The sequence below is a fragment of the Canis lupus genome, chromosome 17 (assembly GCF_048164855.1).
Source record: "Canis lupus baileyi chromosome 17, mCanLup2.hap1, whole genome shotgun sequence".
In the NCBI taxonomy this organism is placed as follows: Eukaryota; Metazoa; Chordata; class Mammalia; order Carnivora; family Canidae; genus Canis; species Canis lupus.
In genome coordinates this window covers 59,294,219-59,540,952 of record NC_132854.1, presented here as the reverse complement: position 1 = coordinate 59,540,952, position 246,734 = coordinate 59,294,219, and the positions used below count along the sequence as shown (strand labels likewise).

The following is a 246,734-nucleotide window of genomic DNA, read 5'->3' as shown; positions in this document are numbered from 1 at the left end:
TACAATAACCAAAATAGAGAAGGAACCCAAGAGTCCATCGACAGATGAATGGATAAAGAAGATGTGGTTTATATATACAATGGAATATTACCCAGCCGTAAAAAAGGAATGAAATCTTGCCAGGTGCAACAACATGGATGTCTCCAGAGAGTAGAAAGCTAAGTGAAATAATTCAGAGAAGACTAATACCATATGATTTTACTCATATGTAGAAGTTAGGAAACAAAACAAATGAAAAAAGAGACAAACCGAAAAACAGACTGAAATATAGAGAGCAATCTGATTGCCAGAGGGGAGGTAGGTGGAAGACGGGTGAGAGGCGAAGGGGAGTAAGGGTACCCTGATGGCGATGAGCACTGAGTAATGTAGAGAATTACTGAATCACTACATTGTATGCCTGAAACTAGAATAACACTGTGTATTAACTATACTGGGATTAAAATTTAAACAAATTACAGCGGGGTGCCTGGCTGGCTCAGTAGGTAGAGCACACAACTGTTGATCTCAGGGTTGTGAGTTCAAGCCCCATGTTGTACTACAGCCTACTTAAAAAGAAAATTACAGTTAAAAAAAGAGTTCTTTATCCTAAATACGAGTTCTATATATATATATATATTTTTTTTTTTTAAGATTTATTTTCTTTATTTGAGAGAGAGAGAGCAGTTGCATAGGTGGGCGGGGGGAGGGAGCAGAGGGAAAGAGAGAGGGAGAGAAACTCAAGCAGCCCACTGAGCGAGGAGCCCAGCCTAGGGCTCAGCCTTACCACCCTGAGATTATGACCCTAAGTGAAACCCAAAGTCAGATGCTCAACCAACTGAGCCACCCCTAAGTCCCTGAATACAGGTTCTTTTTCGGGTATGTGATCTGCAAATATCTTGTCCCCATTTTCAGCATATTTCATTTTCTTAAGAGATTATTTTGCAGAGAAGTGTTTAATTTTAATAAAATTCAGTTTCTCAACTTTTTGTTTTATGGGTTGTGCTTTTCGTGGCATATCTAAGAATGGATCACCAAATCCAAGATTTCCAATGGTTTTTCTTTCTTTCTAGAAGTCTTATAGTTTTACTTTTATATTTTAGGCCTATTAAGCTAATTTTTATATGAGGTACGAGTTCTGTGCCTAGGTTGCCTTTTTGCACATGGATGAATGATTATTCGAGCACCATTTGTTGAAAACTCTATCTTTTTTATTGAATTACCTTTGTAACTTCATCAAAAAAAATTGACTGCAATTTTGTAGGTCTGTTTTGGCCTCTCTATTCTGATCAGTTGATAAACTGATACATACATCTATCTTTTTTAGCACTACACACTGTCTTGATTATTATAGCTTTACGCAAGTCTTGACATTGGGTTGTGTAAACCCTTTTTCTTCTTTTTTGTTATTTTTTAAAAATTTGACTCTTCTAGTTTCATAACCTTTTTCATATAAATGTTGAATTCACTTGTCAATATCTAAAAATATGTCTGTTGAGATGTTTCTTGGAATTGTGCTCAGTATGTAAATCAAATGGGGAGAATTGGCATCTTAACAATATTGTCTTCCAACCCATACACACAACATATCTCTCCATTTGCTCAGATCATCTTTGCTTTATTTCATCAATGTTTTGTAGTTTTCAGGATACAGATCCTGCACATGTATCATAGATTATAAGCTTTTTTATTTCGGGAGGTACTATTTGAAATATCTTTTAAATTTCAACTTTCAAAAAATATGTAATAAATAAGTAAACAATTTTCAAATCTCAGTTTTTCCTAACTACTATAAATCTTTGTGGGAAGTTTCCTTGTGTGGAAATAAGTTTTCAGTTCATTTGGGTAAACACCAAGGAGTGCAATCGCTAGATCATATGCTAAGAATATGTTTAGTTTTGTAAAACTCTGCCGAACTGTGTTTCAAAGTGACTTTACCAAAAACAAAACCAAAACAAAGTGACTTTACCATTTGCATTTGCACCAGCAATGAATGACAGTTCCTGTTGCTCACTAGAATTTGTTGTCATCAGTTTTAGATTTTGGCCATTCTAATAGGTGTGTAGTGATATCTCACTATTGTGTTAATTAGCATTTCCCTGATGACATATAATGTGAAGCATCTTCCCATATGCTTACTTGCCATCTGTCTTTCTTCTTTGAAGAGATGTCTATTAGAGTCTTTGGCTCACTTTTATTTTCTTTAATCAGTTTATTTTTTATATTATGTGAAATTTTTAAAATTTAAATTCAATTTGCCAACATATAGTATAACACCCAGTGCTCATCCCATCATGTGCCTCCTCAATGCCCATCACCCAGTTACCCCAACCCCCCCGTCCACCTCCCCTTGCAACCCTTTGTTTGTTTCCCAGAGTTAGGAGTCTCTCATGGTTTGTCTCCCTCTCTAATTTTTCCCACTCAGTTCCCCTCCTTTCCCTTATGGTCCCTTTCACTATTTCTTATATTCCCCGTATGAGTGAAACTACATGATGATTGTCCTTCTCCGACTGACTTACTTCACTCAGCATAATCCCCTCCAGTTCCATCCACATCAAAGTAAATGGTGGCTATTCGTCCTTTTTGATGGCTGAGGAATATTCCATTGTATACGTAGACCACAACTTCTTTATCAACTCATCTGTCGATGGACATTGTGGCTCCTTCCATAGTTTGGCTCTTGTGGACATTGCTGCTATAAACATCGGGGTGCAGGTGCCCCGTCACTTCATCTCTATCTTTGGGGTAAATACCCAGTGGTGCAATTGCTGGGTCCTAGGGCAGCTCTATTTTTAGCTCTTTGAGGAGCCTCCACACTGTTGTCCAGAGTGGCTGCACCAGTTTGCCTTCCCACCAGCAGTGTGAGAGTGTTCCCCTTTCTCTGCATCCTCGCCAACATTTGTTGTTTCCTGTCTTGTTAATCTTTTTCGCTCATTTTTAAATCAGCTTGCTCATTTCCTAATGGCTGAGTTTTAGTTTTAAGTGTTCTCTGCATATTTTAGATAACAGCTCTTTTTTTTTTTAAGTTTATTTAAGTAATCTCCACACCCAACGTAGGGCTCAAACTCACAACCTCAAGATCAGATCAAGAGTCACGTACTCTTCTGACTAAGCCAGCCAGGTGCCTCTAGGTGATAGTTCTTTATCAGAAATGTGTTTTGCAAGTATTTTCTCCCAGTCTGCAGCTTGTGTTCTCATTCTCTTCACATTGACTTTCAAAGAGAAGTTTTTCATTTTAATGAAATCCAGCTCATCAATTCATTCTTTCATGCATCATGATTTTAGTGTTGTGTCTAAAAAGTCATTGCCATATTCAAGGTCATCTAGGTTTTCTCCTATGCTATCTTTTTTAGGAGTTTTACAGTTTTGCCTTTTACAATAATGACTATGATGCACTTTGAGTTAATTGTTGTGAAAGGTGCAAGGTCTGTGTCTAGGGCTATTATTTTGCATCTGGATGTCTAGTTGTTCCAGTATCATTTGTTGAAGAGATTTATGTTTGCTCCATTATGTTACTTGTACTCCTTCGTCAAAGTTTAGTGGATGATATTTATGAGGGTCTATTCCTGGGATTTTTATTCTGTTCCATTGACCTCTGTCTATTCATTCACTGGTGAGGTAATGTCTTCCTTACCGTACCCTTATAACAAGTCTTGAAGTTGGGTCGTGTCAGTCCTCTGACTTTGTCCTACTTCAGTGTTGAGTTGGCTGTTCTAGGCCTTGTGCCTCTCCATCACTTTATTGATATCCATAAAATGATTTGTCTGCTTAAGGGAGTTTTTTTTTTTTAAGATTTTATTTATTTATTCATGAGAGACACAGAGAGAGAGGCAGAGGGAGGAGCAGGCTCCATGCAGAGAGGCCGACACGGGACTCGATCCCAGGTCTCCAGGATCGTGCCCTGGGCTAACGGCGATGCTAAACCGCTGAGCCACCCGCGCTGCCCTTAAGGGAGTTTTTCTTTATGAATTCCAGAACTACATTAATTAGGCACCAGGAACCTCTGGTCTGAAATGCAATTGGAATACATTATTTTCTGCACGAAAACAAGGTGATGAATAAGATGGAGCAAGATGACTCCACTTTTTTGTTTTGGGGGGTTTTTCTCTTCAGGGAGTTTCTCCATTTTCTCATCATAAGGGATCGTTAAAATAACCAGAAGACAAATGACACCAAATTAATAACAGTGTAGATCAAATGATCCTCTATTAACTATTCTTACTCGATTGTAATTGAGGACTGTATTGCTTAAACTGATAACTAACGAACAACAACAAAAAAATTCACATGCTTCTCCGGATGCCTGAGTGGCCTTAGTTATGCCATATACGGTGACCTAAACTATAACTATTTGGTGACGCTGACCATGTGGCCTCACCAAAGTCACCGTGATCCAGACTGAGTTGAACAATAAATCCCAAAGTGGAGTGACCTGTGCTCTTCAGGTTTATTTTTGTATGTGGGAAAGTGTGGGCTACAGAATAACCCTCTGTTGGAAATGGAGTTGCTTTTTGGCCCAACTGGTATGCTCTGTAATCATTGGCAATGACACCGTAGACCCGCAGGTCAGTTTCAACTCCCTCGTGCGGATCGTGATGGATTATAGCTTTGCCTTGGACCTCACCCTGGCTGTCTGAAATAAGAGCCACTGATCCCCTTTGGCTGTGTCTGCACCCTTGGCAGAGAGGGGTATGATTGCGGTAAAGACTGCGAGGTGGCCTCACCCTGCTGCTTGAAGTCCTGGTGATGGAAGCTTTGATTAAATGCTGAATGAGACAAATTAAGTGCATTTGCTCCCAGCCTCTGTGGTCGGATTAATCAGAATGGCTGATGGGGTGGCAGGCTCATGTAAAAATTCAAGGTCGGCCAAGAGTGCGTTACTGTGGCAGAGGGGCGGAGTGTGGAGAGAGCCCATCTGCCTTGGGCCCCAGCGTCCCTGCCTGTTCTTACCAGGGATCCCAGGAATCCCCTGAATGCGAAGCCTTGAGCATTCCTTCCGAGCCGTTTCTGCAGGCTGTGCGTCTGGTGAGCAACCTTGGGCTGGGGTAGTGTCTCCCCCGAAGAAGGGCAGGCTGGCGTTCACTTCCTGTGCAAACAACGAATCCCCTAAACTCAGTGTTTCCTCTAATGCAACTCCCTGGGTGCCCAGGCATCCGTCGTGGGCCCTTTGGGTCCCTTCTGCGGGACTTTGGGGGATGAGGAGTCAACGCAAAGCTCTGAAGATACCACTTTTGCTGTGAGCAGTAAAGTCCTTTGCCTCTGACTCAGGACTTTTGCGTCTTCTGCCGGCATCCACAAAGCAGGAACAGGCTAACTTGTCAGCTTGTAAGCGGTGTAAAACCCCGCGCCTTACCCACCTCTTGACAATCCTACACTTGGATTTGGCTGACTGTGTCGCAACAGTCCTCTAACTTGTCCTCTGTGTCTGCAAGACACATTTCTTGCAAACTGGAAGCCAAATCTGGAAGTTTCATCCGATGCTGTTTCAGCTTGAAACACAGAAATACTTTGCATTCAAGCTGCGTTCTTCTATGGCCCACCCTTTGGCCCACCCTCCCACCCCACCCCTGTCAGGAGACATAGTGTCAGCTTGACCACTTTAAGCGAAATTAAGCTTACTTAGCAGATTGAGGTGGTTTCAGTATGTCACAAAATTCCGCATCAACATTTCAGCTCAGCGCTCATCGATGGTCATTGCCTGGATCCCTTATTTCCTGAGTGGATTTGTGGATTTTATTTCATTTTTTAGAAAGATTTATTTATTTATTTATTTATTTATTTATTTATTTATTTATTATGATAGACACACACACACAGAGAGAGAGAGAGAGAGGCAGAGACACAGGAGGAGGGAGAAGCAGGCTCCATGCCGGGAGCCCGATGTGGGTCTCGATCCCGGGACCCCAGGATCACACCCTGGGCCAAAGGCAGGCACCAAACCACTGAGCCACCCAGGGATCCCTAGGATTTGTGGATTTTAAAGGGTGACATTTAAATGGAATCATTCTCCCCATATTAGTCCACCGTAATTCTTTGGTAAAGGACAACCTTCTATCATCGACTAATGGGTTGCCCTGAAATCAGTTCTGTCCTTTGACCTAGGATGCAAGGGTCTCTTCTCTGGGCCCCTTGTTTCAGGGGACCCTACACTGAAGTACCTTCTTCAAAATGAAACCATGGGTAAAGGGGGACTGCTTTATCCGTATCAGCTTACATTTGTGCTCTCACCTTCATGGTAAATATATATATATATATGGTAAATATATGCATATATGAAGATTTTTATTTAGCTCTTATTTCATTTTTCTTTGTTCTGTTTTTATTGAAGTTCAATTTGCCAACATATAGTAGCACCCCTAGTCATCCCATCAAGTGCCCCCCTCGGTGCCCATCACCCAGTCACCCCAGCCCCCCACCCACCTCCCCTTGCAACCCTTTGTTCATTTCCCAGAGTTAGGAGTCTCTCATGGTTTCTCTCCCTCTCTGATTTTTCCCATTCAGTTCCCCTCCTTTCCCTTATAATTACCCTTTCGCTATTTCTTATATTCCCCGTATGAATGAAACCATATGATGATTGTCCTTCTCCGACTGACTGACTTACTTCATTCAGCATAAATATTTAGCTCTTGTTTCAAAATGTCCAACAGAAAAAGGGGTGGTAATATTCAAGTGTTTATTTGAAGTTGTGTTTGATAACTTTGCTTACAAATAAAATACACATTCTGCCAATTTGCTTTTCTAGTGAAGTGATGGAACCATCAAGACTAAGTGTTCATTTTATAGAGAAATACTGATAAATTTGGCCAAAAACATCATATTTCTGATATTCAAGGGAAATGTCAGACAATCATCATCATGTGATGGGAATGGGTTTTTTAATCTTCTAAAGGATAAAAGTTGGGGTTATTTGGGTGGCTCAGTTGATTGAGTGTGGGACTCTTGATTTTGGCTCAGCTCATGATCTCAGGGTTGTGAGATGGAGCCCCACATTGGGCTCCACACTCAGCATGAAGCCTGCTTGTCCCTCTCCCTTCCCCTCTGCCCCTCCCTCCATGTGTTTTCTCTCTCTCTCTCTGTCTAAAATAGATAAAATCTTTTTTTAATAAAAGGATAAAAGTCTATGGGAAATGGATAAATAAACTGATATACAATAAAACTAAAAAATATACAGCATTAAAAACACCAAATTTCAAAAAAAAAAAAAAAAAAACACCAGATTTCTGGGTGGCTCAGTAATAGAGCGTCTGCCTTCGGCCCAGGTCGTGACCCCAGGGTCCTGGGATCGAGTCTCACATTGGGCCCCCCGCAGGGAGCCTGCTTCTCCCTCTGCCTGTGTCTCTGCCTCTCTCTATGTGTCTCTCATGAATAAATAAATAAAATCTTTTTTTTTAATCCCCAAATTTATCATACAGCAATACGATGGACAAATCTCACAGGCATTAAGTTGAATAAAAAGTCCAAATGCAAAAGAATACATATGCTATGATACTGTTTCTCAAAAGTCCAACAACATGCAGTGAGTGGTAAAGATAAGTCAGATTAGTACATATCTTTGGTGTGTGAGGAGTTGCCTGGGAAGGGGGGGGAAAGGGAGATTGAGGTGCTGGAAATGTGCTAGGTGGTAATGTGGGGGGTGGTTATGAGGTCTGTGTGTGTATAAAAACCCATCAAGCTCTATACTTATTATCAGTGCACTTAGGTATTTTACTGCGTGTTTAGTTTCCTGTTGTTGCTGTACAAGAAACTACAAATTTAGTGGCTGAAAACAACACAAATTTACTATGATACAAGTCAAAAATGGGTCTGCAGGGCAGCATTCCTTCAAGGTGTTCTCAGGAAAATCCACTCCAGGGCTTTTATCCAGCTTCTCGAGGCCACCTGCATTCCTTGGCCCACATCACCCAACCTCTGCTTCCATGCCTTGCCTGTCAGACCCTCCTGCTTCCTTCTTACAGGAAGCCTTGTGACTAGTTGGCCTACCTGGATAATCCAGGATAATCTCCCCATCTCAAAATCTTTAACTTAATCACATTTGCAAAGTCCCTTTTGACATGTAAAATAATATTCACTGGTTCTGGGGATTTAGGACTTGGATTTCTTTGAGGGAGAGCCCAATATTCTGCTGAACAGGTATGAGTCATGCTTTTTTTTTTTTTACTTCAATTAAAAATAACACAAAAATTAAGTTGATGAATGATACACGATAGATTGTTTTACAAACTACCATGATAATGAAAAAGAGTTTGAAATGTTGAATGTCTTTTCTAAAAAGTTTTGCCACGGAAAATTATTTTAAAAGACTTTGTTCACTATTTGGTATACTGTAGAATTTTTTGATTTAATGAAAAATAAAACGTTAAGGTTAAAATATTCTAAAATTCTATCACGTATCTTTTCAATATATTTGAAAAGTTAAAAAAGCTCTTTTTTAAGCTGAAAGAAAATGAGAACAATTTCACTAACGTGAAGGATATTATCATGGAATTTATCAGCAAACTTACACTGCTTACAAATAACTCTTTGTTCAAGATTTTTCAATTTCCATCCTTGCAATTAATAGATAGAAATATGCTTAATGATACTGATTGGAGAATGTATTTGCTCACACTCGACTATTATCTTTAAAAGCATCATAGATAATTTAAAGATTTTTTTTTAATTTAAAACACTGAATTAGGGGATCCCTGGGTGGCTCAGCGGTTTAGCGCCTGCCTTCAGTCCAGAGTGTGATCCTGGGGACCTGGGATCGAGTCCTGCGTCGAGCTCCCTGCATGGAGCCTGCTTCTCCCTCTGCCTGTGTCTCTGCCTCTTTCTCTGTGTGTGTGTGCGTGTCTCTCATGAATAATAAATCTTTTAAAAATACATAAATAAATAAAAATAAAACACTGAATTGGAAAATTTATACATTTGAAATGAGTGTAGACCATGTTAGCCAACTTAGCAGAAATTAATGAATCATAATAAAAAACTAACAAGAGAAAACATAAAGATTTTGAGGCCAAAGAGCAATCTAATCAGTCTAATTACACAAGCTTCTAGATCCAACTAAAATGTTCCTACCTAATTTCTTGGAAAGATAGTATTACTAACTTTATAGTTAGTTGAAAAGGGGCCCCGTGCACTAAGCAGTTACTGCAAAATCAAGAAAACTAACTACAAACACATAACAGAGAAGATTACAGAGTCATATTATTAGGTTCAAAGCCAATATTACACAATTAATTGAGATACTAAGTGCAAGGATTTTATTGAATTTCATTAACCAGGTTGTTTAAAAAATATACTACTGCCATGATATGTATAATAAATATTTTATTTAATATATATTTAATTTTTAGTGTCATGATTAGAACATTGTTTACTGACATTATTTATTTACTTGGAGGTTATTATTGGACTTCCACCCCCCCTCCCCTTTTTATGGAGAGATTTTATTTAGTTATTTGAGAGAGAGCAAGAGAGAGAGGGAGCACAAGCAGGGGGTGGGGCAGAGGGAGAAGCAATACTCGGGCCCCATCCCAGGAGCCCGGGATCATGACCAAGCCGCAGGCAGACGCTCCCTGACCCAGCCACCCAAGCGCCCCTTGTTTTTCACTCTGAAGCTAATGCTGCCCTGAGAAGAGAACCATACAACGTCTCTTTAGCCTTTCCTACTAGTTTCTGTTCTCAATCCAGACACTGTTCTCTGATAGTATCAAAGCATCTGATCGCCGAGATACTGTCAATCACGAGTGAGTGTATAGGCCTCCCTATGTAATAGTAAGGGCATTATGTTGATCTTCCAAAATTAAATGTAGAAACGTTATATTATCTGTGAGTTACATTTCAAGAGAAAGTGGGCAACATATTCATTATGTAGAAAGGAAGCATGAGGCCTGTTGAGGATGAGAACCAAGGGCTAAAGGAAGCGATCCTGGGGAGGAGGCCCTGGGATGCTAGGCCCAGGGGACTGGGATGCAGAGCCTAGGCGAGGCAGGGAGGCGGGGTGGGAAAGATAAAGCCTGACAAACTGGACGTCGGCCGAGGGATCCGGGAGGGAATGTGGTCTGACTACTCCCTTTTACAAAAGTAACTATAAAATGAATAGTCTGTACAAAAACTCCCAGTAATCTTTATGAGCATGTTTAAAACATGTACACAGGGATTTAAAAGATTGTGGCACCTGCTTTCTGACTCCCTTATTAATTAAGATTAAACCGACCGTGACTATTCTTTCTAGTCAGATAAAATCTTTGTTATCTGAGTTATAAAAAGTCCTGCCAAGGGGATCCATGGGTGGCTCGGCGTTTAGCACTGCCTTCGTGCTAAAACACTAACTTAGAACATATCAAACCTAACTGTAGGAGCTGAAAGTATATAACTCTATATAACTCTAGGAAAAAAAAAAAAAACTATGAGTAAATTTCTCTGACCTTGGATTAGACAGTGGTTTCTTAGATATAACACCAAAAGTACAGTAACAAAAGAAAAAAATGGATAAGTGGGGCTTTGTCAAAATTAATTTTTGTGCTTCAAAGGACACCATCAAACATGTGCAAAGACTGGCTGGCTCAGTCCCTGAAGCATGCAACTCTTGATCTCAGGGTTGTGGGTTTGAGTGTAGAAATTACTTAAATAAATAAAATCTTTTCTTTAAAGATTACTTTAAAAAAAAAAAAGATTTTATTTATTTATTTATTTTAAAGATTACTTTAAAAAAAAGATTTTATTTATTTGAGAGAGGGAGAAAGAGAGAGAGAGAGAGAGAGAAAGCCTGAGTGGTGGGGAGGAGCAGAGGGAGAGGGAGACGCAGACTCCTCTCTGAGCAGGGAGCCTGTATGCCCAGACTCTGGGATCATGACCTGAGCCAAAGGCAGCCACTTGACTGACTGAGCCCCCAGGTGCCCTCTAAAAAATAAAATCTTGAAAAAAAAATGTGAAAAAACAACCAACAGAATTGGAGAAATTATTTTTAAATTATATATTCTGGCAAGGGACTTGTACCCAGAATATATAAGACCTTTTACCACTCAAGAACAAAAAGATAACCCAATTTAAAAATGTGCAAAAGATCTGAATAGATTTAGTCCCAAGAAGATAGATATACAAATCACCAAAAAACAAGAAGCGCAACATCATGAGTCATTAAGGGAAAGCAAATCAAACCTATAGGGAGATACTATTTTATCCCTAATAGGATAGCTAAACTAAAAAAGATGGACAATAACAAGTGTTGATGAGCCTGTGAAGAAATTGTACATCACTGGGACTGTAAACTGAGGCAGCCACTTCGCAAGATAGTTTGACATTTATTTAAACCTTTAAACATAGTTATCATGTGATCCAGTAACTCCACTCCTAGGTATGTAACAATTTAAACCCATGTGCACTAAAAAACCCGTACACAAATGTTCACAGCAATATTATTCATAATGGTCAAAAAATGGAAACCACCCAAATGTCCATCGACTGATGCACAGATAAACAAAATGTGGTGTATTTATTATAGTGGAATATCATTTGGCCACAAAAAGGAAGGAAGCGCAGATACATGCTACGTGGTTAAACCTTGAAAACATCATGCTAAGTGAAAGAAGCCAGACAAAAAGATCACATATCCCATGATTGTATTTATATGAAATGTCCAGAATAGGCAAATTCCTTGAGACAGAAAGTAGATTAAATGATTCCAGGGGCCGAGAGACAGCCGGAGGGGGAATGACTGCTAAGCGGTATGTGGTTTCTTTTTGAGGTGATGGCCATGGTCACACAACTCTGTGGATATGCTAAATATACCTATTGTCATATGTGAATTATATCTCAATAGAGCTTTAATTATTTTTAAAATTCTGTATATAGATTTCCTTTAGGCAACAACCTGCCTTAGTGCAGGTAATGTTTATAAGAATGCAGTTTACATACAACTTTCTGGGTTTTAGATGAAGTGTGATTTTAGTAAGTGTATTTATTTTAGGGGCTTTATTTATTTGCTATTCTTAAAAACATTTACAGAGTGTTGAGGGGTTAAGAACATATAAGGTGGGATTTTACTTTTTTTTCCTGAAATTTTGGGAAAATTCAAGTGTCTTCCTTTTTTATTTTCTTCCTTTCCAAAGCTTTCCATCTCTTTTTATAGGATTTTTTAAGTATTTGGCCTGAGCTGAGATCTGCATTAGATATTAGGCATGAGGGATTCCTGGGTGGTGAAGCGGTTTGGCGCCTGCCTTTGGCCCAGGGTGCGATCCTGGAGACCCGGGATCGAATCCCACGTCGGGCTCCCGGTGCATGGAGTCTGCTTCTCCCTCTGCCTGTGTCTCTGCCTCTCTCTCTCTCTCCCTGTGTGACTATCATAAATAAATAAAAATTAAAAAAAAAAGATATTAGGCATGAGACATACAAATAGGAAGTTTAAAAGAAAAGATATATAATAATTTTTAAAGCATTTGTTTAAAAGTTTGGAATAGCCAGGGCGCCTGGATGCCTCAATTGGTTGAGCATCCAGCTCTTGATCTCGGCTCAGGTCTTGATCTCGGCTCAGGTCTTGATCTCAGGGGTGAGTTTGGGCTCCGAGTTGGGCTCTGCACAGGGTGTGAAGCCTACTTAAAAATAAATAAATAAAAGTTTGGAATATCCAAGATAAGAGGGAAAAACAGTATTTTAATCACACTCAATTCTTAGCAGTTCCATTTTCCTACACTGATAGTCTCTTGGCTATAATATAACCTTGGAGCTGACCCTCACTGTTGGTATTTCAAAATTATTTATTTCACAGTGAGTCCTTTTTTTAAAAAAAAGCAGGTTTCAAATATTCCAGAGTTTTGTAAACTTTTACCGGCAATTTTAAGTAGTCTTACATTCCTTGTGACTCGGCTTCCAGGATCTGCAGAGTTTAGTGGCCTAGCAGTTATGCCCAAACTGAAACTAGGCCTACCCAGAGCTGCATCTATGTTCATAGATGCACATGTCTTAATGGATGGACGTAAAACAGTTCCTTCTCAACACAAAAATCAGGGTTCTGGGGGGATCCCTGGATGGCTCAGCAGTTTAGTGCTGCATGGAGCCTGCTCCTCCCTCTGCCTCTCTCTCTCTCTCTCTCTCTCCTGAATAAATAAATAAAATCTTTAAAAAAAAAAGAAATCAGGGTTCTGACAACTCTTGCATTTGGAATACCCATGTGTGGGACCACCACTGAGAAATCAGGTTTGGAGGGGTTGTAACCATAGCTAAAACCTTATGAAAAGCTTTCTAAGTATTTCTACACTTGCAGAAATAAAACCCTAGATGCTATGTGAAGTTGCATGTATCTTAAATTAGTTCTGTTATGTATATCTTAACTTACAATTCATTTCCCTTCCTGGTTTCCGAGAAACATTTTCAGATTTTTCTCACAATTCCAATGGGATGATTCTGGTTTTGTGCAGATATTACATACATCAAGAAGTATGATTTCCCCCTGTGGGATCCTCCTGCAAATGTCCGGTGCCTTTTAGTTTCATAATTTGGGCATGGTGACTTCTTGCTCCCAAACCCTACCGCAGTCCCAAGACACAGGATCACTTGAGTGTTTGAAATGCTTTGAGACACATTTATTGAGGTATTTGACCCAGCCGGCTACGTGTTTTTGCAACCTCCCTTCCATAACACCAGGTTATGTACGCAGCCTTATCTTTGGCCATTGAAACTTCACACAAAACACTTATCATAGCTCCTTGAAGACAAGTGACCGGTGTCAGTACCCTCTGTACTACTAGACAAGAAGTGTAGATCCCACAACTAACTTTATTTATCCTCATTTTCCTTAATTTCTTCTGGGAATGCAAAACTGACCTTGGCAGTGTCCTTTGCCTCCCTTCTTTTTTTTTTTTTCTTTATCCTCAATATCTCTTTATTCTAATTAGGGCAGCAGTTGTACCTAGAATCTAAATTGGGAAGGAAAGGTATACACAATTACATTAGGATACCTGCACTTTGGGTAAGAGGCGCTGCGGTTGAGGAGAGATCACAGAACTCCCCTTGGCTTATGACAGTCTGCTTTACCTTCTCCAGAAGGGAAACAGATTAAGGTACAATCCTTTCAAGTTGAAAGTTTTTGACAAATCACATTTTTTTTAATCCCCTGAGTTCTTATTTATAGGGCGCTTGCTAGTGGCTTCTTTTTCTTCCTTATCAATACTAAAAATTCTTCTGTTTTATCCTCCATTATTCTTATCTTTCTGCACCTCTATCAAATTCCTTCATTTTACCCCAGCTTCTCTTCCCTTCCTAATATAGATCTCCAGAGATCTATATTAGATCTCCAACCTGGCTTTACTGTTTTAGCAGTTGGAAGTACTGAAATCCTTTTCCTTTGGATTGTTTAGAGATGCCCTATCTGTGAAGGACACCCTTACAAAATGTTTGAATGCACTGCTCACAAAGGGGAGAGGTTGCAGGAGAAAGTCCTCAATGTTATCTTTTGGTTGTTGGATATAGGTAAGATACTTTAGAATTCAGTAAATCCAGATTAAAGGAGTGCAATTAATGCCAGCTGAATTTAAATGTCGGCTTCTGAGATAAGGGAAGGGATGCAGACAAAAATTAGGAATTTATTCTTCAATGTAGCACCTGAGGGAGGCAGTTTGCATAGGGGTTAAGAATAAAGGCCCTCACTTGATGGGATGAGCACTGGGTGTTATTCTATATATTGGCAAATTGAACACCAATAAAAAAAAAAAAGTAAAAAAAAAAAAAAAAAGAATAAAGGCCCTCGAGGGGCATCTGGATGGCGGAGTTAAGCTTCTGACTCTTGGTTTTGGCTCAGGTAGTGATCTCAGGGTCCTGGAATCAAGCCCTGCATCGGGGCTCCTCGCTCAGCATGGAATCTGCTTGAGACTCTTTCTCCCCTCTCCCTCTGCTCCTACTCCCCAAGTGTTTGCTCTCGGTCTCTCCCTCTCTTCCTAGAATAAATAAGCAGATCTTAAAACAAAGACCGTAGAGCCAGACTGGCCGGGTTTGAACACAGCTTCATCACTTGACTGTGTGATTTGGGGTACCTTTCTTTCTTTTGTTTTGTTTTTGTTTTTGTTTTTGTTTTTGTTTTAGAATGAGAAAGAGCACAGAACAGGAGGAGGAGCAGAGGGAGAGGGAGAGAATCTCAAGTAGACTTTGCACTGAGCACGGAGCCCAATGTAAGGCTCCATCCTATGACCCCGAGATCATGATCTGCGCAGAAATCAAGAGTTAGCCACTTGACCAACTGGGCCACTGAGGCCCCCCTTGGGCATCTTTCTTATCTTTTCTTTGCCTCAGCTTCCTCCAGTGTACAGTGGAGGACACTTCTACCTCATGGGGGCATTACAAGGATTAAATTAGTTTATTAAAAAAAGCACTTATTATTGCCTGGCAATAGTAAGCACCACATAAACATCAATTACTCTTACTCAAAATTATAATAAAGAATAGATCAAGGCCCCAGAAATATTTTTCAGTTTTTAGAAATATGAATTTTTTTAATGTTTTTGATTTTTGAAAGATCACAAATGTGGTCTGGATTACCCCTAGAAAAAAGTTTGGCTTAATAACTGATTAATGAGTTTTTTAAAAAGAAACCATTCTGTGTGACCCAGTACAGAGTGTAAAGTTCACTAACAGGAGATGTCTGGTTGGCATAAAAACGATTAAAGAAAATCCTGAGCATGATGTTAATCTTAACTCGGAAACACATGCTTTACATTATTGTCCTATCAGTTCTCAAGTTCCTGGCATATGTCGCTGAAGCAGACTTTTTTTTTTTCAAGTAGTCATTCTCTCTTATTGCTTTTGACTTAGATAAACGACCTTCTAACTAAAGATTGGGAAACTTTTTGTAGGCTTTATTTGTGATTGTTATTTAAAGTGATAGCTGTGAAAGACTGTCAGAATGTCTTTAGCATAGTGCTCTTCAAAAAGAAAGGGTAATTCCTTTGAAAATAATAATGAAAGGATAATAGAATCTCAGATATAAGAAGAATAAGGTCTGCGAGCTCACGGATGGTATTCATTTGCCAAGACCGGGAAGCCTGTTTCAGGAGCTAACTGGTTCTGCTTGCTTCATACTGCTGAGTACGCTGGGGTTGCTACATTGGGGGCAAAGTGCACTGGGCAGAGGCCCAACAGATTACTCTTCTAGCAGGAAGGACTATGGCAGCTCTGCGTCTACAGTTCTGGCCAACTCACGCCACCTCACAGTCTGGCTTTTCACTGAATATACAAATAATTCCAATGGCCTGGGTGTTTATTATATACTAAATACGAGCACTACTCTTAGTAACATTTCTGAATAAATACTTTACCTTTTTAACCACTGCTATTTTATGTTATTCTCTGCACATGCGTCCTGGAAGCTTGTGTCCAACATGGAGATTAATGAGACATACAAAAAATAAAGTGCAAATCTGCATTTTTAATTGAGAGCACTTTTAAAGGAATTTCAGTATTTATTACAAGACTTAGATCTGCAGAAGTAGAGAGGCAGCATCATCTGGTGGAGCAAATACAGGCTTAGGAGTCCCACCTGGTTTATTTCCTGGTCACCAGTTACATAATCCCTCTAACTCTATCTCTTCATCTATAAAATGAGGACAAGACAATATCCGCCCTAAAATTTTCAAGAATTCAGTTAGATACATAAGTCAAAGAGTGCGTACCGCACGGAATGACGGAAAAGTTTCTCTCTCCAACATTCAGTTTCCCCTTCCCTCTCAGTGGAAAGAGAACTGAAGACTAATTAAACCCTCAGAATAGGGCAGCCCGGGTAGCTCAGCGCTGTAGCGCGGCCTTCAGCCCAGGGTGTGATCCTGGAAACTGGGGATCCAGTCCCACGTCCGGCTCCCTGCATGGAGCCTGCTTCTCCCTCTGCCTGTGCCTCTGCCTCTCTCTCTGCCTCTCCCATGAATAAATAAATAAAATCTTTTAAATAAATAAACTCTCAGAATAAAGGTTGAGGTTTTCAGTAAAAGAAAAATGTCACGTCTAAAATGATCACCAAGAAAGTACTTTATAGCGAGAGAGCCTTCCCTCAGCCTTAGTCATTAATTCTATGCTAACTAACCTCAAAGTACAGAACTTGGAGGTTTTCCCTAATGTAATGCAAACACCCTGTGTCTAGACAGTCAAGAGACCCAGGATCTTAAAAAGGTTGTCATTCTCTAGAGGAAAAAAAAAAAAAATCCTCCACTGAGGATATTTGCACTCAGATCACTAAAAAGTTATGCAGAGAAACCCATTAGGTGTTAAATGGACATCCGTTTCCCAGGCCGTGAACCTGGGCTAAGCCTTCAGGATGGAAACCTTACTTGGGAATAAAGGTTTGAGCCCCGTTAATTCTAGAGGTCATCGAAGACCATCTCCGGGCGCCAAGCTGTATTTAAACAAAATGGACCAAGGACAGAGGCCTAAGTAGGCAGGGAGATGACAGGTGACAGGTGGCCATCCTGTGGGCCTCCTACCCCGCAGCGCAAAGGAGCAGGCGGTGGAACCCGGGGCTTCCCTTGCGGGGCCAGACATCCTCCTCGAGGCCTCCGGAGTTGTCTTAACGCCCCTCGAGAACCCCCCCCCCCCCCCCGGCCCCGGAGGTGGAGCATCGCCCTACCCCCGCCCGCCCCGGCGGTGCCCTCCTGGGTGGCCTCCTGCGCCCCGCCCGCGGGGCAGCCCCTACGATGCGCCGGGCCCCCCTGGAGCCCCGGAGACACGCCCGGGGAGGTCCCTGGCTGCCGTCCTCCTGGGGCCTGTGTGTCTACGGAGGATTTGCAGCGAGTCCTCGGAAACCAGCCGGGGAAGGGGCCGGAGGCTCCGGGCGGAGGCAGAGTTCTGGGAGGCCCCGCACCTGCGGCTGGGGGTGGAGAACCCGGGCTCCCTGTGTCAGCTCCCACTGCCCCGCCTCACCTGCTCCTGTCAATTCATCCCGAAAGGTAATGTCAAAGTTGGAGAGTACGCTTTTTTTTTTAAAAGATGTTATGTATTTATTCATGAGACTCACAGAGAGAGGGGCAGAGGCAGAGACACAGGCAGAGGGAGGGGAGCCCAGTGCGGGACTCGATCCTGGGACCCGGCGTCACGCCCCAGGCTGAAGGCAAATGCTCCACCGCGGAGCCCCCCCGGGCGCCCCTGGAGGGTACAGTCTTTAAAAGTCAGCATCCAAGACCGCGGATGTACCCGGAGGGCACCGACGCGCTGCGCTCTGCTCCGCGTCAAGACTGATGAGCGGGGATCCCCGGGGGGCTCAGCGGGTTAGCACCTGCCTTCGGCCCAGGGCGTGACCCCGGGGTCCCGGGATCGAGGCCGGCGTCGGGCTCCCTGCGTGGAGCCTGCTTCTCCCTCTGCCTGCGTCTCTGCCTCTCTCTCTCTGTCTCTCATGAATAAATAAATAAATAAATGTTTAAAAAAATAAAAAAAAGTGATGCGCATCCCGCAGAGGCCACCGCGACCCCGCGCTCGGAGGCCCGCCCGCTCGCCGCGCCCTCTGCCTCCGCCCCGCCCCCAGCCCCGCCCCCCGCCCCGCCCACATCCCTCAGCCCCGCCCACAGCCCCGCCCAGCCCCGCCCCCCGCGCACCTCCGCCCCTTCCGCCCCGGCCTGGCCTGCAGTGCGGCCTCCCGGCGGGGGGCGTCGCTGTGTCGGGGTGCGCGCCGCTCCCCGGGCCGCCGGCGCTCGGCGGGGGCGGGAGGCGGGGCGGGAGGCGGGGCGGGGTCGCGGCGGTCGGAGGCGGCGGGCCGGGGTCTCTGCGCCATGGCCGCGTCCGTGTTCTGCTGCCTGCGGTGCTGCCGGGACGGCGGCGCGGGGCACATCCCCCTCAAGGAGATGCCGGCCGTGCAGCTGGACACGCAGCACATGGGTGAGGCCCCCGCCCCGGCCCAACGGCCCACGCCCCGGCGCGCGGCGGGACCACGCGACACGGCCCCGCGGGGCGCCGCCCCCCCCCGGCCCCGGCCCCGGCCCCCGGCCCCCGCCCTCCGCCCTCCGGGTCCCCGGGCGCCCGGACACCCCTGCCTCCTCTCCCGACCCCGGCCCTTGGGGCCCCGGGTCTCCCGTCCCCCCCACGACCCACCCCGCCTCCTACCCGCCCCTTGGCTCCCCAGATCCCCCGGGCCCCCCCAGCTGCCCCCCTGCACCCGCGCGCGGCCTCGCGGGGTCCCCGGGTTCCCCGCCCCCCCTGCCTCCCAAGTCTCCCTGGCCCTCCGGGGACCCCCCCACCCAGCTGCTCCCCTCCACCGGGGCATGGCCTCGCGGGGCTCCCCGGGTCCCCGCCCCCCCAGCTGCCCCCCTGCACCCGCGCGCGGCCTGGCGGGGCTCCCGGTCTGCGCCCGCTCGGCCGGGCCGTGTTGTGCGTGGAGGCCGTGGAGGGTCCTGCCCCTCCCCCCCGCCGGGCCCTGCACCTGCCGCCCCGTCCCCCAGGCTCTGGCTCTCGGCGCCGCGCCTCCCCGGACCCGAGCCCCCGGCCCAGCGCTCCTCCCGCGGGGCTCCTCCCGGGTGGCCTACACAGGATCTCTGGCCGCAAATGAATATTAAATACAAACATTCGGGGGGGGGGCGGGGACAGTGAACTAAAAATTGTTTCGAATGTATCAGCATTTGTATCTTTTGGACTGAATATAGCGTGGCTCTATTTTTGGCTGAGCGTTAAAAGTGAAACAAATGAACCTTGATGGTTGGATGAGAAAATTGAAAAAAGAAAACTTGACACGGCCTCTGCATTTTTTTTTTTAATTCAGGAACGGATGTTGTCATTGTGAAAAATGGAAGAAGGATTTGTGGGACAGGAGGCTGTTTAGCCAGCGCCCCTTTACATCAAAACAAAAGCTACTTTGAATTCAAAATCCAGTCCACAGGTGGGTATAATGGTTCTTTTTTTTTTTTTTTTTTTTTAATTTTTATTTATTTATGATAGTCACACAGAGAGAGAGAGAGAGGCACAGACATAGGCAGAGGGAGAAGCAGGCTCCATGCACCGGGAGCCTGACGTGGGATTCGATCCCGGGTCTCCAGGATCGCGCCCCGGGCCAAAGGCAGGCGATAAACCGCTGCGCCACCCAGGGATCCCATGGGTATAATGGTTCTTTACCATTGGGAGCCCTAACTGTAAATAGTAAGAGCAGTTTTGGGGTACATGAGAAAGATCAGTGAGACAGTAAAAAAAAAATCACAAAGCTTGTTTGGAAAGCCCCTTTTTTCCCCCCCCACCTCTTGTGTGATCCTGGTTAAAGTAGTTAATTTAGTTATTTTAGGTTCAGTTTGCATATCTATAAAATGAGATTACAGGAACTACCATTCCTGCTTTGCATTAATCATACTTACAGATGTGTTTTGCACTGGGTCTGTGTAAGGCGCTGGCCTTATTGAATGGGTACTAGATGCTCCATTTCATTCGATCAAGCGTATAAGGTGTAGATTCCTGCTGTGTTATCTTAGGATAGAATCAGTCTTACGATCCTGAATTTTTTTTAACACTTGTTAAAATACCAAGATCTGTTGCCTTCTGAAGCAATCAGCAGATTTAGAATTCTAATATCTATACTTCTCATTAAAAAATTTACAGAGTGTCTTGAATCATATGACAGTCCTGTTTGAGTATTAGAGTAGCAATGAGTTAACTTGGAGCTGTACTGAATATGAGGAAATATATTGTTTAAAGCTTTGTTGTAAGAAAAAAAACTTCTAGTGAAATATAGCTTGAAAAATAGAAGTATAGGTATAAAATAGGAAAACTAGCCGGGAGTAAGTCAATCAACCATACTCTTCTTACTCGACAAGCTTGAATGATATAAAACATCCTTCTGGGGCTTATTTTCTTAATTAATGTAAAATACTGATATTCTTAAGTATATGAAATAAAAGGAAACTGTCCTCCATTCTTTTATAAGCTAAACTGCAAAATGTCTCTGGTTGCTAAAATCTTCTCAAGTACAATCTACCTTTCTCAAGAGAAGCCATTATATTCTTGAACCTTAAATTTGGTACAAGTTTTCATGTGGGTTTTCTGTAAAGGATGGCATCCTCAGTGACATCTCTAGGATAAATACATTGTTGGGGTTTGTAAATTGATCTCTCAATGCAAGCCTGAGACAGTTGTGCCCAAGGGCATCACAGCATGCACAGTTCTCTAGCGGTAAGGAGACTCTAACCCCGTCTAGAACTGTTGTCCACGAAGCTAGTATTATCATCTCTGTCACTCTTAAAATTGTCCCACTCTGGAAGGTAAATTACATAGTCGGATTATCTAGGAAGCCTAGACGGTAATATCCAGACATGCAGCTTTTTGATAGTGCTGCTCACTTCAGAAAAATTGGCAACCTGATCTTCAAACTTTCTACCATTTATAGATTTTCTCCTAACTGATTTTGATAAAAACTGAGAAGGAAACAGTTTGAGACAAAAATCCAGAGCTCTAGGTAATTCAGTTTCACTGGTTAGCTGCTTGCTTTAAAATCAGCTTAGACCAAAAGGCTTTAAACTCACTGACTTAAGGTACGGGTAAGAAAATCATTTTTCTATCATTAATTTTCTCCTCTTTGTGATCTTGACCAGGTCCTATATTCTCTGTCACACACCATGGACAGAAAAGTTAAAGACAGATTTCCCACCTCTCCAAGTAGTGCTTGGCTAGAACCCTGGGCCATTTAAATTTGTTGTGTAGCTTTTTCAAAATGTCTTTTAAAGAATAGTGATGACAATAATAGCTAACATCTTATAAAAAATACTCTGTGCTTTACTTAACCGATTTTGGGGGGGATACTTACACTGATCCAACTATTTACTAGGTTACCTTCCTGTATCTCTTAATAACTGAAGTACTGTTAGAAGCCCAAGTTCGCAGGTGAGGAAGCAGAGGGAGGTTAAAGACCTTGCCCCAGATGACGTAGCTAAGCCGAGGTTTCACCCAGGCAGTACGGGTTCAGGACGCATTCTTACCTCCTAGGTTGTGCTCCATCCGTAGAGAACATAGGGTACTTTGCAGCCTACTTTTATTTACTTATTTTTTCCTAAATATATATATTTTTAAAGATTTTATTTATTTATTCATGAGAGACAGAGAGCGATTCATGAAAGAGGCAGAGACACGGGCAGAGGGAGAAGCAGGCTCCATGCAGGGAGCCCGACACCATCTCGATCCTGGGTCTCCAGGGTCACACCCCAGGCCGAAGGCAGGCGCTAAACCGCGGGGAGCCACCCAGGGATCCCCTGCAGCCTATTTTTAAAATATTTGTTTTTTAGAACATAAAAAATAGTTCAGTGATAGTATGCCTCTTCTTTTAAAAACAACTTATATTCTTCTTAAAAACAATTCCTTCTTTCATATTTGTATTCCTTCGATTTTGGGGGCATTTAAACTGTTATTTTTTAGGAATATGGGGTGTTGGCGTTGCAACTCAGAAAGTTAACTTGAATCAGATTCCTCTTGGCCGAGATGTGCACAGCCTGGTGATGAGGAATGATGGAGCCCTGTACCACAACAATGAGGAGAAAAATAGGCTGCCAGCAAACAGTCTTCCGCAGGAGGGAGATGTGGTGGTAAGTTTTCTTGTGGGATTGTTTCCCACTGTAACTTATTAGACTTGAACTGCTTAAAAAACAAAAAACAACAAAAAAAAAAGACTTGAACTGCTTTTAGCCTGGCAGTTTGTGCTTTGAATTCCGAAGTGCTGGGACTGGGTCTCCTGAGATGGCACATACTCCAGAGACAGCCCCTCGGGTAGTTGCTGCTGCCTCACCTGACTGCCCTGCTTCCTGACGCCGCCGCCGGCTGGGAAGAAGAGCGTGAGCCCTTATTTCCATTCAGGAGAATTAAGGACAGGTTGGCTGTTGATCAGCGTTTCCTGCTTCTCTCACATCAGAGAAGTTCTTGGTCCACAATGTTAAAAGTTTGCTGATGTTCATATTAGAAAGTACTAGGTATTTTCCCCACTCGAGATCTCTTAGAGAAAATTGTGACGTTTATTGCAGGCATACCTCGGACATGCTGTGGGTTTGGTTCCAGACCGCTTGCAATAAAGCAAATACGGTAGTAAAGCAAGTCAAGTGAGGCTTTGGTTTCCCGATGAATATAAAAGTTATGTTTGCACTTTACTGCGGTCTCTTAAGTGTGCGATAGCGTTACATCTAAACAAGTATACGTACCTTAGTTAAGAAATACCTTATTGCTAAAGAAATGCTAATCATCATGTGAGTTTTCAGTGAGCCATAATCTTTTTGCTGGTGGAGGGTCTTGCCTCAGTGTTGATGGCTCCTGACTGATCAGGGGCAGTTGCTGAAGGTTAGGGTGATGGGACAGTGGCTTAAAAGCAGATGACAATGCATTTTGCTGCAAAGATTGACTCTTCATTAACAATTTCTCTGTAGCATGCAATGCTGTTTGAGAGCATTTTATCCAAAGTAGGTCTTCTTTCAAAATTAGAATCCATTCTCTCAGACCCTGCTGCTGCCTCATCAGCTAAGTTTGTATGATATTTTTTTTGAAAGATTTTATTTATTTATTCGTGAGAGACACAGAGAGAGGCAGAGACACAGGCAGAGGGAGAAGCAGGCTCCATCCAGGGAGCCCGACACAGGGCCCGATATGGCCTGAGCTGGAGGCAGGTGCTCCACCCCTGAGCCCTCCGGTTGGCCCTATATAATATTCTAAATCCTTTGTTGTCATTTCAACAGTCTTCACAGCATCTTCACCAGGAGATGTTATCTCAAGAAACCACTTTCTTTGCACATCAGTATAATAACTCTTCATCTGCTGAAATTTTATCATGAGGTTGCAGCAACTCAGTCACATCTTCAGGTTCTGCTTCTAATTCGAGGTCTGCTGCTATCCCTACCACCTCTGCAGTTATTCCTCTAAGTCTTGAAACCCTCGAGGTCATTCATAACAGTTGAAATCAACTTCTTCTAAACTTCTATTAATGTTGATACTTTGACTTCTTCCCATGAATCATGAATATTTTTCTTCTTTTTTTTTTTTTTTTTTTTTTTTTTAAGGTAAGCTCCATGCCCTTATGGAGCCCAACACAGGGCTTGAATTCATGACCCTGAGATCAAGACCTGAGTGGAGACCAAGGGTCACATGCTTAACCAGCTGAGCTACCCAGGTGTCCTGAATCACAAATGTTCTTTTTATTTTTTTAGAGATTTTGTTTATTTATTTATTTGAAAGAGAGTGAAAGAGAGAAAGCGAACACAAATAGGGTGAGGGTAGAGGGAGAAGCAAACTCCTGCAATCACGAATGATCTTAAGGGCATCTAAAATGATGGATCTTTTTCCGAAGGTTTTAGGTTACATTTCTGAGATCTTCCAGAAGAATCATCATCTATGGCAGTTGTAGCCTTACAAACTGTATTTCTTAACTAATAAGACCTGAAAGTTGAAATTACTCCTTGATCCATGGGCCACAGAATGGATGCTGTGTTAGCAGGCATGAAAACAGCATTAATCTCATATATTTCCATCAGAGTTTTTGGGTGAACAGATGCATTGTCAGAGAGTAAGGATTTCATTTTTTCAAACCAGTGGGTCTCAGCGGTGGGCTTAAAGTATTCAGTAAACCATGTGGTGTTCTCCAGGCTTTGTTGTTCCGTTTATAGAGCACACAGCGTAGAAACACGTCGGTCTTCAGGGCCCTGGGATTTTTGGAATGGACAGTGAGTGTTGGCTGCAACTTAAAGTCACCAGCTGCATAGCCCCCAGTAGGAGGATCAGCCTGCCCTTTGAAGCCAGGCCTGGACCTCTCCTGTCTAGCTCTGAAGATCCTAGATGGCATCTTCTTCCCGTGTAAGGCCGTTCCATCTGCCCTGGCGATCTGGTGTCCAGCGCAGCCACCTTCCCTTGGCGAGGTCCCCGGGATGACTTGCCGCAGCTTCTGCTCAGCACGGGCTGCTTTACCTTGCGCTTTTGTGTTATCGAAATGGCCTCTTGCCTTAAACTTCATGAACCGACTTCTTCTCGCTTCCACCTTTTCTTCTGCAGCTTCCTCTCTCAGCCTTCATGGAATTGAAGGGAGTTCACTGGTTCAGGCTTTGGGTTGAGGGAATATTATGGCTGAGGCGATCTAAGCAGACCACCAAAATTTCTCCACATCAGCAGTCAGGCTGTTCCGCCTTCTTACTATTTGTGTGTTCGCTGGAGTAGCACTTTTAATTTTCTTCAAGAACTTTTCCTTTGGGGATCCCTGGGTGGCGCAGCGGTTTGGCGCCTGCCTTTGGCCCAGGGCACGATCCTGGAGACCTGGGATCGAATCCCACGTCGGGCTCCCAGTGCATGGAGCCTGCTTCTCCCTCTGCCTATGTCTCTGCCTCTCTCTCTTTCTCTCTCTGTGACTATCATAAATAAATAAAAATTAAAAAAAAAAAAAAACTTTTCCTTTGTAGTCACAGCTTAGCTACTTTGTTTGGTACAAGAGGCCTAGCTTTTGGCCTGTCTTGGCTTCCTACAGGCTTTCCTCACTGAGCTTGGTATTTCTGAATTTTGATGTAAAGTGAGATGCACGTGACTTCTTTTCGCTAGAACACTTACAGGTCATTGTAGGGATATTAACTGGCCCAACTTCAATATTGTGTCTAAGGGAATAAGGAAGCCGGAGGAGAGGGGGGAGACGGGAACAGTCAGTCACTGAAGCAGTTAAAACCCACACATACATCCATCAAGTTTATGGTCTCATATGGGTGTGGTTTGTGGCACCCCAAAACAGTTGTAATAGTAGCATCAAAGATCGCTGAACACAGATCACCTTAACAAATACAATAGTGCAAAAGTTTGAAATATTGCAAGAACTACCAAAATGTGACCTAGAGACTTGAAGTGAGCAAACGCTGTTAGAAAAACGGCACCAATAGACTTGGTTAACACATGGTTACCACAAACCTTCAATTTGTAAAAAACACACTATCTGTGAAGCACAATAAAACAAAGTATAAAAAAAATGTATGCCTCTATTTAATTTATGAACTTCTCTTAAAGAATTTCAGCATTTTACTAGGAGTATTAATCCTCATTAAACTTAATCTTATTAAATTTCTTCACTTTGAGAACTTTTCAAAGAGGGACCCCGTGGGTGGCTCTGTGGTAGAACATCTGCCTTTGGCTTAAGTCGTGATCCCAGGGTTCTGGGATCAAATCCCACATTGGCCTCCCTGCATGGAGCCTGCTTCTCCCTCTGCCTGTGTCTCTGACTCTCTCTGTATCTCATGAATAAATAAATAAAATCTTAAAAAAAAAAAAAAACTCTTCAAACAATAGGACTTAATCCTAAGACCTCTCTATTTTTATTCCCAACTAGATATATTTAAGTCTTTACCAAAGCCACCCTGTTGAAAATGAAATCCGGAGATCCCTTTCTGCTTTCCCTGTTACTTCTTACATGGCATTATCCAAGAACCTTACACACTGGGTGTGGGCTATCAGCTCTTGATTGAGAAGAGAATCCTCGGCTCCCCTTCAGCAAAGGTGCCCTTATACATAGAGCCTTGCGTTCCTGGCTCTGGTACCAACTTGAAAGAAATCTATGTAATGAAGGAAAGTTTCTAATGATAAGACAACACAGGGTAAATCCAGGTTTTTGAATTGAGGAAATATACAGCATTTTGGTGAGAAGGAAGACACATGTGGAAATTAAGATTTTTAACTGTGGTCTGATCTTTCATTTTTCTTAAAGGTTTATTTTACAGAAAGAGTGGGGGAAAGGGGCAGAGGGAAGGGGAAAGAGAGACTCTCAAGCAGACTCCTGCTGAGCACAAAACCCAGTGTGGGGCTCAATCCCATGATCCTGAGATCATGACCTGAGCCAGAAATCAAGAGTTGGACAGCTAACCAGCTGAGCCACCCAGGTGCCCCTGATCTTTCATTTCTTTTCTGCAATTAAAAAAATACAAAGAACGTTTAGTTTGCATTTTTTTTTTTTTTTTTTAGAGAGGGAGAGAGAGAGAATCTTAAGCAGACTCCATGCCTAGCATAGAGCCTGACTCAGGCCCCATGTCACAGCCCTGAGATTATGACCTGAGCCAAAATCAAGACTTGGACACTTAACTGACTGAGCCACCCAGGTGCCCCTAGTTTTTTTAAATAGGTAAATTATTGAAAGATTTTTAGGAGAAAAAAAAGGAAATTGTTTTAGGAGACAAAAGACATAAACCATTTATAAAATCTGCTTTTCTCTGTTCTTCTTTTTAAATAGTTGGTTTTGTATTTGTAGATCATTGCCAGATGTCCGTAATACGGAACACCCTTACTCAAATGGATATTTCTTGAAAGAGAATCTTGAAGTCAGGTCGATGCTATCAACCTGTTTACACTAAGATGAAATTCAAACATAAGCAAGGATAATCAGTAACAAATGTTTGTCTTTGTTGGTGTGTTGAACTTCTACCGTGTGTTATTCTTGCCTTCCTATCTCATTTGTTGAGATTACTGATACCACAAATTGACAGATTTAAGAATGTCATTTTTAGTCTGTCAGCTTTATTAAATTAGACTTTGAGTTCTCATACCCATTCTGATAAAAGGAGGACTTTAAAAAAGGTGAAATATATGCAGAATCAAGAAAAGTAAAACATTACCTTACCATATTACCTTCATCTGCCTAGTTCGGACATTTGAGAACAAATTTCACCAAATTGCTGACAGTGGCATAGGAAAAATAGGATGGATTTAAGACAGTGAAAACACTCCCATATGTGTAACATTTCAGTCATATACCATTCTCTGAGGAGAAATCAAGAAAAATAAGCTTTCAACATCCGACCAAATGATTATATTCATGCGATAGTCCTACAGTGCCCACAGGGCCTGCTACAGCACGAGGAAGGTATACCTGGCTTGGGAGTGTAGGTGAAGAAATGTAATGAGATTAGGTTTAATGAGGATCAATACTTTTTTCCTTTTATATATAGTCTTGGAAAGTGGAAATCATTCTAAAATTGTACTTTTTGGTTCAATTTAGAGAAGTTTTATAAACATTCTTTGTAATGATAATGGCAAACACTTCTCTAGCATTTATTATGGGCAGGCACTGTTTTAAATGCCTAGCAAGGATTAAATTGTTTAATCCTCATAATGATTCTATACACTCTCTAGTATTATTACCATCATTTTACAGATTAGGAGAAGTAACCTCTTCTGCGGAGGGATCCTGGGTTAAAATACAGGCGTCGTAATTACAGAGCCTGTTCACTGAATATGCAATTATTGATAAATGCCTTGAACACATTAGATTATTTGGTATCATTATGGTGGAGTGAAACCTGGTTTCTAAATCATATAAAGGACTAAGTTAGAAATACTTGGGCTGAACTCTGCTCATAGTACTTAGTACTCCTATCCTTTCCCACTTGTTTCTTTGGTTTTAGGATTTTGCCCTCAGCTGCAGGTTTGGGCAACTAAAGCTTGCTTGCTTGCAGTAGGTTATGCTGCCACCAGGTGGTGGAGGCCGCCTGGATTATGCGGCTGATTACGCGGCTGCTCCAAACTGAGAGGTACCCCATGACATGTTCCTATAAAGAAGGAACACATTGTTTCTACGTAATTCTGTTTTCATTACAAAAAGAAATCCCAGCCACCAGTTAGCTTTATTATTATATTTAAATAATAAACTAAATGAAACAGAAACAATCTGTCTTGATATTTTTTGACTACTAACAAATTTTTATTTAACCCTGGCTAAGATTTGAGGTTTTTTTTTTTTTTTTTTAAGATTTATTTATTTTAGAGAGCATGCATGAGTGAGGGGGGCAGGGCAGAGGGAGAAAATCTTCAAGCAGACTCGCTGCTGAGCGCAGAGGTAGGCCCCAGGACCCGAGAGATCAGGCCCTGAGCAGAAGCCAAGAGGCCTGACTGAACACCCAGCTGCCCCAGGAGAACCTTTAATAGCGCTTAGTACGTGGACTCGCCTGGGACTTGGTTGTTTTAACTAGAAAGTGCGGGAGGCAGGCTAGATCATCTGTACGATCTTTTTCTAGCTCTATAAAGTTTTTTTTTTTTTTTTTTTAATTTTTATTTATTTATGATAGTCACAGAGAGAGAAAGAGAGAGAGGCAGAGACATAGGTAGAGGGAGAAGCAGGCTCCATGCACCGGAAGCCCGATGTGGGATTCAATCCCGAGTCTCCAGGATCGCGCCCTGGGCCAAAGGCAGGCGCCAAACCGCTGCGCCACCCAGGGATCCCTAGCTCTATAAAGTTTTTAAGTTGATATAGTATATCCACAGTCAGAAATCCCTGGAGTGGTCTTTTTGGTCTATGATGATTTTGCAGTTGAAAGATCTCTGCTGTTCTGCATTCTTCAAAGCTCTCCTCCTGCCAGCTCTTAGGAGCTATGGCATCAAGCATTAAAGAGAGGCAGGATGGTGCGCCACCAGAGTAAGTATGCTGCGTGGGTGTAAATCCCAGGCCTGCCACTTCCCAGCTCTGTGGTCTTACGTAAGTTACTAAACCTTTTTGTGCTTTAGCTACTTCATCTGTAAAATGGGGATAATATAATAATACCCATTTTGTGAGGACTAAATGATTAAATATGAAATACTTAGAATGGTGCTTGGTTCATAATACAGGCATTAAAAGTGTTTTTCAGCATTTTATTAGTAATAGCCGTTTATTATTAGTCTTTTTCACCATCAGTAACATACAGATGTAGAGAGTGATCTATTTTTATTCCACCTTTTTTTTCCCCTACTCTTTTGAGTTATTTTTCTGTTTTCAACTTGATGTATTCCATTATATAAACACTTTATTTATTTATTTTTTATATATAAACACTTTACCTTGGTAATGGATTTGAAGTGCTTGAAAGCAAGGTAAAGAGATACGGAAATGTATTTCATTTCAGAAATAAGTTGTATCGGGAAGCCTGGGTGGCTCAGCAGTGGAGCGTCTGCCTTGGGCTCAAGGCGTGATCCCGGGGTCCTGGGATCGAGTCTGCATCGGGCTCCCCACAGGGAGCCTGCTTCTCCTATGTCTTTGCCTCTTTCTGTGTGTCTCTCATGAATAAATAAATAAAATTTTAAAAAGAAAAAGTTATATGAAGATACTTTTTCACAGTTTGAGAACAGTGACAAGTAGTAAGCCCTAATGCAGAAAAATTCATTGTTTTTCCCCCTATCTACAGAATTAAGATAAAATTCTGTTTTTTGTGTATGAGTTTTAAGGGTCTCTCTCTGAAGGTGCCGGGGCGGGGGGTACAGTCAGGTAAGTGGCCAGCTCTGGTTTCGGCTCAGGTCATGGTCTCACGGTTGTGAAATCCAGCCCAGCCTTGGGCTTTGTGCTCAAGGGGGACTCTGCTCCTGTCTCTCTCTCTCAAATAAGTAAATAAATCTTTAAAAAAAAGATCTCTCTGTACGCGGTCGGCAGTACTTCTATCATCTTAATATTCAGATTATAAAATTAAGATTATCTAAATATAATACCAGACATCAAACTGTTCTCATTTGTTTTACCTCTTGGAACTTTACCTGACTTCCCACCACATAATCACCACTGATTTTTTTTTTTTTTTTTGGTCTCAGTTCAAGTAGAACTCTACCAATTTGTAAACCCTTAATGAAAACTGTTGTGACACTAATTACTTTTTCCATGATTTTCAGTGAGTGCTTTCTGACTATTTAGACTTTTTATGTGAAACATTTATATTTTTACTTTGTAATATTTTCTTTCCTTCCTAGGGTATTACATATGACCATGTAGAACTAAATGTATATTTGAATGGAAAAAATATGCATTGTCCAGCATCAGGTATACGAGGGACAGTGTATCCAGTTGTTTATGGTAAGCTAAAATATTTCTAAATATTACTGTATATTAACTTTTACTTGACATTTTCACTAACTTTATAACTATCATTCAAAAATCTGGACAAGTTAATAAGGACCTTTCTTTATATGAAATGTACTCAGTAGGGTATCAGAATCCCACTTTGCAGAACTAAGGAAGTTTTTCTTCTGATGTATAAAAATTTTTTTTCCCAAATACAATGATCATACTTTAAATATGCAATAGCCATACTCCCTTTTTTAAATCATATAGTCTTATATTCTAGAAAGTTCCAAAAAGCTTTGATTTTACAAAGCTCTTTCTGCCAGTATTAGGGAGATTTAGATGACCGAAAATATAGTTGTAAAAAATATTGTGGAACTAAGGATGGGAATTTTATGTAGATTGAGCATTAGTTACCTTTGTAAAATTACCTGTTAAAATTCTTCTGAGAGAAATTGTGACTTAGAATAGTTTCATATTAGTTGTTTCGCTTTTGATGGTTATCTGTATGTCTGTACTATAGTTTTGCTCAAGTGAGTCCTGCCCAAGAATTGGGTTACTAAAGAGAGGATTCTATACCATTTATTAACTTTAATTTTTATTATAGAAAAATTCAAATGTTTATAGAAGTAAAGAGAATAGTATGCTGAACCCTCATGTACCCATCACCCAACTTCAAATAGTTATCAGCCTGGAGCCAGTCAGGTTTCATCTACCCCCTAATGCTAATACTCCTTCTGTTCTTCATCTTTCCACCTTAGATTATTTTGAAGCAAATGCCAGACATTTTATCATTTTATTCATAAGAATATTTCATATGTATCTCTAAAAAATCAGGTATCTTTCTTTATTTAAAAAACCAAACATAAGCACAGTGCCTTTATTCCTCTATTCTGCTTTATTTTTTATGTTACCAACTTTAAATCAACAGGTGTATGATTTTTCTGCCTATGACCTTAATAGATATAAAAATATTTTCTCATTTAATCACTTTAAGTTCTTAGATTTGAGGGACGCCTGGGTGGCTCAGTGGTTGAGCATCTGCCTCCAGCTTAGGGCATAATCCCAGGTCCTGGGATCGAGTCCCACATCTGACTCCCCGCAGGGAGGCAGGGAGCCTGCTTCTCCCTTTGCCTGTGTCTCTGCCTCTTTCTGTGATTCTCATGAATAAAGAAATAAAATTTTCAAAATAAATAAATAAATAAATAAATAAATAAATAAATAAATAAATAAATAAATAAAAATTTTTTGAAGTTCTTAGATTTGAGCCATAAATAGAAACCGATTAATTTTATAGTAATTTACTAGAAAGGTAGCAGCATTAGAATGACAGGCTGGATGTCAAAAAGTATATAAATAACAAATATAAATATTTAATAACATAATAACAACCAAAGCTTATGCTTTACTTTTTAGTTTTCATTAGTCTTTTCTCCCCAAAATTACTTTTCAGTGATTTTACGGTCTTTGCATATAAAAGTGTATTTTTAAGTTTGATTTTAGTTAGTTTCTTTACCATATTGGATAAACCTAAAAGCAATTCCTTTATCTACTTACATGGAAATGTAGCTTAGTATTCTAAATAATATTGTCTGGAAAAAGTATTCTAAATAATATAGTCTGGAAAATGAAATTTAAAAGTACACAAATGAATGTAGCAAATACAATTTTATTCCATATTGTTTCTTTGATTGAGCATAATTTTAATGTAGTAAAGCTATGGATAGTAAATTACATAGAGTAAAGCATATTTTATAAATTGGCATTGATATATCAGTTAAATTAACCCAAATATTTTAATAATCTGATAATATCAGAGAGAAAAATAAAACTTAAGGAGCGCCTGGCCAGCTTACTCAGTAGAGCATCTGACTCTTGATCTCAGGGTGGTGAGTTCAAGCCCTATATTGGGTGTAAAGATTACTTTAAAAATAAATAAAAATAAAACTTAAATTTAATTATCCTTTGTCCTCTATCCCATGCCTAATCCTAGATCCATCCATTCATTTTGTCAGTTCTTATACTATGGAGAGAAAAGGCTTTATCACACTGAAAGAAAAGTGTCCTTACAAAGTTATGCCTTCCAGCCTAAGCTCTCAGCATTTGTGGCAGTTCTTTTACATTTGTGCACCTTCTAGACCTTCACCATACTTCTTGAATTCCCTCCTCAGTCTCCACAGATGACCTTACCTTCTACTTTATAAAGAAACAGGCTGTCAGTAGTGAACTCTCCCTTCCCACCCCTGCCCTCCTGAAGCTTTTCTGGATCAGATACAGCCTCGCCTTCTTTCTGTCCCATCTTAGATGAGGTGGTTTCCTTCATGTTAGAAACACTATAGTCTAGATCTCTAGGATTCATACCCCTTTGTCGGTTATTTCACTCATACCTCAAGTCAGGAACCTGTCTCTCCAGTGCCTGTAAACATTCTATGAGTCATCCTTATCCCTCAAACCCTTCCTAAATTCACTAGCCCTTGGTTCGACTTCTCTATGTGGCTATATTAGCAGTGGCTACAACACTTGGTGTGTCGTTCAGTTGTTCTTCAACCCACCACTTCACCCAAAGTACCCTTCATAAAATCTCTAGTGGCTTGATGAATGTCAAGTCCAGTACTTTTCTCTGCATTTCTTATGCAATGTAAAATTATATTTAGTCATGTGCATTAAACATTTGTGCAGTTTAACATGTAGCTCTGAAGTAAACACTCATGTCATTACCAGAGTCAACATATTCATCACCCCAAAAAGTTCCCTCCTGTTCTCGTGTAATCCTTCCTGCTCCCCTCTCTCCACCACCGCCCCAGGCTTACACTGATCTGCTTTCACTACAGACTATCTGAATCATAAAGTTTGTATTCTTTTTATACATGGCTTCTCTCGGCATAATTATTTTAAGATTGATCCATGTTGTAGCATGTATCCATAATTCATTCATTTTTATTGCCGAGTAGCACATATAGTTCATCGTGTGCTTATATTGTAATTTGTTTTTCCCTTTGCCTGTTTGTGGGTATCTCAGTTGTTTCCAGTCTGGGGCCATTACCAAGAAAGCTGCTGTGAATATTCATGTACAAGTTTTGTGTAAGACGCTACCACTAGGGGAAGCTGGATGAAGGCCACAGGGAACTCTATTATTTTTGCAACCTTTTTTGAATCTATAATTTTATCAAAATAAAATAATTTTTAAAAAGTAATACATCTTGATGTATAAAACAAAATACAGAGGCAAATAAGGAAAAATTAAAAGTACTCATATTCACACTAATTATCAGTAATATTTTAATGGATCTCCTTTTTAGTGTTTTAATTTTATTTTTCATTGTGGTTATTTCTACCTAATGGGATTATGTTTTGTAACCTGGGGAGCAGATGTATCTATTCTTTTTGCCTGTTAATATTATGGTATTATGAAAATAGTTTATTTTATAATTATGCATTCTTGCGATTTAAGCTGTTAGCTTCTAATTTCTTTCTTTCTTTTTCTGTCTTTAGTTGATGACAGTGCAATTTTGGATTGCCAGTTCAGTGAATTTTATCATACTCCTCCACCTGGTTTTGAAAAAATATTATTTGAACAGCAGATCTTCTGAATGTATTTGTTTTTGAAACTTGTGTTTCTGCACTTTTAAAAGTGTTTACCATTTAATAAAGCTTTACCTGACCTGTAGATGAAAATATATTCTTAAAAATATGCTTGTTAATGTTGTTTAAGAAACCAATGTATTCAAGATACCATCTGGAAGTTGTGATTTAAAATATTTTTGTTTTGTGAGATAAAATCAGCATTTGGGGCAGTTTATTTAATTCTTATTTAAATATAACTATGGGTTTGATTAACAGTATTAAGTGGAAATATGTATATACATATTTAAAAGGGATCTTTCTTACATAAAATAATTTGTTTTTATAATAGAGATGTAGAGTTGGGTGGGTTTTTCTCATTCTGAAATTTAGACCTCATCAACTATTTTAAGTCTGCCGTCTAAGATTTTGTGTCTGTGTTGTCTTTTATATAGAGTGTAACAAAGTGAGAAAATATACATTATTGGCAACTTCTTTTTTGGTGGTTTATTTACTGTAAATCGTACCACTTTTCTTAAACTTTAAATTGTTTACTTTGTATGTCATTGCTTTAAATTTGCTTTGTGAAAGGAGGTAAATGTTTCAGTAACTGTCAGAGCGTTTTGTTGAAGACCATCATGCTGTGTTATTTCAGTACCAGAGTAAGTCATGGTTGATGGGCGATGTATACACTGGCAGACATTTAGAATAGTATGATGCTTTAAACTTAAATGTAAATGAGATTATTCTTTTAAGAACTTTTATTTAAATGTGTGTTTTTCTGTAAGAAATAATAAAACGATAGTAATTAAGTAATACTTAGTACTATATTAAATACATGTTCTTCCTGTTTTGTAATTATATGTTAAGTTCGTTTCATCCTGATTATTTCAGAAGTTCAGAGATAAGTGAAATGCTCTCCGTGACCCTGAGCCTTTGTCGAGTCCTCAGTAGAGATTCCTTCAGTACCCTACTAACTTGAACTAATTCATTGTACACACGCTGGTACAGTCTCCACTTCTAGCAAGTATGCCAAGGATGTGGACGTTTCACTCCTTTGTCAACAGAGAGCAGTATGTTGTACTAGAAAACCACGGGACTTAGAATCAGTTATCTGAATTGTAATTTTGCCACCTAATCCCATTACCTTCTCAGCTGAGTTCCTTAGCTTCCCTGAGCTCAGCTTCCTCATTTATAAAAGATACTCATACCTGCTCGATAAGATTCTATAAGTAAATAAGGTAATATATGTAAAACACTTGAATCACCATAGGCACTTAATAAGTGTAGCTTCCTTGTTGACCCTTAAAACAGTGGGTTTCATAGTGTTGTCAGACTAGCAGCCTCAGCAACACTTGGGAACTTGTTAGAAACACATATTCTCAGGCCCCACCCCAGACCCACTGAATCAGAGACCGTGGGGATTAGCACCCTGGAGTCTGTGGTTGAACGAGTCTTTCAGGTGATTCTAATACATGCTAAAGTTTGAGAACCACTGTTGGGGAGAGAATGGTTGACTACTATAAGTTTTCTAAAATTCTAAGACTATTTTTGACCTATAGGCAAGAGAATCCTGCAGTGTTTGTTTATTTGGTAGATAAAAATGCAACAATATGCTTTGAAAACATAAGTATACTTGAGTAAGTTTATTGACGTAAAACCCAGATTTACCTCTGAAGATACATAATTGAAATAACTATATTATTTATGCGTTTTTGTCTGACTTTCTGTCCTAGTAATCTTAATTTGTAAAGAACATGCTTACTTTGGAAAGCAAATTAAAATGACTACTGTTTGCTGTCTTTATAATGTTATCTACCTCTTAGTTACCCTTTCTTTTTTTTAAGCTAGCTTTTTAAAATCATCATTTTCTTTACTCAATACTATTTTTCTGTCTCTAGTCATATGGAATAGGGACAATACTAAAAATGATATATGAATTACGTCCATGGCAATGGTTTGATGAAGTCTAGATGTGTTTTTAATCTGTAGGTATTTAAGTCCTGTTAGGAAAATTATCTTCCTAAAACTATGACCTCAGTCTAATCTTAAAGAAGACATCAAATTCCAGTACAGGAGCAACCTACAAAATACTTGAACAGTACTCCTCCAAACTATCAAGGTCATCAAAAAAGAAAGAGAAAAAGAAACTGTCATACCCAAGGAACTGAGCCCAACGGGACACAACAAGTAAACGTAATGTGGGATCCAGGAACAGAAAAAAGATACTAGGTAAAAACTAAGGATATATGAATAAACTATGGATTTTAATAATAAAGTATCAATATTCATTTATTAATTGTAACAAATGTATCCTGTGTACGATGTTAATGGAGAAACTGGGAGAGGGCATATATGGAAATTCTGTACTACTCAGTTTTCCTGTAATTCTAAACTATTCTAAGAAATAAAACCTTAAAAAATTACACTGATGGGGCACCTGGCTGGTCAGAAGAGTATGCGATCTTGATCTGAGGGTCTGGAGTTTGAGCCCCACGTTGGGTGTAGAGATTAAATAAAAGAAATTACATTGAGCTAGGAGAAATTTAAAAATAAAGCCTTTCATGAAGCCATCATGAAGAACATTAGTATAAACCCATAGCTTAAATATTTAATGATAGCCAAATACAGGCCTAGATGGGACATAAAACACAGCATTTGTTCCTGGCTGAAGAGACAATGTCCAATGTCTTGATTCTGTATATTGTAAAAATATGTTCATACTAGTGCAATTTATCATAGTTACACTGAAAATTATTACTCATATCAATGATTTAAATATCACAAATGATTTATAATGTTAGATATGTGAAACAATGAGAATCTTTTACATATTAAAAGCCAGAAAAAGTAGATTTGGCTTTTAGTTGCCTTAGGCTCATTCGTTAAGATAATTTTTTTTTTTTAAAGATTTTATTTATTTATTCATGAGAGAGAGAGAGGCAGAGACACAGGCAGAGGGAGAAGCAGGCTCCATGCCAGGAGCCCGATGCGGGACTCAATCCCGAGACCCCAGGGTCATGCCCTGAGCCAAAGGCAGTGCGAAACTGCTGAGCCACTCAGGGGTCCCTCATTAAGCTAATTTGAACATATTTTCAACTTGGATTACGGACTATTATACATTAACTTTGGAATGATATAAAACATAATTTGACCTAGGGCTTTTCTAAATCATTAACAAAAACAGACATGCATAACATTGTTGCTCAGATCTTTAATTGTATGTTTATTTTCTAATATAAGTCTAGTTATGGACAGCAAAAGTGTTAGCTAGAAATGCAAGTGAGATCTTGGACAAGTCTTGATAAAATACCTTAAATCAATGACTTCTAGATAATGCAAAAGATCTAGATATGACTGAGAAGAAATCTGTCATCAAAACTCTAGATAATTTCCCTGTACACAGATAAAACCAAACATAGTGCTCAGAAATGGAATATAATCAACTACCACTTATATTAATTTGCATTAATTGTGCAACCTGGCAGGCAGATACTGTTGGGAGCTAATTGGGCCGTTTGTGGGAATGAGTGGAAACATAATAGAATCAATTAACTATTGTTCTTGCATGTACTGAATAAGATAGGAGATTCCCTTTCAACTTGCTCTTTTAAAGTAACTGGGACGAAATTATTCAAACAGTGGGTACAAAGAGGATAATGTTAAATATGATGAGCTAACATAAATGAAACCACGTACCATCCAAGAGTTCTATAGAAACTTAAAGAGGAAACTCTCCCAGTATTGGCTAAATTGTGTAATACGTAGTCACATAGGAACCATTACAATGTAGTCATCCAACAACTATCATCCATGTGCTGTGTTTCATAAATACTTAAGTCTCTGCCCTCAAGGAGCTCTGCTAATCGCAGTTAATAAGTATGGCTCTAGAATACCCAAGATAGATTGATGAATGGTACAAAAAAAAAAAAACGTTATTAAACATTTCTGTGTTTAATATGAACCATTAAATGCTAGAGTCTAGGAAAAAGTAATATATATACATACATATATATGTGTGTATATATACCTATATATAATATCCTGGAAATAAGATTACTGGGCATTATGTCTTTTATTAATAAAGTTACCTGGTAAATTACTAGTTGATGTCGTGCCAGGCGCCAGCGTAACCCTGACCCCCGGACCCAGGAAAGTAATAGTGCCCGTGAAGCCACATGTGGATAGACCAGTTCTGGCAAACGCTGCATGTTTTTAAAGGACAGCGACAAACCAGTGGGGGCTACCAGGCTGCCAAGGGTCCGCTGACCCCACGGATGAGTGAATGACGATGGGAATGTTAGAAAATAATTCACTGGGCTGTTGAAACCACAGTGACTAGTGAAATGCTGATCATTGTAAGAAGGAAACTAGAGGGCGGCTCGGTTGGTTAAGTGGTTAAACATCTGCCTTCGGCGCAGGTCACCATCTCCGGATCCTGGGATCAAGCCCCGAGTCGGGCTCCCTCTGCCCCTTCCCCTGCTCACATGCGTGTGCTCTCTCTCTCAAATGAATGGATAAAATCTTTTTTTTTTTTTTTTAAGGGAGACTAGAAATAAAGCCAAAAAATTCTGTAGATTCATGTGTGTGATTCTCACAAATGTATTTCAGGAAGGCAGTCATAGGTGTGTTTCAGATCCTCGATCATTCACTTGAAAAATAAAAAGGGGAGTAGATTATTCTCTGTTGCCCTGGAGGCAGAAGTGTTTGGAAGGTTCGGGAAGCCGGCTGCAGTTCCAGCTGGGCGGGAGCTGTCCTATCAGGTCACCACTGAAGTCGCCGCCTTGCAAAGAAATGGGCTTCTGGTCCCTGGAATCGTTGTGACATTTGTTTTAAAGATGGAGGTTTTTTAAAACTGAGAGATGGTGGGCCAACAGATCGGGGACAAATGCCATTGGAAAAGATCCTTTGTCACAGTTCCCAAGAGGAAAGGGCACCCGGGCTGCCCGGGGACACACAGGGAGGCATCGGGTTAGGTCAGGACAGCATCATGTGAATTCTGCAGGTTCGTGGGTGAGTCATCTGTGTAGCTGCAAATGGCAAGATTTCATTCTTTTTTTTTTTTTTTTTTTTTATGGCTGGAGAATATTCCATTGTATATATAATGTCTGTGCCCCACATCTTTATCCATTCATCTACCGATGGACGCCTCGGCCGCTTCCGTAGTTTAGCTGTTGGTCACGCACCGATTATTTAAAAACGACCGCTGATTCAGGTCGGATCGATAAGCCTTGGAATAAAATATGGATCCAATATGTTAACATTCAAATGTATCTGAATCGATTTTACTGGCCGTTAAAAATTGGCCATTTGGTATTTCGAGGCGATGTAGAGTTTAAGCTTTTCTGCTGCCCTGTGTGTCGTCAACAGTGTCTCCCTACGTGCGTTTCAGAGAACAGCAGTTCTAGAGGGTGTTGGTGGAAGGGGTTCAAGGGCAACTGCTTTGGGAACCATGTCTACTTGCTGCAGAGCCCCGGGCCCCGGGCAAGCGCGGCCTCGGTCTTCACTGCAGTGAGCACGGGGGTGGGGGGTGGGGGGGCAGCGGGGTGGGGGGGTGGGGGGTGGCAGCGGGGTGGGGGGGAGGTGTTGAGCAGTGTCAGCAGGCCCCGCGGCTGAGAGGCCTTGGTCGGCGGGCTGCGCCCTAGGGTGACCGGGCCAGGGGAGCGCCGCATCGGGGAGCTGGGGTGGCCGGGGCCGCGCCCTAGGGTGACCGGGGCAGGGGAGCACCGCATCAGGGAGCTGGGGCTCCGGGCTGGTGGGGTGAAGGCAGCTCGCCGCAGGTGGGGCGCCAGTGCCAAGGCATCGGGGACACCGCAGACAGAGCTGGGTTACTGCACGGCCTGGGTTGCCGTCCCGGGGGCGCCGCGGCGAGGCCAGACTAGATGTTTTCTGGGGCTGTGATTGGGATCCATTCGGCCTGTTGCCCCGTGTCCTCACGAGTGACACTGACGACAAAGCAGTGGGAGACACGGCAGCTGCAGGGAGCGAGGCCGGTTTGTCCTGTGAAGCTCCTGTTCCTTCTGGAGCCGGGAGAGGCCGCCGAGGTTTACTGGGGGACGTAGCCCTAGCTCGGCCCTTGCACGGTTTCGGGAGTGAACAAGTGACTTAAAAGGGGTGAACAAAGGCCTGTGAGGTTTGGGGGCAAACAGACGAAAGGCCGCGGGTCGCGTGGCCTGTGGAGCGTTTCAGCTCAGCCAGAGCCCGAGGCTCCGGGGCACCGCACCTGCCAGCACGGGGCTTGCGGGGAGAGGGAAGCTGGCGAGCGGCCCAGGGGACGAAGCTCGCCCGGGGCCCTCGCGCCCGGCCAGGATTACCGCCTGCTTCCGGCGAGGCGGGTCGAAGGGAGCCCCGGTGACCCCGAGGGGTGACCCCGAGGGGCCGCCGCTCGCCACGAGGGCCTGCGGGCTGGGAGCCAAGGCCCGAACAAAACGCACCAAGCCTGGAGCCAGGGTGGGCGTGGGTGGGCCGGCCCCGCGGGCGCCCACTGGGCATCCGATTGCTGGGTGCCGGCAATTAAAGCAGAACCTTAAGTACCCAGAGGCGGGACAACTTCCCGCTGATGCCGTGGGAGCCGTGGGTCCATGTGGGTCCACCCACGCCGGGGTGGTGCAGGAGGGCGAGCTTAAGCCACAAGACATCCTGGAGGTCATTCGTGCAAACCCTCACCTCACGCTTGGACAGGGTAGCCAAGAGCCATTAGGTGTCCCAGCCACGGTGACACCGTTAGCAGAATCCGCGTAACCAACATCCGTGGAGTGACACAGCGCCCTGTCAGCCGCTGTACCAAGTTCATTCTACCGGGGGTCCCCGAGGGGCTCAGCAGTTGAGCACCGGCCTTCGGCCCAGGGCCTGATCCTGGAGACCCGGGATCGAGTCCCGAGTCGGGCTCCCTGCGTGGAGCCTGCTTCTCCCCCTGCCTGGGTCTCTCTCTCTCTCTCTCTCTCTCTCTCTGTCTTTCATGAATAAATAAATAAAATCTTTAAAAAAAGTTCATTCTTCCTTGGCGTGGGGCTAGATAAATCCATTAACAATTTCTAGAGGTTTCTAAAGGAATGTTTGCTTGTTTTTAATTTAAATTCAGCTTGCCAACACATAACACCCAGTGCTCATCCCCTCAAGCGCCCTCCTTAGCACCCCTCAAGGGTTCTTGGTGGAAACTGGACATTTCGGGAGGTGAGGCTTCTAGCACTGACCGCGTGGAAGAGGCCTTTGCAGTCCTCGAGACACACCCTCGTCACATGAGACAAAGGCCAGGATAATCGACCTAAGGTCGATTCACATTTGATTACGCTAGTTCCACGGTCAGTACCTGTAGAGCTGTCGGAAACGATGAGATGAACCCCTGCCTTTGGGGATGATCTGGGTGACAGCTCTCCACGAGCACAGGTAGTGGTTCGCCCACTCTCATCCCTGGGTCGCCTGTGGACACGGAGGCGTGGCCTCCAAGACAGGTAACCAGGCAGCATCTGATCTTTCTCCTCGTGTTATATTCTTGTAATTAGATGGGATATGTCCCCTGAAGCTTGGAAAACCCACAGTCCTGTAATGAAGTCTGCTAAGACTTAGCTTCCGTGCACCTCCTGGAAGGAATATGACACTATATGTTAACTAGAATTTAGGTAAAAAAATTGAAAAGGAAAACATGTAAATTGCTTCAGGTACTATAGACATTTTCACAATATTTGTTATTCCAATCCATGCACATGAAATATCTTTCCATTTGTGTCATCTTCAGTTCCTTTCATCAGTTTTTTTAGGTTTATTTATTTTTAGCAATCTCTGCACCCAACATGGGACTCTAACTCATGATCCCAAGATCAAGAATCTCGCGCTCTTCAAACTGAGCCAGTCAGGCACCCCTTGCATTAATGTCTTAGAGTACAGATCTTTCACCTGTTTGGTTGCATTTATCTCAGGCATTTTATTATTTTTGGTGCAACTTTAAATGAGATTGTTTTCCTAATTTCTCTTTCTGCTGCATTGTTATTAGTGTATAGAAATGCAGTGGGTTTCTGTTCATTAGTGTCCTATGACTTTACTGGAGTCATGTATCAGTTCTAGTAGTTTTTCCTTGGAATCTTCAGGGTTTTCTATATATAGAGTCATGTCACCTGCAAATAGTGAGAGTTTTACCTCTTCCTTACCAATTTAGATGCCTTTTATTTCTTTTTGTTGATTGCTGTGGCTAGGATTTCCAGTATTGTGTTAAATAGTTATGGTGAGAGCAACATCCTCCTCTTGTTCCTGACCTTAGGGGAAAAGCTCTCAGTTTTCTACCATTGAGTATGATGTTAATTGTGGGTTTTTATTTTTTTTATTTTTAAAAAGATTTTATATATTCATGAGAAACAGAGAGAAAGAGGCAGAGACATAGGCAGAGGGAGAAGCAGGGTCCATGCAGGGAGCCCAACGTGGGACTCGATCCCAGGTTCCCAGGATCATGCCCTAGGCCAGAGGCAGCGCTAAACCACTGAGCCACCCAGGCTGCCCAACTGTGGGTTGTTATTATGTTGAGGTGTATTTTCTCTAAATCCACTTTGTTGAGTTTTTTTTTTTTTTTATCATGGAATGGATTTTGTACTTTGCTAAATGTGTTTTCTGTGTCTAGGAGATAATCATACGGTTCTTACCTTTTCTCTTATTGATGTGGTGTATCACATTGATCCATTTGCAAGTATTGAGCCATCCTTGCATTCTAGGAACAAATCTCACGATTGTGGTGAATGATTTTTTTAGTATATTGTTGGGTTCAGTTTGCTGATATTTTGTTGAGGATTTTTGCATCTATATTCAGGGCTATTGGTCATAGTTCTCTTTTTTGGTGATATCTTTATCTGGTTTTGGAATCAAGATAATGCTGGCCTCATCAGATGAATTTGGAAGTTTTTCTTCCTCTTCTATTTTTTGGAAAAGTTTGAGAAGAAAAGGTATTAACCTCTCTTTAAACATTTGGTAGATTTCACCTGTGAAGCCATCTGGTCCTGGACTTTTATTTGTTGGGAGTTGTTTTTTTTTTTTTTTTTTTTTTGTGGGTATTTTTGTTTTTTGTCTTTTTTTTTTTTTTTTTTTTAATACTGATTCAATTTCATTGCTGGTAATTGGTCTGTTCAAATTTTCTATTTCTTCCTGCTTCAGTTTTGGTAGGTTCTGTTCCTAGGAATAGTATCCATTGTTCAATTTGTTGGCATATAATTCTTCATAATATTCTCTTATAATCCTTTGCATTTCTGTGGTGTCATTAACCAGCATATTTATTTGAAGAACTTTTTTGTTCCTTCTGCAAAATAAGATTTTTTTAGAAGCAGTGATTCAAAAATCTTTTTACCACAAAAAAATGGAAAATATAAAGACTTAAAGCCCACAAAAGGCAGCTCTATACAAGCACAATTTCTTGATTAATTATTGTAAAAACTCTACCATTGCTTTAATTATCTGAATGACTGCTTCAATCTTCATTACATATTATTTAAGAATGACTACTGATTCAGGTCTGATAGATATGCCTTGGAATAAAATATGGATCCAATATGTTAATACAAATGTATTTCAATCAATTTTACTGGCCATTAAAAATTGGCCATTTGGTATTTCGAGGTAAAGCATAGTTAAGCTTTTCTACTGACCTATATGTGGTTAACATAGTGTTTCCCAAAGTGCGTTTCAGAGAACAGCAGTTCTAGAGGATGTTAGTAGACAATTGTGCAAAAATGGTTCAAGGGCCAACTGCTTTAGGAAGTATGTCTGTTTACTACAGAGCTTTAGAGAACCAGCTTGTGACCAAGAGAGGGAGACAGAATACATATAATATTACCTAAACACTTAATCCAGGAACTCCTTTTCTTAGGAACAGGGTGTGGTACAATACTTTGGCCAATACTCATCTAGTGAGTTCAGGTTATTTAGGAAGAAAATTGAAAGTTGATTGTAAGTATAAATGTTATAACTCGCTTCTGCGTTTCAGAGGGACCACAAAAGAAGATAAAATGCATAGCGCTTCATGTCCAGGCACTGTTCTAAGAACCTGACTTGCATTTCCTTCTTTAACGTTCAGAACAACCTTCTGAGGTAGTTACAATCACCGTCATTTTATAGATGCAGAAACTGTCCAAGTTCCTGTGGCCACGATGTGGCACAAGGAGGATTCAGCCCCATTCTTCATAACTGTTCCACTATCTGGCATTTCTAGGAGCAGGTATAGGTCTAACCTTCCTGAACCTGTCTGATATTGCACCAGTGTTAACAGGTTTAATTATTGTTGCTTTTTAGAATGTTCTCTCGTCTTTGTAGGGCTTTTCCCCGCTCTGTACTCTTTTTTTCCTTGATTCCCATAGCTATTATCATTTGTTTCTTTTTCTAGATAACCTACAGAGTAATATGTTATGTTCCAAAAATAAAACAAAAATTTTATTGGGGCTTTCATTTTGTTAAAACTCTAAGTTAATATGAGAAAAATTGCCATTTTATGATACTCAGTCTTTCTGTTCATTAACATGATTGCCTTCCAGTCTTCTTTCAGTCTTGCATCTTCTCGGGGAAGTAGTTCTTTTCAAGTGCATTTTAAGTGACTCAGACTCTGTTTAGGGACATTTGGGGTAGGGATCTCTCTTCCAAAACTATCTCGGTCCCATAATGCGGCCCCCTCACCTTTGGCCCCTTTCTTCATCCCATGCTGTAGCTCCTAACTGTGCCTTCTCTTCTCTACTCCTTGACAGAATTTGAAGCCTTATTCTACTATTTAATGATGATATTTATGTTTATTTATTTATCCCCAGAAATCCTCCAGCAAGACTGGACCACTTAGCACCTTCCTTTTACCTCTACCAGTCACCTAGGGCAGATCTCATTTTCCCCTTGCCCCCTCCCTGTTTCACCCCCCATTTCAGGACATTACTGACTCCTCCCTACCCCAGGGCTCCACTGTTGTTGGAACGCTGCCCCCATTCACATCCTGGCCCTGCGCATCCCTTTGGAGGTTTCCTTTCCCTTTCCTTCCCTCACCAAACCAGACAAGGGCTGTGACCTAAATAACACTGCCTCCCCAGCTTCTACCCGGCCTGGGGAATTTCAACAGATGTTTGATCTCTTCCCCTCAAGTCCTGATGACAGAGATGGTGCGATTGGCTTTACAAAATAAAATAATACTTTGTGTTCATCTTTCTCCACTCTCAAAAAGATCATGACTACCACTTAATTTTTATCCCAACACACATAAAGCACAAGGTATACTTGTAGCAAAGCAGGAAGGAGGGTGGTGGTGGCCAAGCAACAGAAGCAAGGTAGCAGTTCATTTGTACTTATATTGAGAAGTTGATTGTTCATAATTCAGGAAATGGCTATGTCCCTAATGCGTTATCAGAACATTATCATTTTACTTAAATATGTGAGGTTTTAAACTTTATAGACTCCTAAGTATGGTTTTATTTTGTTTCAGGATGGTTCTGGAGATTTCTGTTAGAATTTCTTCTAACAGAATTTCTTCTGTTTTTCTCCAACAGAATACTTCTCTCATCTGACGGTTAAATCCAATGAACTAAATAAAGGATTTCTGGCTTCTTCCATGTCCATCTATCTGTAAGAATATAATCATTGTTGACATTTATTGACTGGGCTAAGCATTGCAAGGAGATATAAAAAGAGACACGTGGTTCTTTTCCTTTAAGAGCTGACATTTGTGGTGCGGAGGGGTGGGGAGGACTCCAACAGAGAGCTCCTAAATAATTTTTTCAGCCTCTGCTTAGAAACCCAGCTCCAGAAAGTGCATGGAAGGGAAGCTTTTTATTTATTTATTTATTTTTGATAGAGAGAGAGAGGCAGAGACATAGGCAGAGGGAGAAGCAGGCTCCATGCACCGGTAGCCCGACGTGGGAATCGATCCTGGGTCTCCAGGATCGCGCCCTGGGCCAAAGGCAGGCGCTAAACCACTGCGCCACCCAGGGATCCAGAAGGGAAGCTTTTCAAGCAGGCTTTTCATAAGGAAACAGAAAAACCTCAAGAAAAAGTTCCCTCAATTAATACAATTGTATTAATTAATTAATTAGCCTCACTGAGTCATAGGCTAAATGGAGGGAAACCAAATAATCAATTTACCATCAGTGTAGAGAGTAAAGAAACTTAGTATGGAAATGAGGGGGTGAGTCCTTTGTCTTATCTACAAAGAAGAGATTGGATGCTTCGGCATCTTTATCCACCTGTTATTTCAAGGTTTATAAAATAAATCACCATCGTCTCTCCCCTCATACCACTGCAGTTGTCTTCTGACCAGGTGTCATACCTGTTCCTGCCCAGTGAGCAAACAAATGAATATCTGCTGGGTCTCTTAAACCTTCAATTCAATCTATTGATTAAAATATGTACTTGGTTCAACCTGATTAAGAAAAGTGGACATGATTCTGGTTATTACCAGAAAGAAACATTTCCATGAATTTGTTTCGGCTGGCCTGACCACTAGCTTTTGCTGGGTCTCTCCCATGGCAGTATCAGGCGCTGGGCTGGCCCTGGGTTTATAAGTAGCTTGATAAGAAGTAACGTTCTCTGCCTCTGAGTTGCTTACAGAGACATTGGAACTAGAGACTTGAAAAGAGATCATTATGGTGTGATGGTACAAGGAAAGTATGATGGGGACACAGTGGGAAGCTGTTACCTTTTTCTTTCTTGAGGTGGGAGGAGGAATAGAACGGGGTTTTGAGAGATAAACATTCCAAGTGGAGGAAACAATGTACACAGTCACCAGGCCTGGTCGGGGAAAAAGGCATCAACAGAGGAATATCAAAGGGCAGCTGAATCCAGCTGTGAAGGGTCTTACATTCCAGGCTAAGAAAATTATCCTTTATTTTATGGGTGAGGAGCTAAAGGAGGATTTTTACACAAGGGTAATTTAGTAATTCTAGCAGCAGGTGTTTTGGAGTAGAGTAAGAGTAGAGGCAGAGAGACCAACGGGAGGCTATGGCCAAGGTCCTGGAGATGTTAATGGTCTAAGTCAGTGCCTTAACTCCTAGAAAGTGAAGGGAACAATAACAGGGTCTGCAGTCTACTTTATTAATTCACTAAAAGAAAGATTTGCTTTCCTTAGCTTCCAAGAACACTCTCAATTAATTAATGTAATCAGCCATCAGAGAAATGCAAATCAAAACAACAATGAGATATGACTTCATACCCAAAGACAGATAATAACAAGTGTTAGCAAAGGCATGGAGAAAGTGGAACCCTCATACACTGTTAGTGGGAATGTAAAATGGTGCACTACTTTGGAAAAGTATGGCTGTTCCTCAAAAGGTTAACATAGAATTAACATCTGACCCAGCAGATCCATTCCTAGGTATATATCCAAGAGAAATTGAAAACATGTGCATGCAAAAAAACTTACACATGAATATCCAAAGCCACGTTATTCATAAGAGTCAAAAAAGTGGAAACCACCCAAAGGTCAATGTCTTAGTCGGTTTGGGCTGCTTTAACAAATTACCATAGACTGAGTGTTTTTTTTTTTAAGGTTTTTTACTTATTTATTCATGATAGTCACACAGAGAGAGAGAGAGAGGCAGAGACACAGGCAGAGGGAGAAGCAGGCTCCATGCAGGGAGCCCGATGTGGGATTCGATCCAGGGTCTCCAGGATCGCGCCCTGGGCCAAAGGCAGGCGCCAAACCGCTGCACCACCCAGGGATCCCAGACTGAGTGTTTTAAACAACCGAAACTTATTTCTCACCGTTCTGGAGTCTGGGAAGTCCAAAGTCATGGTTGGACTCTGACGAGAATCCTCTACTTGGTTTACAGTTAGTCGGTCATCTTCTCATTACATCCTCCTAGAGGACTGAGAGAGGAAGGAAGCTCTTCTATGTCTCTTTTTATAAGGACAATAATCCTATCAAGAGAACTCCACCCTCATGACTTAATTACCCACCAAGGGCCCCACCTCCAAACACCATCACATTGTAGATTAGTCTTCCACATATGAATTTGGGGGGAACACAAGCATTTAGTCCATAGCAGTCCATAAGCTGATGAACGAATAAATAAATGAAGAATATTACTTGGCAACATGCTACAACATGGATGAACCTTGAAAACATTACACTAAGTGAAAGAAGCCAGTCAGTCACCAAAGACTGCACACTGTAGGATTTCATTTATATGAAATGTCCAGAGTAGGCAAGTCTACAGAGACAGGTAGATTAGCGGTTGCCTGGGGTTGGAGAGGAAATGAGGGGTGACTGCTAAAGGGAATGTTTCTTTCTGGCAGGATGCAAATATTCTAAAATAGATTGTGCTGATGATTGCACGACTCTGTAAATAAACTCAAAACCATTGAATTGTATACTTTAAATAAGAGATATGGTATATGAATTAGATCTCAATGAAGTTGTTATCAAAAAAGGATAAAAATGTCACACACTGATTATGGAAAGAGAGAAAATATAAGTAAAACTGATATAACCTTCTTCACCAATCTGCAATATGAAACAGCCTATCTCTTCTCTCTCCAGATGATCACGCCATCTCTTTTGAGACCATGCTTTCCAAACTGATGCATGTAGAGGGGCAGTCCTTCCCAATGCCAAGAGAGAGCATGAGAGACCCAAGCCACCACTCCTCCGTGCTCCTGCTCCTAAAGCTGGATCCACGGAGTTAGGGGTCCTGGGGAGGAAGACCACAGAGGTAAAATGCCATTTTCATCACATAATATCAAGGTTGGGTACTATCAACATCACTTGTCACCGTTGATGTTGATCGTGGTCACTTTGCTGCAGTAGTGTTTGTCAGGTTACTCGCTATAAAGTTACTCTTCCCTGCTGCACCCCGACCCTTTCCATACTGTACTCTTTGGAAGGAATTCACTATGCACAGCCCGCACTTAGAGAGTGGGGAGTTATGTTCCACCTCCTTGTGGGCAGAATAGATTTGGAATTCTTCTGCGTGGGAGATATGTTCATTCTCCCTCCGTTAGTGAAGGTTCTTCTGAAAAACAGAACCAATAGATGATAGATGATAGATAGATAGATAGATAGATGATAGGATATAAAGATATGCATCTTTATAGGGATATCTACATCTTTATAGGGATATCCCTTTATAGAGAAAGGGTATAAAGATATGCATATAGATAAACAGAGAGAAAGGGACAGATTATGAGGAATTGGCAATTATGGAGGTTGGTGAGTCCCAAGATCTGCAAGGTGAGATGGCAAACGAGACCCAGGAGACCTGATGGTACAGTTCTAGTCTGAATCTGAAGGCCTGAGAACAAGGAAAAGCTAATGTTTCAGTCTGAGACTAAAGACAAGAAAAAGCCTATATCCCAGTTCAAAGGCTGTCAGATAGAAAGAGCTCTCTCTTACGTGGAGGAAGGTCCACCTTCAACTGTTTCAATGAATATCTCCTACATTAGGGAACACAACCTGATTTACTCAGCCTACAATCTGAACGTTAACTTCATCTGAAAACACCTTCATAGAAACAACCAGAATAAATTCTAACCAAATATGTAAGCACCTCATGGCCCGGCAAGTCGACACATATAATTAACCATCACAAGTCCACACCTTGTATATGTGGCACCCGTGTGCACCTCCTTCAACCATACTTAATCTCCAAATAAAGACAATAGCAAAATCATGATCCCACCTAGCATGATGCAACGATCTTGCCTACGGCTGACAACACACTAACCCCTTACTCAGAAGAGGACACAAAGTCCTTGAGTAACGTTGACTCTTCTCCTGACATATCCTGTAACTTAACAACTCATAAAATTTATACTCCTTGTTTCTACAACTGGTCACATGGTTATAGCTGATATTTATGACTACCTTCCTCCACCACCCGTTCTGTATTCCTTTCACCCTCAACAAGCACCTCAGCTGGTCGTGGTTCTTTTATTTTTTTTTTTAATTTATTTTTTATTGGTGTTCAATTTACTAACATACAGAATAACACCCGGTGCCCGTCACCCATTCACTCCCAACCCCCACCCTCCTCCCCTTCTACCACCCCTAGTTCGTTTCCCAGAGTTAGCAGTCTTTACTGGTCGTGGTTCTTTACCTGATGGAGTGACCCAAACCTTCATTCCTGAAGAATCTGTGCCATTAATAGTCCAGCCTGGATTGGGTTGTAGATTTCCATTTACCTCAATCATAGGACACGGTAATACTAAGAGACACCCTAAGAGATCTCCTGCATGCCAGATACTCTCTTCCTTACATTCAGTATGGAGTCGCAATCCAATTTCCCCTCGGTAGCCAATGTCAGTCACCCCAGGCAGCACAATAGCTCCCTTCTTTGCTTGTTGACTCAGAGGCATGCGGAGCCCAAAGTGACTGGGCAGCAGTCTTAACTTTCAGTTCAGTGGACTCATTGTGTGTCTTCTGGTGGAAGCATTCTTCCCTTTAGAACTAAGGCCTCTATTCACCAAATGATGTTGGGAAAACTAGACAGCAACATGCAGAAGAATTAAAATGGACCACTTCCTTACACCACACACAAAAATAAATTCAAAATGGATGAAAGACCTAAATGTGAGACAGGAAACCATCAAAATCCCAGAAGAGAACACGGGCAGCAACCTCTTTGACCTCAGCCACAGCAATTTCTTACTGGACACGTTGCCAGAGACAAGAGAAACAAAAGCAAACACGAAGTATTGGGATTTCATCAAGATAAAAAAGCCTCTGTGCAGTGAGGGAAACAACAAAATTGAAAGGCAGCCTATGGAATGGGAGGAGATATTTGCAAATGACATATCTGATAAGGGGTCAGTATCCAAAATCGATAAAGAACTTGTCAAGCTCAACACCCAAAAAAGCAAACAATCCAATTAAGAAATGGGCAGAAGACATGAATAGACATGTTTCTAAAGAAGACTTCCAGATGGCCAACAGACACGTGAGAAGATGCTCAACATCACTCGGCATCAGGGACATACTAATGAAAACCACCATAAGGTTCCACTTCACACCTGTCAGAATGGCTAAAATTAACAAGGAACCAACCCTCTCACACTGCTGGTGGGAATGCAGACTCTCCAGCCCCTCTGGAGAACAGTGTAGAGATTCCCCAAAAAGTCAAAAATAGAGCTAACCTACAACCCAGCAATTGCACTACCAGGTATTTACCCACAGGATACAAAAATACAGATTCAAAGGGATACATATGCCCCAAACTTTATAGCAGCGTTATCAGCAACAGCCAAAGTGTGGGGAGAGCCTAGATGTCTATCAATTGATGAATGAATAAAGATGTGAGATATAGATATATACTGGGATATTCCTCAGCCATCAAAAAGAATGAAGTCTTGCCACTTGCAATGATGTGGACGGAGCTAGAGTGTATTATGCTGAGTGAAATAGGTCAGAGAAAAATATTTGATTTCACTCATATGTGGAATTTAAGAAACAAAACAGACGAACCTATGGAAAGGGCAAAAAAAAAAAAAAAAAAAGAAAGAGAAAGGCACACCAAAAATGCTTAATTATAGAGAACAAACTGAGGGGTGACGGAGGGAGTTGGGAGTGAGGTGGGCTAAGTGGGTGATGGATATTAAGGAGGGGCACTTGACACCAGGAGCACTGGGTGTTCTACGTAAGTGACAGATCACTAAATTCTACTTCTGGAACCAACATTACACTATATGTTAACTAACTAGAATTTAGTTTTTTGAAAAGGAAAAGAAAATACTACGAAAGAAAAAAAAAGTGCTCAAGACCAGCAAAGCACAGGCTGTGGGAAGCGGAAGCAAGAAATGTTGCCAGTGGGTGCCTGGGGCTTCTGGCAGCGCCGCCCCCTCCTGGCCCTCGCTGCGGCCCGTGGCTCCGGGAAGGGCGCCGAGCAGGTGCGCGGTGTGTGCGGCGCCCCGAGAGCCTTGCCCCGGCCCTGCAGGGCTCGGCCACCCGCTGGTGCTGCAGCTGCGCCTGCACAGGGCCTGCCGCCGCTCCCCCTGCTGTGTCCCCCGGCCCGCGGGACCGTGCGCAGCAGCCGACGGGGACCAGGCCTTCTGAGCGACCTCGGGTGGCTGCTGCGGGGACGCAGCGCGGGGAGGGCCCACGGATTCGGACCTGGCCTAAGTGTCCATTCCAGGGGAAACAGAAGGGGCTCCTTCCAGGTCAGCCGCCAGGTCACTGGCTGGTCACCCCGGGAGATGACGCCCTATCCGAGCTCAGCGTGGTCTCTGCCGTTGGCCCGGTGGGTGCCGAGCGGTGACCGGAGCAGGTCAGCCTTGGCCCTGGAAGCCCCCGTTGCCGAGCCCGTGCGCGACCCCCATCCCTACCACCAGCCCGCTTTGTCCGAGCTCTGGAAACAGGCTGAGTCATCCCCTGCACTCGATCATCAACCGCCTCCTGTGCGAAGCTCACCCCGGGTGATAGTCCTACGAGACACGAGCGGTCACATCTCGTCCCACCCACAGCGGTCTTCCACGCACCCAGCCCCAGGCTGCCTCGTCCCCACCATCTGGCCCGCCCGCGGCCACAGCCCCGCACCTGGCCCAGGTGCACAGCCAGGTGCGTTGCCTGCAGTCCTGGCCATGGGGAGGGTCTGCGTCCACCCCCACCCTCACGGGCGTCTCAGGAAGGGCCACGGCTCCGCAGCCGTCCCCCTCGGTGGGGGCCTCCTGTCGTGCGCGGCCATGTGCAAGGTGGCCCGAGGCCTGTGTCCCTGGCTCAGCGGGTTACAGGGAGCTCCCACGGGGTGGTGGGCGCCGGCGGGCGGGAGGAGCACCTGCACCTGTCCCCGTCGTCACGTCCCCACGGTCACACGTATGCCATCTCCACTGGAGGCTGGAGCGCCGCAGCCTGTGGCTTGGCTGGCCCCGCAGTCCCCGCTTCAGCCCCCCGCGGTCTCTAACCAGGCCCAGCTGCAGGCCCAGGCCGACAGCTGCTGCCCGAGGAGAGCAGGTGTTTGCGGAGGACCTGCTCCGGCCCGAGCGCACCCTGCGGTTCCCGGGCGGGCACCTGCCCCTCGGCCCGGGGTTCCCCAGACGCCACGGGGCAGCTCGTGGGGCCCTCAAGACTGTCGCGGAGCCTCCTATCACTCGGGGCCCCCCTCAACACCAGCAGCTCCCTCGGTTACGCGGTGAATGGGCCGGAGCGACACACTCAGATGGAAAATCTGTTGCCTCCAACATCCAAAGCGGCCCCCCAAGGTGCTGTGCCTGTTTGGGTTGCAGGAAGGGACGGGTGCGATTTAAGGACTTCCGCTCCCCCTCCCGGAGGACAGATGTCGTAGCTATATCATTTGTTCAGAATCCCCCTGCACAGAAGAGGAGTCTACTCTCATGTCTTTACTCAAGCATTTATGTAGGTCAGCACGGACTCGTGAATATTTCCTTCTATCTCGGGCTCTAAGCCACTCCTACTTAATCTTACTGCTCACGTTGTGCCAGCTTGGACCACGGGGATCAGTACTTTATAGATTTCCACAGGTGATTCTGATGTGCAGCCAAGGCTGAGAACCACTGCTCCACGTAAAACACTGTATAGAATTTCACCACCACAGAAGCATTGATCTCCCCAAAATTAGGACAGATCCAAACTAGGAAAAAAAAAAAAAAACACCTGCAGAAGGAGTCCTATGCACTTGCAAATACTACTCTATCCCTTCAAAGGCAGTTCATTAGGAGCTTCTCCTCCATTCCCTTTTTTACTGCAGATACATAAAATAACACTCATTTCTTGATCAGGACAAATTTTAAATAAGTGGGGACTGTAGGATTCAGCTGTTGGATCAACAAGCTGAGAGCTGCCCCGTTGCCCCGGGCGAAGAGAAGCTAAGTGACCCTGCGATGACCTCAGTGACTAGAACTCAGATTTTTTTATTTTTTAAGATTTTATTTATTTATTCATGAGAGACAGAGAGAGAGAGAGAGAAAGAGAGAGGCCGAGAACCAGGCCAAGGGAGAAGTAAGCTCCATGCAGGGAGCCCGACGTGGGACTCAATCCCGGGACCCCGGGGTCACGCCCTGGGCCCAAGGCAGGCGCCAAACCGCTGAGCCCCCCAGGGATCCCCAACTCGATGTTTCTGCAGAGACGAGTGCTTACCTCGCTGAGCCGCCGTTTCCTGCACGTGGCCTTGGCGACAGCAGCCTCCGTAGCTTGACCTCCAGGGCAAGCCCCAAAGCTGGTTTCGGGTAGGTCGAGCCGGCCGACGGCTTCCCCGGGGCTCCCCGGGGAGCAGAAGTGGCAGCCCAGGAAGTTGCCGGTTCATTACTCCGAGGTGCAACCCCTTCCCCCCGGCGTGGGCCCAGCCAGGGGACGGGTTACAAGGGGGCGGCCACCCCGACGGCCAGCTCCAGCAGTCTCCCCCTGCCGCTCCACGGAAAGGCGCTCGCGTGGATCTTCTTAGAACGACCCTGGCACGATCTTCGAGGAACGGTGCTTGTCAAGGTGCGCCCTGAACCAGCAGCACCCACGGCCGCGTCCCCTGGGGACTTGTTGGGAGCCTCCATCCTCCGGTCTCCCACGGAACCTACTGTGTTAGAGCCCCTAGGATGGTCCCCACAACCCAAGTCCCAACAAGGGAGCCCCTCCGGGTGACTGGGGCACATACTCGGGTCCAAGAACCACTATCCTGGGAGAAACCCAGGGGTTTCTGGCCACGGGCTCCCTCTTCCCCTGGCGGTCCCTATGCGGAGTCCTGGGGACACAACTCCTGCTGCCCCGTGGCGGGCCCTGTCCTCCCCTCTGTCTGTCCCGCTTCTCTCATCCGCGGACCACCCCGTCGGTCGTGTGGCTACAGGCCAGCCTTAACCTTCTAGACCCTCACAGAATCCAGCCACCGTGGGGTCCCCTGCGGTGTGGGGACGGGCTGGGGCTGCTCCCCCCGCCGTGACTGCAGGGTCCTCCTGTCGTCGTGAGCCACAGTCGTTCACCCCAGCCTATCACTAACTAGTTAGCATCCCATGGTGCGTGGGTTCCCCTGTTCCCCTGTGGGGCCGAGCCGCCTCGAGGGGGGGCTATACAGAGAGCCGCCGCACACCAGCGGCCGGTCCTCAGGAGGAGCCCTCCCACGTGGGGCGGCGCCGTCATCCTCGCAGAGCCCCCAGGAGGCAGGCCAGGCCCTGGTGTCACGGCCCCCACGGCCCGTCTCCCTGCTGGCCGCCAGTCGAGCCCTTCTCACCGCCTCGTTGGCGGTTTCTGGCTCATTTTCCATGGAGCGTTTGTTCAAACCTTTCAGTTGTGTTCCTATTGTGGAGTCTTGAGTGTTGCTTGTGTCCCAGATGCAGGCCTTGTCAGACGCTTGGCAGAGCACGTTTTATTTTTTTAAAAAGATTTATTTATTTATTTATGATAGACAGAGAGAGAGAGAGAGAGGCAGAGACACAGGCAGAGGGAGAAACAGGCTCCATGCAGGGAGCCCGATGCGGGACTCGATCCCGGGACCCCAGGATCATGCCCTGGGCCAAAGGCCGCTAAACCGCTGATCCACCCAAGGATCCCCCTAGAGCACGTTTTAATGTCAAAAAGAAAATACCTTGAGAACCGCGGTGACGATTGCGGCCTTAGGCCTTAGCGTCTTGGTAGCTGCGGAAATGAGGCAGACGGGCGGCCTCGGGGCTTGATAAGCCAAGTAGGTCCCTGTGGCGTCACCCGTGGCGGCACGTGCGTCCTCAGGAGCCGGTGAGGACAGGGTTTCTCAGAGAGAAGGGCAGCCTGGGGGGCTCCTCGGTTTAGCTCGGTCTTGGGCCCAGGGCATGATCCTGGGGTCCTGGGATGGAGTCCCACGTCGGGCTCCCCGCACGGAGCTGCTTCTCGCTCGGCCTGGCTCTCGGCCTCTCTCTGTGTCTATTGGGAATAAATACATAAAATCTTAAAAAAAAAAAAAAAAAAAGAAACTTAAAGAAAAAAGATCAGACTCGTATAGGCTGGCGACCCTGTGTGTTCGGGAGGCGCCCAGCCCAAAGCACCACCTGGTCGGCCTGTGCCCCGGGGAGAGGTTGCCAGGATACGCCTACTGGTTTGGTTGCCACTGTCACCCCGAGGGAGGGTCTTCAGTTCGAATCCTGTCTCCGTCCTGCTTTGCGGTCACTGCCAGCAGGAGAGACCTCCCCGGCACCGCCACTCCGTCCTTCCGCTGCATGTGACCCCCACCTGAAGGGGGGGGCTGTGTCCATCGGCTGTGTCCCCGGGAGCCCTTCTCCGTGGCCCGGGACTGTCCCAGGCCCTCCGCCTCGCCTCCGGCCTTAAGCCAGGCCCCGGGGCTCGCAGACACCGTGATGCTTGGGCGGTGGCCCAGGCCTGCGGCACAGCTGCCCGGCACTCGTCCTGCCTCCAGAACCGCAGCTCTTCTGAGGACCAGGCCGCACAGCTCCCTCCACTTCCCCCTCGACGCGGCTCATCACCTCTTGGCTGCACCTGCATCTGGAAGAAAGGCCACCATTTAGCCTCCTGCCTCCTCTTCGCAGCGCTCGCTCGTCATGTCACTCTCGCCCACTCTCGGGGAGCTCGGCGTTGAGTCGCCACAACCACCCAACACCACGGAGCCGAATCCTTCAGCACTCTGGGCGCTTAGGCCTCCGGCCAACATTTCCAATGACCTCTCCTCGTTCTGCCTCGGCCACTCACCCGCACAGCCACACGCTCAAGACTTCCAGAAGGGACCCCCCCACCAAAACCCGCCCCAAGCATCCTGCCCTCTGAGCACCACCTCCTTCCCTCCAGGTCCCTTGTTCTGGTGCCTCCGCTACCATATTTCTTCACACTTAGCAAAATCTCCAATCCCCTGGCCCCCTGCTTGATTCTCATCAGCTTCCTCATGACTCCGTGCTCCCTGTCTAGCCTAGGTGCCCTGGGCCACCATCGCCACTTCCCCAGGAAGGCACCGCACCCCTGAGCCCGGCTCCCTTCTTCCGTGGCAGGTCCTCCACCTTGGACTAGCTCTTTCATGCCCGAATCGAAGCAGCTAAACGTCACTGGACGAAGATCACACATAGACTTCCCTGGTTTAAAAAATGAAAAAAATGAAAAAAATGAAAAAAATGAAAATGTGTCTTAACAGAAGTAAAATATGCTTGTAGAAAAGTATTTAAAAAAATGAACACCTTGGGGGATGCGGACTGCTTAATGGGTGTAGAGTTTTCTTTTGGGGCGATGAAAGCATCTTGAAACGGGATGGGGGTGTTGGTTGCAGAACATTGTGGATATACTAAAACAGCACTAGATCGTTTACTTTAAAATAGATAATGGTCAGTTTTATGTTATGGGAATTTTACCTCCATTCTTTAAAAAAAAGGGAACAGCTCAGTTAATTGGCATAAAGTGAAGACACACCTGTAACCACCGCACAGGTCAGAAAATAGAACATTACCAGCACTCGAGAACCCCTGCGAGGCCCACTGCCAACTACAACCCCTCCGTCCTGCCCAAAGGCAACCAAATAATTAGCTTCTTTTGCCCAAATTATGTTTGCGAGAGTCACTCATGTTACGCCTATAACTATGATTCATTCATTGTCACTGTTGTATCAACCCTTTTTTTTTTTTTTTTTTTTTTACTATCTCACAATTTACTTAACCATTCTATTGTTGATGAACTTTGGGGCTGTTTCTAGTCAGTTGTCATCACAATAATACATGCAAACCTTTGGTCAGTTTTACACCTCGGAATACAACTGCTGAATCATAGGGTGTGCGTTTCTATCAGCAACAAAACAAAAACAAAAACCTCCAGCATCCTTTTTTATTTTATTTATTTATTTTTTAAAATACTCACATTCCTCTCTAGCTCCTTCCCCATTTCTCTGTTCCTCTTCATGGTGAAACTTCTCCAAAAAGCCATCTATGCATGCTACCTCCGTTCTTTATCTCACATCTCACATTCACTATTTTTGAGCTCACTTGTTCTTGTTTAATTTCTGCCTGCTTTTCTTTCACGATTTCTTGGGGTTTTTTTTTGTTGTTGTTGTTGTTGTTGTTGTTTTTGAACATATGGGATGATTTGAATACCCAGGATAAATTGACGGAAGTCAATTTCTTTTTTTTTTAAGATTTTATTTATTTATTCATGAGAGACAGAGACAAAGAGAGAGAGGCAGAGACCCAGGCAGAGGGAGAAACAGGCTCCATGCAGGAGCCCGATGCAGGACTCGATCCCAGGTCTCCAGGATCACACCCTGGGCCGAAGGCAGGCACTAAACCACTGAGCCACCCAGGGATCCCCTGGAAGTCAATTTCAAGCGAAATCTGAAATCAGTGGAATGTCATTAAAAATCCTTCCAAATTAATCGTCACAGAAGCAAAAAGCACACTTGAATTCTATTTGTATAAGATTTTGTAAAATAAAAAAGGCAACGTTTCCGTAAATGTAATGTGCAACATCATAGGTTCCTGCCACTACGTGCATCAGTATTACAGGCGATCCTAAATATAGCACAACTAGTCAGCAACAAGCCATCTATATCCAGGCTAACCAAGCTTTGCACGTGTTCCACGCTACGCAGTAAGACAGAGACCAGTCCACAAGATTTCCAAAGCATATCTTACAGTCGACGTGACCACAGCAAGTCATTAGACGGTAGTGCCCTAAAACACCCCCCATGGAAAATTAACACCGACCCGTTAGTGCCAAGGGCTTCAGGCCAAGTCACGGAAACTCCAAAGATCAACTCAAATCTCAAGTCCTTTAGGCAAAGTGACATCTCGCAGGATCCACCAAGAAGATCACAGCAAAACAAAGCACGGAAATAACCAAGCTACACTGGCCACCGTCTTAGATGAAAATCACAGGGACATGAAGGTGGAACCCGCGGCTACCTGTGTGTTTTGCGCACCGTGTGTGTGTCTTTTGCGCACCGTGTGTGTGTGTTTTGCGCACCGTCATTTAAGCGGGTACAGACGAGCTTCTCGTCAGTGCTCACACAATCTCAAATAGGCACACGTTCCTGTGCATAAAAAGACAATCGTGCATGATTTTTTAAAAAACCCTCCCACCATTAGTCGGTTGTAATCACCCGTTAGCATCTTGGTTACCAGGAGCCACGTACTTTGCTTCTTTACCACAAGGACGGGACACGTGAGAGAAGAGCGACATCAGAGACAGTGAAGCAAAGGTAAGTTGCAGCCCGTCTGGGTCCAGGGTTCAAGAACACCTTGTCACTGCCAAGAGTGGGTGTGCCGGAGGTCCACCCGAGAACCGACACACACGCAGGCAGCCGGGGAGGGGACACATCCGGACCCAGGCCGCTTTCCTGCCACCAGCTACTAGCAGACGCGGGAGGTCACCTAGGAAGACGAAGGGTTTGATAAAGAACTTCTCACCTTTCCGTTCCAGCGTTCCCGAGCTTCCGTTTTGCTCCTTGAACATCTAGACAAACATTTAAAAATCACTGTCACCGGGGGCAGCCCGGGTGGCTCAGCGGTTTAGCGCCGCCTTCAGCCTGGGGCCTGATCCTGGAGACCTGGGATCGAGTCCCACGTTGGGCTCCCTGCATGGAGCCTGCTTCTCCCTCGGCCTGGGTCTCTGCCTCTCTCTCTCATGAATAAACAAAATCTTTTAAAAAAAATAAAAATAAAAAAATAAAAATCACTGTCACCGGGCCCCTGGGGGGCTCAGCGGTCTGGCGCCTGCCTTCAGCCCAGGGCATGACCCTGGGTCCCAGGATCGAGTCCCGCGTCAGGCTCCCTGCATGGAGCCTGCTTCTCCCTCTGCCTGGGTCTTGGCCTCTCTCTCTCTCTTTCTGGGTCTCTCATGAATAAATAAGTAAAATCTTTAAAAAATAATAATAATAAAAATGAAAATCATTGTCACGGGGCCCCTGGGTGGCTCAGTCGTTAAGCATCGGACTCTAGATTTTGGCTCAGGTCACGAGAGCAGGGGGTGACACTGAGGCCCACGACGAGCTCTGGACCGTCTCTCCCCCTCGCCCCCCCCCCAACCTGCCCTGCTCCCCGCCCACAGGCACTAGACTAAATAAATAAATAATAAAATCTTCGAAAAACTATTCTTGTTCCGTTGTCACTTACTAGAGGTCGTTGCTCTCATGCCCCGTGTCACATTGTCCCTTAGTAGAGGTCGTTGCTCTCATGCCCCGTGTCACACTGTCCCTTAGTAGAGGTCATGCACTCTAATGCCCCGTGTCACACTGTCCCTTAGTAGAGGTCGTGGCTCTCATGCCCCGTGTCACACTGTCCCTTAGTAGAGGTCGTGGCTCTCATGCCCCATGTCACACTGTCCCTTACTAGAGGTCGTTGCTCTCATGCCCCGTGTCACACTGTCCCTTAGTAGAGGTTGTGGCTCTCATGCCCCGTGTCACACTGTCCCTTAGTAGAGGTCGTTGCTCTCATGCCCCGTGTCACACTGTCCCCGACTAGAGGTCATATGCTCTAATGCACTGCCACACTGTCCCTGTTAGTGTGATGAAGTGTAATACAGGGTCACACTCCCCTTGACTCTGGGTAATGCACTGCTTGGGGCAAAGAACACCTACCCAGGAAGAGCCCGGAATGGGGGAAGTCTCAGTTCTAAAGGCTGGAAGTCCAAGGTCAAGGTGTCAGCAGGGTTCTCTCTCCAAGTTCTTTTTTTTTTTTTAAATAAAATAATTTTTATTGGTGTTCAATTTACCAACATACAGAATAACACCCAGTGCTCATCCCGTCAAGTGTCCCCCTCAGTGCCCTTCACCCACTCACCCACACCCCCCACCCTCCTCCCCTTCCACCACCCCCAGTTCATTTCCCAGAGTTAGGAGTCTTTACGTTCTGTCTCCCTTTCTGATATTTCCCACACATTTCTTCTCCCTTCCCCTATATTCCCTTTCACTATTATCTATATTCCCCAAATGAATGAGAACATACATGTTTGTCCTTCTCCGACTGACTTACTTCACTCAGCATAATACCCTCCAGTTCCATCCACGTTGAAGCAAATGGTGGGTATTTGTCGTTTCTAATGGCTGAGGAATATTCCATTGTATACAGAGACCACATCTTCTTTATCCATTCATCTTTCGATGGACGGCTCCTTGCACAGTTTAGCTATTGTTCTCTCCAAGTTCTAACGGAAGAATCCCTTTCTGCCCCTTCCAGCTTCAGGCCGTTCCCGCCAATATTTGGTGTCCCCTGACTTACGGGTGCTCAGGTGCTACGCTAGCAGGACTTGCTGGATGCAGGCTATTGGGCTGCCAGCAAAAGCCGTGCACAGGAAGGTGTCGTGCCTCCCAACATGCCCAAATCTGCTCTCTGGGGTGCCAAGGATAGCTGTTCACAGACAGGTGCCATGCTGGCATCACTGTGCTCCCAGTTGCCCAAGGTGGGCCCGAGGAAGCTGCCGTGGCCACTGGCCCTGCCTCCCGCAGGCCCCGGCCTCATCAGCCACCCTCATGGCCGAGCCTAGCTGCATGTGAAGCAGATTAGAACCAGGAAGCAAAACCCTCCTGCCCAAGGGTTCCCACCGCACCTTTCACCAGCAGGACTTAGCATCATCCCGGCAGGCGAAGGAGAAATAGCTGTAGGGTCCGTCTCCATCCAGTAGCACAGAGCAGGCTATGAAGGGTGGGTCTGGAGCCCAGAGGCAGGAAGTTGATCACTGATACAGCCCACCTCTCTGGCTATGTGGCTTCCATATACGGCTCTCTACAAACATCGCAACTCCTATAAAATAGCAAAACAACTTTCTATTTCTTTTCTTTCAGATTTTATCTTATTTTTTAAATTTTATTTATTTATTTATTCATGAGAGAAAGAGAGAGAGAGGCAGAGACACAAGCAGAGGGAGAAGCAGGCTCCATGCAGGGAGCCCGACATGGGACTCGATCCAGGGACTCCAGGATCATGCCCTGGGCTGAAGGCAGGTGCTAAACCACTGAGCCACCGGGGCTGCCCTATTTTATTTTCTCATTTATTTTATTTATTTATTTTTAATTTTTTAAAAGATTTATTTATTTATGATAGACATGGGGGGGGGGGGCAGAGACACAGGAGGAGGGAGAAGCAGGCTCCATGCTGGGAGCCCGACGTGGGACCCGATCCCAGGACTCCAGGATCACGCCCTGGGCCAAAGGCAGGCGCTAAACCACTGAGCCACTCAGGGATCCCTATTTTATTTTTTTAAAAGATTTATTCATTAATTTTAGAGGGAGGAGAGGGGCAGAGGGAGAGGGAGAGAGAGAATCTAAAACAGATTTCCTGCTGAGTGTGGAGCCCAACACAGGACTCGATCCCAGGACCCTTGGGATCATGACCTGAGCCAAAACCAAGAGTCAGACACTTAACTGATCCACCCAGGCACCCCTAAGATTTTATTTTTGTAAGTAATCTCTACACCAAATGCGGGGCTCGAACCCACCACCCCAAGGTTGAGAGTCACATGCTCCACTGACTGAGCCAGCCAGACACAACTTAATATTTTTAACTAAAACTATAGGTATCCTTCCAAGTAGAGAAGTTCTCACCGTTTCCTCAAAATGAAGAGAGGTAAAGTCCAGTCACCGTATCCATCGCTAGTTATGTTCATTAATCCCCAAGTTTTGTCACAATTCGATTTGCTATTGTATGAGCCCAAAGACTAAAGTTAACGTCCAACGACTTATATTTAAAAATAAAAATGAAGAGAAGGAGAAAGACGAAGGAAATGGTGATATATGCAAATAAAAACCTACATCTACCAAGCAAAGAGAAAAATATGCAAAGCAATGTACCCCTCACTTCTTTATTTGGCCACGAGACTGTAGTTGATATCTATGGCTTCTTTCTTTTCTTACTCATCCTGTGTGTCTCCCACCCTCAGTCAAAACTTCAGCTGCCAGAGATTCTTTATGTAGTGGAATGACCCAAACCTTCATTCCTAAAAAGGACAGGGCGGCCAATTATCTTGCATTTGTTGCTTGTTTGTTTCTATGGTCTCCATTGACCCTTCACGTTGCGCATGGAAACACTAAAGACACCCCAGAGAATCCCCTGGGTGTCAGACGAATTCTCCTTGTCCCCACTGTGTGCAGCAACTTCGTTTCCTGTTGGTAGTTAAGACCGATCACTGCAGCCGTTAGACTTTTCTGCTGCCGGTTGGTTCAACGGCATTAGGCACCCACAGAGGCCAGAGGAAAGTCTCATTTCCCAACTTAATAGCACCATTGTTGTTTCCCTGGTAGAAAGATTTCCTCTTTGGGGATTAAGACCTCCAGACCAGCAGAACCCAAGGATGAGAAGCAAAACTCAACTAGAAGTGAGTTATTAGGTAAAATACTGAGAAGAGCCACTCCCATTTGGAACCCTTGATTCTGGACCCATGTGTTCTGGTTAGAGGGGAGCCCGTAGGGTCCTTTCTCAAGGGCTCTTATTTAATCAATCAAGGAGCTTTCGATCTGTAAATTGATGTAGATTGGGAGCTTGGTAAAAGGCCATGACTGCCCGCAGTGGCTCAGCAGAAGCGTTGGGCTACCAGTCTTGTCTAGATCAAGCAATTCTTGAGTAAATGGCTCAGCTGTTCTCATTCCGGGCGCTTGATACGCTACCCACCACCCAAGGTCAGGCGGAGGCATTCTGATCACGCTCCAGGTAGACGCACCCACTCTGCCACTGGGGCCTAAGTGACTGTCGCTCTAAGGTCCCATCCTCACCCCTGGGATTGGGGAGGCTGTGTTGGTGGCGACCGCTTCCATCTGGCCTGCCAAGCCGACCAACCACAGGGCCATCCTTGAGAGAGTTTGCAGGGGCTCCACTCCTTGATGCAGTCCTCGCTCGCTTCAGTGAGCCAGATGCGCTCTGGCCTGGTCATGCAGCATAGCGGGGTGGCAGGACTGAGTCATGACGTGATGAGAACGGTAAAGAAATGTTTTGTACCATCTTCCGGGCTCTGTTCACAACTGACTAGTTTTTTCCTAATAATATGGACCATTCTGGGGACACCTGGGTGGTTCAGTGGTTAAACGTCTGCCTTCGGCTCAGGGCATGACCCCGGGGTCCTGGGATCGAGTCCTGCATCGGGCTCCCTGCATGGAGCCTGCTTCTCCCTCTGCCTGTGTCTCTGCCTCTCTGTGTGTCTCTCATGAATAAATGAATAAAATCTTCAAAAAATAGTAATAATAATATGAACCATTTTTATGGCATGGTGGAAAAATATAGATTCTACATGAGTCAAAGCCTCAGAATAGCAGAAACCAAGAAGTCCTGGGTTCTTTAGGTGCATTCATTTGTGAATCTCTTCTTTTTTTTAGGATTCTGCTATTATTATGACAAATTTCCCATCCTTACCCTTGGGTTTCTCCATTCAAGTTCTAGGGGGGGAAAAGCTGATTTTCCCCTTACTATTTTTTCAGTATTCTTGGAGCCAATACCAATCAAACCCAAATTCAGTAACAAGGCGTGCTCCTAGTAGGCCCAGTTAGCAAGTATTTTGAAGAGTAAAAAACTTTAACATCAACTTCCACAAATGCATGTGACATCATGCTTTTAAGCTGGAAGAAGTGCTTGGGGAATGACACATGGTATGAAGAAACCTGAACAGGCTGTACTCAAGGAAAAATATGTGATTTATCTAAGCATCGTAAATACTTCAGAGTTTAGTTTTCCTGGTAGGAATGTCTCATGTAAACAGTAGCAGGGACTATCCCAATAGCAAAATTTCCAAGCACGAAAATAAATCAAATTTTTCTGAAGAACGTTTTCTCGGTAATATCTGGGCCCTTTTATTTACAGAGCAGAAGAGGGAAGAAATATGAAAAACATACTTCTATTGCCTTATCTTTGCTCGTATCCTTTTCCTTGCACTGAAGAGAAAATGCACTGTGCGCTAAATTCAAGGCCAATGCCGTATCACTAAAGCCATCAAGTTTTGCAAATCCGTCCCATGGCAATGCAGCACTACTTGTTTGGGAACCCGCTGTCTGGGCGCGGGTACCCCCAAGGCCCCCCAGACCCCTGCATTACCAGGGCTCCTGAACAAGGCACGAGCCAAGCCTTTAAAGGAGAACTGGAGCCTCTCTCATGCAGCCAAATGAAACATATTTGTGCTCTGTTAACTCTGTCTTCACTTTTGCCCACAGAATCTGGGATATTTGAGGTGCTTAAAATATATTGCTTTCAAAATGCAAAAGCAGCTCCAGCATTTCAGAAACAGAAGAACAAAACCAAAATGTTGAATTCTGATCCATCTAATCTTCATTAGATTGGCTTGTTGTCTTCCATCTGTGTTGTTTTTTTGTTTTTGTTTTAGTTTTTGTTTTTTTAATCCCTGCTGTAATCCCTGATCAATACTCATTTTCTCAGGGTGTGGTTTCATAGCTTTGGTACCACTTCCTATCTCTCCACGTCTGAGAAGGTACCAGCCACTTACATTCTTCTGTTTTACAGGCACTTATTGTTTGCTCTTTTCCTTTTCCCATCTGCCGAGCTGATTCCACTTAACTCAATGAAACTTCAGTCTCTAGATTCTTTTATTTTTAGTCATTTAAGCTTTCTCACGTTAAACTAAATCGTGAACAAGCCAGACCTGTGTGTTTGACCTGGAGTGATAAAAAAACACAATGCTAGTCAAAGAGGCCCTTGTGAAAATCTAAATGAGCGTAGAATAAGCCAGGTGAGCTTCAGAGAGGAAGACAAACCATGAGAGACTCTTGGCTCTGGGAAACACATGGGGGGGTCTCTGGAAGCGAGGTGGGTGGGGGTAACTAACTGGGTGATGGGCACTGAGGGGGACACATGATGGGATGAGCACTGGGTGTTATACGCAACTGATGAGTTACTGAAAACTACATCTGAAGCTAATGAAACTAATGATGTGCTCTATGTTGGCAAATTGAATTTATATTAAATAAACAAACAAATGTCTCCATATATGTTTATAGGTTATGTGTTACCTCCTCTGTGAAAACACTTTTTTTTTCTTTTTTTTTTCCTCTTATTTTTCTACTTGGCTGCTTATGCTTTTTTTTTTTTCCCCCACTGATATGTATATTGATAATTATTCCTGGCCAGTTTTATGTACTTGAATATCTACTAGATATAACTTTTCACCTTCTCTAAGGTACTTTTTTTAAGATTTTATTTATTTATTATTGAGAGAGAGAGAGAGAGAGGGAGAAGCAGGCTCCATGCAGGGAGCCCGACTTGGGACTTGATCCCGGGACCCCAGGATCACGCCCTGGGCTGAAGCCGGCGTTAAACCACTGAGCCATCCAGGCTGCCCTCTCTAAGGTACTTTTGATGAACAAAAGTTCTTAATTTTTTATAGTAATGTTTATCAACCTTTTATAGTCCACATTTTTGTGTCTTCTTTACAATCTTTCTCTACTGCGATGTCTAAATTCTGTCTACTTCTGTTTTCTACAGTGAATTTTTAATAAACCTGGGAGGAGAGAGGGTACCTGGTTGTCTGTTCAACCTGTTAATAATCAAAGAGAAATGTTGAAATCTCCCAGTAGGATAGTGGATTTACCATTTCTGCCTATTGTTCCATCATTTTGCTTCATATTGCATCCTTTTGTTTTAGGAGGTGTGTACATGCTGTGTATCTTCTTGCTTTTTGTTATTAAGTCCATTTTATCTAATGTTACTGTAGTAAGCCAGCTCTATTTCAAGTAGTATTTTACTGATACGTCATTTTTCATACATTGACTTACAACCATTTTATTTCCTATGCCTTATGTTTATTTTTTTTTTTAAAGATTTATTTATTTATTCATTCATAGAGAGCAAAGAGAGAGGCAGAGACACAGGCAGAGGGAGAAGCAGGCTCCCTGCAGGAAGCCTGATATGGTACTCGATCCTGGGTCTCCAGGATCACACCCCAGGCTGCAGGCAGTGCTAAACAGCTGCGCCACTGGGGCTGCCCCCTTATGTTTATTTCTTATTAGTAGCACAGTTTAAAAGAAAAACAACAACAAATGAATCCAATTTGTTGAGGTACCTGAGTGGCTCAGTCAGTTAAGCATCCAACTCTTGGTTTTGGTTCAGGTCATGACCTCAGGATCATGGAGTGGAGCCCCATGTCAGGATCCGTACTCCTCAGGGAATCTGTGTGAGATTCTCTCTCCCTCTCCTTCTGTCCCTCCCCTTGTTCATGTGCACTCTCTCTCTCATATAAACAAATCTTTTTAAAAATGTTTTTAAAAGTCCAATTTATGAATCTTTGTATGTGATGAATTTAGCTCATGTACATTTATTGTAATTATTTTTATGTTTGGATTGTTTCTGCCATCTGAATTTTTTATTTCACCTATTTTTTATTTGGCTTTTATTTTTAGATTTATTCGTCACTCATTTTTTTTAAATTAATAGCTATATCATTCCCCAAATAAGAACAAAACTTTATTATATACTCATATCTCTTCATCTCTACTCCTCAAACCCATATTACCTTAATATTACATTATTACCTATATTTTAATGCCAGTTTATTGTGGATAATAATTTTTCTCTAGTCATAGTTATTCTTCTAAGTCAAACAAATTCTACCAAGCGCTTGATCATCTTTACTTCACATATTTCTTGCAATATCTACTACTAGATTTTTCTCTCCCCTTTTGAAGCCCTTTGTCTAAAATAGTTTCCAACATAGTCTTTGTGTGATAAGTTTTCTGAATACTTCTATGCCTGAGAAAATTTTTTATCATGCCCTTGCTTTTCAGTGGCAGATTGGACATAAGGAGAGAGGATGATTCTAATTTCTTTTCCTGCAATATTTTGAAAATACCACTCTGCTACATTTTTTTTTATTTTAATATTTTATTTACTTGACAGAGAGAGAAAGCACACACAGGGGGAGCGGCAGGCAGAGGGAGAGGGAGAAGCAGGCTCCCCATGGAGCAGGGAGCCCAATGCAGAGTTTTATGCAGGGCTTGATCCCAGGACCCCAGGATTACGATTTGAGCAGAAGGCAGACTCTCAACTGAGTGAGCCACCCAGGCGCCCCACCGCTCTACTATATTCCTGAATCAATTGGTCTTTTTGAGAAATCTGATGTCAGTCTGACTTCTGTGTTCTTTTCATGATCTTCTCTCTCTTTGCAGTCTTTTAAGATTTCCTCTGCTTCTCTGAAACTCTTTAATGTAAAGTGTCCTGATGTGGAATTTTTTTCCTTATCTCTCCTCCATAACCCTTTCAATCTTTTATATTTTTCTTCTTGGTTTTTTAAGTTCAATTTGTCAATATTATATTTTTATAATTACAGAAAATTATCTCAGTTTTCCTTCAAACATTTCTTTCTCTTCATTTTTATTTTGCCTCTTTCTAGGCCTCTTATCACCCCCGTGATAGTACTTCTATCTTCCAAATAACCTTTCTTTTTCTTTATATTTTATACTCTTTTGTCCTTTCCTTCTTTCTTCTGAGAGGTTTCCTCCACCTGGTCTCCCAAGTTGCTGACTTGTTCTGCATCTCTATCCATTCTGTTCTTTATCCATTCTGTTCTTTATCCATCCGATGTGTTCATTTCAGCTTTTATATTTTTCATATCTAAGATTTCTTTTTGGTGTCTTTTCTTATTCCTTCTTTTAGAAGCCATATGCTTTTAAATCTCTTTTGTGTGTTTATTAGGCCAATACTGGCTATTAGGTCAACTATTGATCCATCTGTTTTTGTGTATATACTTGGTTCTGTAATCTAATAGGTTATTTTTCATCTCAAGTAGTTGTGCTTCTCAAATATCTCTCATTACTTTGACGTGTGACTTCATGTTCCCCTGGAGGTATGTGCTCTGTCTGGTAATGCATATAAGGAACACCTGTCCTAATTAGCTCACTCCTATTCAGCCCCAATTAGCCCAGAGGGTGGGGATGGATTCGGTGGGGAAGGTAGCCAGGGCACAAGAAAACCAGGTCACTTGCTCTCCACCTCACAGGACAAGGAAGTCAGGATTTCACTCTTTGTCTTCCAGAGATATTCAACATTAGGAGAAGACTCTCTTGGAGGCTAATTTGCCAGCCTGGGGGTATGGAGAGGAAGGAAAAGTGACAACTCAAGGTTAGTTAATCCTCATTTCAAGCACAATTATTGAATCTAAAGTTGTGAATCTGACCTGTAGCCCTTGTCTGATATCCCTGGGAGGCAAGTCCTTGGCAGATCATCCACCACTGGTCACTATTTGTACGAACATTCTCCTTCAGTGGGTACCAGGAAATCTCCTTTGTCCAGAAATAATTCTTTTTCAAGAATTTCCCAATTCTATATCCCATCTCTTTGCATTACTTCCCTTATGATTTTTCCCCTCCCGTACTTCTTCAGACATGTATTAAGATGTACTGTGCGTCAGCCACTGTGCTAGGTTCTGATTGTGACAGGTGTGAAAATCACATGTTCTTAAATAATTAAAAAGGGGGAACAGAAATGTGGCCAAGTTTGGGACATTAAAGACAAATCTGACCTTCTTTCCCTAATAGCACGGCAAGGAGAGAGGGCTGCCTTCCTCTGAGAGAGAGCCCAGGATGATGATGATGGAAAGGTGCTCTAAGCCAGTGGTTCTGACCTTGGCTGCTCCTGGAACCACCTGAGGAGATTTTCTAAATCCCAATGTCCAGACATACACTGTCAAATAAATCATCATCTGTGGGGATAGAACCCAGGCGTCAATAACTAAAAAATTCTCTAGGTACACCCAATGTACACGCGGCTATGCATGCAAGTACCAAGGTCAGAATCAAGAGTTTTTGGTTAAATACCATTAGGACTGAATCGAGTGCCCCCAAAATTCATTTGTTGAAGTTCTGGCCCCTCGTGCCTCAAAAAGTGACTTCGTGTGGAGCTGGGATCTTCACAAAAGTGATCAGGTTAAAACAAGATCCTTGGGGTGGACTAGTGTCCATATAAAAAGGGGAAATTCGGGGCGGACACACACGGACTAAACACCACGTGACCACGAGGAGAGCCATCTGCCATCCAAAGAGGAGGTTCTGAAGCGACCCCGACTTTACAGCCCTCAGAGGGACTGAGCCTTGCTTCAGGCCGGCAGCCTCGGGGCCTGTGGGACGATGAGCTGCTGCTGTGTAGGCGCCCAGCGTCTGGGGGCTGGCGGCTGCACCCCAACGACCGAACAGCTCCCCACACAGCGAGTCTCACTGCGTGGCCACAGTTGCCCTCCTCACGCTGCAGTCACGGACACCCGCGCCGCGCCCTCAGGTGTGCTGTGTGCTGCACGGAGGGGGCCAGCCTCGGGGGCGGGGGACCCTGGTTCCTGAGGTGGCCCCCGGGGGCCTGGACTCAGTGGGGCATGTGGGGAGCCCGGCCTCACCCCGTGACCCTGGGGCCACCTCACCCACCCGGACGGCCTTGCCCCTAATCCCAAAGCAGGGAGTTAAGGCTCAGGGAGGTTAAGGAAGGCAGTCGGGACCCCCAGCAGGGCAGTGGCACCAGGTCGGCCTTGTTCCTCAAGGCGCAGGACGCCTGTGTCCAGCCCCCCACAGGCAGGCCTGGCACCGGCCCTGATACTGGCCTGCCCCCCGGGAGCCCGCCGCCCCGGCCAGCAGACCCCTGCCCCTCTCGGCACCCCCAACCCTCCCCACCCCGGTGGTCGTTGCTGCTTGGTGCGTGTGAGAGAAGGTGCCAGAGCTGCCTTCCTTTTCCTTCCTTTCTGCCCTTCGGTATCTCTCAGGATGCTTGATTCTCACAGCCGCTCCAAAGGAGTATTTAGGACAGTCCAGGAGCGACGGTTTTAATTATTTACTGCCTCTCTATTGAGAGAGTCAGGACATGTTTAAAAAAAAACACTGGTAACGAGATGTAATTAATTAGCTGCTGGTGTCTACACTGCTAGGCAACAGCAGCTTTTCCACCAAGACATAGTCCCTATGCCAGAAAAACTAACCAATGATAATTCTAACGTTTTATGTCTCAGAATTTGTATGCTGAGGCTGTCCAGGTAACGTTCTCCGACTCCTTCCTGCAGTCCTCTGTTCCGAACACATTCCAAACACATCCACTCATCCACCCACCCAACCCCCATCATCCACCCAGCCAACCCCTATGCATCCATCCATCAACCCATCCACCCACCGAACCCCCACCCACCCACCCATCCATCCACCCACCCAACCCCTACCCACCCATCCATCCACCCACCCACCCATCCACCCATCCATCCACCAACCCAACCCCTATGCATCCATCCACCCACCCATCCATCCACCCACCCAACCCCTGCCCACCCAGCCATCCACCCACCCACCCACCCACCCATCCATTCATCCACCCACCCATCCATCCACCCACCCGTCGGTCCATCTGTCAGTCCATCCATCCATGCATCCTGCTGACAGTTCAGAGTCCACAATGCAGAGCCGTGGACAGGTGCACCTGGCCAGGGCTTTGCCCACAGAACATTTGTGATTCATGGGAGGATGGCACCAAGAGCACATTGAGGAAACTCTCTTTGATGAAGGCCATGCTCATCCAGAAGATGCCAGTTCTTTCTGCAGTTTTTGTTTTGGTTTTGTAGCAATTCTTCTTTTTTTTAAAAATTTTTATTTATTTATGATAGTCACAGAGAGAGAGAGAGAGAGAGGCAGAGACATAGGCAGAGGGAGAAGCAGGCTCCATGCACCGGGAGCCCGACGTGGGATTCGATCCCGGGTCTCCAGGATCGCGCCCTGGGCCAAAGGCAGGCGCCAAACCGCTGCGCCACCCAGGGATCCCTGTAGCAATTCTTCTTAAGAGGATTAGAGCAATTAGAGAAACAGCTGGGAGGGGGGACTCGTGTCCTCTCCGTGGCGCTAACCAATGCTGAGCCTGTGGACAGGCCATTGGCTTGTGTGCTTATAAAATAGGGAACATGGGCTCCTTTTCTGGCTCTGCCGGTGTAGCATGTCACAGGCTGGTGTCATCAGCTGCAGCAGCCTTGAAACTCCTCTACTAGCTCACCTGCCCACACCAAAGTTCACCAGGCACAGTGCTGTCCTTGTGCAAGGTGATCCGTATTGACACCCCCAGAAAAGAGACCTCGGGGCCGAGGCAGCCTCCCCGCCCCACCCCTTGCACATTTGTTCTCTAGGTCAATAGACACAGGGAGGCCCCTGGGTCTCTGAGCAGCCCCCTCCCTGGGCCCTTTGTTCTTCGAACATCTTTGCTCAGACATGCCATCACAAACGTCTACGTAGGTATTATGGGGTATTCTGGCAAGTAAGGACACTTGGAAGGTGCTTGTGAATGAGAGTCATAATGAAAGAGCAGAGAGTTTACAGAACAATTCCCATTCCTTGGGTCAAGCTGATGGGATCCAGTCTGTAGGCGTCGGCGGCACCCTTTCCTGCTCCCCATTTCTGGCAGGGTAGGTACCTTTGCCCCCGCCCTGGTGCCCGGTGTCCTCACCGCCGCCCACCAGAGCTGCAGAGCAGGGACCGCGCAGTGTTCAGAGGGAGGCCGGCCCCGCGTGTCCCTGGCTTCCAAGCCTGTGTCCTCGCTGCCCATGAGGATGCTGAGACCACAGCGCGCACCCCACCCGGCACCGGACGGAAGGCCCTGGCCCTTGGCCCGGGGCAAGTATGTTCTGTAAAGGGTGTTACCTCCCCCAGGCACCTTTCCTGCCCCCAGACACCATCGTCTCGGGTTGGTTGAGCTCAACAGGACGGGAGGGTGCGCGTCTGGACTGACCCTTCCTGGTTTCCCACGCGCTCAGGGGAGGGAGCCACCTGCCGCCATCCCGGCACGGAGGTCCTTCGAAGCTCAGGCCATCAGAGCAAAGCCCTGCTCTCCCCTGCTGGCCCCTTTGCTACGTCCCAGTCCTTAAAGATGTGGGGCTTGAGCTCCGATCTTCCTTTCCAGCGACCACTCCACCAGCCGTGGCCTCTGCGTTTCTCACCCTTCCCCCGTCAATGACTTTGGGCTTCCCCGCTGGAGGTCGGCTGCTGGGCCTGGCCGTCCCCCCTAGACCTCAGTTTGGAGCCCCTCACTTCCAGACCACCTGCTCCCCAGGTAGTCCCCGTCCCAGAGCCGCCTGCCGCCTCTCTCGTCACGCGTCATGCTTCGGCTCCCCGCGCTGGCCCCGCCGAGCAGGCTGCTTCCCACCTTTTCCCGGGTCCTCGGCTCCGTCCTCAGCCTCCGGGAGGCTCCATTGCCCCGCTGCACCCCTGCACCCAGCCAGTGAGCCGACAACACCAGCTGCTTGAGTCAAGGGCCAAACCTCAGGTCCTCCGGCCACAGCTCCCATGTGCATCCTACACCCCTTCCTACTTGTCGGAGGCACCCCGGACCCAGAGCGCAGGCATCTGCAGGGAGGCCGCCCCGGGTGCCTGAGCTCCGACCCCCCGGGACGTCCCGAGTCGGGATCTGCATCCTCACCAGGTCGTCGGGTGACCGCTCCATTCCACACCGAAGGTTCCAGGGCACTGCCCTGCGTGGCTTGCTTCCCGGATGGCCAGAGGTGCACTGGGCACCTTCACATCTTCCACCTGCTGCACCTGCGTCACCTCCTTCCCCGCCCCTCAGCCTGCGACAAGGGCCGCAGCGGGGTGTCGCTTGCCCAAGGCCCCGAGGCCTGCACCCGCGTTTGAGAAAAGGCCGTGGCTCCCGCAACGCGGCCTCGCCGGGTCTGTTTGGGGGAGGGGGGGACACCCAAATGCTCTTGTTATCTCAAGCGAAGAGGAGGAAGACGGTCCCTGAGTATGAAGAACACCGCTGTTCCCGCGGGGGGAGACCGCAGGGGCCCCCAGGGAATCTCCCCGCGGCCCTGCCGGGTGTGGGGCCTGCCCCCGGAACATGCCTGGCCTGGAGCCACATCAGGAAAGACCTGCTGCTCCCCTTCGGGTCAGTGGCTCCGGGGGAGCCGGCCGCCCCTCTGAGCCCCGGGGTGGGGGGGGACCCAGGCCTCAGGCCGCAGCCTGCAGCGCTCACCCACCCTGAGGCAGGCCCTCCTCCAGAAGGATCCTCCAGCCTCCGGGCCTCTCTCCGATGCCCTGCGGCCTCCGTGGCCACGCGTTCTGCTGTCCCTGCCACCTGCCCACCTCTCTCTGCAGGTGGCCCTTTCCGCTGACTGCTTTTTTTAAGATGCAGTTATTTGTTTGGCAGAGCGAGCGCAGCCCCCGGTGGGGAGGGCAGGAGTCCCAAGCAGCCTCCGGGCGGAGGATGAGCCCGAGATGACGACCTGGGCCGAAACCAAGAGTGTGGCCCCCAGGGGATGGGCCGCGGGGCGCCCCGGGCCGGTGTGGAGCGCAGGTGGCACAGGGCGGTGGGCCGGTGGCCTGCGCAGGGTGGCAGTGCGGGGCTCTGTTGTCTTCACAGAATGGACTCGGGGCTCCAAGCGGCTGGAGGGGGCTGCGCCGGCGTCTGGCCGGGCCTGCCACTTGCCACTGAGTACTTCGCGTGTCGTCTCTTTGGCCTCTCAGAGCCACCCTGCGAGGAAGCCAAAGTTCAGAGAGGTCACTCACGGAAGGTCACACGGTGACCGGAGGCCAAGCGGCCTGCTCTAAAGCCAGGGCTCCGGGCCCTCATGGCTTGCGATCCAGGGCTGCCCCCCAGGCCCCTCGAGGATTTCTGCCCTCCCAGGAGCTCACAGTCCCTTAGACTTTATTTTTTTTCTGTGTAAATTCTGTTTGTTTGTTTTTTATTAGCTTCGAGTCCCTTTTCTAAAAGTCCTTTTGCTGTTAGTAAGAGTAATTATGTACCCACGACCTTGATCGTTAATACAGTGACTCCACAGTTAAAAATGAGCCAGAGGGACCCCGTCAGCTGGACAGACCGCACCTGGCCACCCTCCCGGCGACCGGACTTGTGGGCCACTTAGAGACCGGCGGCCGGCGCGGCCTGCAGCTGCCGGGCTTACCACAAAGGCACGTAGAGGAGCCCTGGTGAGGCGGTCAGGGATGCAGCCCCAGGGATTCAGCCCCGGGTCGTCTCTGCCCATCTCTGAACTTGCAGAAATCGCAATGTGAGAAATAGTTTAGCGGTCTGTTTGCATCATTCCTCAGCAAGTTAGAAAGCAAATTGCAGTGAATTAAATACATCACTTCTCAAAAGGGGCTCCTTATCCCTTGAATCATTAAACATTTTACTTTTTTTTTTTTTTACTGTTAGAAACTACTTTCTAAAGGAGCCAGTTGGACACATCAGAATTTAAATCCTGGAGATTACTGTGTCCCTATTCAAGTTCAAATCCCCATTAATAATAATCTACCAAAACACAACACACACACACACACACACACGCACGCGCGATCCTCAAACACTAGTGTTTCGCATTAACACTACTTGTATTCTAGAATTCTGAAGTTACAAACCGATAATAGGTCATTAGGTGACCCCACTCCATCTTTCTAGGTTTGGCAATGGAATTGTCCTGTTTCAACACAGAGTCCTTGTCCTGCAGACTAAGACGCCTGGCCACAGGACTTTGCAGTTCCTCCCATCAAAGGAAGGAGCCCCTCTCCTACCCCCTTGCACCTGGGCCTGCCTTGTGACTTGTGGAATGAGGTGGAAGTGAAGTTGCATGGGCTCCGAAGCCCAGACGTTAAGGGGTCTTAGGGTTTCCACTTTCAGTCTCTTCATGAGCTCTTCATGAGCTCTTCATGAGCTCTTCATGAGCTCTTCATGAGCTGCCGGTGCCACGCAAGGAGCAGGCTCAGAGAGAGAGGCCCGCTGACAGCCAGCACCAGGACTCAGACGCCCTCCCCGCTCAAGCCACTAGATGTCCGCAGCGGCGTGAACCACCCCGGGGAGACCGCTGGCACCATCACCCGCTGAGCCCGGCCTCACAGCAAAAGTGTGAGCAAATAAATAGTAGTTGTTATAAGCCAGTATGTTTGGGGGTGGCTTGCAGATAATGGATACAGAGATGGGTACAGAAATATTTAAGGATGAAGCTGTAAACATTGTCTCGCACTTTCTTAAAAATTATCAGATGGTAGGAGGAAGACAGAGGTGTAGACGAAGGAAGATCAGCTGTAAGTTAATAATTGCTGACAATAGACAATATGCATGTTGGGGGATTCATTATTCTTTCTAACTTTTTAATTTTGGGATATAGTTGAAATTTTTCCTACTAAAGTTTTGAAAAAGAAAAAAAAAAAAGAGTCAGCATTGCAATATTGCAAACCCAGTGAAAAAATTGCCTTTCTGCCATGGTATAACTTAACCTTTCATGTTGAATATTGGAGGATGTCATGAATGGTCCCATTTAAAAAAAAAAAAGTAGAATCAAGACCAAAGAAATCAGGCTAAAAGAAATATCCCTGCATAGGGGATCCCTGGGTGGCTCAGCGGTTTGGTGCCTGCCTTCACGCCCAGGTCATGATCCTGGAGTCCCGGGATCGAGTCTCATGTCGGGCTCCCTGCATGGAGCCTGCTTCTCCCTCTGCCTGTGTCTCTGCCTCTCTCTCTCTCTCTCTCTCCATATATATATATAAAATATATATATATAAAATATTTTTTAAAAAAAGAAAAAGAAATATCCCTGCATCAAGGGCATGGGTTCTCACACCACCTGAGACTGAGTGCTGAAAACATGCCTGGGAGCCAGGGTTCAAAATTAAATTCAGGAAAAGATGCTGAATCCTTCTCAATCACCCATGTGTCAGACCCTATGCCAAATACAGAGAAGCACAGCAAACAGTAAAGCCTCCCCCACCCCCCCACCGCAGTTCATGGAACCTTCTTGACTGCCTTTGGACACCTGTACTCTCCTTAGCACAGGGGCAGGAAATTCAAATGCCTAAAAAGCCCGGTCAGGTACACACATGAGTGAGATGACCACAAGGTGGGGACCCCAGCATGTGTTCTAGTGAGGAAGAGCTGGATGAGGATCCAGAGAAGCATCTAGAAAGGTCACTGCAGCTACTGGTTCTCCCAGTAGCAGCTCTTCCCTCACATGACAATTCTCACATTATGGTAGACTTTCAATTGGGGCGCCAGGGAGCCCAAAATACAGACTGCATTTTCAGCCTTAATTGCTGGGTGTGGTCGTGGATTAAGATTGAGACAGTGGGCTGTAAAAATAACATGTGCAACTCCCAGGTTATGCCCTTGAAGAGAGAGATCTTATCCCTGGCTTTCTTTTCTTCTCCTTTCAGCAGCCTTCTGAGACAGAGTGGACCATAAAATGAGAGTAAACACCCAAGGAGGTGACAGGGCTGCATTATGACTTTGGAGAACCCTGGACACCCATGGCTTTAGGGGCCCCTTCTTCTATTAAAAAAAAATAGTATTAAAACTTCTGTTTTACACCTGCATTGATATAATGGCAAATATAATCCAAGTTGGATTCATTTTTATACATTCATTATTTTTTTTTTCTGATTCTAAATGAAATTAAAACATTTTCATGGATTCTAAAAACATCACAGACCTTGGGCACTGTACCTGCTGCGCCTAAGGGGTCAGTTGGCCCTGGGTGGTGGAACAATTAGGGAGAAGAGCCAGGGTGCCAGAGGGTGCAACACCAGACAGGACTCCCTTGAAAGAGAATAAACATCTGCCTCTTTAAAAAGTTACTATTATGTGGGTTCTCTGTGGCGTGGACTTGAACCAGTGTATCTCCATGAAGACAGCCATTGAGCCCAGTGACTGGAGACCCAGGAGGCTCCCTAAAAGAGGTGACATCATGAAGGATGGATAGGAATTGGCCAAGTGAATGGGAGAGGGTTAAGGAGAGCCTTTCAGGTGAGAAAACAGCAAAGGCCAAGAGGAGACATGGGGAGAGGCACCCTAACCATGTCAAGTCTTCCAACCTAGGAACATGGGATCTCCATTTATTTATGTCTTCTCTGACTTCTTTTGGCAATGTTTTGTAGTTCTGACCCTACATGTCTTTCACCTCCTTGGTTAAGTCAATTCCTAAGATTTTGTTCTTTCTGACACTTTGTAAATACTACATTTTTCTTACTTTCAAGTTCAGATTATTCATTGTCACTATAGAAATGCAACTTTTCCACAGATGCAAATGATTTTTGCACGTTGGCTTTGTATCTATGACTTTTCTGAATTCATTTATTCTAAAAGTTTTTTTTTTTTCGGTAAAATCTTAAGGGTTCTACATATAAGATCATATCATCTGTGAACAGAGACCATTTTATGTCTTCCCTTCTGGCATATAGAAGTTTTTATTGCCTAATTGCTCTGGCTAGTACTTTCGGTTCTCAGCTGACTAGAAGTTGTGAAAGCAGGTATCCTTGCCTTCTTGCTGATCTTAGAGGAAAAGCTTCCCATCTTTCACTGTTTTTTTTTTTTAATATTTTATTTATTTATTTATACATGAGAGACAAAGAGAGAGAGAGAGGCAGATACAGGCAGAGGGAGAAGCAGGCTCCATGCAGGGAGCCCAACGTGGGACTCGATCCCAGGTCTCCAAGGATCATGCCCTGGACTGAAGGCGGCACTAAACTGCTGAGCCACCCAGGCTGCCCCCATATCTCACTATTGAGTACATTTTCTATGGAGTTTTCAAATATGGCTTTTACCACGTTGAGATAATTCCTAGTTTGGGGAGTGCTTTTGTCATGAAGGGTGTTGAATTTCATCAAATGCTTCTTCTGCATCAATTGAGATAATCATGGACTTTTCCCTTTCGTTCTGTTAATGTGGTGTATTATGTTGACCAATTTTTTGTGTTGAACTATCCTTGCACTCCCCTATTAAATCCCACTCGGCCGTGTATAATGCTTCCAGTAAGCTGCTGAATTTGGTTTGCAAGTGTTTTGTTGAGAATTTTTGAGTCAATGTGCATAAGGGCTATTGGTCTGTAGTTTCTTTCCTGTTGCGTCTTTGGATTTAGTATCAGGGTAAGGCTGGACTCATGAACTGGGTTAGGAAGTGTTCCTTCCCTCCTTTCAATTTTTTGGAAAAGTTTGAGAAAGATCATGTTAGTTCTCCTTTAAATGTTTCACCAATGAATTCACCAAGCCCAGGGCTTTTCTTTGTCAGGAGATTTTTTTTTTTTTTTTTTTTTTTAGTGATTCAGTCTCCTTACCAGTTATTCAGGTAAATCTTCTTACCAGGTTGATTCAGATTTTCTATTTCTTCATGATTAAGTCTTAGTAGGTTCTGTTTTCCTAATAAGTCATCCATCTTATCTAAGTTATCCAATTTGTTGGTGTACAATTGTTCAAAGTTATTTCTCATAATCATTTTTACTTCTGCAGAATCAGTAGTGGTGTCCCCGCTTTCATTTCTGATTTTAGTAATTTGAGTCTTCTCTTTCTCTCTTTTTAGTCCAGTCAGCTAAAAGTATATTAGTTTTGTTGATCTTTGCCAAGAACCGACTTCTGGTTTAATTGGTTTTCTTCTCTCTATTTCATTTATCTCGGCTCTAATCTTTATTATTTCCTCCTTCTGGTAGCTTTGGGTTTAGTTTGTTGCTTCTCTAGTTCCTTAAGTTATAAAATTAGGTTGTTGACTTGAGATCTCTCTTGTTTTTTAAACAAGCATTTATAGCCATAAATTTCCCCCTTATCACTGCTTTCCCATGTTGTGTTTCAGTTTTCATCTATCTCTAAGTATTTTCTACTTCCTCTTGTGATTTCTTCTTTGATTTATTGGTTGTTTAAAAATGTGTTGTTTAATTTCTGCAAATCTCTAAATTTTCCAATTTTCCTTCCATTATTGATTTCTAATCTCATCCCGCTATAGCCAGAGGAAATATTTTGTATGATATCTATCTTTTAAAATCTATTGAGACTTAATGTGTGGCCTAAAATATGGCATGCCTGTGGGGACCTTTTGAGCTACTCAGACACGAATGAAAACCTGGAAGTACTAAAGAGTTGCCCATGTTTGGGCAATCTTTGAAGAGTTTGGGTAACTGGACAATTCTGAGGTCCATTCTCCCCAGCAACTCAGAGTCCCCAACAGGATTAATTCCCAGGTGCCCAGAGCAGCAACTGGCTTAATAGTACCAGCCTTGGATTCATTCTCCCTTCTTCCTGCTTTCACCCAGATACTACTCTCCCATTTCTGGGGATCATTTCCTAAATAAACTACCAGTAAGTTCTGTTTCAAGGCCCATGCAGGGAAGTCGAGAACACCAAGTTCTAATGGAGGGAATGTGTCCAGAGAAATAGTTACACGTGTGATATAGGAAGCTGAGAAGCCCACAGGGGGCAGAGAGACCAGTTAGAATTAGAAGCCACTAACCTCTAGGCAGGAGGGACTAAGGACAGAGGTGATGCCAATAGAGTCTGGCAGATGGAAGAATCACCAGGAGCCTGTCTAGCAGGAGCTGGAGCCACAAAGGAGGTGCCTCAGCTGCTGAAGGTACTGCCTCCTCTACTCTCTTGTTGGCAGAGTTGAGCCCAAAGCCAGGTGATGGAGGAGCCTCGGAAACGCAGCCTTTAGGGATCGGCTCACTATAGCAAGGCATGCAGCAGGGCAAGGGAAGGCTTCAGGGCGAACCCGTGTGGACTGGGACAAAGGAACGGGCAGGAGAATAGAAAGCCAAAGAGACTGACCTGAATGGCCAAGAAGTCTGATGCCTCAGAGAGCCCGAGGAACTCACCCAGAATTACTCATCAGTCAGTGGCAGATAGGAGACGATCCTCAAGTGATGTACTTCTTACGTGTGGGTGAACTCAAGACCATATTACTGAATATCAATGTTCATAAGCTAAACATAGAATTGATTTTATATTAATGAGAAAATCTTGACCTTGGGCACTGTCTCACAGGAGGATACAACGGACACATTGAGCTACAGCACCTAGGGCCCTCCTTCCGCACATGCTCAAGGTAGGGAATCAGTAGAATTCCAGAGAAAGCGGGAAGTTTGTTGGTACCCTCTACAGTCTTCTGTTATCTATCATTTGTTGCCTACCCTCTACCTTTGATATGTTGTTGTTGTTGTTTCCAAAAGGCTTTGACTCGTTTATGCAAGTCCGACAGGGAAGGACAAGACTTTGAAGTTTTTAACTAACAGTTACCTAACACAACTCTTTGTACATAGAAAGCCCTACGGAATGAATATTACTGAGTAAACAAATCTGTAAGAGTTCCAGTTTACACCTCGGTGACCAGATCATATAATAATGTTCCCATGGATGATGGCCTTAGGAGAGATGAAGAGGCTCCAGAGGACTGAGAAACAGTCTGAGGAAGAAGTAGGAGGTGCCATCAATTAGTAGACAGGTAAAGAAAAGGGAAGCTGGAGAGCTGGGACTTAACGTTACTCTGCAAAATTTTTCTTGGTGACAACAGCAACGCTTCCTATCACAATACAACTTTTCTAGATTTGCGGATACCCAGGAAAAAGGAGGAGGAGTTCATAGAAGAATTCCCAAGCACGAGGAAACTCCCCACCAGTACAGAAGGGAGCAGGAAGTGATGTGAGGAGGCAGTAATAAGCCAAAAGCAGAAACAATGAATATCCCAGTTCTGCTAACTTCTGCCAAGGAGAAAAAAATCTTCAGTGACTGGATATGATGTGGACAGATTGCAAAGCAGCATAGGATTTGCTGGCAGAGGTTTTAGCGGACTTGGGGTAGAGGACTTGTTCTCCTGATTATGAACTTAAAATAAGGATGCTGCTGCTGCTGCTGCTGATGATACTTACCTTATTGGGTTATGTGGATTCAAATCCCCATCCTAGTTTTCTCATCATTAGTTTACAGTTTAGATATTGGAAACTCACTTTCCTTTGAAAAGTGTCCTCTCTCAAGGGCTACTGTTTGCTGAAATTTGTCTTAGAGTCAACTTGCTGCAAGCTAAGTCCTGTTCCCCAACCCCAGGGCTGACTCTAAGGGATTAGGACCATGCGAGACCACTGAGGATGCTCATCTTCCAATAGAAGACAAGAAGCATGTGGGTAATATTTGGATATTATTTTCATGTGATTTGATAAGGACGTGTTGCTGAGCAAATAAATGGGAGAGAATAGACAAATTGCCCATGTAGAATTCCAAGTGGTTTATGTAGATATCCACTCAAGAATGTGGGGAACAAGAAAATGGGGACCATAATCCCCCACTCCTTAAGGGTGGGCCATGCATAGTGACTCTCTTCCAGAGTACAGTAGAGAAAGTGCGTGAGAAGGAGTAACTTTACTGTGGAGAAACCTGACAAACATCACCTTAGCTGGGTGACCAAGGTCAGCATCAGTAATCAAAAATGATGTATAGGGGCACCTGGCCAGTTCAGTTGGGTACAGCATGTAACTCTTAATCTCCAGGTTGTGGGTGCAAGCCCCATGTTGAGCGTAGAGATCACTTAGAAACAAAAAAATTTTTTTTAAATGATGTTGGGAGTGCCTGTGTGGCTTAGTTAGTTGAGCGTACAACTCTTGATGTAGCCCCAGGTCATGATTTCAGGGTCCTGGGATCAAGTCCCATGTTGGGCTCTGTGCTTAGTGGGAAGTGTGCTTGAGGATTATCTTTCTCTCTCCCCCTCTACCCCTCCCCATGCTTGTTCTCTCTTCCACTCTCTCTAAAATTAAGAAATCTTCTAAAAAATGATGTTGAGGGGTGCCTGGATGGCTCAGTTGGTTAAACATTTGCCTTCAGCTCAGGTCATGATCTCAGGGTCCTAGAGAAGAGCCCTGTGTCGGGCTCCCCGCTCCATGGGGAGTCTGCTTCTGCCTCTCCCTCTGCTCCTCCCCCCTGCTTGTGCTCACTCTCTCTCTTTCAAATAAATAAGTAACGTTTAAAAAGATGATGGTGAGGGGATCCCTGGGTGGCTCAGCGGTTGAGCGCCAGCCTTCAGCCCGGGGCGTGATCCTGCAGTCCTGGGATCGAGTCCCACGTTGGGCTTCCTGCATGGAGCCTGCTTCTCCCTCTGCCTGTGTCTCTGCTTCTGTCTCTCTCTGTATCTCTCATGAATAAATAAATAAAATCTTAAAAAAACGATTAAAAAAAAGATGATGGTGATAGTATGTACATTTGATATGAAGTGATGGAAATAACATTTTGCATCTGTGACCTTAATCCTCCAAACCCATTATCACAGTCTGATTATGAGAAAAATACCAGACAGATGCCAATAGGAGGCCATTCCACAAAATACCTGACCAATGCTACTGACCAATACTGTCAAGCTCATCAAAAGCAAGGAAAGTCTAAGAAACTGCCACAGCCAAGAGAAGCCTGTGATTCTAGACAGGATCCTGGAACAGGAAAAGGACATGAGGTAAAACCTAAGGAAATCTGAATAGAGTGTAGACATTAGTCAATAATGTATCAGTTTTGATTCATTAAATGTACCAAATGTACAGTACTAATGTGGGATGTTATAGGAAAAACGAGGTGGGGAATATATCTGTACTCTGTACTATCTTTGCAATTTTTATTTAAATCTAAAACTGCCTAAAAATAAAGCCTTACTTTTTAAAAATTTGTTAAGAAGAAAAAACAGAACAAGAATAATAGAAGAGATTAGTGAGGGGCCCCTGGGTGGCTCAGCCAGTTAAGCATCTGACTCTTGATTGCGGCTCAGGTCATGATTTTGGGGTTGTGGGCTTGAGCTCAGTGTCGGGCTCCAGGCTCAGGGGGAAGCCCGCTTCTCTCTCTTTCTCCTTCTTCCTCTGCCCCTCCCTCACTCATTCTCTCTCTCTCTGTCTCACTCTAAGGAAGGAGGGAGGAAAGGGAAGAGGGAAGGGAGGGAGGGAGGAAGGAAGGAAAGAAGGAAGGAAGAAAAGAAGGAGAGATAGCCCAGTGGAGTATACGATTAATTGACAAATCATATAGATAATAATTATTCTGGAAGTTCAGTGGAAGGAGAGACATGACTTGAGACTAACGAATGCTTTATGGAAAACTGTGGGAGTTAAAGTGCTTCTTAAAGATTGATAAGATGTTGACGAGTACAAGTTGAACCAACTTTATCCAATGAGTACAGTTGACCCTTGATCCACACTGGCTTCAACTGTGCCAATCCACTTAGACGCAGATTTTTTTTTTTTTTATAAAAACAGTACAATACCACAAATGTATTTTCTCTTCCTTATGATTTTCTTAGTAACATTTTCTTTTCTCTGCCTTGGTTTATTGTTAGAATATGGTATAACATACAAAATCTGTGTTAGTTGATGGTCCATATTATCGGTAAGGCTTCCAGGCAACAGTAAGCTGAGTAGTCAAGTGTTTGGGGAATTGCAAGTTATATGCGGATTTTTGACTGAGCCAGGCAGGTCAGCGCTCCTAACCCCTACATTGTACAAGAGTCAACTGTAATCGTAGTATATCTGGATTAACTAATTGATGAACTGTTCTCTAAGTCCAAAGCTAAACTTAAAATTATTAATATTAGTTCATAATATATAAGCACTGATGGTACTCTACAATAATTCAGCCTCTGAATGCAAAGGGGATTTTCTTATTTGTATTCTTTGTTAAACATTTTTTGAACAAGAAAAACTTTTTAAGGGGTGCCTGGCTGGCTCAGTCAGTTAAGCATTCGACTCTTGATTTAGGCTCAGGTCATGATCTCAGGGTCGTGAGATCGAGCCCCGCATCAGGCTCCGTGTTGAGCACCGACCATGGATCCTGCCTAAGATTGTCTCTCTCCCAACCCCTCCTTGCTTCATAAACAAACAAGCAAACATATTTTTTTGACAAGACAAACAAAAACAAGTGAAAAATCCTTTAACCAGCCTCTACCTAGACTAGCCTAGCCCATAAGCAGAAGAGCAATATCTACTTCTTCAAATAGTGATTAGAAATGAAACTAATTCAGAATAATTAAAAGAGAAAATATGAAACCCCTGAGAGTCTGAGTATCCTTGCATCTGCAGTGCCCAGCATAATACTCACTTCTCTTGGTTCAACTCTAATCTTTTTGACCCCTTTTCCTCAATCTCTTTTACTACGTCTGCCTCCATCTGCCGATTAGGAATCAAAACAGATATAAACAGGTTTGGAGAACTGTATGAAAATATGGGTCATGCTCTTGTACTATATTTAAAAAGACAGCGGAAAAATTGATGGCTTCCTAGTAAAATATAATTTACCAAAATTGATCCAAGCAAAGGAAGGAAAACTAAACAGATCAATACATCGAAGCGATTAGAAGAGTAATTTAAAACTAACATTTGAAACAGCAGCAGGTCCAGGTGGCTCTGTGACTGTGCTCTATCCACCCTTTAAGGCGGTGCTACTTCCAGCAGCCAGTTAGGGAACTGTGTATTACCAGTCTGCCAAGAGGTAAGGAGCTTACACTAGAACGTAAATCAACATGTTGCTCCCTTCAAAAAGCCTTGCTTAAAAAAAAAAAACAAAAAACAAAACAAAAAAAAACAAACACACACACACAAACAAAAACAGAAACAGAAAAACAAAGCAAAAAAACCCCCCAAACATCTGATTTTATTAACGGTGTCCTGAACTGACCCCTTTGGATTTAGTAACTCAACCTGGGGGGGGGGTCCCAGGAAATATCAGAGAGGAGAACCTTTGGAGAAAAATAAACCTGTCATATATTGGGATATATATTTCCAAATGAATATTTGTGTATTAAATATGTTGTGGCCCTATTATACCCTGAGCTGATGAGGTAGACATATATCTGTTTGTTTTCTATTACTGTTGTTATAGATTTGGGGGAAGGATATTGTTTTAAAACACCTTTAAGGCACCTGGGTGGTTTAGTTGGTTAAACATCTTCAGCTCAGGTCATGATCCCAGGGTCTGGGATCGAGTCCTACATCGGGCTCCCTGCTCAGTCCACTTCACCCTCTCGCTCTGACCCTGCCCCCTGCTCATGCTCTCTTGCTCTCTCTCAAATGAGTGAATAAAAAATGTTAAAAAGATAAATGAAATACCTGTGATTTAAACACCCAGAATCAAGCACTCTGGGATATATATATTTGGTGTAGATGTACAAATTTAGATATGGGGCAATTAGTATCCTCCAAATTAAACACTATACAAACTATTTTGTAATCTGCCTTTTTTCACTTAAAGAATGTGAATGAGTTTCCATATCAAAATTGATCTACAAAGATCCCTGGGTGGCTGAGCGTTTCAGTGTCTGCCTTTGGCCCAGGGCTGATCCTGGAGTCCCAGGATCGAGTCTCACGTCGGGCTCCCTGCATGGAGCCTGCTTCTCCCTCTGCCTGTGTCTCTGCCTCTCTCTCTCTCTCTCTATGTCTATCATGAGTAAATAAAATCTTTAAAAATTTTTTGAAAAAAAATTGATCTACATTATAACTGAATTATATTCTATTAGATGGATGGATATGCTATAACTTTTTCAATCAGCTCCATGTTAAGAATGAATTCGATCGAGCATCTTCAACTTTAAAACATCATAGATATCATCGTAGAGAACAACTGTGTGTCCATTCCTTGTGCCACCACCCTCATTATCTCCTCCAGAACTGTTGCAGTGGCTTCATAAATAAGACCATTTTGGCTGGCAAGAAAAAGAAGAAGAAGAAGAAAGAGAGAAGGTCAGCCGAACTAAACAATATATTTAGTGACAAAGCCGATTTACATTTTCATGCCTGCAGATCACATTTTGAGTAGCGTTGCTTCCATAAGTGTACACTATTTATGTTATTTAAACTATTTTAGCTCATTAGGATGAAAAAAAAACCTAAAAATGACCAAAAAAATGTTATGAAGTTGTCAGAATCTTAAAATCCAATTAAGATACTAACAACAACAACAATAAGAACAAAAGGAAGGGGAGCAGAGAAAAGGAAGCGAGAGACTGGAAACCTAGAGGGGAAGGAGGCAGAGCACCGGGTGTGTAGGTGTCATTGTAGCGGAAGGACATGGGCCGGGGCATAAAAACAAAACACGACAAGTGCTGTGAAGAAGATTAAAAATTGGGCAACGTGGTGGAGAGTTACAGGAGGGGGGGGCAATGCACTTTAGCTGTTGTAACAGAGACTCTTGTTTTAAAGATTTTACTTATTGACAGAGAGAGAGAAGGAGGGAGAGAAGGAGGGAGAGAGGGAGGGGGAGGGCGCAGAAGCAGGGGGAGAGGCAGGCAGAGCAGGAGGGAGGAGGAGGCTTCCAGACCCCAGGACCCCAGGATACGATCTGAACCCCCCAGTCGCCCCACAACTCTGATTCTGTGCAGATTTGCCACCCTTGGGGTGCCTGGGAGCCTTAGGCGGTTGGGTGTAGGGCTCTCTGCTCCGTCATGGTCTGGGGGTCACGGGGAGCAGGCTTGGCCTGGAGTTGGCCTGGGCTCACTCTGCCTCTGGGATGTTCACTTGGGTCCTTCTCTCACCAGGTGGCATCTTGAGAAGGGCTGTTGATGGGGGACGGAAATGCAGGGGAGGCAGGACGTGGCCAGCGACAAGCATCGGTGGCCTTAACCAATGAAAATCCTTCCCCCCCCTCCGTTCAAAGCTCTTTGGAAGCCAATGGCCAGCCCGGTTTTTACAAGGTTGAAGCAATTCTAGGATGAACAACCAGGGAAGCAACAACTCGAGGGAGGCTGCTTCCCAGAATTCGATTCCACTAGAACAGCATGCCCAGTTGGGGCGGCCCTGACACCCGTGGGCCTCACACGCTTCCCGCAGAGCCAGCCGAGCTCCCCTCTGTGTCCCACTCCCGCAATAGTGCAAATGTGGGGCTGGGGTGTCGCAGGTCCCGGATCCAGGGCCTCCCAGCCTCTCTGCACCTTTGCGTCTCCTCCACCACCGCCAGCAGGGAAAGACCGACAGCAGGGAAAGACCGACAGCCACTGCTGAAACCGGGCGTGGGGTTGGCACCGCCGTTCCAGGCCGCAGGGGAGGCTCCTGGGACAGAAGGCCCCCCCCAACAGACACCTCCTCACGTCTCCTACTGGTGTCACGGGCTGTGACCTGAAGGACCTCACACGATCTCTCAGCCCGATTGTCCCTGGCTGTCTCTCCCACCTCTCCCATCCTCCTCATTCTAGCACCTTCCCTAGGGGACGAGGTCTTCCTCTAAGCGCTCCCTTCCTCAGCTCCCATCCACACCCCCTTCTCGGAAAGCCAAGGCCCATCAGTCAATTGGATGGTATTGATTCTCTAAGTGCTTTCTTTAGTTTTTCTTAAATGTTTTTGAGTATGATTTATGTGCCTTCTAAAAATGGCAAGACAACCGAAAGGTACGCAGTGAAGCATGCGTCCTTTTGCCTCGACGCCCATCTGTTGCAGACGCACACACGTCCCGTGTGTATGAGCGCTGGCTTCTTTTACACCAATGGCACGTGACGCTCTGTTCTCCACCTAAATGTCTAGGAGATGAGGCCACGTCCATTCAGGTGCATCTGTGAGAGGCTTTTGTGGCTGGGGAGTGTTGTGCTTCGCGGTCGGCCGAGTTGGGGTGGAGGCCTGGGCCTCTTCCCAGGCTGGGACTTCAGATAATGCATCCGCTGTCTGGTAGCCTTGTGGTAGACTTGTGGGCTAAACCTTAGGACAAAAGTGCTTGCCCGGCAGCGTGTCATGAACAGTCGTGGCTGACGAGCTCGGGGCGACGGTGCCGTCCTAGCATCTTAGACGGGCCCTCACTCAGCTGGGGCCGGGGCCCGCCTCGGGAGCCTGGGAGCCCAGGGCACTTGGGCCCAGGGAGAGGAGCCAGCTCTCCAGGTGGGCATCAGGCAAGGGCCGCGGAGGGAGGGCTCCGCCTCAGTTTTCACCTGTGCCAGGGCGCTGTTCCCGGAGATCATGACTCCTTTCCGTAGTATAGGGATGGGAGGGCGGGGGGAGAGACAGTGTGGGCAGGCTCCAGGGCTGTAGAGGCCCGGGGTGCTGCACCCCCACCGCCCGCAGCCTTCATCCTCAGCGGGGGCCCCGGAGCTGCCGGCCTCCCCTTGGCCTCCCAGTGCGGTTCCCAGGCCTGAGAGGTGCTCCGCTAACTGAGCCCTGGGGGCAGGCTCGGGACGCTGGGCCCCCGACCGCCGGAGAGTTACCCTGGGAAGGGAGAGGCTGGGCGGCGGGCCTCACTCTGGGCCAAGGAGGAGGGGGCCGCGCTGCCTCCCCCCACATCCCCCTCGCCGCCCAGTGCAATCGCGGGAAGACCTCCCAGGCTGTGTGATTTACCGTAGAGTGGCTGGGGAGGGCCGTGTACGGGCGCGCAGGTCTCCACCTGCACCCCATGGATGGGGCTGAATACAGGTGCGCGGGTCTCCACCTGCACCCACAGAGGGGCCATGTACAGGTGCGCGGGTCTCCACCTGCACCCACGGACGGGCCGTATATAGGTGCGCGGGTCCTGGCCTAGTAGAGCCTTTAAGACGCTGCTGGGAAAAGCGAGGCAGGGGCAGGCGCGGAGAGTATTCGGGATCAGGGGAGCTGTGCGGTCAGCGCGGGAGGCTGTCCAGGGATGTCAGGGTGAGCGGGGCCGTCGAACCAGGGTGAGAGGAGGGGGGCAGTGGGCTGCGGGCCAGCGGGGCCAGGCAGGGGTGACTGAAGGGGAGCGAGGGGCCCTGGGGCTCTGTCCCCCAGGAGGCGCTCGGCTCCGATGGGGTGAGGACAGGGCGTCAGAGGGGGGCCGCTGGGAAGGCTGACAAACCACAGCAACCCCCGCGCCCGGATTCTGGTCTCTAAATTCAACTTGTCACCGAAGGGGAAGCAGGGCTCCTCTGGGCGATCCCCGATCACAGAGCTGGGGCAAGGACTGAACATCCTGTCCCACCAGAAAGCAAAGAAGCTTTGGAAGACTCGGGGCCTGGCCAGAAGACGAGGTCAGGAGCCGGGGCAAGGAGACTCTCAAAGTTGGAGTGTCTGCAGTGGATCAAAACACATCAAACATGTTAAAATCCACGAGTTTATAAATTATACCAAGGGGAAAAAAATACCCTGCGTAGGTCACCTTTACAGGTTGCTAGGGAACCATCTCACTACTCTGAAAACTGGTTTAAAAAGGGAAAGAATTGAGCATTTGTCTTGTCTTTTCTATAGGAACTGTATCTCAGGATAGCTAAGTCGTCGTTGAGCAAAAGTTCTTCTTTTAGCAGCATTCCAGCTAATTGAGGAAAGAGAAATAGTAGACCGAGGGTGCCTAATTTTTGCAATTCTTAATGAACTGATAGATTTGTGATAATCATTGATGGCTCTTGAAAACTACCAGGGGAGGAAGGGCACCTGGCTGCCTCGGTTGGTAGAGCGTGGGGCGACTCTGGATCTCACTCAGGGTCATGAGTTTGAATCCCATGTTGAGTGTGGAGCCTATTAAACAAAACAAAACAAAACAAAAAAGATAAAATTATCAGGGGAAAAGCTTATGGGAGACTTTTGCCAAAAAAATTTGTATTATTTATTTTTAAATTATTTTAAATTATTTTTCTTTTTAAATTTTATTTTTATTTCTTTTTTATTTTTAGGTTTTAGCTCATGGGTAATTTTTAAATGAATGGATCAAGCCGTCAGTGTCTCAATCCACTAATCAGTATTTTATTTTATTTTATTTTATTTATTTGCTGGAGAGAGAGCACACAAGGTGGGATAGCAGGAGAGGGAGAAGCAGACTCCCCACTGAGCAGGGAGCCCAATGCGGGGCTGGATCCTAGGACCCTGGGATCATGAACTGAACTGAATCAGACGCTCACCCACTGAGCCACCCGGGCGCCCCTAAGATTATTATTTTTAAGCAATCTCTATGTACAACATGGAGCTTGAACTTACAACCCAGAGATCAAGCGTCTCCTGCTGTACCAACTGAGCCAGCCAGGCACCCCTGGAACCTGAATTCATCAAGATCCAACTGATACTTTTCAGGAAATATGGGGCTTAGGGTAATATGTTGTATGATACCACAGGGATGCAATCAGCCAAGTGCAGGATGTGGGAAAGTCTATGGGACAAATGACACAGTTTCTCCAAAAATACATAATAAGGGAAAAATAAAAGAAGGCAGGGGAGCCTTTAAGTTAAAAGAGACATAGATGATACAATAACCAACAGCAAAGTGTGGGTCCTGTTTGGACACTAACCTAAAAAAAAAGAAAACTATAAAAAATCGTGAGAAAATTGGGGAAATTTGAACACTATTTGATAATATTTTTAAAACCTTAAAAGTATGATACCATTATGGTTATGTGTTTGTTTTTCTTTAAAGTCCCTATCATTTATTTATTTATTTATTTTTTAAAGTCCCTATCTTTTAAAGACAGGATACTAAAATAATAATACTAAAACGTATGGATGAAATGATACGAAGTCTGGGACTTAGTATCACCCAGGGAGGTGAAGGCAGGAAGAAGGGTGGAATGGGATTTCCATATGTTGATAATTATTAAAGGCGGGCGGTGGTCTGCAACAGACACTATTTTCTATGTTTTGTGTATGTTTGAAACGTTTCATAATATAAAGTTTGAAGAGAATGTTCTGGGGGCCAATAATCACGTACACAGGAGTCATTAAAGAAAGATCTTCTAGGACAAATGGGAATAATAATCCCTATTTTCTAACTATAGGGCCGACAAATAAGTCACCCTTCGCACAGTGTCTCCTTTGGTAACCAGTAACGTACAGGAGCCCTAAAGAACTATTTCGGGGAAGATCAGCTTTTTCTTGTGAACAAAAGGGCTCAGCTCACAGTTATCAGGTGAGGTGTGGGTAGACTTTTCGGGTACATCAACAACAACGACCAGGGCCAGTGCTTGGCTGGAGGATGAAACCATGAGAGAGGCACAGAATGCTTCCCGCCTCACCTCCCCGCCCCTTCCCCCCCGGCCTCCTTCTTACTGCTTTGCCGCTCTTAGGAGCAGGGCTACCTGTCCAGCTGAGTGGCCTGTGCACTGCACAACTCACATATAGAGCCTGTGTGGATGACGCCCCCTGGACCAGAGCAGCACGGAGGCCCTCAGCGGGAGCCTGCTCACCTCAGGCCATCTCTGACTTTTGGGGTCCTTAGTCTTCATCCAGGGATATTTCCTTAGACCCTGTTTTCAGTCTCTGCTAAGGTCAATGGGTGATGATGTAAATCATGTTGGCTTTTTTAAGTTGGTATTTTTCTAGTGCTTTCTACTAGTCCCTTTCTCCCAGCGATCATAATCCTATATGTCCTAGTCAAGATAGGCAGACAACCCCCAGATTTCAGTGCTTTAAGGAAATAAAGGCTTGTTTCTTGCTTCCATCACAGTCCAAGGGATCTGCGTCCTGCTCCTTTGGGCTCCCTCCTCTATCGTCACCTCCTTCCCTGGACCCCCGGCAAGGCAAGAAAGTGGGGAAGGCATGGCCCTCCGAACGGCCTCTGGCTGGGCACCCCCAACGCCCGGACCCCCATTCCTCCAGCAAGAGCCCACGGAGGGGCGGGGTGCCAGGGAGGTGACGCCGACGTTTCAGGGCCACCGGCCAGGGTTGGCTGCACCCCGGGCCGTGGAGTGCCTCCCCATCCTCGGGCACCGGGGGATGCCTGCCCTGCAGACACCCGACACTGGCGGCCCAGGTGCCCGGCCCCCCGAGAGCTGAGGGACAGGGGACGTCGGTGGGGCAGCTTATGAGGCTCCTAGAACCCCGCAGCCGCGCCCTTACCCCACCTGCCAGGGGCTAATTGCTCTTCCAGGGCAGGAAGCCGGGGAGAGGGACATGTTCTGTTAGATTGCTTTCACTAGCCAGAGGCTCAGGGGGGTGGTTGTTGTTTTTAAAGATTTTATTTATTTATTCATGAGAGACACACAGAGAGAGAGAGAGAGGCAGAGACACAGACCGAGGGAGAAGCAGGCTCCATGCAGGGAGCCCGATGTGGGACTCGATCTCAGGACTCTGGGGTCACCCTGTGAGCCAGAGGCAGATGCTCCACCACGGAGCTACCTGGGTGTCCTGAGGCTCAGGGGTTTTTAATTTGGGGGGGGGTCCATGAAGTGCTTCGACAGATTGGTGATTCCCTGAAAACCATATGTACAACTTGTGTTCACATGTAAAATTTTCTGGGAAGAGGGTCCATAGTTTGACACCTAGAAGGCATTCGATAAATATTCCTTCTAAAAACTCACAAAGAGTCTGCAAGACTGAGTGTTCTCCAGAGAAACAGAAGTAGTAGGATGTGTGTGTGTGTGTGTATACACCCACCCCCACACACACCCCCTACACACACATAGGTTTTAAGGAATCGGCTTGTCCAGGCCCCACATCTGCAGGGGGAGCTGGTGGTCTGGAAACCTAAGAAGAGCCAATACTGGGGTCCCCGGGCGGGGGCGGGGAGCTCAGTGGTTGAGCGTCTGCCTTCGGCTCAGGCCGTGACCCTAGGGTCCTGGGATCGAGTCCCGCGTCAGGCTCCCTGCATGGAGCCTCCTTCTCCCTCCCTCTGCCTGTGTCTCTGGCTCTCTCCCTCTGTTGTCTCTCATGAATAAATACATAAAATCTTTTTTAAAGAAGAAGAAGAAGAGCCTATGGTGCCATTCAAGTCCAAAGGCTGTCGGGTGGGAAATTCCCTCTTGCCTGAGGGAGGTCAGTCTTTCGCTCTATCCAGGCCTTCAACTGATAGGACGAGGCTCACCCGCATTATCGAAGGCACCGATTTAGATGCCCATCTCATTCAAAAACACCCGCACAGAAACATCCAGAACAGCATTTGAGGCTACATCTGGGCGCCACGGCCCAGCCAGGTTGATGAATAAAATTCACCCTCGCAGGAATCTTGACCCATGCGAACGGTAGAGATTAGGAAAACTATATCTAAGAAATTCCCACCATCCTCCTTCCTCCTCTCTGGCCAGGTTTCTGTGCTCACCCAGTTTCTGTGCTCAGCCCTAGAATAGCTTACTTTTTTTTTTTTTTTTTTTTTTTTTTACTTATTTTGGCGACGCGTAGAAAATCTGCCTAACAACTCCCTTCTAGCGACTTCCATCTATTTCACCCCAAAAGAACTGGGGACAGGGATTCCCAATTCAGGTTTAGTAAATGTTCAATAATGTTAAAGACAGCATTACTTCTCTCCTGGAAAGAAAAAAGAAAAGAAAAGAAAAGAAAAGAAAAGAAAAGAAAAGAAAAGAAAAGAAAAGAAAAGAAAAGAAAAGAAAGAAAAGAAAAGAAAAGAAAAGAAAAGAAAAGAAAAGAAAAGAAAAGAAAAGAAAAGAAAAGGAAAGAAAAGAAAAGAAAAGAAAACGTTGCTTAACCCAAGCATCTGAGCTTTCCCACCCCGCGTAGGTCAATGATCGTGCCCAGCGGGCTGAGGTGCGTATCTTTATTGTTTATATGGTACAACCCTGCCTCCAGCCATTTATCTTGAATAAATCCTCCTGCCAAACGAAGTCCTTGCAATCCCAGATTATACTTTATCCCTCTGCAATCCTGCACGGTGTTGACAACGCTGCTGGCGCAGGCAGGAGTGCTGGGTAACGGCTGCTGTTGCCACATTCTGTTTTCTTTGACTCTGCTAATATTAAGCCACCAGCCAGCCCCGGTATTAAAAATAGCCCAGATTTATCTTTCAGGGTTGTCACCCAGCTTCAACATCTGCACCTTGCTTCCACCGACAGAGCTGCTCGCGAAGCAAACTGAGGCAGGGCTGGGGCGAGAAGCTTCTTGCTGTGCGGCTCTTTGCCGGCGTAGGGAAGGCCTGATGGTTCAGTGCAGGTGTTGTCTCCCATCCTCCTTCCCCTCACGTCGTTTTCACGGGCAAAGATGCGGGGAGGCCCATCTGGGGGGACAGGGCCCATCTGGGGGGACAGGGCCCTCTCCGCCCGCCCGCTGAGCCTCCCCTTCCCCGGCCTGGGAAAGAAAGGACGTTCCGCGTTATAAAGTACCGAGGGACCTGGACGGCTCCACACGGCTCTATTAATATAAGATGAGCTGATTCCCCAGCTGTCGTCCCGCCGCTTTCAGCAGAGCCATCTGAACATTTGCAAAATAGCAGAGCAGTTCTGGGTGGGAGGGCCCGGGGTTCACCATCCAGACCACCCAGCGGGCACCCCAGGTGACGGGCTTTGCAGGCGCCCGTGGGGAAACTCGGTAACACATCGAGGGTCTTGCACCATCAGTCTGGGCCACGGGGAGACGGTGGCTGGCACCCCCGCTTTGCTTCCCGGTTACTTCCTTTTCCCCATTATCTTTCCCCTCCTTGTGCGCAACCAGACATCTTTCTGAAAAATCTATTCAGAAGGAGTTATTAGGGTAAATCAAACACAAATCCAGGTAAAAGATAGCAAATGCTGCCTTGATGTAGAATCTGTCGTCCGGAGCCCGCACTATGACCGACTTGTGTTCGATTTTCACAGGCTCGTGACCAGTAGCTGAGATGGGCCAGGGAACGCCGGGGAAAGGTATGTACCCGAAGTAGCACCTTCTCCAAAGTTCAAGTGCACCAGGGATCCTGGCGGAGGGGAGGGTTGGAGAGGGTTGGGGGGACGGGCCCAGGAATCTGCATTTCTGAACAGCAATCGAGGGATGGACGACCCTTTGAGCGGCAAGGGTCCGGATTCAGTGTTGTCCCACCATTTCCAGTTTGGGGCACATTTGTAAATATGCCCAAGTGATAGAAAACGTAGTCTGAGTGCATCACCAAAGTGGCAAAACTGCTCTCCCTGAGGCTGAATTCCTTCAGAACTACTTTGGGACAGAAATATATGTGAGAATGGAGCACAGCGTGACAGCCGTTCAGAAACCCCATTCTCCTCTCCGTCCTTCCCACTGATGGCTCACCCGCCCTACTTCTGCTGGTTTCCTACTGGACACCCCCTTTCTTATTTGGGTCCAGGGTCCTCACCCTATAACGACCCCTCCTGTGAGATGTGTTCTCTGGGAGGGAAGGTTCCAGAAGACACTTGGCCTGGTGGCGGGGAGGGTCTGAATCGGGCTCTGCCAGCTGGGAAAGGAGAGCCCTTGGGCCAGTTCGTTCCTTCGCCGCTCCCGTCCTCAGTCTCTGCACCTGAGAGCGGTCGGGGTGTGAAAAGTTGCTTTTGGATCTTTAAGTGAGAAAAACAGGACAAGAAGCCTTCCGGGACTAGTGTTCGCTTTAGACGAACCGGTGGGCCGACTGCGGCCCGTGGGGGTGAGGAATGCACGGAGCCACGTGAAGAGCTCCCCACGCCACCCGAGCCCCGACGCCGGCAGTCGGGGTGCCCAGACGCCCTCCCAGTGAACCGTTTCGAAGGGGGAGCTTTCCCAAGCGTCTGTCACCCCCACCGCATGTATGGGGCGCACTCCTAGTCCAGGTTAGGTCTCTGCTTGACTCGGGGTCCTTGTCTGGGACATGAGGGACTGCTCCGTCCTGAAACGCAGGGTGGCCTCAGCTCGGGCTCGGCGACACCACCGTCCCCAGCTGTCCCCCAGCCCTGCCGGCCCTCCCGCCTCCTCCTTCTCCGTGCAGCCTCCAGAACAGCACTGAACACGCGGAGGCAAGGACGCGAGTCTGCCTCCCTTCTCAGGCTGGGCCGGGCCCTGTAGACGCTTGCTGTCCAGCGACACTTGAAACTGCCTCGCTCGTCAGCTGGGCCGGGGCTGAGGGCCGGGCTGTCCTCCTTCGGTGGAGGTGGCCCCGCCTCCCCAGGACCCTGAGACGGTGGTGTCCCCCTGGGCCGGGGGCTCCGTGCCCGTCCTTTGGCCTGTCGCTCACCCGGTCTTCTGCGGTGCTCCGGGCCACCTCCACTGGTGGCGGGGACATTGGGGGCAGACAGGCCTGGGCCCGGGCTCTGTGGACCCACTGCCACTTGACTTTGGGTGAGTCGCTTAAATTTTCTGCAGCTTCCAAGTGTGTGAAGTGGGGTGACAAGTGTCGCCCTGCAGAGCCACTGCAGCTGCACTGGTGCCCCCCACCCTGCGTCCTCCTTGCTGCCGCCCAAGCCGGGGCAGAGGCGCCCCTTCGGCTTCTCTTATTAGGATGCTGGGATGCCGAGATCCACTTTTATTATTAAGGCTCGGGTATGGATTTAATGGCAAACCTTCTGAAATATTTCTGGGAGATGTTTTCCTTTCTGGCGAGCACGCATGTGTGTGCAGGGAGCTGGGCGGCCAGAGAGTGAGAAGGAAGGCTCCCTTCTTACCTTTGGGTGAAGTTACCTGCCGAGACCATTCCTAAGCGTTAGACATTCCCCATATAATGACCACGAGGGACAGCTCTGGGGACGCCAACCTCCGGGGCGCGCGTGGCTGGGGGGAAGGCCAACGGCACCCAGTGGGTGCTCGACGATCTCACCGCGCCTCTGAACCAACCAAGCCTGGACCCGATCCCTCCGGGGAGGAGAAACCTTATTGTTGGAGCTACCCTGGGTCCCCGGTTCTGTTACTGGGTCTCCATCAGCACCCAGCACACAACTGAGGCCGGGCCTTGGAGACGGCAGGAGGAGGGGGCTGGCGATAGCGGGACAGAAGGGGACGCTGGGGAAAAGTCACCTCGGGGGAGGATTTTAACCGTTCCTGGATGTGCAGTGTAAACCTCTGCTCCGTGCCGGGAAGGCTTCAGTGAATTCCACAGTTCCTCACGGATGCTTTCGGTGCTGGGGGCTTGTTCTGAGGGATTCGAACCAAGGTCGAGCTCTCGAGCAGGAACGAAAGCAGAGACACACCTGGGAATAACAGTACTTTGGAGTTACAGGAGGACTAGAGATCATATCTGTCCGCGTCCAGAATGATGCCTGGGATCACGTAGGACACGTGCGACAAAAGGATGGATACGATTCCTGTTCTATATTGCTAGTACTATGATCTCGGCTCCTGATTGGCGGCCAGCAAGGACGTGGAGGTTAGATGCCCGTGGGTAGGGCTGGACCTGGGGGCAGACCCAGTGTAGGCTTCGCGAGGCAGCTCTGGGGTGAAGGCTGTATGAAGTCAGCTTTGCTTGGCGGCAGCCCCGGCAGGTGGGCAGTTGGTGCCCGGAAGGCCGCCAGAGCTTCTGTGATCCCGCCGATGGAGCCCAAGGCTGGATCCGGGGGCCGGGGCAACGGGGAGCTGTGATTCCATGGGCACAACGGAGCTTCTGTCACGCTAGACGAAGAGGTTCGGGAGATCTGTTGGACAACAAGGTACATAAAACGCGACTGCAGTGTAGACTTAAAAAAAATGGTGAAGATGGTGAATTTTATGTGATGTGTTTACTATAATTAAGAAAAAAGGGAGGGATCCCTGGGTGGCACAGTGGTTTGGCGCCTGCCTTTGGCCCAGGGCGCGATCCTGGAGACCCGGGATCGAATCCCACGTCGGGCTCCCAGTGCATGGAGCCTGCTTCTCCCTCTGCCTGTGTCTCTGCCTCTCTCTGTCTCTCTCTCTCTGTGACTATCATAAATAAATAAATAAATAAATAAATAAATAAATAAGGATATTTAAAAAAAAAAAGGGGGGGGGAAGCTCGATCTCAGTTCCTAGAACTAAGGGGTACAGTCCTAACAGGTTCAATAGGAGCCTGACTCATTTGCGTAGGCCTTCCTGAGCTTTCCCCGATTAGGAAAGGACCGGTCCCAGATCTCAGGCTGAGATTGACCCTGCATCTTCCATGTGGAAGTCAAGAGTCATTAAAATCTATCTTCATATATATGTATATGTGTGTGTGTGTGTGTGTGTCTCAAAAGTGGTATACAAGCTCTGCGTGTGTGTGTGTACACCCATACGTATGAAATCCCCTTTCTGCGTGTATGTGACTCTCCTTATCCTACTTGAACTCTCAAAAGGACCTCAAGTGTCGACCTCATTTACGCAGCCAGCTCCCGGGAGCCCTAAGAGCCAGGATCTTGCTCTGATCGGTGAGGTGTGACAGGGTGGGCCACTGTGCATGTTTCCACCTGCTGTTCTGCTCTTTCTCCTTCTGCCACAGGAATGGCTTGTCTCAGATAGAAGCCACTTCTGCAGCCGTGGTGCCAGGATGAGAGAGCACGTGGAGAGGAGCAGCAGAGCCCTCTCTGATGTGGCGGTGACTGTTTAAAGGCAGGGTGAGGAACACTGGTTGTGACAAGCTGACTCGGGGAGCCTGTGCTACTGTGGTAAAGCTGACTAATAAGTCTGGGCAATCGCCCACTGCCAACGCACAGAATCAGGAGAGCTAATAAGTTGTTGTTTCTAGCTACTACGTTTTAGGGCTTTCGTAAGACAATAATAGGTAAACAGGGGCATCCTGTAAAGAAGGGACGTCAACCTGAACCAAGGCAAGGTTGGCTGAAAGGAGCCGATGAATCGAGAAATATGAAAGGGGTGGTCTGGAACTCTTAATCTCTAACGATAGAACTTAACCACAAAGTGGGGTTTATTGGCTTAAGGTACTGAAAAGGACTCAGGACTGAAGTGATGTCACAGGGTTCGGTTTCTCTGCATCACTTGGCTCTGCCTTCCCCTGGCTGAGTGGGTTCCCTGGACTCTGTGTGGCAGGTTCCAGCCACCTTGGGGACAGCACTTGCTGATTGACGTCTTCCCAATTTCAAGTCCAGTGGGAAGAATTCTTTTCTGGTCATGCTATTTTGAGATCCACTCTGCATAGACCGGCTTGAGGACCCCTGAGAAAATCTCTTTGGCTGAGTGGGGATGGTGGTGATTGGAGAAGAGAGTGTACGTGGGTCATGGGTCCTTCTGTTGAAACTCAAACAGTTCTTTAAGAGGGAGATTTATTCATTCATATAACTAAAAAAAGAAAAATTCATGGACTGTCTCAACTTCAGGTGCAGTTTGATTTGCAGACAAGGATGTCACCAGAATTCATCTCCTGACTTTTCAAAATTGTTGCCAGCTGAGACACTGGGGATTTCAAAAACCAAGAAGTGGGTTTGAGGATGACAACAAGCTCCAATCGAATGTGTGGGGCTCTTCCTTTTAACTGCTTTTTGTAAACAAACACAGGGGTAAGTTATTGGTCCTGGTGAATGGTCATAGGTTTGGGTTTAAGTTCAACATTATTCAGACTGTCCACAGAGACGAGAGCGTAAGGTGAATCCAGATTGCTTGAGCTTAGGTCCTGGCTCTCACACTGATTAGCTGGTGACCTTGGGTAACTCATTTAAACACTCAGTGTCGGGCAGCCCTGGTAGCGCAGCGGTTTAGCGCTGCCTGCAGCCTGGGGTCTGATCCCGGAGACCTGGGATCGAGTCCCGCGTCAGGCTCCCTGCATGGAGCCTGCTTCTCCCTCTGCCTGTGCCTCTGCCTCTCTCTCTGAGTCTCTATGAATAAATAAATAAAATCTTAAAAAAAAAAAAAACACTCAGTGTCTCAGTGCACCTATCTGTAAAATGTGAAATGACATTATCTACCTACCTTTGAGAGCTGTTGTCAATAATATATGCAGGCCACTTAGAAAATCCTAAGTGCTCAATGTTCATTATTACTCTCATGTCTACTGTAAGCGAATAATAATTTGCAGACTTTTATTTTAGAATTATGGCCATTTTAGATGGCAGGTGTTGGGTTAGTTTTAGATCTCTCTCTTCGCAGTGAGTGACTAGAACTATATCTGCTCGTAATATGGGTCAGAGAACACATTCTGACAGCATTTTGCTATGTATTTTCACTGGCCCCAGCCATGCTCCCATCAGTTACTGGACTGTAGTCTTCCAAGAGAGGTATCTTCCTTTATCTATACTTCTTTGGTATGAAAGAAAACCTAAGAGAAGTTTGATTAAAGGTCTAAAAAGGGGACAAAACACAGGCTTTTTAAAAACTAGTGAATATTTTGCAATACAGCTCTGAATAGTGAGGGCAGAGCATTGTCCTGTATCTTTTTTATCATCTCATTGCATAATCTTGTTTTTTTTTTTTTTGACAAGCTTAGAAAAATGGAAATTTCAAAGTAAGTGTGATGTTCGCAATTCCTATCATGATGAGTAGCAGGTTACTCATAGCTTCCCCTGGTTATTTTTGTTGGGTTGTTTTGTGTAGTTGGGGTTGGTAGAACAATTGTTCTATGAGTCTGGAATTATCTTGGCTCTGGCTGCCTGCATTCCTAACTGCAGTGTGTCCCTCTGTGAGAGTGGCAGGGATTAAGCTCTGTGGGCACATTATCCACAGCTTTCTCTCTCAGTTTTGGATGCTCTTACATAAGGCTCCATATTGATCTCAAAGGGGGGAGAGTGGGTGGGGCTGGGGAGACAGATAAGTTGAAATACTTTCAAAAATGCTGGGATGTGTAACTTGCATGGGTTTTCTCTCCAAGCTAAAGGGTGGTGGGGACAGGGACACAAATTTTGCCTCGTTGCTCTGCAAATCAGCCTTGGTTAGCCAATAGTCTTCTCGTTCAAATACAAACATTTGCTGGACATGTTTATGAATTAAATTGCAGAGACGGTTTGGGAAATCAGCAATCTCCCGGGTTGCTCTATAGATTTAAACAGTTATGTGACTCTAAGGCTTCTCTGGGGCAATTCAAGTTGTTTTTCTCTGATAGAAGTTTGATGTCTTAGATGAAGAAACGATATAATAATGCAAGTGTCCTACGATGTTCTTAATTTTAATTCAATTTATATTTTTGAGTAGCCAGCAAGATGTATCGAGTACTCATGGTATGAAGCAAATATTGGTGTTCTAATTTGAGTCTCCAAAGTTTGAATTTGATCCCTAAACATTAATAATAAGCTTTATCAAGTAATTAAAATGTGCTAGGCATTAGCCTGGTGTAAGTATTTGTATCTCTACAATTTAACTAACTGAAGCTCTAAAAGTTTGAGAAACTTAATGTGGTCACAAGTCTGGTGAGAGATAGTTACTTTTTTTTTTTCTTTTCTTTTCAGTAATCTCTAAGACCAACATGAGGCTCGAACTCATGACCCCAAGATCAAGAGCCACTCACTCTACCAACTGAGCCAGCCAGGTACCCCACAACTCTAATGAAACACGGGAATCGAACACAGATCTGTCTCTCACTAAATCTGTGTTCTTTCTAAGGCAGTGCTGTCCCATAGAATTTTCTGTAATAATGTCCTATATCTCTGTGGTCCAATATATGGCAGGCACAATATGGTAGCTACTGAGCATTATTTAAAAAAGATTTTATTTATCTATTCCTGAAAGACACACAGAGAGAGGCAGAGACACAGGCAGAGGGAGAAGCAGGCTCCTCCTGCTCGACGGGGGTACTCGATCCCGGGTCTCCAGGATCACAGCCTGGGCCAAAGGCAGATGCTCAACCACTGAGCCCCCCGGGCTTCCCACTACTGAGCATTTGAAGTGAGACTAGCGGGGATCCCTCGGTCGCTCAGTAGTTTAGCACCTCCCTTCGGCTCAGGGCGTGACCCCAGGATCCCAGGATCGAGTCCCACATCGGGCTCCCCATAGGGAGCCTGCTTCTCCTTCTGCCTGTGTTTCTGTCTCTCTTTCTCTCTCTCATGAATAAATAAAATCTTTAAAAAAATATTAAGCGAGACTAGTATAAATGAAGAAATCAATTTTTAGTTTTATTTAATTTTAATTAAGATTAAAATTTAATAGCCACATGTATTGGATGCATAGGACATCACAGTGTCTGGCCTACAAACACTCGAGCTACTGTGATCATCTAGTCCAAACTGCTTCTTTTATAGGTAAGGAACTCGTGACTTAAGAGAGGCGAAATAACCCATTGAAGGACACACAGCTGCTTATTTAAGGAACCAGCAAGTCGCTAAGCTTCTGAGGTGGTGCTCCTCTCTAGGATATCATTTGGTTCTATATCCAGGATATCGTGAACTTATAATCAAGGTCCAGGATCCTGACCTTAAGATATGGAGAGATGCTTAAGTATATTCAGAATTATTGAATCATGCTTTTTATAATTATAGTATGCTCACTATAATTTTAACATTAAGTTGATTTTCTTACACCCTGATTACCTGAGAATTATACTGGAAGTGTAATGTGTGCGTTGTAGGTCCACGGGCCCATCACTACGAAACGAAGCCTCTTTATCTGTATTATCCACATCATTATGTGTAAGTGCTCACTGGCCAGACGCTAGCCCCCCTCTAGGTGACCCTAGTCACTTCCGAGAGTTCTCAAGTCCTTCCTCTATGACTTTTCACCTTATTGCCACAACGCTGTGTCTGCTGCTACTAACTTTTGAATCACAGCCTCAGGCTCCACCTGTCCCAGAAAGAGATGCAGATGAGAATTCCAACCGTGCGGTGTTCTCAGGGGGATTAGAGATGATTTATGTAAATGCCTGGCATGTGGTAGGTATTCAGTAAAGACAAACTCTTATCATTATTTTAGATTTCTTTGCCACCGGAGTTTTTTGAGAGCGCAGCTAGGCGGCTGAGTTGATGAATTTCAACATAATTTTCTTCAATTTTCTGCATTTGCTCTTTGCTTTAGGCGCTCTCAGTAGCGAAATCATCTCATAACATGATTATGAGCGAGGGAAGTTCATTCATTCACTCACTCATTCGTTCAGAAAGCATGTGTGAGATTCAGTTATTCTAGGCTGGGGAGCACAAATATGTACAAGCTATTTCAAGGGTCTACGCGAATCGCAGCAATACAAGACACTTTGTGAACTCTTCTGAGTCGCAGAGAGGAAGATACCCCTCCCGGTTGGAAAGATGGTAACAACTAATATTAATCTAGCCATTTCCAAGCACTTCCACGTGCATCTGAGAACTTGATTCTCACAAACACCCTGTGATCAGAACTCGGGTTTGTAGAGAATACAGTTCACGGGAAAGAGGGACTTACCGGGGTTGTTGTGGTAGGGTCCGCCCTAGGGTCTGACTGGCGAGGTCCCGAAGGCCGCTCCACGGTGTCCTGCAGGGAAACCTTCGTGCACAAGGGGGCTCTTCACCTGAGTATTTAAGGAGGGACCACCTGGGGCAGGTGGACACAGGGCCAGGGCCTTTTAAGTAAACCAAACAGCAAAGATATGAAAACTGGGAAGGTTAAGACGTATTTTGGAAAGGGTGAGTAGGGCATGTTAGCTGAAGCATCAGCTATTTCTGGGGGAGTCAGACGTAAGAAAAGAGCGCTGCACTGCGGCTGCATCACCCGGAGCTGAGCCGCCCACCTAAGTTGTTTAGGAAGTATTCAGAGGCAACGGGAGAGAGGAAGGCGTGTGCTGAACTCAGGGAGAATTAGGACGATCCGAGGGGTGAGTCAGACTGTCGAGGAGAGCATGGGGAAGGCAGGGGACCCAGTTAGGAGGCGACGTTAAGGCAGACTTGTGGGTGGCAGGGGAAGAGGAGCCAGATCCCAGAAGCACTGGATGGTGTGTTTGTGCTGCGACGGTGCGGGCGGGGTGGCGAGGCGTGGGAGCTGAGACAGAGGCAGGGGAAGATGCCTCTTCGCTTTGAGTGGAGTCCCTGCGAGAGTGGTCACGCCGCTAGCAGAGCAGGCGTAGCTGCAGAAGCAGCTGGCTCAGAAGGACAGATCCTGAGCTCCCTTTGGTTCTGCTGCGTCTGGGCCGCATTCTGTGTTGCCACCTGACTGTCCACTGGGAAAGTGGGAGGTGAGGAAGAAGAAGGGTTTGGCTGACCTCCCTGGCAGAGGGCTCTTCCTTCCTGTCTCTGCTCTGCTCCCCAGTCCCCCTACTGCGCCTGATGACAACAACGCCTGCTATGTGGGAAACACTCAACATAACTTGGGGAAAGAAACCCACTTAAAAGAAGATGTGTCGGGAAAAGTTTTAGGGCAAGGGAGAAGACGAGGGTGCTAGAAGAGAGATGTGTGCCAATAATGGGAAGCACCAAATTCGAGTCACTGGATATAGCAATTTCTCGGAGATTAAGGACTCCGTGGCCTATGTTCTATCTCAGTGTGGGAAGGAGCCAGGAGATGCAAAAGAAGGGGAACAAAAGTTGGGTAAGGGGTTGGCTTCTAGTCCTATTTGTACCATCGCATTCTGAAGCAGAAGTCCAAGAAGTCAGGGAATTTAAATTCAAACCCAGACTTCCAGGTTGTAAAGAAAGCACCAAACCGCTGAGTCACCCAGGGATCCCCTAAATTTTTTTTTAAAGTAGACTCCACACCTAGTATGGAGCCCAACATGGGGCCTAAACTCATGACCCTGAGGTCCAGACCCGAGTTGAAATCAAGAGTTGGACACTCAAGTGACTTGGCCACCCAGGTGCCCTACACCTTCTCAATATTTACATGTGTGATATGTAGATCTCCATTTGGGATCCTATCCTGCCGTGTTAGGTGTCTTCAGAATCAGCCGGTCATAAAGATCTCCCTTGCTGTGAGTCTTGAGCTTCCTTATCCTTTCTTGACAACCACCACACTTTTTGGGTGGTAACTTGTTTTATTGGCTGTCTCCTCCGACAGACATGAAGCTGTGAGGAGGCAGGAACCAGGCTGTCTTGTTTACAAATAGATCCTAGTGCTAGTGCAATAACTGACGATGGTATGTGCTCACTAAATGGGTTTCAAACCCTGAAATGATGAAAGACTTATTACACATTTGATGACAGCAAGTAGGGTGAAGAGAAGCAATGGAAGGGAGTAGAGTAACCTTTAAAGAGAATGCCTTGCTAAATCATAATACAAACAGAGCAGCAGTCTGGCAGTTTCTCTCACAATCAGGGAAACTGCCAAACGCACACTTCTATTGCCTTAAGAACTAAAGTTGAAGTAATCTATTCATTCTAAATGTTAGGGGTTTGCTGTTGTTGTGGTTTCCCTTCAAATGAGTGGTTGGATTAGGATCAGATATCATAAAAAGTGAGGGCCTGGAGTTATCAAGCGACTGATTCACTTAAGTGCATTTAAAAATGCAAATTGACATTTAACAATAAAGAATAAAACACAGCTTTTTGGTTTTCCTTGAAAAATTTGGGGATCCCTTGGTGGCTCAGCGTTTGGCGCCTGCCTTTGACCCAGGGCGTGGTCCTGGGGCCCCTGCATGGAGCCTGCTTCTCCCTCTGCCTGTGTCTCTGCCTCTCTCTCTCTCTCTCTCTGTGTGTCTCTCATGAATAAATAAATAAAATCTTTAAAAAAGAAAAAAAAATTGGACCTTTGGCAACAGTGGTCTGAAGCCTTTCCATGGGCCTGTGTTTATCAACAGGCCACATCCCACCACTCCCAAAGCAAATGCTACCGGCATTGTAAGGCCTCCGAAGTCATGACCCTTGCTCTTGCAGGATCTTTAAGTCCCCTTTGCTTGGGGGGGAAGCTGTCTTCTTTGATCTCGGTAGGGTTCTATTTCTACCGACTTTTGAATGACCTCAGTATCGCCTGAACGGTACTATGATATTGCATACCTGCTTATATCTGTCATAGACTCTGAAACTGGCTATTTCACATATAATCAGGGGACCCCCAACTGCTCCAGAAGGCTCCCTTCTGCTACTGTTATTGATCCACGTTTCCTCTAATCGGTCCTCCGATGACCCTAAGGGGCGATCCTGCTAGGACAGCCGGTCTGCAGGTGGGAATCTGAGTGCTGCCCTAAGGCTGAGAGCATCGTGTGTGCGGTGGGGGCACGAGAAGGGTCGGGGACGCGGAAACGCGGGGACTGCGGGTGTGAAGCTTGCAGGACCGGGCTTGGGAGGATGACCGAGACAGGACGCCGCAGGGCCCGTGTGCTCGCAACCCGCCCAGAACTGCGGTCGCCGAGCCGAACTCCAGGTGCGCTAAGCCAGGTAGCGCATCAATGAACACGTGCACCGCAAATCTCCATGTCAGATGGAAATAACTGCTATTTATAAAACCCAAGCAGAGCCGGGGAACAGCGGGCGAGGGCGGCTGCTATTCCGGGAGACCCCAGAGCAGCAAGTCAACGAAGCCCAAACCGTCCACCGGGTTCTAATTCTCCAGGCTCCCCGAGAGCGAGCCGCGCCTCCCGCGAAGCCCCGCCCCCGGCCTCCCCATTGGGCGCCGAGGTAAGCCCCGCCCACTTCCCCGCCCACAGGCCGCCTTGGGGGCGGGGCTCCGCGCCGCGCTGAAAGCCGCGCGCGCAGACTTCCCGGCATTCTTCGCGTTCTGTCAAGCCGGGAGGATCGGCCCCGCCTTTCCCCACTTCCCCCTCTCCCGCTCCCTCCCGTCCCACCACCCTCTGCGGTGCGTGGCATGCTGGGAATTGTAGTTCCGCCGTCCGCTCTGCGTCTCGCGCGCCGCATAAAAGCGACGGATCCGGTCGCGTCGGAGCACGCGGCCTGCCTCGTCGAGGGGGCGCGAGGGCGGGCGGCCCGCGGGGGTCCTCGCGAGAGCACGCGGGCGGCCGCCCCGGTCACGTGACCCCCGCTGGCCGGCGCCGCAGCGCCATTCCCGCCGCGCCCGGCAGCCGGCCTGCGCCTCCCCAGGCGCTGCTGCCACCTCGCGCTCGGAGGCGTCGCGGAGCGCGCTCCCCGGCGCCCTCCCCCTCCCCCTCCCGTCCCCTCCCGCCCTCCCCCGGCTCCCCCGCCCGAGCCTCGCCGCCGCCGCCGCCGCCGCCGCAGCCGCAGGAGTAGCCGCCGCCGGAGCCGCGCGCAGCCATGGCCGAGAACCCGGGCTTGGAGAACCACCGCATCAAGAGCTTCAAGAACAAGGGCCGCGATGTGGAAGTGAGTGTGTGCGCGCCTCGGCGGCCTGGGCCCGCCCGCCCCGCGGCGGGCGGCGGGCGGCGGGGCGGGGAGGGGCGGGGGCCGGCGGCGGGCGAGCCGGGCGGCGGGCGGCGGGGGCCGCGGGGCTGGGGGGGCGGGAGGCGGCCCCGTCGCGCGGGCGCGGCCTGCAGCGGGCGAGGAAGGGCTGTGCGGCCGAGGCGGGGTCGGCTCCCCGCGCCGGGCTCCCGCGGGCCGGGCCGGGGCGGGCGGAGGGGGTGGGGACCAGCCGGGCGGCCGGGCAACCGACCTGCCGGCGGGCGGCGGTGGGGGAGGGTAGGATGCGCCGGGACCGCCGCCTGCCGCGCGGCGCCGCCGGCCTTCGAGCGGGCCCTTGGACGTGCACAATGGTGCCGCCCATTGTGCGGAGGCCCCGGGGGCGCCGCGGGCCCCGGCTCCGCTCCCGGGACCTGTTCCCCTCGCCTGCCCGGGCTCCGGCTGGCGCGCGGGATGGCCGCGTCCTCGGCGCCTTCCACCGGCACACACGGGATGCGCCGCCCCCTGGGGCCTCGCAGGGCTCTGCCTCGCGTGGGGCTGCTGCTGGCACTTGCGGGCGGTTGCAAAACCCCGTAAACAGCGCGGTCACTTGGTTGGTCGCCACTCCGCGTGTTGCCATTGTCTCACTAAGGTGACACTAGCAGGTACTGTTTGCAAACTCGGCTTAGGGAGGCAGCGCTAGAGGTCTCTCTGCAGCTACTGAAAGCAACATAGTATGCAGGGCACTAACTTCCCTGGGACTCTGACCTCTGGGCTCGACGGGGAGGACGTGCTTGTAGGTCCACAGCGTCCTTTTCCAAAGCGAGGTGACATGATTTGCAGTTTTGGGATTCTTGAGAAAGGGCCGGTGGGACTAAGGAGCGTGCATGTTTCCCCCCAGCCCTTGTCTTAGTGGTGGGAAAACGTTCAGCGTTCAGTTTTGTCCAGAAACACACACACACAAAAACCTCAAGCGACTTTTTTTTTTTCCCCCAGAGCTATAAAACCGAATGGTAATTGGAAACAAGAAAAAAAAAAAAAAAAAAAAAAAAAAAAGCTAAGGAAATACTGTGGAGTTCCCATTCGATTAACACAAGTGAAGGTCATCTGTCTCTCCGTCCTGGTCCTGGTTAAATTTCTTTTTGTGAGAAATAATTCTAAGCAAAAGTGAAACTTTAGGAATAGCAGCAAGAAATTTTGGGACCGCCTCTCGTTACTGGTTCACTTGATGAGAGGAATTAACTGTGAGCTTTTTCCATCAGTAATTGTTCTTGAAGCTTTACCTCTGTTATAGAGCAAAACTTATGTAGTTTGGGAAATGCCCATAATTGTTTGTGTAGAAGAACCAATAACGCGGTTTCCTCCGCTGGATATTGATGCTGGGTTTTGTTTTATTATTTGGCCGTATTACTGTGTTCTGGGAGCTCAGTGCTACCCAGTCAGGACGCTTGGACGTGATAGGTATACGATAAATGTTTGCTGGTGATCAGAATGTGATCAATGACTTATAGGTGCCTGAAAAAGAGGATGGTTGCCTTTTAGCCTGAAAATGTTGATCACATTACATTCCCCAGGATACATCAGGGTAACTAAGGCATGAAACAGCGGACACTACACTAAGAGCTTCATGAGATTTCATTTAATCCTTATAAGAACTTTATAAACTAGATATAGAATTATCCCTACTTTACTGGAGGAAAGTACTTTAGGCGAGGACACGTGAGTGTGCTTATGTAGCATATAGAAGGTTCCTAAGTGGCAGCGAGCATTCATTCACTAATTGTCACTTGGACGTCTCATAGTGTTAGGTCTTGGGGATACAGAGGAGGCTAAAATTCAGCCTGTACCTCAAGAAGTTTACGGTTCAGTGGGAGCCATAGAAAAGTAAACTGATAATTGCAACGCAATTCATTGATAAGTACATTCCGAGAAAATTCTAACTTGAAGCTGAGCAGTCCAAGGAGATGTTCTGGTTGATTCCTAGTGGATGAATTGGAGTAAGCTGATCCTGAAAGGTGAAAGAAAGTTGGCCCGGTAAAATGCAGGAAAAGGGAGGGCGCAAGGAAGGGGCATTGCAGGCTTGGGGGAGGACTGAGAGAATGCGGTAGGACTGCTGCTAGAGAAGGGAGTGTGACTAAAGGGTGAACTGGGGTCAGATCTGATAAGGAGGTGCCTCTGCTGTGGATTTAGGTATAATCAAGACTAGACACTGTACGTAATGTAGTTTTATCTATTAGAAACTGTGTTAGGTCAAGCTTCCACGACAATTTAGACTTGTGACTAGTTGAGATTATTCGTTATTTAAAACAGTGAGATGCCCTTTGATGAGATAGGATTCCTACCTTTTCACGTACAGGATGTACAGGATCGAGGAAAGATGAAACGTTACAAAGTATACAAGCAGCTGATACACGAATAAGATGCTGGATGCAAATATAAAATACATATTTTCCGAAGAAAACTCACAATTCACAATTGTGAATGGGAAGAAGGTTGAGGAAGAGAGTAATTTCAAGAATGGCTTCTTAGAAAAGAGGTTGGTGAATTTTATAGGAAGTATGTGCTAAACTTGAGCAGAGAACAAAAGAAATTAGTGAATAAAGACCCAGGTCAGAAGAAAGAATAGATTCGGGAGTGAAGAGATGAGACTTCCGTATGGTACATGGTGGCCTGAGAAATATGCCCGCAGCGCAGAGTTGCTTGGACACTTCTTGATAGGGAGATCTGAGGGAATTTATTCTGGAGTCACGTTAGAGGTACAGTGTGGGTAGAGTGGTGGAAAAAGGCGTGACTGGCAGTAATATCTAGAATTAATTCTGGAGGAATGATGCCCTTATCCCATATGTAAGGAGGAATTTTCAAAAAACATTGAGATTGGGGATGGTCATAACACGGAATGAGAATTTGAACTTCCTCTACCGCCGCCTCTTCCTTTCTCTTCCTCTTCTTCATAAAACTCACAGTAGAGCAAGGGGATAAAAACTTATTCTGAGGTCTGTAGATACAGATAGGGGAGGAAGTAATTATCCCGGATAGCAGTTTGGTGCTTTAGTAGGAGGAATGGATTTTGTAGCTAAAACTAGGGAATACGTTGTGAAAAGGAAGCTCCTAATTATCTTCATTTGCTCCGGAATGTGTGTTTAATACTAGTCTTTTTTTATGTAAGGCATTGTTCTTAGGCTTTTTCCCCCCCCTCTTAAAAAAGTATTTAAAACTTTTCCAAGACACTTACAGAAAAATGCACAAATGGAAATGTTACATTCAGTGAATAGTTATAAATCAAACACTCTGGTAATTGCCACCCAGGTCAACTTCGCTTTTACTTGTTCCCGTATGCCTCGAGAATATAACATTTTTATCAGTAACAATAACTAATAGCAATTATTTTAAAAATCTTAACATTTTTTAAGTCTTTGCAGTATACCTATATACCTATATACTCAGTATTTCATATGGATTAGTCTTCGCAACAATCCTATGAAGTATGTACTATTATTATCCAGATTCACTGCTGAGGAAACTTGAGGCCTACGATTCTTAAGTAACTAGCTCTCTGTCATCAGGGGTAGGTGGCAGGACCTAGATTTGTGGTGAAGCAGGATGACACTAATGCCAGAACCCTTGCTCACCATTCTTTACTGTCTCTCCACTGCATGGAGCCTCAGATCTGACTTTATGGAACACATCTGAAAGTTAATTAGTGGGGAAAATACTTAAGAAATCTTGGCTATTTCACAGAAATTCCTATCTTGGTATTTTAGAACCTTGCTGATAAAAATTTCTGATATCATTTGATTTATGTGCCTCTTTTTCCTTTTCACTCTCACAAAGTTTCCTTATTAACGAGGAGCTAGTTAGTTTCACCAAAAAATAACAACCAGTGTCCTTGGGCACTTAAATTTTAAAGCTTAAGTTTCGTGATTAAGAAAATTAAATTAATTTTAAATTAAATTTTATGCTTAAGTTTCTAATATTGGGGATAATATGTATTTTCTCATCTGCAAATTTGACCAGCATTACCAAACTCAATTTTCTGTCTTTTGGAACTTCTGTTGCTAAGTGGTACTACCTAATTGCTTAAGCTTGAACCCTTATTGACTCCCTTTTCTTCCTTTCCTTCACTTTTCTGTATTGGTCAGTTATCCGAAGAGCCTTCGTATTTTATCTTCAATACCAGCCGTACTACAGCTGCGCTGGTTTGGGCTGCTGTCACTTTCACCTGCGTGAGTATGCTGGTGCACCTGGGTGCTCTGTTGCCAGTATCTTCCCTTCCAGTGGACCTTGTGGGTTGCTCTTTCTGAAATCTTTTTGTATTAACTTTCCTGGTAAGAACATTCCCATTGCCCTCAGGATAAGAGGAAAACTTAAGATGCCACACACAATCCCTTTTATCTTCTTTGTACCAGCTGTGAGAAAGGACTGGAGATGGTGTGTGATTTTCTCTCCATGCCTCTGCACACGCTCTTCTCTTGTGTACCTTCTTTTGCTGTTTAGAGGGGCTCACTCTGGCAAACTCTTCCTTCACTCAGACTGCTTCCTGTATTTCTGGAACAGCAAGATTATAATTCTGCCACAAGCATGTCATCCTAGTTCAAGAAAACGAACTCTTCAGAAGTTCTTCAGGGGGCTTTTCCTGACTGACCAGTAACATATTTAGTACTATCAGTCCCTATTTTTTTCTTTCTAATGCTTTCCTAGGTGAGTTTGCCTTTACCTCCTTGGGATAAATTGCTATGATCTACAACAAATCCTGTGTGTGTGTAGCTATTAAAGTGTGTGGGCTCTGGGGAGGAAGCTGTAGGGATGGGGCAACTGGGTGATGGGCATCAAGAAGGGCTCTTGATGGAATGAGCACTGGGTGTTATATGCAACTGATGAGTCACTAAATTCTGCCCCTGCAACCAATAATACACTGTGTGTTAACCAAATTGAATTTAAATTAAAAAAAAAAATTCTTCAGGGGTGCCTGGTGGTTCAGTCAGTTAAGCCTCTGCCTTTGGCTGGAGTCAGGATCCCAGGGTCCTGGGACCAAGCCCCACATCTGTTTCCCTGCTCAGGTGGGAGCCTGCTTCCCCCTCTCCCTTTGCCTGCTGCTCTCCGTGCTTGTGCTCTCTCTTTTTTTCTGTCAAATAAATAAATAAAATCTTAATTTTTTTTTTTTTTTAAAGTATGTGGGCTCCATAAAGAAGCTCACTGAGGGTAGAGACCTTGGGCTGTGAGTGGTCATTTTAGTGACCAGTCTATAAAATTTAACAAATATTCTGGGAAGAGAGACTAGATAATATACTTAAAAACACCGTACATTTGGGAGTGAATGGTGCTCTATGATTTTAGGATTTCAGTAATTTCTTTTGGTGTTGACTCCATGGCATTGATACCGTTGCCTAGCCCTCCTTTGACAGTCTGTTCTGCTATAATATATTTCTGTAACATGAACTAATTCATATTTGAATGCTGAAGAGGAATGATGTTAACGCAGAATTCATGTTGATTCATATTTGATTTTTGAGTTGCTTTTTACCAACACATTGACTCTTTAGCACTCCCAAGTAATAGCACTTGAACATGAACACGTGAAGTACAGAAACACAGTTGAACACAGCAAGTCTGAGTGCACCCACATTGCTCCTTCACCCATAACCTACCTCTAGGCTCCATTTAGCCCTGTGTTCCATCCTAAAGGTGCTTGTAGCCCTAACCATCTTGATGTATTTTCTTTTTTTCTTAATTTTGCAGACCATAAAGTTTTTCGGGAATTCTCACACAACAGATAGGTTATAATTATCTTTATTTGAACTCACTAATGGCATAAAATTTCTTCTCATCCTTCTGCCTCATTGATTACTCCTTTTTGGTTGATATTGCCAACTCTTCTCCCTACCTATTGAGTGTAGGCATGTCTTAGGATTCCGTCTGTGACTCTTAAGATTGTTTTTCTTACCCACATCCAGCAGCTCTCTTGATTTTAACTATCATTTCAGCGTGGGGGACTTAAATCTGTTTTAAGCATCTGCTGGAAATTAATCATGAACATCACATCAGCTTCTTAAGCTCAAAGTGTTTAAAGCTATGTTCTGCCTTTTTTTCTTTTTTCCGTTTATGGCATCATCACCCTCACTGTGACCTGAACTTGAAACTTGAGAGGCTTCTTGGACTCCTTCCTCATCTTCCACATTCGGTCAGATGTCAGTCATGTAGCTTGAATCTCTGTGCTGTCTCTGGGTTTTGGCCCTGCCTCTCTATTCACTGCCTCCAGCCCACTTTCCGGCTTAGTACTTATCATCTAGCAATTTAAAAGTTGTCCCCAAAGTGGTGGTCTTTCTCCAGTTTATGAGATCTTTCAGTGAGTCTGCTACCTGATAATTTTTCCAGATTCCACTTTCCTCTCTCCATCCCTTTCTGCCCCTTTAAGCTCTAGCAACACTGAACTTCTTATATGCTTATACATAATCTGGAATCCCGCCCTCCGCTGCTTGCCAATGCTATTTCTATTCTCAGGGCTATCCTGCTGACTGGAATATCCTTCCCTGCCTCCTGTTGCCTGGCTAATTCCTACCCCTCTTGAAATACTCCACTCTGGGTTTAGCTCTTAAGAGAAATCTTTCTGAATCTCCTCATCTTCCCAGGTTGAGTTAGGTACCATTCTTCGCTCCTGAATCTATCTTTCTCATTGCAGTTATGATCATGCATTTCAATTATGTTTTCTTTCTCCTACTAGATTGTGAACACTCTGAGCACATTTGCCTGATTCTTAGTACAGGGGCTGGAACAATGTAAGCACTAAAATATTTCTTGAATGAATATATCTGTGCTAGGTGACACCAGCACAATAATTTTCTTAAAATATATTTTTGAACTGAAACTTTTAATCTTTTAGTGCCTTTTCCTATTGCTTTCCAAAATAAGTTCAAGCTTTTTATTACGATAGGTAAAGTGTTGGGAGATTAAGACACATGCACAGTGAAATAATTTTAAATTTTTTCTTATTTTTTTATTTTATTTTTTTGAAATATTTATTTATTTATTTTAGAGTGAGATCAAGTGAGGGAGGAGGAGAAAGAGTTGTAAGCAGACTCCATGCCAAGGGGCAGTGCCTGTCTTGAGGCTTAATCCCCCAACCCCTTGATCACAACCTGAACCAAAACCAGGAGTCAGACACTTAACAGACTGCACTACTCAGGTGCCCTCTTACTTTTTAATCATAGAAATATTCCAATATGTAGGGAAGTAGGGAGAATAGTATAATTCCATATACATGTCACTACCATTTACTAAGTAACAGCTTGCTCTTTGTTTCATCTTTTATACCATCTACATATATAACAGACATCATGACATTTTACTCTTGAAGACTTACGGCTACTTCTGTAAAAAAAAATAATGCATTCTTACATAAATACCATATCACCCTGATGCAATAATTTCCTAATAACATCTAATCTAGTCCACATTTAAATTTCTGCAGTTGTCCCTTCTTTTTCTTTTTCTTTTTCTTTTTCTTTTTCTTTTTCTTTTTCTTTTTCTTTTTCTTTTTCTTTTTTCTTTTTTCTTTTTTTTCTTTTTTTTTTTTTAACATTTAGTCATAAGAACCAGGATTAAACAAGATCAGATCACATTTGGTTATGTTTCCTAAGTCTCCTTTGACCAAGAACAGGCTCTTCCCACCATTTTTTTATTGTAATAAAATATACATAACCTAAAATTTACCATTTTAAAACTATTTTAAGTATACAGTTCTGTGGCATTAAGTACCTCCACATTCGTTGTGTAATGATCATCACTGTTCCATCTCCAGAACTTTTTCATCTTTCCTAACTGAAACTCTGTCTCTATTAAACAGGAACTGCATTCCCTTTCTCCTCAGCCCCTGACAACCTCCCTTTGACATTCTGTCTTTATGAATTTGACTCCTGTAGGAACCTCATATAAGTAGAATCATATAATATCTGTCCTTTTGTGACTGGTTTATTTCTTTCAGCATAATGTCTTCAGGATTCATCCATGTTGTAGCATGCGTCAGAATTTAGTTTCTTTGTATGACTGAATAATATTCCCTTGTATGTAGGTACCACGTTTTGTCCATTCATCTGCTGATGGACTTGGGTTGCTTCTACCTCTTGGCTATTGTCCCCCAACATTTTATAAATGCTGTTAATTTGTTGAAGAAATGAGGTCAGTTTTCTTGTATTAAGTTAAACCACATGAAATTTCCATTTTTGAAGTTAAAAGTATCCGTCAAATATCAGCAGTTTTATATGGTTCATCCTAATAAAATGACCTAATTACTAGATTTGTCTGTTTCTTTGTTCCTCCTGTAACTTGCTCCTCCTATTTCTTAGCCACCTCTGGATTTTCTGTAAACTGGAGGTTAGTTTTAGAGGCATGATTATCTTCAGTTTAAACATTTTTTTATTTAAAAAAAAAAAACCTTCCATTGGTGATGCTATGTATTTCAGACTATATCCCAGTAGTGGTGGTAATATCAGTCAAAGAGTTCAGATGATAAAGAGTAGATAAAGATAGTTTAGATAAAGAATTAGGGGTACCTGGGGAGCTCAGTTGGTTAAGTGTCCAACTCTTGATTCCAGCTCAGATCATGATCTCAGGGTTGTGAAAGCAAGCCCTGTGTTGGACTCCATGCTGAGTATGGACTCTGCTTAGGATTTTCTCTCTCCCTTTCTCTCTGCCCCCCTCTCTCTCTCCCTCTCCCTCTCTTAAAAAAAAAAAAAAAAAAGAATAGTTTAATGTTATAATGTCATAGTCATTACATTTGGTGAAATGAATTTTAGTTATTTGGGTAAAATGTGACATAGACTGGGTAACATTTGCAGTAAAAAGAGTAATCTGACATCTTGGTATCCAACAAAGGAGTTAGAAAATGTATCTGGAAAATCTAACTTCAAAGTCTGTGGCGTTTTCTTTCCATGACTGACACTATTCTTAAGTTACTTTGGTTTCTTAGCATAAAGTTTGGCTATATTCTCATTTCCAAGGCTCTATTCCTTTACTTTGAAGATAAGGCAATAGTGTAAGGAGGATATAGCTGTACTTTCAGCATTTTTGCCACAAAAGAAAAATTTTGTCAAGGTGTCTAGGTGGCTCAGTTGGTTAGGTGTTTGCCTTGAGCTGGGGTTGTGATCCCGGGGTCCTGGGATCAGGCCCCACATGAGGCTCCCTGCTCAGTGGGGAGTCTGCTTCTCCCTCTCCCCCTGCTGTTCCCTACCACTTGTGCTCTCTGTCGTGCGTTCTCTCTCTCTCTCTCTCTCTGTCAAATAAATCTTTAAAAAAATATTTGTCACAGCCTAGGATACCAACATTAATAGTTAAAATGTGATAAAAATAAATCATGACTGTATTTATTTGGAATTAACCTTTCTAAATGGTTGTGTTTCTGGGCTATAAGTTTATTTGTTTACATATACATACCAAACTTTGTTATTTTGAAAGGTCAGTGTTTCTGAAAATGTCCTATACATTTCTCTATATTCTTAAATAGAATATAATTTATTTTCTTGTTTCTTGAGAATCACCATTGTGCATATGGACATCAGTTTTTACTTTTATTTAAGTAATGCCTTTAGGTTCTTAGATTTGTCAGAATTTTATCCTTAGATTTGTCAGAATTTTATCCTTAATTTCTAAGTTTAAGGAGTTTTTGCTCTTCATAATTCTTTTGTCCTTCCCTTGCACAGTCTGTCAGCTTTCTCTTTTTTATTTTTTATTTATTATTTATTACCCTGGAATTATGACCTGGGTGGAAGGCAGGTGCTTACCCAACTGAGTCATTTAGGCACCCTGTCAGCTTTTTCTTTGATATTGTCAGTGTGTTAACCTATAGTAGTTCCTCTCGTCTCCTTTAATTTAATGCTTCATATATCCTGGTGACTTGAATAATAGATTTATCACTTATATAGCATTTGCTATGGGCTGAGCAGGCATTGTTAATGCCAAAGATAATAAGTATAAATAACATTGTCCTTGCTCAGTTTAGTCAGAGACTGATACCTAAGCATATACAATTGACTCCTGAACAATGTGGGGGTTAGCAGTGCCCATTCCTGTGCTGTCAAAAATTCACATATAACTTTGGATTCCCCACTTAACTACAGATACCCTGCTGTTAACTGGAAGCCTTATGGATAACATAAACAGTCAACCAACACATATTTTGTATATGTATGTATTATATAGTTGTGTTCTTAGAATAAAGTGAGCTAGAGAAAAATGTTATTAATAAAATTATTAGGAATAGAAAATACATTTATAGTACTGTAAAAAGAATTGTATATAAGTAGACCTGCATAGTTCATACCCATCTTGTTCAAGGGTCAGCTGTACTCTGTGTACAGCATGGTAAGTTCTGTGATACAGGTATGTAATTTGCAAAGTACTATGAGAGCATAGAGAAAGAGAGTGACCATGTCTGGGGAAATTGAATGAAGTTACACAGAAGATCACATTTGAGCTAGGTCTTGAAGAATGTGTAGGAGTTTGCCAAAATAGAAAGAAAAACAACATAACAGTGAAAAATGTCATGCAGTCTTAAAGGTGTGATGTGTTCAAACAGTAGTTGATTTGGTAGCCTTAGAAACATTCTCTTCTTTTGGAAACCACATTCAGATACGGCCAATTTCTTAGGAAGCTACTCTTCTGCCGTTGGGTATCTTTTGGGGAGATTTTTAATCTAAGTGGTCCTGTCTCCTTTCGTTGATTAAAGTGTCTTTTTCTGTTTAACACAACACCAGTCAAATGCTGTCCTTAGCATGTAAATCTTAATTGAGCTGATACTGAGACCTGAGTGATTCACCTTGGCAGAAGTACTATGAAGAAGTTTTTTATTAATTCCCACCACTTAGATCTGTGGAGTTGTTTTCATCCTGAGTTTTTCATAGATGAGATTCTATAGCTTTTCCTTTGCTTCTGTGAATTGCTCCATATTTTTTTTTCAGTGAATTCTCCTGTGCCTCCCTCCACCTTGTTTCTTAAACTAACTCAAGTCTGTTTTTACTGTTTGAAACGTAACTCTAATTTAAGGTGACCAAATGTCCTGGTTTGCCCAGGACTGAAGGAGTTCTCAGGACACGGGACTTTCAGTGTTCAAACCAGTAAATTCCTGAGCAGACCTTAACAAGTTGGTCACTTCACTGTAATTGAAACAGTTTGGGAGTGAAGATAATGAGTTTGGGGAACCAAATGTTCAGATGGAAATATCCAGTATGCAGCTGAAAATAATGTGTGCAGAACTAGCTTGCTCTGGTTATTCACTCAGCAGCTATTTGAATTCTGAACTAAGTATGAGAGAAAACAGTGGAAAATAATACCAGTAACTGTTGAGCACTCACTATGTACAAGGCACTATATTTAGAATAATAATAGTAAGTAGTAATGATTACATAATTGCCATTATACAGTTTGTTTAAAGACCTACAACTAGGAGGAGGCCGACCTGGAATTCAGTCCTAGATTTCCTACTTTAAAACCCTCTTCCATTACTAACCATCCTTCTGCTCTGCCTCAGGACTCCCAGTCAAGGAATGTGTTGATTAATATGGAAATGAAGTAACAGCAAACAAATGCTTAGAATGGAAGTGTGTAGAGAGAACATTGGGCACATAGAGGAAGACTCAGCATGAGTGAGCCAGAGAAGGCTTCATGGAGATGATTGTTCTTAAGCTGAAACTGGAAAAATATAGGTCTTTCTTTGATAGTAAATCTTGGGTGGGCCTAGAGATAAGAGACAGCATGAAATATCCTGGAGAATAAAGTAAATCAGTTTTTTCTGACAGGTGGAGTGACTGGAACGTTGGATAGGATAGACAGGGGCCAGATTGTGAAAGACCTCTCCTGCGTTTTGTGCATTTAAAACTGTTGCTTCAGTTATGCCATAGGAGATAGATTGGTGAGGGTGAGAAGGGAGCTGGGAAGAACAGTGAGAAAACGGTCAGGGGTCTTAGAGAGATGAACAGTCTAATAACAGCACTGGCGTTGGGGTCCAAAGGCAGGAAAAGATTAGAACTGTTGTGTGGCATATGTTACCTTCTTTTTTTTTTTTTTTTTTTTAAGATTTCTATTTATTAAAGAGAGAACTGCACATGTGCACTAGCAGCGGGGAGGGGCAAAGGGAGAGGGAGAAGCAGACTCCCTGCTGAATAGGGAGCCCAACGTGGGCCTTGATCCTAGGACCCAGAGGTCATGGCCTGAGCTTAAGGAGGATGCTTAACCAACTGAGACACCCAGGCGCCCCTGTATGTTACCTTCTAGAACAGAGGTTGGTGAACTTTTTTTTTTTATAAAGGTCCATAATATTTTTCAAAGCCTAATAACTGTATTAGACTTTGAGGGCCATACTATTTATGTCACAACTATTCATCTCTGCTGTGAGCATGAAAGCAGCCATAGACAATAGGCAAACCGATGGGTATGGCTGTTCCAATAAAGCTTTATTTATAAAATCAGGTGGCAGGCTAGATTTGGCTTGTGGGCTAGATTTAGCTCATAGGCTGTAGTTTACCTAACCTCTTTCTAGGATATGGCCAGTAGTGAAGATTTGGAAGATAGGTCAGGCAATGATTTGAGTAATTAAGATGATAATATAGATGAGAGTTCTTAGGTATAAGAAGAAGAGAGACCAGGGGAGGAAAGAACCCAAGTAAGCACATCATCCTAGGGCACTAGTGAGAAAGCCACTGAACAAGAAGTCTGTAGGAAGCTTACAGCAAAGTGGTATATTAGAACTTAGCGGGGGAGAGTTTCCTGAAGGAGGGGCAATAGTTACACTATCAGTGCTACTGAGAGGAGAGGTATGAGGAAGGACCTGAAGTGAGCCATTCATTATATTTGGCAATTGGGGCCAGGGAAAAGTGGAAAACCAAACAGTGGAGGAGGCTGGGAGCTCAATTATGATGGAGTGAGAAGTGAATTAGAGCCGAGGTAGTAGAACCAGTAAGTAGAAACTCAGTTTAAAAATTTGGTAGCCATGGGAAGGAGGAACCACAGGTTTGTGTGAGGAGGAAGTAGGGTTAAAGAAGGCTTTTTGTTGTTTCTTGTTTAGAGGTATGGAATTGACTCTTGTTTGTAGGCTGAATTGAAGAAGCCAGAGCAATAGAGTTAAGGATCTGGCTAGAAAAGGAGTAAACGATTGAGCCAAGAGTAAGTAGGGAGCTGTTAGGAAAGTGATATAAGAAATATAAGTTGTAGTTAGATTCTGAAGGGCCTCAATGGAAAGGACTTGAAGATGAACAGAGGGGAGTGAGGATGTGCTGAAGGTAGGGTAGGGAAACTTGAACAGATTATACCTAATGAAAAAAAAAAAAAAAGATTATACCTAATGGCCTCTATTTTCTCTGATGTGATTCTCTCTGGGGAATAAAGGGCCTAAGAGAGGAAAAGGTTTTTCAGAAATCCAGGATATTTGGGGAGCAAAATACCTAGGAACAAGGGACCCAGATGAGTGACTATAGTGTTATTTTGATAACAGTTGTAAGCAATTTTCAGTTAATTGTATCAGAATTAGCTGTAAGTGCTTTTTTTTTTTTTTTTTTTTTTTAAATGCATTTTGGATTCTAGTTAGGGGACACCTGGGTGGCTTAATGGTTGAGCATCTCCCTTTGGCTCAGGGAGTGACCCCGGGGTCCCAGGATCGAGTCCTGCATCGGGCTACCTGTGTCCTTTGCCTCTCTGCCTGTGTCTCTGCCTCTCTCTCTGTGTGTGTCTCATGAATAAATAAATGAAATCTTATTTAAAAAAAAAAAGATTATAGCTAGAATGGTTAAACCAAATTCTAAGTGTAGAGGTAATATTCAGTTGAATCATAAAAAAATTGAACTAGCAGGAATGTCAAGATTTAATGAGTCCAAACCTCATTTTCCACAGATGTGGAAACTGAGGACATAGAGAAAGAATGAATATTGTCTACTCATCTAGTTGGTAGCCAGAGTTTCTTAAATTCCAGTACTTGTATTATTTAATACAACACACTTAAAGATGACAAAAGCTATAGTTTATATATTTAAAGTAGGCTCCATGCCCAACATAAGGCTTGAACTCATGACACTGAGATCAAGAGTCGCATGCTCTACTGACTGAGCCAGCCAGGCTCCCTGACAAAAGCTGTATTTTAGAAAACTTCCAAATATATGCGAAGTACAGAGAATGAGATATTGAACTGCCATGTACCATTTAAAAACAAGATAATTTATGGCCAGTCTTCTTCACTTATATCCCTAAACACTTCATCTTCCTTTGGATTATTTTGAAGCAAAATCCAGACACCATCTTTTTTTTTTTTTTTCTTAGAGCGAGCAAGCGAGCAGCAGGGGGAAGGGCAGAGGAGAGAGACAATCTTAGTGGGCTCCATGCCCGGAGCAGAACCTGAAGTGGGGCTCAGTCTCACAGCCCTTGAGAGCATGACCTGTGCTGAAATCAAGTCGGACACTTAACTGACGGAGCATCCCAGGCGCCCCCAGACGTCATCTTTTATATGTCAGTGTTTTAACATGTATGTCTAAAAGTTAGGTCAGTTTTGACACCAATTCTAACTTTTGAGTTTTTCCCCATACCAGGTAAATCTCCTACACCCGCTGGGTGTCCTGCAGTTCAGTTTAGTTCTGGCACTGGGTACCTGGTGATAGCATCGGATTCCACAATTTAAGGGCTTAGTTCTACAGGATTTTACCCCCTGCCCCCCACTGCCCTTCCCATCTACACCATAGATTGGAGGTTCCTACAACTACCACTTCCTTTTTATTTTGCTGGAGTGACTCACAAAACCCAGAGAAACCTTTTACTTACTAGATTACCAGTTTATTATAAAAAGATGTAACTCAGGAACAGCCAGATGGGAGAGATGCTCTCTCTTGGAGAGTGCCACTCTACCAGCATCTCCATATCTTCACAAAGGAAGCTCTCTGCACCTGGTCATTTAGGTTTTTATGCAGCATGCTTGATTAAATCATTGGCTGTTGGTTACTGAAGTCAATCTCCAGTCTCTCTCCCCTCCTCAAGGTTGGGATGAGTGGGGATGGGAAGTTCCAGCCTTCTAATGATATGATTGTTTCACCAGGCAACTAGCTCCCATCTTTAGGTGACCTAAGGGGACTTTCCAAAGTCCCCTTAATAACACAATGAAAGACTCCTTTATAGTTGTCAACACTTAGGAAAGTCTAAGGGTTTTAGGGCCTAGGTGCCAGGAACACTAGCTGAAGATCAAATACATATTTCTTATTATAAATTGTTATATCACAGTAGGACATACAGTATTATCATACTTTAAAACCCCAAAACAGTAATTGTCATATCATTACCGAAATAAAAATGTACTTCTGATATGAAGTTGCAAAGTAAAAATACCTGCTGTCATACCACACATTTACAGACCAAAAGAACCATCTTTGTAAGTTGTTTGGAGTTGGGTGTGGCATAGAAAATTAATATTAAAAAAAAGAAAAGAAAAGAAAAGAAAATTAATATTTTAAACAATTTCTCCAGGGATCCCTGGGTAGCTCAGCGGTTTAACACCTGCCTTCGGCCCAGGGCGTGACCCCAGGGTCCCAGGATTGAGTCCCACGTCGGGCTCCCTGCATGGAGCCTGCTTCTCCCTCTGCCTGTATCTCTGCCTCCCTGTGTCTCTCTCTCATGAATAAATAAATAAAATATTTAAATAAAATTTTTCTTCTCTACTCAAACTAAAAAGAAATAAAGGAATAATCCTACCTCTGTCAAAACAGGTTGATGATAATGTGTAGTTAATCTTTACAAAATGGTATAGAAATTGTTACACAATGAGACTTTATGGAACTAAAGGTGTTTCCGTATTTGCAATATTTTGATAGTGATTTTCTTTTACTTTTTCGGATGAAAATGACCAATGAATGCTATTATACATTATCAGAAAGATATTAAAAAGTACTGTGTATGTCTTTGAAACAGCTTGATGCATTCCAGTTTATTAAACCTTGACTTAAGAAAACAACAAAAAGTTTTCTTATCAAATGTATAAGCAAAAAAAAAAATGTAGAAGCATTAGAATAATCAAGTAGGACAGCAATGAATTTGTGCTATGGTCCTTACCGTGTTGAAACACTGTGTTTTTTCGTTGCATTCACTATCTCAGAATTGCAAAGCTGGTAAAGATCAGCTTTTCTGGATATCTCTGTGATGTATACAGAGAGTATTAAGGTAGACATTGTTGTCATTTTTCTGTACTTAAGATAACAGTGGAGAGACAGGGACACCTGGGTGGCTCAGCGTTTTAGCGCCTGCCTTCGGCCCAGGGCATGATCCTGGAGTCCTGGGATCAATCCCGCGTTGGGCTCCCCGCAGGGAGCCTGCTTCTCCCTCTGCCTCTGCTCCTCTCTCTCTTTCATGAATAAATAAAATCTTAAAAAAAAAAAAAAAAAAAGTGGAGAGACAGCTGAAGACAATGGAGGAAGGTAGCTGGATAGGCATTAAAATAAGAGATTGGATAATGTCTGTATCTTCCTCTCAAAATTCACGTATGGGAGAAAAAAGGAATTAGGTAGCCTGAGAAGGATGATCATGTTAGGTGGATATTGGGCTGTAGATGGTAGAGATGCAAACATAGATGATAGAGGACAACGTACAAAGTGTACTATACAGTGTTAATCTCAACTAGCAGAGAGCCATGTACTATACAGTTAGTATCTTTTTGTAAATTTGAACCTAATTTTGCTAATTTGAATCTAATTCCATGAATATCATATATATATATATATATCTTGGTTTTAGAATAAAGTATAACTAAGAACATTTGTTGAGGCTTTTTATTTTATTTTTTTAAAATATTTATTTATTTATGATAGACATAGAAAGAGAGAGAGAGAGAGGGGCAGAGACACAGGAGGAGGGAGAAGCAGGCTCCATGCTGGGAGCCCGACGTGGGACTCGATCCTGGGACTCCAGGATCACACCCTGGGCCAAAGGCAGGCGCTAAACCGCTGAGCCACCCAGGGATCCCCTTGTTGAGGCTTTTTAAAAATACTTTGTAAAAACAAATTTTTAATAACTTTAGCATTTGGTGTTTTAAAGAAAAACCTAGGAAGTGGATAGAATATTTTGGGAATGGTACTGCATAACACTGATTTGTGTACTAATTCGTATTAGTAGTTATTCACTTATTAGTTGTATTTATTCTGCTTTTATTTAAAAGTTAAATATATTTTAAGGAGCAAGAGAAGATGAAACTATAAATCATGATTCTAATGAGAAAATTTCAGCATTTAGATATATTCACAAATTTTAGGGAAAAAGTTTATAAACTGGTAATTCCCAATTAGGGTTATAACACTATTTAATGATAAAATACAAATTTACTCCTGTATGAAAAGAAATTCTCATTGACTGAAATCCTTTAGTGAGAGTGATGATAATTTGGAATGCCTGGGTGGTACAGTTGGTTAAGTGTCTTACTCTTGATTTCAGCTCAGGTCATAATCTCAGGGTCATGAGATTGAGCCTCCGGCATCTGCTTAAGACTCTCTGTCCCTCCTCCTCTGTCCCCCCTCCCCCAGATAGATAGATAGATAGATAGATAGATAGATAAATTTTTTTTTTAAGTGACAATAATTTAAAATGCTCCCTCACTTCCTTTGGACCATTTACAGTTACTGTCATGGACTGTGGCTGCTGGCAGCGGTGTGGTTTTCAGTTATGCATTGAGTTTGAGAACTGTTTTTGCTACAAATAAACGTATTTGTATTTGGATGTTAAAGTTCTATAAGGGCTGAATGTTTGCTTTTGCTTTCTAAATTTTGTTAATGTGGGGCTAATACAAATACTTTCCTTCATCCTTTTGAGGTTTTGAAACTTTGGGAAGGTGGGATACTTGACAGACTTGGAGCTAAATTAATCTAGATTGGGAATACAGAGGGAGAAAAAACATAGACTGTATACTGTGATTATGATATAGTGCAAATAGCACTGTCATGACTCATCCAACTTCAGATTTAACATTGGTTGTGTAGACCACCCTTTTTTGATGGAAAAAGGTGGAGCAGAGGGAAATAAAAATGAATGAAACAAGATCCCTGCCGTCAAGGGGCATTTAATCTAGTAGGGTAAATATTACAGCTAAAGATAACTATAAGGCAGAGTGCGGTGGTTTAATAAAAGAAAAGATAGTTTGAGAACAAAGAGGAAGATCAGGTGAATTCCAGCCTTGCTTATTTGCCAGAGCTTTATAGCAGAGCTGACATGAATTGGACTGAACATTTATTTCATGGTTTGAACAGATGTTGAATTAGAATAGCAGAGAAAAACATTTTTTTAAAAGATTTTATTTATTCATGAGAGACACAGAGAAAGAGAAGCAGGCTCCATGCAGGAAGCCCGATGTGGGACTTGATCCTGGGACTCCAGGATCACGCCTTGAGCCAAAGAGAAGTTCTCACCTGCTGAGCCGCCCGGGCGTCCCACAGATTTTTTTTTTTTTAATTTTTATTTATTTATGACAGTCACAGAGGGGGAGAGAGAGAGAGAGAGGCAGAGACATAGGCAGAGGGAGAAGCAGGCTCCATGCACCGGGAGCCCGATGTGGGATTCAATCCCGGGTCTCCAGGATCGCGCCCTGGGCCAAAGGCAGGCGCCAAACCGCTGCGCCACCCAGGGATCCCCGATTTTTTTTTTTTTAAGCTAATTTGTGATCATCTGTGAATGAATTTCCCTCTGAGCATGAAAATCTGTGGATCTAGAGCTCCCTTCCTCTCAGGAACAGAAAAGGGAGAAGGAAGCAGAAGAGAAACTTAGTTTTAAAGTTTGAATTTACAACCCTGAAGAAACCAGGCAGCTGGATATCCTGGCCTAGGTGTTACAGGAGCAGCCTAGTTGTGACTGTTGGCAAGTGTTGAATTCAGGCACTAGCTCTAGATCCTGGGACTGGTATGGCATGAAATCCCACCCCTCACCCCGCGTTGTATCGGAAAGGAGAAATTGGAGCTCCAGCTTTCTTCTATTACCAGAGGAGACACTAAGACAGTTCTAGCGAAGAAATAGTTCTGGTGCCACAGATTTTCAGAACATGACTACTTTGTGTGTGCGTATGAGATAGAAGATGCCTAGAGGTGTTTAGGGCTCTTCAGAAAAGATTCAGCATCCTCTTGCTCTTTGTTCAGTTCCTCTGCCTAATAGACTTTAATAATGTTAGTTTGGCTTCGTAACAGTACTGTAAATAAAATTTTTTTGCATAAGTATAACATTAAATAAGTGTCACGTAAACAGCATTGTAAGTTTTATCCATAACACTGTTAAGTGTTAGTTATTGACTGCGTACAAATTTTTTTAATTATAGGGAATATTTATCAACTGCTGAAGTAGCAATAAGCAATACAACCAGTGCATAATACAGTTTTAATAGAAGAAAAAAATTAGAATGTTATTGGCAATTATGTATTATAGAAAAATTAATCTTTGAAGCAAATTAATTTAGGAAGGGTTTTAAATAATTTGAGCTTTTCTCAGTGGGATAATGAACTTGTTTTAAATTACAGAAGTAATACACACAATTGGTAACATAAATTCAAAGGAGAAAATGAAACGTGTTACCTTCATTTGCCATCTCTCTATGCAAGTAACAACTGCTTTTAATAAACTTTATTGGGGTATATTTATCCATCTTAAGTAATTAGCTTGATGAGTTTTGACAAATGATTACTTCTAGGCACCATCACTGCCAAAATGTAGAATATTCTCCCTCAGAAGTTCCCCTATGTCCGTTTGCAGTCCTTTCCAGTCCCAAATACTAATCTGCTTTCTCTCATTATAAATTAGTGTGCTTTTTCCACTATTTCATATAAAGGTAATCATAATACCTACTCCTTTGTGTCTGTGTCTGTAGTATAACAAATATTTTTTTGTTTACTTGGAGTTCAGTATTGTTAATTGGTGGCACATAGTCCATTCTGTGAATGTATCACAATTTGCTTATCCATTCACCTGTTACTGGACATTTGGGTTCTTTTCAGTTTTTGGCAGTTATGTGTAAAACTGCTATGATACTTGTTTACAAGTCTCTGTAGGTATTTTTTTTCTCTTGGATAAATCCCTAGAAGTCTAGGAGTAAAATGGCTGTATTATATATATGTGTGTTGTTAGCCTTATAAAAAATTTTGAAACTTTTCCAAAGTGGTTTTAGTATTTTACATTCCCACCATAAGTATGTGAGTTCCAGTTATTGTTTTGTTTTGTTTTGTTTTGTTTTTGAGTTCCAGTTATTCCACAACTTCACCAATACTTGGTATTGGCAGTCTTTTTAATTTCAGCATTTAATAAGTATATGGTGGTATCTCATGGTTTTAATTTTTATTTTTCTAATGGCTAAGGATATCTACCAGGTTTTTGTTGTTTATGCACTTACAGGCTAGTCATATATCTTCTTTGTGTAGTGTCTGACTTTTTTGCCTATTTTAAAGTTGGGTTAAAAAAAATAAAAGTTGGGTTGATTTTTCTAATTACTAAATTGAGTTTTTAAATAATCTAGATACAAGTTCTTTGTCAGATATATGTATCATGAATATTTTCTCTCAATCTTTTGTTTGCCTTTTCATTTTCTTAAGTGTCTTTTGAAAAGCAAAAGTTTTAAAGTTTTGAAGCTCAATTTATCAATTTTTCTTTTATGGTTCATGCTTTGTAAAACCTTGTTTTTCTTATGCAAAGCTTTTTTTTTTTCCTTCTTCTGGAATTTGTTACTTTCATTTTTTCATTTAGGTTTATGGTTCATTTCAAATTAATATTTGTACTATGAGGTAAGTTGTTACAACACTTCAATTACCTGGCACTTTTGTTGAAAATCAATTGACACATATGTATGGTTCTCTTTCTGAACTCTATTCAGTTTTACTGATTTGTATGAATATCCTTATGCCACTACCTCACTGTCTACTGCTCTAGCTTTGTAGTACTTTTTTTTTTTTTTTTTCTTTTAAGGGGCAAAGAGTTTGTCATAAGCACATTGTTCTGAGAAAACATTTTTATTGAAAATATGGGATGACTAAGTCTTGAAGTCAGCTTTTGTAATCTTCTATACCTTGTTCTTCCTTTATGAGATTGTTTTGGCTACATAACAGACATCATTGAACACTTTACCCAACAAGGTTAGGCTATACATTTACATTCTTCAAATTTTCATGGGACATTCTATAGGATAGGTCATATGTTGGGTCATAAAAGAAGTCTCAATAAATTAAAAGGTATTTAAATCACACTAAATATGTTCCTTGACCCCAGTGGAATAAAACTAGAAATCAGTAATAGAAACAGGAAATTCACAAATTATGTGGAAATTAAACAGCACACTTCTAAATAACCAATGGGTCAGTGAAATTACAAGGAATTAGAAGATGAAGTTAGAAGAAAACAGAAGAAATTTAAGATGGATAAAAATGAAAACGCAACATGTTGAAACTTACTGGATGAAGCTACAACTATGCTCAGGAAAATGTATAGCTATAAATACCTAAATTAAGGAACCCCTCGATGGCTCAGTTGGTTAACACATTGACTCTTGGTTTCAGTTCAGGTCTTGAGCTCTGGTTCGTGGAATGGAGTCCTGTGTAGGGCTCTGCCCTCGGGGCAGAGTTGGCTTGAGATTCTTCTCCCATGCTTCTCCCCCCACTTTCCCCTCTTCTCCCCCCTCCCTTCCACTTCACATTTTCTCTCTCAAATAAATAAAATCTTTAAATAGATACATTAAAAATGAAGTATAAACTAACAGCAAACAGAAGATAGGAAATAATAAAGGTTAGAGAAGACAAAAATGAAATCAAGAATAGAAGAATGATAGAGGAAATCAGTGAAATCAAAAGTTGGTTCTTTGAAAATGTCAACAAAATTGACAAACCTTTAGTTAGACTGATGGGAAAAAGAGAAAACTTAAATTATCTTACAGAAATAAATCCGATAATAAGGGAATACTGTGAACAATTGTATGCCAGCAAATTACATAACCTAGATGAAATGGAAAAATTCCTTAAAAAGACATGAACTACCAAAATTGACTCAAGCGGAAATAGAAAATCTCAATCGATTTGTCATAGGTAAAGAGATTGAATCCATAATCACAAAACTTTCCACAAGGAAAAGCCCTAGAACAGAAGGAACCGGGAACATTTTCCAACTCATTCTATGAGGTCAGTATTACCAAGTTAACCAAACTAGACAAATGTATCACAAGAAAATAATATTACAAACCCATGTCTTTTATGAATATAGACACATATATCCTCAAGAAACTGGGAGCAAATAGAATTCAGCAATATAAAGAAGATTGTACATTATGACCAAGTAGATTTATCCCTGGGATGCAAAACCTGTTCTCCATATGAAAATCAGTCAACATAATATACCATATTGATAGAATAAAGGATAAAACCACATAATCTTCATAATAGGTACAGCTACAACATTTGACAAAGTCTAGCACCCTTTCGTAATAAAAATATTCAAACTAGGAAAAAAAAGGAGCCTCCTCAAGCTCATAAAGAGCATCTATAAAATATCTACAGTTGGTCTCATATTAATGGTGAAAGATGGAAAGAAAGTTTTCCCCCTAAGATCAGGAACAAGATAGAGATGTTCGTTGTTCTTTGTATTCAACATTTTACTGGAGGTTCTAACCAGGACGATTAGGCGATGAAATTTTTAAAAATTTAAAAAATGGAAATAAAAGCCACCCAGATCGAAAGTAAGTAAAACTATTCTCTATTTGAAAATGATATAATCTTATATATGGACAATCCTAAGGAATCCACAAAAAAACTACTGAAGCTCTAATATGTGAGTTCAGCAAAATTCAGGATATAAGATCATTATATACATAGCAGTTGTATTTCAGCACTGTCAATGAACAATCTGCAAAAATTTAAGAAAACAGTTCCATTCACAAAGAAATACAGAAGAACACTTAACAGAAGTTTAAGACTTCTACACTGAAAACTGTAACTTCATTGAAAGAAATCAAAGATCTAAATAAATGGAAAGACATTGTGTATGTGTGGTTTAGAAGAGTTAATACTGGTAAATTGAGATACTCCCTACATGATGTACAGATTCTGTGCAGTTCCTAACAGAGTCCAAATTGGCTTGCTTTTTCTTTCTTCTTTTTTAGCAGATTTTGACAGGTGGATTCTAGAATTTTTGTGGATATAAGTGACTCCAAATAGTCAAAACAATCTTAGAAAAGAACAAAGTTGGAGGACTCCTACTTAGCAATATCAAAACTTTTACTACACACCTACAGTAATCCATCCTGTGCAGGACTGGCATATGAATTGGACCTCTGCCTCACAGAATACACAAAAATTAATTCAAAGTTGATCAAAGATCTAAATGTAAGAACTAAAGCTATGAAAGTCTCAGGAGAAAACATAAATGTAGATCTTCATAATCTCAGATTAAGCAGTGTTTTTTGTTTTTTGTTGTTTTTTGTTTTTTTTTTAGTATGACACTAAAAACACAAGTGACAAAAGGAAATATCCAATTGGACTTCATCAAAATTAAAACCTTTTATACATTGTGGTGCCTGGGTGGCTCAGTGATTGAGTGTCTGCCTTCAGCCCAGAGTGTGATCCCGGCGCCCTGGGATCGAGTCCAGCATCAGGCTTCCTGCAGGGAGCCTGCTTCTCCCTCTGCCTGTGTCTGTGTCTCTGCCTCTCTCTCTCTCTCATAAACAAATAAAATTTTTAAAAAATCTTTTGTACTGCAGAAGACACCAAGGCAGCCCACAGATGGGAGAAAATCGTATGTCTGATAGAAATTTTTATCTTGAATATATAAAGAACTCAGAAGTAAAAAGACGATCCAAGGGGCACCTGGCTGGCTTAGTTGGTGGCATGTGCAGTTCTTGGTCTTGGGGTTGTGAGTTCCAGCCCTACTTTGGATGTGGAGATTACTTAAATAAAATTTTTTTAAAAATCCAGTTTTTAAATGGGCACAGGACTTGAATAGAAAATTGTCTAAAGTTATACAAGTGGCTAATAAGGGCATGAAAAGATTCTCAACATTATTAGTCATTAGGGAAATGCAGATCAAAACCACAACGAGATATCCCTTCATACACATTAGAATGACTAAAACAAACAGATAATACCAAATATTGGGGGAGGATATATAGCAATTGGAAAACTCATACATTTCTGGTAGGGTTCTAAAATAATGTAGCCACTTAGGAAAACATTTTTGCAGTACTTCAAAATATAGAATTGCCATATAACCCAGCAATTTTACACCTAGATACATACCCAGGAGATACGAAAATGCATGTACACAGATGCTTATAGTCACATTATTTGTAATAGGCAAAATGTGGACACAACCCAGTGTTCATCAACTGATGAATGGGTAAATTGTGTATATTTATACAGTGGAATATTAGTAATAAAAAGAAGTAAAGTACTGATAAATGCTATAACCTGGTTGAATCTCAAAAGCATTTTGCTAAGAAATGAGACAAAAGGCCACATAGATTATTCCATTTATATGAAATGGCAGTCCATGGATACAGAAAGTAGATTAGTGGTTGCTAGGGTTTGTGGAAAAGTACAGAGAATGAATGATAAAGGGTGTGTAGTTTCTTTTATGACGAAAATGTTCTAAAGTTAGATAATGGTGATGGTGTACAACTCTGTACTAAAAACCCACTGAATTTATACTTTAAAGAAGTGAATTTTATGGTATGTGAAATATCTGAATAAAACTTAGAAAAAAGGTAACGTACACCTAATATATTAGCACAAGTTACATAATGAAAGCATTTTCAAAATGGAAAATTATATGTAACAAGGGTAATGAGTTCTGGTATTTAAAGTCATTGGGGTTTTTTTTGTGAAAGGGCAGTGTTGTTCAGTTTCAACAGTCTTTGAGAAAAAAAAATCACTTAAGAAATGTCATCTTTTCTGGGAAATTCCTCTAATACTCCAAGGCAGAACTAGTTGGTGTTTCTAATGATTACACACATTGTTGCTGCCCATACTTAAAGGCTAAGAAAAGCTTAAAAAACAAATTGTAGTCAGCACTAAAGTGGAGTATCTTTGAGTGGGATAAAATATGTATCTAGAATTCATGGTTCCTGTGCAGCTAGGTTGCCCTTTTCAGTCAGCATTCATCCCAGGAGGTGTTCTCTTCTCAATATTCAGGCAAGGGCTTATTAGTGGCTTTCTACCATAAAAATTAAGTGTTCAGGGGAAGTAAAAGCATTTCAAATTGAAAATACAGATCTCAATCTGTAGAAAAGGGAAATAAACATTGATGACAACCTGCTTTGTGATACAAACTGTGCTTTTGTTAATGTTTATCTCATTTAATTCTCAGAACCACTTTTTGAGGTAATTTATTCTACTTTTGAAAAGTGCTGTTATCTAAAGTAAAAACAGTAGGTGAAGCAAGATCAATGAGAAAAATGATGAGCTCAATTTTGAATACGTTATGGGACTTGGGGTTTTTCTGGGGAGTGATCCAGGAGGCACTTCAACACAGGAGAGAGAGTTGAGCTTAAATTGAGCTGCTTACATTCCCAAGGGTGTTGGTCTTGCAGAATATACCAAAACCTGCTTACTTACAAATACAACAGTTTATTTAAAGTATGCTGGCTAAAGGGAGCTGCAGTTGAGGAGATGGTTCAAGTCTGGCATCTAAAATTTATATTGACGGGCAGCCCCGGTGGCGCAGCGGTTTGGTGCCGCCTGCAGCCTGGGGTGTGATCCTGGGGACCTGGGATCGAGTCCCACATCGGGCTCCCTGCATGGAGCCTGCTTCTCCCTCTGTCTGTGTCTCTGCCTCTGTCTATGAATAAATAAATAAAACTTTAAAAAAACTAAAAATAAAATTTATATTGGCTGCCTTTCCTTCCAGGAAACTAAGCTTCCTTTCACATTCTCTCCCTGCCCCGATCACACATTTTTGTTTTTTATGGGTAGCACTTAATTATTTTTTTTTTTTTAAGTTGTGCACAGACTATTATCTGCTGGTGTGGATAGTCTCTTTAATTTCATTTTTAAGAAATTTTGTATTTTCTTGGGGGCTTATTCTTGAATGAAGTCTTCACATACTAGTAGTACTATTTTTTTTTTAAGATTTTATTTATTTATTCATGAGAGACACAGAGAGAGAGGGAGAGGCAGAGACACAGGCAGAGGGAGAAGCAGGCTCCATGCAGGGAGCCCGAAGTGGGACTAGGATCACACCCTGAGCTGAAGGCTGCTAAACCACTGAGCCACCCAGGCTGCCCTAGTAGTACTAGTTTTAACAGCTTATCAATCAACAGTAATGGTTCATTAATTGAGATTGTGTGGTACTGACCTAAGGATAAGCATATAGATCAATAGAATAGAACTAAGAGTCCAGAAATAAACTTTTACATTTAAAGTAAATTGATTTTCAGGGGTGCCAAAACAGGAAAAACAGTCATTTCAGCAAATGGTGTTGGGACAACTGAACTGGATATTCTCATGCAAAAGAATGAAGTTGGGCCCTTACCTTACACTATAAAATTAACTCAAAATGGGTCCACAACCTAAATGTAAGAGCTAAATCATAAAAGTAGATGAAAAAAATGTGCAAATCTTTATGATCTTGGGTTAGTTTCTTAGCAGCAAAAGCAATCACATAAAAATGGATAAATAGACTTCATTAAAATTAAAAATCTTTGTTTCAAAAGATATCATCAGGGAAGCAAAAAGAAACCCATAGGATGGAGGGAAATATTTGCAAATCATATCTAATAAGGGATTTACATCTAGAATATATGAAGGATTCTTAAAACTCAGTGATAGGAGTGCCTGGGTGGCTCATCAAGCATCTATTTCAGCTCAGGTCATGATCTCAGGGTCCTGGATTGAGTACCCTCCTCATACTCACACACTCTCTCTCTCAAATAAATAAATAAATCTTAAACCCAAACCCCTCAATAATAAAAAGACAGCCCAATTCAGAAATGGACAATGTACTTGAATAGACATTTCTCCAAAAAGGATATACAAATGGCCAATAAGCATGTGGAAAAATGCCAAATATCATTGGTCATACGGAAATATGAATCAAAACCACGATGAGATGCCATTTCATTAAACCTACTAGCATGCTAAATAATAAAAATAGATTACTAGTAAGCCTTGGTGAAGATATAGTGAAATTGAAACTCTCGTCATTGTTGGTAAGATTGTGAAATGGTGTAACTGCTTGGGAAAACAGTTTCACAATATCAGAAGGTTAAACATTAAGTTACCATATGACCTACTAATTCCATTCCAAGTTATATGCCCAAGAGAAATAAAAGCATATGTTCCTCCCAAAACTTACTCATAGCATTATTCAAAGTAGTCAAAAAGTAGAAGCAATCCAAATGTCTATCAGCTGATGAACCAATAAATAATGTGACATATCTTTATAATGGAGTGTTATTCAGCAGTAAAAAGGAACAAAGTACTGTTAAATAGCTAACATGGGGGCAGCCCGGGTGGCTCAGAGGTTTAGCGCGGCATTTGGCTCAGAGCATGATCCTAGAGACCCGAGATCAAGTCCCACATCAGGCTCCCTGAATGGAGCCTGCTTCTCCCTCTGCCTGTGTCTCTGCCTCTCTCTCTCTCTCTCTTTCTCATGAATAAATAAATCTTAAAAAAAAAAAAAAGCCAACATGGATAAACCTTGAAAACATTACACTAAGCAGGAGTAACCTAACAGAAAACACATACTGTATGATTCCATTTATATGACTGTCCAGAAGAGGCACATCTATAGAGACAAAAAGATTAATGGTTGTGTAGAACTGAGGTGGGAGAATGAGTAGAATGGGGTGGAGGTGACTACTGAAGGATACAAGGATTCTTTTTGTAGTGATGAAAGTAACAAACTGATTTTGGTGATGGTCACACAGCTCTGAATATACTAAAAGCTATGGTATGCTTCAAATGGGTGAAATGTGTGGTGTGTGAATTATATCTCAAAGCTGTTATGATAACAAAGAGTAGCGTTTCCACTGTGATATATTGACTATTTGCAACCTAGATTCTATGTAGGTGGACAAAACAATATACTGTACTATTTTAAACCCTAGATATAAATATTTCCCTATAAAGATTAAATGTTTCCTGTTATGTGTATTCTGTTTATGACCCTTTGAAAAGTTCCACATTATTACATGTTTCCAAATTCATCAGGAAACAGTGCTCGCTTCGGCAGCACATATACCAAATTCATCAGGAAACAATTCCAGATGACTCAGTTATTAGTATGTAGATGGTAATTGAAGCTACAGAAATATGTGTGACGTGATATCTTGGGTAGAGTGAGTAAATGAATAGGCCTATAGGGCTGTAGATAGAATATAGGGAAAAACAACATGGATGAGCGGAGGAAGACCATAGAGGATAGTATGGAAGTTAAGGAGGTGAGAATAAATAGTTAACTGTTTTCCTGCAGAAATGCCACATAAGGATTGTGTTCCATGAACAGAAGGTCGCTGATGATCTTGGCATTGGAACTTTGGGAGTGGGCTAAGTGAATGGAAATGAAGAGAGTATAGGCCATTCTTTCAAGAATTTAGCTAAGGTGGAGAAGAAAATACAGGGTGAGGGAGGACTTTAAAAAACGTAAGATGAAGGAGACATGAGGTTACCCATGATGATGGGAAATAGAGGTTGAAACATGGGAGAGAGGCAATAATTGATGAAGCAAGGCCCCTAGGAAGATGAGAGCAAAGACAGATACCTCTGGCTCTGTCATTTTTGATAGGGTGAAATGAGACAAGGATATTGGAGAATGTGGGTTATCAGGGCTGGGATGGGGGAGAAGATTTGGATTTGCATGAAAGGAAGTTGAGGGAATTGCTACTATCTACTTTCTTAAATAGGAGGCCTGGTCATATGTTCAAAAGAAGGAGGACACAAAGAAGGGGGTTTGAAAGTAGTAGCTTTTTGTACAAAATAATAAGAAACCTGGAAAAATTTCCGAACAGCAAGCATTGTGATCTTAATTGAGATTAGAGACCTAGAATTAGTAATACCTATAATGAAGGGAGGTGGAGTCCTTTTTTTTTTTTTTCCTACTCCCAGCACTTCACAGCCCAGCGTTTAGAGTGAGAATTGAAGTGACCCAAGGTAAAAAAAGAAAAGAAAAAAGAAGAAGAAGAAGAAGAAGAAAGAAGAAAGAAGAAGAAATGACCCAAGGTTAGCTTTTTGCCAAAGCAATAAGTTAGAATCACAGGGGACAAAAGAGTTTTAAGTACGAGGTATGTAAGAAGAAAGCACAAACAATAGGGGGTTGATAAATTGATAGAAATTGAAGGGGCTAAGAGATTAGGGTAATCTTTGTGGATCTAGGTCAGTCTGTTGAATGGCTAATTAGTGGGGAATTGTTTAATGCTTTAACTGGATCTAGGGAGAGTTTTGCTGCTAGGGTCAGAGAATTCCTCAGATTAGAGAACACTGTACAAAGTGTTTAAATTCATATCTTCATTTCATATTTAAATGTTGAGCATTTCATAGTTCTTGAATGAAATGTAAAACATCCAAAATTTATCCTAATTATACTGGCAGATCTGTGGCTGGTTCTTGATTGCTACAAAATTTCAAGTCATGGTGAAACTGAAATGTAGGAAAAAAAGAAGAGCCTCAATCTGTCCCTGACCAGCCTCTTCAACTGGATTGCTTGAAGGGTTGTTGAAGGTACCAAGGATGCTGTCAAGACTTGGTTTGAGAAAGAAAATTGAGCCAGCTGTCAGTCTTCAGTGAATATAAGGGAGATGGTGATAGAAATGTGAATGGACACAGGGGGATATGTGGCTAGAAAATATTTGCTTTTCTACAACCGGGTAGAAGCAGTGGTCTTGTAGTAGTTAGAGATAAGATATTGACCCTGACACCTGTGGAATACGGGAGCATCATTAACAATGATGATAAAGGTAACTAACGTTTATTAAGGGCTTTCTATGCCAGACACTGCCCTCTTATAAAGAGTTAGCATGAATTCAATTTGTTTTAGTAACTCTTTGAGGCATTGCAATCATCATTTTATGGATAAAGTAGCTGAGATAGGCCAGCAACATTCCTTAAAATATCATAAAGTTTGCATGTGAGGGGGCCAGTATTTAAGCCTGCTGACTCCTAAGGAGATGTTTCTAACCATGTTGTGCCATCAACAGTGCACTAGTCCAATATATGTATTCTGTGTACATTGAATAATTTACATTGTTTATAAGTACCTTTTAGGAAAATTGTTCAGTAGAATTTTTTGATGCTTTCTAATTGATGATTGTGTTGTTATATGTCTCATAGAAATATTATCATAGAATTGTACCCTGAAATTGTGGTTCTTGTGTGGGCCTTGGACCAGTAGCATCAGTCTGGGATCTTGTTTGAACAGATTCTTAGCCCTTACCCCAGACCTGCGGCTCAAGAAATTCTGGGAAGAGAGCCTACCAGTCTGTTTTAAACAAGCCAGAATGGGCAGCCCCTGTGGCGCAGCGGTTTAGCGCCGCCTGCAGCCTAGGGCGTGATCCTGGAGACCCGAGATCAAGTCCCACGTCGGGCTCCCTGCATGGTGCCTGTTTCTCCCTCTGCCTGTGTCTCTGCCTCTCTCTCTAGCTGTGTCTCTTTGAATAAATAAATTTTAAAAACCTTTAAAAAAATAAATAAACAAGCCAGAATGCAGGCTAAAGTTTGAAAACTACTCAGAGCAAGGTGTAGTATGAGAAAGTGAATGAGAGTTTGAATCAGACACTGGAATGGTATTGAGATTACCAGTGTTTATCAGGTCATGTTCTGTGAGTTGAAATCTGACGGGGAATTATTTATGGCTGCAGTTTGGTATGTTGGTGCTACTAGACACAAGTGAGATGGGAGGTAAAATGTCAGTGGATCAGAACTATTGACAACTCATAATGCATATTCCAATAGTATTGTTTTCTTTCCCTTAAACATTTAAAAATTATATAATATTTGATATACAAAAATAGGTAATGTCCTCACAAGTTTTGAAGCCATAATAAAACAGATATTCATGAATCTGATCACATCCCTAGCTTCCTACTGGAAATAATCCACTGTCAGAAATGTGTGTAAATCATTATTTTGCTTTTCTAGATTTACCATACATGTCTATATCCTGAAATAATATATTTAGTTTTGCTTGCTTGTTTTATAAAAATAATCTGAAATACTCCTATTCATAATATTAAAAAATAAGGTTTTTTTGGTACTTTGTTCATCTAATGTTACATATTGGGATTTGTTCATGTGGGTCTAGTTCAGTCTTCCTTGTTGCTAAGTTGTATCTCACAATTTATTCTCCTTTTAGTAAACATTTGGGTTGTTTTAATATTTTTGTGTTTTGCTGTCACACACTAATGATACCAGAAACCACTTGTAATATGTCTCATGATGTGTATATGCAAGAGTTTCTGGAGGATTATATCCTGGAGTAGAATTGCTATAACTCTTGGGTATTTTTCCACTTGACCAGATTTTTGCCAAATTGTTTTCCCAAAATGGTTGTACCAATGGACCTTTTACCAGTTGCTCTACATCTTCATGAATGCTTGGTGACACTATACCTATTAATATTTGGCCATCTTAAGTGCAAGATGATATCTCACTGTGGTCTTAATTTGTATTTTGAGTAGTAAGGTTGACTACTTTTTCATGTTGGCTGCCATTTTATCTTTTATGAAATGCCTTTTCTTATCTTTCTCTTATTTTTTATTTTGTCTTAATGTGTGTATACTTTATATATTCTGGGTATTTATTCATTATTTGTGTTTCAAGTATCCTTGCAGTTTGCTTGTGTTTTCACATTCTTTTTCTTTCTTTTTTTTTTTTTTAATTTTTATTGATTTGACAGCACACGCATACACAAGCAGGGGGAGGAGCAGATGGAGAGGGAGAAGCAGGCTCTCTGCTGAGCAGAGAACCCAACATGGGGCTCAATTCCAGGACCCCGGGATCATGACCTGAACCAAAGGCAGATGCTTAACCAACTGAGCCACCCACACGTATCCCTCTTTTCACATTCTTTGTGACATCATTCAAAGAACAGAAATTCTAAGTTTCAAGAGTAGTTCTTTTGGTTTTAGCATTTTTTACATCCTCCTTAAGAAATTTTTCTCCCCTCAAGGATCATAAAGATAGTTTTCTTTAAAAATTTAAAGTGTTGTTTTTATAAGTGGTCAAACCATCTGGAATTGATTTTCTGTATAGTGGTACAGTAGGTATCGAGTTTCATTCCCCCTCCCCCAAATGGGTAATTATTTGGCCCAGCACCATTTACCGAATAGTCTGTTTTTTCCCTTTGTTCTGTAATGCCCTCTCTATGGTATCAAATTCCCATATATGTTTGGATTAATTGGGGGCTCTTTTCTATTGGTGAATTTAATTTTCCTCTTTAATGTTTATATACTTTGTTATATGCCTTTAAATGTTGTCAGTTAATAAAATTGGAGCTAAACATGAGTAGTAATAGTAACTTATCATTAAATATGCAGTGTTAAAATTTCCCCAGTTGTGTTTTACATGTTTGAATTTGTTTGGATTAGTATCCAAATAAAGTCCCCTTATTGTGAGTGGTTGATATGTCTCTTAAATCTTTTAATCTGTAGGCTCCTACTATGTTTCCCCAATCACCCCTCCCACCTTTTTTGCTTTGTTGCCTCTTGTTAGAGAAATGGAATTATTCTGTATTTGGCTGTTTGTAGCGCAGTGTTTAGTATATCTTTCTGTCCTCTATTATTTCCTGTAAATTGGTTGTTAGATATAAAGGTTCAGTAGGGTTTGTTTATTTATTTGCCAAGACTGATTTATAGATGGCATTATATATACTTTTTAAAAAAACATTTTGTTGAGATAAAATTCACATGCATTTTCACATAGCACACAATTAGTGTGTACTCAATGGGGTTTTTAGTATATTCATAGAGTTGCATAACTGTCACCACAGTAAATTTTAGAATATTTTCATCACCACAAAGAGAAAGATTGGGTGCCTCGATGGCTCAGTCAGTTGTCTGCCTTTGGCTCAGGTCATGATCTCAGGGTCTTGCTCCCCCCACCCCCCCAATTCTTGCTCTCTCTCCCAAATGAATAAATAAAATCTTTAGAAAGAAGAAGAAGAAGAAGAAATGTTATGTCCTTCAGCAGTCATTCCCCATTTCCCTATCCTCCCCAAAGAATCCCCTCACCCAGACCTAAGCAACAATGAATTTACTTTCTGTCTCCATAGATTTGCCTGTTCAGGGCCATTCATATAAATTGAACCATAGAGCAGGTGATCTTTTGTGACTGGCTTCTTGTACTTAGCATAATGTTTTCTAAGTTCTTGCATGTTCTCAGTATGTGTCAGTATTTCCTTCCTTTCTATTGCTGAAATGTGTACCATTATATGGATATATCACATTGTATTTATCCATTCATCCATTGATGAAGGTTTAGATTGTTTATACTTTTTGGCTATTATGGATAGCATTGCAGTGAACATTCATGTATACGTTTTTGTGTGGACATATATTTTCCTTTCTCTTGGGTATTTACCTAGGAGTAGAATTGCTATCAGATGGTGTTTTGATGTTTAACCTTATGAGGAACTGCCAAACTCAACCAAAGCGGCTATGCCATTTTACAGTCTCACCGGCAGTGAATGAGAGTTCCAGTTTCTCCATATCCTCACCAGTACTTACCTGTCTTTTTAAAATTTTATCCATCCTAGTGAGTGTCTCATTGTAATTTTGATTTGCATTTCTCTGATGGCTAATTTTTTTTTTAATTTTTATTTATTTATGATAGTCACACACACAGAGAGAGAGAGAGGCACAGAGACATAGGCAGAGGGAGAAGCAGGCTCCATGCACCGGGAGCCCGACGTGGGATTCGATCCTGGGTCTCCAGGATCGTGCCCTGGGCCAAAGGCAGGCGCTAAACCACTGCGCCACCCAGGGATCCCCTGATGGCTAATTTTATTGAGCATCTTTTTATGTGCTTATTGACCATTTGTTTATCATCTTTGGGGAGCTGTCTATTCAGATCCTTCTTTGCCCATTTTAAAAATTGTGTTATCTTCTTATTGAATCAAGGGCTCCTTTATATACCCTAGATTAAAGTCCCTTATCAGGTATGTGATTTACAAATCTTTTCTCCCATGGTATTATATATTTCTATTAGGTGATACATAATGTCTGGTTATCTCTGTGATACCATCAAGCCTTGATAATCATTGCCTGGATCTGTTAATTTATTAACTATTGTGAATTGGTGGTATTTGAATTCTTTTGTTCCTTCTTTATTAGGATGCTAGTTTGAAGTTAATGTTCTTTCAGCACATTGAAGGTATCATTGCACCACCTTTGGTTTCCATTGCTTTTCAGAAGTCAGTTTTGTCATATATTCCTTAACGTGGATGCCCAGTTGGTGGCAGTCTTAAAGCGTATCAGCACCAGTACCCTTTAGGTTTTGTTTTGTTTTTTTGCTTTTTGGGCTTTTGTTTGTTTTGTCCCAGAGCTATAGTTTTCTAGCTCTCTCACCTCTTGAAAAAGCAATTTTGTATCCTTATATAGTCTGTATCTTCTTCTCCCCAAATAAAATGTATATATTTGCTTCAGTTGGTATACTTAGAAAAAAGGAATTCCTAGCCTCCAGAACAGTATATAAATACCCAGATTACAGGGGATTTTTAAAAGAACAGGTTTACTGAGGTATTATTTGTTTGTCATATAATTCACTCATTGTTAGTGTAAAGTTTGATTTTTAGTAAACTTTTACAATTGTGTAACCATCTCAATCCAGTTTTAGAACACTTCCACCACCCCAAATCCTGTCCTTTACTGAAATTATTTATTTATTATTATGGATATTAACAACTTGGAGTTGACATAGCTTTTTTTTTCTGTTATTTAAGATTTTATTTTTAATAATCTCCACACCCAACATGGGGCTCAAACTCACAACCCCAAGATTAAGAGCCACATGCTCCACAGAGCGATCCAAACTTTTCATAACTCTAGAACCACCTGAAATTGCATGTCAACATGTTCTACAAGGCCTGTTTTGAAAAAGCAAAATTTCAGTAAAATGAAAATTATAAATTACAGTCAAAACCATTGAGTGTATCTTGTTAAAGTGATTCTGAAATTGTTCCTATTACTGCAAAGCTTTAGGAAAGAAAAATATGGGAATGTGCTGTTTAAAAAATAAAAATTAAATTAAAAATTAATTAAACATTTTTAAAACTTATAATTTCATAATAAAGTTACAGACCTGGGGATCCCTGGGTGGCTCAGCAGTTTAGCGCCTGCCTTTGGCCCGGGAGTCCCGGGATCGAGTCCCAACAGTTGGGCTCCCTGCATGGAGCCTGCTTCTCCCTCCTCCTGTGTCTCTATCTCTGTCTCTGTCTCTGTCTCTGTCTCTCTCTCTCTCTCATAAATAAATAAAAATAAATCTTAAAAAAAAATAGAGTTATAGACCTGTAAAATATAACCATTTATAAGGTCCATTAGCAGTGAATAAAATCAATAGAGAATTTTTTTTAAGTCTGTTTTCAGACTTTGTGTTTTTAAAGATAATCTCTTTTCTCTGGCTATTTTTTGGATTTCTTTTTTCTTTTCTTTTTGTTTTTCCCTTTTGTGTCCTGCAGTTTTACTGTGATTTCTTTTTATTTTCCCTTTTAGAGTTTATTTGGCTCCTTAAATCTGTGGTTCAGTGTTTTTTCATTAATTCTGGAAAGTTCTCAGCCAGTATCTCTTCAAATATTGCTTCTGTACAATGCTTCTGATGTCTTTGTAGAACCCAAATAAACAGTTTTGTAACTTTTTACTCTGTCCTCTGTTTCTTACCCTTTCTTCTGTAATTATAAAATTTATGCTTTTTATATTTCATAATTGTTTCTTACCAACTTTACAGTTAACAGGATCTCTGTTAAACTCTATCAAATCTACTTATAAAATTCATCTATTGAGATCTTAATTTTAGTTATAGTACTATATTTCAACAATTATTTTTCATATTTCAAAAATATTTGGTTCTTTTTTCAGATATCCATCTTTCTCTTTTCTTTTCTTTTCTCTTTTCTTTTCTTTTCTTTTCTTTTCTTTTCTTTTCTTTTCTTTTCTTCCTTTCTTTCCTTTCTTTCTCTCTCCCTCACCCACCCACCCAACGTGGGGCTCAAACTCAAAACTCCAAGGTCAAGAGTCACATGCTCTACTGACTGACTGACTCAGCCAAGTGCCCCCAAATCTGATAATTTCTTCTGGCTTGCTGATAATTTTAATTTCATTTTTCTATTTCTTGAATATTTGCTGATATTTATATTTTATAATTTAAGTTTAGTATTCTAATTTACTTTAGTAAACTAATTCTAAGTTTAGTATTCTGTATTCTTAGTTGTCTCCACTCTGTGGTTTTGACTCTCTTTATAGTGGCTTATTTTCTTGTATATTTGGTGAATTTTCCTTAATCCTGAGAACTTAATGGAACTGCTTTTTAGCAGAAGGGGTTTGCATCTATTGAGGAACAGTCCATTTTGGCCATTTTGAGCATTCTGACTAAATGAGAAGTTTAGTTTTCTAACCTTGCATTAGAGTCTGAACTTAATTTCTGTTCCCAATGTGAAATAGATTATTAACCTCATACTTTCCCTTTCATATATTTACTTTTGATAACTTCCCCTGTAGGTTGAACTTTACTGGCTTCTCTGTCCCCTTATTACTTACATGAGTTTAGCAATGCATTTAGAAAGTATTTTTTCTGTTCTGGCTAGGACCCAGTTTAATGAAACAGAAGACTTCTCAAAAGTATGAGGTCTTCCAGAAGTGACATATTTTATTAGGAAAGATGTATGTATGCTATTTAAAATAAATAACAGGGATCCCTGGGTGGCGCAGCGGTTTGGTGCCTGCCTTTGGCCCAGGGCACGATCCTGGAGACCCAGGATCGAATCCCACGTCGGGCTCCTGGTGCATGGAGCCTGCTTCTCTATCCTGTGTCTCTGCCTCTCTCTCTCTCTCTCTCTCTCTCTCTCTCTCTGACTATCATAAAAAAAAAAATAACATTACCACATTTCTCTTTCTCTCACACACACCCGCCTCACCCTAAAAGTAACTCCTTTAAAACTATCAAAGTATCCATCGTTCAAATTTCCAATTACGTCAAGTGTTATATTTATATATTTTTGAACAATTTGTTTGGATCAATATCTGGATAAAGGTCTGTAGGCTTACTGTGACTGAGTGAATTTGAAGTCTTTTTAATCTTTTTTTAAAAATTCGATTAGCCAACATATAGTAGTACATCATTAGTTTCAGATGTCGAGTTCAGTTGTTCATCAGTTGCATGTAATACCCAGTGCTTATCACATCATGTGCCCTCCTTAATGCCCATCATTCAGTTATCCCATTCCCCCCCCCACCCCACCCCCAGCATCCTGTTTGTTTCCTGTGGTTAAGAGTCTCATGGTTTTTCTTAATCTGTAATCTTTTAACTTAAGGTGGTTTTTTCCTTTTATAATTAGTCATTTAACATGTTTATCTGTCCTCTGTATTTCCTATAAATTGATAGTTGAATCTGGAGGCTATATCAGATTCAGATTATTTGGGGCAGAGGGGACAAGGGTGCATCATATATGATGGTTTCCTCCTCCATCAGGATGGCACATAGTGTCTGATTGTCTCTCTCTGTCATGCTGACAGCCATTGAGGAACATTGCCTAAATTTATTACTTACTAGGAGTTGTAAATGGTGATATTCTAGTTCTGCCCTTCCTTCTTTATTAGCTGGAATACTATTTTAAACAGAAACTTCCTCTCATTTAATAACTGGTTAGGTTACCCTCATGATAAAATTTGTTTAGGTTAGGGCAGGATGAGTACTTGATTCTATTTATGTTTTCAGAACAGCGAGGTGGATGATCAATCCAATAATGACCAATCTTTTTTTTCATATTCTGAATTCATGAATTGAACCATATGTATGTTTCAGTTCATTGCGGGGTTTCTTTTAAAGATTTCGTTTATTTTGTTATTTGAGAGAGAGAGAGAGTTGGGGGGAGGAACAGAGGAGTAGGGACAAGCAGACTCCATGTGGAGCTTGGAGCCTGACAAGGGGTTCTATCTGATGACTCAAGCCAAAATTAAGAGTCAGACTCTCAATTGACTGAGCCACCCAGGTGCCCCCATTATAGTTATTATTTTTATTGATCCTCAGATTGACCATCCTTGACCAATTGGACCCCCTTCAAGGTGGCTTCTGAGTGTTTTTGACAGATACTGGAATTTTAAGTGGACAGATCTAGGAATATTTTTAAAAAGATGTATTCTGGATAAAGAAGATGTGGTTTATGTATACAATGGAATATTACTCAGCTATTAGAAATGACAAATACCCACCATTTGCTTCAACGTGGATGGAACTGGAGGGTATTATGCTGAGTGAAGTCAGTCAGTCGGAGAAGGACAAACATATGTTCTCATTCATTTGGGGAATATAAATAATAGTGAAAGGGAATATAAGGGAAGGGAGAAGAAATGTGTGGGAAATATCAGAAAGGGAGACAGAACGTAAAGACTGCTAACTCTGGGAAACGAACTAGGGGTGGTAGAAGGGGAGGAGGGCGGGGGGTGGGAGTGAATGGGTGACGGCACTGGGGGTTATTCTGTATGTTAGTAAATTGAACACCAATAAAAAATAAATTTAAAAAAATAAAAAATAAAAAAAAAAAAAAGATGTATTCTGCATATATTGAATTTCCAATTCAAATTCAGGACAATAGGTAAGGTTTTCCTAAACAACTTCTGTTGTGTATCTCTATATCCTTTGTCCCAGGTTGAAATTCCTTGTTTTCTTTGATACCAGGGATGGTAGAATTAGAATATCGCATTATTTTATTTCCTTTACTCCAAATACATACACAATAGTGTCAGAATAATAATCTCAATACTAGAACCAGTAATAGGATTACTGAAAATAGGGTAGAGTTTTCTTTGTATTTACCTTGTCTTTAGGGTTGACTGGGAACGTACAAATTACTACGTTGAGAAGTTATTTGGGATAGTGTGACTGTGTCACCAAATGAATATACATTTACGTTAATTAATTTTTAAAATTCTTTTACAAATTGCTTTCCTTTTTAAGTTTAATTTTGTTATACACGTATATAATTCATTTTCATATAGTTTTGAAGTCAAAGGGTGCCTAGTTCCCTTCAGTTCTTTACCCTATTTCCTCCCTGTTCCTGTATATTTTTCTGTGTAATCTGTTTTATTTACTATATTTTAGTTTATTTTTGGTATTTTGGAAGGTTTGTATACTTGTTACAGTGGTTAACTTTATTTAGTCTCCCCTTTTTTAGTTATTATTATCTATTGATTCCCTTTTGTGTGCATTATTGAAATTGGTTGTGACCTCTTCCCCTTCAGCATCTCATGTGAAGTATATCCTTTTTAAAAAAAGTTTTAAAGAATTGACCATTGTTTTGAGATATAGATGGATATGTAGTTGTAAAACATAATACAGAGAGATCCTATATACCCTGTACCCAGTTTCCCCTAGTGGGAACATCTTACAAAACTATAGTAAAATACTGATATTAATACAATGAAAATATAAAACATTTCTGTCACCTTAAGGATCTCACATGTTGCCAGTTCATAGCCATGCTTCCTCCCTTCCGCCCCTGCCTCTCCTCAACCCCTGGCAACCACTGATCTCTTCTCTATTTCTGTAATTTTGTTATTTCAAGAAAGTTATATAAATGGAATCATATGGTATCTAACCTTTTGAGAATAGCCTTTTTCTCTTAGCATAAGTCCCTGGAGATTCATCCAAGTTGTTGCACGTCTGAATAGTTGGTTCCTTTTTACTGTTGGGTAATATTCCGTGGTGTGTGTGTGTGTGTGTGTGTGTGTGTGTGTAGTTTGGCTGAATTGTGAAGGATACCTGCGGTGTTTCCAGGTCTGGGTTTTTATGAATAATACTCCCTTAAACATTTGTGTACAGATTTCTTGTGAACATAAGTTTTCATTTCTCTGGGATAAATGTCTAGAAGTACAGTTGCTGAGTATTATAGTATTTACATGTTTTGTTTTTTAAGAAACTGTTGTCCTAATGGCTGTACCATTTTACAATCTCATTAGCAATGTATGACTTTCTGCACATCCTTGCAAACATTTGGTGTTGTCACATTTATTTTAGCTGTTCTGATAAATGTGTAGTTTTTATTTGTGGTTTTAATTTGCATTTCCCTAATGGCTAATAATATTGAAAATCTTTTCTTGTGCTTATTTTGCCATCTGTATATCTGTCCTCTTTGATGAAATGTCACTTCATTTCTTTTGCCTATTTTCCAGTTTAATTGATTGTCCGTTGTGGTTTGAGAGTTTTCTATGTATTCTAGATAGTGGTTTGCAGATTTTTTTTTTTTTTCAGTCTCTAGCTTGTCTTTCATCCCCTTCACATGGGGGCTTTCTCAGAGCAACATTTTTTAATTTTGATGAAGTCCAATTTACCAATTATTTCTTTAATGCATCATGCTTTTTTAAAAAAAAAGATTTTATTTATTCATGAGAGACACACAGAGAGAGGCAGAGACACAGGCAGAAGGAGAAGCAGGCTCCCTGTGGGGAGCCTGAGGCGGAACTCGATCCCAGGACCCCAGGATCACACCCTGAGCTGAAGGCAGATGCTCAACCACTGAGCCACCCAGGTGCCCCATCCATCATGCTTTTAAGGTCAAATTTATTAACCTTTGCCTAGCTCCAGAGCCCAGAGATTTTTTTTTCTGAATGCTTTATAGTTTTACACTTAAACGTGATCCATTTTATATTAATCCCTGTGTAACATTTGAGACTTAAGTTGAGATCCATACATTGTGTCTAGCAATGTCTACCTGTTCTGGCACCATTTGTTGAAAAGTCCATCTTTATTGAATTGCTTTTACCCTTTGTCAGAAATCAATTTGAGCATATTTGTATAGCTGTATTTTTTTTTATTCTGTTCCTCTGATCCACCAGTATAACACAGTGTTTATTATTATCTATGTGTTCTTGAAATTGGATAGACTGGTCCCTCCCACTTTATTCTTCTTTTTCAAAATTGTTTTAGTTCTTCTAATTACTTTCCTTTTCTATATAAATTTTAGAATATTTTCTGTATTTACAAAGAATATTGCTGGGATTTTGAGAGGAATTGTTTTAAACCTGTATATTATTGTGGGAAGAAGTGACATTTACTGTGTTGAGTTTACCAATCCATGAACACAGTATGTCTCTCCATTTTTTTAGATCTTTGAATTCTTTCTTCAGTGTTGTGTAGTTTTCAGTATGTATGTCCTATACATGTATTGTTAGGCTCATACATAAGTACTTTTTTGAAAGATTATAAATGATAATGGATGTATTTTAATATTGGTGCTCATGTATTCATTGCTAGTATAGAGACATAAAATTGATTTTTGTATTTTTATGGTGTATCTTGTGACTTTGTTGAATTGACTTATTAGATTTACCTAATCACTGGATTTTTTTCCTAATGGCATTTTTCTTTCTTTTGGAAATCCATTCATTTTCCTAATATATCTTGATATTGTTTTCTCTCAGTTAATGTCCCAGGCATCGGTATACTCGTCCAGTATTTCATTTAAAGGTTTCTAGTTTTTAGTATTTGCTTTATTCCATTGCTTTCCTTTTCTTCTTTGAGGACTCCTTATTATATGTATGTAAGATCTTTGGTTAACTTTGTCACTTTCTTTTTTTTTTTTTTTTTTACTTTGTCACTTTCATTCTAATATTTTCACCTTTATTTATTCCTCACTCTCTCCCTTCCTTCTTCTTTCCTTCCTTTTTAAGCAATCTCTACACCCATTGTGGGGCCTGAACTTAAAACCCTGAGATCTAGAGTCACATGCCCTACTGACTGAGCCAAACAGTTGTTTCTCACCTTCATTTCTTTTGACTAAAAATTTATTTGCACATTCTTTACCTCTTAAGCATTATTTATTATATATTGAATTTCATGACTATTCTTGATTAGATTTCCTTTCTGAAATGATTTTTTTCTTTTACTTCAAATCTTTTCGTGATTTCTACCACCTGACTTCTAAGTTTTTCTAATTCTGATTTAGAATGTTACTTCATATTTTGGTGAATATAATTTTCATTTGTTTTGTGGGTATGGCTCTTTGGTGGCAAGCTTTTAGTATCAACATTCTACTCCTTATTTTCCCATTTCTTATGGCATGGAATTTAATCTCACTCCTTTTCTGTTGTTCATGTATAATAGGTTTTCTTGAACTTTTTGGAGCAAGGGATTGGTCAGGATAGCTTTCCTAGCTTTACTACTGTATATCCCCTTCTTCTGTTGACTTTTACAAAATGATAAGAAGTATTTAGCTTCCCGTGTTCTGAGATAAGGCTCTGTTTCATTAACCTAACTTTTGTCTGGACCCTCCTTTTCTTTGCCTCATTGTGCCTGTCTTGCTCAATTGGAATAATTCTTCCAGAAGTCCTTTTCAGTGTAGGGCTTTGCCCAGGAAGGGAGACTTCAGTCCTTAGTTTTTAAGTCTAGAGCCTTATCTGTGTGTGTGTGTGTGTGTGTGTGTGTGTGTGTGTGTGTGTGAGAGATAGGGGGTGGGGGAGAGGGAGAGAAAGAGAGGAGATTGTAGGAGATTAAAAACTTTATTGAGAAGTTTTTATTCAAGAGAAATATAACACAAGTTAGGAGGCTGTTGTAGTGATCCAGGTGAGGTGATGGTGGCTTAGTCTAGGATAATAGCAGTGGAGCTAGAATGTTTGAATCCTATTTTTGGTGACTTGTTGGATGTCAAAGAGTGAGAGATTGAGCAGACATGGATGATCTCCCAAGATTGGAGTTCTTACAACTGTTTAGATGGTGGTGCTTTTTCCTCATGTTGGGAATATTCATGGAAGAGTAGTTTTTTGGGGGGAAAGGTTTTTTTTGTGAGGGGAGGAGTCAAAGGAGGAGAGGGACCAGCTATTAAGATATTTGTAAGCATGTGGAATGTGAGGCCTTGGAACAATCTATCCTCTACCCCCAAACACACATATAGACGTTTCATTTCTTCAGGGAGCTTTTTCCTGACTCTAACCATGTCTCCTTCCAGTGCTGAACTTTATTTACTTTCCTATCTTAACATTTAACACATCTGTATTACTGCTTATTACTAACGTGTTTTTCACTAGACCAACTGTTAGCAAACTTTCTCTTAAAAGGACAGATGGTAAATATTTTAGGTTTGGGGAGCCAAGAGACAAAAATAAGGATATTATATGGATACTTAATATCCTTTATAGTATAACCACTTAAAAGTGTAAAAACCATTCCTGATCGGCCCTACAAAAAAACAGCTGAAAAGATTTGGGCCGCAGGCTGCGGTTTGCTGACTATTGTTGTACTAGGCTGTAAATTCTATATTTGTCTTCCAGTTACCGGCATATTACCTGGTGCATTTTAGATGAATTCAGTAAATTTTTGTTGAGTGAGTGAAGATAGTATTTACAGATTTGGAGCTCAGGCAAGAGGGCTGATGAATTAAAGATAGATATTTGAGAGTGGTCATCAAACAGTAATTGAAGACATGAGAGTAAATGAGATCACTTGGGAAGAATGTTAGGGAGGAGAAGGCCCAAGATGGAGCCTTTTCTGTAGCTCAAACAGAACTGAATGAGCCCTGACAGTGGTACTTGTATTGCATACATAGTAGTCAGTACCTGCTGGTGACAGACCCAAGCCCTGTGCTATTTTACATGCATCCGGTTCTTTTGGATGAATAGGAGGCCTTTAACTATTAGAAATAGGTGAGGTAATAGAGATTTTTTTTCTTAGAAGTTTTATTATCGTGAGTTATGTTATAATAAAAGAGGCTTTAGAATTCTGCCCCTTATACAAGTATGTGTCCTCAAGCAGTTGCCACCTTGCAGTAGAACTTCAGCTGTAAGCATTTACCATAAAGAACTGGTGAGGATTAGGTGACAAAATCTTCCAAGAAAGGGTGGGATATAGGATCAAAGGGAGGCCTAGACTCAAAAACTTCTCTTAAGACAGACTCTGGTCCTTGCCAGATTCTTAAACTGGAAACAGATAAGAATCAAGGCACACACATGCACAATATTCGCATATAGTCTATATATATATATATATATAATCTTGAATAGTTCCATTTCAACAATAAAAAGTTATTTCCAACGTCTCTTATACTAGTTAACAAACTATTATCTAAATTCAGATGTATTCAAAGCACTTACTTAACTGGGAGCTAGCTTCTGATACGGGTGCTTCAAATGCTGACACCTACTTTGAAGTATGGATTCCTAAGTTAGGGAACTTCACAAGTTGACTCACCACTCCTATTGATCCTGAAGTATTTTAATGTGAATTACAGTGTAGCATTGACTTGATTATATTTTGTAAGGGATATGTTGCCTGAATCTTTTTTGTTGTGTGCCAGTCATCTTACTAACACTTCATAAACAATTAAATGGAGTAGTTATTGCAGTGAAAATATCGTTTCTTCTCAGTTCTAGTAACAGTTGGATTAGATATTGATATAGGCATATTTTAACTGTGGTGCAATTCTGAGTGAATCAAGTGATTCAAGACAGTTTAGAGTTATCAAATTAGTATTGGTATTTGAAAATTGCTCAACATTTATTACCATTCTATATGATGAATTTATACATGAAATGGTCTGTGTATTAATAATATTAAAGTCAAGGGATGCCTGGGTGGCCCACTGGTTGAGCATCTGCCTTCAACTCAGACATGATTCCAGGATTCCGAGATCAAGTCTTACATTGGGCTCCCTGTGAGGAGCCTGCTTCTCCCTCTGCCTGTGTCTCTGCCTCTTTCTCTGTGTCTCTCATGAATAAATAAATAAAATCTTTAAAAAAAAAAGGATTAAAGTCAAAATACAGAAATATAAATTAGATTCAAGGCTGTCATTCTACTGTTGAACCGTAATGGTGATAATAGTTTTATTGGAGCATCATTTCTTCACATTAAATGAATACTACTATTTTGTTTGGCAGTTTTATGTTTTATATATATTTAAGCTTAATTTTATATCTAGATTAATATTTCAGTATATTTAACAAACTTTTTGATTTGATTTTTATGGGATTTTTTCCCTAAAAAGAGTTAATTTATCACTCCAATTTAAGAAGATTTGACAGAGAAACCATAACAAAAGAATTATTAAATAAAATAGTAGCATACTGAATGTGGCAATATATTAAAATGTATCATGACCATATAATCTTTATGGAACCAGTATTCCAAAAATGTAAGGATTTTACCATACTTATACATGCAGCAAGATAATCCATCGTATCAGTACATCAAGGGGAGAAGGGATATCTAATCATTTCAGTCATTCCTGATAAGACCATGCCTAATAGAGCCTCTCAGTAAACTTAGGACACTTTGCCTTTTGATACAAAATATTTATCCCAAATTTATTTTCCCTTATCATGTGGTTTTGAGACCATGACAATGAATTATTTACTTTTTTAAAAATATGAATCATGGGCAGCCTGGGTGGCTCAGCGGTTTAAGCGCCCAGGGCGTGATCCTGGAGTCCCGGGATCAAGTCCCATGTCGGGCTCCTTGCATGGAGCCTGCTTCTCCCTCCCTCTCTCTCTCTGTGTGAATAAATAAAATCTTTTAAAAAATAAAATAAAATAAAATAAAATAAAAAATAAAATAATAAGAATCACTTGAGGTAGATTTCACTGGTTGCAAACATTAAAACCAACTCTGGCGGACTTAAGCAAAACCAATTCCAAATTTATTAGAAGAATATGGGTAGTTCATAGAATAAGTAGGGACACCTGAGAACTGGGACTAGTGCAACTCCAGGATGTAGGTATTACTTATTGTCTTGTCCAAATATTTCCTTTGGAAATTAATGTGCTACCCTTCTTTTTTTTTTTTTTTTTTTCCTTTCCACTTAGCTCAAGGTTCAGAGCTGGGGCGAGAGAGTTCTGGTGGCATGGTGTTAGTTTCATGCCCTATTCAAAACTAGGAGAGAGTAAGATACTTCAATAGGCAGCTCAATCAAGGCAGCCCACAGCAGAGGGTATATAATTCCCCAAAGAAATCTGGGTGCAGTTAGAAGAGGGGAATGGATTCTAGGGAATCAAGCTCCATCTCCCACTCTCCACAAAATTAACCAACAGCTTAGCTTTTCAACCTCCCATGGTTCATTTGAAGTCTAAAACTGACCAATTGCTTAATCCTTAACAATGAATTACTTCTAAAAAAAATGTTAAATATTAAATGCCTCAGACCTTAATTTATCTACTAGCAGTATCAATATTCAGGTACTTATGTATTCTTTATTTTTCCTTTTAGACAATGCGACGACACCGGAATGAAGTGACAGTTGAACTGCGGAAGGTAAGGGTGGTTGCATGTAATAGAAAGTAAAACTAGGAGGTTTTTCTGATTTTAAAATTCTGTATAACATGAATAATGAAAATACTTTGGCAAATTAGTGGTCATCCCTAAACCATACAGCATAAAAATACATCATTAAATAGTTTATGATGGTGTATACTTCTGATAGCTTTCATTTACTGAGGTACTTACTATGTGCTGTGTGAAGTACTCTAGTGCCAGCATTGAAATTCTCACAGGTGATGAAATTAGATACTCTTCTGGTTTGGTTTGGTTTGGTTTGGTTTGGTTTGTCTCAATATGCTCTTTCTTTGGGCTGTGTGCTAGACAGGATTCCTCCACGTTCTTCATGTAGAAGTTACACATACTTGTTAAAGATGCTTTAGAAAAATAAAGTTGAATGACCTTATGTCTTACCAATTAAATGAAACTGCCATTAAGATTAATTGTGTTTTCTTCTGTTTTTTTTTTTTTTTCCCCTGAGGACTTTAGAGTAGTTAACATTCATGAAATTGTGTGCTCATGCAAACACATTTTATTTGAAGCAAGTATTTTAATTGCCAGTCAAGAAAATACACATAACTATTCTCTATATTACATGTACATTTAAAAAAGATCTTGAAATTTATTTCCAAATTTTTGTGTTCATCTTAGATTAGAGCCTTTTCTTGATCTTACTTCACTCCTGAAATTCCTATATTAAATTACCATCTTGAAACTTCTCAGTTTCAGAGAGAAGGAAGGTCTTGATTCTGAGAATAACAATCTAATAAGTATTTATTTAATACCTACTTTGGGTCATGAATTTTTAGCCAGCATCAACATTGCTCATTGGTATATGGTTCCTGAAATTCATTTTCCTGTACTACCTCCTCCTCCCCCACTCTTTAGTATAATTGAAAAATGCTTGCTATTTTCAGTGTTCTTTCAACTCCTTAACCTTTCCAAAGATACTTACAGATTAACAATAGTGATTTGGCAATCATGAATTTAGGTCAACATATCCTAAGTGTACAGCTTAGTGAATTTTCACAAAGTGAACACTTCTGTACCACAAGCTCCTAGATCAAGAAAGAGAACGTGATATGTATTCCAAGGCTCCTTTCCAGTTACTCCTTCCCACTAAGGGTAATCATTATCTTGATTTTTAATATTATAGATTACTTTGCATAGTTCGAATTTATATAAATAGAATGGTAAGTGTCCTTTTACATCTGGTTTTTCATTAATCATGTAAAGACTGTTCTCCTCAATAGAGACAGTAGGAGTAAAACATCTGTTAACATCACACAATCTATCCCCAGATATGGGCCTTTACTTTCCCTTAAATTTTCATGCTTGGAATACAACTCTAAAACTTTTGTATTGGTCCTGGTATTATTACTATTCAGATTCCTCTTGTTTTAATGTTTTTAGTCCTTCTAATATGCTTATAGTATTCATTTGTGTTTACATTGGTTATTTGTTCCTCCTTCTATAGTTGTGCTGTCTTCTATACTTAATTTTTAGAATTAAAATTTCTTGCTTGTCAGAGTACATCTTTTTAAATATCCCACTTTGATTACCTTGGAGTCCTCTTATCTCTTCTTCATCTCCCTACATAATAACATTATTTCCTTTCCAGTCACTAGAATCAGTTCTTAGAAATCCTTATGGAAGAACCAAAACTGAAGTCAACTAAAGAAATCTCAAGAAATTCCTTACTTCACATTTCAGATTGCCTGGTTATACAGAATGTGAACCATTCTGAAGCAAAACCTAAACTTCAGACAAAGCTTAATTGATTTTGATATAGTCCTCTAGAGGTGTGGAGAGCTCTTCAAGAGAAGATTCCTTTACTGTTTTTAGTTAGTGTCTGTCTCTACTTCTAGCCTTGCTGTCTGTATAGCTCCATTGAGGAGAGAAAAATCACAGCATTGTTGTTAATGACATTGAGGTTCTTGAAAATAAAAGAAAATGAGTTTCCAGAGTTTCATAGATGAGCTTGCTATCCATTTGCATTAGATTGTAATCTTCTAAAGTGAGGGTAATAACTATACTCCCCCACCCCAGGTACTCCCAAGTCTCTCTCCCAGTCTATCCAATGCCTAGTCAAATTCTGGACCTATAGTTGGTACTTATTAAATGCTAAATATTCAAGAATTAAATTGATTATGATATCTTAAAAATTTCTGTATGCTCAAATCATTTATTGAACTTTTATTTTAAAAAATCATTTATTAAATTTTTAAGACAAACACTATAGATCCAGAACTACTCAAAAATACTAATCTGTGACAAGTTAAGGAGTTTGTGTCAAAATATTAAACAAGGGACTACTTCCTTTAGCAGAAAATCCTTCTGCCTAAATAAATACATTAATGAAACTAAAGAGTGTGTTAAAACAGTGTGTTGAAACACATTGTTTAGTTTCATAGTTGATTTCTGGCACAAGCTCCATATCTTGTAGTAGACCTAACAAATTATTTGAGAAGTATTAGCTAGTCCAAGGACCATACTTTGAATAACATTGATACTGTTCTGTCAGATTGAGGGTGAGATCTATGGCCTCACATTCTTTTTGTTTGAACTTTTTTGTCTTCTTTTACCTCCTTGATATCTTACTTTCCTATTTAATTTAGGTACTTAAGCATCAACACTTAGGTAGAAGTCTGTACTTCTGTTTTATATCTTGTTATAAACAGAGTTACATAGGAATTAAGTAACTTGCTTAAAATCACACGGCTGATAAGTGGCAGGGCCGAGCTCTTAATCATTATGCTATAATGTCTCTCAAGGTAAATGTTTGTTGAGTGCATAATGCCTCATGAGTTGAAAATCAGTCCAGAACCTGTCATTGGCATTTTTAACTTTGGCACATTATATTAAACTTTATATAATCTCTTGGTGATTGATCAGTCAGATATCCCATTAGGATTTTATTGCTACTAGATTTGGGGTGGGGTTGGTTAAGTTATTACATGATGAAAAACACCACCCCAATGTCCTACTTGACTAATCAGATACAGTATAATTCTTTGGCCTTTTAGTAAAATAGCTTTGTAAAATAGCCTAAATTCCCCCTATCAACAAGATAGAATTCATATGATCATATAAATTAATACAGAAACGAAATCCACTCATTCCTAATAAAACCCTCAATAAATTACAGATGGAACATGCTCAGCTTGATAAAAAACATCCACAAAAAAAAAAAAAATCCACAAAAAACCGACAACTAACATCATACTTAATGGTGAACAACTGAGTGCTTTCCCCATAAGCTCTGAGAACAAGGCAAGGATGTCTATTACTGCTCTTATTTAATACCGTTTTGGGAATTCTAGCCAGTGCCGTAAGTCCTGAATAATAAAGGCATTTAGTTTAGAAAGGAAGATATAAAATTGTCTCTGTTTGCAGATGACATGATTGTCTATGTAGAAAATCCTAAATATTTTACAAAAAAGCTCCTAGAATTAATAAGTGAGTTCAGCAAGGTCACAGAGTACACATAAAAGTCAGTTGCTTATATATGCATATATATGCTAATAGTGAACATGCAGAAACCAAAATTGCAAGCATAATACCATTTATAGCCACTCTGAAGAAAATAAAATACTGTGTTCTACATTAACAAAACATGTACAGGATATATACACTGAATATTATGAAATGCTGTTGGAAGAAATCAAATAAGACTTAAGTAAATGGAGAGACATATATACTGTGGTTACGAATTGGAAGATTCATCATACTAAATATGGCTATTCTCAGATTGATCTATTGGTTTAATGCATTTCTTATCAAAATCTCACCAAGATTTTTTGTAGACACAGACAACCTTATTTATTTATTTATTCATTCATTCATTCATTCATTCATACATACATACAGAGAGAGCACACACATCTGGTGGGAAGGAGGGACGGAGGAAGACAGAATCTTTTTTTTTTTTAACTTATATATATCCAACATCTTTTTTTTTTTTAATTTTTTTTAAATTTTATTTATTTATTTATTTATTTATTTATTTATTTATTTATTTATGATAGTCACAGAGAGAGAGAGAGAGAGAGAGAGAGAGAGAGGCAGAGACACAGGCAGAGGGAGAAGCAGGCTCCATGCACCGGGAGCCCGATGTGGGATTCGATCCTGGGTCTCCAGGATCGCGCCCTGGGCCAAAGGCAGGCGCTAAACCACTGCGCCACCCAGGGATCCCGACAGAGAGAATCTTAAGTAGGCTTCATACCCAGTGTGGAGCCCAACACAGGGCTCAATCTCATGATCCTAATTTTATGACCTTAGCTGAAACCAAGAGTCGGGTACTTAACCAGGCACCCCCAGACAAGTTTATTTTAAAATGTATGTGGAAAAAAAAATGTATGTGGAAAGGCACAGGGTCTAGAAGACCCAAAACATCCTAACAAAGAGTTAAAATATTGCACTACTCCATATTAAGGCTTATGGAATAGCTACAGCAATGAATACTGCATGGTATTGGCAGAAGATGGACACATTGCTCAATAGAATAGAAGATAGAACCTGCAAATAAATCCACACATACCCATTCTTTTGGCAGGTGCAAAGCTAATTCAGTGGAGGAAGAATAGCTTCTTTAGCAAATGGTACTAGAACAATTGGAAATCCATAGGCAAAAGTAAATAAATAAATAACCTCAACCCAATTCTCACGCCTATACAAAAACATAAAATGGTTCCTGGACTTAAGTGTAAGACACAAAACTATAAACTTTTAGGAAAAAATGGAGGAAAGTTTTCAGGATCCAGAGCCAGGCAAAATGCTTCTTACAGTTGACCACAAAAGCATAAACATAAAAAGAAAGTTGGACCTTAATAAATTAAAAAATTTTATTCTGTGAAAGCCCATGTGAAGAGGATGAAAATACAAGCTAGGAACAAGAAGAAAACCACACATCCAATACAGGACTAGTATCTAGCATTATAAGTCTCCAACTCTTGATTTCAACTCCGGTCGTGATCTCAGGTGAAGAGAGATCAAGCCCCATGTTGGGCTCCATACTCAGTGAGGAGTCTGTTTGGGATTCTTTCTCTCCTTCTGCCTCTTTCCCACTCACACACACTTTCTCTCTCTCTCAAAATAAATAAAATCTTTTTTTAAAAAAAGAGAACCTGGCCTAGGGATTTTTGCATTATTCTTATAACTGCAAATTTACAGTTGTCTCAATCAAAACTTCAATTAGTAAAACCCTGAATTAGTTTTTTCTTTAATTTTTATTTTAATTCCAGTTACTTAACATACAGTGTTATATTACTGTCAGGTATACAATATACGGATTGAACACTTCATACACCACTTGGTGCTCATCACAGGTACACTCCCTAATCTCCATCACCTATTTTTTTTTAAGATTTTATTTATTTATTTACTCATGAGAGAGAGAGAAAGAGAGAGACAGGCAGAGGAAGAAGCAGGCTCCATGCAGGGAGCCCGATGTGGGACTCAATCCTGGCTCCCCAGGATCACACCCTGGGCCGAAGGCGGCGCTAAACCGCTGAGCCACCGGGGCTGCCCTCCATCACCCGTTTAACCCAGTTCCCCAGTCCCTCCCCTCTGGTAACCATTAGTTCTCTATAATTAAGAGTCTGTTTCTTGATTTATTGCTTGCTCTTTTTTTTTCCCTTTTGCTCACTTATTTTATTCCTTAAATTGCACATATGGGTAAAATCATACGGTATTTTTCTCTCTGACTTATTTTGCTCAGCATAATACTTTCTAGCTCCAACCATGTCACTGTGAATGGGAAGATTTCATTCTTTTTTATGGCTGAATAATGTTCCATTATGTATATAAACCACATCTTTTTTTTTTAAGATTTTATTCATTTATTCATTGGAGACACACACACACAGAGACAGAGACACAGGCAAAGGGAGAAGCAGGCTCCATGCAGGGAGACTGACGTGGGACTCAATCCCGAGTCTCCAGGATCACGCCCTGGGCTGAATGTGGCGCTAAACCGCTGAGCCACCTGGGCTGCCCAAACCACATCTTCTTTATCCTTCATCAGTCAGTAGACACTTGGGCTGCTTCCATATCTATTGTAAATAATGCTGCAATAAACATAGGGGTGTACATATCCCTTTGAATTAGTGTTTTGTATTCTCTGAGTAAATACCCAGTAGTGTGATTACTGGATCATAAGGTAGATCTATTTTAAACTTTCTGAGGAACCTCCAAGAGTGGCTGCACCAGTTTGCATTCCTACCAACAGTGTAAGAGAGTTCCTTTTTCTCCACATCTTTGCCCAACACTCATTTTTTCGTGTGTTTTTTATTTTAACCATTCTGACAGGTGTGAGGCGGCATCTCAGTGTAATTTTGATTTGCATTCCCCTGATGATCAGTGATGATGAGCATCTTTATAGGTGTCTGTTGGCCATCTGTATGTCTTCTTTTGGAGAAATGTCTATTCATGTCTTTTGCCCATTTTTAATTGGATTATTTGGGGTATTGAGTTTTATAAGTTATTTGTATATTTTGGATACTAACCCTTTATCAGAAATGTCATTTGCCAATATCTTACCCAATTCCATAGATTACCCATAATTGTTTTCTTCACTGTGCAGAAGCTTTTTATTTTGATCAAGTCCCAATAGTTTATTTTTGCTTTTGTTTCCATAGCCAGTGTCAGAGAGCTTACTGCCTGTGTTCTTTTCTAGGATTTTTATGGTTTCAGGTCTCACATTTAGGTGTTTAAACCATTTGAATTTATTTTTGTGTGTAGTATAAGAACGTGACCCAGTTTCCTGTGCGTGATGCTGTCCGGTTTTCCCAGAATCATTTGTTAAAGAAACTGTCCTTTTCCCACTGGATATTCTTTCCTGCTTTGTCAAAGATTAATTCACCATATAGTTGTGGGTTTATTTCTGGGTTTTCCATTCTGTTCCATTGATCTATGTGTCTGTTTTTGTGCCAGTACCACACTGTTTTAATCACTGCAGCTTTGTAATATAAACTGAAGTCCAGAATTATGATGCCTCCAGCTTTACTTCTCTTTTTCAAGATTGCTTTGGCTACTGGGGACCTTTTGTGGTTCCATACAAATTTTAGGATTGTTTGTTCTAGTTGTATGAAAAATGCTATTGGTATTTTAATAGAAATTGCATTAAATGTGTAGTTTTGGGTAATATAGACATTTTCACAACATTGTTCTTCTAATCCATGAGCGTGGAATATCTTTCCATTTCTTTGTCTTGTCTTCAGTTTTTTTCATCAGTGTTTTATAGTTTCCAAAGTAGTCCTTTCACCTCTTTGGTTAGGTTTATTCGTAGGTATCTTATTTTGAGCATAGTTGTAAATAATACTGTTTACTTAATTTCTCTTTCTGCTGCTTCATTATTGGTACATAGAAATGTAACAGATTTCTGTATATTGATTTTGTATTCGGCAACTTTACTGAGTTTATCAGTTCTAGCAGTTTTTTGGTAGAGTCGGGTTTTCCATATAGAGTATCATGTCATCTGTAAACAGTGAAAGTTTTACTTTCTTACCAATTTTGATGCCTTTTTTTTTTCTTTTTTAAAGAGAGGAAATGAGAGGAAGGGCAGAGGGAGAGAGAGAGAACCATCAACAGGCTCCACGTCCAGCTTGGAGCCCAGAGTGGGGCTTAATCTCACAACCCTAAGATCATGACCCGAGCCAAAATCAGGAGTCAGATGCTTAACTGACAGCCACTCAGACACCCCACTTTTATTTCTTTTGTTGTCTGATTGCTGAGGCTGGGACTTCCAGTACTATGTTGAATAAAAGTGATAAGAGTGGACATCCCTGTCTTGTTCCTTACCTTAGGGGAAAAGCTCTCAGTTTTTTCCTATTAAGGGTGATGTTAGCTGTGGGCTTTTCATATATGGACTTATGTTGAGATATGTTCCTTCTAAACCTAGTTTGTTCAGGGTTTTTATCACAGATGGATGTTGTACTTTGTCAGATGCTTTTTCTGTGTCTTTTGAAATGATCATACGTAAAACCTTGAATTAGTAAAAGAGAATCCTAAAGAGAGCAGCCATTTGATAAGATTAGTTAAGTGATCCTTTAGGAAAAATAATTTCTGTTATGTTGTCAGATTTTTACATGATTGATAAATCAGTAGTATTTTGGTCTTTTAAATTTTTTAATAAAATATAAAAAATAAAATTTTTAATCAGAGTATAATACCCTGAGAGTGGCCAAAATGTAAATATAACATATAAAACTTGTGGGTGAATATCCATGTATCTACACAGCAGTAGTATCTTTCATAAATGTTAATATTGAAGGAAAGGTCTTATCTTTTGAGTATTTTTTCTACTTTTTAAATTTTTTAAGTTATTTATTAGAGAGCATGAGCATAAGGGATGTGCAGAAGGAGAAGCAGACTCCCCACTGAGCACGGGGGTCTGGGGGCTCAATCCCAGGAGATCATGACTTGATCCCGGAGATCATGACTTAAGCTGAAGGCAGATGCTTAACTGACTGAGCCACCCGGTGCCCCTTTTTTCTACTTCTTTAGAAGTATTTAGATGCAGCTAGAGTTGGATTACTTAAAAAAAAAAAAAAGTTATAGAATATATATTTAAGAAACAGCTCTGTAGCCACAACCAGGGTTCAAATCTTAGCTGATACTTCCTAGATATATAATTTAATTTCACCAGGTTCTCAGTATCCCTATACTCATCTGTGAAATAAGAGATTTTAATTTTACAAGAACTAAAACTAGATAAGAATTTAACACAATGAGTATGTTGCTGGATAAGAACAAATTTAATTATGTCACATTCAGAATGGGGCTGATAAATATCTATTTTTTTTCATACCATGCTTAAGAAGTGATTGCTGACTTATTCCACAAATTTAGGTATAAAATGTTCAGCCACTTTTTCAAGATGAAGAGAGAAATTTGGGAATGAAAAACTTTACATAGAGATCAATATACAGAATTTGTTGACTCAAAATTAACCTTCTTAACCAACAGTGTTAATTCTGTGTGGTTCAGCCCTACTAGTCAGAAAACAGAAAGTTAAAAAAGATTAAGTACATAGTTGCTAAATAGAGTAATAATAGATTTTTAAAGGAACTTTAGAAATGAATCTAATTGTGTGTGTGTGTGTGTGTGTGTGTTTGGAGATAAAGTAGGTGTTGAAACTAGGTTAGTTTCCATATCTTCTGAGCTCTCCTCCCACTTGACAAAAGAAAGAAATAGCTTTTATAGATCCTGAATTTATTGAAGTACATTGTCCAGGAGGGTAAAAATCTCTAGGTTGTTAAGTAAAGGGACAGTTTAAGTTACGGGTTTTGATGAAGCTTCATTTAATAATTAATTAGATTACCAGAAACCTGCCCAGGGATTATCTTTCCTTGGCTTGTACATAGTTTTTGTCTTGTTAAGAGTAAAGTATGATTTTCATGCCCTATATTTTTTACTTATTTTAGGATGCTTTCGACTCAAATGTGGGAGTTATTAATTTTTGATAAACAATTTACTAACTACAATAACTTTAAACTTGTGTATGCTTCATAACATATGTCCAAATATATATGAAGCAAAAATTGGCAAAACTACAAGGTAGAATTTGTCAAAGACATACATAATCATTGTGGGAGACTTTCTTGTCAGTAGTAAATATACCAATTAATAGTGGAAAGAAAAGTTAATTTGCAAGTGTTATATAAAAAACACATATAAAACCCTATGAAAAAAAAAAACCCTATGAAAAATGGTTTTATGATAGTATAAAGCTATAATTTCCAGACTGTTCATTGAAGTACCATGGGGCTCTGTGGTGAACCCAAAGGGACTTTTGGGATATTCTAAATTTTAAGAGAAACGTAGGGACATTTAACATCTTTCAGATACCACAGAACTATTAGGTACTGAAGTAGTTCACAATTAAACATTAGATCGCACTCCATTCCTTTTAATCACATATTTTAAGAGTGAAGTAAGATTTTTTTCTTACAATTTATATGCCCCCATAACACCCCCCCCCCCCAGCCCCACAACCCTCTACCAATGACTGTTAAGTTTTTTGGACCTGACTACTTGAAAAGGAGGTACAACAGGTATTTTCTTTGGCCTACACTGTGGACTGAGAAAGTTCAGGAAGTTCTGGTATGAAGCAAGTATCAGTTAATTTCAGGCTATTGTACAGACTTATGTTCTCTGATCACAATACAATTAGATTACAAATCCAGGAATAAGATAGGAAAATCTCATAATTGTGAAAAAAGAAATAAAGCACTTCTGAAAATACGTCGAGCATCACAGAAATCCTAATGGCTATAGGATTACCTAGAAATGCACAATAGGAAAAATATTACATGTCAGAACCTGTGGAATACAGTTAAAAAAGTACTTCACAAGAGACATATATAGCAAGTAGAGATACAGAACAAATAATAATAGCAATTTAAAAGGCATATTAATATACCTGTAGCATAAGTTTTAAAATATTAGTACTTCACTTAGTTTTTGCTGCATAATAAACCACTCCAAAACCAAGTAGCTTAAAACAATAGCTATTTTATTCATTTAATAATTCGGTGGATTGGCAGAGTGGTTCCTCTGGCCTGGGCCAGTTCAGCTGATCTCTGCTGGGCTCCCTCATTCACCTCCGGTCAGCTAGTAGGTTAGCTGGTGACTAGATGATCTGTGGGTGGTCTCACACAAGTTTCTGGCTATTGGATGGACCTTGGTCGTCTTCTACACAGCCTCATCTTCCAGCAGGCTAGCACAGTGTTTTTTTCACATGGTGATTTTAGAATTGTAAGAGCAGCAAGAGGAATGTGTAAGCACTCTTCAAACCACACCTAGAATTAGTGCAAGACCAGACTATCCAGAGGCATGGATATGGGAAGGGGGTTTCTAGCCATTTTTGCAAACAATCTACCACAGTTTGAATATAAGTAATTTTATGCCAATAGATTTGAGAACTTAGCTGAAATGAACAATTTCCTAGTGGGAAAAAATAATTTACCCAGCTAAGTCAAGAAGAAATGAAAAACCTAAGTAAATCTAAAAATAAATTATATCAGTAGTGATAAATTTAACCTCTTCCAGCCCCCTGAAAAAGTAATCTTGCAGATAGTTCTTCAGCAAACATTCAAAGAACAGATAATTTCGGCCTTATTAAATGATTTTAGAGAAGGTAAAGAGGAAACACTACCCAGCCCATTTTATGAGGCTAGCAAAACCATGGCATCGAGAGTGAGGCCAAGACAGAATGAGAAAAGATGTTTATAAGCCAATTTCACTTATGAACATAGATTTTTAAAATAATAAATAAAATATTAGTAAATTAAGTCCAGTAATGAATATCTTTAAAATTTTTCAAGAAAGGTTTATCTTGTAAACATGCAAGTTTTACATTGCTAAGATTCTAAGTTTAACATTAAAAAATCAATTAATTTACCACACTTACAGATGAAGGGAGAAAATTCATGTCCATATCAATAGATGCAAAAAGAAGCACAGTTTAATAAAATTAAGCATCTATTTGTGGCTAAAAAGGAAGAGAAAAAGATCTTAGCAGATTAGGAATAAAAATGAGCCTCTTTACTCCCCCCCCCCCAAAAAAAAAGAGACTGCAAACGTTGTATATTATGATAAAATGTTATCCTTGAATTGGGCATCATATATATATGAGGTTTTAATTGTATTTATGCTTTGTATTGTTTTTATGCCTGAAATACCTGGGGGAATTGGAGGAATGGAGGGAGTTCAATTTCTGAAAGGTCTTTGGAAGCTTGATTATTCAGACTCAAAAAAGTTAAAAGAAAACAATAAAAGCAGAATGGCATAAACTATAGTGAAACATTTAAATTCCAAGAGATGTTAAAATATAATAAATTTTAAGATTAACCATTTTACAAATCACAAAGTACAATGCGTAGATATTTTTATTTAAAGTTTTGAAACAATTTCAAACTTGGAGTTTGAAATTCAAATTTACATTAGTACAAAAACCACTATACACTCTTTACTCAGCAGCCAGCTTCCTTGTTGTTAGCTTTTTTTTCTATATTTGTCTTATTCTCTCTCATTTACACACACACACACACACACACACACACACACTTTTTCTTGAAACAGCTAAGTTACAGGCATATGCCCCCATTAGCCTTAATATGTTAGTGCATATTTCATAAAAACCTACTTTCCTATGTAACCATAGTGCATTTGTCAAATTAATACAGATAAATATCTACCATCTAATTCATAGACCTAACTCATATTTTGCTAGTTGTTCCTAATAATGTCCTTTGTAAATCCAAGGTCCAGTCTAGACATTGCACTTGTCCTGTTTCTTTAATCTCATTCAATCCAACAGTTCATGACTACATTTTTGAAGACTAGTTTTTGTAGAATGGCAGATTTAGGTTTGTCTGACTTTCCTCAGGTGGTGGCTGTTATTCTGGTCAGGAATACTACAGAAGTAGTACTGTTTTCTCAGTGCATGAGACCAAAGGCACATAATGTGGATTTGTTCTTTATTTATGATGATAACCTTTGTCAGTTGGTCAAGATGCTCTCTGCCAAGTTTTTCCACTATAAATTAGTAAGTATTTTGTGGAGAGCCACTTGATACTATAAAATATCAGTGCAAGGAGTTTAATATTTGTGAGATGCATTAATTTTAAAATAATGTAGAATTGATTGCATAGTTGCTAAAGAAGTATACTATAAGTGGGAGTTGGTAGGTAATCTAATGATTAGCATACATATTAAGCCTCAGTTTTTTTAAACCTGTTTGCTTATACATAGGACAAAAGATAGGTTTATGCAGATAATCCAGTAAACTTAAGATATACACATATTTCCAGTTTTAACTTTCTACTTGGTCTGAATTTTAACATCAATATTAATACCTCTTTAGGAATTTCTATTGTAATCAAAAATTTCTGTAAATATTGTATTGAAGACCAAATAGTATACCCTTTGAAATTTTAAGTTGAAAATGATTTTAGAAATCATTCAGTCTTTTTTTAAAAAAACGAAAAAGATTTTATTTGAGACAGAGGGGGAGAGAGCACAGGGGGAAAGCAGAGGAAGCAGTGGAGGGAGAGGGAGAGCAGCGGAGGGAGAGGGAGAGGAAGGAGAGGGAGAAGCAGATTCCACTGATCAGGGAACCCAGTGGGGGACTCTGTCACAGGACCCTGGGATTGTGACCTGAGCCAAAGGCAGCCGCTTAACTGACTGAGCCACCCAGGTACCCCAGAAAGCATTCAATCTTTTCTCTAATTTATTTTGACTTAATTCCATAGATAAACTATAAACTTAAAAGAAGATTGATTTACCCAAAGTGATATATTACATGAAATGGCACATGTTGCTGCCATTACAATTGAAATCCCATAAGATGTAGAAATATATTTGCTAGTAGAGAATTTTTGTTTGTGAGAGCTAAATAACAACTATTTATATCTGAGATGTTGGCAACTAAATGGCATTTATGCTAATGAATTCCTATTCCCCACATTCCCAACAAGCATACAAACCTTAACATTTGAGCATTGAACTCTTTCCCATCTAGCTGATTTGTTTGAGTAAGTAGGTGAAAGTCAGCATACTATTTAAAATGTATTTGCTAGGCTTGTATACTAATAATGCATCCCCAAATTTGAGTCTTTATTAAAGATTAGGAGGCATGATATTGGTCAGAACTATTGGTATTTAATATGTGTATTGTGTGTGTGTGTGTGTGTGTGTGAGAGAGAGAGAGAGAGAGAGAGAGAGGGAGAGAGAGAGAGCGAGCTGTACTGTTACCAGTTAATTATGTTACCAAATCCAGGATGTAGCCTGTCATTGGTTTGTAGTATGCACATTTAATTCATGTTCTCCTTATCCAGAACAAAAGAGATGAACACTTACTGAAAAAAAGAAATGTCCCCCAAGAAGAAAGTTTAGAAGATTCAGATGTTGATGCTGATTTTAAAGCAGTAAGTTATCTTGATGTTATAAAGTGTTTTTATAATAATTTTTATAATCAGAGAATTTGATTTTTAATATAAGATCAATTTTATAATGATTAGTGTATATTAACTTCAGTAAATTTAGTAACTTTATTTTTTTTAATTTAGTAACTTTAGTAAAATAGACTTAATAAATGTAATTTTGTTTAAAAACTTCCCTGAACTGTCTTTTTTTTTCCTTTTAAGCAAAATGTAACACTAGAAGCTATATTGCAGGTATGTTATTAATTTAATTCTCATTTTGGAGTATTTTGAAATTGATACCTTTTAAATTTCTGAAGTTTAAATTTGGTGTTACAGAATGCCACAAGTGATAACCCAGTGGTCCAGTTAAGTGCCGTTCAGGCTGCAAGGTAAATACTAATTTGTCCAGAGAGAGAATTATTATAGATGTTTGAGCGGGTAGTCTAGAAGTAATACATTGTTATTTTTGTTCATAGTTTGAAAATTATAGCAATTAATTTCTTATATTGCTTTTTCTAGAAAGCTATTATCCAGTGACAGAAACCCACCAATTGATGACCTAATAAAATCTGGGATTTTACCAATTCTAGTCAAATGTCTAGAAAGGGATGATAAGTAAGTATGGATTTGAGTCCCTGTTCACTTTTTTCATTTAACTGAAAATTTAGGATTATAATTTAACCAATGGGTTCAGTTAGGTTTCGCATTTGTTATGTTTTTCATTTGTCATATATTTTTATGTAATTTTCTAATTCTATGATCCTAATCAGAAGATCTAAAGTATTTCTTTTTTTAGTTTTTGAAGTATGTGTATATTTTCTAGGAAAATTGTAGCTTCTGTTTATTGCCTATTCTAACTTACCTCAAATATTTATAGTCTTTATTTAATTTGTTTTTGTTTTTGTTTTGAGAAATATTTTAAAACAACCCAAATAGGTTTGAGTCACTCTTTGCTTATGAGTCTATATATAGATTAACCTCATGACTGAGTCAACATGAATGGTTTCCAGAACTGAGTGGCTTTTACCCTGGGAATAGTCCAGCTAGTCCACTGATCTTCTATGAAGTCTTTAATAGAACTCCAGCCATAACTAATTGTCTAATAACTTTCTTTTTATTTGTGGTAAATTAAAAATCAGGTTATACTTTTCCAGAATAGAAAGGGAAAAACACAGCTTTGTATCTTTTGAGGTGTGGCCCCATCTCGGTTAATGTTTAGAGATATCTTGGTGTGCTGTATCTTAAACCTCATCAGTTTGAATACTAACTGGGAAGAACATAAATTTGAACTCCAAAATATTTTTAAACAAATGCTGGTTTTTGCATTTGAGAGCATTTAGACTAAAATTTGGTATATTTTGCTAAATGTTATCTAGTCAATTTTCAATTGACTAGTTACATAGTGGAATATAAACATTGCCACTAAATACTTCTTTCTACTTTCATTGTGTGCTACAACCATCCCTCCAAGAGTGCTTAATACTTATTTTATACAATCATGTATATTTTCTGTATAAGTATTTAAGTAAAAATAAGTTTTATTTCAGCTCTTTATTATTTTTTTAAGATTTTATTTATTTGAGAGTGAGAGAATATGAGAGAGAGAGAGAGCGCGCGTGCGCGCACGCATGAGCAGGGGGGAGGGGCAGAGGGAGAGGGAGAGGCGGACTTGCCACTAAGCAGGGAGCCTGAGATGGGGCTCTATCCTGGGACTCCCGGATCGTGAGCTGAGCCGAAGGCTTAACTGATTAAGCCACCCAGGCACTCTTATTTCAGCTGTTTAAAAAATGGTCTACTCCTCTACTTCTAAAGACCCCCTTTTTCCCTTGATCTCCTTCTCTCTCTCTCTCTCTTTTTTTTTTTTCTTACTTTACATTCCAGCCTTTGGCATAGGCTTATTTGTATGTATCTGTGAAATATGGCATATATACAAAAAATATGCTAAAATACATATAGGCCTGTGTAACTACTGCCCAAAGCAAAAACAAAATTATCAGTAGTTTGGATCTGACTTTATGGATTTGTCATGGGAAATTGCATTATCATGTAAAAGCCCATAGACTTTGGAGCCACATAGATGTTGGTTTAAATCTACAGTTTGCTATTGACCAAAACCCAAGTGGTTTTTGAGCCTCAGATACCTCTTCAGTAAAAATTAGGTGATTGTGAGGAACGGAAATAATATACCCAAAACACTACAATATCAAACTTAATTACTTAAAAAAAAAAAAAAAACACTTTATTTAAGTAACTTAAATACTTTTCAAATGTCATCTTAGAATACTATATCATTTTATTTTATATATCTCACTGTTTTCTCATTTAAGACCCTAATTTCCAGTATTTTGCCAAGCTACCTAGACTAGCTTAATAAAGTAACCTAATAACCCTTTCTGATTGTAACTCAGAACAACATAAACTCATCATCTTTGATCTTATTATCCCTTTGCTTCTTTTCGGCCTCTGATATCCTCTTTAGACCCTACCTTTTGCTAAAATTCATTGTGTAGTTCTTATTTGCTAGTCCATTTTTTTATCTGGCCCACCTTTCTGACCTCACTGCATGTTCTGTCTCTGACATTTATTCTCCTTAAAATCTTTTTCCTTCTTGGATTCCTCTAACCATGTTACTAACAACCTCACTGTCTTTCTTTGATATTTATAGAGCTTTTTTTCTAAGTCCCTAACCTTTCACTCTCCTTAGGTTTTGCTCACTACTACCCTCTCCCACCTTGGTTTTCTATTTAAAGGAATTTATATTCTTTCAGCCATCTATCCTAACTTGATGTACATAATTTCCTTTGAACAGGTCTTTCCATCAGGCTTTAACCTTTTTTATCCATTTTTTATATCATGGACTCCAACATTTTCTTTACTCTCCTTTTCAGTAGCCCTCTATACTTAGTATGTCTATAGAATAAATTCCAAGTTCTGAAGCTTGGGATTTGAATTCTACTCCCCCTCACCCCCCCACACACATACACTTAGATAACCTACCCTCCCAATTTCATCCCTCGTTAGATATCTGCATACTTTCTTAGCTTCTGCTCTCCTGATCTATTCCTTGTCATCTGTACACATCATGGTCATTCAACTCGGGATATTTTTTTTTGTATTCCAGTTGTTAGTGCATTTCTTTCTTTATCTGTCTTTAATAGGCTAGTTCAGTTTTCACTTTCTTTGTGAGGTCTTCTATCACAATTCCAAATTGTGATAGTAAAATCTGAAACCTCGTAGTAGCTCCAATATATATAAAGCAGATGATGTAGTGGATCAGCTGGGGTCCCAGCTTTAAGACCAGTCTAGAAGTCATGATAGTATTCAAGTGAAATGGTGAGGGCCTCAGCTAGTTCAGTGATTTTGAGAATGATACTATAAATATAAGAAATGTTTAGGGGGGAAATTGACATGACTTTTTGATTAGATGTTTATTGGAGAGGAAGGAGTCAAGGAAAATAATGACTAGCTAAATGTTGCAACTATCAGTGGACATAAATAAGTAGATTTATATTGACTGACTTTGGAAGCCATTAGGATAGTCAGGTGAAGATATCCAACAGGCAATTGGATATAACAAGATGAAATTCAAGAACAGGGTAAAGGATAACTGTAGAGGTCTGTGGTCATAAATATAACTGGTAGTTATGTGTCTCAAGATTTTTTGTGTTTTACAGTCCTTCGTTACAGTTTGAAGCTGCTTGGGCGTTAACTAATATAGCATCAGGAACTTCTGCACAGACTCAAGCTGTTGTACAGTCTAGTAAGTAAATTAACATCTTTACTTGCTGGGAGTTTTTTAAAAATAAAGGCAAAGAAGTGGAGTTTTTTTGTAAAGACTGAATTTTATCTTACAACATTTTTAAACTAGTGAATTTTATGAGTTACTTTTGATGGTTGATATCTTTCCCATGGCTATCATATTTTGCCCACCTCAGGGTGGGTAACTATGATTAGTCTGTTGATCCAAACTGACAAAAGAAGCTCTTTGAAAAAACTAAATGTCACCAAGTACTATCAATGTATGGGACACTTAACCGACTTTAGGTGGCACTGAAGATGATTTTAGGTAGTATATGATATTGCAATAAATTACATTGAGTCAGTTGGTGAAAATACTGCTCTCTCTCAGATATTTCAGAAATATCAAAGGAGAAAGTTCCCAGTTAGATATTAGCTGTACTAAAAAGGTAGCAGATTTTAGACTAGGCTTTTAATAGAAACTAGTAGGTACAATTTAATAAGAATGTTTTATTTGCATTTTTAATTTTTTGGTTATTTTCCATTTGTAATTCTGGTAAGTGATGCTGATCTTCTATTTATAGAAGTGATAAAATTAAATTACAAATGTGAGGTCAGTTGAAACCATCATACATTGCTAGTGGGAGTGCAAAATGGTGGGCCTCTTTGGAAAACAGTTTATCAAAAGGTTAACCATTGAGTTACCATTTGACCCTGCAGTGCCACTACTGGGTGGAACCAACAGATATGAAAACGTGGCCACACAAAGACTTATTCATAGATGTTGCACATTTATTTACTCATAGTAGCCCAAACATGAAAACAATCCCAGTATCCATTAACTGATATATTAGTAGATGAACACAATGTGTTCTATAGTGGAATACTATTCAGCAATAAAGAATGAAACACCGAAAAAAAAAAAAAAAAAAGAATGAAACACCGATATGTGCTATACACAGATGAACCTCAAAAACATTATGCTGATTGAAAGAACCCAAACACACACAAAAAACCCACATATTATACAGTTGTGTCTATATAAAATATCCAGAATATGAAAATCTATAGAGAGAGAAATTAAATGGTTGTCTAAAGCTAGAGGAGTGAGCAAGTAGGACAGCTATGGGTATGGCATTGTTTTGAGAGTGATAGAAATGTAAAATTAAACTGTAGTGATAACTATGCAACTCTGTATAAATGCTAAAAATCATTGAATTGTTTACTTAAACAGATATATTGTGTGTAAATTATATCTCAAAACCATTTAAAGTGTGAGTTGGTCTTAAGTGTTAAGTAAATAATACAGGTAGTTCAGAGATACAACAAAAAATCCTGGAAGTAGTAAGTTCAGAGATACAACAGAAAATCCTGGAAGTAGTACACAATTGACTGAAATTTAAGAAAAAATGATCTAGCTTATGCTTAGTTTCCTACCTAGAATGAGTATAATACCAGTATTTTAGAACTTATTAACATATAAATTATGTAAGAGTAAGGATTATAATGATAAATTATTTTAACATATAAGGTAAGCCAGATGTGGGAATGATCTTTAGTTAAAATCCCATATCAATAATTGAGATTACATTGGCTAAAGTCTTCTATTCTAAATTTATGTGTTTTGGGGTGAGGGGGACGGAACTTTTTTTTTTTTTTCATTATAGGAAAAATTTTTTTTTTTTTTTTAGTTGCTGATATAATAGCAACTTTTAAATCTTGCCAGTAGGCGTGTTACTCAAATATTACTAGGGGAAAATACTAAAATTAACTTTTTTAGGGTAAGGGTATTTGCCACATTTATTCATTCAGTGAATTGTAAGTGGGTAACCGTAGTGTGCCAGGCTGTGTACATTTTATCAGCTTATTTAGCCTGAAATCTGTAAGCTCTTCAACATTTTGCAGTATCAATATTTGTTTTTATTAATAGATGCCGTACCTCTTTTTTTGAGACTTCTCCATTCACCACATCAGAATGTTTGTGAACAAGCAGTATGGGCTTTGGGAAACATTATAGGTAAGTTGGATTTAGGTTTAAAAAGACTCCAATTAAGAATCTTAATTAACTTTTTTCCTACATTGGCATAGCCATTACATCCTATGTTTCCTCTAATAAAATTAGAGGGTCCACGCCTCTAATCAACATGGGTTGGCTATCTTCTTGCCTCATAAATACTACCTTAAGATGGTACCTCTTGAAACAGATATGCAATTTGCTATCGGGATTAGTAGGTTAAATTTGTGTTCTCCAAATCAAAATCTGGAGAAACAGCAATACTTGATGCCCTTGACTAATGGTGAGGAAACATAGAACATCAGTGTCCCAACATGAGCCATTGCATACATTTCAGACTTTCTCATCCTGAATGTAATTTTTTTTTAAATACAATTTTCATTTCTGTAGGTGATGGTCCTCAATGTAGAGATTATGTCATATCACTGGGAGTTGTCAAACCTCTTCTGTCCTTCATCAATCCCTCCATTCCCATCACCTTCCTTCGGAACGTCACATGGGTCATTGTCAATCTCTGCAGGAATAAGGACCCCCCACCGCCTATGGAGACAGTTCAGGAGGTAAATGAAGAATTGCAAAGCCCAGATGGTATATTTTCCCTATGTTTATGCTTTAGATTTTCATGCACAGGGAATGAAATAATGCATATACTGATTTTATGGCAGGTATGACATTTTTTTTAAGTAACATATATTTAATTTTTTATTCCTGTGAAATGAAAGTTGAGTATCTTATGGCACCTGACAAAATGTTAGTCCAGCCTAATTCTTATTTTTTAATGCCTACTTTCATAAATTAAAAAAAAAAAAAAAAACTGCTTTCAAAAAGAAAAATCCAATCGGAGAAAACCAAATCTCAGAGGTTTTGCATTGTTGGTTTACTACTAAAACAATAAGAGATTGCTACAGATAAAACTAGTATACTTATATGAATATATATGTTCTTGAATGAATTTGCTTTAAGTCCAATTGAAATTTCCGTAAATTTCTGACAAAATCAGTTTTCTTAAATGTGTGACATACTTTGTGTTAGATCTAATTAAACAAAGTCAAAACTTTTCTATTTACATTTAATTTGTAAATAGATCTGAGTATTTTAAATGTTTAAAAATTCTGTGCAACCTTTAATCACTTGACTGTGTTGAAAAATGTTAACTATGAATCTTTATAATTGACATCTTTCACCAGCTTCTGGGTTTTGCTGTTATGGAAAGGGTACTTAGTATGACTCCTCCACCCCCACTTCCTCCCTCCCAAGTTTAAAAAAAAAAAAAAATCTGTAAAGCCTAAATTCAGCAAATAAACTGTATACTTTGTACTGATTATAATCTTCTTTACTAAATCTTAAGTCAGAACCTTTAACTTGACTGAAGTAGCTAATTAAATAAAATCATATCTTATTCTTTAAGCAGGTAAGTAAAAGGACAGTTTTCAAAAAAACTTTTTTTAGGGATACCTGGCTGTCTCAGTCAGTAGAGCATGTGACTGTTGATCTTGGGGTTGTAAGTTTGAAGCCCACGTTGAATATAGAGATTATTTAAAAATATAATCTTTAACAACAAAAAACAAAAAAACAGCTTTTTTTTTTAGATAACTGTGCTGTATAGTTGCATCTCCATTCTTTCCACTTAACATATGTCATAAAGTTACTAAAAACAACTATTTTTCCTTTAAGGTACATTAATCTTTGCCAGATTTTATTTGGATATTTAAATTGGACATCTGAACTTTGGTTTTGGTTTTTTAGATTGAATTGAAATCAGATTTTCATTTTCCTAATAAAAATTCAAACAAATTTAACATTATCTTTTCTTGCTCTGCAAGTAGTATTTACTACTTTCTGTATCACAGTTATTCATTTTTATAAAGACATACTCATCAATCTACTGTTATTTATTGTTTATCTTTTTTCCTCAGATTTTGCCAGCATTATGTGTCCTCATATATCATACGGACATAAATGTAAGTAAAGCAGAAGCTTAGGTTTGGGACTCTGTTCTTGATGGGACTGGAAGGGTTTGTTTGTTTGTTTGTTTGTTTATTTATTTATTTATTTATTTATTTTTAGGCTTTGTCTTAGCATATGTTTTATTGTGAAGCTTCCACAATGTGTGGCTGTTTTTCGAAATAGGATTAAGGTTATATTAACTTTGTATCTTAAGTTATTCAGATAGCAAAAATGCTAACTTTAGAGAAATTTCACATATTGTCTTAAGTATCAATATTTATAAAGAGGTAAAAACTTTATAAAGGACCTTCATATTTCTATAAATCTCATTTTAGGGACACCTGAGTGGCTTATGATTTCAGCTTAGGTCATGATCCTCATGCTCGTGGGATCGAGCCCTGCAACAGGCTTTGCATTGGGCTCTGTGCTTGGCACTGAGTCAGCTTATCCCTCTCCCTCCCTCTTCTTGCTTTCAATTAAATAAATAAAATCTTTTTAAAAAAAATCTCATTTGATTCTTAAATAGATATTATGTTGCCATTCTACAGAATAAAAAACTGGACCTTAGGGACATATTAAGTGATTTATCCAAGGTTGCAGAGCTTGTAAGAATCAAAGTTGAGGGATCCCTGGGTGGCGCAGTGGTTTGGCGCCTGCCTTTCCAGGGTGCGATCCTGGAGACCCGGGATCGAATCCCACGTCGGGCTCCTGGTGCATGGAGCCTGCTTCTCCCTCTGCCTGTGTCTCTGCCTCTCTCTCTCTCTCTCTCTCTCTCTGTGTGACTATCATAAATATAAATTAAAAAAAAAGAATCAAAGTTGATGTTCAAAACTAGATCTTCTAAAAAACAAAACAAAACAAAACAAAAAAAAAAAACAACTGAAATCTTCCAGTGGCAGATCTTATGTGCTTTCTGTGAAACCACACTGTTTCTCAGGACAACTTTTGGAGGTACAGTGTTGAAGAATATCAAGTATAGTTTTAAATTTAAAGGCATTTTCGGATGAGCCTAGGTGACTCATCACTTGCCTTAGGCTCAGGGCGTGATCCCAGAGTCCCTGCAAGGAGCCTTCTCCTCCTTCTATCTGTGTCTCTGCCTCTCTCTGTGGCTCTCATGAATAAATAAATAAAAACCTTTAAAAAAAAAATTTTACTAGCTGTATTCTGGCAGAGTTTTTTATTAGATAAAATGAAAATTCTCCTTAATGTAGCAAGGCGCAAAATGTTACTCTTCCATGGAGAAAAATAATGAATGAATTTCAATGAATCTAGAATTGATTCTAGTGTTCATCTAGCATTGATTTGTTTTCTCTTGTTCCAGCTAAGAGATCTTTCTGATTTGTAGTATGTTTGTGTTTTTATAATCCTGGCTTTGTTTATATACATACATAATACATATGTCTATGTGTGTAATTTATCATTGGGATAAAGGAAATGCATCTTTACTGACATTGAACCACATTCCTCTAGTTCATTTTAGAACTTTAAGCTCTTAGGAAGGAATCTTTTTGCAACTAAAGTAACTTGCCACTTGTGACATATTAACCTGAAATGTCATAAAAATTAAGTGGAACCTATTTAGCTATATACTGTATTTTCAAAATGAATATAAAAATGACTTAGCAAAAGTCAAAAAAGAGCAAGAAGGAGGGCAGCCCGGGTGGCTCAGCGGTTTAGCGCCACCTTCGGCCCAGGGTGTGATCCTGGAGACCTGGGATCACATCCCACATCCGACTCCCTGCATGGAGCCTGCTTGTCCCTCTGCCTGTGTCTCTGCCCCACCCCCCTCTCTCTCAATCTTTTTTAAAAAAAAGCAAGAAGGAGTAAAATTATATCAAAAAATGAATTTTCGGGCAGCCCTGGTGGCGCAGCGGTTTAGCGCTGCCTGCAGCCTGGGGTGTGATCCTGGAGACCCAGGATCGAGTCCCACATCGGGCTCCTTGTGTGGAACCTGCTTCTCCCTCTGCTTGTGTCTCTGCCTCTCTCTCTCTCTCTCTCTCTCTCTCTCTCTTTCTCTTTCTCTGTGTCTCTCATGAATAAATAAAATATTAAAAAAAAACAATGAAAAAAATGAATTTTCTGCTAAATTTAATTCTAAGCATTCCATCAGCTAAGATTAAAGGGAAAATAAACAGAATATCTGATACTACCCTCAAGACTTTTACCCCAGAACCTTATGGCATAATGATTACAGCTAAATGAAAGCTTCCACCATCTACCGATGATGTTTATTTGAAAGCCAGGGGTATTAAATGGCAAAGTACTGAATTATAATTGTATCTGTTAAGTTTGGCAAATACTCATGGATTATTAACCACCTAAGACAGTGCTGTGAATTGTTGACTCAAAGATAAAGAAGACATACAGACCATGCCTTCTAAGACCTTAACATTAGTAGCAGGTAAAAAGTGTTGAAAGGAATGAGCTTTTGTTGATGACTTGCTATGCTGAACCTATTTCTGTAATTTCCTACAAATGAGTTTGAAATTCAGTAAAATAACCTTTCTGGCAACCAGAAAGCTTCACTGAGAAAGTAACATTTGAAATAAGTTTCACATGGAGAAGGATGGCGGTAGAATGGCAACAGGGGTAGCAAAGATGATTATTTGAATAGCCGGCATTTATTAAGGGTTGAAAATGTGCCACGCACTATTTTAAGCACTTTTCATATATTAGCTCATTTATTCCTTATGAAAATGAGATTGGTACCATCATTATTTCCCTCTTACAAACGTGGTAAAAGAGGCAGGTAGTTAAGTAATCCGTCTAATGTGATACAACTGTGACAAGTGCTATTTTGTTAAGTGGAAAGTCATTTCAGGTATATGAGGAAAGATATTAAAGACTCAGGAGCATACTTGGAGGGTTTGGAGAATACAGATAGTTAATAACCCAACACATTTGCTGAGGAGTTAAGTTGTAGAGTTTTGAATCCTGTGTTAAGCAGTTTGGGGTTTCTCCAGTGATCAGTACAGAGTCATTGAAGATTTTTAAATAGAGGAGTGAAGTCATATCTGTTATAGTTAGATAACTTAGAAGAGGTATTCAGGGTTTGGAATGGGGAAAGTATGAATACAAGTAGGTTTATTTTGCTATCATAATTGGTTTAAAGAAGTTGATGAAGGTCTGAAGTAAATGATTGAGAGGAAGATTTTGAATATTAATAGATGAAATAAGTAGAACTTGAAGAGGAAAGGATCAAAGTGAAGGAAAAGTAAAAATTACTTTAGTTTCTGATTTAGCAGTCATCATTGATAATATAATGCCATAACCATCAGGAGTAAAGCAAAAGGATGAGACTGGTAGAGAAAGATGAGTTTATTGTAGGGCAGAGATATTGATTCTGATTTATTTGTTGTTTCTCCGTAGCAATATTCCAAGAAGGAAAAGGTAATACAGGTTTGAGAATTATTAGTATTTAAAGGATTCATGAAAATATGGGGGAAAGGCTAAAAATTGAATTCTGAGAAATTCTCTGCATTTGAGCAGTGACAGCAAGAGAGGAAGAACCAGCAAAGGAGTTGGTAAAACTAGAAAGATGGAAGAGTAAGTTATAAAAACAAAGAGTGGGGATAAATATGGCAGGAATTTAGCAGTTTCTGGATCATACAACATCTCCTCTACCACTTTAAGAGCCATATATCCTTTATGTATCTGATACCAAAGAATAAAGGTCTGATTTGTATTCTGGATGAATGAATGAATGAATGAATGAATGGTCATATCATTAAGTGACGTGTAGATTTTAGGGGAAAGGGGAATTAAGAGGACAAATTGGAGGTTGTAGTTTGGATGAGAGAAAATTAGCACCAGTTTTAGAGCTTAGATATTAGGAAGATAAGAGAAGACTCTAAAAATATTTCAATGATAAATTTGCTGGGTTTCATATGGATGGTAAGAAAAGAGGAAGTCATAACCCATCTTTCTAACGTGGGTTTTAGGGTTTAGGACACAGCGGAAAACAAGAATAGCAACAGGCAGAGGAATGAAATAGCACAAGCGACTTAATTTATGAGACACTGACTAGTGAGAATGCTGGAGAAGCTGGGTTGGGGTATGGAGATAATTAGTTGGTTTTATAGATTACAATATGCCGATGTGACATTAGAAGAAAAACTAAATATTCACCCTTAGGAGTAGAGAAGAAATCTGGACTGATTCAGGTTAGTCTGTGTTTATTGCTTTCTAGTTATTGTGTTTCTTAAATTTGCAATCCCTATGATTCTGTAGCATTTGGTTTTCCTGCCCTTTTTGAAGTTGTTCGTGCATGGCCTGTTGACATGCTGAGACAATTTTGAGTGTTACCTAACACTTGATTCAAATCTAGCTTATTGTGGTATTGCTGGTGCAAATGAAATTAATCAGTTGTAGCAGATTGGTTATATGTGGAGACTTGACTGTTCGTGACACTTGATGATAAGCGTGTCAGGTTCAGTGAATTGCTAGAAAGAGTCACTGAAAAGCTATTACATTTATATTTATAGTTTATTACAGCAAAAGGGTACAGATTCATTTAGGAAAAACTTAGTTTTTTATTTCCTATATAGGGAAAAGCCTAGTCCTTCCCAGCTGTGTGTCTGTCTTCTGTATGTCTCTGTTACACAGAACACTTCATTTCTGATACTTCTGGTTGCCAGATGTATAGGGGTTTCCCCACAACAACATGCAAGTCTCTGTGATACCATCTGGGTATCCTACATTTAATTTGTGATACGGTCTACCTGGAGAGAATGTCAGATCCCACAGTTCAAGCATTCGTTTCTCTCAGGTCCCCAACGCCCACCCTAATACTCACACACTTCAGATGTCAGTTGCAGGCCCAGATTGTCACCTGTGCTTCTAACTGGCTATAGATTGGAAGTTCCAACAGAACTCAGGGTAACACATTTACCAGGTTATTAAAGGACATGATAAAGGATACAGATGAAACGATATAAAGGGCAAGATCCAGGAGGACCCTGAAGGCAAGAGCTCTACCCATGGGGAATTGGGGTATACCACCTTCTGGGTGTGTATATATTTACCCATGTGGAAGCTCACTGAACTCTGTACTATTGGAATTGGTATGCAGGCTTCCTCATGTAGGCATGATCAATTATTAACTCATTTCCAGCCCTTCTTCTCCCCCCTGGAGGATGAGGGGTAGGGTTGAAAACTCCAAACTTCTAATCAGGGCTTGGTCTTTCTTGCAACCAGCATCCATCCAGAGTCACCTCAACAGAACAAAAGATGCTCCTAGTTCTCTTATCACTGAGGAATGTATAAGAGTAGGAATCCTGTGTCAGGGACAGGGGTCAAAGGCAAATACTAGAACATGAGGTGTTCCTAGTCTCTTATCACTTAAGAAATTACAGGAGTTTTGTGCCAGGGATAGATACCTATATATAAAAATATTTATACTATTTACATGTGTAAACATATGTACATTATTATTTTACAAGATTAAAATCAACAAAGGCAAAAGGCACAAGAGGCCAGAGTTTAGGAGAAACCAGATGCAGGTTTCCAGTTCTCCTCTCCCAGTAGGGTTGTAAGGACAGTGCTTTATTTTCCCAGTAGCAATGTGTGACACAGATGAACACATGAAATACTGCTAACCGGGAACCTCCTGAACCTTGGTGTGCAGGGTATTCATTGGGGGTCATTCATGTAGACATGGGCAGCCTGCATGACTGCCCTTACCTACTCAGTCTCCATCCCCTTCTGAAGGTCACACTGATACAGTGTGGCCCACAACTGTAAGCAAACTAAGAGAGATATTCAACTTAAGATCACAATGTTACATAAGCTGTTTGCCCAAGATCTCAGGCATACAATGTTATCAGGCAAGGATAACCCAAGAACTCAGAGGTTATCTCAAAGGACCGGATCAAGGGCCAGTCCTTTTCTTTGGAATTTGTAGGATGTGAGTACCCATAGTGTCCTGTGTTACCCATTACTGCATATAAGGATTAAATGTTAGTACACAGTTATAACCCGATTCAGCTCTAGTTGTCTCCAAAGCATGTATGAAGTTGACATTCCATAGACATTCCATTGATATCTAATCTTCCAGGAAATGCTGTACATGTTAATAGCAGTTTTCTATAACAGTGCCTAACAGGACATTATTTGTTAGCACATTAATTGGTGGTGACATAAATCAATTGATGGTCTTTGAGCTGAGCATATTCCTATTGGAAGACTTTGAGTTGCTGGAGATTTTCCTTTGGTTTTATATGCCAGTTTCCAAGATTATAATTTCAAAACATTAATCGTGTAGAATTATCAGTCTTTTGCATGTATGCTCTTCATGTGTCTAGAGATTAGCTTTCTAGCAGTCTTCAAGTATCTGAAGTATTGGCTAAAGTAAAACCTTTTAAAGCTTTCTAGCAGAGAAAAATAGACATGAATAGTGAAAAATAATTAAAGAAGCCCAAGATTACTGAAGATTTTGTTGGCATATCATTAATGAGATGATTAGCTGGAAGAAGAGTACAGTCACTGACTATTAGTGGCTATAAAAGCCAGGTAGTTTAGCATGGAAATCAAGAAAAGGGGAAAACCAAGAAAAAAAAAAAAGAGAAGTAGAGGGGGAAAGTATAAAGTAACAGTTAACATTAGGAAAGGCAACAAAAGGTAAAATTATAAGCATCAAAAAAAAAAAATTACAAGCATCAGGGACATAGAGCAGCTGTTAGCCTGATAATGGAAATGAGAAAAGCAAACTGATGAAAACAGAAGTTGGAGTAGCCTGATAACTGTGTGCTGTGAATATCAAAGTTTTTAGAGCTTTTTAATAGGAATTTTCAGGGGCACCTTGGTGGTTCAGTCAGTTAAGTGTGCAACTCTTGATTTTGGCTCAGGTCATGATCTCAGGGTCCTGAGATTGAGTTCTGTGTTGACCTCTGCACTGGCTGGGGAGCTGCTTAAGATTCTCACTCCCTCTCCCTCTCCCTCTCCCTCTCCCTCTGCCCCTCTCCCTGCTGCTGACCATGGGGTGTTCTCACTCTGTTTCTCTCTCTCTCAAAAATTAAATTAAAAAATGTTTTAAATAAAATGAAATCCTCAGTGAAAACCTAATCATATTACTAAACAAAATTAAAGAGAGACTAGAGGTGTCTGGAATTTCAAGAGGCCTATGACTCAGCTATAGCTTACCTTCCCCCACCAGTTTTTCAGATACTGTTGTGGAGATTCCTTTGAAAATTATTAACTGACCTCAGCTTAGAAACCTTAAATATTTCATTTTTCTAGGCCTCTGTGTATTAGAAAGTGGTCTTCTGCTAGTAGTAGGTACCACATGATGGAAAAAAGGTTACGTCTTATATATCAGCCTCCTAAACTACAGGCCAAGGCAACATTGTTTTGTGAATATGGTTTATTCAAACACACTATTACAGATAGGTATTTAGGGTGTTTCCTGAATTTTGCAAATATAAATAACATAGCAGTAAATAGTCTTGTGTATTTTCATATTATTAGAGATACACTTGAGGATAAATCTCTAGAAGCAAGATTGCTAGGTCAAAGGGTGGATGCGTTGTAATTCTGTTATATACTGCCCAAATTCCTTGTCTTAGAAGCTGTGCTATTTTGTATTCCCCAGCAGCAGCACCATACAAAAGTGACTTTCTCCATAGCCTTGCAAGTAGAATGTGGTGTCACATTTTTAATTTTTGCCAGTCTGATAGGTAAGAAACTATCAGTTTTAATTTGAATTTCTTTTTTTTTTTTTATGAATGAAGTTGGACATGATTTCATAGTTTTAAGGTCCATTTAAAATCTTTGCAAATACCCTGTTTGCATTTATTGCCTGTTTTTCTTTCAGACTTTGTCTTTTTTTTCTTAGCTTTTAAGTGTTCTTTATATATTAAAGATATTAGCTTTTTATTTGTAATACATATTTCTGATATTTTCCTAATTTTTTTGTCATTGATAAATTTTGCCACACAGACTTCTTGCTTTTTATGTAATCAAATTTATCAGTCTTTTCTTTTGTTGAATTTAATTTTGTTTCCTAAGTTAATAGGTTTTTTTTATTACGTTAAGCAAATATCCATAAAATCCTATTTTGAGTGTTGACATCAAGACTGAGTGTTGAGGGGTACTTGAGTGGCTCAGTCAGTTAAATGTCCAACTCTTAATTTCTACCCAGGTCATGGTCTCAGAGTTGTGAGATTGAGTTCTGTGTCAGGCTCCCTGCTGGGCATGGAGCCAGGAGCCTGCTTAAGCTTCTCTCTCCCTCTCCTTCTGTTCCTTACCACCCCCCCTTAAAAAAATGGCTGTTGAATTTTTCAGTGTCTGTGGAGAGAGCCATGATTTTTCTCCTTAAATTTGTTAATGTGACATATTAATGGTATCTCTAAAATTGAACCATCTTTGCTTTTTTTTTTTTTTTGCGATTTACTTATTTATCTTATAAAGAGAGAATGTGAGCAGGGGGAGGGGCAGAGGGAGAGACTCCCTGATGAGTGTGGAGCCCCATGTAGGGCTCGATTCCATGACTTTAAGATCATAACCTGAGCCAAAACCTAGAGTCACTCAATCATCTAAGCCACCCAGGTGCCCCTCATCTTTGCATTTCTTAAGTAATTCCACTTGATCATCATACATTGTTTTCTTAGTGTGGTATGGGATCCTGTTTGCTAATGTTTTATTTAGAATTCTTGCAATTAAAGTTTAGGTATTAATTTTATGCTTCCTTTTTTTATTTCTGTTCTAAAACAATTTAAACAATTTATATAACATTGAGTCTATATGATCTTTGAAGATTTTATTGTGTTGCTCCTGAAACTTTTGAGTCTTGGTACTTTGTGGGATTAGTTCCTTGATAATTTTCTTAGTCTTTGCTATGGAAATTGGCTTCCTTAAGCTGTCTATCTCCTCTGAGGTCAGTTTTTGTAAATTATTGTCCCAGGGAATTATTCATTTCATCTAGATTTTCAACTTTACTTCCATGTATTATTTACTGTTCTTGTATTTTTAGCCTTTTTGAATTACTTATTTTTAGATATGTCTCTTGTACACAGCATAGAATTGGGTTCTATTTTGGGGGTCATTTTAAGAATCTCTTTCTTGTTTATAGGTGACTTAATCCTGTTTATATTGTTTGATATATTTGATTTCAACTCTGTCACATTATTTTGTATAGTATTTTGTGGGGTTTTTTTCTATTTAGTGTGCTATTTTTTCCTTAATTTTTGGTACTTAGAAAGGTTCTTTTTTGCTCTGATGTTATCATTACACTTACACCTTTTGTAACGCCCATTTCTTTTACTATCTGGTTTGACAGTTTTAAATAGTATTTTTTGACTCCTGTGTAATACCTATACAATAATTGAAGGGCTTATTCTGTTTTCTCTTTCCTCTTGCCGCATCCTCCATTTTTTTTTTAAGATTTTATTTATTTATTCATGAGAGACACACAGAGAAAGAGGCAGAGACACAGGCAGAGGGAGAAGCAGACCCCGTGTGGGGAGCCCGATGTGGGACTCGATCCCGGAACCCCAGGATCATGGCCTGAGCTGAAGGCAGATGCTAAACCACCCAGGCATTCCCGCATCCTCCATTTTTTAATCTGCTTATCTGTTTGCCAAATTTAGGACATTTTCTGCCATTTTTTCTTTAAATAATTTTAGCTCCACTTCTCGGACTCTTGATAACACAATGTTAGACCTTTTGTTATTGTTGTACAGCTGTCGTGAAGTTTGGTTTTCCTGTTACTCAGATTGTATGGCTTGTATTGATACATCTTTGAATTTGTTGATCTTTTTTTCCATTTTTCCATTTTACTAGTGAGTCTTTCCAATGAGTTTTAAATTTGGATTACTGACTTGCAGTTTGCAATTTCCTTTTTGGTGCTTATGTCTTCTGTTTCTTTGCTGAGATTTCCCGTATTTATTTGTTTTAAATATGTCTATAATTGCTCACTGCAGTGTTTTTGATAGTTCCTTGAAAATCTTTGTCAGATAATTTCAAATCTCAGTGCTAACATTTGTTGACCATGTTTTCCCTTTTGAGTTGAAATGTTCCTGCTTCTTGGTATGACAGGTTATTTTCATTTGTAAGCCTGTACATTTGGGATGTTAGGTTATGCGTGCGACTCTGGTTTCTATATAAATCTTGTTACCTGTTAACGGCTACACTGGGTAGTAGGCTTTGCCCACACATAACGAGGTGAAGACACCATTCAGTAGGGGGAGGCCTTAGGGCTGGGGTAAGGGATGGTAAGTGGGTTCAACTCTCAGGCATAGCTCCCTGCCAGCCTCCCATTTTTGAAGTTGCAGTATTTCTGTTTTTTCAGAACATACACGATTTATAAATTATTCTTCTACCTTATCCCACATTTATGTTAGTCTGTGATCTATAATGAAGTATTTTCTCAGGCAACTCTTAGTTGAATGAAGCTCATTCTCTAGTGCAGAAAGTATCAGCAGCTTTTTCTGAAAAGGACAGATAATAAATAATTGTAGGCTTTTGGAACCACATGGTCTCTATCCTACTAACGTGAGATAGTTTTACTAGGATATACTACTTTTAAACACTTTACTCTCTTCCCCTCTCATCTTCTCTCAAGTCTTACACAGGCTTGGGGCAGGAGGCCCAGACAAAAGCTAGAATTTAATTTTTTCTTTTCTTATAGGTAATTTGTAATATTCTCTAATGCCTAATAATGCTGATGGTGTGGGCTATGTGTGTTTTTTATTTAAGATAATTTATTTATCAATTTACTTATTTATCTATTTGTTTATTTATCTAGTTATTTATTTATCAACTTATTATTTATCTATTTATTATTTATCTATTGATTGATTTATCTATATATTTATCTTTTTATCTATTAATGTGTTTATTTGTCTATATATCTATTTTTCTAATTCTTTATCTATTAATGTATTATCTATATGTCTATTTTTCTATTTATTTAATCATCTATTCATCTATTTATTTTTCTGTTTATGTATTATGCATTTATCTAATTTATCTATTTATCGTTTATCTGTTTATTTGTCTATTATCTATCATTTATCTACTTATCTATTTACTTGTCTATGTATGTATCTATTTTTCTATTTAGTTATTTATCTAGTTATTTATTTTTATCTATTTATTAATGTATTTATCTATTCATCTATTTATCTATATATCTATTCATATATTTATTGTTTATCTATTTATTGATGTATTTATCTATTTGTTTATTTTTTATCTATTTATCTTTATGCATTTATCTATTAATCTAATTTTATGTATTTGTTCATCTATTTATCTGTTTATCTATATGTCTATTTATCTATTCATCTAATTATTTTTCTATTTATCTATTAATGTATTTATTTACCTATTCATTTATCTGTATATCTATTTATATTTATACATTTATCTATTTATTTTTATCTATTTTTGTATTCATTATCTGTTTACCTAGTTATCTAGTTATTTAGCTATTTATGTATATTTATTTTTATCTATTTATTTGTCTATTTATCTTTTTATTTATTTATCTATTTATTTATTTATCTATGTACCTATTTACTTATTTATGCAACTATTTATTTATTTATCTCTGTATTTATTCATTTATCTGTTCATCTACTTATTTATATATTTGTCTACTTATCTATTTATTTATCTTTATTTTTTTATTTATCTGTTTATTTATTTATTTATTTGAAACAGAAAGTGCACGCAGGGGGAAAAGGCAGAAGGAGAAACAGGCTTGATGTGGGGCTCGATCCCAGAACCCTGAGATCATGACCTGAGCTAAAGGCAGATGTTTAACCAACTGAGCCTCCCTGGTGCCTCCATATGTGATTTTATTTGCTGTTTTTATTCATCTCTATACTTTTTGACACATATGTATTTGGATTTTAATTCAGGTAGCATTATTTTAAAGCAGCAGCAGCGTTCTTTAATTTGGATACCTTAGTAAGAAACATCTCCAGATTTTACATGAGATAAGACCTGTGCTTACATATGAACTCTCTGACTTTGAGAAAGTCAGCAAACCTGAGGCTTTCTTTTGCTCTTATATTATTTTCAAAATCAGATGGGTTTAGGGCATGGCCTACACTCTCTGCTCTTCACTTGAGGGCCTTTTTCAAGGGCTTTGCAAATAATTAAACTTTCCCCCAAAGTTAAAATGCCAACTTGCTTCTTTTGTCTGTTTACTTTAATAACCTGAAAAATTATTTATATTGTTAAATATGTTTGAAAATCATTGGTATCTTTTTGGATAGACTTGAAGCATCTGGTATATGGTCTTGTTCTGTATATAAAGTGTTTCCTTGTAATTATTAGGTACTCAGCTTGGGCAGAGAGAAAAACTTTTTTGCCTGTTTTTTTTTTTTTTTTTAAAGATTTATTTATTTATTTTAGAGATACAGAGAAAGAGGGTGAGTGAACTCAAGCAGAGAGAGAGGCAGAAGGAGGGAGAGAATCTCAAGCAGGCTCAACTCTCCACTGAGCATGGAGCCTGATGTGGGGCTTAATCTCACCTGCCTGAGATCATGACCTGAGCCCAAATCAGAAGTTGGACACTTAACCACCGGAGCCCCCTGCCAGTTTTTAAATTCATCCATCTAATATATAAATGCAGAAATTAGGGTAGAAGTTGTCTCAGACTTCTTTCTGTGTCTCATTTTTGTGAAGAATGATCTGAGGTAGGCATTGGGAGAGTTCTCTGCTGCCTAGTAGATTTAATCAGGTAAGCAAATATTTTTGCCACCAGCTAAAACCTAAAGTTTAATTACTTTTTATGTCACTACCTCTCATGTATGTTAATGTATTTTAAGCATTCAAACAAATACCTACACTCGTAATTTTTTTTTTTATTTTTTTACTTCCTGTAGATTCTGGTTGATACTGTTTGGGCTTTATCATACCTGACAGATGGAGGTAATGAGCAGATACAGATGGTTATTGACTCAGGGGTTGTACCATTTCTTGTGCCCCTTCTGAGCCACCAGGAAGTGAAAGTTCAAGTAAGTATTTTAAAATTTTTCTCACTTGTATAGAATCATGTTTGCTATGTAATCTGTTAAAACTTGAACAACCAGGCTTCAGTTCTGTCTTTGTGCATATATCTTCCATATTTCTCTTCTATTTTACTGCATCTGATTTTGCTGGTTTCCAAAGCTTTATCTGACCCAGACTGAGTTTCAGACTCATAATAGCCAATTGTCCTTGAGCACTTAGACATCTCCTCCAAGAATTCCTTCAGGCATCCCATTGCCATTTTGACCAGACAAAATTAAGATGTATCATCTTCTCCCACAAACCTTCCCGTCTTTATATATCCCCTTTCAATAGACCACACAGCCCAAGCTTGAAACCTGATTCCTCTTTCATTTCCCCTCCATTACAAAGTCCTGTTAATTCTTATTATATATATAGCGTTCAAATCTATCTACTCCTTATGTGTCTAGAGCCACTGATTCAGTTCAAGAGTCTTTTTGTCCCTTCCAGATAATTGCAACAGCATCCTAAACTGCATTTCCTCCTCTCTCCTTTCTCCTCACTCTAATTACTGTTGGGTGGCTGATATTCATTCCACTTCTGCAAAAGTGACTGTCTAGATGGAAATATGTGCCCATCCCAAGCCTTTAATAAAATATTTCTGTGGTACAATTTAGTAATAGATAAAAAGACAATTGTTAAAATGAACCTTTACTTTTTACATTTTTGTTTCTTTGTATTTTTTAAATCTTTTCTCAGCAGTTTTTCATAGTTTTTCTATATAATTCCATTTTTTTATAAGACCTATTTATAATTCAAAATTGCCTCTCGGTTCTACATAGTACTTTGTGTAAGAATACAGTGTCAATCATTCACCCCTTGCATTTTTACATTTTCCTGGGATTATGAAAAATACAAAATCCTTTCATCATAAACAAATTTATAGAAAGTATTTTTCCCCACCCCAGACAGCAGCACTCAGAGCAGTTGGCAACATAGTGACTGGCACTGATGAGCAGACCCAGGTTGTTCTCAACTGTGATGTCCTGTCACACTTTCCAAATCTCTTATCACACCCAAAAGAGAAGATAAATAAGGTAAGGCATATAATAGCCTCACTGGTGCATTTCTTTCTCTCTATATATTTCTTTTTAACTGTCCCCTTGTTTTCTGTTGCTTTGGTTTGATCATGATTTTCTTCAAAACCACTGTAGTTAAGATGAGAATTATTTCAAAACACCCCTGTATTTTATTATAAGTGCTGCCCTGATAAAATAATCAGTGTTTTTACGTAAATAGATTGGGTGGTAGCAAAAACCAGTAAAACAGTAGCCAGTATGTGAGAATACATATGAAATCTCTCATTGGATGGCTGGTATCTTTTATAAACAGATCATAATTTAATCTCTTTATGAAATTAAATTGGACCAAAAAGAAACAGTGCCTAAATTAAAGGATCAAAAAGTCTTTTTTAAAAATCTCAAACTTGAGATACAACCTTATTATTAATTGTTAAATATATACTTAAGTTCTTTATTCCTTTTGTGTCTGCCTTATTTCACATTGCAGAATTTTTTTAAGGTTCATCTATGTTGGAGCATATGTCAGAACTTCATTTCTTTATATAGCTGAATAAGTATTCCATTGTACATATATGTCACATTCTGTTTATCCATTCATCTGTTGATGGACACTTGGAGTTTTTCTACCTTTTGGCTGTTGTGAATAATGTTGCAGTGAACACTGGCATGCAAGTGTCTATTTGAGTCTCTGCTTTCAGTTCTTTTGGGTATATATCTAGGAGTAGAACTGCCCAGTCATATGGTAATTCTATGTTTAGCTTTTTTGAGGAACTGCCAAATTGTTTTCCGTAGCGGCTGTACCATTTTACATTCCCACAAGCACTGTATGAGGGTTCCAATTCCTTTTTTAAAATTATTATTATAGCCACCCTAGTAGTTGTGAAACGATGTCTGGTGGTTTTGATTTGCATTTAGTTTAATGTAGTTTTTTCTGCCTAAAATGCCACCATCCCCAAAACCAGCAAAATTGATCATTTCTTCTGTGTCGTAGCTATATTTATATATAGTAACTCAACTATAATTCAACTGTTGGATTCTTAAGAAAACTATATTGTCAAAAAGTGCATTTTATGAATACATTTGTTCCAATGAAGGGAAAGAGGGCAGAGTCTTTTAGACTCTGGGCCAGTTAAATTTTTACTGTAGAAATTTCAGTAATATAGGTGATTTTTACAGCTAAATGTATTCCATAATTGGAAACAGAGCTGAGAAAGCTGGACAGAAGTGGGTGCAGAGAAGTTCTGGCCTGTGATCGATAAGCTCTAAGTGAAATTATCACTGGGGAAAGGGAAAGGGTTCACATAGATAGCTACTAAGCCTCAGCAGCCAGTTAAGTCTCCTCAGAAGTTTTTCACCTTTGAGCATTTGTGTTATTTGCACTTGGGATCATTATGGGATCCTCAAAGTAGAATAAAACTCGATTTTATTCCCTCAGCATTTTTTTTTTTTAAGATTTACTTACTTATTTGAGAGATTGTGCGCGAGTGAGCACAATTTGCGGGGAGAGGGTGAGGGAGAGAGAATCCCAAGCAGACTCCTCACTGAGCACCGAGCCTGACATGGGGCTCAATCCCAAGACCCGGAAATCATGATCCGAGCCAAAATCAAGAGTCAGACACTTAACCAACTGAGCCACTGAGGCACCCCATATTCCCTGAGCATTTTTGAAATTTTTCAAACCTGTGGGAAATTTGCAAGAATATTAGAGTGAACACCCATATACTCTAAACACTGATTTACCAATTAGTAAGATCTTACCACATTGGATGGCAAAATAAATCTGCAGGTAACTTTTTTAATTGTAGAAGAAGAGACAACATTTGACACTAAAACTAAAATAAAACCTGCTGGTTTGTGACTTATAAATACTTTAGAGTTATAGTAAAATTTGTTATATAGACCCATTCTAGACTAATTAGATACTTAATTTCTAAATACATCTTGCAAGTAAATATTTTACAAGAAAGCAATTCTCCTTTCTTAGAAGTAGTTTTAACAGACTATTAAGAAATTTATTTCTGTCATTATCTTTTAGAGGGAGTTTAAGCACCAAAAATGTAAGCTGCACAAGTAAAGGTTTTTTGTCTGTTTTGTTCATTGCCATATTACCATTGTCTAAAATGCCTAGCTTGTATAGGCATATATTTTAGTGGGTAGATAAATGCTAGATTAATGGGGCCCAAATATGATGGATAGAAGTTTCCTTGTAACTTGTTTAAAATGAGAGATACTGTGTCACTTAATTGCTTTTTATACATGCATTCCCCCTGATGCAACTCAAGTGATTTTGTTATATGTAAAGTACACTAAAGTAAAAATATAAATTAAAAATAATTTTTCAAACAAAAGTACCCTGTACCTTGTTCAATTATAGGAAGCAGTGTGGTTCCTTTCCAACATAACAGCAGGCAACCAACAACAAGTTCAAGCTGTAATAGATGCTGGATTAATTCCTATGATTATTCATCAGCTTGCTAAGGTCAGTCTTATTATGGAGTTTATCGTGTACATTAATATATTATAACCAAGATTTTTTGAATAAAAAATTCATGTAATCATTTCTTTTTTTTAACCATCAGGGGGACTTTGGAACACAAAAAGAAGCTGCTTGGGCAATTAGCAACTTAACGATAAGTGGCAGAAAAGATCAAGTGAGTTTGGAGAAACTGTTAGGATTGTTAATATTGGAAAGTATACTACTCTTTTATGTTTAGGAGCTGCCGATTGTTTATAAGCCCTGTGCTGTGTTCTTTTTGGGGAAAAGATAATTATATAAATAAAAATTTTTCTTTTGTTGCCTAGGTTGAATACCTTGTACAGCAGAATGTAATACCACCATTCTGTAATTTACTGTCTGTAAAAGATTCTCAAGTTGTTCAGGTGGTCCTGGATGGTCTGAAAAACATTCTGATAATGGCTGGTGATGAAGCAAGCACAATAGCTGAGATAATAGAAGAATGTGGAGGTAAGAGTAGATTAAAGAAAAATCGTTGAGCCTGGAACACTAAAACATCAGTTCCTTTAAAGACAACTAATCAGGAAGAAAGCTGTCAGGAAAGATTGCTGTTCCATCATCAAAGTATGTTGCTATCCTTTGTTTCCTATGTTCGCATGCCAGGAGGATTTTCCAGCAAGCGTTAGTCTGTGTGTTGGAAAAACTCTGTGACCTTCCTAGAGGTTTACATTGCTTTTTAGGTAACATAAATCCTCCTCTTGAAGTCACAGTGCGAGAGAGCAAATTAAAAGCTTGGGAACAGGTACCGTAGAGAAACTTACAAGCTCTTATTTACCTCAGCATTTCTTAGACTCCATGACAGTGAAACCCTTCTTTTGTGCTACACCTAATATCATGTGATTCTGTGGACCTTACTTTGTGAAATACTATTCCATATTGTTGGAAAAGGTTAATGATTTCAGAGTCATCTAGCTATTTTATTTCAGTCTTAGGATTGTTAGAGATGCATGTTGAACTTACTACCACAGAAGTTACTTTGAAATTTTAATGAGAAAACTGTGATTTGAAATATTGTATTATTTCTCTGGTAATCACATATGAAACATATATTTAAAAGTTTTATTTTTAAAGGTAGCTGTTCCATATGTACTAAGTTGTCTAAACCTTAAATTAATTCATTCTGTTGCCATGTTTTATTTTCTGTGTTGTGTTGACTATTATGTACAATTATACGACCCAGTTTATATTTTTAAGAGAAAGCAAACAAAATAGCATCATAAAATATTCAGATTAGAAGTATTTTCTTGGGCCGCCCCGGTGGCTCAGCGGTTTAGTGCTGCCTTCAGCCCGGGGCGGGATTCTGGAGACCCGGGATCGAGTCCCACATCGGGCTCCCTGCATGGAGCCTGCTTCTCCCTCTGCCTGTGTCCCTGCCTCTCTCTGTGTGTCTCTCATGAATAAATAAATAAAATCTTAAAAAAAAAAAAAAGAAGTATTTTCTTAATAACAAGAAATTACCCTAGAGATGTTAGGGAGTTTTATCTATGATTATAGAAGTAGATCTTAATACTGTTAATTCACTGCTCATTCTGGTTTTAAGATATTTTGAGATAATTTGAAATTAGCTTTATAGTCTAATTCAGAACAATTACCCCCAGAAGGTTTAAGCTGCAGAATTGTTAGTCTTTGGCTTTTTATCATTGTAGTTGCTTTGGTCTTTGGGAGTGTATACTTATAATTAGGATACACATTTACTTAGTATTTTATAATTTTATAAAGAACTTTACATCCATTATCTTTGATACTTATATTCCCATTTTTCTGGTTTTTATATTACTATATAAAGAAAAAATGCAACTATTTCAAACTTACCTAGCTAAAAAGATATTTCAAGGAAGAGTACTGTTAAGAATTTAAATTTATAGACTTGTGCATCTAATGCATCGAGTAAATATATTGGGAACAGAAATGAAGGCATTCTACAGTTGTGAAAAGTTGTTTCCCAATTTCATTGTGGCTATAGGATATAAGCACCCTATTTGATTTTTTCTTGAAAGAAATTACTTCAAATTTAAAGCTTTGTCTTCTGTTTATATCAGTTAATCATGAAGTTTCTGAAAACTTGTTTTATAAAAGTAATAACATTTGGAAAACAATGGAAACATTAAAAACTACTTATACAAGATAATGTGCTTCCATTAAAACGGTCTGGGGAGGCCTTGGTTCAAGTTCAATCACTAACTTGCCACACAACCCGAAGTAAACCCCTTACATCTCTGGATCATAGCTTCCTCATCTGTCAAATAGAGCGTTTAGGTGGATTTTTTTAACTGTCTGCCTCAGATACCAGGGTACCTCAAGGGTTTCTAAGAGGAAGAAATTCGTGAGATGCTCGTCCTCAACCAGAGCAGCCCAGGGTTTTATCTGTTTTTTAGAAAACTCATCTTTGGGTAATGGTGGGAAGGTATTCTGAGTTCTTTCAGATTTTCCATTGTTAGTATGAACACAGTTTTTATATGTGTATATGCCTAAGAATCTGATTTTGTTCGTTTTTATTACCAGGTTTGGAGAAAATCGAAGTTTTACAGCAACATGAAAATGAAGACATATATAAATTAGCTTTTGAAATCATAGATCAATATTTCTCTGGTGATGATGTAAGTATACATTAAAGTATGGTATGCCTGCATGTACATTAAAATATGTACATACTCTGGGGGATCCCTGGGTGGCGCAGCGGTTTGGCGCCTGCCTTTGGCCCAGGGCACGATCCTGGTAGACCCGGGATTGAATCCCACATCGGGCTCCTGGTGCAGGGAGCCTGCTTCTCCCTCTGCCTGTGTCTCTGCACCTCTCTCTCTCTCTGTGACTATCATAAATAAATAAAAAAATTAAAAAAAAAAAATGTACATACTCTAAATTTACTAAGAATTTTCCTTTTATCATTAATAGGACAATTTTATAATATATTTCTATCAGATACTCTTGAAGTGGCATTTCCAGTTATTTTTAATCTAAAAAAATTAATGATTATTTTCCATCAATCATTTGTTTAAATACTGTGTATGTAACATCATTATAAAGTAAAAATATAAAAACAGTTCTTTGAAGGGGCACCTGCTGGCTCATTCAGTAAAGCATGAGACTCTTAATCTTAGGGTTGTGAGTTTGAGCCACACCTTGGGCATAGAGATTACTTTACAAATGCAATAAGAAAAAAAAATTTTTTTAATCTGTTAAATGGGAAGAAATACTACAGTTGACTCCTGAGCAACAAGTGTTTGAACTGCAAAGGCCTACTTATAGGTAGAATTATATATATATATATATATATATATATATATATATATATATATATATATATAATTATTATATTATAATATATAATATATATTATATATATTATTATATAATATATAATTTTATATATATATATATAATTACCAAACTATCAAATAATCAAATAGGGTGTGTGTGTGTATGTAAAAAATATATATATCAAATACAGGTATATGTATGTAAAATATATATATATCAAATATAGGTGTGTATACACACACACACAGTACAGTACTATAAACGTATTTTCTGGAGCTCCTGGATGGCTCAATCAGTTAAGCGTCTGACTGGCTCAAGTCATAATGTCAGGGTCCCAGGATTGAGCCCCATGTGGGGCTCCCGACTCAGCAGGGTGTCTGCTTGTATCTCTCCCTGGCCCTTCCCCCCATTTGTGTTCTCTGTCTCTCTCTCAAATAAATAGAATCTTTTCCAAAAAATGTATTTTCTATTTCTTATGATTAGTAACATTTTCTTTTCTCTAGCTTACTTCATTATAAGAATATAGTATTTAGGGACACCTGGGTGGCTCAGCAGTTGAGCGTCTGCCTTCACCTCCGGTCGTGATCCCAGGGTCCTGGGATCGAGTCCCACATCAGGTTCCCTACAAGGAGCCTGCTTCTCCCTCTGCTTGTGTCTCTGCCTCTCTCTCTGTCTCTCTCATGAATAAATAAATTAAAAATCTTTTAAAAATACAGTATTGGGGATCTCTGGGTGGCTCAGCGGTTTAGCACCTGCCTTCAGCCCAGGGCGTGATCCTAGAGCCCCAGGATCAAGTCCCGCATCGGGCTCCCTGCATGGAGCCTGCTTCTCCCTCTACCTGTGTCTCTGCCTCTCTGTCTGTCTCATGAATAAATAAATAAAATCTCTAAAAATAAATACAGTATTTAATACATATAATGTACAAAATATGTTAACTGTTTATATTATTGGTAAGGCTTCCGGTCAACAGTAGGCTATTAATAGTTAAGTTTTGGGAGTCAGGAGTTATACTTGGATTTTGGACTCTGCTTTGGGGAGGAGATTGGTTTCCCTAGCTCCTGTGTCGTTTAAGGGTCAACTGTAATTATAGAAATGATGTGTGTTGAGATGAGTAAAATAAATCTACAGATACAGAAACTTAAGAATGAGGCATGGATGAGGGAGGAGGTAAAAAAAAAAAAAAAAAGAATGGAGCAATTTTTATATGTGTTCAGTTTAATTAAATTGTTAAATTACTGGGGGGACTTGGATGGCTCAGTTGGTTGAGTATCCAACTCTTGGACTCTTGATTTGGGCTCAGGTCCTGATCTCAGGGTCGTGAGATTGAACCCCCATGTTGGGCTCCACAGTCAGCAGGGAGTCTGCTGGAGATTCTCTCCCCCTCTGCCACTCCCCCCACTCATACCCACTCTCTCTCTCTCTTTCTCTCTCTCTCTCTCTCTCTAAAATAAATCCTCAAAAAAAAAGTTAAATTTATTAATATTATTATTGATTTACTTGTTTTTATTTATTGATTGAAACATAGAGAATAATTACAACAGGAGCACCTGGGAGGCTCAGTTGGTTAAGTGTCTGCCTTCGGCTCAGGTCATGATCTCTGGGTCCTGGGCTCAAGCCCTATGTGTGGCCCCTGCCTATCCCTCTCCTCTCCCTGGGGAGCCTGCCTATCCCTCTCCTCTCCTACCCCCCCCTCCCTGCTCATGTTCTGAAACTCTTTCTGTCAAATAAATAAAATCTTCAAAAAGAAGAAAGAATGATTACAACATTTGTAAAGAATTCTCTCATAAGAAGAAAGATTTGCTTATACCACATCTAGTATCTTAACATAATAAGGATATTTTTTGTGTGCTTTTTTATAGATTGATGAAGATCCTAGCCTCATTCCCGAAGCAACACAAGGAGGTACTTACAACTTTGACCCAACAGCCAACCTTCAAACAAAAGAATTTAATTTTTGAGTTCAGTTGAGTGCAGCATCTTTCCCAATTCAGTACGAAGCACCACCAGACGGCTACCAAATGACAAGAAGAACAACAAAAGGCTCCAAAACACACATGCCTCTTCGTTTTGATGCTTCTAAAGCAAGCCATGTCTCAGTCACTTTGCAGTTGCCAAAAGTTACTATCACATGGACTGTAAATGCATATGCATGATTTCCTAAACTGTTTTAGAATTCTCCTTAACAATCTCAACTACCCTATTTTTCCCTGTTCCCGGGTGCCACACGCTGACAACTGCAGTCTCCAGTTTAGAATATTCCGTAGCGGTGGCATGTCAGCTGCCCACTTGATATTCCTTTGGAAAACGGTGCGCTGTGGATCAAGACACTTTGGTATGATGCATATACACGTTGGAAGACTTTCAAGAGGTGCAGTCTGATCTGAGCCTCCATCATTGTCCTCCACAAACATATTTTCATATTCTTTATGTGGAAGAATAGATTTTAAAGTACAAGCCAAATGATTTTCATTGGTGGAACTAACTGACACACAAAAAAAGTAACTTAAAAAAAGAAACTTGGTTATTGATTAAAACAGATAAGTCTAAAAAAACAACAAACAAACAAACAAACAAAAAAAACTGTGCTTCATCTACCAGTAATTGATGTGTTTATTATCTGCCTCAGAAGCCAGGGTTGGAGGAAGAACTTTAGCTATGGATGGTAATGCTTTCGCCATTATACCTAATTTTTGAGAACAGCAAGCCCTATTTGACCACTCACTTCAGCCTGTGTGTTCCTGCTGTTTTGAAGTAATCAAATGCTGTGCATGGTATATTACCTGAGCTGCAACCTGTTACGGACTTGAACTTCTGGTGAAGTTGAAAGCAAGAGTCCCTGACTATAAAGAAAACAAAACAACAAAAAACAAAGGTCTAAAAAGTACCGATTAGTGATATTTAAAAAAAATCTTGCTTTCAGCTTTCAGGAGTTAATATTTTTTGTTTTAAATTGATAATTGGATATGGTTGATTTATATTGGGTTTAAACTGTGGAGCTTTCATGTTTACTGTAATTTAGTCTTAAAATATTTTTTACTTAGTAACCAGTGCTTTTGATAATGTGGTTGGCAACAAACCAGCAACTATTTAGAAGTGTTATAAAACTTCATTCTTTGAGTATTGGGAAAGTTAATTCAGATCCTACTCTAAAAGCATATTCACATATTAAAAGATTCAGACAAGGATCTGTGTAGAGGAGTAATCTGCAGTTATTTGACATAAACCTGATTTGCAGTGATCTTTCAGCAGTTCTGCAAAATCTGGTATTACTATGTAAAGTCCTTGCTTTTGGTAAATTGTCTGACCCAGTTATTAATGAAAGGATAGGGATTTGAAAACTTTTAAACTGAACAATTTATGCTGTCACAGAAATGGTTTCGTTGCTATTGTTTACTGGGTATAATTTCCCAATGCATTGATGTGAAGGGATAGAAAATCTGAACTAATTTAGTATCCAGTGGGGGGTGTATTTACTGTGATGAAGATGAGACCGATGCCATCAGAGCTTTGTGAATCAGCTGGGGTGTTTTCACTGATAAACAACACATAGCAGGTGTGCATTCATTACAAATATATGTATCTGCCAAGGTGGAGCCACTTTAAAGAGTGAGTTTTGTCTTGTATCTGAAATGGATACAAGCGTATGTTTAAACTGCAAGATTTTTACTTGCTAGAGAATCTGTTTTAATATAGTGGTTTGGCCTCTGATTATTTATAGGTTTTATAAATTTTAGAATCAATTTCTCTTTAAGGTGGCTCAGATTTTTCAACTCTTGTGCACATAAAATTGAGTTGAAGTTCATTGTGCCTTTTTTTCTTTATCCAAATTTTGAGTTAAAGCTTCATATGGTAACTGCATCCTGTTCAGACACTGTAGTCGAAATTTTTGAAACTGTGTGGTGTTCACTAAAAGTAGGAATAACAAAGTCAAAGCTAATTAAGGTCACAAACTTCGGTGAAACCCTTAAAGTCCAAATCTTCTTGATATTGTGAATTGTACCCCTTCCAGGTTAGTTTCTTCTGGACTCTCCATACTCCTTACAGTTACCTTTTAAATTTTGCACACATTGAGATTAAATTGGGCCTCTACCGTGCCGATTCCTATTTCCTCTTGTGTTTTAAGTGCGAACTAACAACATAAGTGAACATTAGCATCAAGTAGTGCAGACATATGTGTGCATTTGCTTGATTCAATTTGTTGTGACCTTATCAGTTTGGAATTGGAATTGCACCATTTTGTAGACAAAGGAAACTAAGTATATTGCTGCACTTTTAAGTTTTCAGAACAGTGTTGAAAAATTGCATTGTTTTTATTTTTTTTAAACTCAGTTAAAAAAGACTAAAACGTTCTTTCAAAAGAGGCATCTAAATGTGTTCCTAATTTTGTATATGGGCTTAGGTTTTGTAACCAATAAAAAAAGCTGCTATCAAATACGATAAAACATTGGAGAACTTATTTCTAAAAGTTTCTCAATTTCTAGTTTTGTTTTCTGTGTGGTTAAATTTAAATTTGAACTATTTTTTGCACATCAGCCACAATGGAGGCAAATCATGAATTACTCTTTCATTGTATTTTAATATCCGTCTTCCACTGTAACAAACCGGACAGTAACAGTGTTAGATTTAAGAGTATTTTGTGACAAATAAGAAATACCCAAATCTTTATTCATTTCCTGAGCTGCCTTAACAGCATCGCAAACCAGGTGGCTTAGAACAGTAGGAACTTGCTGCTGCACGTTTCTGGAGGCAGAAGTCAGAAATGGGGGTGCGGGCCTGGGGCATTCTGCGGGGGCCCTGGGTTAGGACCCTTCTCTGTCTCTTCCCGGCTTCTGGGGTCCGCAGCAGTGACCGGCGCTCCCCGGCTTGTAGCTGCATTCCTCCGGCCCCTGCTGTCATCCTCGTCCTGGGGCGCGCTCCCTGCGTACCTCAGGTCTAGCTACTGCGACTTAGGAAGGCTGTTCGAGAAAATGGCTTGGTTATGACTTCCATGAGACGACGACAAAGCCAAACTTTACGGCCTGCCCAATCCTTGAGAACGAGTAACTGGAAGATTTCGTCATCGAAGTAAACTGGGGAGTTTTAACTTGTGAGACAGAGGTTGTGGCTCTAAATGAAATCTAGGATTCACTAAAACAACTATGGAGTATCCGGACATTATTACTTATTATTGAAAGAAGTCCGTGAATATAAGTAAGTAAAGGTGATCGCACCTTCCTGTAATCTTGCCATGATTTCCTTCAGAAGAGCTGTCCTTCTCAGAAGATTAATTACTTAATTATTGCAAGTGAGAATTCGTGAATGTCCGTTGTCTTACAGTGACGGTTATGAATTTTTTTAAAGATTTGATTTGTCAGTGCAGCACGCACCAAGCAGGAAGAGCTGCAGGTCGAGAGAGCAGACTGTCCGCGGAGCAAGGAGCCCGGTGCAGCCCGGGACCCCAGGATCGTGACCTGAGCCGAAGGCAGCTGCTAACCCACTGAGCCCCCCAGGCGCCCCTGCTTATGAATTTTCTTTGGCCCTAGTTGAACTGAGGAATTTTAATTAAATCAATTTGGAGAAAGGGAGTATGATTTCTCTACACTGAGCTGCGAATGTGAAGGTGCACGCCCCCAGGGGTGCTCCGTGTACCCAGCACCCATTTCTCCAAAGTTCTCAAGGGTGTCAGTGTTGTGGTCTGTTGGGTGGCTACAGAGCAGTGCAACAAGGAGTCTCCGTGGCACTGGAGACGGGGGTCTGTGTCCCCGTACGGATGGGGCTCCCGACTGTACCGAGGAAAGCGTGTGGGACGAGGACGTGAGAACGTGGCCCCTGCACCTACCTTAGCCTCCGGATGACACCGTCCACTAACTTTGACCTAAGTCCCGGTCTCTCAGACCCTGCGATACTAGCATTGGAGGCCGGCGGTTGTCATTGGGGGGCTGTCCTTTGCGTTGTAGGATGTTGGGCAGCGTCTTTGGGCTCTGCCCTCTAAGGACCTCTGCAGTCCCCGTCGCGACAGCCAGTCTCCAGGCATTGGCACGTGTCCCCTGGGGGGCCAAGTCTGCCCGAGTGCGAACCACCGGCCCAGAGGAATGTCCATAGACAACTTCTCAGCTCCAGTGACAGCCTCAGTCGTGCCTCTGTGTTGTGTAAACAGTCGCAGACTTGGCTCGGATGCGTCAGATAAAAAGAGGAGACAAAAATATGCTTTTTCTCCATTCTCCACTTTCGGAGAACTCGGAGCCCGCGCTCCCGGGAGCCCCTGGTGTCTAGGGCCCACCCGCTGCCGAGGACTTGGGATAGAGACGGGAATATGGAGGATCTACCAACCTTCTCGAACGTATGCTGTGGCTAAGAAAAGGTGTGCGAAATAAGCAAACGTGCTAATTGCCCCCGATTTTCACCACACTGCCCTGTAGCAGTGTTTCTCAGCCCTCGTAGTTGAGACACTGAAGCTCCCTGGGAAAGCTGCGGTTGGAGCAGACGGCCCAGCGGGCTGGAGGGCGCGCCTTTGAAGCATCTGAGACTGGCCCGCCGCGACGCTCACGGGTTTATTAAAAATGATCAAAAGCAGCAGAACGGCGGGGAGTCCCGCCTGAAAGGCTGTCCCCCCGCAGGGCCTCCTGCGCCACGGCGGCCCCACGCCAACAAGAGCGCCGTCCCTCCCTGTGAGGCTCCTCTCCCCACCGTGGCCTCCGGCGAGTCCCGCGTGGGCCGCGGACAGATGAGCAGCTGCACGGCCATCCAGGCCCCGTGGCAACACCGGAAAGGGCGTGCTTCGTGTGACTTGTACACACCGGAGCAGGCTTCCAAGGCTGGCCGTGTCTCCAGAGCGGCTCCCGCAGGAGCGGGAGTCAGAGCTTGGGAAGCTGAGGAATGCTCTCGCGGGGAGCCTGTCCACCTTGCGGGACAGCGTCAGCGGCGCCCAGCTCCCTTCTCACTGTGGGGCAAGGCGCGGGGGCTCCGCCCGCAGCCCAGGGCCTGATCCCGAACACCCGGAGCGAGTCCCGCATCGGGCTCCCTGTGGGGAGCCTGCTTCTCTCTGTGTCTCTCATGAATAAATAAAAATCTTAAAAAAAAAAAAGAAAAAAGCACTGCTCTTGAGCGACATCTCTATAAAACAAGCCCTTCGGGATTCCTCGTTAGCAGGAGAGGCGGGCTGCTCCTGTGGGTTGCGGTGCCCGGCCTGGCCACCCCACGCGTTCCCGCCCAGTGTGGATGCAGCCGGGCCTGGGATGGGCTCCTGTCCCTCCAAGCATCCCAAAGGCCCCAGACGACCACGTGGCGCGACGAGCTTCTGGGTACAACGGAAAAGGAACATTCCATTTCCCCGGACACTTCGTTCTCTTAAGGTGGAGGCGACGTCTTCCAGTCCTACCAGCCTCCTCACGGTTGGACTCGGGATCAAGTAGCCGCCCCGGCGCCCTGTCCTCGGCTCCCTCTGACTCACTAGTTAGGCACTTACACTGTCAAACTGAAGTAGAGGAATTTTTAAAAGCCGGGTTACTGGTTTCAGCCGGCTTTCGTCATAATAAGGTCAGACTGTGCATATGTATCCTTCCCGGGTCCTAGGTGGGGAGCACGTGGGGAGTTCAAGGGAGTGAGAATGATGGTGGGGAGCAGGCCCCCGGGGCCCTGGGCTGAGGACTGCACGGGGCCGGGCAGGAAGGTCGCTGTGGGCGCCCGGTCCCCTTGCACAGGGCCCCGGCGGGGGAAGGCGCTTGTGCCCACCGTCCCCCGCTGGCCAGCCCAGACCGGCAAGGCCCTCGGCTCCCGACGCCGAGCGGTGACCGGGGTGAACGGCTTGGGCCCCGCAGCCGCTGTGCGGTCGGGAGATGCCTGGTGGCTGAGGACCTGGAGTCGGGGACGCAAGGGTCCAGGGTGATGGCCCGAGGTGACCCAGCTGGGGAAGGGCGGGAGCTGGCGGTCCCGCCGGGTTGTGCGGATGCTCCTGAAGGACCGTGCAGGAGGGCAACCCTGGGGGCCCGAGGGAGGCGGGGGACAGGCCTGGGCCGCACCTGCAGGGAGCACGGGCCTCGGACGGGGCTGCGGGCCGTAGGCTGAGCCCGCAGAGGCGAGGGCGCAGCACGAAGGCCATGTGACTCCTCAGGCCGCGGACACGAAGGAATCCCGGTGGCCGGGCCGCTGCTGCCAAGTCCAGGAAGGACCGGAGGTGCCCTCGGGTTAGTGATACGGGGGTCGGCGGTCCCCCCCTCCGTGAGGGCGGTAGCACTGGGACCGGGCTGCAATCCAGGCTGGGAAGGACTGAGGACAGGGACGCACTGTGGAGACCTCGACTCTAGTCAGGTTTTTGTTGCTGTTGTTGTTTTTTAAGATGTCCTGTATTTATTCATGAGACCCAGAGAGAGAGGCAGAGACGCAGGCAGAGGGAGAAGCAGGATGTAGGACTCGATCCCGGGACCCCGGGGTCACGCCCTGAGCCAGAGGCTGATGCTCCACCGCGGGGCCACCCGGTGCCCCTAATCCGGTTTTTATTGAGAGAGATATTGATCAACCATGCATGAGAAGAGCGATTGCCCCTTCCTAAGTTACAGGAGACACTCCAAAGCCCAGGTGGCAGCGGGGGTCATACCCGCTTCTTCAAGCGGCACACACTTAACTGAGCAGCTGGTGTGGGCCAGACCCCAGCAGGTGCCAGGATACAGCGGCCAAGCAGCCAGACCCGGGCCTGCCACGGGCACTCATGCTCTCGCTGCAAGAGACCAGCAATAAATGTGTAATAAATAACATAATTTCCCTGGTGCTAAATGCTATATAAAACATTACATACGAAAAAAAAAAAAGAAAGAAAGAAAAAAAAAAACATTACATACGGAGTAACCCACTGAAATTGTGCTCGGAATTTGAAATCGTATTTTTAAACTGTGGTAAAATACACATAACAACACCTACCGTCGTGACCATTCTTAAGCGTGTAGCTGAGAAGTGCAAAGTGCATCCACAGTTGTGCAGTCCTACCCCGTGACTCTTTCATCTCGCAAAATGAAACTCCACAGCTATTTTTTTTAAATATTTTATTTATTTATTCATGAAAGACACAGAGAGAGGCAGAGACACAGGCAGAGGGAGAAGCAGGCTCCATGCAGGGAGCCCCATGGGGACTTGATCCCAAAACCCCCGGGTCACGCCCTAAGCCGGGGGAAGACGCTCCACCCCTGAGCGCCCCACCCCCACCCCAGGCGTCCCTAAACTCCACAGCTATCAACTCTTCTCACCCCCTCCGGAGCGGTGGGCATCGTCCTGTCTGCGTTCTGTCTCTAGGGATACGGCTACTTCAGATACCGCATATAAACCCAATCCTACAGCTCGTTCTCTTTTTTGTGACTCACTTATGCCGGCATCTTGTCCTCAAGGTTCCCCCACAGCCTGTGACAGGGTATCTTTCCTTTTCGCGGCTACGTAATATTCCACTGCGTGCATATACCACCGTCTAAAACAGCAAATAGTCTTTTAGCCTAGGATCCTAGTGATACTTCAGTGCAAGTATTTAAAAATTCCTTTTTTTAAAAAGATCAAACCCAAGTGTATGTGGGCAGCCGGTATTTTATCTGGCTCTCCAGCAGTGAACACACAGGCTCGCTCCGTCGGGGCTACCGTCCCCTAGAACTCAGACTCCTTTCTCCTGGGTCTCTAAGTAACAGGCGCCCAAGGAGGGCAGAGGGAGGGAGGTTAGCAGACAAGGCGCTAGCAAACGCGCAGGGGAAGCGAGGACCGGTCAGGACGCCGGGCCAGGTGAGCGAGCAGGTGAGCGTGCAGGTGAGCGAGCAGGGCCGCCTGGGTCCTGGCGTCCCAGGCCGCGGGAGCCCAGAGGCGGGGACTCCCAGGGCTGTCGGGGCCTGGAAAGGTCACCTTCAGGCTCCAGCGTCGAAGCAGCACCGCCTGTTGCCTCCCCCTCGACGGCTGCTGCTTCCGCGGGGGAACAGAGTCGGAGGGGCGCGGGCGGGGGGGCTGCCTGCGGCCCAGTCCGTGACCCCGGGTCCCGGGATCGAGTCCCCGCGCGGAGCCTGCTTCTCCCTCTGCCTGGGTCTCCGCCTCTCTCTGGGGCTCTCAGGGGTAAATGAATAAAGTCTGTTTTTAAAGAAAGGGCGAGCGTAAGCCACGGGGGCGGAACAAGCGAGCTGGTGGCCGCAAACGGCCCGGGCCCTCGGCCGTCCTGCGACGCTCCAGGCACAGGGAGGACCGGCCCCGCGGCGGAGTCTCCCCGGCCCGCTGCGCCCGTCGCTGGAGCTCGGGAATCTTGTCCGAAGGTGTGGCCTCGTGTCCCAGCGGCTCGGCCTGGCACCGGCTGCGGGCCCGCGGTCCGGGCCTGCGCGACCCAAGCCCCGCCCCTCGGAGGGCAGAGGCGAGGCGCGGGGGGAGCCCCGCCCCTCCCCGGACGCCCCGCCCCGCCCCGCCCCTCGCCCCGCCCGCTCTCCCCGCTCCCGCCCCCCGCCCCGCCCCCCTCCGCCCCGCCCCCTCGCCCCTCCCGCTCCCCGCTCTCCGCCCCCTCGCCGAGTCCGCGCGCCCCGCCCCGCTCCTCCCCTCCCCTCCTCCCGCCCGGGGTCGGCGCCTGCGGGCCGGGCAGCATGGGCGCGGGCGGCCCGCTGCTGCTGTGCGCCTCGCTGCTGCTGGCGGGCTGCGCGCTGGGCCTGCGCCTGGGCCGCGGTCGGGGCGCGGCGGACCGCGCGGTGCTCGCCTGGCTCTGCTACGACGCCCTGGTGCACTTGGCCCTGGTAAGTGGGGCGCCGCCGCCCCCGGGACCCCCCCCGCGGCCGCCGCGCCCTGCAGCGGGCCGGGCCTCCGCGGAGACCCGGAGGACCTCCCCGGGGCGGGGGAGACCGAGCATCCCCCGCGCGCCGCCAGGGAGACCCGACCCGGACCCCACGGATGCTGCTGCCCTACGGCCACGTGCCTCGGCCTCCCGGATCCGTCCTCACCGGGGGCCGAGAGCCGGGGAGCTTTCGAGGGAGCAGGGAGGGAGGGGGAGGGAGGGGGAGGGCGGAGAGGGAGGGGAGAGGGATTGGGAGGGGGAGGGGGGAGGGAGGGAGAGAAGGGAGGGAAGGGAAGGGGATTGGGAGGGTAGAAGGGGGAGGGAGGGAGGGAGAGAGGGAAGGGGAGGGGGAGGGAGGAGGAGGAGGCGCCCCGCGCCAAGTCTGGCTCCGAAGTTCGCCCTCTGTACCAGGCCAGGCTATGGGAGGCGCGTCCCTAAAAATGCAGCCCACTTTATGAATAACCAGGAGGTTAATATTTAAAGGAATTCTGTTGACGTTCCCCCTCTCCTCCACACACACACACACACACACACACACACACACACACACTTTTTTTTTAAAGGTTTTTTTTGTTTTTAAAAAATTATGCCAGGGATCCCTGGGTGGCGCAGCGGTTTGGCGCCTGCCTTTGGCCCAGGGCGTGATCCTGGAGACCCGGGATCGAATCCCACATCGGGCTCCCCGTGCATGGAGCCTGCTTCTCCCTCTGCCTGTGTCTCTGCCTCTCTCTCTCTCTCTGTGACTATCATGAATAAATAAATAAAAATTTAAAAAAATAAAAAAATAAAAATAAATAAAAAATTATGCCAAAATAGCTTTTTTGCACATTTGACCTCGCTTAGATGGAGGCAGACGTGTGGCTGATGTGCAGCGGGTCTGTAGGACTGAAGAAGAAGACATTTGATGCTCATTTAGTTCCCTGAATGTCTATCAGTTGGATATATGCACATACAGACGTTGCTGGAATGTGAAATTCTTTCTTTCCTGAAAGTTTACTGCATGTGGAAATACACAGTCAATGGGCCCCTCAATTCCTTTATTTATAGAATTGACTTTTTTAAGCTGTCATTGGACACAAGGTCTCCCAAAGAACAGCGGCAGTAAAACGGGTGGCCAGGCCCTCATAAAGAAGATGCAGGATAACGTACTTTAGATGTGCAAAGATGCATAATGACGCTAAAACAAATACCCAGATGCCCACCACCTAGTTCAATAAAATGAAGTCTGCTTTTCAAGCGCAGACTGTTCCGGGTAACAGCGCTTCCGTGGAGATAGTAATATTACTATCACAGTAACAGTATCTAGTAGACTAGTAACTAGTATCACTACTAACAGTAATATTACTGTTCCGGGTAATATTTACCTGGTAAATATTTACCTGGTAACGTCTCCATTTGTGACCCTTCCGGTGTAACTCAATGCATGAAGTCATTGCATCCCACCTGCTGTTCTGCAGGAAAAGCCCTAATTTATCTCCCACAGCCCCAATGTACGTGTCCCAGCTACAGAAGAGTCCACTGTATGAATGCACCATACCTTAGTTTTTTAATTCTAAAATGCACATTTTTCCCCACTTACTAGAACTGTCAGTGACATAAAACCACTGTGGGGTAGTTTGTTGATACTTTATGTCTGTGAAATTGGGATGTATCTTACGGTTGATGGTGAAATAGGATGATTTAGCACCCCACACGAATAGATACGTTTATATTTTGCTGCTTACGTGCAACGCCTCAACGAGCATCCTTGCCCACCCGTCTTAGAGACTGGCGAGGAGGGAACTTGAAGGAAGATTAAAGCCTGCACAGAAAACGCACGCCCGCATTGTCTTTGGTTGGGAGTTGATGGCAAGAATACCCGGCAATGTGGCATAAAGTCAGATTGGAAAAGAAAGCCCCCCGGAGAGCTGAAGGGGCCCTCGAGGCTTCGGGTTCCGCGTGACGTGGGAAGGCCTGGGAGCCTCCGGGAGTGAGGCCGGGTCACGGGCCTGCGCCTGCCTGTGTGCGCTCACCCACAGCGGGGCTGAGTGTGCCTCAGTCTACCCCTTGTCCTCCAATCAAACCCCCCTGACTGTTCCCCCCACACTTTCCTCACCGAGAGCGTGACTTAGGCCTGCCCTTCAGGGTGAAGCACAGTTGTCATGTGAGACGTGGACTTCAGCTGTCCCCCATGCATCATCCTACCCTCCCGCCCATGGGTCTTTCTTTAAGAAGTCCTGAGTCCCGGGGACGGCTCTAGTCCCTATTAACTCGTGTGTTTCGGGCATCACCCTTCCCCACTGAGCATCACCATCTGTTCCTACCTCCTGCGGCAATGACTCGAGCCTTGACTCTTGGGATTCTAGGAATATCCTCCCCCTCCTCCTCCCCCTCCTCCCCATCCTCCTCCTGTCTCATTAGGTCTCAGGTTGCCTTTTAGCTCACAGTCTGTGGCTGTCTCCTGTCCTCCCTCCCTTTTCTGGCCTTGTCATCTCCGTGGGGTTTGCTGTAAGGCACAGCTCCGCCCTGGCAAATGCGTGGGTGGCCCCCGGGCCGGTGGGCAGGCCTGGCGGGTCGCCGTGGGCTTCGGTCTGTATTTGTGGTAAAGCTCTGCGACGGCTCACTTTCGGTGCCAACTGGACCGAGCCGTGGGACGCCCGGTTCTGTTTGCCCGCATGCTGGTCTGAGCGTTCTTTGAAGCTGTTTTGGATACGGTGGGCATCGAGGGGGAGCCTGGCAGGCTCCTCTGGCTGGTAGAGCACATGACTCTTCATTTCAGGGCATTGAGTTCAAGCCCCATGTAGAGCATGGAGCCTCCTTTAACATAACATAACATAAAATTTAAACTTATAGACTGAGTTTGGGTGTTATCTGTTGGCAAATCAAACTTCAATAAAAATATATATATAAATAATAAATAAACTTGTGGACTGAGTAAAATAGATCACGCCCCTGTGGGTGGGCCTCATCTAATCAGTTGAAGGCCTGGGTGGGACAAAAAGGCTGACCATTGTTCAGAGTAAGCTAGGATGCCTGCTGCCCTCAGACCGGTGGGTACATGGGCCTTTTCCTCCTAACGCCTCAAACCGAAACGGTGGCTTTTCCTGGGTCTCAGGCCTGCAGCCTTTGGGCTAAACCCACACCGTCAGCCTTCCAGTCACCCCGGAGGTCACAGGGTCCCAGCCTTCATGAGCCCGTGGACCGGCTCCTGATGATGCACCGTCTGTGCCAGTGTGTCTGTCTGCGTGTATCCCCGTCCCCCTGGGTCTGCCTCTCGGGAGAACCCCGATACACGCGTAGAAATGGTGCCAAATTGCGAGTCCGAGGAATAGCACCCATAGCGACCCAGCGGCCGTTTTGAGGATGTGGGGGTGTGGGGCCTGTGCTGCCGCAGGCCGAAGTTCCCTTAGTTCTCTAGCGTCCTGGTCGAGCCGCGCAGCAGGGGCGGCTGTCTGTGCAGCCAGGCCTCGGGACAGAATCCTGACCCGTGGTTCCTCATCTCCACAGATGGCTGGGTGCCGGCTGGGGTGCTGGGTGCCGGGTGCCGGCTGCCGTGTTCATCCAGACAAAACACGTGTCCTTCGTCCCCTCGGAGCTGAGAGCAACAGCCACCAGTGTCACTCTTGGTGGGACTCGGAGGGGAAGTTGCTTTTGCAGAAGGTGCGGGGAGAAGCTTCGTTTCTCCTAAAAAAAGGGGGGGTTGGGTCGTGTTGCTTTCCGACAGACAGCACGGTGGCCCTGCCTTGGCCTGGCCGGGAGGCTGGCACCTGGACATCACAGCAGCAGGACGCCCCGCGTCGGCCTCGCCGGCCCCCTCGTCTGCACTCTCACGCACTTTCATGTTTTTGTGTGACTGATATCTAAAAATTCTTAAGTACGTTTTGCCATTTAACCGAATGTCTTTGCTGTGATTGACCGGGAATAGCAGAGCAGGTATACGAGTAGCTCAGGAGAGGTTGGCGCTGCCGAAATCCGCCTCCTCCGAAGTGGACACGCCCGGGGAAATGCCGTGGCTTCGCTTGGCTTTTGCTCTGTCCTTTGTGACACTAAACACCGTGTGTGATGGTCTTGTCTCCCTCCATCCCGGGTGCCGGCTGGGGTGCTGCGTGCCTGGGTAGGAGCCGCCTGGAGAAGCTGTGGGCACCCAGCGGCGGGGAGAAGGATCCTCTCATCCCAGCTCCTGGTCCTTATCAAGCACCTGTCTGCCTGTCGCGCCGCAAGGAGCTCAGCGTCGAGGGGGTCAGAAGGCCTCCCTGGGTCACCCGTGGTTTAGAACAAAATTGCTTTAAATTGTAGATGCCCCGTGATCGGTGCAAGACCTATGACATTTACCCCCAGGATCACGCCCTGGGCTGAGGGCGGCGCTAAACCGCTGAGCCACCCGGGCTGCCCTGGAAAGTGACTTCTGAGTGTCCGCATGTTTCTGTGGCCACCGTGAGATACTTTTCCCATGCGCTTCCCTTGCACCTCCACGGTTGCTGCTGAAGAGTAGAAACTGTGAGGGTCGGTCTGTGTCCGTGGAGCAGCAGCTGCTTTCCCAATTCCCTTTTTGCGTGTTTCGGCTTCCCGGAGTCATGACTTCCGCTCGATGACATCCCCCGTATGGCCGCCAACACAATCACAGCCTCGGACATTTCCATCCCTGGTTGTTTTATTTTTCAAGATTGTATTTATTTATTCCTGAGATGCCCAGAGAGAGGGGCAGAGACCCGGGCGGGAGAGGCCCGAGGCGGGACTCGATCCCGGGGCCAGGCTCACGGCCTGGGCCGCAGAACGCCCCCCCACCCCCGGCCGAGCCCCCGACGCCCCCAGCCATGGGCTCCGGCCGGGGGCCTGCTCCGCTCACCGCCGCCTCCCGCGGGTGGCGTGTCCGACGGCGGGGCCGGGGCCGTGGTCCTGTGTGGCTCGGCCAGTGCCCGGCGTCGGGCCCAGGCGCATCCCGACTCACGCATCCGATTACCGGCTCGTGGACGTCGGGCTGTTCCTGGTTTGGGACTGTCCTTAAAATCCGTGTTGAGAGACGTGCCCCCAGCGCCCGTGTGAGCGTGTTTCCATTCCCGGGGGGGGGGGGGGGACTCTTCTGATGGGGGCAACTGCCAAGCGTTCCCGAGGTGGCTGTGCTGGCTCCAGTCCCGCCGGCGTCGCCGACGGTGGGGCAGCGCAGTCCTCAGCGGCTCTGGCTGTTGGGGCGACACTATGAGGAATGGGTGGCACCAGTGGCGGCTGCTTCCTCGTCACGCGTGGGAGGCTTGGCAGTGCGGGGAGACCCCCTTGGCCCCCCGGAGCCTGCCTGCGCGTCCTCACGGGCTGACAGCAGCCCTGCTCTCTCTTCTCCTGAGAACAGAGTCCCATCCCGGGGCTCCCCCCGGGGACCCCACAGTGGCCTCTGGGTGCCACCACCTGGGGTGGGGCGTCAGCACGGATGTCGGAGCGGCCACGTTCGGGCTGTCACCCTTAGGACCATTCCCCTTGTCGTGCTTTAGTCGTTCTAACAAGTATGTACAAAGGAAACCTTTTTAAAAGATTTTTAAGATTATTTTTGGAATTTTTTTATTTATTAGAGAGACAGCGAGAGCGCAAGCAGGGAGCAGTGGGGGGAGAGGGAGACGCAGGCCCCGCCGAGCAGGGAGCCCGTGGGGGGCTCGATCCCGGGACCCCAGGCCAGGGCCTGAGCCCAAGGCGGCCGCGCGCCCACCAAGCCCCCCAGGCGCCCCTACCGAACCTTCGGTTGCCACTTCCACCATGTCTGTGGTAGTGGACGTCGGTCCGTGTGTCTGTCCGTCTGCCCGCCGGGTATGTTCCATGGGGATGGCCCAGTTTTTAAAGGAAGCTTGTGATTTTGAGATTCCTGTCACTTCCTCCCCGGGGGAGGACACGGAGGCCCCCTGTACCCTGTGCCCGCTGCCCCCGGGACAACACCCCGCAAAGCTCCCGGATAACACCACCACGAGGATGTGCGCACGACACGAGGAAGGGCAGAGCCAAGAGACTGGGCTCGGAGTCACACTCCACATCCGTGGAGTCACAGCCGCGTCAGCAGAGCCCCAGGCTCCGCGCCCAGCTTCCGTCGGGAGTGGCCTGGCCGCCCCGTCCCCTGCCTGGCCCCCTCTGTCCCCCCACCCTGCCCACCCCCCATCCCCCTATCCCCCTGCCCACCCTGTCCCCCGCCCTCCCCCATCTCCCTGCTGGGAGCGCTGCTTCCCAGGCCACAGGACCCCCCCCCCCCCGGACTGCGGCCTCCCCGGCCCTCCTCGCCCCCTGGGCCGGCCACCTGGTGCCAAAGCCGCAGTGTCACCGCCGCCACCCCGGGAGGCCCAGGGGGGTGTGGAAGCTGGGAGGGCCGCCTCCGGGTGGGGCCGGGCTCTGGGCCGGGGAGTCGGGCCTCCCCGCCTTGAAAGAGGAAGTTTACTAAGAACCTGGACAGACACGGGGTCTCCAGCCTCGGCTTGAAAACTTCCCGCCCAGACCACCTTCCGGGGTGCGCACAAGTGGGCCCCTTGTCGTGTCTGCCCGTCGGTCCCAGTCCTGCCCCCATGCAGCCTGAGGGGAAGCCAATGCCCGGTCTACACCACCGCCGTTCCTCTGCAGGACATGGTGTCCTGGTGCTTTTCTGTCCTTGTCACCCAGCCTCACACGTGCCACTTGTTGTGTCTTATGTGGGGTGCGGATCCCCGGAGGCCCTTCCAGAGGGCCCTGCAGCCTGGGCCGGGGGGGCCGGGGGGGGGCCGGGGGAGCGGGCCTTTGGGGTCTAACCACACGCTCTGGAATGCTGGCTCCGGGGCACCTCAGAGTTCTGGGCGGGGCGGGGGCAGGAGGCTTTGTCTCCCTGTCCTTACTGTCTTCAGATGTTTGGGCCGTGGCAGAGGGACAACCGGCATTTACTTCTCAGGGGTCAGGAAGCCAGCCCCCCGGGTCAGGCCCAGTGCGGTCCCCCAGGATCAGCACCCCACATCAGGCCCCCCCAGGATCAGGCTACAGAGCTAAAAAGCCGCCCCCCATCAGGCACCCGAGCCATCCCAGCCTCCCCCCAGAATCAGCCCCCATCCCCCAGGATCAGCACCCCACATCAGGTCAGCCCCCCCAGGATCAGGCTACAGAGCCGCCCCCCCATCAGGCTCCCGAGCTGTCCCCGCCCCCCCAGAATCAGCCCCCCCCAAGCCGTCCCCCCGGGGTCAGCCCCCAAGCCACCCCCAGGGATCAGTCCCCCGAGCTTTCCCCCCGGGGTCAGCCCCCGCATCAGTCCCCAAGCCACCCCCAGGGATCAGTCCCCCAAGCCGTTCCCCCGGGGCCAGCCCCTCCAGCCCCCCCAGGGTCACCCCCTCCCCCCCGGGGTCCGGCCGCCGTCCTGGCAGGTGAGGCCTCCGCGCAGGTGTCCGGCGGTGCCCTCCAGGTGGCCCGCACCTCCCCAGGCCGCCGCCCGGCGTGACCCCAGCGCGTCCCCGGGGCGCCTGGGGTGGGGGGGGCGCGTCCACACGGGCATCCGGGCGCGTCCACACCGGGGCGCTTACCTGCACGGCGCGGAGGGGGCTTCTCTCCACGGCGACCTCGTGAAGATTGGAGGAGCCTCCTTCTCCAACAGGCGGCCCCGGAACGACCCAGGGCGCAGGTTTGCGCCCCAGGCCTGGGTGTGACGTCAGCCTGGGCGTGACGTCATGCGGGGGCGGGCTGCGGGGACACCTGCGGACGCCATCCCCGCCACTGTCGCGACCCCCGCCCTCGCCCGCAGCAGCCGGTGCACCTGCCCGCCCCGCCCCGCGCCCAGGATGCCAGCGGCGCCCGGCAGAGGCTGCCCTCGCGGAGGGGCGGACCTGCGAGCACAGGCCCCACCAGGCCCCACCAGGCCCCACCAGGCCCCACCAGGCGGGGGTTTTTGCGAGGCTGAAAACCGAATATGCTAATGCATTTTGGCAGGACCCACGCAGGGGCCGGCGCAAGGATGTCTCGGGGCCTCCCCTCGGCGCACCCCGCAGGCCCGCCTCGGCCACCAGCTGAGCTACCACGAAGAACCGGAGTTCTTTTTTCTTTTTTATTTCTTTTTTTAAAAATTTTATTTACTTATTCATGAGAGAGACACAGGCAGAGGGAGAAGCAGGCTCCCTGCAGGGAGCCCGCCGTGGGACTCGATCCCGGGACCCTGGGATCATGCCCTGGGCCAAAGGCAGGCGCTAAACTGCCAAGCCACCCGGGCTGCCCTCTTCTTTATTTCTATAAAGACCTTTTTTTTTTTTTTTTTAATTTTCCCCCACTAAGTTTTCCTTTAAGAGTTGAAATGAGTGGGGGATCCCTGGGTGTCTCAGCGGTTTGGCACCTCCCTTCCACCCAGGGCCTGAACCTGGGGTCCTGGGATCGAGTCCCACATCGGGCTCCTTGCATTCAGCCTGCTTCTCCTTCTGCCTGTGTCTCTGCCTCTCTCTGTGTCTCTCATGAATAAATAAATAAAATCTTAAAAAAAAAAAGTTGAAATGTGTAAATGGAGCATTTCCTCTAAAGTGGTCCTGGAATGACACAGAGCAGTAGCTTCCAGAGCCCAACATTTTGTTTTATTTCTTAAAGATTTTATTTATTTATTCATGAGAGACAGAGAGAGAGAGAGAGAGAGAGAGAGAGAGAGGCAGAGACACAGGCAGAGGGAGAAGCAGGCCCCATGCAGGGAGCCCAACACAGGACTCAATCCCAGGACCCCGGGGTCAGGGCCTGGGCCTAAGGCGGCACTAAACCACTGAGCCACCCAGGCTGCCCTTGTTTTGTTTTGTTTGATATGAATTTTGGCTTGTAGTTGTTTTAAAGCCTCCAAACTACAGTTGCTAAAAAAACAAAAACAACAACAAAAAAATACAGTTGCTAAAACTACAGGCCTGCAACACCTTAGATGAAAAAAGCAAAGCTGCTGTTGTTATTTTTATTGCCGTGATACTCTTTAGCTTTTAAGTTGATTTTGTTAGCAGCTCAGTTAGCCACAGTCCAATCAGTCAGTCACCAGGGCATCTAATAGGAACTTCTGTGTGTTTTTTACTGTTTTTCTTCTGAATGTTTTTTAAACCAAAATTCCCAATCCCCAGAAGTTGAAAATTTTTTAAATCAAGAAATGTGGTAAAATTTTCCTCATCACTCTCTGGGTTTATATTTGAAAAATTAATAGCAGAAAGAAAGTATTTTAAATATTTATGGCTCCCTATTAACATATATGTGAAAAGTGTTGTGCTTTTTGTTTTTGTTTTTGTTTTAAGATTTATTTTAGAGAAAGAGCAGGGGCAGGGGCAGAGGGAGAAGAAGAAAGAGAATCTCAAGAAGACTCCGCACTGAGCGCAGAGCCCACCACAGGGCTCGATCCCAGGACCCTGAGATCATGACCTGAGCTGAAATCAAGAGTCGCACGCTCCACCGACTGAGCCACCCGGGAGCCCTCATGAACGTGTCTTGAGGGTGGAAACTCCACAGTGTCTCAGGAGCCTGAGGTTGGGGCTTAGGAGAGAAAGCAGTTGGACCTCTCCCTTGATACCTTCTCATTTTTTTTTTTAACTTTCAGGACGTATCCCTTTAATAGTATTTTTTAGTAATTGACGTAGTGAAGGCCTACCACCAGAGGAGATGTCCAGGACTACCATACGTCCGGCAGGTCCACTTTCACATAAGCATCCAAAGAAATGGAAACCGGGGCCTTAAGTGCTCGCACAAGCGAGTTGGTTCTCCGAGGCCAAAGGGAGGAAGCAACCCGACGTCCACCTGCGGGTGAGTCGAGACTCAAGATGCGGTGGCCGCACACACTACAGTATTGCGTGGCCGTGAGAAGACACGGAGGCCTGGCACCTGCCTGGCCCGGAGCAGCTTGAGCCGAGTGCGGCGGGCGGAACGACAGGTTGGGTGCGATTCTGCGGGTGGGCCGCGCAGAGACAGCAGAGTGGGGCGTCGGGGGCCGGGGTAGGAGGAGAACCAGGGCTGGATTTCTAATGGGTTCGGTTTCAGTTTGTAAAGACTTAGTTCTGGAGCCAGGTGGTGCTGATGGTCGCACGCTACTGTGAATGTGCTTACTGCCCCTGCAGTGGACGATTAAAATGGTGAAAATAGCAAATTTCGTGTATATTTTACTACAATATATGTATTTTTTTAATTTATGTTCTTTTTACTGGTGGGAAGGGGGAGAGGGGGAAGACAGCCAGGCCTGGGTGCTGCAGGCAGAGGAGCAGCTCATGAAAACCAGCCTGAGGGCACAAGTATACGGGCCCTCTGCCCTGGCGAGGGAGCCCGAGGGGGGCAGGGGCAGAGTCTGGACCCAGCAGGACTTCAACGTCCTGCCCTCTGCACCCCTGGGCGACCATCCCTGTCCTTCCTTCCGCCTCTCAGCCTGCCTGCCACGGCCCAGCTCTAGGCTGCCCCCTCCTGGAAGCTTCCCCGACTGTGCCAACCGCAGGCCCTCATCTTTTTGCAACGTTTATCGAGTTGGAAGTTGGTGTTACCCAACTGGATAAGCTCTCGGAGGCCAGGACCATGCCTATTCTAAATTAAAAAGAAAAAAGAAAAGAAAAGAAAGAAAAGAAAAGAAAAGAAAAGAAAAGAAAAGAAAAGAAAAGAAAATTACTGACCATTGATTTAAAAATGTTATTCAATTAGTAATGTTATTCTTCCATATCTCATGTTCCACCTGTTTTTTTAATGAATTTTTTTGAGGGGGGAGATAATTGTTGAGTCACATGTAGTCTTAAGAAGTAATACAGAGGGACTCCTAGGTGGCTCAGCGGTTGAGCATCTGCCTTCAGCTCCAGATGTGATCCCAGAGTCCCAGGATCTAGTCTCACATCGGGCTCCCTGCATGGAGCCTGCTTGTCCCTCTGCCTATAAGTCTGCCTCTCTCTTTGTGTCTCTAATGAATAAATAATTTAAAAAAGAAAAAAACAAAGAATACAGAGAGACCCCATGTACACTCTGCGTAGCTTCCCCCAATGGTAACATTTTTCCAACCTAAGTATAACATCGTACAATATAAGCAGGACATCGATGCAATCCACTCATCTCACTCAGATTTCCCTACATCCACTTGCACTGGTGTGTATTAATTTCTGTACCACTTTAGCAACCGGGTAGGTTCAAGTACCCACCACGACAGGATACCAGACAGTCCCAACCCCACAGGGATCCCTGGAGTTTTCCTTTTGTATCTGCTGGCACTTGCTCCCCCCACTCCTGTCCCCTCCAGCCACTAACCCCTGGCGACTGCTAATGTGTCCTCCATTTCTAAAATTTATCATTTCAAAATGTGTCGGATAAATGGAATCAGTGAGCATGTCATCTTTTGGGGTTGGCTTTCTTCGCTCCCCAGATTCCCTGGAGATCCACCCAAGTTGTTGAGTGTATCAGGCGTCGGTTCCCCCTGATTGCTCGGGAACGGTCCAGTGTGAAGGGACTGTGGTTCGTTTCAGCGTTCACCTGTTGAAGGACATCCAGCGTTAAGCTGTTACGGGCAGAGCTGCTGTGACATCTGTGTGCTTGTTTTTGTGTGAACAGAAGTCTTTATTTTTCTGGGACAAGTGCCCAAGAGCACAGTGGTTGGGTCCCCATAGTTTTCCAGAATGGTACCATCTTCATCTCATGAAACGTGTGGGTGATCCACGTTCTTATTGGCATGTGTTGTGGTCAATTTTTTTTTTTATTATTTTACCCATTCTGATAGGTGTGTAATTCTAACCCATTTTGGTTGTAATCGGCATTTCCCCGACTGCTACTGATGTGGAACATCTTTCCGCGGGTTTGTCTGCTGTCTTTAGAGCCTCCTTACTGAAATCTCTCTTCATTTCTTTTGCCTGTTCTCTAAGTGGGTTGTTTGGGTGTTGGTAGTTGTTGAACTCTTTTGTCTCCCACTACCCTCCTCCTTTTTTATTTCTAATCCTTTTAGTAAACCTTTATTACCGTGTACTATCTATCAGGCATTCGGGATACAGAGATAAAAGACAAAGACTCTGCCCTAAAGGAACTGACAGTTTTGAGAGGGAGACAAGTAAGCAAGGTCCTATGTAGGAGGGCACCTACTTCCCATCAAGAGAGTCAGGAAAGCTTTCCTTGCTTCCTGGAGGAGGCAGCATCTGATCAGCATGTGGAGGCACGAATATATTTATTAGACTTTACATTTACTACAGTTGACCCTTGAACGTCATGGGTTATACTGCACTGGTCAACTTCTACATGGATTTTTTTTTTAATAAATATAGTACAGTAGTCTGTATTTTATGATTTTCTTAATAATTTTCTCTAGCTCACTTTATTGGAAGGATACACGATATAATACATATAACAGAATATGTAAATTGACTGTCTAGGTTATCAGTAAGGCTTCCAGTCAGTAATAGGCTATTGGTATTTAAGTTTTTGGAAAGTCAAAAATTACATGTGGATTTTTTACTACACAGGGGCTGGTGCCCCTAACCCCTGTGTTGTTCAAGAGTCAACTGTATACCGCCGCTCCATCTGAGAAATGGGTATAGTAAGAAGTATACAAAAGCCCCTAGGGGAATCTTTCTAAGTAGTTCATTATGTGACCTTGTCATTAATTCAAGGTTAGTAGACACTGAACACAAAATATCATCCTGGGTTCTTGAAGATTGTGAGAGATAAGACAGCAAGCCAGACCCCAGAGATGTGTGATCTAATGGGAAGCTGGAGATTCAGCTTCAGCAGCAGACAGTTGATGACAGAAGCATAAATTTAGTGACACGGTAGAGTGAGGAATTGTCACCAGAAGGTTGGGAAGATTTCTTGGAGGAAGGAGGGTACAACTTCAACGGGCAGATATAAAAGGAAGAAAATTTGTTATATACTCATCGGTCCCTGCATCCCCATCTTGCTCTTACCTGCAGAGTTGCTTCTGAGGAAAGGTCCTGGACCTGATTGCTGGGGAATGCTCCCGAGCTCCAGGTGAAGAGATTGCTAGTGGAAGTCATGTGTAGTTTTAGGATGAGATCCACAGTCTAATTTTAGGAGGTCCTTCATCTTACAGCTAGATGGACTGAGATCCACAGAGGATCAAATTCAGCCCAACCTCATTGCTCCTGCCGGCCAGGCCAGTGGGTGTGTTTTGTCTAGAAAGTCGCCAGGCCAAGCCAAGGAAGTGGTGTGGATTTCTTGCTATGTCTCTGCTAAAAATAGGAAATTGGTGAAAATAAAGTGTTACATAGTGGATGGGGAGGACTTGTTTTAAAACATTGCTGTTTAACTCCTATGTAATTTTTAAAAATCTCCCTTAAAGAATATAATTTTTACAAATACTCTGAGGTAAGCCACATTTACCAAGTAAGTAACTTACACAGTGTCAAGAAAAAACAAAACAAACCAACTTTAAGGCTTCCATTTAGCAGAGATCAGCTGGAAGATATTAATGAGATAGGAAGAAAGTCAGATTTCTTCTCTCAATAAGAAAAAAAAGGCAATTACAAACTGTAACATAAAAATATTTTATAGAAAGTCATGGCCCCAAAATGCAGCAAACTAAAATATAGCCTGATTTTGAGAAATTTATGAGGGTAATAAAGGATAATCCAGCTGCCACATTCTTCTTAAAAGGCACAGGAATCAAAATACTGGATCTATAGAGATAGGAGTTGTGGTCCTTTGCAGAGAATGACATTTACCTAATCACCATATTGTAAATGCTGTTGATTTTCGGCCTTTAGAATCCACGTAAAACAGGAAGACAAGTATGTTTACAGAACAGGAATGGAACTGTAATCAATCTCAGGAATATATAAGCAAGGTAAACAGAAGATGAGCGTTGGAAATGGGGTGGAGAGGACGAGAGCGTGGTGGGGGCTAGCATCCTTATCTCATGTGTTGGGAAGTCCTGATGCTGGGCAACACTGATGAATGAGGAAACCAAGATTTTAAGTTTGCTACTTAAGTTACAAAGTTGGATAACTAATGGGAGAATTAAAGAGCTATTTGAGAAGGTTCAGGGGTGTTTGGATGGCTCAGTCGATGAAGCAACCAACTCTTGGTTTCAGCTCAGGTCACCATCTCCATCCAGGTTGTGCGATCAAGCCCCACATCAGGATCCACAGTCAGTGGGGAGTCTGCTTGAGATCCCCTCCCTCTCCTCCCTCTCCCTCTTTCCCTCTAGCCCCCCCCCCCCATGCATGTGCTCACTCTCTCAAATAAGTAAATCTTTAAAAAAAAAAAAAAAAAAGTAAGAAAGAAGAAAAAAGGGGTTCAGAGCATGCCATTCTGTGCCATTTTGGCATATTGATAGTTTTGAGCTGAAGGCAGTTGGAAAATAGCAGATGTGGGAAGGCCTCTCTGAGTCCTCCTTTGTACCTAAAATCAAGTCCTTAAATTCCCATGAGAAAGGTACCCTCCCTATACCAGGAAGAGAAGAACGTTCTTATCACCAGAGATTGGGAGTCAGCGCTAAAATGGTCCTATACAAACAAACCTACTAAAATAACACGTATCTTCCACTAGTTTCCCTCATATATTTCTTAGTCACTTTCCCACAATTTACTGTCCCCTAGTCCACGCGCTTTTGTCTTGTGACATGTCCATGATTTATGACTGTTCTTTGTGTAAACAAAAAAGTGTATAAGCATTTGGGCCTAACAGCTCCTTTGGTTTGTTTTCCTTTTAAGGACTCCCGTGTACCTGTAAAAATAGGAAATAAAATTTGTGTGCTTTGCCCCTGTTGGTCAGTCGTGTTAGTTAATTCTTAGGCCAGCTACAGAATCCAAGAGGGCAGAAGCAAGTTTTTTCTCCCCTACACTATCAAAAAAACTAAACAGTGGAGAAACAGAGGGGAGACATAAGTTAAATCATAATTTTTCAGGATTGGCAGTTAGTTGAGAATATCTAAAGAAATAGCAGCGTAAGTATATTGTGAGTTAGGGCGATAATCCCCAGAACTAAGTACAGCAGTGACTGTAAGTGGTCAACTCTGGGAAGTAGGAGTGTAAGTGAGCAGGGATGGGGCAGGGGCATAATTTTAATGCCATATAAGCAATTCATTTAAAAAAGGGGGGGGGGGATATTGTATTGACAAGCAACAAAACTTATTCAGAGGAGAAACATGACAATTAGATACCCTGGTGGATTCTAACTAATTAGTTTTGAAATTTAAGCAAAGAAATACTTCAGTTATGGGAAAAGCTAAGTGTAATTGCAGATATTTCGTTACCTGAAATTTAAAATGTAGTCCGTAAGGATTTTAATTTTCCTAAACTTGCCCTCCTGCAGGAAAAAGAACTAGTTCAACTCTGACATAAGATAGGTGAATGCCACTTTTTTTAAGAGAGACCCTGGCTTTTTTTCAAGGTGAGACGAAATGAACTGCTGTGAGGTTCTTCTCAAAGGTGTAAAATCTCTGGAATAATCCAGAATGTAGCCTTTTTAACATAATAACCTTTAAGCTCTTTCCTTGTGCAAGATTTTCCATTTATTCCCCACCCCCCGCTAGAACACACCTCTGATTTTATAATGCCAGTCATTGAAAAACAGCATTTATTAGATAAACATTCCCTTTGGACATACCTGTTGGCAGGGTCGGGAGTCCGGCCCCGGGATCACACCCCACGGGGTCGCGTAGGTGCCGTGTACAGAGGCCGCCAACCTGGATGCGGGCTCCTGGGGATGGGGCCATCCTGGGGCTGTGACACCAAATCAGAGCCTCTCTTCATTTTCTTCTCTCCAGGAAGGCCCTTTTGTCTACTTGTCGTTTGCAGGAAGCGTTGCGGATTCCGAAGGCTTGATTGCTTCCTTGTGTAAGTACCGTAAAGTGTTTGCATTTGGGATGTCCCAGGAGATTAATGGCACGCGTGACTGTCGATTAAATGAGCACCTGTAGCACCAATCATGTGATTCCGTTTGTATGAAAGGTCCAGACTAGGTGACTCTCTAGAGACAGATTATAGACTGGTGATTGCCTGGGACTAGAGGGGGTGCCGGAGGAGGGGGATGGAATATGAGGGATGGGTTATGGGTATGGGTGTCTTTGGAGGAGTTAATGAAATGTTCTAAAATATTGTTGCAAAAATTATAATAAAATAAAATAAAATAAAATTTCGTTGCAATGATTCAAGTCTGTGAATATCCTAAAACCTATTGAATCGTACACTTTAAATGGGTGAATTATAAGTCGTGTGAATTGTATCTCAGTAAAGGTGTGTATTAAAAAATAGGTTTGGGGACACCTAGGTGGCTCAGTGGTTGAGCGTCTGCCTCGGGCTCAAGGCATGACTCTGGGGTCCTAGGATCGAGTCCCACATTGGGCTCCCCGCAGGGATCCTGCTTCTCCCTCTGCCTCTGTCGCCGTCTCTCTCTCTGTGTCTCTTGTGAATAAATAAAATATTTTTTTAAAAAATAGGTTTAGGGATCCCTGAGTGGCGCAGTGGTTTGGCGCCTGCCTTTGGCCCAGGGCGCGATCCTGGAGACCCGGGATCGAATCCCACGTCGGGCTCCCGGTGCATGGAGCCTGCTTCTCCCTCTGCCTATGTCTCTGCCTCTCTCTCTCTCTGTGACTATCATAAATAAATAAAAATTTTAAAAAAATAGGTTTGTAGTGCAGATTGAGAAGTTTGCAGTATTTGACCTTGGTGTTCTTCTGTACTTTCAATACCAACTTTCACTTTATCATATGTACATGTATATGCACCACACGTACGTGCACGTGTGTGTACCTCTCGTGCGTGTATCTAGATAATTTCCATTCGTTCCGCTCTGCGGAGATACTGACTAGCTTTGCCTACCTTCTTTGTTCTGCTATAAGTCAGTCAACAATCCATCAGTCAGTATGGGCTTCCTCTCATGTACTGTGTCAAATCTGACAAATAAATGAGCCGGGCCACGACGGGGGCCTTTGCCACTATTATAGAATTGCCTTATGCAAGGTAACCTCTTTCAGATTTTGCACCTGAAATTCTTCGCTGTTTATCTCATTTCTCCCATAATTCTGATATCGGATCCTCCAGCCAGGATCTGTGTGGGGGCTGCTGTTCATCACTAGCATTAGGAAACTTCTAGAAGATTGAGGGAACTGGTGTTAGTGCTTCTCAAAGTGGAACGTTTGTCGTCCTTGATGCCTGTCAGGTCCGAGCCAGTGGTAGCTCTGGGAGCCCGAGCGTCCACCTGGGGAGTGAAGTGTTTGCTGCACACGTGTGTGTGTGTGTGTGTGTTTGTGTGTGTGTGTGTGTGATGAGTAGGCCAGAGTAGAGGTGCTCGGGAATTGCTGGGGGGATCCCGGGGGCTGAAGGACCCAGCCGCAGTCACTGTCCTCCATCCTGGCTCCTGGCCTGGTGGGACAGAAAGTGAATAGCCCAGATCCGGCTCAGGCCCATGAAATGCGAATGTCTAACCCGACCTTTATCAGGCATCTACACTTTACATTTTCGGCCTTAAAAAAAAAAAAGTAAGGACTCATTTAATGGTGGTGTCCTTTATTCTTGAGAAAATGAAGACCCAGTCCCTTCTTGGACTTTAAAGGGCACCAGACTGCCTTGGACAAATACAGATTCTGATTCAGAGGGTGTAGGGTGAAGCCCCCCAGATGTTGATCTGTGGGCTGTCCTTTGAGTCACCAGGATGCAGAGCCGGGCCACGAACATTACGTGGATCCTGTGAAAGAAGGACTTATTCATGATGGCAGAGAAGATCCTATTCAGGAAGTACCCCGACAGTGGAGTCGTGCAGTAGGGAAGAGAGCTCGGGCTCGGCTCCAAATACAAGGACAGGCGGGGCTCTACAGCCAAGAAGCAGGTGGGATCAGTGGATGCAAAGTCACTAAGACGAAACATCAAGGATGCAGATTCTGAATAGACCGACTCAACAGGATTCTTGCTGCAGCCGGCCGGGATGATGGGATATGGTGTAGAGGGGGAAGGATAAGGACCTTGGTCAGGTGTCTGCACTGCCCTGTCTGTGACAGCACCACTCACAGTGGCCGAGGCACGGAAATGGTCCAAGCGTCCATCGACAGATGCGTGGATAAAGGACTCAGGACGGTGTGCGCGCGCAGTGGAATACTATTAACTGTAAAAAAGCAAGAAATTCCACCGTTGTGACGACGTGGTCGGACCCTGAGGGCATAGGCTGAGTGGAACGGGCCAGGCGGAGAAGGGCAACTACTGTATGACCTCACTTGTATGTGGAAGCTTAATGAAAGAACAAAACCAAAAAACTCAAAAGTACTAGAAAAAGAGATCAGATTTGTGGTTACCGGAGGTGAGGGGTAGAGATTGGAGGGACTTGGATAAAGTTGATTAGGAAGTCCGAACTTCGGGTCACCCGGGGTGGGGGGGTAGCAGTTGGGCGTCTGCCTCCGGCTCAGGCCATGACCCCAGGGTCCCGGGATCGAGTTCCGCCTTGGGGTCCCCGCAGGGAGCCTGCTTCTCCCTCTGCCTGGGTCTCTCTTTCTCTCTGTGTCTCTCGTGAATAAATAAATAAAATCATAAAGAAAAAAGAAGATGACGACGACGTGCAGACAGACTTCCAGCAGCGAGGCGGGTGAGTCCCGAGGCCGAGCCGCAGACGTGCCCACGCTGGTACCGCTGCTGGGAGCCCGAGTTGTCAGCACGAGGAAGAAAACACGGCTTTTTCTTATTTCTTTTGTATGTGCGTGGAGTGGCGGGTGTTCACCGAACTCCCGTGATGGTTTCCAGGCGTCGGGGGGCCGGTGGTCGTGCCGGGGCCGCGCAGCAGGAGCTGGGGTGAGCAGGTGCAGGGCCCGGGCGGCTGCCAGGGACAGCTGCCCCTCGAGCACCCTGTGGCCCCCACGTCTCGGGGGAGCAACCCCCCTGAGGGGGCAGCGGGGGGCCCCAGGTATCGCGGGCGTATTTAGGTGTAGAGGGAAAGCGTCCCTTGGGGCCCCGCACACTGCGTCCTTGGGCCAGGCCGACGGGGCGGCCGCGCACCAGCCTTTCCTGAGAGCCCGTGTCCGCGGCCTCACTCCGTTCTTTCTAGAAGAGCCCATCCTGATAGTGGAGCCTGGAAGGCTTTCGTAGGGTGTGCCCACCCCCTGCTGAGCCAGGGGAGCTTAGGTGGTGCCCATCTGGGCCCCTCCCGCAGCCCAGGCCACCTCAGTACCCCTGCACCGCCCCACTGCCCCCCAGCACTCAGTTGCTCTGCCGGTGTTCATAAATGCTTTTTAAAAGACAAACAATAAAAATTTAATAAAAATATTAAAATATAATAAAAATGTTCCCACATCTACATGACACCTGCAGACTTGACGTAGCAGCTTCGAAGCAAGGAACTGTTAACGCGTTTACCTACATGATTATTAAGGATCGTCTTTGCAAAATCTAGTTGTGGTGAATTCACTTAGAATTCTGCTGCTTGGGGCGCCTGGGGGGCTCAGGCCATGACCCCGGGGTCCTGGGATCGAGTCCCGCAGCGGGGTCCCTGCGGGGAGCCTGCTTCTCCCTCTACCTGTGTCTCTGCCTCTCTCTGTGCATCTCTGATGAATGAATGAATGAGCGAATGAATGAATGAATGAATGAGAATTCTGCTGCTTATAACGAAAAGGGGGGGGCGAAGAGGGTGCACGCGTGAATGCACTTCGGGCATGCAGTCCCTTTACACATCACATGATGCCATTATTATTCCTGGTGTCACACGGCAAATATGTCCTGCTCCTGCCTCCCACCAGGACACTGGGAAGACTGCAGGGGATGGCGGTTGTTCTTTTTCTGTCCTCCTTAGGGAGGAAGAAAGGTCATTTCCACTGAGTGTCAAACAAATGGTTGCCAGATGAGTAACAAAATGCACTTCACTTATAGGGAAAGAATATGGCAAAGCCGACGCGAGATGGCTCTATTTCGACCCGACCATTGTATCCTTGGAAGTTCTGACTGTTGTCCTGGATGGGTCCCTGGCCTTGGTCCTCGTTTATGCCATAGTCACAGAGAAGTATTACCGGTAAGTGCCCTTCCCCTGGCCCGCGGGAGACAGGACAGGCCTGCGCCGCCCCAGTGCCCGCGTGGCACTTAGAGTAGATTGGGACCACATTATTTTAAATAATTTTTTTAATTTTTTTAAATTTATTTATTCATGTGAGAGGGGGTGGGCAGAGACACAGGAGGAGGGAGAAGCAGGCTCAATGCCGGGAGCCCGACGCAGGACTCTATCCCGGGACTCCAGGATCGTGCCCTGGGCCAAAGGCAGGGGCTAAACCGCTGAGCCACCCAGGGATCTCCTATTGGAACCACATTTATTTGTTAGATGAAAAGTAGAGTAGGGGATGCCCCCGGGGGCCCAGCGGTGGAGCATCTGCCTCCCCCTCAGGCCGTGACCCCGGGGTCCCAGGATCGAGTCCCGCATCGGGCTCCTCACAAGGAGCCTGCTCCTCCCTCGGCCTGTGTCTCTGCCTCTCTCCCTGGGTCTCCCATGAATAAATACATAACATCTTTAAAAAAAAAAAAAAAAGATGTCAGGATTCAGGGCGCCACGTGGTGCCGAGCCGGCAGCTCCACGCCTCGTTTCCTTCTCCGACAGGCACTTCATACAGGTGACGCTGTGCGTGTGTGAGTTGTACGGCGGCTGGATGACCTTTGTCCCAGACTGGCTCGTGGGAAGCCCCAACCTCAACACCGACGACTGGCTCTACTTTGGGGTCTACCTGGTATTTTTCAACAGCGTGTGGGTTCTGATCCCAGGACTGTTATTGTGTCAGTCGTGGGTGGAACTCAAGACGATGCATTACGGCCGGAGCAGCTCACGGAAGAAGCTGCAGTGACGCCTCCGAGTCGCAGCGCTGCTGTCCTCGGGGAGCGGGGAGCCCCGGCGGGTCAGGCCCTCGTGTGGCGGCCTAGCGCTCCACGTGCCGTCGCCTCCCACGCCTGCTCCTAAACAGCCTGTTTCCAATTGATCGGTCGGTGGCAAGTTTTTGTTATTGTTGTTTTTGTTCTTATTTCAATTCAGTGACAGTGCGGGGAACAGAGAATCCATTTTAGCTTGTAATAATAACCCATTTCCTTACGTGTTCTGAGGCTAGCTCGAGTTGTCCCACAGCAATAAAGCCAATTATCAGAAAATACCGTAGAGCCTGCTAATTTCTTATTCAAGAACATACTCTCGTCTCAACTGTGAACCCTCTCACGGGTCTTTCGGTTGCCAGAGTGAAGCCGGAGATGAAATGGACGCTTCTAGTTTATTTCTGTACTTGGTCAAATTTGTGAAGCCCACGGACATGACGGTCGTCGAACCCGGGATGGCCGGCGCCCCGCGGGTGGCAGGCTTCCGTCTGCCCCGGTCCAGAGCGGGACACTGAGGAATGCGCGCACAGTGGTGGCAAGACGTAAATGGGGAGCTAGGAACACCGGGGGAGTAAGAGTGACAGAGTAAGGTAACGGGATGCCTGGGTGGCTCAGCGGTTAAAGCGCCTGCCTTTGGCTCGGGGCGTGATCCTGGAGTCCCGGGATCGAGTCCCATGTCGGGCTCCCTGCACGGAGCCTGCTTCTCCCTCTGCATGTGTCTCTGCCTCTCTCTGTGTGTCTCTCATGAATAAAAATAATCTTAAAAAAAAAAAAAAAGAGTAACATGACAATGTGGTGGGGAAGTGGCAGCTGCCAGGCACGCCCCTGGCGCTTCCCTGCAGTGCAGGAGGGATGGCGAGCATCCGGTGTTGGACGACATCCGTGAGCACGTGGTGTTGCACGACTTAGGTGACCATGCGGTGTTGCACGACATCCATGAGTGTGGGGTGTTGCACGACTTCAGTGACCACGCAGTGTTGCATGACATCCTTGAGCACACAGTGTTGCACGACTTTGGTGAGCACGTGGTGTTGCACGACTTTGGTGAGCACGTGGTGTTGCACAACTTCTGTGAGCACGTAGTGTTGCACGACTTCGGTGACCATGCGGTGTTGCATGACATCCGTGAGCACGCAGTCTTGCATGACTTCTGTGAGCACACGGTGTTTCACGACATCGTAGCAGGTCCGTCGCGACGAGAGCAGCAGTTACACAGGCTCACTGCCCGCGACACTCGAGGCTCACAGCTGGACCTTACACCCGGGTAAGGGCGGCCCAGAGCCCAGGCACTCGGGGAGTCCACACTGTCTCCTCCCTGCCTCGTCCTGCCCTGCGGAGGGGAGGCCCTGGCCGCGCCTGTGGTCCTGGATGCGAACCTGGTTTCCCCTTTCAGGACCTCTGAGGGGTCTAGAGGATAAACGCCTGGGAATCATTTCAAGTATTCCTCCTTTTTTTTTTTCTGCTGTTGTTGTTGGTTTTTTTTGTTTGTTTGTTTTTGGTGACACGTGAGGAGCTTTGGCGTCTGTGTTCCACCTCCTAGGTTCTGAGAGGCAGTTGCAGCTGCGGCATAAGCACAAAGTAGTGCTTGTGGGCTGAGGGGCTCCCGGGGTGACCTCTTCAGTACTGCCTCCCTTGGGGGGGCTCCCTCCGTGAGCATCCGAGAGTCGTTCCTAGAAGCTTAGCCAAGTACCTGCTCTTGCAGTCTCCCGGGGAGTTTTGCAAGCGCCTACCTTCCTGTGCGGACTCCTCAGAAGCCCTGGACGACTCCTGTTTCCCGCACTGCATCTTGACAGTATTTGTTGAATATGGAGTAAGTGTAGCCAGATGAGTTTGGAGGCTCTTAGATTATCACATTAAAGGCTTTGGCGGTCGTGCAATAAAGAAACTTGATTACTTGGTTAACCCAACTTTTTCTGAACATACTGACCAGGCCGCTTTAACAAGTGAGATGGCATTTCATGGAACGTCACTCAGGGGAGCACTGAGCCGCACAACATAGCATCCATGAAATTAAAAGCAAACCAGTTGTTGATAAATGTTTAAAACCTGAAATAACCATTTACCACCGCATAGAAACATTCTAACACTCAGGGGAAAAAATGAAAGATAGATAAGGAAGTAAACTATAAAATATTATTGAGGGACGTTATATGAGATCTAAATAAGTGGAAAGAGAGGCCATGTTCATATTTTAGAAGATTCAAGATTGTAAAGAAGTCAATTCTCTCCAATTTGATATATATAGATTCAGGGTAATCCCTGAGTCAAAAATCCCAGGAGACTTAAAAAAAAATGATAATGAACCAGTTGACTCTAAGATGTTTTAGGGGAACGAAACGCAAAGGGCTTGGAAAGCTAAGACAAGCTTGTAGGAGAACAGAGCTGGGGGTGCCTGGATAGCTACGTTGATTAAGCTTCCGACTCGTGATTTTGGCTCAGGTCATGACCTCAGGGTCCTGGGACTGAGCCCTGAGTCGGACTCTGGACTCTGCAGTGAGCCTGCTTGGGATGCGCTCTCTCTCCTTCTCTGTCTGCCCCTCCTCTCGCTCATGCTCCTTCTCCTCTCTATCTCTCAAATAAATAAATCTTAGGGGGGAAAGAAAGAACAGAATTAGAGGATTTACACTACCAGACATTGTCTTAATATGAAGCTGTGGCAATTAAGGCGATGTATCACAGGCACGGAAATAGTTAAGTAGCATATGGAACAGACTGGAGAGTCCAGAAACACAGCTTTCCATATATGGACACTGGATTCGTGCCCAAAGTGCCACTGCCGAGCAATGGGGGGAGGGTGGTTTTCAGTAAATGGCACCTGCTCCGCTGCACGTCCGCATGGGCCAACATAAATCCTGAGCCTTACCTCACACCGTGCAGTGTCAGTTCCGGGCGGATGCTTGATGTAACTATGAAGAGTGAACAATAAACACTTCAAGAAGAAAAAGAATACCAGAAGACTGGTTTCTCAAAAAGGATACAGAAAGCCGCCGTAAGTTTGCACTAAAGTCCACCAAAAGCCACCATGCGCAGAGTGAGAAAGGAAGCCACAGGAGGAAGACAGTTGCAGAATGTGCTCCACTAAGAGACTCGCCCTACATGGTTGGAGAATTCTTGTAAGTCGATTAGAAAACCTAACAGAGGGCGCCGGGCGGCTCAGGGCCTGCAGCGCACGGTGTGACCCCGGGGACTCCTTGCAGGGAGCCGGCTTCTCCCCCTGCCTGGGTCTCTGCCCTCTCTCTGGGTCTCGGGAATTAAAGAAATAAAAGGCTTAAAAACAATAAGAACAAACACAGCAGGGTGCTGAGGCCTGGAGCGGGGTGGCCCAAACCCGGCCACGAGCGCGGGAGGGCAGGGGAAGGCTAGAGAGCCTGCGGCCCAGTCACCCGGTGCCGAGGGCGGCGTGAATGTGATTCCTCGCTCTTGCCCCCTCCTCTTTCCCCTCCGAGGCACGTTCCCCTGGTGCCTCGGGACAGAGGGGCTTTTCAGCAGCACCGGAGGGCAGGGTGTCAGCCCCGCGGGAACCGAGGTCCCCGGCTGCTAGGGCTCCGCTGGGCTCGTCCTCCCCGGGGCTGACGAGCCCAGCGCCAGCCTCGGGGTCCCCAGCTGTGACAGCGGCTACCGTAGGTCTGATCTGGGTTTCTTTTTTTTTTATTTATTTTTTATTGGAGTTCAATTTGCCAGCATATAGCATAACACCCAGTGCTCATCCCATCAAGTGCCCCCCTCAGTGCCCGTCACCCAGTCACCGCCACCCCCACCCTCCTCCCCTTCCAGCACCCCTAGTTCGTTTCCCAGAGTTAGGAGTCTGTCTGTGTTCTGTCTCCCTTTCTGATATTTCCCACTCATTTTTTCTCCTTTCCCCTCTATTCCCTTTCACTATTATTTATATTCCCCAAATGAATGAGAACATATAATGTTTGTCCTTCTCCAATTGACTCACTTCACTCAGTGTCACACCCTCCAGGTCCCTCCATGTCGAAGCACATGGTGGGTATTTGTCGTTTCAAATGGCTGAGGAATATCCCACTGTATACATAGACCACATCTTTATCCATTCATCTTTCAATGGACACCGAGGCTCCTTCCACAGCTTGGCTATTGTGGACATTGCTGCTAGAAACATCGGGGTGCAGGTGTCCCGGCGTTTCATTGCATCTGTATCTTTGGGGTAAATCCGCAGCAGTCCAATTGCTGGGTCATAGGGCAGGTCTATTTTTAACTCTCTGAGGAACCTCCACACAGTTTTCCAGAGTGGCTGCACCAGGTCACATTCCCACCAACAGTGTAAGAGGGTTCCCCTTTCTCCACATCCTCTCCAACATGTGTGGTTTCCTGCCTTGTTAGTTTTCCCCATTCTCACTGGTGTGAGGTGGGATCTCATTGTGGTTTTGATTTGTATTTCCCTGATGGCAAGTGATGCGGAGCATTTTCTCATGTGCATGTTGGCCATGTCTATGTCTTCCTCTGTGAGATTTCTCTTCATGTCTTTTGCCCATTTCATTATTGGATTGTTTCTTTGCTGTTGAGTTGAATAAGTTCTTTATAGATCTTGGAAACTAGCCCTTTATCTGATATGTCATTTGCAAATATCTTCTCCCATTCTGTAGGTTGTCTTTTAGTTTTGTTGACTGTATCCTTTGCTGTGCAAAAGCTTCTTATCTTGATGAAGTCCCAATAGTTCATTTTGCTTTTGTTTCTTTTGCCTTCGTGGATGTATCTTGCAAAAAGTTGCTGTGGCCAAGTTCAAAAAGGGTGTTGCCTGTGTTTTCCTCTAGGATTTTGATGGAATCTTGTCTCACATTTAGATCTTTCATCCATTTTGAGTTTATCTTTGTGTCTGGTGCAAGAGAGTGGTCTAGTTTCATTCTTCTGCATGTGGATGTCCAATTTTCCCAGCACCATTAATTGAAGAGACTGTCTTTCTTCCAGTGGATAGTCTTTCCTCCTTTATCGAATATTAGTTGGCCATAAAGTTCAGGGTCCACTTCTGGGTTCTCTATTCTGTTCCAGTGATCTATGTGTCTGTTTTTGTGCCACACTGTCTTGATGACCACAGCTTTGTAGTACAACCTGAAATATGGCATTGGGATGCCCCCAGATATGGTTTTCTTTTTTAATATTCCCCTGGCTATTCAGGGTCTTTTCTGATTCCACACAAATCTTAAGATAATTTGTTCTAACTCTCTGAAGAAAGTCCATGGTATTTTGATAGGGATTGCATTAAAAGTGTATATTGTCCTGGGTAACATTGACATTTTCACAATATTAATTCTGCCAATCCATGAGCATGGAATATTTTTCCATCTCTTTGTGTCTTCCTCAATTTCTTTCAGAAGTGTTCTATAGTTTTTAGGGTATAGATCCTTTACCTCTCTGGTGAGGTTTATTCCTAGGTATCTTATGCTTTTGGGTGCAATTATAAATGGGATTGACGCCTTAATTTCTCTTTCTTCAGTCTCATTGTTAGTGTATAGAAATGCCACTGACTTCTGCGCATTGATTGTGTATCCTGCCACACTGCCGAATTGCTGTATGAGTTCTAGCAATCTTGGAGTGGAGTCTTTTGGGTTTTCTATGTACTATGTTGAATAGCAGTGGTGAGAGTGGGCATCCCTGTCTTGTTCCTGATCTTAGGGGAAAGGCTCCCAGTGCTTCCCCATTGAGAATGATATTTGCTGTGGGCTTTTCATAGATGGCTTTTAAGATGTTGAGGAATGTTCCCTCTATCCCTACACTCTGAAGAGTTTTGATCAGGAATGGCTGCTGTATTTTGTCAAATGCTTTCTCTGCATCTATTGAGAGGATCCTATGGCTCTTGTTTTTTCTCTTGCTGATCTGATCAATCACATTGATTGCTTTACGAGTGTTGAACCAGCCTTGCATCCCAGGGATAAATCCCACTTGGTCATGGTGAATAATCTTCTTAATGTATTGCTGTGATCCGGGTTTCTCAAGGGACTGTCAATGCACCGTGATCTGGGTCCCATGGGCCCGGCCTCCTGCCCACGTAGCTTGTACCTGGGCCGCTCCCTCCTTTTGTTCCCTGTGGGTTAGCGCTCCAGTTTCCCGAGGGGCAGGGGGATGTGGACAGGATCTTCCTCAAGCCCCAGCTCATTTGCCTGTGATCCCGAAGGCCTAAGCAGACCTCGCCAGGGTAGGAGCCTCGGCGGTGCTGGTGACGATGCCTGCCTGCAAGGCGCCAGGCTCCTGCCCCAGGGTGCTGGCCACAGCTTCTCGGTTCCACGTCATGCTTTGCCTTCCACGGCTGGGATCCGTCTCTTGGGTTGGCTATTCCCACCATTGGAGTCAGGGCTCTGAGATTTCCCCTGGTGGAAAACCCTGTTTATGGTCACCGAGCCCAGCATTTCCCAATGGTTGGCCCAGGAAGCCCCCTTTCAGGTCCACCGCATGTCCCACCCCTCAGACTAGAGCTTTACGGAACCTACTTTGGGAAGCGTCAGCCCAAACCATGTGTCGCCTTCTGAGCGCCATCAGCTGCCTCAACTCAGGGCCGCATTCCACCCCAGATGGCGTCTCTTAGGACACCAGCCCCTCCTAGAAGGGAACCTGGGCTCACCGGGTCCCGAGCCAGCCCCATGCGGCCCATCTGCTCAGCCCTAATCCTACTCAGCCCTGTTGTCCACCACACGCTTGTTTGCCCAGCCCCTGAGCCATCCTAGGGTGACAGGAGTGGCCAGAGGAGTCCCCTTTGGGTCCACATCTTCACTGTCCCTCCCGGGTGAACTCATTCCGGGCTCTCGGGCCTCTGGAACCATTGCCCACTCTCCCCCTCTTACTAGGACCTGCTCCCAGCACACTCCTCTCATCAGCATGTTCACGTGAGATCCACCACACGTCGCCAAGATGGGGAAGGAGCCCAGGGGCCGGGAACACCCTGAGAGCACGTGCAACTGGAGAACAAAGGGCCGTACGAGATCAAACATGCAATTTCACATGCCTCACAACAGGAAGCCAGCTTGGGTCTTTAATCGTATATGTGCTGAGGAAAGGACATTGGAACCTCAGGAAGGTGCGGCGGGTGGCAGGGGATACCCTGCCTTACTTGAGCATATGCTTTCTTGCTTTGTGTCCAAGAGGGTTCAACATAAGTGCAGTCACATCCGGGGCACGCAGGGGAGGGCGACCGTGGCTGCTTCCCAGTCGCCTCCTCAGAATGCCATCCTGGGCCTCATAAACCTGGGAGATCTTGATATAAACCCAGAACGATCGTTCCTAGTGTTGGGGGCCCGTGTTCGTCAGCCAGTGTCAGGTTCGAGGCAAACATCTCCTGGGTTCCATGCAGCAGGAAGCGTTTGCCTGCGGAGCTCCGCTTGTCGTCTGGGCTGGAGCCGATGGGAACAGGCTCAGCCGGTCGGTTCTGCACAGGCCGCCAGGGCTCCAGGGGGCCGCCCTTACTTGGGGACCCTGGACGGCCACGGCGGTGGTGGCTGTCCTCCTCATGTCTCTCACCCTCCGAGGACAGCACGCTGCCCAAAGCTTGTTCCTCCAATGGCTCCAGCCGAGGTGGAAGAGACTGAGCCCGGGTGTGAAAGCACAGTTCTAGCCCCCACTCATGTCACATCTGCTGCCATCCCCTTGACCACAGGTCACTCAACCAAGCTCAAGGTCATCTGCGAGGAGGCCATGCCCCGGTAATGGGCAGAGAAGGGAGTGAAGAGCTGGGGACACAGGTCAGGGCTCCAGGGAGCCATGGAGCCAGTTGTCACAGAGGCATTTGGCTGTGAAGATGGCCTGGGGACCCAGCAGGCCCGGGGAAGTCAGATGCGGGGGAAAGGAGGGGAAAAAAAGACTTGTTCCTCAGTGGTTGTTTTCATAGCAGCTTCTCTCGGGGAATTTCCTGAAGATCTCACAGGCTCCATGAGCCACAGAGGGACACACCGCCCGAGTGATCCCGAGGCCCGTGGAGGCAGTGGGCACAGAAAGGCAGCGTGGCCTCCAAACAACTCTTCCACGGCTGAGGCTGGAGAGCCTTTCTGACACACAGGTGCCAAGGACGGCACCCAGGTGAGCATCAGCCTTACCCAAGAGTCAGGGGTGCCACACGGGCAAGGCCAGAGCCTCCAATGGGCAGCTTTAGGTGCCTACATCAACAGCCAGGGGAGCACAGTTACCCAGGACGTTTCGGTTGCTCTCCACTTATTTATTTATTATTTAAAATGTAGTTTTTATTTACTTATTTATTTTAATAAAAAGAATACAGACATGTAGTTTCAGAAGGGAAATAAAAGTAGAGGCTTATAATGAAAAACAACAGCCTCTTGCCCCACTGCTCCCAACCCCTAATACCTTCTCCCCCGGAAAACTGGCTAGTTTTCCCTACTTTCCCCTCCCATGTGTCTGTTGCTGTTTCTTGATTTTTTTTTTCATCATCACACACAACCTAGTCTCCTCTGACCTTGGAAGGCGAGACTTGAGCCGTCTGGCTTTCCCCACACCAGTTCTCACCCCCACACGTGCATATAATCCCCTTCCCCATATTCCCAACGTAGACATTTTGGTTCAACGAGTATTTAGTGTATATACTGTTATGAATATGAAAATAAAACCGTTGACAGCTGGGGTATGATAGTAAACTATGATTACATGTGTTTTCAGTGTGACCCTTTGTTTCTCCAGGAGCTGATTATTGCTGTTTGTTTGCTTCATTTTCTGTGTACTTACCAATAAGACAACCTAAACTCTCAAAACTGAAAGCTTCCCTGATAGAATCAGGCCGATAAGGTAAACCTTTCCCTCTTTTTGATTTATGACAAAAGACATGAAGTGAGACGTCCTTATGGGATCCATTCCTTCTCTGGCTCCCAGCTGACAGGTGGTGCTGGCAGCCCCTGCGTAGCTCTTGTTCTGGAAACTCCTTTGCTCCTCGTCGGGTGTTGAATCCCATGCTGCAGGGACAAGCGTCTTTCTTTGCTTCTCTGGAAATGTCATTATTCTATCTGCACAATTGACTGATCAGGTCTGACGTTCTGGGTTGGCAATGATTTTCCTTCAGAACGTTTTCATCTTACTTTTTGTTTTCAAATAATCGTAGACTCTGGAAAGGTCGCAGACACATTAGTGCTCCACCTAATGCCTTCACCGGGCTGCCCTGGATGCCAACACCTAACATAGCCGTGGCACAATGATCAAAACGAAGGCGATAATTTTCATACACTGGTATTAACTGAATTGCAGACTTTGGAGTTCATCAGTGTTCCCCAATAATGTCATTTTATGTTTCCAGGGTCCATTCCAGGATCCCACATTATAGCTGGTTCTGGAGTCTTCTTCGTCTCTTCGAGTGGGGAGCAATTCCTCAGTCTTGCTTTGTCTTTCATGATCTTAACAGCTTTTTTTTTTTTTAACAGCTTTTTTTTTAAGATTACTTATTTAAAAAAGAAGATTACTTATTTATTTATTCACGAGAGACACAGAGAGAGAGAGAGAGGCAGAGACACAAGCAGAGGAAGAAGCAGGCTCCACGCAGGGAGCCCGACACGGGACTCGATCCCAGGACTCCAGGATGCGCCCTGGGCTGAAGGTGGTGCTAAATTACTGAGCCACCCAGGGATCCCCGATCTTAACAGTTTTGAAGAATAGTGGTCAGGTACTTGGTAGAATGTCCCATGGTTTAGATTTTTTTTTTTTTTTTTTTGGTTTCTCATGATTAGGCCACGGTTCTAGATTTTTTTTGGCAAGAATACCACGGAAGTGATGCAGCTTCTTACTGACAGCGTTAATCTTGACCCCTTGGCTATATGGTTTGTGCCAGTTTTCTCCACTGTAACTATTTTTCTTCTCATAATTAGTAAAGATACCAGTAGACACACTCTTTAAAAATGTTTATTTTAATTTCAGCATAGTTAACATACAGTGTCATGTTAGTCTCGGGTGCACAGTGTAGTGATCCCAACACTTGCACACACCACCCGGGGCTCATCACAAGCGCCCTCCTTAACCCCCATTCCCCATTTATCCCCTCCCCACCCACCAACCCCCTTCCCCTCAGGTCACCAGCTGTGTGTTCTCTGTAGTTAAGAGTCTGTTTCTTGGTTTGCCTCTCTCTCTTTTTTTCTCTTTTGCTTGTCTGTTTTGTTCCTTGAGTTCCACCCATGGGTGAAATCATATGGTATTTATCTTTCTCGGACTGACTTATTTCACTCAGCTTTCTACTCCCAAGATCCATCCATGTTGTTGCAAATGGCAAGACTTCCTCATATGTATGACCAGGGGATAGTCCACTGCATGTAGATACCACATCTTGGTCCCTTCATCTGCGATGGACGCTTGGACCGCTGCCTGTCTCAGCTACTGTGAATAACGCTGCAGTAAACACGGGGGTGCATGTATCCTTTCAAATTAGCACTTTCGTATTTTTTGAGTAAATCCAGTAGGGTGATCACTGGATCATGGGGTAGTCCTATTTTTAATTTTTTGAGGAGCCTCTAGTGGACGTACTTTAAGATTATGCAAATATCCTGTTGATCCTCAAACTTCCACCCACTAATTCTAGCCTGGATTGCCGAATCTTGCCTACAACAGTTATTACTGCGATGTTCTTAATGGTAATTTTCTATTTTCCTCCTGTCTTTCACATGTGTTGATGTAATTCTTTTGTAAGGTAGAACCGTCCCTTCTCTTCCATTTATTTACTCATTATTTATTTACATCAGCATGGATTCATAGTTTTTTTTCTGCCCCCTAAGGGTTATAGTCCAATTTCATTGTTAAAACTGCTCTCAGAATTTTTTTAAGTTTATTTTTTTATTTCAGAGAGACAACAAAAGTGGGGACAGAGGGAGAGGGAGATGCAGACTCCCCGCTGAGCAGGGAGCCCAATGGGGGGCTGGATCCCAGGGCCCTGGGGTCATGACCTGAGCCGAAGGCAGACGCTCATCCGCTGAGCCCCCAGTTGCCCCAAGAGGTTTTTGTTTCTACCTCGTGTTCCAACTTTGGGTGTTCAGTTTGCAGTACAGACTTCCAGGAGCTCTTTCTTGTTTTCTAAATATTATTTTTATGGTGATCTAGCCTTATGGGTGTGACGTCTTCTCTTATTTCTAAAGCTATTTATTGTTTGGGGGAAGTGTTCTTTTGTTTCTTGCACTGATCTCTTTCTGAGTTACTTTTTTGTTTGTCTGTCTGTCTTTGTCTCTCTTTCCTGTGGGAGGCTCTTTCTCAGATGTCCTGGCATTCTCCACTGTCTGTCTACATGTGAGTGATGCACCTGCACAGGATAGTCACTCCGCGCCCAGCGTTCTCCGTGGTCCCTGGGAAGGGAAAAGTGGATCTTTACGGTGGGGAGATCTACACTGCCTTTGCCAGACCTCACTTCACCGCTGGTGAGACAGCAGATGTTATCTCCTGACGTGATGCAATATTGAAGTACAAAACTTCACCCCTGCGACTTGCCAAAAACATCTGATCTGAATCTATCCGTGCCTTTAGATCTAACTTCCAGTCGACAAGCTTTACGAGATACAGGGACAAGGTAAATGATCCCATAAGGGAGCCATCAGGCAACTCAGTTGTGAAACCCTCCTTGAGTTAGATAACCCGGTCCCTTCAAAGGGGGATGGGGGGCTAACAAAAGGACTGGTCTAGGGAAGACGAGAAAGAGACTTACTAACCAAATGCAATGGCATTCTAGGGACAGTGGGGGAAATTTCCATATGGATTGACTATGAGACTATATTAGGGGATTATTTTAAATTTCCTCAGGCGCCATCATGGATTATGTATATATTTCTATTATGTGCGATAATGACCTTCCCCTGAGACATGTAGGGCAGAACTATCACAATGTCCACAGCTCATTTTCAAATGGTTCGGAGAAACAATACACGGACACACATACGTGTAAAGATAAAGCTAATATGTTAAGATGCTGATTGTACCGACTTCAAAGGGAGCACATGGGTGTGCATTACACTATAGTGTTTCTATATGTTTACTTTTTCCCTAATAAAAAATATAGTTGGAAAAAAAAAGAGGAAGATACCACCAAGCTGCCTGAAGCTTGTGCGAGCCCTGCGTTTGCGGGGAGGCTCGTCAACTGGTGGGCCACCTTCCCTCCTGGGCCTTCTTCCTACACACACTAGGTCCTCGCTGTGTGGACAATGAGAGGTGCGCGGTCCGCACTCCGACGGCCCTGAGCAAAGCTGTGGAGTTCCAGCTCTTTCCTTTCAGGCAGCACACCTTACTTTTTTCAGCTGTTCTCAACCTTGAGTTTCGCCTTCCTAAGGAAACCCAAGAGGGTCTTAAGAATTCATTTGCATTAAAGTGCAAATAACTAATGACCCTTGCTTCTTCTGGGGATATTTTCTTTTAAAAACTGAAATCCAAGGAAGGAACCTATAAATGTGGAATTTCAAAGAGGAGTGGAATTGAGTGTGAGCTTCAATGTCCAGTCTTCTGAACTCATTCCTATCCCTCCAACCTACTAGCTTTTTGCAAGAGGAGGGGGCGTTTAAACGTGGTGAAGAAGGCGTAATGTATAAACCTGTCCAATCACTACGTTGCACACCTGAGACTAGAGGAACCTTGCGTGTCAGCCCTGCTCAGATGATGAAAAGATCGAGTGCATGGAGGAGATACTAAGTCTAGGCTTACAGTACTTCTCTTGAAAGTGCTCTGGGCCAGGAAGGGGCAGAGAAGCACTAAGAGAGGTCAGGAGGCATGGTAGGAAGGTAGATGGAGGCTAAGTGTCCAGAGTTTCCGAATTCATAAGAGCTCTGCTGTGACCTCACTCCTACCCCCTCTACCCTTTACCCCAGCGATGACACCCCCTTTACCTCCTTTACTTCCAGTCTGGGCCTGGAACATTCTAGGGGGGGAAGAAGGAATGTGCAAGAGAAGCCTGGGCCTCCAGAACTCTGTTTCTTTCTTTTCCTTCTTTCTTTTCTTTTTCTTTTTTTTAGATTTTATTTATTTATTCATGAGAGACACACAGAGAGAGGCTGAGACACAAGCAGAGGGAAAAGCAGGCTCCCTGCAGGGAACCTGATGCAGGACTTGATCCCAGGACCCCAAGGTAATGCCCTGAGCCAAAGGCAGATGCCCAACCGCTGAGCCTCCCAGGTGCCCAGAACTCTGTGCATCTTTAACGCGCTGGGGCCTGACTTAATAGTCGTCCCACGTGGAAAGCTAGCCTGTGAGTTGGAGGGCAGGGACCATGTGTCTCCTTCATCCCGTAGCGCGTGTCCGAGGCTCAGTGTTCTGCACACGTAGTAGGTGCTCAAGAGATACGCACTGGCCGGCCGGATGCATTGCCTGGCTGCACTCTCACAAGAACTTCCTATTACCCGTCCCTTTCTGCAGGTGAGGCAGCGGGAGCTTAGTCGGGCTAAATAATTTGCCTGGGTTGCCCAGTTGGTGAGACACAGAGCTGGTGTTCTAGTGAGTTCTGACTGACTTTAAGGCCAGGCTCCAAACCAGAGCCCTTAACTGCATTTAGCATCAATTTGAGCAAAGGGTGGGGTTGCATCTCCATCTCAGTAGTGATTCTCTCATGGAAACATTTTCATGACCCCCAAAATCTTTGTACACATTCTCATACCCTTTTACATTTTCCCTGCAGGATAAACCAACATTTCACCCGGTATGAAATTCTGTGGACTTCAAAACGGTAAATAAAAATGGCAAAGGGATGCAGTAGCATGTTCACAATCTGGAGAATAATTTATAATCATAATGCCTCCTTTTATTTGAAGAATTGGGACTGCTCTCGTGAGAACTAATTTGTTTAGGCCTCTGATTTCACGCTTAGAGTAGGCTGCAAAGCTCCCCACCTGGATATTTCCAGGCTCCAAGTTGCTGTGCGGAGGAGGGGGTCGGGGGAGGGAGAAGGATTCATTATTAGGTCTTAGCTTGAAATCTGAGGCCAGTTTCTAATGGGAAGTTCTTAAACACTTAAGCCCTGTGGCTGTATAGCCGAACCTCCGGAGGGTGAATGTTGTCCGAGGGGTAGAAGTCGAGGCAATGAGGTAAAAATAAAAGACTCCCTTTGTCCCATTCTAAAATTGTGTGGTTTTCTTTCCTGAGCTGCTGCTCTTAGGAGCCACAAGGGAAAGGGGCTGCAGGAGCCCGCGCACCCAGAAACACTGCTCGCGGGGAGCTGGAGGCGATCACAGGTTTCCGCGTCTTGTGAAGGAGAATGTCGTGGGTCCCACTGGACTCCCGTCCCTCATTCACAGCTGAGGGTCCTCCAGACACCTTCCAGGTGCTCTCCCATTGATTGCCCTGTATCAGGTCACAGGTGCAACCAGAACTCAGAGCCACACCAACCGAGGCTGCTGTTGAGCCGCTCCGATAAGAACGAGTCTCGGGCCAACCCAGAAGCCTCTCCCCAAGGGTCGTGGAGGAGGAGGTCGGGCTTCTTATCGGACAAGCATTCAGCCGACCGATGTGGCTCGGTCCTCGGGCTGCGGAGCGCAAGGAGGAGGGCGTGCGGGGCTCTGCTCCAGCCAGCCCTGCGCTGCCACCAGGCCTCGGGGCACCATCTGTCATACGAGGTCATCCTAGATGCACCTGGTAATTGGGGTCGCCGTCTGTTAGCTAATTGGCTTTAAGCTAAAGAGAAACAAAAACTTCTATTTTTACGACAGGGGGTAGTTTTGCAAGGTGGAGTGAGGCGCTTGCCCAGTTAGGCTCCTGCCCTCCCACAGAGACCGGAGGCAGGCCCTAACCCCCCACCCCCACCCCCGGGATAGCACTTCCAGGGGGATTGGCCCCGGTCCTTGAGAAAGGCATTCCAGAGTCCTAAGGCTGGCAACGGCTTTGTTTAGCTTTTAGAAGGATTTATACACATTTCAAAGAGACAGAGGCAAGAACCTACAAGTCGTCTAAAGCTAATGCTCTAAGAAGGGAGCTGGAGGGAGAAGTCTCCTCCTGGAAAGAGGGACAATGAAGCCTCCTAGTTTGAATTTGTATTTGTCCTCCCCGAGAGGCGAGAGGCGGCAGCAAAGGTGGCCTCCCCACCCCGCCTCCTGTTCCTGCACTCGGTCTCTCCCGTCTTACCCCAGGCGCTGCAGAAAGACACGGATGGAACAGCTGAAGGCCGGGTGGGGGGCTCCTGGGCGGGGGGGGGGGGGGGGGGGCTGTCCTCCTATTCACCCCTCACTTGAGTTGCACCATCTTGGTTCTGGAGAAAGTGCAAGCCTTCTGTGAGGGGACCTCACCACCACCACCCACCCACCTCGAGGCTGGGGCCGGAACACGAGGTGTTGGTGTGTGTTCTGAACCCTTGAGGCGAGGTCCCGGCTCACCCACGTGCGGGGCACGGGCGCCTGGTCTGCTCCGAGGGCCGCAGCCACCCCAGCCCAGCAGGCAGGAGGCGCGGGTGTAGACACACCGGGGAGCGGTGGACAACTGAAAACCACGACACAGCAGAACCAGGTCAAAACCAAACCCTGCGGTTCACTTTCACCAAAGAGGGTTTTTGACCAAGACAGAGAGGGAGAAGAACCTTTAAAATCTGTGAGCCGGGAAGGGAGAAAGCGGACCTCACATTCCGCTGGGCAATCAGCCCTCCAAACCAGGACAGTTCTCACTGTGCCCCATGTTTGCAGAAGAAAAGAACAGTCATTTCCATGCAGGAAGGAAGCCGGCACCTGCTGTCCAGCAGTTCTAGCCACATCCGCTGGCCGCCTTCCTGCTCCTTGCTGGATCTGAAAGGTGTGGGGGATGGGAACAGGCAAAGCACCTCGCAGGTAAGGAGGGCACCATTCAAAAAACGAAACAGAAAGCATGATCTGTTTTTTCCTAAAGTTCCCTGTCTGTAGCTCTGTAATATATATGCGTGTGTCTCTGAGCCGAGGAGCAGGAGGGAAGCCCTTCCATCTGCCCCCACCTCCTGCTTCCATGGCCCCGGAGAGCCCTGGCCTGCCTCGCGTGGGGAAGCAAGGCCTGACGCCACCCTACTGACTACTGGCTGCCCCACCTCAGGTGCCAGGGGCAAAGGGGTGCAATTCCCAGTTCTAAGGGCTAGCCCGGGCCTACTGCCACTTTTGCTTGCAGGCAGGCAGGGCTGGCTTCCCCGGGGAATCTTGCACATCACAGAGGTACAGAAATGTTGGGCAAATGATGACCAAAAAATTATATCTTAATAGGTGTTGTCCCTGAACAAAAGAAGGCATAGGCCCGAGTGGCAGAAACGAAGGGCGAAACCACAGCCAAAGCGGCTGGGTGTAAGCGGGGAGCCTGGCGCCAGAGAGGCGTTAGAGGAGCCACGGGCAGGCTCCAGGGCCCAGGCCAAGGCTCCACCAGCAGCGTGGGAGGAGCAGGTAGGGCCTGAGCTTGCTCGCAGGACGGTCTTGCTCTGAGCTCAGGAGGAAAGCAAGCGCATCAGAGCTGTGCCTTCCTTCCAAGGCGACTGGCGAGGCCTGTCCACCGCTCAGGGAAGCAGGAGGAAGCGCCTGGTCTCTCTGGGGACACGGGGGTGTCGCATCCCTGGGCCCACGCGTGAATGGGCAGAGTCCAGCTCGGTGCCACCTTGAAGGCCAGGAGCCCCAAGCACAGAAACTAACGTAACGCTTCGCCTAAAGCAGTTGAGGCCTCCAGGAGCCTCAGGAAAGCACTCGGTGCGACCGCCCGGGGCACGCGGGGCACCCAGGATGACCAAGTCCTGCCCAGGATGCGCTCAGCCAGGAAGTGACCCATCCCCCGCGGAAAGGCGCCTGGCAGGTGCAGCCGGCAGGGACTCCCGGGTTCGTGCAGGCTCCGAGGCATCTATCGGCACCTTCACAGCTGGTAAGGGCGCCACCGCCAGCTGCGGCCCGGCCCAGCTGTGCCTCCGGGTCCCGCCTTCTCAGGCCACTCCATCCCCCGGTCGCATACACTCAAAATCTTGCAGCGTCTTCGTCTTCTCTCAGCTTTTCCCCTTAAGAAAGGCTTTCAATTTCTCACCTTTCTTCCCTCCTCTCACCCATTGCGGCCACGGCCAGCTACCCGTCCCTCTTCTTTTTATTCCCCCTGCCCGGCCACAAACGTATCCTCCTAAGTGGCAGGTCCAGTGGTTTTGCTTCCCGAAGCCAAATCCTGCTTACGGAAGTCCAAACCGTCCCCAGCTTGGGCTTAAAGCTCTCTCCAGCTTTGTTTCCTATTATGACACACTCCCCTTCCCCCCACACCCCGGCCTCCTGCTCTGGGACATTGGGCTACTTGTCCTTCCTTCGCTCCGCCTCTTACTTCCAAGCAGCCTCCTCCCTCCGACTGGACTGCTTCCCTCATCACATCAGCTGCTGGAAGGTCAATCTTGGCTTAAACCTTCTAGAAACAGGCTCCAGCGGCCCGCGGGCCGGGGTCATGGGTGGCGTCTTGGGGCGCGCCTCGCTGCCGGGGCTGCTGAGTGGCCCGTGGGCCCCCGGACCGAGCCTGCTCGCGCACCCCAACTCGGGAGGGTCCTCCTGGACTCGAGAGCGGACCCTGGTTGCAGTGAAGCCGGATGGGGTGCAGCGGCGGCTTGTGGGGGACGTGATCCAGCGCTTTGAGAGGAGGGGCTTCAAGCTGGTGGGGATGAAGATGCTGCAGGCGCCAGAGAGAGTCCTTGCTGAGCACCACCATGACCTGCAGAGGAAGCCCTTCTACCCACCGCTCATCAGCTACATGACCTCCGGCCCCGTGGTGGCCATGGTCTGGGAAGGCCCCAGTGTGGTGTGCTCCTCGAGGACCATGATAGGACACACCGACTCAGCTGAGGCCACCCCCGGCACCATCAGGGGGGACTTCAGCATCCACATCAGCAGGAACATCATTCACGCCAGCGACTCCGTGGAGGGGGCCCGGAGGGAGATCCAGCTATGGTTTCAGAGCAGTGAGCTGGTGGACTGGGCAGACAAAAACCACGAGAGCAGCATCTACGCAGCCTGAGCACTCGGGCTGCCCTCAGCCACCCTGCGGCCGCCCAGGATCAACTACCTCTGTCGTGCAGACCCCGAGCCCACCCTGGCGGTCTGCCCTTCTGTCCCAGACCCCGTCTACTTTCCGCTCCACACTACCCCGAGGAGCTGAACAACCAACTCTATGTGCCTTTTACTATCCTGAGCCAATAAGAAATTGGACCAAATCCTTTCTATACCAAAGTGCCAGACAACCTTTGGGGTGTCTCCAAAAGTATGTAGTGTAAGCGCCCTTTCCCCAAGGGGGGTGGGACACCACTGTGTTGTGGCGGGCGTGGGTCGTTTGGTACAGTTCCTGCCATCTCTCAGATTAGGGGTGAGGACTTCATGCAAAGTCGTAAGAGTTTGAAAGTAGAAATAAAGCTTACCTGCTCACGCAAAAAAAAAAAAAAAAAAAAAAAAAAAAACCTTCTAGAAACATGATGTTGTGGAAAATAAAGGCATCATGTAGACTAGACGTAGCTGGTTTCCAGTTCCAGAAATGTTGCTTACCAGCTCTGTGCCTCCAGCAAGTCACAACCGCCCCCCCCGCCCCCACCTAGTTTCTGATTATGCGAGATGAGCAGGACACCTACTTTGCAGAAGCGAGACAGCTGGAGGTAATCTCTGGAAAGCACCTAGCACAGACTTGGTCCCAGTACGTGCTCAATAAACCGTTGCTGAATTGCGCCTCTATCGGCATTTTCGTGGCAGTTTTGTCCTACTGCTTCCCCAGCCAGAGCCCCCTGAGGCCCAAGGCCTCATCCAAACTGTCTTGGCCTCTTTGTAGTTTCCTATGTCCGACACAGGAACACACCTACTGACAAGTGGTGGAAAGAACTTAGCATGCCTAACCTGATGTTAGGGAAGGGAAGAATCCGGGTAGAGGGACCTAGTGGATCTCAGGTACTGGATGGGTGTTGAGGGCCCACTTGTATGGCGTCACTGCAGAGAGGGCAGGACCCCCGTCAGGAGCTATAAGGAGGACAGTTTTAGCACAGGGTGGGAATAGCCAACGGGTAGAGAGCTGCTCAACATGAGAGCAGCTGTCCACTGTGAGGTGCTGGCGGTTAAAAGAAGTTGGATTATGGAAAGTGTTCCTCCGTGGGATGATACATAAGACCAGATCTGCGATGCTTAACTTTGGGGGCTCACAAAAGCCTTTGAAAATCTGATAAAAGTTATGGATCTTCTTCCCTAAAAAAATAAAAAAAGAAAGAAAGAAAAGAAAAGAAAAAGGTTCGAAGCATCACATTTTGCAAATAATTTTGCAAATGATTTCAGGAGCTTCATGGCTCCTAGGCAAAGATCACCTGAAAACCCCTGGAGGATGCTATCCATCTTCAACTTTCTTTTTTACTGTTAATAATGAGAAAGAAGCATTTCTGTTCTATGTATCTTCAAAATTCATACGTCCATCTCAGGGGCCTGGCTCATAACTTTTGTCCAGATTCAATGCTCTACATATTTGTGGATTAAAAGGATGAATAAATGAATGAAACCTTTGATGAATCTGATCTTTAAGTAAAGGCATATGCTGCATGGAGAAAAGACAAAGGGAAAAAAAAAAAAGACAAAAATGAAACGTTCTAGAAAAAGACCGGGCAGCCTGGGTGGCAGTTTAGCACCGCCTTCAGCCCAGGGTGTGATCCTGGGGTCCTGGGATCGAGTCCTGCATTGGGCTCCTGCATGGAGCCTGCTTCTCCCTCTGCCTGTGTCTCTGCCTCTCTCTGTGTCTCTGATGAATAAATAAATAAAATCTTAAAAAAAGAAAAAGACTAATACAGGATGACAAAAGGTGGAAGAGAGCTCATCAGGGATGGAGAAAAGGATACACTTTGGAAGGCCTCGAGCCCCAGCCTCTTGCCTGGATCCAAAACACCCCAGCAAACTTCTAAACCCACAGTTTCTTTTTTTTTTTTTATTTATGATAGTCACACACACACAGAGAGAGAGAGAGAGGGGCAGAGACACAAGCAGGCTCCATGCACCGGGAGCCCGACGTGGGATTCGATCCCGGATCTCCAGGATCGCGCTCTGGGCCAAAGGCAGGCGCCAAACCGCTGCGCCACCCAGGGATCCCTAAACCCACAGTTTCAAGAGTCTCCCACTCAATTCTGCTGGCCCTGCCGCTCCCACTCAGAATGACCGTGGCACCCACTCGGAGGTGGGGTGGGTGGGTGGGAATCACTCCTTAAGACCACCCTAGGATTCCTGTGTGGCTCAAGGGTTTAGCACCTGCCTTCAGCTCAGGGCATGACCCCCTGGAGTCCCAGGATCAAGTCCCACATAAGGCTCCCTGCATGGAGCCTGCTT

At 43.4% G+C, this 246,734-nt stretch overlaps 4 protein-coding genes and 2 long non-coding RNA genes across 14 annotated transcripts; 4 read left to right on the top strand and 2 right to left on the bottom strand.

Annotated features, from left to right (window-relative positions):
- The first annotated feature begins 18,624 nt into the window (after window positions 1–18,624).
- SPRYD7 (SPRY domain containing 7) lies at window positions 18,625–36,675 on the top strand. Its single transcript, XM_072783214.1, has 5 exons — window positions 18,625–18,804; window positions 19,682–19,798; window positions 22,312–22,478; window positions 30,598–30,700; window positions 34,181–36,675. Exons 1-5 carry the CDS (start codon window positions 18,699–18,701, stop codon window positions 34,276–34,278), a joined length of 591 nt encoding a protein of 196 aa, XP_072639315.1. The 5' UTR covers window positions 18,625–18,698; the 3' UTR covers window positions 34,279–36,675.
- LOC140608218 (uncharacterized) lies at window positions 32,961–50,552 on the bottom strand. The gene is made up of 5 exons (XR_012010242.1): window positions 50,287–50,552; window positions 48,683–48,882; window positions 47,954–48,058; window positions 42,880–43,526; window positions 32,961–39,479 (listed from the first exon to the last, which is right to left on the bottom strand). It is a non-coding gene; the product is annotated as an uncharacterized lncRNA (long non-coding RNA).
- Window positions 50,553–92,504: 41,952 nt separating this feature from the next.
- Window positions 92,505–106,561, bottom strand: LOC140608210 (uncharacterized). Its single transcript, XR_012010235.1, has 3 exons — window positions 105,998–106,561; window positions 103,479–103,635; window positions 92,505–97,867 (listed from the first exon to the last, which is right to left on the bottom strand). It is a non-coding gene; the product is annotated as an uncharacterized lncRNA (long non-coding RNA).
- Window positions 106,562–107,117: 556 nt separating this feature from the next.
- KPNA3 (karyopherin subunit alpha 3) lies at window positions 107,118–199,541 on the top strand. Its single transcript, XM_072783208.1, has 17 exons — window positions 107,118–107,278; window positions 153,631–153,675; window positions 167,520–167,609; window positions 167,829–167,858; window positions 167,943–167,995; window positions 168,126–168,221; window positions 171,281–171,366; window positions 173,275–173,361; window positions 173,749–173,918; window positions 175,275–175,319; window positions 188,139–188,270; window positions 189,213–189,341; window positions 191,701–191,805; window positions 191,906–191,977; window positions 192,129–192,291; window positions 194,344–194,438; window positions 196,959–199,541. Exons 1-17 carry the CDS (start codon window positions 107,210–107,212, stop codon window positions 197,055–197,057), a joined length of 1,566 nt encoding a protein of 521 aa, XP_072639309.1. The 5' UTR covers window positions 107,118–107,209; the 3' UTR covers window positions 197,058–199,541.
- A 6,109-nt stretch (window positions 199,542–205,650) lies between these two features.
- On the top strand, window positions 205,651–226,826 carry EBPL (EBP like). The gene is made up of 4 exons (XM_072783207.1): window positions 205,651–205,811; window positions 221,490–221,559; window positions 225,571–225,709; window positions 226,286–226,826. Exons 1-4 carry the CDS (start codon window positions 205,665–205,667, stop codon window positions 226,524–226,526), a joined length of 597 nt encoding a protein of 198 aa, XP_072639308.1. The 5' UTR covers window positions 205,651–205,664; the 3' UTR covers window positions 226,527–226,826.
- A 138-nt stretch (window positions 226,827–226,964) lies between these two features.
- LOC140608211 (nucleoside diphosphate kinase, mitochondrial-like) lies at window positions 226,965–245,924 on the top strand. 9 transcript variants are annotated; one of them, XM_072783203.1, is made up of 10 exons: window positions 226,965–229,658; window positions 233,346–233,575; window positions 234,386–234,570; window positions 235,183–238,033; window positions 239,463–239,575; window positions 239,739–239,862; window positions 240,122–240,169; window positions 240,586–241,074; window positions 242,139–243,291; window positions 243,740–245,924. In XM_072783203.1, the coding sequence occupies exons 9-10, from the start codon at window positions 243,156–243,158 to the stop codon at window positions 244,408–244,410; spliced, it is 807 nt and encodes a 268-aa protein (XP_072639304.1). In that variant the 5' UTR covers window positions 226,965–229,658; window positions 233,346–233,575; window positions 234,386–234,570; window positions 235,183–238,033; window positions 239,463–239,575; window positions 239,739–239,862; window positions 240,122–240,169; window positions 240,586–241,074; window positions 242,139–243,155; the 3' UTR covers window positions 244,411–245,924. The 9 variants fall into 9 exon arrangements, with proteins under 9 accessions (XP_072639304.1, XP_072639300.1, XP_072639305.1 ...); XM_072783199.1 differs by lacking the exon at window positions 239,739–239,862 and having other exon boundaries at window positions 235,183–237,884; window positions 237,991–238,033; window positions 240,122–241,074; XM_072783204.1 differs by lacking the exon at window positions 239,739–239,862 and having other exon boundaries at window positions 240,599–241,074.
- Window positions 245,925–246,734: the final 810 nt, after the last annotated feature.

Coding starts and splice junctions, on each gene's coding strand:
- KPNA3 (XM_072783208.1), top strand. CDS start 107,210: ATGGCCGAGAACCCGGGCTTGGAGAACCACCGCATCAAGAGCTTCAAG. Junction 189,342..191,700: donor CAAAAGAGAAGATAAATAAG/GTAAGGCATATA, acceptor GTTCAATTATAG/GAAGCAGTGTGGTTCCTTTC. Junction 191,806..191,905: donor TTATTCATCAGCTTGCTAAG/GTCAGTCTTATT, acceptor TTTAACCATCAG/GGGGACTTTGGAACACAAAA.
- EBPL (XM_072783207.1), top strand. CDS start 205,665: ATGGGCGCGGGCGGCCCGCTGCTGCTGTGCGCCTCGCTGCTGCTGGCG. Junction 221,560..225,570: donor AGGCTTGATTGCTTCCTTGT/GTAAGTACCGTA, acceptor CTTCACTTATAG/GGAAAGAATATGGCAAAGCC. Junction 225,710..226,285: donor GTCACAGAGAAGTATTACCG/GTAAGTGCCCTT, acceptor CTTCTCCGACAG/GCACTTCATACAGGTGACGC.
- LOC140608211 (XM_072783198.1), top strand. CDS start 243,156: ATGACCAAGTCCTGCCCAGGATGCGCTCAGCCAGGAAGTGACCCATCC. Junction 243,292..243,739: donor TATCGGCACCTTCACAGCTG/GTAAGGGCGCCA, acceptor ACTTCCAAGCAG/CCTCCTCCCTCCGACTGGAC.
- SPRYD7 (XM_072783214.1), top strand. CDS start 18,699: ATGGCCGCGTCCGTGTTCTGCTGCCTGCGGTGCTGCCGGGACGGCGGC. Junction 19,799..22,311: donor ATTCAAAATCCAGTCCACAG/GTGGGTATAATG, acceptor GTTATTTTTTAG/GAATATGGGGTGTTGGCGTT. Junction 22,479..30,597: donor CGCAGGAGGGAGATGTGGTG/GTAAGTTTTCTT, acceptor TTTCCTTCCTAG/GGTATTACATATGACCATGT.